At 33.3% G+C, this 288,358-nt stretch overlaps 1 protein-coding gene across 1 annotated transcript; it reads right to left on the minus strand.

The window, feature by feature from the left end:
* Nucleotides 1-114,828: 114,828 nt before the first annotated feature.
* On the minus strand, nucleotides 114,829-220,748 carry LOC135128733 (headcase protein). The gene is made up of 5 exons (XM_064055785.1): nucleotides 219,982-220,748; nucleotides 185,484-185,580; nucleotides 123,271-123,459; nucleotides 123,023-123,208; nucleotides 114,829-119,228 (listed from the first exon to the last, which is right to left on the minus strand). Exons 1-5 carry the CDS (start codon nucleotides 220,662-220,664, stop codon nucleotides 119,055-119,057), a joined length of 1,329 nt encoding a protein of 442 aa, XP_063911855.1. The 5' UTR covers nucleotides 220,665-220,748; the 3' UTR covers nucleotides 114,829-119,054.
* Nucleotides 220,749-288,358: the final 67,610 nt, after the last annotated feature.

Raw genomic sequence — 288,358 nt, forward strand, 5'->3', positions numbered from 1 at the left:
TAATCACTAATCACGACTCACGAATCACTAATCACGACTCACGAATCACTAATCACTAATCACGAATCACTAATCGTGAATCACTAATCACGAATCACGAATCACTAACCACTAATCACGAATCACGAATCGCTAATCACGAATCATGAATCACGAATCAATAATCACTAATCATAATCACTAATAACGAATAATCACGAATCACTAATCACGAATCACGAATCACAAATCACGAATCACGAAATCACGATCAGTGATCACTAATCACTGATCACTGATCGTGATTCCGTGATTTCGTGATTTCGTGACTAATGATTCGTGATTCGTGATTAATGATTCGTGATTAGTGATTGGTGATTAGTGATTCATGATTCGCGATTCGTGATTCGTGATTCGTGATTAGTGTTTCGTGAGTCGTGATTAGTGATTCGTGATTCGTGATTCGTAATTCGTGATTCGTAATTAGTGATTCGTGATTCGTGATTAGTGATTGGTGATTGGTGATTCGTGATTGGTGATTAGTGATTAGTGATTAGTGAGTCGTGATTAGTGATCATTTACTATGTACAATTTTGAAGTGACGTCATCACATAAGTGGGGATGATTAGACAAATTTTAGTTAGCGTTTTACCATCTACATGAAATTTTGTACTATTACAAAATTTCACAACAATCGGTCCAGTACTCGGAGATTATCTGTCTAATAAAAATCCTGGACGGCAGACAAACGGACAGACGGACACACGGACAGACGGACTGACGGACGGACGGACAGACGGACAGACAGACGGAAATGGGAGACCTATTTCATTGTCTTCTAGGGGTCATGAAAGATCGAGAAAACGTAAAAGTAGAGAGTCGACCGACGGACTCGATTACAATACTTCCTTTGCTTGCGCTCGGGAAGTAAAAATATGCAAAAAACTCCAATTTTCGACGAATTTTCAACAAAATTTTCGAAATTTCACATAATACATTTTCTTCTAGACTTCGAGCCGCAGAAGTCATATCCCCTTTCACTTCTTCGATAACTCCATTGGTTTCTCCAGAATCGTCATTTGAAACATTAAAAAATATGCAAAAAAACCCCAATTTTCGACCAATTTTCAACAAAATTTTCGAAATTTCAGAAAATACATTTTCTTGTAGATTTCGGGCGGCAGAAGTCAAATCCGGTTTCATTTCTTCGATAACTCCAATGGTTTTTCCAGAATCGTCGTTTGAAACACTCAAAAATATGCAAAATACCCCAATTTTCGTCCAATTTTCAACAAAATTTTCGAAATTTCACTTAATACGTTTTCTTGTAGATTTCAGGCCGCAGAAGTGATATCCGCTTTCATTTCTTCGATAACTCCATTGGTTTTTCCAGAATCGTCTTTTGAAACATTCAAAAATAAAAAAAATACCCCAAGTTTGGACCAATTTTCAACAAAATTTTCGAAATTTCACTATATATATTTTCTTGTAGATTTCAAGCCCCAGAAGTCATATCCGCTTTCATTTCTTCGATAACTCCATTGGTTTTTCCAGAATCGTCTTTTGAAACATTCAAAAATATAAAAAATACCCCAATTTTGGACCAATTTTCAACAAAATTTTCGAAATTTCACTATATATATTTTCTTGTAGATTTCAAGCCCCAGAAGTCATATCCGCTTTCATTTCTTCGATAACTCCATTGGTTTTTCCAGAATCGACTTTTGAAACATTCAAAAATATAAAAAATACCCCAATTTTGGACCAATTTTCAACAAAATCACGAATCACTAATCACGAATCACGAATCACTAATCACTAATCGCGAATCACTAACACTAATCACTAATCACTAAGCACTAATCATTAATCACTAATCACTAATCACTAATCACTAATCACGAATCACTAATCACGAATCGCTAATCACTAATCACTAATCACCATTCACGAATCACCAATCACCAATCACCAATCACCAATCACCAATCACGAAATCACGAGTCCACGGAAACACGATCAGTGATCACTGATGACTGATCACTGATAACTGATCGTGATTTGGTGATTTCGTTATTTCGTGATTCGTGATTGGTGATTAGTGATTAGTGATTTCGTGATTTCGTGATTAGTGACTAGTGATTCGTGATTCGTGATTTGTGATTAGTGATTAGTGATTAGTGATTCGTGATTTCGTGATTTCGTGATTCATGATTCGTGACTCGTGATTCGTGATTTCGTGATTTCGTGATTCATGATTTCTGATTCGTGATTCGTGATTCGTGATTCGTGATTAGTGATTCGTGATTTAGTGATTTCGTGATTCATGATTAGTGATTTATGATTAGTGATTCGTAATTAATGATTCGTGATTCGTGATTCGTGATTTCGTGATTAGTGACTAGTAATTCGTGATTCGTGATTAGTGATTCGTGATTTCGTGATTCATGATTCGTGACTCGTGATTCGTGATTCGTGATTCGTGATTTCGTGATTTCGTGATTCATAATTTCTGATTCGTGATTTGTGATTGGTGATTCGTGATTCGTGATTAGTGATTCGTGATTGGTGATTAGTGATTCGTGATTTCGTGATTTCGTGGTTCATGATTAGTGATTCGTGATTAGTGATTCGTGATTCATGATTAGTGATTAGTGATTCGTGATTTCGTGATTTCGTGATTGTTGATTCGTGATTCGTGATTTCGTGATTTTGTGATTCATGATTCTTGATCCGTGATTCATTATAGTGATTCGTGATTCGTGATTAGTGATTCGTGATTGTTGATTCATGGTTAGTGATTCGGGATTCGTGATTCATGATTAGTGGTTAGTGATTCGTGATTCGTGATTCGTGATTCGTGATTAGTGATTAGTGATTCGTGATTGCGTGATTTCGTGATTCATGATTCGTGATTCGTGTATCGTGATTCGTGAATCGTGATTAGTAGGGATGTACCGACTGTAGGTCCGGCCGACTAACCGACTAGCCGATTGTTCGGCCAGTAAAAACCGACTAGTCGGCCGACTGTTCGGCTTTGCTAAAACCGGTTTATAAATGCCACAGATAGTGTGTTTTTTTTTCTATTTCTCTGAGTACCTTAAAAATTTGTTTAATTTTAATAAAAGTTCCTTTGTTTTCCTAAAAACGTGTTAAATTTGTTTGGATAATTTTAACATTTATTTTTTTTTGTAGTAACTCAGTACAAAAATAAAGAATAGCAGAATTTAGGGCCCGTTTATACGATATTTTAACTGAGATTAAGTTGACCACGCGTTTAACAAGGCCATTAGCGACTTCTGATTGGCGTAGAGTCGGTCACATGGTACTTTAACGCCGTGTTAAAAATTAAATCGCAATTACATATTTAACTGAGGTTCTGTAAACCGGGTTTAATTGTATTATATACTATTTTAAGTGATTAGTGATTAGTGATTAGTGATTCGTAATTAGTGATTAGTGATTCGTGATTCGTGATTCGTGATTCGTGATTCGTAATTCGTGATTTCGTGATTTCGTGATTCATGATTAGTGATTAGTGATTAGTGATTAGTGATTTCGTGATTTTGTGATTTCGTGATTTCTTGATTTCGTGATTCATGATTCGTGATTCGGGATTCGTGATTAGTGCCTAGTGATTAGTGAATAGTGATTCGTGATTCGTGATTCGTGATTCGTGATTAGTGATTCGTGATTTTGTGGAAAATTGGACGAAATTTGGGGCATTTTGCATATTTTTGAATGTTTCAAAGGACGATTCTGGAAAAACCAATGGAGTTATCGAAGAAATGAAAGCGAATATGACTTCTGCGGCCTGAAATCTACAAGAAAATATATTTAGTGAAATTTTAAAAATATATTGCATATTTCTTAATGCTTCAAAAGACGATTCTGGAAAAACCATTGGTGTTATGGAAGAAATGAAAGCGGATATAACCTCTGCGGCTCGAAATCTGGAAGAAAAACTATTATGTGAAATTTCGAAAATTTTTTTGAAAATTGTTCGAAAATTGGGGTTTTTTGCATATTTTTTAATGTTTCGAAGGACGATTCTGGAAAAACCAATGGAGTTATCGAAGAAATGAAAGCGGATATGACTTCTGCGGCTCGAAATCTAGAAGAAAAACTATTATGTGAAATTTCGAAAATTTTGTTAAAAATTGCTTGAAAATTGGGTTTTTTTTTGCATATTTTTATTTCCCGAGCGTAAGCAAAGGAAGTATTGTAATCGAGTCCGTCGGTCGACTCTCTACTTTTAAGTTTTCTCGATCTTTCATGACCCCTAGAAGACAAAAAAATAGGTCCCATTTCCGTCTGTCTGTCCGTCTGTCGGTCTGTCCGTCTATCTGCCGTCCCGGATTTTTATTAGACAGATAATCTCCGAAAGTACTGGACCGATTGTTGTGAAATTTTGTGCTTATATTAGGAATATCATGTAGATGTTAAACGCTAACTGAAATTTGTCTAATCATCTACACCACTTATGTGATGACGTCACTTCAAAATTGTACATAGTAAATGGGTTTTAAATTGTATAACATAGTCCTACATCTGTGGTTTACGACTCCGAATTGAGTTTGTAATTGAGTAAGTGAGTGAGTGAGTGAGTACTTAATTAATCAAGTGATGAAGTGATCACTAATCACTATTCACTAATCACTAATTACTAATCACGAGTCACTAATCACTAATCACGAATCACTAATCACGATTCACTAATCACGACTCACGAATCACTAATCATGACTCACAAATCACGAATCACTAATCACGAATCACGAATCACGAATCACTAATCACTAATCACTAATCACTAATCACTAATCACTAATCACGAATCACTAATCAGTAATCACGAATCACTAATTACGAATCACGAATCACTAAAAACTAATCACTAATCACTAATCACTAATCACTAATCATAATCACTAATCACTAATCACTAATAATTAATCACGAATCACGAATCACGAATCACTAATCACTGATCACTGATCACTGATGACTGAGCACTGATCACTGGTCAGTGATCGTCATTTCGTCATTTCGTGATTTCGTGATTCGTGGTTAGTGATTAGTGATTCGTGATTCGTGATTCGTGATTGGTGTATAGTGATTAGTGATTAATGGTTCGTGATTCGTGATTCGTGATTAGTAGTTCGTGATTCGTGATTCATGATTCGTGATTCGTGATTAGTGATTAGTGATTATGATTAGTGATCAGTGATCAGTGATTAGTGATTAGTGATTATGATTAACGGTTAGTGATTCGTGATTAGTGATTAGTAATTCGTGATTAGTGATTAGTGATTAGTGATTAGTGATTTGTGGTTAGTGATTTTCGAAATTTCACATAATACTTTTTCTTCTATATTTCGAGCCGCAGAAGTCATATCCCCTTTCATTTCTTCGATAACTCCATTGGTTTTTCCAGAATCGTCCTTTAAAACAATAAAAAATATGCAAAATACCCCAATTTTCGACCAATTTTCAACAAAATTTTCGAAATTTCACATAATACTTTTTCTTCTAGATTTCGAGCCGCAGAAGTCATATCCGCTTTCATTTCTTCTATAACCCCATTGGTTTTTCCAGAATCGTCCTTTAAAGCATTCAAAAATATGCAAAAAACCTCAATTTTAGTCCAATTTTTAACAAAATTTTCGAAATTTCACACAATACTTTTTCTTCTAGAATTCGAGCCGCAGAAGTCATTTTCGCTTTCATTTCTTCGATAGCTACATTGGTTTTCCCAGAATCGTCCTTTGAAACATTAAAAAATATGCAAAATACCCCAATTTTCAACCAATTTTTAACAAAATTTTAGAAATTTCACTTAATACGTTTTCTTGTAGATGTCGGGCCGCAGAAGTCATATCCGGTTTCATTTCTTCGATAACTCCATTGGTTTTTCCAAAATCGTCTTTTGAAACATTCAAAAATAAATAAAATACCCCAATTTTGGACCAATTTTCAACAAAATTTTCGAAATTTCACTATATATATTTTCTTGTAGATTTCAGGCCGCAGAAGTCATATCCGCTTTCATTTCTTCGATAACTCCATTGGTTTTTCCAGAATCATCTTTTGAAACATTCAAAAATATAAAAAATACCCCAATTTTGGACCAATTTTCAACAAAATTTTCGAAATTTCACTATATATATTTTCTTGTAGATTTCAGACCCCAGAAGTCATATCCGGTTTCATTTCTTCGATAACTCCATTGGTTTTTCCAAAATCGTCTTTTGAAACATTCAAAAATAAATAAAATACCCCAATTTTGGACCAATTTTCAACAAAATTTTCGAAATTTCACTATATATATTTTCTTGTAGATTTCAGGCCGCAGAAGTCATATCCGCTTTCATTTCTTCGATAACTCCATTGGTTTTTCCAGAATCCTCTTTTGAAACATTCAAAAATATAAAAAATACCCCAATTTTGGACCAATTTTCAACAAAATTTTCGAAATTTCACTATATATATTTTCTTGTAGATTTCAGACCCCAGAAGTCATATCCGCTTTCATTTCTTCGATAACTCCATTGGTTTTTCCAGAATCGTCTTTTGAAACATTCAAAAATATAAAAAAATACCCCAATTTTGGACCAATTTTCAACAAAATTTTCGAAATTTCACTATATATATTTTCTTGTAGATTTCAGGCCGCAGAAGTCATATCCGCTTTCATTTCTTCGATAACTCCATTGGTTTTTCCAGAATCGTCCTTTGAAACATTAAAAAATATGCAAAATGCCCCAAATTTTGTCCAATTTTCAACAAAATCACGAATTACTAATCACGAATCACTCACACTAATCACTAATCACTAATCACTAAGCACTAATCACTAATCACTAATCACTAATCACGAATCACGAATCACTAATCACGAATCACTAATCACTAATCACCATTCACGAATCACCAATCACCAATCACCAATCACGAATCACGAATCACGAAATCACGAAACCACGGAATCACGATCAGTGATCACTAATCACTGATCACTGATCACTGATCACTGATCACTGATGACTGATGACTGATCGTGATTTGGTGATTTCGTGATTTCGTGATTAGTGATTTCGTGATTCGTGATTAGTCATTAGTCATTAGTGATTCGTGATTAGTGATTAGTGATTCGTGATTCGTAATTGTTGATTGGTGATCACTGATTAGAGACTTCGTGATTTCGTGATTCATGATTAGTGATTCGTGATTAGTGATTAGTGATTCGTGATTTAGTGATTTCGTGATTCATGATTAGTGATTCGTAATTAGTGATTCGTGATTCGTGATTTCGTGATTAGTGACTAGTGATTCGTGATTCGTGATTTGTGATTAGTGATTAGTGATTCGTGATTTCGTGATTTCGTGATTCATGATTAGTGATTCGTGATTCGTGATTCGTGATTTCGTGATTCATGATTTCTGATTCGTGATTCGTGGTTATTGATTCTTGATTTCGTGATTTCGTGATTTATGGTTAGTGATTCGTGATTCGTGATTTCGTGATTTCGTGATTGTTGATTCGTGATTAGTGATTCGTGATTCGTGATTTCGTGATTTTGTGATTCATGATTAGTGATCCGTGATTCGTTATAGTGATTGGTGATTCGTGATTAGTGATTCGTGATTGTTGATTCATGGTTAGTGATTCGGGATTCGTGATTCATGATTAGTGATTAGTGATTAGTGATTCGTGATTCGTGATTCGTGATTAGTGATTCGTGATTGCGTGATTTCGTGATTCATGATTCGTGATTCGTGATTCGTGATTCGTGAATCGTGATTAGTAGGGATGTACCGACTGTAGGTCCGGCCGACTAACCGACTAGCCGATTGTTCGGCCAGTAAAAACCGACTAGTCGGCCGACTGTTCGGCTTTGCTAAAACCGGTTTATAAATGCCACAGATAGTGTGTTGTTTTTTTCTATTTCTCTGACTACCTTAAAAATTTGTTTAATTTTAATAAAAGTTCCTTTGTTTTCCAAAAAACGTGCTAAATTTGTTTGGATAATTTTAACATTTATTTTTTTTTGTAGTAACTCAGTACAAAAATAAAGAATAGCAGAATTTATGGCCCGTTTATACGATATTTTAACTGAGATTAAGTTGACCACGCGTTTAACAAGGCCATTAGCGACTTCTGATTGGCGTGGAGTCGGTCACATGGTACTTTAACGCCGTGTTAAAAATTAAATCGCAATTACATATTTAATTGAGGTTCTGTAAACCGGGTTTAATTGTATTATATACTATTTTAAGTGATTAGTGATTAGTGATTAGTGATTCGTGATTAATGATTCGTAATTAGTAATTAGTGATTAGTGATCACTTAATCACTTAATTACTTAATTACTCACTCACTCACTAAATCACTCACTCACTCACTCACTCACTCACTCACTCACTCAGTCACTCACTCACTCACTCACTCACTCACTCACTCACTCACTCACTCACAGACGGACAGACGGACTGACGGACTGACGGACAGACGGACAGATCATGAAAGATCGAGAAAACGTAAAAGTAGCGAGTCGACCGACGGACTCGATTACAATACTTCCTTTGCTTACGCTCGGGAAGTAAAAATATGCAAAAAACCCCAATTTTGGACCAATTTTCAACAAAATTTTCGAAATTTCACATAATAGTTTTTCTTCTAGATTTTGAGCCGCAGATGTCATATCCGCTTTCATTTCTTCGATAACCCCATTGGTTTTTCCAGAATCGTCCTTTGAAACATTAAAAAATTAGCAAAATACCCAAATTTTTGACCAATTTTCAACAAAATTTTCGAAATTTCACTAAATATATTTTCTTGTAGATTTCAGGCCGCAGAAGTCATTTCCGCTTTCATTTCTTCGATAACTCCAATGGTTTTTCCAAAATCGTCTTTGAAACATTCAAAAATATAAAAAATACCCCAAATTTCGTCCAATTTTCAACAAAATACCCCAATTTTCGAAATTTTACAAAACACTATGGCAGGTCGTGTTCTATTTTCAGCACGATTCCGTTGTCTCGTTTTATTTTTTTTTTAATTTTTATTGTAAGAAGTAGTAATGGAGACGAATTCAAATAAACGTCGGTCCGGTTCAGGAAGACCCCGAATTTCGGCTGTTAAACCAGATGAAACCTTGGTTGATGTGTTATGGATTCACCTTTTAGAAATGCCTCTTCATCAAAGAGGTTTTTTTTTAATTTACCAAAGAAAGCCATGCTTCACGTTACAAAGTTTTTGACATTTCTTTTCTAGACGAAAAAGTCTGACGTTCTAGGACGAAAAAGTGTTTTCACGGTGATGTGACAAAAAAGAATCACTTCGTCCACTAAAAATTTAACGAAAATGTCAACATTTGATGACAGTTTCTTTCGATGTATCGAGAACGCCGCTTCCAGGGTTTTCTCGGTCCGTCGCGACATCCAGTTTCAGGCTTTCCTTTAGCGAACGCCGCGTCGCTCGGCTGGTGAGTCACACTACATACTAGAACCATCCTAGAAGATCCATAGACGTCGTACCGGGGCGACGTAAGGGTGTATTTCGTAACAATATGAAAGATTATAGGAGTATCTAGATTCTTACGCATGCTCTTTTGAACTGGTAAGACCAATAATGATACCAACTTAAAAAAAAATGTTGGTTAGATAACCAAGATATACTTAACGAAAGTTTCGCTGCTGAAATACCGGTTAAAGTTTTGGTAAGAGCGTAACTATGGTTTGTTAACTACGATTTTAACCAACAACTGAAATACCGGGCCTATGAAAGATACTTTTAAGTAATCGTGTTGTTCATTAATTGTGTATTAACTAAAAAAGAAAGTCAAAGATTAACCGCCCCGCTCTCAATTGTGACGAATTTATCAGTGGTTGTCACACCGAAGGAGCGTTTTTACAAAATCCATATTTACGTACAAAAATTTACCATTTCAAACATTTCTGAGGTTTCTTGTTATGAAAAAAAGGTAAAATTCAAAATTTTAAGACGAAGTATGACATACGTTTCCTAGATAAAGACAAGTCTTTCTATTTCAAAAACCGCCATTTCATCCAACCCACGACATGTTTACCAGGAGACCAAACCAAATCAATAGTCTGATCACTCTTTGTGATTACACTGCAACTCGATTGTAAAAGCTCCACGAAAACTACATGTACATCTTCACGGCAACAGCAGCGGCCAGGTGAACTTTCCAAATCCCATTTCCGCAAAGGTAATTCCATCTTTACCCCGAAATAACAACGGCAAAATGCAATAGAGATTATAGAATTTCCTCTAAGAACTCAGTTGCGCGAACAAATAAATCTTGTCAAAGACCCAGAAAAACTGAAACTCGCAACTCCATCCCCTGCATCCAGTTCCACTTAAAAATAAAGCGTCACGTCTGGTCGTGGATGTTTATTAGCAAAAAGCAGCCGTTTAACTAAAATTTACTTCGAGCGTCCCGACGCGCGATTACGACACCCACAAAGCTTTCATAAGTTAAGAAACTAACTAACGCGATTTTTATCTCCGCCGGAGCCCCGGCGGCGCCCTTTTTGCATATGTGTACGTAACTCAATTAAACTTAAACAGCAGAAGCCCAAAAAACGAAGCGTGAATTCGCTCAAAGCGTTTTTTCGTCGTAAACCCGTTCTTTCGTCCGAAGCGGAGTGTGAATTTATTTTTGTAGTTTTACGAGTGCGCCACCCTTGCCTTTTCCATCATCGGGGCTCGGAGGTGAATGCACCTAGGTCAGCTTTTCGCACCGAGTCCAGCAAAACTCTTCGGAAGGGTTCTCTTCGCGAAATCTGGACTTTTCCATCAACAAACAATCCTTCACTTTTTATGGTTTTGACGATTGCGCCGCCCTTTCCTGTTCCATCCTCGCGTCTGGCGGGTGAACGGCCTCAATTTGTTGCAGGTAAGTCGGCCGTTAATCACATGCAAGTGCAATTTGGTCCGGTCCTTGTTGGGTTTATTGCGCGGTGAGTCGGCGATTTTGGGGGCAGATTGACAAAGGAATCGACTCCGTGACGAGTTAATGACGGCTGGGGGCGGATGCACCGGTTTATGCATTACAATTGAATTGGCGGCTTTTTATGCCGGTTGCATTTAACACAATGCAGAAGGTGATGTAGAACGGGACGGCGCGGGCCTTGACGACGGCGGCAAGACTTTTTCGAGACGAGCAATAATGTCCATGAACGGAGGAAAATCACTGGTTTCTTTTTATGGACACGAAAGCTGGAATAAACGTAGGTGCTTCCTGAGCGTAAGGTAAGAAAGTGTTGTAATCGAAATCATGGGATGACTGGCTACTTTCATGTTTTGTGAACGTTTCAAGACCCCTAGAGTACGAAAATGGCCACGAAACAACACTTTTGATATATGTATTAGATGAGAAACTAGAGTTTTTTGAAATTTTGAAAAATTGCGATATTTCGATGGGCTATTCAGGAATAACGGTTAGAGTTATCGAAGAAACAATACACGAACGATTTCTGCGGCCCGAAATCTACAAGAAAATTCATTTAGTTAAGTTTCGAAAATGTCAAAATTTGGACGAAATTTGAAGAAGGGGGACCATTGGAAAAATCTCATTTTTGAAAAAGTTGTCTAAACCTTTTCAAAAAATTCAGGGAAATAGATCTCGCCGTGCTGATTCCAAAAATGTAATGTGTCAATGGCACCGGAGCAATATTGTCGTAATATTAGGTGAGAAACTCGAATTTTTTGAAATTTTGAAAAATCGCGATATTTCAAATGACCGATTCTGGTAAAACGGTTAGAGTTATCGAAGAAACGATGCCTGAACTGACTTCTGCGATCCGAAATCTACAAGAAAATGCATTTTGTTAAGTTTGGATAATGTCAAAATTTGGCCGAAATTTGAAGAAGGGGGGGACCATTGGAAAAATTTCATTATTGAAAAAGTTGTCTAAAAATTCTCAAAAAATTCAGGGAAATAGATCTTGCCGTGCTGATTCCAAAAATGTAGGGTATCAGTGGCACCGGACCAATATTATCGAAATATTAGGTGAGAAACTCGAATTTTTTGAAATTTTGAAAAATCGCAATATTTCAATGGGCGATTCTGGAAAAACGGTTCGAGTTATCGAAGAAACGATACCAGAACTGATTTCTGCGGCCCGAAATCTACAAGAAAATGCATTTAGTTAAATTTCGAAAATGTCAAAACTTGGCCGAAATTTGAAGAAGGGGGGACCAATGGAAAAATTTCACATTGGAAAAGTTGTCTAAAAATTCTCAAAAAATTCAGGGAAATAGATCTCGCCGTGCTGATTCCAAAAATATAGGGCGTTTATGGCACCGGAAATTGTCGAAATGTCAGGTGAGAAACTCGAATTTTTTGAAATTTTGAAAAATCGCGATATTTCAATGGGCGATTCTGGAGAAACGGTTAGAGTTATCGAAGAAACGATGCCAGAACTGACTTCTGTGTTGCGAAATCATCAAGAAATAGCATTTAGTTAAGTTTCGAAAATGTCAAAATTTGGCCGAAATTTGAAGAAGGGGGGACCATTGCAAAAATTTCATTTTTGAAAAAAGTTGTCTAAAAATTCTCAAAAAATTCAGGGACATAGATCTCGCTGTGCTGGTTCCAAAAATGTAACGTGTCAATGGCACCGGACCAATATTGTCGAAATATTAGGTGAGAAACTCGAATTTTTTGAAATTTTGAAAAATCGCGATATTTCAATGGGCGATTCTGGAAAAACGGTTAGAGTTATCGAAGAAACGATACCAGAACTGATTTCTGCGGCCCGAAATCTACAAGAAAATGCATTTAGTTAAGTTTCGAAAATGACAAAATTTGGCCGAAATTGGAAGAAGGGGGACCATTAGAAAAATTTCATTTTTGAAAAAGTTGTCTAAAAATTCTCAAAAAATTCAGGGAAATAGATCTCGCCGTGCTGATTCCAAAGATGTAAGGTGTCAATGGCACCGGACCAATATTGTCGAAATAATAGGTGAGAAACTCGAATTTTTTGAAATTTTGAAAAATCGCGATATTTCAATGGGCGATTCTGGAAAAACGGTTAGAGTTATCGAAGAAACGATGCCAGAACTGACTTCTACATCCCGAAATCGGCAAGAAAATGCATTTAGATAAGTTTCGAAAATGTCAAAATTTGGCCGAAATTTGAAGAATTGGAAAAATTTCACTTTTAAAAAAGTTGTCTAAAAATTCTCAAAAAATTCAAGGAAATAGATTTCGCAGTGCTGATTCCAGAAATGTAAGGTGTCAATGGCACCGGACCAATTTTGTCGAAATATTAGGTGAGAAATTCCAATTTTTGGAAATTTTGTAAAATCGCGATTTTTCAATAGGCGATTTTGGAAAAACTGTTAGAGTTATCGAAAAAACGATGCCAGAACTGACTTCAGCGGCCCGAAATCTACAAGAAAATGCATTTAGTAAAGTTTCGAAAAAGTCAAAATTTGGCCGTAATTTGAAGAAGGGGGGACCATTGGAAAATTTCATTTTTGAAAAAGTTGTCTAAAAATTCTCAAAAAATTCAGGGAAATAAATATCGCCGTGCTAATTCCAAAAATGTAAGGTGTCAATGGCATCGGACCAATATTGTCGAAATATCAGGTGAGAAACTCGAATTTTTTAAAATGTTGAAAAATCGCGATATTTCAATGGGCGATTCTGGAAAAACGGTTGGAGTTATCGAAGAAACGATGCCGGAACTGACTTCTGCGGCCCGAAATCTACAAGAAAATGCATTTAGTTAAGTTTAGAAAATGTCAAAATGTGGCGGAAATTTGAAGAAGTTGGGACCATTGGAAAAATTTCATTTTTGAAAAAGTTGCCTAAAATTCTCAAAAAATTCAAGGAAATAAATCTCGCCGTGCTGATTCTAAAAATGGAAGGCGTCAATGGCACCGGACCAATATTGTCGAAATGTCAGGTGAGAAACTCCAATTTTTTGAAATTTTGAAAAATCGCGATATTTCAATGGGCGATTCTGGAAAAACGGTTAGAGCTATCGAAGAAACGATGCCAGAACTGACTTCTGCGGCCCGAAATCTACAAGAAAATGCATTTAGTTAAGTTTCGAAAATGTCAAAATTTGGCCGAAATTTGAAGAAGGGGGGACCATTGGAAAAATTTCATTTTTGAAAAAGTTGTCTAAAAATTCTCAAAAAATTCAGGGAAATAGATCTCGCCGTGCTGATTCCAAAAATGTAAGGTGTCAATGGCACCGGACCAATATTGTCGAAATATTAGGTGAGAAACTCGAATTTTTTGAAATTTTGAAAAATCGCGATATTTCAATGGGTGATTCTGGAAAAACGGTTAGAATAATCGAAGAAACGATGCCAGAACTGACTTCTGCGGCCCGAAATCTATAAGAAAATGCATTTAGTTAAATTTCGAAAATGTAAAAATTTGGCCGAAATTTGAAGAAGGGGGGACCATTGGAAAATTTTCATTTATGAAAAAGTTGTCTGAAAATTCTCAAAAAATTCAGGGAAATAGATCTCGCCGTGCTGATTCTAAAAATGTAAGGGGTCAATGGCACCGGACCAATATTGTCGAAATGTCAGGTGAGAAACTCGAATTTTTTGAAATTTTGAAAAATCGCGATATTTCAATGCGCGATTCTGGAAAAACGGTTGGAGTTTTCGAAGAAACGATGCCAGAACTGACTTCTGCGCCCCGAAATCTACAAGAAAATGAATTTAGTTAAGTTTCGAAAATGTCAAAATTTGGCCGAAATTTGAAGAAGGGGGGACCATTGGAAAATTTTCATTTATGAAAAAGTTGTCTGAAAATTCTCAAAAAATTCAGGGAAATAGATCTCGCCGTGCTGATTCCAAAAATGTAAGGTGTCAATGGCATCGGACCAATATTGTCGAAATATCAGGTGAGAAACTCCAATTTTTTGAAATTTTGAAAAATCGCGATATTTCAATGGGCGATTCTGGAAAAACGGTTAGAATTATCGACGAAACGATGCCAGAACTGACTTCTACATCCCGAAATCGTCAAGAAAATGCATTTAGATAAGTATCGAAAATGTCAAAATTCGGCCGAAATTTGAAGAATTGGAAAAATTTCACTTTTAAAAAAGTTGTCTAAAAATTCTCAAAAAATTCAAGGAAATAGATCTCGCAGTGCTGATTCCAGAAATGTAAGGTGTCAATGGCACCGGACCAATTTTGTCGAAATATTAGGTGAGAAATTCCAATTTTTGGAAATTTTGAGAAGTCGCGATATTTCAATGGGCGATTCTGGAAAAACGGTAAGAGTTATCGAACAAACGATGTCAAAACTGACTTCTGCGGCCCGAAATTCACAAGAAAATGCATTTAGTTGTTTCGAAAATGTTAAAATTTGGCCGAAATTTGAAGAAGGGTGGACCATTGGAAAAATTTCATTTTTGAAAAAGCTGTCTAAAAATTCTCAAAAAATTCAGGGAGATAGATCTCGCCGTGTTGATTCCAAAAATATAGGGCGTTTATGCCACCGGAGCAATATTATCGAAATAATAGGTGAGAAACTCGAATTTTTTGAAATTTTGAAAAATAACGATGTTTCAATGGGCGATTCTGGAAAAACGGTTAGAGTTATCGAAGAAACGATGCCAAAACTGACTTCTGCGGCCCGAAATCTACAAGAAAATGCAATTAGTTAAGTTTCGAAAATGTCAAAATTTGGCCGAAATTTGAAGAAAATTGGAAAAAATTCATTTTTGAAAAAGTTGTCTGAAAATTCTCAAAAAAATTCAGGGAAATAGATCTCGCTGTGCTGGTTCCAAAAATGTAAGGTGTCAATGGCATCAGACCAATATTGTGAAAATATCAGGTGAGAAACTCGAATTTTTTGAAATTTTGAAAAATCGCGATATTTCAATGGGCGATTCTGGAAAAACGGTTAGAGCTATCGAAGAAACGATGCCAGAACTGACTTCTGCGGCCCGAAATCTACAAGAAAATGCATTTAGTTAAGTTTCGAAAATGTCAAAATTTGGCCGAAATTTGAAGAAGGGGGGACCATTGGAAAAATTTCATTTTTGAAAAAGTTGTCTAAAAATTCTCAAAAAATTCAGGGAAATAGATCTCGCCGTGCTGATTCTAAAAATGTAAGGTGTCAATGGCACCGGACCAATATTGTCGAAATATCAGGTGAGAAACTCGAATTTTTTGAAATTTTGAAAAATCGCGATATTTCCATGGGCGATTCTGGAAAAACGGCTAGAGTTATCGACGAAACGATGCCAGAACTGAATTCTGCGGCCCGAAATCTACAAGAAAATGCATTTAGTTAAGAGTCGAAAATGTCAAACTTTGGCCGAAATTTGAAGAAGGGGGACCATTGGAAAAATTTCATTTTTGAAAAAGTTGTCTGATAATTCTCAAAAAATTCAGGGAAATAGATCTCGCCGTGCTGATTCCAAAGATGTAAGGTGTCAATGGCACCGGACCAATATTGTCGAAATAATAGGTGAGAAACTCGAATTTTTTGAAATTTTGAAAAATCGCGATATTTCAATGGGCGATTCTGGAAAAACGGTTAGAGTTATCGAAGAAACGATGCCAGAACTGACTTCTGCGGCCCGAAATCTATAAGAAAATGCATTTAGTTAAGTTTCGAAAATGTCAAAATTTGGACGAAATTTGAAAAATTTCATTTTTGAAAAAGTTTTCTAAAAATTCTCAAAAAATTCATCGAAATAGATCTCGCCGTGCTGATTCCAAAAATGTAAGGTGTCAATAGCACCGGAACAATATTGTCGAAATATCAGGTGAGAAACTCGAATTTTTTGAAATTTTGAAAAATCGCGATATTTCAATGCGCGATTCTGGAAAAACGGTTGGAGTTTTCGAAGAAACGATGCGAGAACTGACTTCTGCACCCCGAAATCTACAAGAAAATGCATTTAGTTAAGTTTAGAAAATGTCAAAATGTGGCGGAAATTTGAAGAAGGGGGGAACATTGGAAAAATTTCAATTTTGAAAAAGTTGTCTGAAAATTCTCAAAAAAATTCAGGGAAATAGATCTCGCTGTGCTGGTTCCAAAAATGTAAGGTGTCAATGGCATCAGACCAATATTGTGAAAATATCAGGTGAGAAACTCGAATTTTTTGAAATTTTGAAAAATCGCGATATTTCAATGGGCGATTCTGGAAAAACGGTTAGAGCTATCGAAGAAACGATGCCAGAACTGACTTCTGCGGCCCGAAATCTACAAGAAAATGCATTTAGTTAAGTTTCGAAAATGTCAAAATTTGGCCGAAATTTGAAGAAGGGGGGACCATTGGAAAAATTTCATTTTTGAAAAAGTTGTCTAAAAATTCTCAAAAAATTCAGGGAAATAGATCTCGCCGTGCTGATTCTAAAAATGTAAGGTGTCAATGGCACCGGACCAATATTGTCGAAATATCAGGTGAGAAACTCGAATTTTTTGAAATTTTGAAAAATCGCGATATTTCCATGGGCGATTCTGGAAAAACGGCTAGAGTTATCGACGAAACGATGCCAGAACTGAATTCTGCGGCCCGAAATCTACAAGAAAATGCATTTAGTTAAGAGTCGAAAATGTCAAACTTTGGCCGAAATTTGAAGAAGGGGGACCATTGGAAAAATTTCATTTTTGAAAAAGTTTTCTAAAAATTCTCAAAAAATTCATCGAAATAGATCTCGCCGTGCTGATTCCAAAAATGTAAGGTGTCAATAGCACCGGAACAATATTGTCGAAATATCAGGTGAGAAACTCGAATTTTTTGAAATTTTGAAAAATCGCGATATTTCAATGCGCGATTCTGGAAAAACGGTTGGAGTTTTCGAAGAAACGATGCGAGAACTGACTTCTGCACCCCGAAATCTACAAGAAAATGCATTTAGTTAAGTTTAGAAAATGTCAAAATGTGGCGGAAATTTGAAGAAGGGGGGAACATTGGAAAAATTTCAATTTTGAAAAAGTTGTCTAAAAATTCTCAAAAAATTAAGGGAATTGATCTTGCCGTGCTGATTCCAAAAATGTAATGTGGCAATGGCACCGGACCAATATTGTCGAAATATCAGGTGAGAAAGTCGAATTTTTTGAAATTTTGAAAAATCGCGATATTTCAATGGGCGATTCTGGAAAAACGGTTAGAGTTATCGAAGGAACGATGTCAGAACTGACTTCTGCGGCCCGAAATCCACAAGAAAATGCATTTAGTTAAGTTTCGAAAATGTCAAAATTCGGTCGAAATTTGAAGGAGGGGGGACCATTGGAAAAATTTCATTTTTGAAAAAGTTGTCTAAAAATTCTCAAAAAATTCTGGGAAGTAGATCTCGCCGTGCTGATTCCAAAAATGTAATGTGTCAATGGCACCGGACCAATACTGTCGAAATATTAGGTGAGAAATTCGAATTTTTTGAAATTTTGAAAAATCGCGATATTTCAATGGGCGATTCTAGAAAAAATTTTAGAGTTATCGACGAAACGATGCCAGAACTGACTTCTGCGGCCTGAAATCTACAAGAAAATGCATTTAGTTAAGTTTCGAAAATGTCAAAATTTGGCCGAAATTTGAAGAAGGGGGGACCATTGGAAAATTTTCATTTTTGAAAAAGTCGTCTAAAAATTCTCAAAAAATTCAGGGAAATAGATCTCGCTGTGCTTATTCCAAAAATGTAAGGCGTCAATAGCACCGGACCAATGTTGTCGAAATATTATGTGAGAAATTCGAATTTTTCGAATTTTTGAAAAATCGCGATATTTCAATGGGTTATTCTGGAAAAACGGTTAGAGTTATCGAATAAACGATGCCAGAACTGACTTCTGCGCCCCGAAATCTATAAGAAAATGAATTTAGTTAAGTTTCGAATATGTCAAAATTTGACCGAAATTTGAAGAAGAGGGGCATTGGAAAAATTTCATTTTTGAAAAAGTTGTCTAAAAATTCTCAAAAAATTCAGGGAGATAGATCTCGTCGTGCTTATTCCAAAAATATAGGGCATTTATGGCACCGGAGCAATATTATCGAAATATTAGTTGAGAAACTCAAACTTTTTGGAATTTTGATAAATTGCGATATTTCAATGGGCGATTCTGGAATATTGGTTAGAGTTATCAAAGAAACGATACCCGAACTGACTTCCGCGACCTGAATTCTACAAGAAAATGGTCAAAATTCGATCGAAATTTGCATAATACAAGTACATGGCTGAAAATTTTATTTCTCAAAAAGGTGTTTAAAAATTCTTAAAAATCCTCAGATCCTCAAAACACCGTAATCCTCAACGTTTTTAATTTTTGATTTATGATAATTTTTCAAGGAATCGTTCTGCCGAACTACACTACCAATTTTTGTACATATTTACTTTGGGTTTTCAATTTATGCGGTTGGTGTTGTTTGGAGATTTTCGAGTGTTTAAAAATCGCGTGTCCCCGCAAGACGACAGGTCCGGAGCGACAGGAAGCGATAAGATCTCGCAAGCAAGTAAAATTGCACCCTAATGCATCCAAATAAATAAATTCGTTTCTTTGTCCCTTGTTTTGCGATGGTGCACCGATAGTCACGGGCGCGCTTTCGTTTCGACTTTCTTCCGGAAGTGCATTTCTCATCATTAGGGTCGGCGGAACGTAAATTCGTATGCACATAATTCTTGGAGGGCTCCTAAAACGGACAATTACGTCGGCAGCCGTAAAATGCATCATAGTCGGTTGCGCACGTTATACTCATTTAATTACGTGATTATTCCGACTAGAGGATTGAAATCCTTCCGTGCGCGAAATCGTAAAATATATTCCGACACGGTTATGACTGGCGTAAATCCGTTATTGCTCCCTTCATATTCGGCAATTTTCGTGTGACATTTTCTAATTTCGCGAGGTGCCTTTATGTTCGACTTTATTTTTTGCTGCTTGCTTCGAACGGCGGCATTCAATTTCATAAAAGAATAAATATTTTATAAGGTAATAAACAAGTTGCAGGAATATTTATGGCGCTTTCTCTGCTCTTATTTATGGTTACGACGACTATACAAACTTGCCAAACTGTGAATCGATAAATTCGCGGCCCTTGTTAATTCGATGAGCTCACCTAGTTGACCACGAGCCTGGAAATATCCGCGACGACCCCTGCCGCTGCACTCCGGGACTTAACAAAGGATAATAATGCTCTTATAGACTTGGAGCGGGCTTTACTCGCTCCCTGATCGATACGACTACTTCTATAAGTTCGTTAAGGAAATAATTAATATGTGCGTGGAACAATGGGCTCCAAGGAGAAAATTCCTCTGAGACCCGCGTGGTAAGAATCAACCCATAAACACGATCGTTCTTACTGGATAAGCCCGGATTAAGTCACCCATTGCCCGGTACTGCTAATCCTGTAATTATCCATGCAAAAACAAACTTCTACCATCAAGAGTGATACCTAGGTGGCGATACTTGATACAAATTTTTGTGGCCAAATTTGTGATTTTTTCGTCAAGTTGGCTACATATTTAAAATTTTATGTTGGCATACCTGGTTGTCAAAATATACAACCAAATACCGATGTTGCCAAATTGTGCTTTCTGTGTATACAGTACATTACAGTCAACTATAGATATAGTATAGATAGGGTGTCCCGTTGAAAAAAGTCATTAAATTGGCTTTGCTTTTTGAAGCATCCTGTATATGGAAAACGTTCGCACATTATTTATTTTTTCTTCAAAGCATAAAAAATTACGAGTTATAGTAATTTATATGTAGGTATTTGTTTGAAATATCGAAATATTGAGAAACATAAAAAAAAATCGAAAAATGCAAAATTTAAGAAACAGAAAAATTGAAAAAAAGAAAACCTGAAAAATCAAAATCCGGTAGATTGAGGAACCGAAAAGTCTAAAATTTATAAAATCGAAATTAGTCAATCGAAAAATTGAAGAATTGAAAAGTTGAAAAATACCAAAACCGAAATGTCCAAAAATTGAAAAATTCAAAAAACAAAACCCAAAAATCTGAAAATCCGAAAAATGAGTAATCGATAATTTGAATAATCGAAAAATTAAAAATTGTACAATTTTAAATTCAAAAAAATCCGTAAATCCAAAAATTGAAAAATTGAAAAATCGGCAGATTGAATAATTTACAAATCGAAACACCGAAAAGTCGATAAAACGAGAAATCAAAAAAAAATTTGAAAAATGAAAAAAAAAAATCGAAAAATCTTAAATTTAAGAAACATAAAAACTGAAAAATCAATAAAACGAGAAGTCGAAAACTTAAAAAATCCAACATTAAACAATTGATATTGAAATGTTGAAAATTTTTTGTCGAGAAATCGGAGAAATAGTGAAAAGTATACAAACTGGAAAATCGGAAAATGAAAAATTTTAAAAATCAAAAAATTAAAAAATTGATAAAGTTGAAAAATCACAATAAAAAAATCAAAAAACTGAAAATTATGGAGATCTAAAAATTTTAAATTTAAAATTCGAAAAATTAAAATATCGAAATGTCGAAAAATCGAGAAATTCAAACATAAAAAAATGGAAAAAAAATAAAAAGTTAAGATAGAAAAATCTAAAGTTTCAAAAATCAAAAAGATTGAAAAATCGATAAATCCAGAAATCTGAAAGTCGAAAGACAAAAGTTAAAAATCCGAATTACTGAAAAACAGAAAAATCGAGAAGTTAAAATATCGTGAGATTGAAGAATAAAAAAAATTTTAAAATCCGGTCATCGAAAAACTAACGAACAATCAAAAGATCGAGAATTTGATGTATCAAAAATTGAAACTAAAATACAAAAAATCGAAAAATTGAAAAATAAAAAAATCTGAACTGAAACATCAAGAAATCTAAAAATTTGAACGTTAAAATATTGAAAAAATCGAAAAAATTTAAAAATTTAAGATCGAAAAATCTAAAATTTCATAGATCAAAAAACTGAAAAATCGAGAAATCCAGAAATTGAAAATTCAAATAATTGAAAAATCTGGCAACCGAAACAGCAAACATTGAAAAATTCAAAAATCGAAAAATCGAAAAATCTAGGTATTGACACTTCAAAAAATGGAAAAATTTAAAAATTTAATAATAGAAAAATCTAACACTCCAAATATCAAAAAATTTAAAAATCATCACCGATTCAGGATTCTAAAATTTTAAAGTCGAAAATTTAAAAATCCTAATTACTGAAAAACAGAAAAATCGAAGGACTGAATCATCAAAAAATTAAAATTCGTGAAATTGAAGAATCAAAACATGGAAGAATCCGGGAATCGAAACATTAAAAAATCTAAAAATTGAACAAACAATCAAAGATCGAAAATTCGAGATATCAAAAAATTGAAGTCTACTTAGATTTAAAAAAATCGAAAAATTGAACAATAGAAAAATGGAGAGCTCTAAAAATTTGAACTTTAAAACAGCGAAAAACATTAAAAAATCGAAAAATCCAAAGTCGAAAATTTAAAAATTCGGAGTATGAAAAAACAGAAAAATCGAAGAATAGAAACATCTAGAAATGAAAATATCTTGAAACTGAAAAATCCAGGAATCGAAGCATTAAAAAATCTAAAATTTAAAAATTCGAAAAATTGGAAATCCATGAATTAAAAAATCAAAAATTTACAAATTCAAAAAATTGAAATATTGAAGAACTGAAAAATCGAAAAAAGAGTCATCCAGAAATCGAAAAATCTAAAATTTAAAATATTGAACAATCGAAAAATGGAAAAACAGCGAAATTTAATAAATTGAGAAATCGAAAAATTAAAACATTGAAAAACTAAAACATCGAGAAACGACACATCAAAATCGAAATAGCCCAAAATTGAAAAAATGGTTAAATCGAAAAATTGAACAATCGAAAAAATGAAAAATCGAAAAACTGAAAAATTGAAAAAACTAATAACCGAAAAACCACAAATTTTAAAAATCAAAAAATTGTGAAACCGAAAAATCTAAAATCAAGAAGTCGAAAAATCAAAAGATCAAAAAATCGAATAAAAAAACTGAAAAATCCGGAGATCTAAAAATTTTAAATTTAAAATTCGAAAAATTAAAATATCGAAAAACCGAAAAATCGAGAAATTCAAACATAAAAAAATGGAAAAAAAATAAAAAGTTAAGATAGAAAAATGTAAAATTTCAAAAATCAAAAAGATTGAAAAATCGATAAATCAAGAAATCTAAAAGTCGAAAGGCAAAAGTTAAAAATCCGAATTACTGAAAAACAGAAAAATCGAGAAATTAAAATATCCTGAGATTGAAGAATAAAAAAAATTGAAAAATCCGTTCATCGAAAAATTAACGAACAATCAAAAGATCGAGAATTCGAGAAATCAAAAATTGAAACTAAAATACAAAAAATCGAAAAATTGAAAAATAAAAAAATCTGAACTGAAACATCAAGAAATCTGAAAATTTGAACGTTAAAATATTGAAAAAATCGAAAAATTGAAAAATTTAAGATCGAAAAATCTAAAATTTCATAGATCAAAAAACTGAAAAATCGAGAAATCCAGAAATTGAAAATTCAAATAATTGAAAAATCTGGCAACCGAAACAGCAAACATTGAAAAATTCAAAAATCGAAAAATCGAAAAATCTAGGTATTGACACTTCAAAAAATGGAAAAATTTAAAAATTTAATAATAGAAAAATCTAACACTCCAAATATCAAAAAATTTAAAAATCGATAGATTCAGGAATCTAAAATTTTAAAGTCGAAAATTTAAAAATCCGAATTACTGAAAAACAGAAAAATCGAAGGACTGAATCATCAAAAAATTAAAATTCGTGAAATTGAAGAATCAAAAAATGAAAAATAAAAATCGAGAAAATGAAAAATTTCAATAATTCAAAATTTTAAAAATTGAAAAATTAAAAAGTCGAAAATGAAAAACCTGAAATTTAAAAATAGGAAAATGGAAATGTCCAAAAATTCGAAAAATTGTAGAATCATCGAAATTTTGAAAATTCCCAAAACCGAAGTATCGAAAAATTGAAAAGTTCAAAGAAAAATTGAAAAATGTAAAATTTAAGCAAGGAAAAATGTAAAAGTCGAAAAAGAATCGAAATACTGTTAAATCCCAAAACTGAAATATCGAAAAATTTATTGAAAATTCGAAAAAATTAAAGAATCGAAAAACTGAAAAATCTCAAAACGGAAATTTCGGTAATTAGAGAAATAAATTCTTTATTATTATTATTATTGTTATAGTCGAAAATTTAAATAATTGGAAAATTGAGAAACCAAAAATCCGAAAAATAGAAAACTTAAAATATCAAAAAATTGATGAATTGAAAACCTGGAAAATAAAAAAGTCGAAAGCCCACGAAATCGATTAATCCAGAAATTGAGAAATTGAAAATTTAGAAACGTCAAAAATGGAAAAATTGAAAAATCCCAAAACTGAATTATCGAAAAATTGAATAATTGAAAAATTGGAAATCGAGGAATTGAAAAATTGCAAAATTGAAGGATAAAAAATTGGTCTAAAGAGTTTAGCCAGTACTTCCCTCGCTGTTGGAAACGTGACGACTGCATGCATATTGTGTTTTTTTTCGCAGTAGATTTCATATTTTTTTTTTTTGAGTTACCCGGTATATGCAAATTCAAAAAATATGAATGGAATGATAAATTACAAGTACAGACTCATCATATTTTGTATATTCTAGATAGGATTTATTCGGCAAACTTTTGAGCTGACGTCAACAAGTTTTTGGAGGGGATAACCAACTATATTCTGACTAAAGATTTATGATGCTCTTTATAACCTTAAAATATCTGCAAGATTTCAAAGCATTCGGTTTTGTAGTTCTTGATTAACTCAATAAAATATATTCACGCATTCATTAATTTTTTGGAGTCACCCTGTATATAGAAATCCAAAAAATATGAATGGAGTGATAGATCACAAGTACGGACTCATCATATTTTGTACATTTTAGATATGATTTATTCCACAAACTTTTGAGCTGACGTCATCAAGTTTTTGGAGGGGATAAGCAAATATTTTTTGAGTAAACATTTATGATGCTCTTTATAGCCTTAAAACATCTGCAAGATTTCAGAGCATTCGGTTTTGTAGTTCCTGATTAAATCAATAAAATATATTTACGCATTCATTAATTTTTTTGAGTCACCCTGTATATGCAAATCCAAAAAATATGAATGGAGTGATAGATCACAAGTACAGACTCATCATATTTTGTACATTTTAGATATGATTTATTCCACGAACTTTTAAGCTGACGTCATCAAGTTTTTGGAGGGGATAAGTAAATATTTTTTGACTAAAGATTTATGATGCTCTTTATAGCCTTAAAACATCTGCAACATTTCAAAGCATTCTGGTTAGCAGATTAAAAATTAAATTTCAAAATATTGTTTTATAATTTTGATTTTTTTTCCAAAAATCTGGACGTTTCGGGTGAAAAGTCGATTCAGAGTTGTAAACTACATGTGTAGGACTATGTTATTTTATACAATTGAAAACCCATTTACTATGTACAATTTTGAAGTGACGTCATCGCATTAGTGGTGGGGATGATTAGACAAATTTTGGTTAGCGTTTTACCATCTACATGATATTCTTAATATAAATACAAAATTTCACAACAATCGGTCGAGTACTTTCGGAGATTATCTGTCTAATAAAAATCCGGGACAACAGACGGACAGACGGACAGACGGACGGACAGACGGACAGACGGACAGACGGACGGACAGACGGACAGACGGACAGACGGACAGACGGACAGACGGACAGACAGACGGAAATGGGAGACCTATTTCTTCGTCTTCTAGGGGTCATGAAAGATCGAGAAAACGTAAAAGTAGAGAGTCGACCGACGGACTCGATTACAATACTTCCTTTGCTTACGCTCGGGAAGTAAAAAAATGAAAAAAATCGAAAAGTTGGGAAATCCAAAGTTGAATAATCAAGAAAAATTCCGAAAAATTGAAAAACCCAAAATAAAATTTTTAATAGTGAAAAATCAAAAACCTAAACAAACAAAAAACTGAAAAATCGAAAACTTGAACAATTGAAAAATTGAAAAATCGAATAACTGAAGAATTAGAACTGAAAAATCGGGAAATAGGAAAGTCGAAAGATCAAAAAACTGAACATCGGTAAACTCAGTTGTCAAAAAATTGAGAAATGGAAAACTTGAAAAATCGGGTTGGTGAACTCACACTAAACCAGATTTTTTTCTAAAATTTTATTTTAAACGTGACTTGAACTGATCTGAACTGAGTTGCGCCAATTTTGAATTTGACCTTTTTTGTTATAAAATTTGGTTTTATACTTGAGCTGACAGACCTGATTTTTTTCCAAATTCTATTTTAGACCTGAATTTTTTCCAAAATTTTATTGTTCTCAATGAACGTTGGAAAAAATTCTCTTAAACCGTTAAATTTAAAACTTATACCTGAAGGACCCTAAAACTGTTGAACAACAAAATCTCCAGTTAGGCAACCCAACAAACAGATACGAACGACAGACGGTTACAGAGAGTTCGTCACAAATAATCGCGCGCCAACAAAACGATTTTCGGGAAAATAAAAGTTCGCCTTTTTTCCTCAGCCAGTCAAGTCTTATTATGTTGTGTCAAAGCCTTCACCCAATAAGTTAGAAGTGTTCGCCCCCGCAGTTATCTCGGAATCCCAACTCGGAAAAGATTGGCGATACTTCGCGTTTTATCTGCGCTTTAGTCGAATTCTGTCATAAAAGAGTGTCCCGTTGAAAGTAAAAACCAAGAAAAAGAACAATAAAAAGTACTAAGGGCATCGTAAAGTTGGTCGCTATCAAAGCAGTTAGAGCATCATTTTTATTGGCAATCGTTTCATTCGGCGGGTTTGGAGGCGGGGGCGAGGTCCTGATTGATTCCTGATGAAAACTGAGCGAAACTATTTCTCTGCAGTGTTAAATTGTGGATTATTGTCTTCGGAGTACGAGCTTGTAAAAAAAAGCTCCAATTTGTCTGCGAGAGCTTTCGCGCAAATTGTAATAATTCGATCGTCCGTCGCGACTAATTAAATCTGCGTTTATTGAATATGGAAACCCCGGATACTACCTCAAAATCGGATTTAAAAACGCTTTTTAATTAAGACGCGGGCGGATGCGACGCATAAATTAGTCTCATTGGTGGTGACACCGGAGTGCGAGCTTTTAATATTCATACCCCACCTAATTGACTCGGTCGGTAATAGCGTTATTCTGATTACGTCCCGGCTTTAAAAATTTCAAGACCGAATAAAACTTTTAATCAAATCAGGGCAGATGAGTTGAGTGTGCAGGTCGTATTCATGTTACAGCGAGGACTATTAAAACCGGAATTAAGAAAAGGGTCCTTAACAATGTTATCCTTCTGAAGAAAGTAAACAGTAAGGAATCTCATTCAATTAGGTTCGAAGGAGAAAAAGTTGAGTTGCCAGCGGGAAGTATCCAAATATGTCGTCTGATGAGAGATTTTGCGCTGGCACACATGCTGGTACACACGCATCTCTTGTAATCTTTATGGAATAAGAATGTAGCCTGGGGGATCCCATACGATCCAGAACTTTTAAGGAGCTTCGATTTTCTGTCGGAGGGATTGGGGACAACAAGCTTGTTTTATTTCTAAACGGGGCCGCAATATGAGAATTTTTCATCAAAAATGCTTAAATTTGACATGTCGGTCGTATTCCAGCTTCTGGAGGAAAATTTGTTGAAAGAACACATAAATGTCACACGTCAAGACTCCGAGTTCCCACAGGACAGACCACAACACATTTTTTTTTTCTTTTTTGATTAATCAAACATTACCTCCCGACTCTGTCCCGCCCCAATCGCAACAAATTTCTAGCATATTCAATGAAATTCTTCAGCAGTAAAGTAAACTATGTGGACACAAGCACCCTCCACGATGCGAAAACTCTGGACGTTTGTTTTGTTTTATCACGTCCCGGCATTTCAAGTAGGAATACTTCGTCGTTCCAATACGAATCTCTTTGTTAGTGACGTCCGCTGCTGAGAATTCAAATATCTTTGTTTTAAATTTCGAAGGCGACTTTTCGAATGTGGCCGTGTTCCACTTTACGCATGAGGGCCCAGCGGGGGAGACGTCGAGATACACTGAATACCAAGTGGCTCGACGGTAAACCGTTTTCAGATTCACACACACGCCTCCAAATTTGAAAGAAGTAAGTTCTGCCAGGGTGAATTTTAGATGCGAAGCTCTTTTCTTATTGCCTGGAATCATGCCACTTTGTAGTTTGTGGAATTGATAATTTTAAAAATTGGTCGAAGGTTATTTCGTGAGAACTTTCCTCGCCCCTGAAATGCAGTCTAACAAATCTCGCAAAACTAGTGGCGTAAATAATGTTCATACAGTCCGCGCAAATTTCAAGTACAAGTGCGAAGAATATGAAATATGTATATTTTTCCGAACAATCAAAACCTGAAAACATTTTTAAACCCGAAAAATTGAAAAATCGGAATCCGAAGTCAAGAATAAAAGATCGGATAACTGAAACATCAAAAAATCGAAAAATTAAAATATTGAAAAATGAAAACATTGAAATTGAAAAATCGAAAAATTTAAAAATCCAAAAGTCCAGATGTCAAAAATCGAATCAAAAAATTATAAAATCGAAAAACTAAAAAATTGGAAATTTTAAGAAATAAAAAATCGAAAAATTGAAAATTGTAAGATTCAAAAAAATCTAAAAACTGAAATTCAATAAACTAAAAAATCAAAAATTTTAAATTTTGAGAAATTGAAAAATCGAAACATCAAAAAACTGAAAAAATCTAATAACTCGATAAAACAAAAGAAATCGAAAAATTGAAAACATTGAAAAATCTAAAATTTCAAAAATTGAAAAATTAAATAATGGAAAAATTGGAAAATTGAGAAATCGGAACCATTTTTGAAAAATCCCAAAACTGAACTATCGTAAAATTTTAAAATCGAAGAAAAATCGAAAAATCGAAAAATCGAAAAGTCGAAAACTTGAAAAATCTCAAAACTGAAATATCGGCGATTTGAGAAATAAATTCTCTACTATTATTATTATTACATATTATTGTTGAATTGAAATAGCTGAAAATCGAAAAAATGAAAAATTTAAAAATCGAATAATCGAAACACTCAAATTTCTATAAATCGAGAAATTCAAAAATTGAAAAACCGAGAAAATCGAAGAAAAATTCAAGAATCGAAAAATTGAAAAATCCTGAAACTGAAACATGTATAAATTGAGGAATAAAAAAAAACCGAAAAACCGAAAAGTCGAATGAAAACTTGAATAATCGAAAAATTGAAAAACCAAAAACCTGAAAAACAGCAAACTTGAAAAATCGAAAAATGGGGACATTGAAAGTCGAAAAACCAAAAAAGCGATTAATCCAGAAATTAAGAAATCGGGAAATTTAGAAATCCAAAAGGATTTTTTTTCCTCCACTCTGTAATTTCTCTGTTAATTAAATAAAATAAATCGAAAATTTAAAAACGCCAAAAAAAAGAAAAATCAAAAAATCTTAAACCTGGCAAATTGGAGCTGAAAATCGAAAAAATCAAAAATTTTAGAATCGAAAAATGGAGAAAGTGAACAATCGAATAATCGAAAGACCGAAATTTCAATAAATCGAGAAATACAAAAATTGAAAAACCGAGAAAATCGAAGAAAAATTGAAAAATCCTAAAGCTGAAACATGGATAAACTGAGAAATCAAAAAATTGAAAAATCGAAAAGTCGAATGAAAATGTAAATAATGGAAAAATTGAAAAACTTCAAACTTGAAAAATAGTAAACTTGAAAAATAGAAAAGTCGACAAACCAAAAGAGCGATTAATTCAGAAGTTGAGAAGTCGTAAATCCAAAAATGGAAAATTTAGAAACGTCAAAAATTGAAAAATCAAGAAATATTAAAACTGAAAAATTGTAGAATCGAAGAATTGAAAAATCGGAACATCGAAAAATTGAACAATTGAAACATCAAGAAACAAAACAACAGATGGAGAAGTCGAAAAGCCGAGAAGTCTCAAATCGAAAAATTTAGAAATAGAAATGGCCTAAAATCGAAAAATGGAAAAACAAAAAATTAAAAAATTGAAAAATTGAAAATTAAAAAATCGAAAAATTTAAAATTCAGTAAGCTAAACATTAGAAAAATTTAAAAATCGAAAAATTAAAAATTCAGGAAACTAAACATTAAAAAAATTGAAAAATCGAAAAATTGAAGAACAAAAAATTGAAATAATCGAAAATCGAGAAATTGAACAATCGAATAATCGAAACACCGAAATCTCAATAAATCGAGAAATACAAAAATTTAAAAACCGAGAAAATTGAAGAAAAATTAAAGAATCGAAAAATTGAAAAATCCTGAAACTGAAACATGGATAAATTGAGGAATAAAAAAACTGAAAAACCGAGAAACCGAAAAGTCGAATGAAAACTTAAATAATCGAAAAATCGAAAAACCAAAAACCTGAAAAATAGCAAACTTGAAAAATCGAAAAATGGAGACACTGAAAGTCGAAAAACCAAAAAAGCGAGTAATCCAGAAATTGAGAAATCGAGAAATCGAAAAAACGAAAATTTAAAAACGCCAAAAAAAAGAGAAATCGAAAAATTTTCAAACTGGCAAATTGGAGGATCGAAAAATTGAAAAATCGAAAAAATTTAAAGAATAAGTGAAAAATTGAAAAATCTCAAAACTGAAGTATCGGCGATTTGAAAAATACATTCTCTATTATTATTATTACATATTATTGTTGAATTGAAATAGCTGAAAATCGAAAAAATAAAAAATTTTAGAATCGAAAAATCGAGAAAATGAACAATCGAATAATCGAAAGACCGAAATCTCAATAAATCGAGAAATTCAAAAATTAAAAAACCGAGAAAATCGAAGAAAAATTAAAGAATCGAAAAATTGAAAAATCCTGAAACTGAAACATGGATAAATTGAGGAATAAAAAAACTGTAAACCGAGAAACCGAAAAGTCGAATGAAAACTTAAATAATCGAAAAATCGAAAAACCAAAAACCTGAAAAATAGCAAACTTGAAAAATCGAAAAATGGAGACACTGAAAGTCGAAAAAAAAAGCGAGTAATCCAGAAATTGAGAAATCGAGAAATCGAAAAAACGAAAATTTAAAAACGCAAAAAAAAAGAAAAATCGAAAAATCTTAAGACTGGCAAATTGGAGGATCGAAAAATTGAAAAATTGAAAAAATTTAAAGAATTGAAAAATTGAAAAATCTCAAAACTGAAATATCGGCGATTTGAGAAATGCATTCTCTATTATTATTATTACATATTATTGTTGAATTTGAAATAGCTGAAAATCGAAAAAATCAAAAATTTTAGAATCGAAAAATCGAGAAAGTGAACAATCGAATAATCGAAAGACCGAAATCTCAATAAATCGAGAAATACCGAAATCGAAAAACCGAGAAAATTGAAGAAAATTTTAAAAATCATAAAACTGAAACATGGATAAACTGAGAAATCAAAAAATTGAAAAATCGAAAAATCGAAAAGTCGAATGAAAATTTAAATAATAGAAAAATTGAAAAACCACAAATCTGAAAAATAGTAAACTTGAAAAATGGAAAAGTCGATAAACCAAAAAAGCGATTAATTCAGAAATTGAGAAGTCGTAAATCCAAAAATGGAAAATTTAGAAACGTCAAAAATTAAAAAAATCAAGAAATATTAAAACTGAAAAATTGGAGAATCCAAGAATTGAAAAATCGGAACATCGAAAAATTGTACAATTGAAACATCAAGAAACAAAACAACAGATGGAGAAATCGAAAAGCCGAGAAGTCTCAAATCGAAAAATTGAGAAATAGAAATGGCCTAAAATCGAAAAATGGAAAAACAAAAAATTGAAAATTATAAAATCGAAAAATTGAAAATTCAGGAAACTAAATATTAGAAAAATTGAAAAACCAAAAATTGAAAAATCTAGAAATTGAAAAGTCAAAAAACCAAAAAATTGATGAATTGGGAAACTCAGAAATCGAAACATCGCAAAATCGAAAAACACCATAAATTGAAAAGTTGAGACATCGAAGAACAAACAACAAATCGAAAAGTCGAGAAGTGAAAACATCGAAAAATTGCGAAATCGAAATAGCCTAAGATCCAAAAATGGAAAGGTAAAATTGAAAAATTGAAAAATTTTAAAAATCTGAAAATTAAAAAACCGCAAAATCTAAAACCCAGAGGTCCAAAATCGAAAATCGTGAAATCGAAACATCAAAAAACTGAAAAATGTAAAATTTAAAAAATCAAAATAGTGAAAACTAGAGAAATCGAAACATCAAAAAATCGAAAAATTGAAAAATCTAGAATTTAAAAATCGAAAAATATTGAACAACCATCGCAATTCTGAAAATCCCAAAACTGAAGTATCGAAAAATTGAAAAATTAAAGAAAAATTTAAAAATGTAAAATTTAAGGATCGAAAAATCCGAAAGTCGAAAAATCGAAAAATTGGAGAATCGAATTACTAATAAATTCCAAAACTGAATTATCGAAAACTTGGAAAATAGAAAAAAATTAAAGAATCGAAATACTGAAAAATCCGAAAACGGAAATATCGTAATTTGAAAAATAGATTCTTTATTATTGTTGTTATTATTTCATTGTTAAGTACCTCAAAATCGAAAAAATCAACAAATTAAAAGCCCGAAAAATCGAGAAATTGAACAATCGAATAATCGAAACATCGAAATCTCATTTAACCGAGAAAACAACAAATTGAAAAAACGAAAAAATCGAAAAATTGAAAAACCCTAAAACTAAAACATGGATAAATTGAGGAATAAAAAATTGAAAAATCGAGAAACCGAAAAATCGAATGAAAACTTACATAAAATAATCGAAAAATTGAAAAGCCAAAAACCTGAAAAATAACAAACTTAAAAAATCGAAAAATGGAGAAATCGAAAGTCGAAAAACCAAAAAAGCGATTAATCCAGAAATTGAAAAATCGAGAAATTTAAAAGCGTCAAAAAATGAAAAATCAAAAACTGAAAAATTGAAAAATTTAATAACGGCAAAGTCACAAATTTCAAATTTTAAAAAATCAAAAAATTGAAAAACCTGAAAATCAAAAACTTAAAAAATTGTGAAGTCTAAAATAAAGAAGCCGAAGAATCAAAAGACCAAAAAATCGAACCATTAAAAAATTGAAAAATCTAAAGTTTAAAAACTCAAAAAAATTAAAAATAGAAATCGAGAAATTGAAAATTAAAAATTCGAAAAATTGAAAAATCGAGAAATCGAAACAGAAAAATCAAAAAATTAAAAAATCTAAAATTTAAAAATCGAAAAATGGGAAAGCCGAACATTCAAAAAATTGAAAAACCATCGCAATTTTGGAAAATCCCAAAACTGAGATATCGAAAAACTGGAAAATCAAAGAAAAATTTAAAATTGTAAAATTTAAGCATCAACAAAGCCAAAAAGGCGAAAAATCGAAAAATTGACGAATCCAAATAAGTATTAACAAATTTCAAAACTGAAATATTTAAAAATTTAAAAGTGAAAAAAATTAAAGAATCGAAAAACTCAAAAATCAGAAAAATATCGATGATTTGAGTAATCGAAAAATCCAGAAGCTCAAAAATTGAAAAGATAAAAATCGAAAAATTGAAAATTTAAAAAATCGAAAAGTTGAAAAATCAAAAACGCGGACAATTGAAAAAGTGACAAATCGAATAACTAATAATTCAAGAAATTGAAAGGTCGAAAAATCGAAAAATCGAAAAATCAAAAAATCGATAAATAGAAAAATCAAAAATTTTAAAAATCGAAAAATTAAAAAACTGCAAGATCTAAAACTTACAGGTCGAAAAATCGAAAGAGCGAGAAATCGAAACATCAAAAAACTAAAAAAACTGAAAAATTGAAAACTGACAATCTAAAATTCGTCGAAAAAGTAAAATACCGAAAAATTGAAAAATTAGAAACTTGAATAATCGAAAAATTGAAGCAGTAAAAAACTGAAAAATCGAGAAATCGAAACACCAAAAAATCGATTGATTATTTGAGAAATCGAGAAATCGAAAAATCGAAAATTTAGAAACGTCAAAAATTGAAAAATTGAAGAATCGAAAAATTGAAACATAACTACTTATTGCTATAATGTCTTAAATTGTTATTTTCTTCAAAAAATCTCTATGTCTCAGAATAGAAATTCACCACGAATTCACAAACCACAAGTTGAGGACCTTCTCTCTAACATTTAAATAACAGTTATTCGACAAAACTGTAAGATGACATCATGAGTTCCATGATGCGGGCATGAACAGATAAATTTTGATTAACCATTTTCTAGGACAACGATAACCATAAAAGGTTTGCTAGATTTCAAAGCTTTCGATTTTAAAATTTCAAAGTTAAATTGTAAAATGTTGTTACACAGTTGTGATTTTTTTTCCAAAAATCTGGATGCTTAAGGTAAAAACTCGATACGGTTTTTTGTAAATTATTGTAAAAAATAAACATACACATGAAATTTGACAACAATGGGTTTGTTAGTGTCCGAGATTGTCTACTAAAAATCCGGACAAACGACAGACAGACCGTTAGACAGACGGAAATGGGAAACCTATTTTTTCGTCGTCTAGTGAAACGTCGAGAAAACATGAAGATATCGATAGCCAGTGGCTTCAAACGGCGAACTCCTACGTTGAGAAATAAACCGACGAAAGTGTTCACAGATGCACGTAGTGAAACAACTACGAGTTTAATTAAAAAACATTATCTAGAATATCACGACTTGTCAACCATACCACTTTTAACTTTAATATGGTATACTTAGTACATATAAGAAATCGATTTGGTGGTTGCCAGTTTAACATTATCACAAAACGTATCAGCAATAATTACAGCTTCGCCAAGCGCGTGTCTGAATAATAATGAAGGTCAAGAACCGGCGATACACTTTTGAAATGATAATAATTAGGACTTAGTTGCCCTCCCCTGAGTGATATCCTTCATAGCGATCGCGTGGTGCAGATTAGCGAATACATCAATGTCAGAGGGCGCTCCCTTATGTATATGCAATAGTGCAGAAGCCGATCCGTCACCGATGTCCAATGTATAGCACATGTTTATGTTCACATTCCGCACCGGATGTGTTTTTATAGCTCACATTTGAAAAACCGCCAATTATTTTCGAACCGGTGCACCCTCGTATTTTTGCACAAGTTTATGTCCTCTATAAAGATATGCCTTGTGTGCATACAAAAAAACTACGCTCTAAAATTGTATCGTTAACCTCACTGTAATGTTTTGACAGGTGGCTTACCAGTGTGACGGGAAGCCGGTAGAGGGCGCACGTTTTGCTTAAGAGGCGACTGTTTTTTGCAGCTGAATATTTCCTTTCGTCGAAATGAAATAAAAGGATACATATTTTACGGATTATGATTTACGAACCGGTCATAATGTTGCTTTACGATGCTCGTTTTTTACGAGGAGGGAAGAACGTGTTTTCTATAACATGAAGAGTAGAGGGTCGCCCTATTTGGGTTAATTGGCGAAGGGAAAGTGATAGAAAGACGGTTGACTGGACGGAATTATATTATCAAATTTTTGACGAGCGATTTAGGGGAAGCAGTAATTATGCGTCCACTTTGTTCTACAAGCGTGCATTTTTAAGCAAGTGGAATGATAAAGATTTTGTGGCCAACAAAGGAAGTCGCACAAAACCCTTCTTTTTGTTTGGACAAAAGGAAATCGATAATAATTTGACTACAATAATCCGATATTAGATTTACATAAGTACGAGCATTTCAGTGTAAGCGAAAAGTTTGTTTTGCTTTTCATAACCGCTGACGTTGATGCGAGTTTTGAATAGTACGAGGAAGGGGCAAGCACTCTTTGGATGGAATATGTCGATCACTTCAAGCGATTTAAAAAGTGAATAATCCAACACGAGTTCGCATAAAGAGTTTGCTTTGCTGGGTTCGGAATATTTTGCAATTTCAAGCTCCGGAAATCTACATAAACCAATTTGTGCTTTCTTCGCAACTGAAAAAGCGAAATGAAGGGTTAATTTATTTAAAAAATAGGTCTCCCATTTTCATCTGTCATTTGTTGGCCTAACTCGAAAAGTTGATCCACCTGGTAGATCTATAATTTTCTGTCTCCAGGACAGTTGGATATTAGCAATATTAACAACTTTTATCGTATCATAAGTCTTTACACGCTGCACTAATTATTAGAATCAGGAAATTTGTTTAAAAAACATTGCTTTTAAAAAACAAAAAACAGCCCCCTCTAAAATCGACATATTTATACACGCGGTAGGACTACGATTATTTTTTGACAGTTCGTGTTTTAGTGTGGCGGTTTGGTCAAGTCGACTTAGAATTTTTTTTGTGAAAAAAATACCAAAAATATCTTGGAAAATTGTGTAAAACTGAAAAATGCAGCTTCTGATGCCTGGTGAGTGTTGCAATTTTTGTATAATTTCGAGTTTTATGCAAATTGTGAGTCACTAACTTTTCCATTGTAAACCTGCAAATTTTCACTAAAGTAAGAACAAATGTGTATTAGGCGCTGTTAAACGTACTTTGCAGACTCTAGTTATGAGATTTTAGTTGAAAATTTTGATTTCTTAATGCAATATCATAAAAAAGCAAATTATAGATCTACCAGGTGGATTAAGTTTCTGCCTTAAATCGTTAGACCTACCAGTTCGACCAACATGAAGAAGTTTTTTAAAAGGTCTGATGTCAACAACAGCAGGCTAGGAGAGGTACGTTCGAAACATTTGAATATACATGCGGGTGCATTTGTATGTATATCTATTAATTATGATAAAACAGGAATTATCAGGCTGCGCATTTTATATAATTGTATATTTATTAAATATGAATTTATATTTAATAATTGATGAGGATGGATTTTCCTGTAATTAGTAGGTTTAAACTTTGAGTGGTCAACAACTTTCATCAATAAAGATTTACATACACGTAGGGAATTTGGTGGACCATGAAACCGCATAGGCAATAAACATTCCAACAGATCTTAGAACAGAATTTGAAAGCTAACCACAAGAACTGACGTCTTTTGTGGTCGTATTAGTTAATTTATTGAACTGACGTCCACATTTGCGTAAAACCGTCCTCACATTACCACAATATAAATATTTCTCTTGTGGAAACTGGATTGGTATGCATTTAAAAATCTTAGTCACATTCTTTGTTTTTGCTTTACACATTTCTAGAAAAAAAAAAAAGTATTTTGCACAAAAAGTTACATTAAATTATATGTTTTGCTATTTGGTATTAGCATTTCATTTGCATAAGCCACACGTACAAACACATTTTGCAGCAATATCTCTAATTTAATACAAAATTAAAATCAATTTTGGCGCTTCGACGCCAACTAGATTAATAAATTATATCAGATAATACGTGCCATATTCACCATCCGAGTATAACTTGGAAACCAAATTTCCAGCGTAATGTTCGCCAAAATTAAAACAACACCCAACCCACTACCCTACGTTTCGATTATCTGTTGATAGCCTCACTTCGGACAAAACCTCCCCATCAAAGAGGTAACTGCATAAATCTCCCCCGCTGCACCATCCATCACAAGCAGAGGACTGATGATTTCATTACTCGACCAACCGAGGCGATAAATTCGAACGATGCTCGAAAACAAAATACATTTTTTAGTGACCGCTTACCCGTTCATCGATTGGCTGTTGCGTTGCAGCAACCACCCTCAACCCTCATAATCTGATGCAACCGCGCAATCAATACATGCACTTTCCCTATCACTGTACATTCGCCAAACTGGCCGGCGCCCCTTTGCATAATCTATGTTGGTGGACACCGCCGCCCCCCGGGGGCGGCCGGACAAACACATGTGCAAGCGATAAGTGCGTGCATGCATAGAGCCATTGTGGCCATAGTTGCACCAAAACGCATCCACGAAATTATTTGCTAATAAATTTTGATAAGTGAGTTTGCTGGTGCAGCGTTTAAAAGCTTCGGGCTTTATGTTTGTTTGAAATGGGGTAATGCACTCTAAAAATAATTGCGAGCTTGGAAATCGATAGGGGTTTGTTTATAAGCGCGGCTGCGTTGAGCCGAGGTGTGAGGATGAAATTGTTGCTGTTTTTGTGTGTAGAAATTACTGGAGAAGAGTGATCGAAATGTATTTGTTCGTCCACTTGAAGAAATTAATGACGTCACAGTTATGGTTTAAATATTTCGGATAATTCCGACATGGAAACTTGAAGCTACCAATTTCTAACATAATAATCGACACAAAACAGAGGAAAAAACGAAAGACGACGGTCTGTCAAATTTTTACCTCCCGAGCGTAAGCAAAGGAAGTATTGTAAACGAGTCCGTCGGCCGAGTCTCTACTTTTACGTTTTCTCGATCTTTCATGACCCCTAGAAGACGAAGAAATAGGTCTCCCATTTCTGTCCGTCTGTCCGTCTGTCCGTCCGTCTGTCCGTCCGTCTGTCCGTCCGTCTGTCCGTCCGTCTGTCCGTCCGTCTGTCCGTCCGTCTGTCCGTCTGTTGTCCCGGATTTTTATTAGACAGATAATCTCCGAAAGTACTCGACCGATTGTTGTGAAATTTTGTACGTATATTAAGAATATCATGTAGATGGTAAAACGCTAACCAAAATTTGTCTAATCATCCCCACCACTAATGCGATGACGTCACTTCAAAATTGTACATAGTAAATGGGTTTTCAATTGTATAAAATAACATAGTCCTACACATGTAGTTTACAACCCTGAATCGACTTTTCACCCGAAACGTCCAGATTTTTGGAAAAAAAATCAAAATTATAAAACAACATTTTGAAATTTATTTTTAATCTGCTAACCAGAATGCTTTGAAATGTTGCAGATGTTTTAAGGCTATAAAGAGCATCATAAATCTTTAGTCAAAAAATATTTGCTTATCCCCTCCAAAAACTTGATGACGTCAGCTCAGAAGTTTGTGGAATAAATCATATCTAAAATGTACAAAATATGATGAGTCTGTACTTGTGATCTATCACTCCATTCATATTTTTTGGATTTGCATATACAGGGTGACTCAAAAAAATTAATGAATGCGTAAATATATTTTATTGATTTAATCAGGAACTACAAAACCGAATGCTCTGAAATCTTGCAGATGTTTTAAGGTCATAAAGAGCATAATAAATGTTTAGTCAAAATATATTCGCTTATCCCCTCCAAAAACTTGATGACGTCAGCTCGAAAGTTTGCCGAATAAATCATATCTAAAATGTACAAAATATGATGAGTCTGTACTTGTCATTTATCACTCCATTCATATATTTTGGTTTGCATATACAGAGTGACTCAAAAAAATTAATGAATGCGTAAATATATTTTATTGATTTAATCAGGAACTACAAAACGGAATGCTCTGACATCTTGCAGATGTTTTAAGGTTATAAAGAGCATAATAAATGTTTAGTCAAAATATATTTGCTTATCCCCTCCAAAAACTTGATGACGTCAGCTTGAAAATTTGCCGAATAAATCATATCTAAATGTACAAAATATGATCAGTCTGTACTTGTGATCTATCACTCCATTCATATTTTTTGGATTTGCATATACAGGGTGATTCAAGAAAATAAATTAAAGCGTAAATTTATTTTACTGATTTACTCAGGAACTACAAAACCGAATGCTTCGAAATCTTGAAGATATTTTAAAATTATCATAAGCATAGTAAATTTTTGATCAAAATGTATTTGGTCGTCCCCCCTAAAAAATTTATGACGTCACCACAAAATTTTGCTGAATAATTCCTATCTAAAATGTACAAAATATGGTGAGTCTCTTCTTGTGATTTATCATTCCATTCAAATTTTTTCGATTTGCATATACAGGGTGACTCAAAAAAATTAATGAATGCGTAAATTTATTTTATTGATTTAATCAGGAACTACAAAACCGAATGCTTTGAAATCTTGCAGATGTTTTAAGGTTATAAAGAGCATAATAAATTTTTAGTCAAAATATATTTGGTTATCTTCTACAAAAAACTGATGACGTCAGCTCAAAAGTTTGCCGAATAAATCGTATCTAAAATGTACAAAATATGATGAGTCTGTACTTGTGATTTATCATTCCATTCATATTTTTGGATTTGCATATGCAGGGTGACTCAAAAAAATTAATGAAGGCGTGAATTTATTTTATCGATTTAATTAGGAATTACAAAACCGAATGCTTTGAAATCTTGGGAATATTTTAAAGTTATTATAAGCATGGTAAACTTTTGTTCAAAATGTATTTGTTCATCCCTCCTAAAAAAATTGATGACGTCACCCTTAAATTTTGCTGAATAAATCCTATCTAAAATGCAAAAAATATGATGAGTTTGTACTTGTGATTTATCATTCCATTCATATTTTTTGGATTTTCTTAAGAGGTGGTTCAAAAAAATTAATGAAGTCAATTTATTTTATTGATTAAATTAAAGGCAACACTTATTATTAGTATTACACCCCAACCAACCCAATTTGGTAGACAAAAAATTTGTTAAAGGAAAAACTCGGTTGAAACATAAGGGTAGCACGCTTATTTACATCGACTTTAACATTACAGACCTGCATTTGTTTTATGCGATCACTTGGTTCCGCGAATGTGAAATAGACATGTTTATAATCAACCAATTGTGAATTTCACCGTCAAGAATTAAAATAAAACCCAATGTTTTATATAATAAGCGGAAGTCGAAGCAATAAAACCGATGGTCGTTTTGTTTACAGTTTCTCTGTTTGACTCTCACGTATGCTGTTACGCTTGTCATCTTAAATTAAGAATGTTTATACATAAACGATTTTCAGTTGCCGTATACGTGAGTAAATTGTTTCGTTATTTTATTGATTATAAAAAATCAATATTCAAAACGACCCAATTCATTTTACCGAAAATTTGGGAATACAATAATTTTATTCTTAGTATTACACTACATATATCCCAACTGATATACGTGTCCTTGCAAAAATGTTGACGTCATCGCAATTTTTTTTAAATTCCCACTACAAAAATGTAATGAGAAAAAAACACAATAGCCATGCAGTCGTCAAGTTTCCGACAGCGAGGGAAGTACTGTCTAAACTCTTTAGACCAATTTTTTTGGTTAATTAAACTGTTTTCAGGGGTTAGAACATGAAAAAAGCTCCAATTTGATGTATATATAATACACTTATATTAATATGATTTTATCACAGAAAAAAGTGTCCCTAAGCTGCGGCAAAGTTTTTCGTTGGGGTAATTCGTCTTCGGGTCCTTTTAACATAATTAAAACAACAGTTGATTTGCCGGTGAAAAAGTGCGACATAATAGCGCTTGTTTCCTCGGTGCTTTATTCATTTTCATTACTTTCTTTCCACGAGAATATAAAAGTTAGCGTGTTCCTCAGGAGCCACCTGTGTCAAATTAGTAAAAGATAAAACGATCCCGACGGCGTCGCTGGCTCAAGAAACAAATTCCATTTATGTATTTTTTTCATAAATCTAATTTGTACGTCTTGCTGTTTTATTAAGAACGTCGGAATATGAAAACTACTTCGTTTAAGTTCTAAGTAAAACGACAATGGAAAGCCAACTTTCACGTGAACAATATTCATTGTTATGGTAATACCTTTGAAAAATGCTCTCCTAAAGCACACATAACGAGGGGACGCTTTTTTCCGTCTGACCGCAAAAACCAAGATATTTAAGTCCGGTGTTATTGATTTCGGTAGATTTATCGACGAGTGTTTGTGCCTCTCGGACCCAAATAACCTTCCTAAACGAATCACCGAGGGATGTTTTTACGTTAAAATCTAATCTATACTCTGCAGACTTTTTTTCTTAGATGAAACGACAATGGACTCGATGGCGAAAGCTTAATACCTCTCTTTCAATCTTCCCCTCCTAATTTGCTTATCTTTTACTGTAGTTCGTTGTGACATATTGCCGTTTTCAGCGCGGTTCGGGGCGCACTTTTTCTTTTTGGCTTGTTTCAATTAATCCACGTCAACGAATTTAATTTTCTTGTAAATTTTAATGCTTGCCATTACGTTAACTCGACATGCAAGGGTACGTGGACGTTTAAAAAACTACGTCGGACGTGTCGCACGACATGCAACTACGTTAAATCAATCGAGTTTCCATTAAAAGTAAATAGTTTGGCGATATCCTTTGAGATAAATAAACATTTTGCGATAGAGGAGCTAGTAAACATTTCATCAGGTCGTTCAGGCAATGCGTAAACTAATTGGGACTCAGTGGGTATCTCTGCATCAGTCCCTTTGATGTTCAGTTTATGTCATCAGTCTATACCATACAATCAACAAAATAGTACTAACAGGTAATCCCTTGTGTGTCGACATATGGGTCTGCAATGGAAGCTAACTTTAATGACAAGTTGAGTAGTATGAAAAATTGATCGAAGCTTATTTCGATAGAACTTCCCTAGCCCCTGAAGTGCAGCCCACCAAATCCCCCAAAATCCACACAAGTGGGGACAATATGAAATGTATTTAAACAACCAACGGGAAAGAGTGCTTTTCGAAATATCGAGAGATCGAACAATCGAAAAATTTTAAAATCAAAAACTAAAAAATCGAAAAATGAAAAATTCAGGAAAAATTGAAAAACCAAAAATCCGAAAAGTCTAAAAATCGAATGATCAAGCAAGCGAAATATCAGAAATTCGAAAAATTAAAATTTAGAAAAATTGAAACACCCAGAAATTGAAAAGTTCCCAAAATTGAAATATTAAAAAAATGAGAAATCGATATATCAAAGAACTGAAAAATCGAAAATCGCGAAATGGAGAAATAGAAAAATCTGAAATTTAAAACTTAAAATATTGAATATCGAACGTTGAAAAATCCAAAAATCGTAACTACAAAAAATTTAAAACTGAAAAATTGAAGAGTCAAAACCTTGAAAAACCTGGAAATTGAGAAATCCAAAATGCAAAATTTTAAAAATCCGAAAGTTAAAAAAATTCAAAACTCGAGAAACTAAAAAATTCCAAAACTGAAATGATGAAAAATTGGGAAATCGAAAAATTGGAAAACGAAAAATTGAAAAATCGAAACATGGAAGAATTGAAAAATCAAAGAGCTGAAACATCGGAAAACCAAGCAATCGAAATATCGAAAAATTCAAAAATTGAAACATTTAGAGATCGAAACATCAAAATCCAGAAAATGAAAATTCGAAAAATCGAGAAATCAAAAAATGTAAAATTTAAAAAACTGAAAAATTAAAAACCGAGAATCGAATCAGAAAGCCGAAAAATTGAAAAATCTATAATAAAAATCGAAAAACTGAAAAATTAATACCTAAACAAAATAATCGAAAAATCTTAGAATCGAATTATTCAAAAATGGCAAAACCGAAAAATTGAAAAATCGAAAACCTGAAAAACCAAAATTAAAAAAAACGCAACAATGAAGAATTGGAACATTGACAAATCGAAAAAAATTAAAAATCGAGAAACTAAAAAATTTCATAACTGAAATGAAGACAAATTGAAAAGTCGAAACATCGAAATCCAAAACACAAAATTAAAAAATAGCAAAATTAAAAAAAAATCGAGAAACTTAAAAATCGAAACATCGAAAAATAGAAAATCGAAAAATCGAAATTTCGAAAAATTCAAAAACTGAAATATGTATCAGAAGATCCAGAAATCGACATCGCCAAAATGTGAAAACTCGAAAAATCAGAAATTGAAAAGTTAAAAATTGAAAAATTGAAACATTTTACATAAAAAATCGATAAATTGAAAAATTGAAAAATCGAGAAGTCCAACAATCAAAAAATTGAAAAAATATTTAAAAACAAAAAATTGAAAAACTGAGAACTGAAAAATAAAAAATTTGAGAAATCGAGAAACCAAAAAATCTAAAATGTAAATGACTGAAAAATCGAAAAATGCGAAATGGAGAAATCGAAAAATGTGAAATTTAAAACTTAAAATATTGAATATCGAATGTTGAAAAATCCAAAAATCGAAACTACGAAAAATTTAAAACTAAAAATTGAAAAATCGAAAAGTCAAAACCTTGAAAAACCTGGAAATTGAGAAATCCAAAATCCAAAATTTTAAAAATCCCAAAATTCAAAAAATTTAAAGCTCGAGAAACTAGAAAATTCCAAAACTGAATGATGAAAAATTGGGAAATCGAAAAATTGGAAAACGAAAAACTGAAAAATCGAAACATCGAAGAATTGAAAAATCGAAGAGCTGAAACATCGGAAAACCAAGCAATCGAAATATCGAAAAATTCAAAAATTGAAACATTTAGAGATCGAAACATCAAAGATCCAGAAATTGAAAAATCGAAAAATCGAGAAATCAAAAAATGTAAAATTTAAAAAACTGAAAAATTAAAAATCGAGAATCGAATCAGAAAGGCGAAAAATTGAAAAATCTATAACTTAAAAATCGAAAAAGTGAAAAATCAATAAACAAAATAATTGAAAAATCTTAGAATCGAATTATTGAAAAATGACAACCGAAACATTAAAAAAATTAAAAATCGAGAAACTAAAAAATTTCATAACTGAAATGAAGAGAAATTGTAAAGTCGAAACATCGAAATCCAAAACACAAAATTAAAAAATAGCAAAAATTAAAAGAAAAATCGAGAAATTCAAAAATCGAAACGTCAAAAAATTAGAAAATTGAAAAATCGAAATTTCGAAAAATTCAAAAAGTGAAATATGTATCAGAAGATCCAGAAATCGACATCTCCAAAATGTGAAAACACGAATAATTAGAAATTAAAAAGTTGTAAATTGAAAAATTGAAACATTTTACATAAAAAATCGATAAATTGAAAAATTGAAAAATCGAGAAGTTGAACAATCAAAAAATCGAAAAAAATATTTAAAAACAAAAAGTGGAAAAATTGAGAACTGAAAAATAAAAAAATTGAGAAATCGAGAAACCAAAAAATCTAAAATGTAAATGACTGAAAAATCGACGTATCGAAAAATTGAAAAATAGAAATATCAAAGAACTGAAGAATCCAGAAATTGAAACAACAAAAAATTGAAAAATCCAAAATTTAAAACTGAAAAATTCAAAAATCGAAAAGTCAAAACCTCGAAAAACCTGGAAATCGAGAATTCGAAAATCCAAAATTTTAAAAATCACAAAAATCGAAAAACTGAAAACTCGAGAAACTGAAAACTCGAAAAATTGAAAAATCGAAACATCGAAGAATTGAAAAATTGAAGAGCCGAAAAATAGGAAAACCGAGCAAACGAAAAATCGAAATATCGAAAAATTCACAAACTGAAATATCAAGAAATCGAAACATCAAAGATCCAGAAATTGAGAAATCGAAAATTTGAGAAGTTGAAAAATCGAAAAATCAGAAATCGAGAAGTTCAAAATTGAAAAATTGAAAAATTAAATATAAAAAAATAAATCGGAAAATTGGAAAATAGAAAAATCTGAAAACAAGAAATCGACAAATCGAAAGATTGAGAAATCGAAACATCAAAAAATGAAATATCCAAAAATTTTAAAATTCGAAAAATTGAAAAATCGAAAAACTGAAAAATCAAAAAATCAAAAATTTAAAAAACTGACATATCGACGTATCGAAGAATTAAAAATCGAGAATCAAAACATCAAAAACTCGAAAAATTGGAACATCTAAAATTTAAAAATCGAAAAAGTTAAAAATCGGGAAATAGAAAAATAAAAAAATTGAAAAATCGAATTATTGAAAAATGACAAAACTGAAACACTGAAAAATTGAAAAATCGAGAAATTGAAAAGTCGAAACATCGAAAAATTAGAAAATCGAAAAACCGAAAACTCAAAAAATCGGAAAACCGACAAACTGAAAAATAGAAAATCGAAATATTGAAAAACTCAACCACTGAACAATTAAAACATCGAAAAAAATATTTAAAAATAGAAAATCAAAAATGTAAATGACTGAAAAATTGACGCATTGAAAAATTGAAAATTGAGAATCGAAATATCAAAAAGTTGATAAAACTGAAAAATCTAAAATTTAAAGGCTGAAAAAGTGAAAAATCGGGAAAACGAAAAATCAAAAAATATGAAAATCGAAAAGTTGAAGAACCGAATTATTGAAAAATGACAAAATTAAAACACTGAAAAATTGAAAAATCGAGAAATCGAAAAGTTAAAAAACCAAAATTTAAAAAACGCAAGAATTGAAAAATGGGAAAATTAACAAACAAGAAACTAAAAAACCGAGAAACTGAAAAATTCCAAAACTGAAATCGAAAAGACGATAAGTTAAAACTTGTGAAACTGAAATATTATATAAATTAAAAAATTGAAAAATGGGAAAATGAAAAATTTTAAAAATCCAAAATTGACAAACCGATAAATCTAAACTGAAAAGTCGAAAATTCGTAGGATTGAGGAATAAAATAAAAAAACTGAAAAGTCTAAAATAGAACAATTTGAAAATTTGAAAAATCGAATGACTGAAAAATCTAAAATTTAAAGACCGAAAAAGTGAAAAATCGGGCAATCGAAATATGTATTGAAGAACCGAATATTGACAAAACTGAAACATTGAAAAAAATAGAGAAATCGAAAAGATGAAAATCCAATCAAAAAAATTGAAAAATCGGAAAATTGAAGAATCTAGAAACTGATAAATCGTGAAATTGAAAAATTCCAAAACTGAAATGACGAAAAATTGAGAGATCGAAAAATAGAAAAATCAAAACATTAAAAAACTGACAAATCGAAATAGGCCAAAATTGAAAAAACGAAAAGTTAAAAATTGTAAAATTGAAAAACTTTATATTAAAAAAAAAAACGATAAATCGAAAATTGCACAAACCAAATATCGAGAAATTGAACAATCAAAAAATCAAAACATCCAAATCTCCATAAATCGAGAAATAGAAAATTCTAAAAATCAAAATACCGAAAAGCCGGAAAAATTTAAAAATCGAAAAATCGAAAACTTTAAAAACCAAAAGTTTATATGCCGTTAAATCTAACACCGCGAAGATCGGGAAATCGAAACAATAAAAACCTGAAAAAACTAAAATTTAAAAATTGAAAAATCGAGGACAACTGAAAATTCTAAAAATAGAAAATTTTGAAATTGAAAAATTAAAATATAAATAACATAATAAAAAAAAAAGGAATTAAAGATCGAAAAAGTAAGAAATTGAGAAATCGAATAATCAAAAAATCGAAAATTTGAAGTCGGGAAATCCAGAAATGAAAATTTAAAATTTGAACATTTTGGAAACTTCAAAAATTGTAAAATTGAGTAAATCGAAAATTTGAGAAATCGAAAAATGAAGAATTGAGAAATTGAAAATTTGAAGAATCGGGAAATTGAATAATCGAAAAATTGAAAAACCCCAACATCGAAATGTCGAAAAACTGAGTTATCGAAAAAATTCAAAAATCTCAATGTCCCAATGTCTAAAAATTCAAAACGGATTCATAAACCCTATATGGAGGAATACGTTATTTTATAAAATTTAAATAACAGTTACTACTGTAAAATTTAGAGATGACGTCAGTCCATTGTTAATGGGGAGTAGTAGACAAATTTTGGCGTTTTACCATCTACTTGATAAATTTAACAACGATCGGTCCGGTAGTTTCGGAGATTATGTGTCCAATAAAAATGCGAATAGACGGACAGACGAACACAGACAAACAGACGGAATCCGGAAACCTATTTTTTCGTACTCTAGGAATCACGAAACGTCGATTACGTACTTCCTTAGCTTACACTACAAAAGCGGCAGTTTTTAATTTTCCAGAAAACAACACATATTTCTCTGATTATGTATTCCAGCTTTAGTTACGGTCGTTCTCCCATTCTCTGTTAATGATACCCCGCTACGACCGATCTCTCGTAATGTTTCATCATCTCGAAACCCATCTTCCGCCCGGGTATCAATTTTATGAGATGCACAAATACAAGCGCTCCCAGCTATCACCGGTGTTAGAAACCAGACGGAAATTGGCCGGCCTCTCCTTAGGGGTTCCGACAACTGTTATCGTTACACAACAACTACCATTCGAGCACAAAGGTAATCTTTTAACTTCTCTCCGGCCATAACATCCTCTAGAAGTTTGAATATGAACGAACGCGATGGGTGGTCGTAGCTCCGGTCACTCGAATAACTGACAAACTTTGACCATTCCGGCTGATCGCATGAGTTGCGTTCGACGTATTTCCATCGTAAAACCATTCTCGGTACGAACTAAAACAAATTTAATGAAAAAGTGAAATTTGCGGTCAAAATGTGTGGATATGGTAATGGCGGGAGTTCCGTGCAGTATCTGGCCAGAATAATCATTTTACTGCGCCGTTAGTATTCATATAACGAGCGATATTGCTAACATAAACCTCGACCACGTATAAAGAACAAGTGCCTTGGGGTGGAGATAGTGGACATCGTTTAATATCAACCCCAATTGTGCTATCCCAGCTGCCACGAAATTACATATATGATTATCTCCGGACCGAGCTAATAAGGTTCCGACACGATTAAATAAATCAACTAGTGTAAATTGGAGTTTTTAATTTTCATTGGTCGAAAAGACGTTTTAAAGAATCGTCGTCATCGTCGACATCATTTTATCTTTCACATAAAATAAAAAACCCCACGTCGGGAAACTTTATTAAAGATACGTACAACCATAAATAAAGGCTTCACATTCCAGCCCCGATATCCGAATATACCTGCCTGAGATTAGCGTCCTGCCACCGGCTTTATTAAACCCCCGCATTATAAAAATTCTTTTGACATCGCTTTAATTTGGATGATTATACGTTCGCCGGAAGACTAAATTAAAAACACACATACACAGGAGGAAATTCCGTTGTTTCCGGCGAGTCGGGGAGGAACCGGAGCGCGGATGAATTAATTTTAATTCTAATTCGAATAAGACTCTTATATTTCGCGAGTTTCTTTGTGTTTTTTCAGGGGTGGCGAAGTGGGACCAAGTAAATCATAATGCAAATCATTTTTAATCTTGAGTAAAAGCAAACAGTGCTTAATAAGGCCGGGATCAACTCGTTGTTTGTAGTGCTGACGGCGGGCGACATGTTTGAAATATTGTTCGCCGGCGAATCTCCATGAAAAACGCTGAAAATAAAATGCGCTCTCGCTAACGGGAATTAATTTAATTTGTACCTCATTTCCGCTGATTTCCTGCAGAAATTCCGCATTTAGTATTCTCTTCGTTTTTATGTATTTTTTTTTGGTTGCCCGGAAGTGCTGTACGGTGTGTTTGAAATGTATGGAACATGCTCAGAAATATATCGTGATTATCAGGGTTTTGTAAATGATTCTAAGGGTGTAGAATCCCGCTTTCTGAAATTATGCCTCATTATGACAGTTCTCACTTAGTGTCATTTTTTTGTTTTGACGTTTTTCAAGCGTGAATTACAGTATTCTCGTTGATCCAAACAGTCGTTTTCAAAACTACTGGTGATTGCGTACGAAAATTTTGTTTTTGTGCTAGGAAGCGAAGACTGTGAAAATTGTTTATTCTGTTGAAGAAGACACTTTCATTGTTATGTCTTGTTATCGTAATGGAACTTCGTAAACGAAGAGAGAGCGTGTATTCTGTAACCGATTACAAACAAGAGTATCTGGCCAAATACCGTGATTTAATAATTCAAGAATCATCATTAGAGGCTCACATTATAGATATAATCAACAGATTTGTTCGAATTGGTTGTGTCGACAAAGGGAAATCTCCCGGAAGACCTTCAGTATCTGGGGCAGTTGTTGATGATTTGTGACCACTTGAGTAGAATCCGCAAACATTTTTGACAAAATTTCCTCAGCAGTCAGGAGTTCCTGTTGCAGCATGAAATTGAACAATGTGCATTGATGAAAGGATTACAGAACATTTTGCACATTTTTAACATTTATTGTGACGTTTAACCGCAATAAAATTATTTCTTTTTACTACAACGAATTAGTTTTATTTTTTAATAAGATGTGAAGCATTTAGGCAACCAGTTATTCAGATGTGTGTGGTCTTTGTCATGCGTCCTTTGACATTTAGTAAAGCTCAAAATTGAGATGCGGCACGTTTTCATGACCTACTTCGACCCTATAATCATTTACAGAAATCCTGTAGAAGCAGATCCAGAACATTATACGACGAAAGATTTCCGAAGAGGCAACAACCATGTCTTTCGCAAGATTAGTAAAAAATTTAGAATAATCCAACAGGCCAAAACTAGCTTTACCTTAACAAGTTCTAGCCCCACCCACCCGCCCTTTATTTTTTTGGAAAGTATGTCATTTGCCGAAATCAGTCTTATCTTAGCAGGTACTAGCTAGTTTTTTTGACTTAGATTTTTCGATTTTTTGATTTTCCCATTTCTCGACTTCTCGATTTTAAAATTTTTGAATTATTCAATTTTTCGATTATTCAGGTTTTTGGTTTTTTCCACTTTTCGATTGAGTTCTTGATCTCTCAGGTTTTCGATTCTTCAATTTTTTCCTCGATTTTTCAATATCTGGCTACTTAAATGTTTCGAATTTTTACCCTTCTGATTTTTAAATTTTTCGATTTTTGCTGTTTCGATTTCTCAAGTTACCGACATTTCCGTTTCCGATTTCTTGATTTTTGGATTCTTCAATTATCTAATAAAATAATTAAATTTTCCGATTTTTGGAATTTTTAAATTTTCGATTTTTCGATTAATCGGTGTTTTGGCTTTTCGATTTTTTTACTTTTAGATTTTTCCATTATTGGGTTTTTCCATTTCTCGATGTCTCAACTTCCCATGTTTTGATTTCTTGATTTTTCAGTTTTTCAATTCTTCAATTTATCATTTTTTCAAGTTTTTGGATTTGCAAAACTTTCGATTTTTCGACTTCTATTTGTGGATATTTGAATTTTTCAATTTTTGGCGTTTCTAAATTTTCGATTTTCCGATTAATCCGTGTTCTGACTTTTCGATTTCTCAATTTTTTGACTTTTAGATTTTTGGGTTTTTTGATTTTCCCATTTCTCGATGTCTCGACTTTCGATGTTTCGATTGCCCGACGTCTCGATTTCTCGATTTTTAAGTTTTTGAATTATGTATTCAATTTTTCGATTTTTCAGGTTTTTGATGTTTCAGTTGTTCGATTTTTAAAATTTTCGATTTGCCACTTTTCGATTGAGTTCTCGATCTTTCAAATTTTCGATTCTTCAATTTTTCCTTGATTTTTCAGTTTTTTGATTTATATATCAGTTTTTCGATATTCCTGTTTTGGTATTTTTCAATATTTGGATATTTGAATGTTACAAATTTTCGTTTCGATTTTTCGACTTCTTACTTTTTTGATTTTTCAGTTTTTCGATTTCTCAATTTTCCGTCATTTCCATTTACGATTTCTTGATTTTTGGATTCTTCAACTTTCCGATAATTAAATTTTCCAATTTTTGGAGTTTCTATATTTTCGATTTTCCGATTAATCGGTGTTTTGTCTTTTTCCCGATTTTACAGTTTTTTGATTCATCAATGTTTGGACATTTTAATTTTTCGTTTTTTTAAATAGATTTTTTTTTAACATTTTTCTGTTCTTCGTTTTTTTGGTGTTCTGTGGATTTGTTCCAATTTTTGGAGTTTCTAAATTTTCGATTTTCCGATTAATCGGTGTTTTGACTTCGATTTTTTGACTTTTAGATTTTTCGATTATTGGATTTTTCCATTTCTCGATTGCTCAACTTCCGATGGTTTGATTACCCGACGTTTCTATTTCTTGATTTTTCAGTTTTTCAATTCTTCAATTTTTCAGGTTTTTGGATTTGCAAAACTTTCGATTTTTCGACTTTTCGATTTGTGGATGTTTGAATTTTTCGATCCTTCATTTTTTTTTCGATTTTGCAGTTTTCCGATTATTCGATTTATCCATTTATCAATTTTTCTAAATTTCTGCTTGGGATTTTTCAAAATTTCGATACGTAAATTTTTCAATTTTTCCTTCAATTTTTCGATTTTTTAATGCTTCGATTTCCCGATTTTACAGTTTTTTGATTTATCAATTTTTCGACATTTTAATTTTTCACTTTTTTAAATAGATTTTGTGATTTCAGCATTTTTCAGTTCTCCGATTTTTTTGGTGTACTGAGGATTTGTTCCAGTTTTTGGAGTTTCTAAATTTTCGATTTTCCGATTAATCGGTGTTTTGACTTTTCGATTTTTTGACTTTTAGATTTTTCGATTATTAGATTTTTTCATTTCTCAATGTCTTAACTTCCGATGGTTTGATTGCCCGACGTTTCGATTTCTTGATTTTTCAGTTTTTCAATTCTTCAATTTTTCATTTTTTCAGGTTTTTGGATTTGCAAAACTTTCGATTTTTCGACTTTTCGATTTGTGGATGTTTCAATTTTTCGATTCTTCAATTTTCCTTCGATTTTGTAGTTTTCCGATTATTCGATTTATCCATTTATCAATTTTTCTAAATTTCTGCTTGCGATTTTTCAAAATTTCGATTTCCCGATTTTACAGTTTTTTGATTCGTCAATTTTTCGACATTTTAATTTTTCGCTTTTTTAAATAGATTTTTTGATTTCAGCATTTTTCAGTTCTTCGATTTTTTTGGTGTTCTGAGCATTTGTTCCAATTTTTGGAGTTTCTAAATTTTCGATTTTCCGATTAATCGGTGTTTTGACTTTTCGATTTTTTGACTTTTAGATTTTTCGATTATTGGATTTTTCCATTTATCGATGTCTCAACTTCCGGTGGTTTGATTACCCGACGTTTCGATTTCTTGATTTTTCAGTTTTTCAATTCTTCAATTTTTCATTTTTTCAGGTTTTTGGATTTGCAAAACTTTCGACTTTTCGATTTGTGGATGTTTCAATTTTTCGATTCTTCAATTTTTCTTCGATTTTGCAGTTTTCCGATTATTCGATTTATCGATTTATCAATTTTTCTACATTTCTGTTTGGGATTTTGCGAAACTTCGATGCGTGAATTTTTCGATTTTTCATTCAATTTTTCGATTTTTTAATGCTTCGATTTCTCGATTTTACAGTTTTTTGATTCTTTAATTTTTCGACATTTTAATTTTTCGTTTTTTTAAATAGATTTTTTGATTTCAGCATTTTTCAGTTCTTCGATTTTTTTGGTGTTCTGAGGATTTGTTCCAATTTTTGGAGTTCCTAAATTTTAGATTTTCCGATTAATCGGTGTTTTGACTTTTCGATTTTTCGATTTTTTCACCTTTAGGTTTTTCGACTATTTGATTTTCCCATTTCTTAATGTCTCAATTTTCGATGTTTTGATTGCCCGACGTTTCGATTTCTCGATTTTTCAGTTTTTCAATTCTTCAATTTCTCATTTTTTCAGGTTTTTGGATTTCCAAAACTTTCTATTTTTCGACTTTTCGATTTGTAGAGCTTTCAATTTTTCTTCGATTTTGCAGTTTTCCGATTATTCGATTTATCCATTTATCAATTTTTCTAAATTTCTGCTTGGGATTTTTCAAAATTTCGATACGTAAATTTTTCATTTTTTCATTCAATTTTTCCATTTTTTAATGCTTCGATTTCCCGATTTTACAGTTGTTTGATTCATCAATTTTTCGACATTTTAATTTTTCGCTTTTTTAAATAGATTTTGGGATTTCAGCATTTTTCAGTTCTTCGATTTTTTTGGTGTTCTGAGGATTTCTTCCAATATTTGGAGTTTCTAAATTTTCGATTTTCCGATTAATCGGTGTTTTGACTTTTCGATTTTTTGACTTTTAGATTTTTCGATTACTGGATTTTTCCATTTCTCGATCTCTCAACTTCCGATGGTTTGATTGCCCGACGTTTCGATTTCTTGATTTTTCAGTTTTTCAATTCTTCAATTTTTCATTTTGTCGGGTTTTTGGATTTCTAAAACTTTCTATTTTTCCACTTTTCGATTTGTAGATCTTTCAATTTTTCGATTCTTCAATTTTCCTTCGATTTTGTAGTTTTCCGATTATTCGATTTATCCATTTATCAATTTTTCTAAATTTCTGCTTAGGATTTTTCAAAATTTCGATTTCACGATTTTACAGTTTTTTGATTCATCAATTTTTCGATATTTTAATTTTTCGCTTTTTTAAATAGATTTTTTGATTTCAGCATTTTTCAATTCTTCGATTTTTTTGGTGTTCTGAGGATTTGTTCCAATTTTTGGAGTTTCTAAATTTTCGATTTTCCGATTAATCGGTGGTTTGACTTTTTGATTTTTTGACTTTTAGATTTTTCGATTATTGGATTTTTTCATTTATCGATGTCTCAACTTCCGGTGGTTTGACTGCCCGACGTTTCGATTTCTTGATTTTTCAGTTTTTCAATTCTTCAATTTTTCATTTTGTCAGGTTTTTGGATTTCCAAAACTTTGTATTTTTCGACTTTTCGATTTGTAGAGCTTTCAATTTTTCTTCGATTTTGCAGTTTTCCGATTATTCGATTTATCGATTTATCAATTTTTCTACATTTCTGTTTGGGATTTTTCGAAACTTCGATACGTGAATTTTTCGATTTTTCATTCAATTTTTCGATTTTTTAATGCTTCGATTTCTCGACTTTACAGTTTTTTGATTCATCAATTTTTCGACGTTTTAATTTTTCGCTTTTTTAAATAGATTTTGTGATTTCAGCATTTTTCAGTTCTTCGATTTTTTTGGTGTTCTGAGAATTTCTTCCAATTTTTGGAGTTTCTAAATTTTCGATTTTCCGATTAATCGGTGTTTTGATTTTTCGATTTTTTGACTTTTAGATTTTTCGATTATTGAATTTTTCCATTTGTCGATGTCTCAACTTCCGGTGGTTTGATTGCCCGACGTTTCGATTTCTTGATTTTTCAGTTTTTCAATTCTTCAATTTTTCATTTTGTCAGGTTTTTGGATTTCCAAAACTTTCTATTTTTCGACTTTTCGATTTGTAGAGCTTTCAATTTTTCTTCGATTTTGCAGTTTTCCGATTATTCGATTTATCCATTTATCAATTTTTCTAAATTTCTGCTTGGGATTTTTCAAAATTTCGATACGTAAATTTTTCAATTTTTTATTCAATTTTTCCATTTTTTAATGCTTCGATTTCCAGATTTTACAGTTTTTTGATTCATCAATTTTTCGACATTTTAATTTTTCGCTTTTTTAAATAGATTTTCTGATTTCAGCATTTTTCAGTTCTTCGATTTTTTTGGTGTTCTGAGGATTTCTTCCATTATTTGGAGTTTCTAAATTTTCGATTTTCCGATTAATCGGTGGTTTGACTTTTTGATTTTTTGACTTTTAGATTTTTCGATTATTGGATTTTTTCATTTATCGATGTCTCAACTTCCGGTGGTTTGATTGCCCGACGTTTCGATTTCTTGATTTTTCAGTTTTTCAATTCTTCAATTTTTCATTTTGTCAGGTTTTTGGATTTCCAAAACTTTCTATTTTTCCACTTTTCGATTTGTAGATCTTTCAATTTTTCGATTCTTCAATTTTCCTTCGATTTTGTAGTTTTCCGATTATTCAATTTATCCATTTATCAATTTTTCTAAATTTCTGCTTGGGATTTTTCAAAATTTCGATTTCCCGATTTTACAGTTTTTTGATTCGTCAATTTTTCGACATTTTAATTTTTCGCTTTTTTAAATAGATTTTTTGATTTCAGCATTTTTCAGTTCTTCGATTTTTTTGGTGTTCTAAGCATTTGTTCTAATTTTTGGAGTTTCTAAATTTTTGATTTTCCTATTAATCGGTGTTTTGACTTTTCGATTTTTTGACTTTTAGATTTTTCGATTATTGGATTTTTCTACTTCTCGATGTCTCAACTTCCAATATTTTGATTGCCCGACGTTTCGATTTCTTGATTTTTTAGTTTTTCAATTCTTCAGTTTTTCATTTTTTCAGGTTTTTGGATTTGCAAAACTTTCGATTTTTCGGCTTTTCGATTTGTGGATCTTTCAATTTTTCGATTCTTCAATTTTTCTTCGATTTTGCAGTTTTCCGATTATTCGATTTATCGATTTATTAATTTTTCTAAATTTCTGTTAGGGATTTTTCAAAATTTCGATACGTAAATTTTTCAATTTTTCACTCAATTTTTCGATTTATTAATGCTTCGATTTCTCGATTTTACAGTTTTTTGATTCTTCAATTTTTCGACATTTTAATTTTTCGCTTTTTTGAATAGAATTTTTGGTTTCCGCATTTTTCAGTTCTTCGATTTTTTTGGTGTTCTGCGGAGTTCTGAGAATTTGAGGATTTTGGTGTTCCCAGGATTTGAGAGTTATGGAGTTCTGAGGATTTGAGGATTTCGCTGTACTGAGTATTTGAGGATTGTGGTATTCTATCGTATCATGTGATATATCGTTGAATAAACAAAAAAGGGCACTATTTGAAAAATTCTAATCTTTTGTATTAAAAAAGAAAAGAAAATTGGTGACAGTTCCGGCGAAACTGAAGCTAATACGACGCCAGTAATTTATCCATTAAATAGACTGTGTTGCTTATATGGAAAAGGCCAAATTAAAATTTTTTATGTTTTAAAATAATTGATATATTTGAGTCGAACAGGGACGCTAGGACACCCGTTATGTACTAAAAAATTATCATATAAAAAATTCAGTGCCGCCGTTTTTAAAAATGGATTGTTTTAGTCACCTTGTTTTAATATACGGTAACAAATTAGACAGTTATATATACAGGGTGATTAAATTGGCTAATTGTCAGTTTTCTCTCACTCTCCCTATATTTTTTAGAGGGTATGTCATTTGCCAAAAACAGTCTTATCGTAGCGACTACAAGCCCCGCCCACCCGCCCTTTATTCTCTTGAAGAGTATGTCATTTGCCAAAATTAGTCTTATTTCACCAGATACCAGGCCCGCCCACCCGCCTTTTTTTATGCCATTTGACAAAACCAGTTTTATCTTAACAGGTACTAGCCCCGCCCACCCACCCTTTATTTTCTTGGAGATTATGTCATTTGCCGAAATCAGTCTTATCTAGAAGGTGCTAGCCCGCTCACCCCCCCATTATTTTTTTAAATTTGAGTTTTGGAATTGTAATTTTTGAAAACCGATAAACTTTTTGTGATCAAACGTGGTGTACTTGTGTCAAACACCCTAGTTAAATTCCAGTATTGAAAAAATCTTGAAAAATTGCCAGCTACTTATTTCCTATTTTCAGTTTTAATGACTGCCCCAAGCCAATCGAAAAATTACTTTATCTTAATGAACATTGAAGATGCAATTCTTGTATTAGAACGTAACAAAATGAATGTAACTGAATCTTATTGTACTTTCAATTCCCTCTGTGTTAAAATCATTCAACGGTTAAAAGAAAATTTTTTTGGTTGTTTAGTTACTCAGAAGCTGCGAAAGTTAGAAAATTGCAAGGCTTATAAAATAAAACACGATTTTATTACTGCTTATAAACCTGTTCAGGCGTATTTACAAAAGTTGTTTAATTTCTATGAAGATGAAGACAAATTATTCAAAGTTAAAGTTAGATCACGAAATATGCTGTAAATTTATACTGTATCTGAGAAACTTTTAATAATGTAATAGCTAAACTCAACATCGTTAAAGATAAAATGTTCGACGAAACGTCAGTTCTGCACAAAACTTGCAATATTTGTAAAAGCAATGGAACATTTAAGTAGTTCATTTTGTGAAAGTGTTAAGTTTTGTTCTAAATAGGTACACCTGTGACAACTTCTGCTGTAGAAAGAATTGTTTCATAAGTAGTCTGATGATAGAAATCGCGCTACAGTTGATTTAATGAAAAGTGAATTGTTAACAACGGTAAATTTTAGTTTAGGTTCTACAGAGTTCTAAAACTTCAGTCAGAAATTTCTGATCGATATTTATAAAAAAGGTTTATAGGATTACTTGAAAATTAAATCTTAATTTCTTTCTTCTAAAAATAAACTAAATAATCGTCATTGTTTACGTTTCAGCTTCAGGTGCTCTCCTCAACGCACCTCGCTTCAGTTATGAGAAATCAAACAAGTTTCCTTCCTGAGGGTCAATCCGGCCGAAATTTCTGCCATGTCGTATTACGTGTTCCGGACGTATTTCGGGGTAGTTTCCGGCGCGGATCCTCGGGGTCATCCTGCCGTAATCCTTGAAATTTAAAACGAAAGTTTGCTTCATGGAACCATTCAAATGAGGAAGCGAGGCCAGGTAATTAGATTTGAGCCGTCCGCACGGACTTTGATCCATAATCGAGTGAACGCCGTGTGGACCAGAGTCACTTCCCTTCACCAATTGAATTTGTCACTTCCTCTCGCCATTTTCTATTTTGTGAGACGCCCGCCCCACCCCCACCTTAAAACAATCCAGCTTTTTCGACTATCGTCCAGTTTTCGTAAAGTATCTCCAGCAGGAAGCGGTCTGGCTTCCGTCAACGCTTCCGCTTTAAAGCCGAAGGGGTGAACAACGCCCGTCCGCAACTAATTTATTCTCTTTCATTTAAAAACATATCGTCCTGATTCCTTTTTACGAATTTATAAGCGCTTTTAAATCTTCGGCTAAAAATCTCTTCTCCGTGCATATTTTATATTTAATCTGCAAACAGAGTGGGCTGGTGCTTTGTCGCCGGTCGGAATTCCCTCCTATTTTGATAGGGGACGTGACTCATTTAAAACTTGATCAAGAGGATATTTACACAAAGGGTAACTAACATTTTTTACTCCGGGAATGTTAATTTCGACGATATTTTTTGGGGATGTGGAGGCTTTTTATTGCGTCGCGTTGTATCGGGCGGTGTAAATTTGGCGACCGCGAGGAACGTCATTGTTTATGGGGGCGTAAGTATGTATGGCGCCGTTAGAAGGGGTTGAATGTGATGGCAACTATTTCGTTTTACAGTTATGGCTGACCACGACTGGACTCGACGTTGCCGAACCCTCGGTCCCAAAGCTTTATGGGTGCTTTAATTGTTATAGGATGCTACAGGTTGTCCCGGAGGACTTTGGGGGTTTCTTCTAGTCCTGCTTCTTAATTAAGCAGCGCGCTTGGGGGCGGATTTGAATCGGGTTGGTGATTAGCAAAAATTATTGGATGTTCAGTCTTCTGACTCGAAAATTTTGGTCTAGAACCATCAACAGGTTATGTTTTTCGAGCGAGATTCCCAGAATTGTTTATGGATTCTATAATCCAGTGTTTTTACTTCCCGAGCGTAAGCAAAGGAAGTATTGTAATCGAATCCGTCGGCCGACTCCCTACTTTTGAACTTTCTCGACCTATCATGACCCCCAGAGGACGAAGAAATAGGTCTCCCGTTTCCGTCTGTCTGTCCGTCTGTCCATCTGTCTGCCGTCCCGGATTTTTATTAGACAGATAATCTCCGAAAATACTGGGCCGATTGTTGTCAAATTTTGTATTTATATTAGGTATATCATGTAGATGGTAAAACCATAGATTAATATAGATGCGACATACAGGCTGAATTTGCAAAACCACCCTTATTGACTTTGGAGTCCTCAACCGCCAAATTTAAATAGTCGATGCCAATAAAAAAACCTGTTTCACTACAACTCGTCGCCTGAGAACTTGTTTGATCTACAGACCAGACCGCGTTCAGGCAGCCATTGGTCGGTTTTTATAACGACTAAGTGAATATTTTTGGTACATATTTAGATGGTTTTATATATTTTGTTTAACTAAGAATTAATTCTTTATTTGTGTTTTATACTAGCAAAACGTCTTAAACTAAGAATATTGTTGAAATCGTAATAACCCAATGGATTTTTTTCGGGAAAATGTTTTGGAAACACTGGTCTAATTTGTATGAATTTGTAAATGTTTTTAGTGACAATTTTTGTGTTTTTTTTCGATACATATGATATTAACAGTGAGAAAAAAAAAATGAAAAATTAAAATAATCGAAAATTCGAGAAATCTAATCGAAAAATCGAAACCTTAAAAAATCGTAAAACTGAAACATTGAAAAATCGAAATATCGAAGAACTGAAAATCGAAAAATGAAACATTCGAAAATCGAAAAAATGTAAAATTCAAAAATCTAAAATTTAAAAAACGAATAACGAAACATCGAGAGATCGAAACTCCCAAATTTAAAAAATCGGATAACTGAAAAATCGAAACATCGAAAAACCGAGAAATCGAATAATCAAAAGATCAAGAAATTGTGGAGTCGAAAAGTCGAACAATTGAGAAACCGATATAGGCCAAAATCGAAATATCGAAAAGTTAAAAATTGAACAATTTATAAATTGAGAAATTGACAATCAAAATATCGAAAAATCCAAATCTCGATAAATCGAGAAATCAAAAAACTTGAAAATTTGAAAAATCAAAAACCTGAAAAATCAAACAATTAAACAATTGAAGAACAGCAAAATCGAAACACTGGAAGGTCAAGAAATGGGAAAATCAAAACATCGATTAATTGAAAAATCGAAAAATTGACAGTTTATAAATGTCAAATTTGAAAAATTGAAAAATCTAAAATTTGAAAAAACAACAATTGAAAAACAGAAAATCTAAAACCGGCAAGTCGAAAAATCGATTGATTAAGAAATCAAAATATTTGAAGAATTCGAAGACTTGAAAAATTGAAATATCGAAGAACTGAAATGAAAAATCAAGAAATCGAAAAATCAAAAATTTTAAATATTGAAAAATTAAAATACAAAAAAATTGAGAAATCTAAAATTTAAAAATCGAAAAAGTAAAAAGTCGACGCATCGAAAAATCCAGAAGTCAAAAATGGAAAAGTCGAAGAACTGAAAATCGAAAAATGAAACATCAGAAAATTGATAAAATGTAAAATTCAAAAATCTAAAATTTAAAAACCGAATAACGAAAAATAGAAACTCCCAAATTTAAAAAATCGGATAACTAAAAAATCGAAACACCGAAAGAATGGAAAATCGAAAAATCAAACGATCAAGAAATCGTGGAGTCGAAAAGTCGAACAATTGAGAAACCGAAATAGGCCAAAATCGAAAAATCGAAAAGTTAAAAATTGAACAATTTATAAATTGACAAATTGACAATCAAAATATCGAAAAATCCAAATCTCGATAAATGGAGAAATCAAAAAACTTAAAAATTCGAAAAATTGAAAAATTGAGAGATTGAAAGATCAAAAGAACGAGAAATTGAAAAGTGATGAAGTCGAAAAATCGAAAAATAGAGAAATCTACAAACAAAAAGTTAAAAGTTGAAAAACTGGAAAAGCGGAAAAATCAAAAAACGAAAAAATGGAAAACTGGAAAAACTGAGAAATCGAAATAGGCCAAAATAAAAAATTGAAAAACTGATAAATCGAAAACCTGAACAATCAGATCTCGATAAATCGGGATTGAAAAATTAACAAATCGAAAAATTGAAAAACAGAACATCTAAAACCAGGAAGTCGAGAAATCGAAAGATTAAGAAATATTGAAAAATTAAAAACCCGAAAAATAAAAAAATTAAAGAATTGAAGAACAGGAAAATCGAAACACTCGAAGGTCAAGAAATGGTAAAATTAAAACATCGATTAATTGAAGAATCAGTCAAATTTGAAAAATTAAAAAATCGAAAATTTGACAAAATGACAATTGAAAAACAGAAAATCTAAAACCGGGAAGTCGAAAAATCAAAAGATTAAGAAATCGAAACATTTGAAAAATTCGAAAACTTGAAAAATTCAAATATCGAAGAACTGAACTGAAAAACAGAGAAATCGAAAAATCTACAATTTTAAAAATTGAAAAATTTAAAATTCAAAATCGAAAAATTGAAAAATCTAAAAAGTAAAATAATCGATACATCGAAAAATCCAGGAATCAAACGTCGAAGAATCGAAATATTGAAAAATCCCAAAACTGAGATATTGAAAAACTGAAAAATGAAAGATAAACTGAGAATCTAATAACATGAAAAATCCGAAAACTGAAATATCCAAAAACTGACAACCTAAAAAGTCGAAAAACTGAGCAATCAAAAAATCCAAAAAGTGAAGTCGAAAAATCGACACCTTAAAAAAACTAAAAAATGAAAAATCGAAAAATTAAAGAATTGAACAGGAATATCGAAACCCTCGGAAGTCAAGAAATGGGAAAATAAAAACATCGATTAATTGAAAAATCGAAAAATTGACAGTTTATAAATGTCAAATTTGAAAAATTGAAAAATCGAAAATTTGAAAAAACGACAATTGAATAACAGAAAATCTAAAGCCGGGAAGTCGAAAAATCGAAACATTTGAAAAATTGAAATATGGAAGAGCTGAAATGAAAAATCGAGATATCGAAAAATCTAAAATTTTAAATATTGAAAAATTAAAATACCAAAAAGTTGAGAAATCTAAAATTTAAAAATCGAAAATGTAACAAGTTAACACATCGAAAAATCGAGGAGCCAAAAATGGAAAAGCCGAAGAACAGAAATATTGAAAAATCCCAAAACTGAAATATCCAAAAACTGAGAACCTAAAGAATGGAAAAATTGAGAAATCGAAAAATCAAAAAAGTGAAGTCGAAATATCGAAACCTTAAAAAAATCGAAAAATTGAAAATCAAAAACCTGCAAAATCGTAAGATCGAAAAGTTGTAAACTGAAAAATCCCAAAACTGAAATCTCCAAAAACTGAGAAATTAAAAAATTGAAAAATTGAAAAATCGAAAAATAAAAAAAGTGAAGTTGAAAAATCGAAACCTGAAAAAATAGAAAAATCGAAAAATAAAATCCGAAAAATCAATCAATTGAAAAATCAACAAATAAAGAGTTTATAAAAGTCAAAAATTGAAAAATGGAAATATTTAAAAATCGTAAAATTGAAGAGAAAAACTGAAAACCGAGAAATTTAAAAGTTGAGAAACACTGTTGCCAACATAAATCGAGGAGTCCTCAACCGTCATTTAATTTAAACTATGACGCTTCTCTATATTCTCTGGTAAAACGCTAACCAAAATTTGTCTGATCATCCCCACCACTAATGTGATGACGTCACTTCAAACTTGTACATTAGTAATTGGGTTTTAAATTGTATCAAATAACATAGTCATGTAGTTTATGACTCCGAATGGAGATTTTATCCGAAACGTCCAGTTTTTTGGAAAAAAATCAAAATTAGGAAACAACATTTTGACATCTAATTTGGAATCTGCAAAACCGAATGCTTCTAAATCCTACAGATGTTTACAGTTATGATAATCATGATAAGTTTTTATTTAAAATATGTTTACTTGTCCCCTCCAAAAAATTTATCACGCCACTCTAACATTTTTCCGAAAAAAAGCTATCTTAAATGTGCATTGTGCAGAGTATGAGTCTATAATTGTGATTAATCACTGCATAAATATTTTTTAGATTCGCTTATACGGGGTGTGCGAAAAAAATTAATGACTGAGTTAATTTATTTTATTGATTAAATCAAGAATTGCAAAACTGAATACTTTGAAATCTTGACGTTTTGAAATTATTGTAAGCATGGCAACTTTTTAATGAAAATGTATCTGTTTATCAACCCCAAAAATTAACTAACTGAAAAATCGAAACATCGAAAAACCGAGAAATCGAAAAATCAAAAGATCAAAAAATCGTGGAGTCGAAAAGTCGAACAATTGAGAAACCGAAATAGGCCAAAATTGAAAAATCGAAAAGTTAAAAATTGAACAATTTATAAATTGAGAAATTGACAATCAAAATATCGAAAAATTCAAATCTCGATAAATCGAGAAATCAAAAAACTTGAAAATTTGAAAAATTGAGAGATTGAAAGATCAAAAGAGCGAGAAATCGAAAAGTGATGAAGTCGAAAAATCGAAAAATAGAGAAATCCACAAACAAAAAGTTAAAAGTTGAAAGATTGGAAAACGGAAAAATCAAAAAACGAAGAAATGGAAAACTGGAAAAACTGAGAAATCGAAATAGGTCAAAATAAAAAATTGAAAACTGATAAATCGAAAACCTGAACAATCAAATCTCAATAAAAATTGAAGAAACGTAGACACATCGAAAAATCCAGAACTCAAAAATATGTAGAAAAGCCGAAGAATTGAAATATTGAAAAATCCTAAAACTGAAATATCTAAAAACTGAAAAATCAAAAACCTGCAAAATCAAAAAATTAAAGAATTGAAGAACAGGAAAATTGAAACACTCGAAGGTCAAGAAATGGGAAAATCAAAACATCGATTAATTGAAAAATCGAAAAATGGACAGTTTATAAATGTCAAATTTGAAAAATTGAAAAATCTAAAATTTGAAAAAACAACAATTGAAAAACAGAAAATCTAAAACCGGCAAGTCGAAAAATCGATTGATTAAGAAATCAAAATATTTGAAGAATTCGAAGACTTGAAAAATTGAAATATCGAAGAACTGAAATGAAAAATCAAGAAATCGAAAAATCAAAAATTTTAAATATTGAAAAATTAAAATACAAAAAAATTGAGAAATCTAAAATTTAAAAATCGAAAAAGTAAAAAGTCGACGCATCGAAAAATCCAGAAGTCAAAAATGGAAAAGTCGAAGAACTGAAAATCGAAAAATGAAACATCAGAAAATTGAAAAAATGTAAAATTCAAAAATCTAAAATTTAAAAACCGAATAACGAAAAATAGAAACTCCCAAATTTAAAAAATCGGATAACTAAAAAATCGAAACACCGAAAGAATGGAAAATCGAAAAATCAAACGATCAAGAAATCGTGGAGTCGAAAAGTCGAACAATTGAGAAACCGAAATAGGCCAAAATCGAAAAATCGAAAAGTTAAAAATTGAACAATTTATAAATTGAGAAATTGACAATCAAAATATCGAAAAATCCAAATCTCGATAAATCGAGAAATCAAAAAACTTAAAAATTCGAAAAATTGAAAAATTGAGAGATTGTAAGATCAAGAGAACGAGAAATCGAAAAGTGATGAAGTCGAAAAATCGAAAAATAGAGAAATCTACAAACAAAAAGTTAAAAGTTGAAAAATTGGAAAAGCGGAAAAATCAAAAAACGAAAAAATGGAAAACTGGAAAAACTGAGAAATCGAAATAGGCCAAAATAAAAAATTGAAAAACTGATAAATCGAAAACCTGAACAATCAAATCTCGATAAATCTGGATTGAAAAATTAACAAATCGAAAAATTGAAAAACAGAACTCGAGAAATCGAAAGATTAAGAAATATTGAAAAATTAAAAACCCGAAAAATAAAAAAATTAAAGAATTGAAGAACAGGAAAATCGAAACACTCGAAGGTCAAGAAATGGTAAAATCAAAACATCGATTAATTGAAGAATCAGTCAAATTTGAAAAATTAAAAAATCGAAAATTTGACAAAATGACAATTGAAAAACAGAAAATCTAAAACCGGGAAGTCAAAAAATCAAAAGATTAAGAAATCGAAACATTTAAAAAATTCGAAAACTTGAAAAATTCAAATATCGAAGAACTGAAATGAAAAACAGAGAAATCGAAAAATCTACAATTTTAAAAATTGAAAAATTTAAAATTTAAAATCGAAAAATTGAAAAATCTAAAAAGTAAAATAATCGATACATCGAAAAATCCAGGAATCAAACGTCGAAGAATCGAAATATTGAAAAATCCCAAAACTGAGATATCGAAAAACTGAAAAATGAAAGATAAACCGAGAATCTAATAACATGAAAAATCCGAAAACTGAAATATCCAAAAACTGACAACCTAAAAAGTCGAAAAACTGAGCAATCAAAAAATCCAAAAAGTGAAGTCGAAAAATCGAAACCTTAAAAAAACTAAAAAATGAAAAATCGAAAAATTAAAGAATTGAACAGGAATATCGAAACCCTCGGAAGTCAAGAAATGGGAAAATAAAAACACCGATTAATTGAAAAATCGAAAAATTGACAGTTTATAAATGTCAAATTTGAAAAATTGAAAAATCGAAAATTTGAAAAAACGACAATTGAATAACAGAAAATCTAAAACCGGGAAGTCGAAAAATCGAAACATTTGAAAAATTGAAATATGGAAGAGCTGAAATGAAAAATCGAGATATCGAAAAATCTAAAATTTTAAATATTGAAAAATTAAAATACCAAAAAGTTGAGAAATCTAAAATTTAAAAATCGAAAAAGTAACAAGTTAACACATCGAAAAATCCAGAAGCCAAAAATGGAAAAGCCGAAGAACAGAAATATTGAAAAATCCCAAAACTGAAATATCGAAAAACTGAAAAATGAAAGAAAAACTGAAAATCCCAAAACTGAAATATCCAAAAACTGAGAACCTAAAGAATGGAAAAATTGAGAAATCGAAAAATCAAAAAAGTGAAGTTGAAAAATCGAAACCTGAAAAAATAGAAAAATCGAAAAATAAAATCTGAAAAATCAATCAATTGAAAAATCAACAAATAAAGAGTTTATAAAAGTCAAACATTGAAAAATGGAAATATTTAAAAATCGTAAAATTGAAGAGAAAAACTGAAAACCGAGAAATTTAAAAGTTGAGAAACACTGTTGCCAACATAAATCCATCTCTATGTTCTCTGGTAAAATGCTAACCAAAATTTGTCTGATCATCCCCACCACTAATGTGATGACGTCACTTCAAACTTGTACATTTGTAATTGGATTTTAAATTGTATCAAATAACATAGTCATGTAGTTTATGACTCCGAATTGAGATTTTATCCGAAACGTCCAGATTTTTAGAAAAAAATCAAAATTAGGAAACAACATTTTGACATTTAATTTGGAATCTGCAAAACCGAATGCTTCTAAATCCTACAGATGTTTACAGTTATGATAAGCATGATAAGTTTTTATTCAAAATATATTTACTTGTCCCCTCCAAAAAATTGATGACGCCACCTCAAAAGTTTGCCGAATAAATCATATCTAAAATGTAGAAAATATGATGAGTAATTTATCATTCCATTCATATTTTTTGGATTTGCATACACAGGTGACTCAAAAAAATTAATGAATGCGTGAATATATTTTATTTATTTAATCAGGAACTACAAAACCGAATGCTTTGAAATCTTGGAGATGTTTTACAGTTAACATAGGCATAGTAAATTTTTTTCCCCCCTAAAAAATTGATAACGCCACCCCAACATTTTTCCGAAAACATGCTATCTTAAATGTGCATTGTGCAAAGTATGCTGAGTCTATAATTGTGATTTATCACTGCATAAATATTTTTTAGATTTGCTTATACGGGGTGTGTGAAAAAAATTAATGACTGAGTTAATTTATTTTATTGATTAAATCAAGAATTGCAAAACTGAATACTTTGAAATCTTGAAAATGTATCTGTTTATCAACCCCAAAAAATTGATTACGGCAGCTCAAAATTTTGCCGAATAAATTTTTTCGCAAATGTGCAAAATATGAACAGACTTTTAATCATTGCATTCATACTTTTTAGATTTGTTTAAACAGGTGACTCAAAAAAATTAATAAATCAGTCAATTTATTATTGATCAAATTAAGAACGAGCCACCCCATTTTCTGGAAAATGTGAGAATACGCTCGTCTTTATAACAAAAAAAATTTTTAAAATGCGAGATAGCGAGGGAAGTACTGTCTAAACTTTTTAGACATGACAAAAATGAAATATAAAAATCAAACTCAAACACAACCATAAAAACGCTCAAATCTCCATCCCAATACATTAGAGTCCTCGCCGCCGCTCCGAGGGCGTGGTCCCTCTAGTGTTAACCGAGGGTGAAAGCGTCCTCCATCTGTTGGCGTTTCGGACTCGTTTATTTAAAGGACTCAATTTAGTTTTCTGCATTTAGGACATGACGTGGTTTGCAGGATAATAAATGGCGGCATTTCTGTCGTAGGACGGCGGTCGCACAAGCCACCTCAAAGTTCTCGAATCCGCCCCGTAAGCCGGCGACTCGACGAATTCATTGCACCTAATTGAAATCCGGTGGGTTCCGTTGTCGTGTTCGTTTACACAAACGACTGATATATCGCCGATGGGTCTAGATTACTCTAATACGTCTGGTTGATGAAAATATGTGGTGTTGTTAGCACGTCGTGGCTAATTTACTAGATGCATCAGATATGGAGAGTGTGCTAATTGGAATCCATTGACAGGGCGAGACAAAAGCGGAGCAAAACGAGCGCACGGCAAACATTTCCCTCGTGTCTGCCACGATGTTAGTGCGAAAAAAGTGATGCTCATAACACGATTATTATTAGCTGTAATTAAGGCTCGGATTCTGGTCGACAGTAAAACGTTGACGCCATTTTTATATCAGCCCCGTAGCTACGGGGGGGCAAGAGGGGGCTGAGCCCCCCCTAGCAGTTGTGGTTGCCCCCCCTGGAAGACTTATACGTTATAAATTTCAAATTAGTAATAAAATTTCAATATAATGCCGATTGCCGAAGCATATTAACTGGCCCCACCCGCTCCACCTTTATTTTCGTAGAGGGTATATTATTTGGCAATATCACCTTACCGTTGATGTTGACCGTATAAAAAAATGAACATGTCACATTTTATTCCATAGCCTACTATGTACTTGAGAAAAGTCAAAAATATATGGATTTTCTAAAAATTGAGCTTTTATTGAAATGGACAAAAAATCGACAAAAAATTCTGAGATGTAAATCTCGATGAGCTTAATCAAAAAACATAAGGTCTTGATGGTCCCAGACCAAGATTTTTCAAAAATTCGGTTCCAAAGTCGACATTTCAAAATTTCTCAAAAATTACATTTCTTTTGGCGGCTCTGGAAAAATTGTACGAATTTTCGAAAAAATAAAACCAAAAAAAAAACATTTGGAGATCGAAATCAATAAAAAGATCCCTTCTGCTAGTTTTCGAAAATGCGTGGGAAAAGTCAAATTTTTTTTATAGATTTTCAAAAATTGAGCTTTTGTTGAAATTGGCTGAAAATCTACAAAAAATTCTGAGATGTAGATCTCGACGAGTTTAGTCAAAAAACATAAGGTCTTGCTGCTATTCGGTTTCCAAGTCGACTTTTTAAAATTTCTCAAAAATTATACTCCTATTTCTTTTGACGATTCTAGAGAAATTTTATAAATTTTCGATCAAATAAAACCAAAAACAACATCTGAAGATCGAAATAAATGAAAGAATGACTTTTGGTAATTTTTGGAAATGCTAAGAAAAGTTAAAATTTATTTAGTTTTCAAAAATTGAACTTTTGTTAGAGTTGACAAAAAATTCTGAAATCCAGATCTCGATGAGCTTAATCGAAAAACATGTTCATGCTCCCGGAGCAAAATTTACGAAATATTGGGTTTCTACCTAAAATTTCTAAAAAATCTCAAAAGTGACTTAAAAAAAAGTTATTTCTTTATGCGATTGTGGAAAAATTCGACGAAGTATCAAAAAAATAAAACCAAAAATAACATCTGTAGATCGAAATCAATAAAGAGATCCCTTTTGCTAATTTTCGAAGATGCTTGGGAAAAGTCAAAAAATGTATATGGATTTTCAAAAATTGAGCTTTTGTTGAAATTAACAAAAAATCAACAAAAAATTCCGAGATGTAGATCTCGATGAGCTTAATCCAAAAACATAAGGTCTTGATGGTCCCAGACCAAGATTTTCGAAAAATTCGGTTTCAAAGTCGACATTTCAAAATTTCTCAAAAATTACATTTCTTTTGGCGGCTTTGGAAAAATTGTACAAATTTTCGAGAAAATAAAACCAAAAACAACATTTGGAGATCGAAATCGATAAAGAGATCCCTTTTGCTAATTTTCGAAAACGGTTGGGAAAAGTCATAAACATTTTATAGATTTTCAAAAATTTAGCTTTTGTTGAAGTTGACTAAAAATCCACAAAAAAATCTGAAATGTTGATCTCGACGAGCTCAATCAAAAAACACAAGGTCTAGATGGTCCCAGATCAAGATTTTCGAAACATTCGGTTTCAAAGTTCAAAAATTACATTTCGTTTGGCGATTGCTGAAAAATTTTACGACTTTTCAACCAAATAAAACCAAAAACAACATCTGGGGATCGAAATCAATAAAGGAATCCCTTTTGGTAATCTCGAACGTGCTTGAAAAAAGTCGAAAATTTGATACAGGTTTTCAAAAATTGCCATATTTCTTCCGTCGATTCTGGAAAAATTGTAAGAATTTTCAAAAAAATTGAATCCAAAACGATTTTTGGAAATCGAGATGAACAAAGGAGTCTCTTTTGATAATTTTTGAAAATGCTTGCGAAAAGTCAAAAATTTTATATGGGTTTTCAAAAATTGAACTTTCGTAAAAGTTGACAAAAAATTCTGAAATATAGATTTGGACGAGCTTAAAAAAACATGACAGGTTCATGGTTCCGGATCAAAATTTTCGAAATACTCGGTTTCGAGCTCGAATTTTCAAAATTTCTCAAAAATTACCATATTTCTTTTGGCGATTGTGGAAAAATTGTACGCATTTTCGAAAAAACAACCAAAAACAACATCTGGAGATCGAAATCAATAAAGGAATTCCTTTTGGTAATCTCGAACGTGCTTGAAAAAAAGTCAAAAATTTGACACAGGTTCTCAAAAATTGCCATATTTCTCGCGTCGATTCTGGAAAAAAAGTTAGAATTTTCAAAAAAATTGAATCCAAAACGATTTCTGGAAATCGAGATGAACAAACGAATCTCTTTTGGTAATTTTCGAAAATGCTTGGGAAAAGCCAAAAATTTTATATGGGTTTCCAAAAATTGAACTTTCGTAAAAGTTGACAAAAAATTCTGAAATATTGATTTCGACGAGCTTAAAAAAACATGACAGGTTCAAGGTTCCGGATCAAAATTTTCGAAATACTCGGTTTCGAGCTGGAATTTTCAAAATTTCTCAAAAATTACCATATTTCTTTTGGCGATTATGGAAAAATTGTACGAATTTTCGAAAAAACAACCAAAAACAACATCTGGAGATCGAAATCAATAAAGGAATCCCTTTTGGTAATTTCGAATGTGCTTGAAAAAAGTCAAAAATTTGATACAGGTTCTCAAAAATTGCCATTTTTCTTCCGTCGATTCTGCAAAAAATGTAAGAATTTTCAAAAAAATTGAATCCAAAACGATTTTTGGAAGAAATCGAGATGAACAAAGGAATTCTTTTGGTAATTTTCGAAAATGCTTGGGAAAAGTCAAAAATTTTATATGGGTTTCCAAAAATTGAGCTTTTGTTAAAGTTGACAAAAAATTCTGAAATACACATCTCGACGAGTTTAAAAAAACATGACGAGTTCATGGTTCCGTACCAAAATTTTCGAAATATTTGGTTTCGAAGTCGGATTTTTAAAATATGTACTAAACATGCAAAAAAATAAACTCAAACAAATTGGATGTTACCTATATGGTCACTACACAAATTTTTGGATGCAGTACAGCTGTTTGTGAATCTACATTCTCTGTTTCAACCAGCATTTTAGCCAAGTACCGTACTAATTTTTTGGACTTCGACAGGTTTTCAATTATTTTAATGTTCATTCATATATAAAAACTCAGAAAAAATAAAGTAGTTATCTGAGTGTATTATTAAAATATAAATATTTACATGAAGCCCCCTCTGTCGACAAACTTGCCCCCCCTGAATAAGTTTTCCAGCTACGGGGCTGTTTTATATGGTTCTGAATTTGGCATTAAACTCGGCGTTCACCGTGCATGTCATTATAGCTTTATTGTATGGAAATACAAAAATGGAATTGACATTCAAACACTCCCCCTCGAGTGTGAGTGTGAAGCTCCCCGAAAGTTTCGTCATCTAGCTCTTAATTTCTGTGGCATCGAGCTAATTTTTCCCATCCTTCTGGTATAAAACACGTCCCGTTTTTATTAGACGGCGCTGTGGATTTTAACGTTATTAACAAAAACGAATAAACCGCGTCCATAAATTCATAAACCGGCAGTGAAATATGTTGCAAGTTCGCAGTCGTCATTCGGAACAAAGAACCTCCTCTGAATCATATTGGCACTCACGTATTTCCCCAATAACTCATACCATATCATCGAGTTTAGTGCGCCGTAATCCGATTCAAAGTTACTCTCTTTATCTGGAGCGCCTCCGCGTCTTCTAACTTCTGATGTAGGTAAACGGAATAACGCATCCACAAAGCATTTTAATCAAATGCGCTTCCCTCGAGCAGAAGTTAATTTCGGGTGCGCAGCGCGCCGAGAGCGGAACATGTGCCCTGCTGTCCCCGATATCGTATTTAGTTCCGTTGCAATTATAAAGCCTCCGCCTCCGAAATCCAATCCGAAGGACGGGGAATTGCACTGATGAAGCCCCGCAGTCCCTCGTCTTGTTGGTATTCATCGGACATGTGTAATCAAGCCGGCGTAACTCGTGCCTTTTGAGATCTTCGGGATGATCTGCGACGGAATTAGGACGGCTACTTAGGGCGAAGATTTTTCGGCGCTGGAGTCAAGCCTTTGGTTTGGCGGGAAGCGAAAGTTGCGGCGAGGAGACGTGGTTGTGACGTGATTACCCTGGAGGACGACGCCTCCTTGTTTGGATAATGGGGTAAGAGCGCGTCACCCGATACCGCGCTTATTAGCATCGGACCCAAGCGCTGACCGCGACATTAAGAGATCGTCTTTCCATATCCACCACTTTATGAATAATAAGCCGGGGAGGGGTGGCCGGGATCCAATTAACTTAAACACAATCAACGTAATTTGCGGGGGCGGTGGCCGCGACGAAGTGGTGGGTAGTCAACGAATGGATATGTTTTCGAAATAAATTTTCTTGTACAGTTTAGGTTTCAAAATATTTATATTTGTTATGCCTGTAAATGCCGCTAAAAATGGACGTAATTTTTGTTACTTGGTGTGTAAGCGAGTACTTTCATGTTTTCTCGACGTTTCATGACCCACACAGTACGAAAAATTAGGTCTGTCGTTTTCGGCTGTATGTTAGGAAGATCATGAAGATGGTAAAACGCTAACAAAAACTGGTGTGATCTTCCCTACCAAAGATTTTTTCAGTTATTTGATTATTCAATTTTTCGACTTTTCAATTTCTCGATTTGTAAAAATTTTTGATTTCGAAATTTTCCAACATTTCCGTTTACGATTTCTTCAATTTTTAGATATTTGAACTATACAATTTTTGGCGTTCCTAATTTTTCGATTTTCCGATTAATCGGTGTTTTGACTTTTCGATTTCTCAATTTTATGACTTACAGATTTTTCGATTTTTCGATCTTTCAGTTTTTGGATTATTCAATTTTTCGGTTTTTAAAATTTCCTATTTTTCCACTTTTCGACTGAGTTTTCAATATTTCAATTTTTTGATTCTTTCATTTTTCCTCGATTTTTCAGTTTTTCAACTTATCGATATACATATTATTTTTTTTAAATTTCTATTTCAGGATTTTTCAATATCTCGATACTTAAATGTTTCGAATTTTCGTTTCGATTTTTCGACTTCTTACCTTTTTGATTTTTCAATTTTTCGATTTTTTGCTGTTTGGATTTCTCAATCTTCCGACATTTCCGTATACGATTTTTTGATTTTTGGATCCTTCAATGTTTCGATAATTAAATTTTCCAATTTTTGGAGTTTCTTAATTTTCCGATTTTCTGATTAATCGGTGTTTTGACTTTCTGACCTTTAGATTTTTCGATTATTTGATTTTCCAATTTCTCAATGTCTCAACTTTCGATTTTTCGATTGCCCGACGTTTCGATTTCTTGATTTTTCAGTTTTTCAATTTTTCATTTTTTTAGGTTTCTTCCGATTTTTCGACTTTTCGATTTGTTGATCATTCAATTTTTCGATTCTTCAATTTTTCTTCGATTTTGCAGTTTTCCGATTTTTCGATTTATCGATTTAATTAATAATTTTTCTAAATTTGTGTTTGGGACGTAAATTTTTCGATTTTTCAATTTTTCGTTTAAATGCTTCGATTTCTCGATTTTACAGTTTTTTGATTCTTCAATTTTTCGGCATTTTAATTTTTCTATTTTTTAAATAGATATTTTGATTTCCGCATTTCTTAATTCTTCAATTTTTTTGGTGTTCTGAGGGTTTGAGGATTATGGAGTTCTGAGAATTTGAGGAGTTCGCTGTTCTGAGGATTTGAGGATTATTGACTTCTGGGCATCTGAGGATTTTTATTTTTCAATTTCTCGAATTTTTAAAAATATTTCTAATCTTTAGATTTTTCGACTTGCCGGTTTTAAATTTTTGGGTTCTTCAATTTTTCGATTTTAAAAATTTTGCTTTTTCAATTTTTCAGCTTTTTAATTTTTCAATTTTTCGATTTCTGTATTTATCGAGATTTCGATGTTTCTATTTTTTGAGGGTTCAATTTCAATTTTTTTATTTTTCGAATTTATGCCATTTCGATTTCCCGATTTTTTGGTTTTTCGACTTTTCAATTTGTCGATCTTTTGATGTTTCAATTTTTCGATGTTTCGTTTTTCCGATCTCTAGGTTTTTCGATTTTTCGACCTTCCGGTTTTTCGTTTTATTGATCTTCCAATTGCTCAATATTTTTGATTTTTAATTTTTCATGTTCCCAATTTTTCGAGTTTTCAGTTTTGAGATTTTGTACTTTCTCGATCTTTCAATTTTCCGAATTTTACATTTTTACATTTTTCGATTTTACAATTTTTTTATGTTTCGCTTTACCTATTTATTTTATTTTTTAATACTTCAATTATTCAATTTCTCGACATTTTGGTTCAACATTTTTCAAGTTTTCGACTTCTTAAGTTTTCAACATTTCAATTTGATTTCTGGTTTTATTAATAATTTTTCGATTTTTTGATGTTTCGATCACTCGACTTTGAATTTTTCAATTCTTGAATTTTTCTTCGATTTTTCAGTTTTTTTATATAAGTATAGATATATCAATTTTTCGATATTTCTGTTTTGGTATTTTGTAATATCTCGATACTTAAATGTTTCGATTTTTCGACTTCTGATCTTTTTGATGTTTCAATTTTTCGATTTCTAGCTGTTTCTATTTCGCAATTTTCTGACATTTCCGTGTACGATTTCTTGATTTTTCGACTTTTCAATTTTTGGATAATTAAATTTTTCAATTTTTTGAGTTTCTATGTTTTCGATTTTCCGATTAATCGGTGTTTTGACTTTTCGATTTTTCAATTTTTTGACTTTTAGATTTTTAGATTATTTGATTTTCCCATTTTCCACGTCCCGACTTTCAATGTTTCGATTGCCCGACGTTTCGATTTCTTGATTTTTCAGTTTTTCAAGTCTTCAATTTTTCAATTTTTAATTTTTTCAGGTTTTTGAATTGTCAGAACTTTCAATTTTTCGACCTTTCGATTTGTGGATGTTTCAGTTTTTCGATTCAATTTTTCTTCAATTTTGCAGTTTTCCGATTTTTCGAATTATAGATTCATTAATTTTTCTATATTTCTGGTTGGGATTTTTAAAAATTTCGATAAGTCAATTTTTCGGTATTTCGTTTCAATTTTTCAATTTTTCGATTTTTTCACGCCTCGATTTCTCGATTTCACAGTTTTTTGATTCTTCAATTTTTCGACATTTTAATTTTTTGCTTTTTTAAATATATTTTTTGATGTCCGCATTCGATTTCTTCGATTTTTTTGGTGTTTTGAGGATTTGAGGATTTCGCTGTTTTGATGATTTGAAAATTTTGGTGTTCTGAGGATTTGAGGATTATGGAGTTCTAAGGATTTCAGGTTTTTGCTGTTCCCAGGATTTGAGAATTCTGAAGTTCTGAGGATTTGAGGATTTTATGATTTCTCTGTTCTGAAGATTTGAGGATTTTGGTGTTCTGGGCATTTGAGGAGATCGCTGTATAGGATTTGAGGATTATGGTGTTCTGAGGATTTGAGAATTATGGTGTTCTGAGGATTTGAGGATTTTGGTGTTCTGGGCATTTGAGGATTTCGCTGTACTGAGGATTTGAGGATTGTGGTGTTCTGGGCATTTGAGGATTTGTGGATTTTGGTGTTCTGAGGACTTGAGTATTATGGAGTTCTGAGGATTTGAGAATTTCACTGTTATGACGATTTGAAGATTTTGGTATTCTGAGAATTTTTATTTTTCAATTTTTGATGTTTCGATTTCTCAATATTTAGGTTTTTCGACTTGTCGGTTTTAATTTTTTGGATTCTTCAATTTTTCGATTTTAAAAATTTTAGATTTTTCGATTTTTCAATTTTTCGGTTTTTAAGTTTTTCGATTTTTCAATTTTTCGGCTTTTCAATTTTTGGATTTCTGAATTTATCGAGATTTCGATGTTTCTATTTTTCGATAGTTCAATTTCAATTTTTTTATTTTTCGATTTTATGCGATTTCGATTTCTTGATTTTTGGTTTTTTGACTTTTCAATTTGTCGATTTTTCGGTGTTTCGTTTTTCGTTTTATCGATCTTCCAATTGCTCAATATTTTTGCTTTTTAATTTTTCAATTTCCCAGTTTTTCCAGTTTTCAGTTTTGAGATTTTGTTCTTTCTCGATTTTTAAATTTTTACATTTTCAACATTTTTCAAGTTTTCGACTTCTCATTTTTTCAACATTTCAATTTCATTTCTGGGTTTCTCAATTTTTCGAATTTTTAAATTTGAATTATCCAATTTTTCGAGTTTGTGATGTTTCGATCACTCGATTTTGAATTTTTCAATTCTTCAATTTTTCGGCATTTTAAATTTTCGTTTTCGATAATTTTCTAATTTATCAATTTTTCAATTTTTCGGATTTATCGAGAATTCGATGTTTCTATTTTTTGATTGTTCAATTGCCCGATTTTTCGATTTATCGATATTTATTAATTTTAAATTTTCCAATTTTTAATTTTTAGATTTTCCACTTTTTAATTGTTGGATTTCTTGATTTATCGGTTTTTTTAACTTCTCAACTTTTCGCTGCCTCTCGTTTTCTCTATTTTTTGATGTTTCCATTTCTGAATCTTCCAACTTTCCCAATTTTTTTTCAGTTTTGGGATTTTCCAGTTTTTCAATTTTCGATTCTTCAGTTTTTCGATGTTTGCTCTTTTTTAATACTTAATGCCTGGGTTATCCGATTTCTTGATTTTTTAAGTTTGCGATTTCTCAGTTTTACGAAATTTCATTTTTGGGAATTTTTCAATTTCTGGATTTTTCGATTTTCCGATATGTTAATGTTTCGATTGTTTCGATTTTAGATTTTTCGATTGCTCGATCTTTCGATTTTTCGACTTTTCGGATTTCGATATTTCGGTTTTTCAAATTCAGTCTTTGATTTTTCGATTGTTACAATTTTTCTATTGAATTTGAGAATTTTTTAGATAAAATAAAAGCTAAAGAAGTGTTGCAATCGAGTCCATCGGCGACTGGCTACTTTCATACCGTTTTAATTTTTGTTCATTAAGTTAAAATACCGGACTGATTGTTGTCGAATTTTGGATATGTATATGTTTTGAATACCATGTAGATGGTAAAACACTAACCAAAGTTTGTCTAATTATTCCCACCAACAGTGCGATGACATAATCTCAAAACTGTACATAATAAATGGGTTTTAAATTGTTTAAAATAACATAGTCCTTCACTTGTGGTTTATGAATCCGTGTTGAGTTTTTACCTGAAACATCCAGATTTTTGGAAAGAAAATCAAAATTTTTGACATTGAATCTGCAAAATGAATGCTTGAAATCTTACAGACGTTTTAAAGTTATCATAAGCAATTTTTAATCAAAATATATTTGTTTATCCCCCTCAAAAAATTGATGACGTTACCTTAAAATTTTGTGATTTATCATTTATTTATATTTTTTTGAATTGTTTATTTTATTATTGTTCCAAATTATAGTACGTATTCTTCCAAAATAGAGTTCTGTAAAGAAAATACTCATTTGAAGTATACACCTTCGACTAGTTTTTTTTTTAAGGCAAATATTTTGTCAACGATTGACGTGTGGAGGTTAAGATTCCGCTTTCGATCGATGCTAGCAGGTATTAGATTCGATTTATTTACCATAATATAGTATTACGAAATAAAGCCATACCCCACCCCGGTACGACGCCTATGGGTTTTCTCGAGGCTTTCTAGTATGTGCGGAGATGATGGATGACTCAAACCGCAACCATCTAGAGGAACACAAGATTATTTAAATAGGGACCACTGTCGGAATCAAGCTAGTCGAGTCCAGTCAATATTGACAGAATTTGGCTCTAGTCAAATCCATTCCAGTCGTGTCGGAATTATTCTGTACATAATAGCTGTATAGTTACTCGTGTAAAATAGTACTGCTGAAAAATAAATTGTTGAGCTTTACCCACGCCGATTTTAAATACTCGTACAATCGCACGCAAATGTTTTGAGCCTATGGGCGGATCATTTTTGCCCGTCGTCACTGAAGGAGGCGGTCCAAATCGTCCAAGGGCAGAATTTGTAGGTAGGCTCAAACGACAAGGAAATTTACGTGTTGACCAAATTTTTACTCTGAATTAGTTTTAATTTTATAAATACCCTATCTAAAGTGTTCAGAATATGATGAGTCTATACTTGTGATTTACCATTCCATTTATATTTTTTGGATTTGTTTATACATACAAGGTGACTCAAAAAAAATGACTGAGTCAATTTATATATTTTATTGAAGAAATCAAGAATTGCAAAACTGAATACTTTGAAATCTTGTCAATTAGTTGGAACCTGAGCCCCCTTTTTTTTTGCAATATCTGTGGTGTGCTATTAGTTTCCGTAACTTATAAAATTAGAAAAAAAAACCTGTTCTGCTCAAATAAAATCGAGAATATGCTCAAAATCACACTAATATTAGGTCTAATTGTGCCGACCACAGTTATAAAATTCACATTAAAATAAGTCACGGACATTTTTTGAAGAGTACTACATTTCAAAAAACAAAAAAAAATTCAGTTTATAAACTTCATAATTTTGGTTTAAAGTTTATCAATCATGTTTGACGCTTTATTTTATCCGTTCCATTTGTTATCCTTTACTGCGGTCTCTCTTGGGTCGAGGTATAACACCGGACCGAACGTTCTTCGACCGATAGGATAATTTACTACTTCCGACATCTTTTCGGTGACAAATTTAATCTTTGGATACTTCAGCGTAGTTAGTGAACTCGTTGTGACCACTGAAATATACAAAGAGTAAATTTTGAAATGGAACGAAAGTCGAAGAATACTTTCAAAGCCACGATCAAAATGTATTTGCTTATCTTCGCCAAAAAATGCATGACGTCATCGTAAAATTTGATATGATGAGTCTATACCTGTGATTTATCATTGCAGTAATATTTTTTAGATTTACTTATACAGCCTGTCTCAAAAAAAGGTCGCTTCGATTTTCGATTTTTCGTTTTTTCGACCAACAGTTTCATCGAATTAGATTTTTCAGTTTCCATTTTTCTATCAACTTTTCGATTTTATTATTTTCTAATTTTCTGATTTTTCAAATTTGCGGTATTTTGATTTTTCGAGTTTTCAGTTTTTTCGTTTTTCGATTTTTTAATTTTTCGTTTTTTTGATTTTTCGATGTTTCGATTTTTTAATTTGCCATTCTTTCAATTTTCGATTTTTCGTCTTTCTATTTTTAGATTTTTTGATTTTTCTGTTCGGCAGTTTTTAGACTTTGCAATTTTTTTGCATTTTTCGATTATTTTTTACTTTCCGATGTTTTTGATTTTTGAATTCTCGATTTTACGTTTTTAATTCTTCGATTTCCGATTTTTCAATGTTCCGGTTTTTTAATTCTTCTATTCTCGATTTTTCGATTTTCCATTGATCATAAAATTTTTCGATTTTTCGGTTGTTTTATTTTTCGACCTTCGATTTTTCAACTGTCGATTATTCGATTTTCCATTTTCTGATTTTACGATTTTTCGATTTGCGATTTTTCGATTTTCGTTTTTCCACTTTTGGGGTTTTTCGATTTTTCTGTTTGTTTCAGTTTTTATGGTTCTGCAATTTGCAGCTTTTAGATTTCAATTTTGTTACTTTCCGATTTTCCACTTTTCGATTTTTTGATTTTTTTCCAATCTTCGATTTTTCAATTTCCAGTTTTCGATTTTCCACTTTTTGATTTTACGATTTTTCGATTTTTCTGTTCGTCAGTTTTTAGGCTTTGCAATTTGTTTACTTTTCGATTTTTCGATTATTTCACTTTCCAGTTTTTTGATTTTTGAATTGTCGACTTTTAGAGTTTTCAATATTATGAATTTTCGAATTTTCGGTTTTCCTATTTTTCGATTTTTGATTTTTCCATTTTTCGGTTTTTTGATTTTTCAATTCTCGGTTTTTCAATCTTGCAAATTTTCGATTTTTCAGATTTGTGAATTTCCAGTTTTTCGATCGACCTACGTATTAGATTCATTGAATTTCCATTTTTAGATTTTTGATTTTCCAGTTTCGCATTTTCAGATTTTCTGTTTTTCGCATATCTGATTTATCAAATTTTCGATTTTTCGATATTTGATTTTCAAACTTTCGATTGTTCAGTTTTCCATTTTTCAGCTTTTAGACTTCAATTTTTTTACTTTTCGATTTTCCAAATTTTCGAGTTTCAATTTTCAGATTTTTGATTTTTCGATTTTCTTTTTAAATCTTTGAATTTTTCGGTTTTGATTTTTCGAATTTTTGATTTTTAATTTTTCCATTCTTCGGTTTTTAGACTTCAATTTTCTTTCTTTTAAATTTTTCGATATTCTATTTTCCGCTTTTCAGAATTTTCGATTTTCAGTTTTCAGACTTTCGATGATTAGAATTTTGGATTTTTCAGTTTTATGATTTTCGGATTTTTAGAAAATTTGAGTAGTCGAATTTTCGATTTTTCAATTCATCGATTTTTCTATGTTCAATTTTTCGATTTAAATTTTGCAATTTTCAATTTGTCCATTGTCGATTTTTAGAATTTTCGGTTTTTCAATTTTTTCATTCTTAACAGTTAGACTTCAATTTTGTTACTTTCCGATTTTTTGGTTTTCGATTTTCGAATTTTCAGAATTTTCAAGTTTCTTTATTCAGATTTTCCATTTTCCACTTTTTCGATTTTAGATTTTTCGAATTTTTGTTTTTCCAATTTTTTGCTTTTTCGATTTTTCTGTTCGTTTCAGTTTCTAGGCTTTGCAATTTTTTTTACTTTATATATTTTGATTATTTTAATTTCCGATTTTTTTATTTTTGTTTTTGATTTTTTTAATTTTCAATATTACAAATTTTTGACTTTTCGATTTTTTGGTTTTCCCGTTTTTCAATTTTCGATTTTTAGATTTTTGAGGTTTGTGAACTTCCACTTTTCGATCGACCTAGGTATTTGATTCATTGAATTTTCGATTTTTTGATTAGCCATTTTTAGATTTTCGATTTTTACGATTTGTATTTTTCGATTTTCTGTTTTTTGCATTAGTGCATTTCAGTTTTTCCGATTTTTGATTTTGCGCATATTTGATTAATCAAATTTTCGAAAAAGTTACCATGCTTACAAAAACTTTAAAACATCTACAATATTTCAAAGTATTCAGTTTTGCTATTCTTGATTTCTTCAATAAAATAAATTGACTCAGTCATTAACTTTTTTGAGACACCCTGTATAACCAAATCTAAAAAATATTAATGCAGTGATAAATCACAAGTATAAAACTCATCATATTTTATACATTTAAGATAGGATTTATTCTGCAAAATTTTGAGGTGACGTCATAAATTTTTTAGAGGGGATAAGCAAATATATTTTAATTAAAAATGTATCATGTTTATCATGATTTTAAAACATCTGCAAGATTTCAAAATATTCGATTTTGCCAATTCAAAATTAAATTGCAAAATATTGTTTTATAATTTTGATTTTTTTTCCAAAAATCTAGACGTTTTGGATAAAAACTCAACACGGAGTCATAAATTACATGTGTAGGACTATGTTACTGTATACAATTTAAAACCCATTTACTATGCATAAATTTGAAGTGACGTCATCACATTATTGGTGGGGATGATTAGACAAATTTAATAATTTTGCGACATTTATGAAAAAAATGTCAGTTAACAAAAATGGCACGTTTTTATTATTATGCCAGTTACATGTCACTCAACGACAATATCGTTTTTTTTTAAGAGTATTTTATTTGAAAAAGTGATGAAATTTTTTTATACGGAACAATTGGTCGAAAGTGTTAGAAAGCAAAATAATTCATGTCCGGAGCATCGTTACTCACGAACGAAAGTGACCATTATTTTATGGGAACAACTACCTGCTAAATCTTCTCCGACAAATTCGAGAGAACTGGTGTGAGCCATAAATATTTCTTACCAAATTTAAATTTCGTTGTAGTTTGAGCCTACCTACAAATTCTGCCCTTGAAGGATTTGGACCGCCTTCTTCGGTGAGGGCAGGCAAAAATGATCCGCCCATAGGCTCAAAACATTTGCGTGCGATTGTATAACGTAACAATAGTTTCTCTTTTTATACTTAAGTGAAGTTTTGGTTGGTAAAATTTACCAACTTCAGCGCAGTCCGAAATACCATGAGAAGCTAATCAACGTAGATCTTGGTAAATTTGCCCTTTCGTGAAAGACAGCGTCTCCAAAGATTCGCAAAATTAACGCATCCGTCCGTCCCACGAATCAAATAGTTGTTTGGCGCTTGTTCGACTGTCCTCGCAGCCCTCTCTGCGGTGGGCTAATATAACAGGCAGTCCAGCATTCCCAAGTTCGAGTCTGCGGCCGAGATGGGCAGGCCCCGACGCCTGGTAGCAAAGCTGCGGCGCCGAGCTAAATTACTAAACAATGCATAAGTTACTTTCGAGTAACTCGATTTGGTTCGCATTACATCGGGCCGCTGAAACGATCCTGAAGCGAGTAACTTTAGCCAAAATTACGTGACTATCAACTAGTTTTAATTAAATCTCTGCACAATTTCATTACACATGGTGGCGAAGATGCCGCACTTTTTTGCTGTTTACGTTTTAATATCAGCCTAATTAAGAGAGAAGTAGAAAAATATTCAAATTATGCACGATATCGCGAGATTTTCCGATGGGAAGGGGCGTCCGCGCTGCGCTTAACATTTTAAAATTTCTCGCAGTACATTATAAGTTAAATTAACTTCTCTACACGGTGTCTGGGCGAACGGTAAAAATAAAATTCAATACTTCACGTAGTTGCATTGCTTCCTTTGAGCAAAAATGAATTCATAAAGTTAGCGAAATGTATACGGCGGACGCCACCTAAGGTTAACAAATATTTTGTATTCCGCACACAGACTCGTCAGACGGTTCTCATTTCTACGTGTTTTAATTAATTTTTGTCTGCATCGGTTCGTCTGGGTTTTAATCTCCGCGCCCGTTAACAATTTCAAATTTATGAATATTTGCGTTCGGATTAAATTTAACCGACGGAATAAAGCGCGAAACGATTGCCGTTTTCGATTTGTTCGGCTGTTTGGGCTAGGAAGTGTGGCGGCGTGTTTATTTCTGACGCAAAACAGCCCAAATTGCACGCTATTTGCGTTTGCTTTTTTTCGCGGAACGGTCGTCATTATTACGGGTGGATTATTTTCTTTAGTCGGAATGTCGCAGAAGTGTGTTTTTGTTAAATAGAGCGAAAGTACGGTGACTAAATGCAAAAATAATAGCTCAGGTTGACCATTTTTCATGCAGGTTCATGTTTTCTCGACGTTTCATGAGCCCGAGAGTACGAAAAATAGGTCCTTTTTTTCGGTCTGTCTGTCTGTTTGTCGTCTGTCCGGATTTTGATTAGACAGATTAACTCCGGAACTGATGGGGCAATTATTGTCAAATTTTATATTGCATTATCATCCAAATGGTGGCCACCAACAGTAAGTGAGGTCGTTCGTAAATATTACTTGAATTTTATAAAATAAGATACTCCTGTGTTTGTGGTTTATAAATCCATCTTGAGATTTTACCATAGACATCCAGATCAAAAAAAAAAAAACAAAATTGTACAACATTTTCCAATTTAACTTTGAAACTGCAAAACCGAATGTTCTGAAATCTTGTTTTAAGGTTATCGTAAAGATGGTAAATTGTTAATCAAATTTGTTTCGTTTATCCCCCTAAAATTGTACTGCTCTGAAATCATGGACCGTTTTAAGGCTATAGAAGTTTTTCAATTTCCGATATTTCGACTTTTCGAATTTTAGATCACTCGATTTTCGATGTCTCGACTTCTAGTTTTTTCGATTTGTTTCTCAAATATTTGATTTATCTAGATTTCGATCTTTGAAATTTCCTTTTTTTTTCGAGTTTCGAATTTTCAAACTTCGATTTGTTCGTTTTTTGAAATACGAATTTTCAATTTTTCTTTACTTGTCAATTTATCAACTTTTTGATTCTTTGAATTTTAGTTTTTTCAATTTTTCGACTTTCGATTTTTCATATTTTTAATTTTCAGAATTTTAGAATTTTTGATTTTTCGAATTTCGATTTTTGGATTTTAAATTTTCAAATTTTCTTTTTTTTTATTTTTCGGATTTTCGTTTTTTCGAATGTTTGATTCATCTAATTTTCGATATTGGAATTTTTAATCCGTATCCCTGTCGTTTTTCCAATTTTTCCATTCTTTCATTTTTCAAATTTTTCATTTCTCGAATTTTCCATTTTTCCACTTTTACATTTGGACTTTTCAATTTTTTTTACTTCTTGCTTTTTGGTTTCTCGACTTCTCGATTTTGATTTTTCAAGGTTTCGGTTTGTCGAAATAAATTATTTCCGATTTTTGAGTTTTCTATTTTTTCGATTTTCATTCAACTTTTTTGACAGATATTTCACTTTTGAGATTTATCAGTTTTTTGATTCTTCAATATTTCGATTTTTCAATTTCTCCATTTTTCAATTCTTAATTTCTTGATTTTTCAAACTTACAATTTCCCAACTTTTTTTGTTTTTCCGTTTCTCGATTTTCCGATATTCCAGTGTTACGATTTTTCAATTTTTCCAATTCTCGGTTTCTGGTTTTATCGATATTTCAACTTTTTGTTTTTTTTTTTTTCATTTTTTCCAATTTCGTTTTTTCGATTTGATTGATCGATTTTTCAATTTTTTAACTTTCGATTTTTCAAACTTTCAATTTTCAGAATTTCGAAGTTTCGATTTTTCAATTTATGTATATTCTATTTTTCAATTTTATTTGGATTTTCGATTTTTTGATTTTTAGGATTTTCATTTTTTCGAATGCTTGATTATCGAATTGTTTCTCTTTCGATATCTCCATTTTCCAATTTTTCAATTCTTCCATTTTTTAAATTTTTAATTTTTCGAATTTTCGATTTTTTCAATTTTTACATTCTTCAATTTTTGCACTTTTCCATTTTTTTTATTCTCCTCTTTTTGATTTCTCGCCTTCTCGATTTTTCAAATTTTCGGTTTATCGAAATAAAAGTTTCCTCATTTTTGAGTTTTCTATTTTGTCGATTTTCAAATTTACGACTTTTTGGAGTTGTTTGCTACACTGGTTTTTACTTCATACTTAGTTAGAGGCTATCACAAAACAAAAATTTTATCAACAAATTTTATCATTTTTCAAAGAAGCGGGATGTACTAGGCTTTACTTCAAAGGCGACCAAAGTTCTGGGGAAATAACATTTTATCAATGCTTATTCTAAACATCCAGATTTTTTGAAAACAAAAAAAAATTTTTTTAATGTTTCTGTTTCTCAATTTACGAATATATTCGATTTTTCAATTCTTAATTTTTTGATTTTTCAAACTTTCGATTTTCCGATATTTCGGTATTACGATTTTTCAATTTTCAATTTCTGAGTTTCAATTTGTCAATTTTTCCAATTGTCGGTTTCTGGATTTAGCGATATTTCGACTTTTTGATTTTCGAATTTTCGTTTTTTCCGTTTTCGATTTTTCGAATATTTGATTCATCGATTTTTCAATTTTTCGACTTTCGATTTTTCTAATTTTCGATTTTTCAGTCTCAATTTTTGGGGTTTCGATATTTACATTTTTGTATATTAGACTTTTCAATGTTTTTATTTCGATTTTCGATTTTTCGATTTTAGAATTTTTGATTTTTCGAATTTCGATTTTTAGATTTTGGAATTTAGATTTTCGAATTTTCTTTTTTTTATTTTTCGAATTTTCATTTTTTCGAATGTTTCATCGAAATTTCTACATTGGAATTTTTAATGTTTCCCTTGCGGTAACTCGATTTTCGATTTTTTCAAATTTTTTATTTTTGGAATTTTCGGTTTTAAATTTTTACATTCTTCAGTTTTTGGACTTTTCATTTTTTTCCTTTTCACTTCTTGAATTCTCGATTTATCGATTTTTCAAATTTTCGGTTGGTCCAAATAGAATTTTTCCAATGTTTGAGTTTTCTATTTTTTCGATTTTTCGGTGTTATTTACAACATTACTTTTTACTTTATAGAGGTTATCACAAAACAAAAATCTTATAATCAAATTTTATAATTTTTCAAGGGCGAGGGAGAAGTTCTGGCGAAATAACATTTTACCAATCCTTATCCTAAGCATCGAGATTTTTTGAAAAAAAAATCAAAATTGTATCATAGTTTTTCGATTTCTCAATTTTACGAATATTCGATTTGTCAGCTTTTCAGTTTTTCCATTTTTCAACTATCGATGTCTCAAATTTTCGATACATATTTCACTTTTGAGATTTACCAGTTTTTGATTCTTCAATTTTTCGATTTTTCAATTTCTGAATTTTCCATTTTTAATTTCTTGATTTTTCAAACTTCCGATTTCCCAAGTTTTTTTATTTTTCATTTTCTCGATATTCCGATATCTCAGTTTTTCAGTTCTTCAATTTTCCCAATTTTCAGGTTTGTGTTTTTTAAATTTTTTGATATTATTAAACTTTCGATTTCTTCATTTCTCGATTTTTTAATGTTTCGTTTCGTTGATTTTTATTTTTTTTATTCTTCAATTTCTCCAGAAGTATTTTTATTCTTCCATTTTTAAAATTAAAATTTTACGATTTCACGATGGCTTCAGTCCTTCGACTTTTCTGTTTTTCAATTTTTCGAATTTTAAAATTTTATTGTCAACTGTGGATTTTTCAGTTTATGAATTTTGAAATTTTAGATTTTTCAATTATAAATTTTCAAAATTTTAAAGTTTCAATTTATCCAATTCTCCATTTTTCGATATTTCAGTTATTCGATATTGTAATTTTTCGAAAAATAGGTCTTCTTTTTCGGTCTGTCTGTCTGTTTGTCGTCTGTCCGGATTTTGATTAGACAGATTAACTCCCAAACTGATGGGCCAATTATTGTCAAATTTTATATTGCATTATCATCCAAATGGTGAAAGGCTAACAAAAATTCGCCACCAACAGTAAGTGAGGTCGTTAGTAAATATTACTTGAATTTTATAAAATAAGATACTCCTGCACTTGTGGTTTATAAATCCATATTGAGATTTTACCATAGACATCCAGATCAAAAAAAACAAAATTGTACATTTTCCAATTTAACTTTGAAACTGCAAAACCGAATGTTCTGAAATCTTGTTTTTAGGTTATCGAAAAGAAGGTAAATCGTTAATCAAATTTGTTTCGTTTATCCCACTATCCTCTACTGCTCTGAAATCAAAAACCATTTTTCAATTTCCGATATTTGGACTTTTCGAATTTTAGATCACTCGATTTTCGATGTCTCGAGTTCTAGTTTTTTCGATTTGTTTTTCAAATATTTGATTTATCTAGCTTCCAATCTTTGAAGTTTCCGATTTTTGTTTTTATCGAGTTTCAAATGTTCAAACTTCGATTTGTTCGTTTTTCGAAATACGAATTTTCAATTTTTCTTTACTTGTCAGTTTGTCAACTTTCTGATTTTTTGAATTTTATTTTTTTCGTTTTCGACTTTTCGAATACTTGATTAATCGATTTTTCAATTTTTTGACTTTCAATTTTTCATATTTTTAATTTTCGAAATTTTCGAAATTTCGATTTTTCCATTTTTTTATTTCGATTTTCGATTTTAGAATTTTCAAATTTTCTTTTTTTTTTATTTTTCGGATTTTCGTTTTTTCGAATGTTGGATTCATCTAATTTTCGATATTGGAATTTTTAAACCGCGTCCCTTTCGATATCTCGATTATCCAATTTTTCAATTCTTTCATTTTTCAAATTTTTCATTTCTCGAATTTTTGATTTTTCCATTTTTACATTTGGACTTTTCAGTTGTTTTTACTTTTTGCTTTTTGATTTCTCGACTTCTCGATTTTTCAAATTTTCGGTTTCTCGAAATAAATTTTTTCCGATTTTTGAGTTTTCTGTTTATTTGATTTTCAAATTTTTATGATACATATTTCACTTTTGAGATTTATCAGTTTTTTGATTCTTCAATTTTTCGATTTTTCAATTTCTCCATTTTTCAGTTCCTTATTTCTTGATTTTTCAAACTTTCAATTTCCCATTTTTTTTTTTTTGTTTTTCCGTTTCTCGATTTTCCGATATTCCAGTGTTACGATTTTTCAATTTTTCCATTTATTCAAATTTTCAAATTTTGGGTTTCGATTTATCAATTTTTCCAATTCTCGGTTTCTGGTTTTATCGATATTTCAACTTTCTGATTTTTCTTCATTTTTTCCAGTTTCGACTTTTCGAATATTTGATTGATCGATTTTTCAATTTTTCAACTTCCGATTTTTCAAATTTTCAATTTTCAGAATTTCGAAGTTTCGATTTTTCAATTTATGTATATTCCATTTTTCACTTTTGTTTGAATTTTCGATTTTTTGGTTTTTCGAATTTCGATTTTTAGTTTTTAGATTTTCCGATTTTCTTTTTTTGATTTTTCGGATTTTCGTTTTTTCGAATGTTTGATTTATCGAATTGTTTCCCTTTCGATATCTCGATTTTCCAATTTTTCAGTTCTTCCATTTTTCAAATTTTTAATTTTTCGAATTTTCGATTTTTTCAATTTTTACATTCTTCAGTTTTTGGACTTTTCGATTTTTTTATTTTCCGCTTTTTTCTGTGTATCGAAATAAAATTTTTCCCATTTTTGAGTTTTCTATTTTGTCGATTTTCAAATTTACGACTTTTTGGAGTTGTTTGCTACGCTGGTTTTTACTTTATAGTTAGAGGTTATCACAAAGCAAAAATTTTATAATCAAATTTTATAATTTTTGAAAGAAGCGGGATGTACTAGGCTTTACTTCAAGGGCGAGCAAAGTTCTGGCGAAATAACATTTTAACAATGCTTATTCTAAACATTCAGATTTAAAAAAAAAGAAATTTTTTTTAATGTTTCATTTTTTCGATTTCTCGTTTTTTCAACTATCGATGTCTCAATTTTTCGATACATAATTCACTTTTGAGATTTATCAGTTTTTTGATTGTTCAGTTTCTCGATTTTTCAATTCTTAATTTCTTGATTTTTCAAACTTTCGATTTTCCGATATTTCGGTATTACGATTTTTCAATTTTCAATTTGAGTTTCGATTTGTCAATTTTTCCAATTCTCGATTTTGGATTTAGCGATATTTCGACTTTTTGATTTTTGAATTTTCGTTTTTTCCGTTTTCGATTTTTCGAATATTTGATTCATCGATTTTTCAATTTTTCGTCTTTCGATTTTTCGAATTTTCGATTTTTCAGTCTCAATTTTCAGAATTTTTCGACTTTCGATTTTTACATTTTTGTATATTAAACTTTTCAATGTTTTTATTTCGATGTTTTAAATCTTCGAATTTCGATTTTTAGATTTTAGGATTTAAATTTTCGAATTTTCTTTCTTTTTATTAGGATTTTCATTTTTTCGATTGTTTCATTCATCGAAATTTCTATATATTTTTAATGTTTCTCTTTCGGTGTCGCGATTTTCGAATTTTTCATTTTTTGGTTTTTTCAAATTTTTTATTTTTCGAATTTCGGTTTTAAATTTTTACATTCTTCAGCTTTTGGACCTTTAATTTTTTTTTCCTTTTCGCTTTTTGATTTCTCGATTTATCGATTTTTTAAATTTTCGGTTGAATTTTTCCAATCTTGGAGTTCTCTATTTTTTCGATTTTTCGGTGTTATTTACAACATTGGTTTTTACTTTATAGAGGTTATCAAAACAAAAATTTGCCAAGGCCGAGGGAGGCTCTGGCGAAATAACATTTTAACAATTCTTATCCTAAGCATCGAGATTTTTTGAAAAAAAAAATCAAAATTGTGTAATAATTTTTCGATTTTTCAATTTCTGAATTTTTCATTTCTTAATTTCTTGGGTTTTCCAACTTTCGATTTCCCAAATTTTTTTATTTTTCCACTTCTGGATTTTCCGATATTTCAGTATTTCGATTTTTCAATTCTTCCATTTTCAATTTTTGCGTTTCGATTTGTCAATTTTTCCAATTCTTCAAACGTAAACGTCGACTGATCGGTTTTTCGACCTATCGATATTTACGTTTATCGATTTTTCAGCTTTTCAATTCTTTAATTTTCCAATTTTTCGAGTTTGTGATTTTTGAATTTTTTGATATTTTTAAATTTTCGTTTTTTTGATGTTTCGTTTCCTCGGTTTTTCATTTTTTTTATTCTGCAATTTCTCGATAAGTATTTTTATTGTTCCATTTTTAAAATTAAAATTGTTCGTTTTCTCGATGGCTTCAGTATTTCCATTTTTCTGTTTTTCAATTTTTCGAATTTTAAAATTTTGTTTTCCACTTTTGATTTTTCAGTTTTTGAAATTTTAGATTTTTCAATTATAAATTTTCAAATTTTAAAAGTTTCAATTTATCGATTTCTCCATTTTTCGATTTTTCAATTTTTTGATTTTTTGATTTCTCAGTTTTATATTTTTCAGCTTGTCAATTTTCCGATTAAAATCATTGATTTTTCCATTTCCCAATTTTTCAATACTTCGAATTTTCAATTTTTCTTTACTTGTCAATTTATCAACTTTTTGATTTTTTGAATTTTAGTTTTTTCCGTTTTCGACTTCTCGAATATTTGATTCATCGATTTTTCAATTTTTCGACTTTGGATTTTTCACATTTTTAATTTTCAGAATTTTCGAAATTTCGATTTTTCCATTTTTTTATTTCGATTTTCAATTTTAGAATTTTTGATTTTTCGAATTTCGATTTTTAGATTTTCAATTTTTCTTTTTTTTTATTTTTCGGATTATCGTTTTTTCGAATGTTTGATTCATCGAATTTTCGATATTGGAATTTTTAATCCGTGTCCCTTTCGATATCTCGATTTTACAATTTTTCAAGTCTTTCATTTCTCGAATTTTCGATTTTTCCATTTTTACATTTGGACTTTTCAAATGTTTTTACTTTTTGCTTTTTGATTTCTCGACTTCTCGATTTTTCAAATTTTCGGTTTGTCGAAATAAATTTTTTCCGATTTTTGAGTTTTCTGTTTATTCGATTTTCAAACTTTTTTGTTACATATTGCACTTTTGAGATTTATCAGTTTTTTGATTCTTCAATTTCTCCATTTTTCAATTCTTAAGTACTTTCTTGATTTTTCAAACTTTCAATTTCCCTAATTTTTTTGTTTTTCCGTTTCTCGATTTTCCGATATTCCAGTGTTACGATTTTTCAATTTTTCCATTTTTTCAAATTTTCAAATTTTGGGTTTCGAATTATGAATTTTTCCAATTCTCGGTTTCTGGTTTTATCGATATGTATTTCAACTTTTTGATATTTTTTTTTCCAATTTCTATTTTTTGAATATTTGATTGATCGATTTTTCAAATTTTCAATTTTCAGAATTTCGAAGTTTCGATTTTTCAATTTATGTATATTCCATTTTTCAATTTTATTTGGATTTTCGATTTTTTGATTTTCCGAATTTCGATTTTTAGTTTTTAGATTTTCCAATTTTCTTTTTTTGATTTTTCGGATTTTCGTTTTTTCGAATGTTCGATTTATCGAATTGTTTCCCTTTCGATATCTCGATTTTACAGTTTTTCAATTCTTCCATTTTTCAAATTTTTAATTTTTCGAATTTTCGATTTTTTCAATTTTTACAATCTTCAGTTTTTGGACTTTTCAATTTTTTTTATTTTCCGCTTTTTGATTTCTCGACTTCTCGATTTTTCAAATTTTTCCATTGAGTTTTCTATTTTGTCGATTTTCAAATTTACGACTTTTTGGAGTTGTTTGCTACACTGGTTTTTACTTTATAGTTAGAGGTTATCACAAAACAAAAATTTTATAATCCAATTTTATAATTTTTCAAAGAAGCGGAATGTACTAGGGTTTACTTCAAGGGCGAGCAAAGTCCTGGCGAAATAACATTTTATCAATGCTTATCCAGATTTTTTGAAAAAAAAAAATTTTTTAAATGTTTGTTTCTCAATTTTACGAATATATTCGATTTTTCAGTTTTTCGATTTCTCGATTTTTCAACTATCGATGTCTCAGTTTTTCGATACGTATTTCACTTTTGAGATTTATCAATTTTTTTATTGTTCAGTTGCCCGATTTTTCAATTCTTAATTTCTTGATTTTTCAAACATTCGATTTTCCGATATTACGATTTTTCAATTTTCAATTTCTGAGTTTCGATTTGTCAATTTTTCCAATTCTCGGTTTCTGGATTTAGCGATATTTCGACTTTTTGATTTTTGAATTTTCGTTTTTTCCGTTTTCGATTTTTCGAATTTTCGATTTTTCAAAGTCTCAATTTTCAGAATTTTTGGAGTTTCGATTTTTACATTTTTGTATATTAATTAGACTTTTCAATGTTTTTATTTCGATTTTCGAATTTTTGATTTCTCGAATTTCGATTTTTAGATTTTAGGATTTAGATTTTCGAATTTTCTTTTTTTTTATTGTTTTTCGATTGTTTCATTCATCGAAATTTCTATATTGGAATTTTTAATGTTTCCCTTTCGGTATCTCGATTTTCGAATTTTTCATTTCTTGGATTTTTCGAATTTTCGGTTTTAAATTTTTACATTCTTCAGTTTTTTTCCTGTTCGCTTTTTGATTTCTCGATTTATCGATTTCCCAATTTTTTTTATTTTTCCATTTCTCGATTTTCTGATATTTCAGTATTTCGATTTTTCAATTCTTCCATTTTCAAATTTTCAATTTTTGCGTTTCGATTTGTCAATTTTTCCAATTCTCGGTTTGTGGATTGATCAGTTTTTCGACCTATCAATGTTTAGATTTCTCGATTTTTCAGTTTTTCAATTCTTTAATTTTCCAATTTTCCGGTATTATGATTTTTCAATTTTCAATTTCTGAGTATCAATTTGTCAATTTTTCCGATTCTCGGTTTCTGGATTTAGCGGTATTTCGACTTTTTGATTTTTGAATTTTCGTTTTTTCCGTTTTCGATTTTTCGAATATTTGATTCATCGATTTTTCAATTTTTCGACTTTCGATTTTTCTAATTTTCGATTTTTCAGTCTCAATTTTCAGAATTTTTGGAGTTTCGATTTTTACATTTTTGTACATTAGACTTTTCAATGTTTTATTTCGATTTTTCAATTTTAGAATTTTTGATTTTTCGAATTTCGATTTTTAGATTTTAGGATTTAGATTTTCGAATTTTCTTTTTTTTTTAATTTTTCGGATTTTCATTTTTTCGATTGTTTCATTCATCAAAATTTCTATATTGGAATTTTTAATGTTTCCCTTTCGGTATCGCGATTTTCGAATTTTTCATTTTTTGGATTTTTCAAATTTTTTATTTTCGAATTTTCAATTCTCGGTTTCTGGATTGATCGGTTTTTCGACCTATCGCTGTTTACGTGTCTCGATTTTTCAGCTTTTCAATTCTTTAATTTTCCAATTTTTCGAGTTTGTGATTTTTGAATTTTTTGATATTTTTAAATTTTCGTTTTTTTGATGTTTCGTTTCCTCGGTTTTTCATTTTTTTTATTCTGCAATTTCTCGATAAGTATTTTTATTGTTCCATTTTTAAAATTAAAATTGTTCGTTTTCTCGATGGCTTCAGTATTTCCATTTTTCTGTTTTTCAATTTTTCGAATTTTAAAATTTTGTTTTCCACTTTTGATTTTTCAGTTTTTGAAATTTTAGATTTTTCAATTATAAATTTTCAAATTTTAAAAGTTTCAATTTATCGATTTCTCCATTTTTCGATTTTTCAATTTTTTGATTTTTTGATTTCTCAGTTTTATATTTTTCAGCTTGTCAATTTTCCGATTAAAATCATTGATTTTTCCATTTCCCAATTTTTCAATACTTCGAATTTTCAATTTTTCTTTACTTGTCAATTTATCAACTTTTTGATTTTTTGAATTTTAGTTTTTTCCGTTTTCGACTTCTCGAATATTTGATTCATCGATTTTTCAATTTTTCGACTTTGGATTTTTCACATTTTTAATTTTCAGAATTTTCGAAATTTCGATTTTTCCATTTTTTTATTTCGATTTTCAATTTTAGAATTTTTGATTTTTCGAATTTCGATTTTTAGATTTTCAATTTTTCTTTTTTTTTATTTTTCGGATTATCGTTTTTTCGAATGTTTGATTCATCGAATTTTCGATATTGGAATTTTTAATCCGTGTCCCTTTCGATATCTCGATTTTACAATTTTTCAAGTCTTTCATTTCTCGAATTTTCGATTTTTCCATTTTTACATTTGGACTTTTCAAATGTTTTTACTTTTTGCTTTTTGATTTCTCGACTTCTCGATTTTTCAAATTTTCGGTTTGTCGAAATAAATTTTTTCCGATTTTTGAGTTTTCTGTTTATTCGATTTTCAAACTTTTTTGTTACATATTGCACTTTTGAGATTTATCAGTTTTTTGATTCTTCAATTTCTCCATTTTTCAATTCTTAAGTACTTTCTTGATTTTTCAAACTTTCAATTTCCCTAATTTTTTTGTTTTTCCGTTTCTCGATTTTCCGATATTCCAGTGTTACGATTTTTCAATTTTTCCATTTTTTCAAATTTTCAAATTTTGGGTTTCGAATTATGAATTTTTCCAATTCTCGGTTTCTGGTTTTATCGATATGTATTTCAACTTTTTGATATTTTTTTTTCCAATTTCTATTTTTTGAATATTTGATTGATCGATTTTTCAAATTTTCAATTTTCAGAATTTCGAAGTTTCGATTTTTCAATTTATGTATATTCCATTTTTCAATTTTATTTGGATTTTCGATTTTTTGATTTTCCGAATTTCGATTTTTAGTTTTTAGATTTTCCAATTTTCTTTTTTTGATTTTTCGGATTTTCGTTTTTTCGAATGTTCGATTTATCGAATTGTTTCCCTTTCGATATCTCGATTTTACAGTTTTTCAATTCTTCCATTTTTCAAATTTTTAATTTTTCGAATTTTCGATTTTTTCAATTTTTACAATCTTCAGTTTTTGGACTTTTCAATTTTTTTTATTTTCCGCTTTTTGATTTCTCGACTTCTCGATTTTTCAAATTTTTCCATTGAGTTTTCTATTTTGTCGATTTTCAAATTTACGACTTTTTGGAGTTGTTTGCTACACTGGTTTTTACTTTATAGTTAGAGGTTATCACAAAACAAAAATTTTATAATCCAATTTTATAATTTTTCAAAGAAGCGGAATGTACTAGGGTTTACTTCAAGGGCGAGCAAAGTCCTGGCGAAATAACATTTTATCAATGCTTATCCAGATTTTTTGAAAAAAAAAAATTTTTTAAATGTTTGTTTCTCAATTTTACGAATATATTCGATTTTTCAGTTTTTCGATTTCTCGATTTTTCAACTATCGATGTCTCAGTTTTTCGATACGTATTTCACTTTTGAGATTTATCAATTTTTTTATTGTTCAGTTGCCCGATTTTTCAATTCTTAATTTCTTGATTTTTCAAACATTCGATTTTCCGATATTACGATTTTTCAATTTTCAATTTCTGAGTTTCGATTTGTCAATTTTTCCAATTCTCGGTTTCTGGATTTAGCGATATTTCGACTTTTTGATTTTTGAATTTTCGTTTTTTCCGTTTTCGATTTTTCGAATTTTCGATTTTTCAAAGTCTCAATTTTCAGAATTTTTGGAGTTTCGATTTTTACATTTTTGTATATTAATTAGACTTTTCAATGTTTTTATTTCGATTTTCGAATTTTTGATTTCTCGAATTTCGATTTTTAGATTTTAGGATTTAGATTTTCGAATTTTCTTTTTTTTTATTGTTTTTCGATTGTTTCATTCATCGAAATTTCTATATTGGAATTTTTAATGTTTCCCTTTCGGTATCTCGATTTTCGAATTTTTCATTTCTTGGATTTTTCGAATTTTCGGTTTTAAATTTTTACATTCTTCAGTTTTTTTCCTGTTCGCTTTTTGATTTCTCGATTTATCGATTTCCCAATTTTTTTTATTTTTCCATTTCTCGATTTTCTGATATTTCAGTATTTCGATTTTTCAATTCTTCCATTTTCAAATTTTCAATTTTTGCGTTTCGATTTGTCAATTTTTCCAATTCTCGGTTTGTGGATTGATCAGTTTTTCGACCTATCAATGTTTAGATTTCTCGATTTTTCAGTTTTTCAATTCTTTAATTTTCCAATTTTCCGGTATTATGATTTTTCAATTTTCAATTTCTGAGTATCAATTTGTCAATTTTTCCGATTCTCGGTTTCTGGATTTAGCGGTATTTCGACTTTTTGATTTTTGAATTTTCGTTTTTTCCGTTTTCGATTTTTCGAATATTTGATTCATCGATTTTTCAATTTTTCGACTTTCGATTTTTCTAATTTTCGATTTTTCAGTCTCAATTTTCAGAATTTTTGGAGTTTCGATTTTTACATTTTTGTACATTAGACTTTTCAATGTTTTATTTCGATTTTTCAATTTTAGAATTTTTGATTTTTCGAATTTCGATTTTTAGATTTTAGGATTTAGATTTTCGAATTTTCTTTTTTTTTTAATTTTTCGGATTTTCATTTTTTCGATTGTTTCATTCATCAAAATTTCTATATTGGAATTTTTAATGTTTCCCTTTCGGTATCGCGATTTTCGAATTTTTCATTTTTTGGATTTTTCAAATTTTTTATTTTCGAATTTTCAATTCTCGGTTTCTGGATTGATCGGTTTTTCGACCTATCGCTGTTTACGTGTCTCGATTTTTCAGCTTTTCAATTCTTTAATTTTCCAATTTTTCGAGTTTGTGATTTTTGAATTTTTTGATATTTTTAAATTTTAGATTTTTTGATGTTTCGTTTCCTTGGTTTTTAATTTTTTTTATTCTTCAATTTCTCGATAAGTATTTTTATTGTTCAATTTTTCAATTTTTCTTTACTTGTCAATTTATCAACTTTCTGATTTTTTGAATTTTAGTTTTTTCCGTTTTCGACTTCTCGAATATTTGATTCATCGATTTTTCAATTTTTCGACTTTAGATTTTTCACATTTTTCATTTTCAAAATTTTCGAAATTTCGATTTTTCCAATTTTTTATTTTGATTTTCGATTTTAGAATTTTTGATTTTTCGAATTTCGATTTTTAGATTTTCAATTTTTCTTTTTTTATTTTTCTCGATTTTCCAATTTTTCAATTCTACCATTTCTCAAATTTTTAATTTTTCGAATTTTCGATTTTTTCAATTTTTACATTCTTCAGTTTTTGGACTTTTCAATTTATTTATTTTCCGCTTTTTTCGGTGTATCGAAATAAAATTTTTCCCATTTTTGAGTTTTCTATTTTGTGGATTTTCAAATTTACGAGTTTTTGGAGTTGTTTGCTACACTGGTTTTTACTTTATAGTTAGAGGTTATCACAAAACAAAAATTTTATAATCAAATTTTATAATTTTTGAAAGAAGCGGGATGTACTAGGCTTTACTTCAGGGGCGAGCAAAGTTCTAGCGAAATAACATTTTATCAATGCTTATTCTAAACATCCAGATTGTTTGAAAAAAAAATTTTTTAAACGTTTCTGTTTCTCAATTTTACGAATATATTCGATTTTTCAGTTTTTCGATTTCTCGATTTTTCAACTATCGATGTCTCAATTTTTCGATACATATTTGACTTTTGAGATTTATCAGTTCTTTGATTGTTCAGTTTCTCGATTTTTCACTTAATTTCTTGATTTTTCAAACTTTCGATTTTTCGATATTTCGGTATTACAATTTTTCAATTTTCAATTTCTGAGTTTCGATTTGTCAATTTTTCCAATTCTCGATTTCTGGATTTAGCGATATTTCGACTTTTTGATTTTTAAATTCTCGTTTTTTCCGTTTTCGATTTTTCGAATATTTGATTCATCGATTTTTCGAATTTTCGATTTTTCAAAGTCTCAATTTTCAGAATTTGGAGTTTCGATTTTTACATTTTTGTATATTAGACTTTTCAATGTTTTTATTTCGATTTTTCGATTTTAGAATTTTTGATTTTTCGAATTTCGATTTTTAGATTTTAGGATTTAGATTTTCAAATTTTCTTTTTCTTTTGCTTTTCTGATTTTCATTTTTTCGAATGTTTCATTCATCGAAATTTCTATATTGGAATTTTTAATGTTTCCCTTTCATTATCGCGATTTTCGAATTTTTCAATTTTTGGATTTTTCAAATTTTTTATTTTTCGAATTTTCGGTTTTAAATTTTTACATTGTTCAGTTTTTGGACTTTCAATTTTTCCTTTTCGCTTTTTGATTTCTCGATTTATCGATTTTTTAAATTTTCGGTCGATATAGAATTTTTACAATCTTGGAGTTTTCTATTTTTTCTATTTTTCGGTGTTATTTACAACATTGGGTTTTACTTTATAGAGGTTATCAAAACAAAAATCTTATAATCAAATTTTATAATTTTTCAAGGGCCAGGGGAGTTCTGGCGAAATAACACTTTAACAATTCTTATCCTAAGCATCGAGATTAAAAAAAAATCAAAATTGTGTAATAATTTTTCGATTTTTCAATTTTTGAATTTTTCATTTCTTTATTTCTTGGTTTTTCCAACTTTCGATTTCCCAAATTTTTTAATTTTTCCATTTCTCGATTTTCCGATAATTCAGTATTTCGATTTTTCAATTCTTCCATTTTCAAATTTGCTGTTTTTGCGTTTCGATTTGTCAATTTTTCCAATTCTCGGTTTCTGGATTGATCGGTTTATCGACCATCGATGTTTACGTTTCTCGATTTTTCAGCTTTTCAATTCCTTAATTTTCCAATTTTTCGAGTTTGTGATGTTTGAATTTTTTGATATTTTTAAATTTTCGATTTTTTGATGTTTTGTTTCCTCGGTTTTTCATTTTTTTTATTCTACAATTTCTCGATAAGTATTTTTATTGTTCCATTTTTAACATTAAAATTTTTCGATTTCTCGATGGCTTCAGTACTTCCATTTTTCTGTTTTTCAATTTTTCGAATTTTAAAATTTTGTTTTCGACTTTGGATTTATAAATTTTCAAATTTTAAAAGTTTCAATTTATCGATTTCTCCATTTTTCGATTTTTCAGTTATTCGATATTGTAATTTTTTGAATTGTTTAATTTTAGATTTTTCCATTTTTTTTATTTTTCGATTTCTCAGTTTTATATTTTTTAGTTGTCAATTTTTTAAAATCATTGAATTTTCCATTTCCCAATTTTTCAATATTTTATTTCGATTTATGGATTCATTTAAATTTAAAATTTTTAATTTTTCGTTTAGGCTATTTCGTATTTCGGATTTTCGATTTTTAGATTTTTGAATTTTCCAATTTTTCAGTTTTTCGATTTTACGGATTTTAGATTTTTGGGTTTCTCTTTTTTTTTATTTTTCATTTTTCGATTTTTCAATTTTTCGATGTCTTAATCACAAAACAAAAAACGCAAACATTTTTCATAATTTTTCAGAGAGGGATTTGTTGGGGTTTACTTCAGGAACGAGAGAACTTCTGTCGAAATAATTCCGGCCAATTTAATTTTAGGTTGGATTTGGCCAAATAGGTAACTTTTATGAAAATATGGTAACACAAAAAAAAATTCTTGTTGTGCTAGGACTGTCAATGTTCAATCTCCAAGTTGTGCAAATACGTACCATTATTGATCCATCGTACATACGAGTATACGTATTGTCCCGGCGCATCCACCATTTTTATTACAATACAACTACTATTCCAAGGCTGTATTTTTTCAAGGGTACAACTATACACTTCCGCCGACAGTTGCCTTTCCATCCCACTACAGAAAAAGCCAACAATAATAATGAATCTTTTACATTTCAACAATCTTTTAATGCAAACTAGTAACCAAGTAGAGTTAGCTCGACGAATTCAAACGTAAAACTTTCACGAAAAATCGTTCACTCGGGGCTATATAAAACTGACAGATTTTGAGTAAATGTATCGAGCTCATCCATCTTCGAAAATATGTCTTTATATCGCACACATCGTGCTCCAACGAATTTGGTATTTCGTGTGTCCAGAATGGTGATAAGAATCTGTTAAGTTATTCAAAGATGGGGAACGCTTCTGACAGATTGGCGGCCCTCTCGTGTCCTGCATACGAAAACTAGGAATTCTAACGAGCCCGTCGGACATACCGTTTGCATACAAAATTCCTTAAAAGAGAAGCTTCGAGTGATTCTCTAAATACGCGCACATTTCTAAATACCTAAATCGTATTTAGACCATAAAACAGATTGTTGCACACCTGCTTCCACGGCGTGATTTAACTTTCGTCGTCGGGTTGCTCGAAAAGTAATTTATTTCGGTGACATTGTAAATGCAATCCGAACGTGATTCGGATGGAATCCGCAAGCAATGAATATTAAACAAGTTTGGGACGGGATTATGAAATTAGAATTATGGAGATACCGCGCAAAAATACGCTCGTACGACAACTCGCGACGCGTCGATGAATGTGATGCAGGGGCGGACTGGCTAGAGAGTCAAATGGTGAAACTAACAAATGTATTTCATTCAGTCCTACGCTATATGAGGATTATGATCGATTATTCGCTGTACTTTTACAAAAAGACCTCACCCGATTAAGAATCCATCCATGCGTAAAATACACAGTTTACGCAACACGAAAACCCGAGCCCAGAACGAGTTATCGCTTCGTAAATCGACAAGTAATACTTTATGTTCCCAACTTGTACAATTCCAATTTGGCTCCACGGCCGAAATTATTGCATTATCGGTTCACCCCGAATGGAATTTACAACTTTCAAATATCCTGCGTGTGCAATTCCGATAACGAACGGTTCCCCCTTTATCGAATTACAAACGCTCTGTTAAACATTCGATAATTATGAGCGTTGCAGTTTCACAATACGCACAATAAATGCGTCTGGGTTTGGAATTAATTTCACGACTCGTGGGCTAAGAAGCAGGAGCTAGCGGAGTTAATTAGTTGACCACAAGTTGACGTCCTACCGCTTCGCTTTCGGGTTTACCTACAGTTGGCGGTCTTCGAAAACCGATTAGGAACTTCGAGGAGTTCTCAACCGTCAATACGTAACGGTGATTTTTACATTCGAATTTAGTGAACGTCTTGTTCGATATTCAGAGTAAATCGTTGCTTGTTCCGTTGAGAATCCGGCACGTCAGGAAGGGACATCGAGGGATTGTGACCCCGTGACTTGGCGATCAAGCGGATGGGACCCCGGTGACAAACGAGGTGGGTCCTATATGCAGAGTGGTCACGAGGCACACGGAGGGCATAGCAAATAGTTCGCCGGATTATTTCGACCTCGAGATTCACGGGAAACCGGAAAGGTGACCCTTGCGTCAACTTTGTCTAAATGCGTGAATTTAAATTCAGTGGAGAATTCGAAATTTCTGTTGATTCTTACTTGAATTAAGTGACTTGTTGATATCTAGTCTAAATGTTGTTGAAGTGGGTGTCATCGGAGTCACTTAGCTGACGGGACCCCGAATACTTGCTTTTTTTCTGGTCCAGGACTGAAACTCTTGTGGATTTTCAAAATGGTCACTTTGGAGTCAAATTTTGTTGATTTCTTCTCTGAGTATCTTTTGTGTAGGTGTCATCACTCATCGCAGTCTTTACGTGACTAAACTCCTAATAAGTGTCTCGCTATTAACCAAAATAGTGACTTTGTAGTCAAATTGTGTTAATGTTTGTTTTGTATGTGACCAAGAGTTGTTCCTTTTCAGGTCCAGGACATTCTGGAGTTACATTTTGTTGATTTATGTTCTTTGTGTAGGTTAAGTGTCATCTCCGGCTTCTACGCGATTTCCATAAATAAAACGGGAGTTAAATTTTGTCTCTCTACTACGTTTTTGTTTCTGGGGGTGTCATCGCAGCTTGGTAAGTAACTATAACCCACTCACGGTTCGTAGGTCCAACCTGATCATTTGTTGATTCTTCTCATAGTGACGGTTTTCGATTTAAATTTTGTTAATCGCCACTGTTTTCCTCTTTCTACTTTCATGTTTTCGTGACGTTTAGTGACCCCCAAAACATTAACTGCCGTCTGTCCACACTTTTGTTGGATATAATTTTAATTTTTCAAAATATTAATGTTTCAGTTCTAAAATTTTAGATTTTTCTATTTGTCCATTTTTCGATGTTGTATTTTTCCTTTTTGAGAATTTTTAGATTTTAGATTTTTGTTTTTTAATATTTCGATTTTTTGATCTTTCGATTTCTCGACTTCTCAGCGTATCAATGTTTAAGTTTTGGGATTCCTCAATTTTTCGATTTTTAAATTTTTAATTTTTCAGTTTGATTTTTTTATGTTGGGATTTTCAATTTTTCGATTCTCCAATTTCTCGATTCATCAAATTTTCTATTTTTAGAATTTTTCCTTTTTCGATTTTTCGGCTTCTCGATTTCACGATTTTCAATTTTTCGATTTCTCCATTTTTCGATGTTTCAGTTTTTGGATTTTTCAATTTTTCGACTCTTCAATTTTTCTCTGATTTTTTAGTTTTTCAGTTTCTCAATTTTTCGGAATTTCAGTTTTAAGATTTCTCAATTTTTCTAATTTTCGAATTTTCAATTTTTGGCCTTTCTTAATTTTCAAATTTTTGATTTCTGGATTAATTGATTTTTCGATTTTTCAGCTTATAAAGTTTCCCACATTTAGATTTATCGATTTTCGGTTTTTCAATTCTTCAATTTTTCCATTTATCAAGTTTTGGATTTTTAAATTTATCGGTTTACCAATTTTTCGACATTTCAACTTTGGGATTTTTCAATATTTCGATTCTTCAGGTTTTCGGTTTAATTTCTCAATTTTTCGATATTTTAATTTCTCGAGTTTTTATTAATTTTACATTCTTCAGTGTTTGGGTTTTAGATTCTTCGGTTTTTCAATTTTTCGGTTTTTCGAATCTTGGATTTTCAGAGTTCAACTTTGAGATTTTTCAATACATATTTCGATTCTTCAGTTTTTCGTTTCGATTTCTCAATTTTCCATGTTTCAGTTTTTGGGTTTTTCAGTTTTTCGATTCCTCAATTTTTCTCCGATTTTTCAAATTTTCACTTTCTTAGTATTTCAGTTTTGGGATTTCTCAATTTTTCAAATTTTCTCATTTTCAATCTTTGACCTCTTTTAGTTTTCAATTTTTCGATTTCTCGATTTTTCAATTTACAAAGTTCTCGACATTTAGTTATCGATTTTTTTTAATTTCCCATTTCTCGATTTTTCGACTTCTCGATTTTTCTTTTTGGTTTTTCAATCCTTCCATTTTTCAAGTTTTGGAATTTTTAATTTTTCGATTTATCAATTTTTCGACATTTCAACTTTGGGATTTTTCAATACATATTTCGATTCTCTAATTTTTCGATATTTTAATTTCTGTCTTTTTAATTTTATATTTTTCAGTATTTTGGTTTTCGATTCTTCGGTTTATCAATTATTCGATTTTAAATTTTTTTTAATTTTCGATTTTTCAAATTTCCCATGTTTCAGTTTATATGATTTTTCAAGTTTTGACGGTTCTAAGTTTTGGATTTCTCGATTTTTCAGGTTGATTTTTCAATTTTTCAGCTTTTCGAATTCTCGATTTTCAGTTTTTCGATTTCTCAATTTTTCGATGTTTCAGTTTTTGGATTTTTCGATATTTCATTTTTTGGATTTTTCAATTTTTCCATTCCTCAATTTTTCGATTCCTCAATTTTTCTCCAATTTTTCAATTTTTCACTTTCTCAATATTTCGGAATTTTAGTTTTGAGATTTCCCAATTTTTCAAATTTTCGCATTTTCAATCTTTGGCCTGTCTTAATTTTCAATTTTTCGACTTCTCGATTTCCGGATTTTTTGGTTTTTGAATTCTTCAATTCTTCCAATTTTCAAGTTTTGGATTTTTTAATTTTTCGGTTTTTATCAATTTTTCAAGATTTCAACTTTGGAGATTTTTCAATACATATTTCGATTCTTCAGTTTTTCGTTTTGATTTCTCAATCTTTCGATATTTTAATTTCTCAGTCTGTTTAAGTTTACATTCTTCTTACAGTGTTTTGGTTTTCGATTCTTCGGTTTTTCAATTATTCGGTTTTTAAAATTTTTTAATTTCAGTTTTTTTGATGTTACATTTTTCAGCCTTTTGATTTTAGATTCTTCGGTTTTTCAATTTTTCGATTTTTCAATTTTCCGATGTTTCAGTTTTACGATTTTTCAAATTTGATGGTTCTAAGTTTTTGATTTGTGGATTTTTCAGATTATTGATTTTTCGGTTCTTCGAATTCTCGATTTTCAGTATTTCGATTTCTCAATTTTTAGATGTTTTAGTTTTTGGATTTTTCAATTTATCGATTCTTCAATTTTTCGGTATTTCAATAGTGAAATTTTTAATTTTTCGCTTCCTCAATTTCTCCATTTTTCAAATTGTCGAATTTACAATTTTTGGCCTTTCATAATTTCAAATTTTGGATTTCTGGAATTGTCGATTTTTCAGTTTATAAATTTCTCGACATTTAGATTTATTGATTTTTTTAATTTCCCATTTCTCGATTTTTTGACTTTTCGATTTCCAGATTTTTCAGTTTTTCAATCCTTCAATTTTTTCGAAATTTCAACTTTGGGCTTTTCCAATTTTTCGTTTTGAATTCCCAATTTTTCAGTTTTTTTAATTAACATTTCTGAATGTTTTGGTTTTAGATTCTTCAATTTTTCGATTTTTAAATTTTTGAATTTTTCGATTCATCAATTTTTCTTCGATTTTCTTTCATATTTCAATGTTGGAATTTTCAATATTTCGATTCTCCAATTTCTCGATTTGTCAAATTTTCTATTTCTAGATTTTTTTACATTTTTCGTTTTTTTAACTTTCGATTTTTCGGCTTCTTAATTTCTCGATTTTGAGTTTTTCGATGTTTCAGTTTTGGGATTTTTCAATTTTTCTGATTTATCAATTTTTCGCTTTCTCAATTTTTCGGTATTTCAGTTTTGGGATTGCTCAGTTTTTTAAATTTTCGCATTTTCAATCTTTGACCTCTCTTAATTTTCAATTTTTCGATTTCTCGATTAATCGATTTTTTTAATTTCCCATTTCTCGGTTTTTCGGCTTCTCAATTTCCGGATTTTTTGGTTTTTCAATTCTTCCATTTTTCAAGTTTTGGATTTTAAATTTTTCGGTTTATCACAATTTTTCGTTTTGATTTCTCAGTTTTTTGATATTTTAATGTCTCAGTTTTTTACTTTCACATTTTTCAGTGTTTTGGTTTTCGATTCTTCGGTTTTTCAATTTTTCGATTTTTAAAATTTTTTAATTTTCAATTTTTCAGTTTTTTTATTTTTACATTTTTTAAGTGTTTTGATTTTAGATTCTTCGGTTTCGATGTGTCGGTTTTGGGATTTTTCAATTTTTCGGTATTAAAGTTTTGGGATTTCTCGAGTTTTAAAATTTTCGAATTTTTAATTTTTGGCCTTTCTTATTTTCAATTTTTCGATTTCTGGATTAATCGATTTTTCAACGTATAAAGTTGTCGACATTTAAATTTATCAATTTTTTAATTTTTGGATTTTTGGATATTTCCATTCAAGTTTTGGATTTTTTATTTTATCGGTTTATCAAATTTTCGTTTTGATTTCTCAATTTTTCGATATTTTAATTTCTGTCTTTTTAATTTTACATTTTTCAGTGTTTCGGTTGTCAATTTTTCGGTTTTTCAATTATTCGATTAAAAAAAAAATAATTTTCGATTTTACAATTTTTCAGCCTTTTGGTTTTAGATTCTTCGATTTTTCAAATTTCCGATGTTTCAGATTATATGATTTTTCAAGTTTTGATGGTTCCAAGTTTTGGATTTCTCGCTTTTCAATTTTCTCAATTTTTTGATATTTCAGTTTTTGGGTTTTTAAATTTCTCGATATTTCAGTTTTGAGATTTTTCAATTTTTCGACGTTTAACTTTTGGGATTTTTCAATTTTTCGATTCCTCAATTTTGCTCCGATTTTTAATTTTCAGTTTTTCGGTATTTCAGTTTTGGGATTTGTCAATTTTACAAATTTTCGCATTTTCAATCTTTGGCCTATTTTAATTTTCAATTTTTCGATCCTGGATTAATCGATTTTTCGGTTTTTTAGCTTATAAAGTTCTCGACATTTAGATTTATCGATTTTTTCAATTTCCCATTTCTCGATGTTTCGACTTCTCGATTTCCGGATTTTTTGGTTTTTCAATTCTTCAATTCTTCCATTTTTTAAGTTTTGGATTTTTTAATTTTTCGGTTTTTAACAATTTTTCGACATTTCAACTTTGGGATTTTTCAATACATATTACGATATCTTCAATTTTTCGTTTTGATTTTTCAATTTTTCTATATTTTATTTTCTCAATTTTTCACTGTTTTGGTTTTAGATTCTTCGGTATTTCAAATTTCCGATTTTTAAAATTTTTTAATTTTCAATTTTTCAGTTTTGGGATTTCTCAGTTTTTCAAATTTTCAATTTTTGGCCTTTCTTAGTTTTCAATTTTTCGATTTCTGGATTAATCGATTTTTCAACTTACAAGGTACTCAATATATAGATTTATCGATTTTTGGATTTTTCCATTTTTTAAGTTTTGGATTTTTTAATTTTTTGGTTTATCAGTTTTTCGACATTTCAACTTAGGGATTTTTCAATACATATTTCGATTCTTTAAATTTTCGTTTTGATTTCTCAATCTTTCGATATTTTAATTTCTGCATTTCTACATTTTTCAGTGTTTTGGTTTTCGATTCTTCGGTTTTTCGGCTTCTCGATTTCTCGATTTTCAGTTTTTCGATTTCTCCATTTTTCGATGTTTCAGCTTTGAGATTTTTAAATTTTTTTAATTTTGCATTTTTCAGCTTTTTGATTTTAGATTCCTCGGTTTTTCAATTTTTCGATTTTTCAATTTTCCGATGTTTCAGTTTTACGATTTGTCAATTTTTGATGGTTCTAAGATTTCGTTTTCTGAATTTTTCAGGTTATTCATTTTTCAATTTTTCGATTTTCGCTTCTTCGAATTCTCGATTTTCAGTATTTCAATTTCTCAATTTTTCGTTGTTTTAGTTTCTGGAATTTTCAATTTTTCGCTTCATCAATTTTTTAATTTTTCAGATTTTCGAATTTACAATTTTTGGCCTTATATGATTTCAAATTTTGAATTTCTGGATTAATCGATTTTTCCATTTATAAATTTCTCGACTTTTAGATTCATTGATTTTTTTAATTTCCATTTCTCGATTTTGTGACTTTTCGATTTCCCGATTTTTCAGTTTTTCAATTCTTCAATTTTTCGATATTTCAACTTTGGGCTTTTCCAACTTTTCGTTTTGATTTCAATTTTTCAATATTTTTTCAGTTTTCTTAATGTTACTTTTCTGAATGTTTTGGTTTTAGATTCTTCGGTTTTTCAATTTTTCGATTCATCAATTTTTCTCCGATTTTTCAATTTTTCACTTTGTCAATTTTTCGGTAGTTCAGTTTTGGGAGTTCTCAATTTTTCAAATTTTCGCATTTTCAATCTTTGGCCTGTCTTAAGTTTCAATTTTTCGAATTCTGGATGAATCGATTTTTCGATTTTTCAATTTACAAAGTTCTCGACATTTAGATTTATCGATTTTTTTAATTTCCCATTTCTTGATTTTTCGACTTCTCGATTTCCGGATTTTTTGGGTTTTCAATTCTTCCATTTTCAAATTATGGAGTTTTTGATTTTTCGGTTTATCAATTTTTGTTTTGATTTCTCAATTTTTCCATATTTTAATTCCTCAGTTTTTTTAATTTTACTTTTTTCAGTTTTCGATTCTTTGGTTTTTCAATTTCTCGACTTTAAAAATTTTTTAATTTTCAATTTTTCATTTTTTTTATTTTTACATTTTAAAGCTTTTGATTTTAGATTCTTCGGTTTCCTTGTTTCAGTTTTGAGGTTTTTCTATTTTTCGGTATTTCAATTTTGGGATTTCTCGAGTTTTCAAATTTTCGAATTTTCAATTTTTGGCCTTTCTTAATTTTCAATTTTTCGATTTCTGGATTAATCGATTTTTCAACTTATAAAGTTTTCGACATTTAAATTTATCGATTTTTCCATTTTTCAGTTTTTGGATTTTTCCATTTTTCAAGTTTTGGATTTTTTAATTTATCGGTTTATCAATTTTTCGTTTTGATTTCTCAATTTTTCGATATTTTAATTTCTGTCTTTTTAATTTTACATTTTTCAGTGTTTTGGTTTTCGATTCTTTGGTTTTTCAATTTCTCGATTTTAAAAATTTTTAAATTTTAAATTTTTCAGTTTTTTTATTTTTACATTTTAAGTCTTTTGATTTTAGATTCTTCGGTTTCCATGTTTCAGTTTTGGGATTTTTCAATTTTTCGGTATTTCAGTTTGGGGATTTCTAGAGTTTTCAAATTTTAGAATTTTCAATTTTTGGCCTTTCTTAATTTTCAATTTTTCGATTTCTGGGTTTGTCGATTTTTCAACTTATAAAGTTCTCGACATTTAAATTTATTGATTTTTCCATTTTTCAAGTTTTGGATTTTTTATTTTATCGGTTTATCAATTTTTCATTTTGATTTCTCAATTTTTCGATATTTTAATTTCTGTCTTTTTAATTTTACATTTTTCAGTGTTTTGGTTTTCGATTCTTCGGTTTTTCAATTATTCGATTTAAAAAAATTTGTAAGTTTCGATTTTTCAATTTTTCAACCTTCTGGTTCTAGATTCTTCGGTTTTTCGATTTTTCGATTTTTCAAATTTCCGATGCTTCCGTTTATATGATTTTCCAAGTTTTGACGGTTCCAAGTTTTGGATTTCTCGGTTTTCAGTTTTTCGATTTTTCAATTTTTCGATATTTCAGTTTTAAGATTTTTCAATATTTCGATGCTTAACTTTTCGGATTTTTCAATTTTTCTCCGATTTTTCAATTTTTCACTTTATCAGTTTTTCGGTATTTCAGTTTTGGGATTTCTCAATTTTTCAAATTTTCGCATTTTCAATCTTTAGCCTATTTTAATTTTCAATTTTTCGATCCTGGATTAATCGATTTTTCGGTTTTTCAGCTTATAAAGTTCTCGACATTTAGATTTTTTCAATTTCCCATTTCTCGATTTTTCTACTTCTCGATTTCCGGATTTTTTGATTTTTCAATTCTTCAATTCTTCCGTTTTTTAAGTTTTGGATTTTTTAATTTTTCGGTTTATATCAATTTTTCAACATTTCAACTTTGGGATTTTTCAATACGTATTTCGATTCTTCAATTTTTCGTTTTGATTTCTCAATTTTTCGATATTTTAATTTTTCATTTTATTTTATTTAAGTCTTTTGATTTTAGATTCCTCAATTTTTCTCCGATTTTTCAATTTTTCGGTATTTCTCAATTTTTCAAATTTTCAATTTTTGGCTTTTCTAAATTTTCACTTTTTCGATTTCTGGATTTATCGATTCTTCAACTTATAAAGTTCTTGACATTTGGATTTATCGATTTTTCAATTTTTGGATTTTTCCGTTTTTCACGTTTTGGATTTTTTAATTTTTCGGTTTATCAATTTTTCGGCATTTCAACTTTGGGATTTACAATACATATTTGTATTCTTTAATTTTTCGTTTTGATTTCTCAATCTTTCGATATTTTAATTTCTCAGTCTTTTTAATTTTACATTCCTCAGTGTTTTGGTTTTCGATTCTTCGGTTTTTCAATTATTCGATTTTACAAATTTTTTAATTCTCGATTTTTCAATTTTTCAGTGTTTCTGATGTTACTTTTTTCAGCTTTTGGTTTTAAGATCTTCGGTTTTCAATTTTTCGATGTTTCAATTTTCCGATGTTTCAGTTTTACGATTTTTCGATTTTTGATGGTTCTAAGTTTTTGATATTTGGATTTTTCAGGTTATTGATTTTTCGGTTCTTCGAATTCTCGATTTTCTGTATTTTGATTTCTCAATTTTTAGATGTTTTAGTTTTCGGATTTTTCAATTTATCGATTCTTCAATTTTTCACTTTATCAATTTTTCGGTTTTTCAGCTTATAAAGTTTTCGACATTTAGATTTATCGATTTTTTCAATTTCCCATTTCTCGATTTTTCGACTTCTCGATTTCCGGATTTTTTGGTTTTTCAATTCTTCAATTCTTCCGTTTTTTAAGTTTTGGATTTTCTAATTTTTCGGTTTATATCAATTTTTAAACATTTCAACTTTGGGATTTTTCAATACGTATTTCGATTCTTCAATTTTTCGTTTTGATTTCTCAATTTTTCGATATTTTAATTTTTCATTTTATTTTAGTCTTTTGATTTTAGATTCCTCAATTTTTCTCCGATTTTTCAATTTTTCGGTATTTCTCAATTTTTCAAATTTTCAATTTTTGGCTTTTCTAAATTTTCACTTTTTCGATTTCTGGATTTATCGATTCTTCAACTTATAAAGTTCTTGACATTTGGATTTATCAATTTTTCAATTTTTGGATTTTTCCGTTTTTCAAGTTTTGGATTTTTTAATGTTTCGGTTTATCAATTTTTCGGCATTTCAACTTTGGGATTTACAATACATATTTGTATTCTTTAATTTTTCGTTTTGATTTCTCAATCTTTCGATATTTTAATTTCTCAGTCTTTTTAATTTTACATTTTTCAGTATTTTGCTTTTCGATTCTTCGGTTTTTCAATTATTCGATTTTTAAAATATTTTAATTTTCGATTTTTCAGTTTTTCAGTTTTTTTGGTGTTACAGTTACTGATTTTCCGGTTCTTCGAATTCTCGATTTTCAGTTTTTCGATTTCTCAATTTTTAGATGTTTTAGTTTTTGGATTTTTCAATTTATCGATTCTTCAATTTTTCGGTATTTCAATATTGAAATTTTGTAATTTTTCGCTTCCTCAATTTCTCCATTTTTCAAATTGTCGAATTTACAATTTTTGGCGTTTCATAATTTCAAATTTTGGATTTCTGGAATTATCGATTTTTCAGTTTATAAATTTCTCGACATTTAGATTTATTCATTTTTTCTAATTTCCCATTTCTCGATTTTTTGATTTTTCGATTTCCAGATTTTTCAGTTTTTCAATCCTTCAATTTTTTCGAAATTTCAACTTTGGGCTTTCCCAATTTTTCGTTTTGAATTCTCAATTTTTCAGTTTTTTTAATTAACATTTCTGAATGTTTTGGTTTTAGATTCTTCGGTTTTTCAATTTTTCAGTTCTTTTTTAATTAGAAGATGTACAAGAAGCTGACACTTCTGATTGTATTTAGTTATTAAATAACGGACTTTGTTGGGACTGTCAACAGAATTAGAGGTTCCAAATTTAATTTTTAAATAAATTTGTGTCTGAAGAATAAAATTTTACAAATGTTTTGCCAAATTTTTTTTTTTGATTTTTTTTTAATGTTGCACATGTTATTTGTTTCAAAACAGCAACCATATTTTCTGCGTATTCGAAATAGTGTTTGTATTTCCTGAGTGCACTAATGGCCAAGTAATTAATTCCATAGGATGATTTGCTACTTTCATGTTTTCTGGAGGTGTGATGAATCAAAGAGTACGAAAAGTGGTCTCCCCTTTCCGTCTGTCTGTCTGTCTGTATCGATTTTTATCACGCTTTTATTAGCTTGGGTTGTATGTAACGGAATCTTTGAGCTTAATTTTCATCGGTTTCTAAAAGTCTGATCATCTTGAAACTTTGCACACGTCTCAAGGATCGATGACAATGCAATAATTTGATAACAGTTTCCCATTATCCTTATTAGGAGCGCCAGGATTTATAAATTCTTTTATGGATCCTGTGTAGTGGAGTAAAAGAGATAAAGCTAGCGCGCGATCTGCGCATGCCTGTAGTATCTGGTTTACTCTTCGTTGTAATTATAGTCTTGATTAAAATACAAATAACGGATATTAAATGAAAAAAACAAGAACGGACTTTTAATTAACTAAACGTGTGCAAAAATGGCTGATCGCATCTTAATTGTGTCAGTATATACCACGGTTATCTCTCTCCGTGTCGATTATACCGATCTATACCGATTATTTCTGTTTCAAGGACAATTTCTGCATAGCTTTGGTTTTACAGTCGGTAAAGAAGGAATTAATTATAATTAAAACATATCTAATCATGAATTCTCACCAACTTAAATAAAGATAACAAATTTTGATTCAGAAATTCAAACATGGAGGAAAATTAACTATTTGGGGGGTAAAACTAACCGCAATGATGAATTGTGTCCCGTTGGTCCGTGAGGGCGATTGATTTCGAACTAATTCCCGTTGATCGATCATACGGTGACCACTGAGTGGTTCTTTCTAGAAAAATCTAAATAAGTAATTAATTCCCCAATTTATGAATTTGTCGCAGACTAAAAAATGAAAAATAAATAATAGTTTAAAAAACTAAAAAAACACGCTTTTATTGCTAATCGAACTAAAAACTAGAAAATAATTTTTAATGACAGAGTTTAATATTACAGTAGTAGAAGATCAAACAATCAATCATAATAAATCACCTCAAATTAAAATTATAATAAAATTTAAGTTATTAACAGAATAATTCAATTCAGAGTAAAAAGCGTGGGGTGCATTTTACTGCGGTTCAAAACTATCCTCTCATAGATAGTTGCCAATAGAATGATTGTAATATTTAAAATATCAAGCACCCCACGCTTTTTACTCTGAATTGAATTATTCTGTTAATAACTTAAATTTTATTATAATTTTAATTTGAGGTGATTTATTATGATTGATTGTTTGATCTACTACTGTAATATTAAACTCTGTCATTAAAAATTATTTTCTAGTTTTTAGTTCGATTAGCAATAAAAGCGTGTTTTTTTAGTTTTTTAAACTATTATTTATTTTTCATTTTTTAGTCTGCGACAAATTCATAAATTGGGGAATTAATTACTTATTTAGATTTTTCTAGAAAGAACCACTCAGTGGTCACCGTATGATCGATCAACGGGAATTAGTTCGAAATCAATCGCCCTCACGGACCAACGGGACACAATTCATCATTGCGGTTAGTTTTACCCCCCAAATAGTTAATTTTCCTCCATGTTTGAATTTCTGAATCAAAATTTGTTATCTTTATTTAAGTTGGTGAGAATTCATGATTAGATATGTTTTAATTATAATTAATTCCTTCTTTACCGACTGTAAAACCAAAGCTATGCAGAAATTGTCCTTGAAACAGAAATAATCGGTATAGGTCATTAAAAATTATTTTCTAGTTTTTAGTTCGATTAGCAATAAAAGCGTGTTTTTTTAGTTTTTTAAACTATTATTTATTAATTTTACATTCTTCAGTGTTTTGGTTTTCGATCTTTGGTTTTTCAACTATTCGATTTTTCAAACTTTTTAATTTTCGATTTTTCAATTTTTCAGTGTTTCTAATGTTACATTTTTCAGCCTTTTAGTTTTAGGATCTTCGGTTTTTCAATTTGTCGATGTTTCAGTTTTACGATTTTTCAATTCTTGATGGTTCTAAGTTTTTGATTTGTGGATTTTTCAGATTATTGATTTTTCGGTTCTTCGAATTCTCGATTTTCAGTATTTTGATTTCTCAATTTTAAGATGTTTTAGTTTTAGGATTTTTCAATTTTTCGGTACATAGGTACTTCAGTTTTCGGATTTTTCAATTTATCGATTCTGCAATTTTTAATTTATCAATTTTTCGGTATTTTAATATTGAAATTTTGTAATTTTTCGCTTCCTCAATTTCTCAAATTTTCCATTTTACAATTTTTGGCCTTTCATAATTTCAAGTTTTGGATTTCTGGATTAATCGATTTTTCAATTCATAAATTTCTCGATTTTTCGATATTTCAACTATGGGTTTGTGCAATTTTTCGTTTTGATTTCTCAATTTTTCAATATATTTTCAGTTTTTTTAATTTTACATTTTTGAATGTTTTGGTTTTAGATTCTTCGGTTTCTCAATTTTTCAGTTCTTTTTTAATTAGAAGATGTATAAGGAGCTGAGACTTCTGATTGCATTTAGTTACTAAATAACGGACTTTGGTGGGACTGTCAACAGAATTAGAGTTTTCAAACTTAATTTTTAAATAAATTTGTGTCTGAAGAATAAAATTTTACAAAAATGTCTTAACAATTTTTTTTCCTGCATATTCGAAATCGTGTTTTTACTTCCTGAGTGTACTAATCGCTAAGTAATCAAGTCCATAGGGTGATTTGCTACTTTCATGTTTTCTGAAGGTGTCATGAATCAAAGGGTACGAAAATTGGTCTCCCCTTTTCGTGTGTCTGTCTGTGTCGATTTTTATTAGTCAGATAGATAATCTCCGAAACTACTGGACCGATTGTTGTCAACTTTCGTATGTACATTAAGATTTACATGGTAAAACGTTAACCAAAATTCGGCTAATCGTCCCCGCCAGCACTGGAATGACGTCAGTTCCAAAGTTTATGATAGTAAACTTATTTTTAATTTTATAAAATAAGTACCAACTCTTCACGAGACATCCAGATTAAAAAAAAAAAAAAAATAGAATTGTAAAACAATACTTTGCAATTAACTTTGAAACTTCAAAAGCAAATATTTTAAAGTTATTATAATCATGGAAAATTGTTAATCGTTTTCAAACGTCTTACGTGTCTTTGCGAAAATGCACTTTTTTTGTGTGGGTGTCCATGCCGATTCCTTAGGTGACGAGACCCCAAAACCTGTCCCTCTGCTGCAGTTGAGCTATTAAAGAAAGGGGTCTAGAGGGCGTGACGCAGCCGCGCCGAGAAATAAAACACAGGCTTAGACAATGGTTATATTTATTACGTCTTAAAAATTTGTAATCCCATTGTATTACATATAAAAAGCCGTCAAAAGCTCGATCATTTTATGTCATATATTATATTGATATCAAATTTTTCACGCATATAAAAAACATCTCGACTCGTGCTCGGCGTCTTCCGTGATTCCCGTGACTAAAAATTTAATTTCAACCGAACTCGATCAAAACCAATAAACATAAATAAATTTTGTACATTCTAAAGCTTGAGACGTCCGCGGGCCTCACGCAGGACGCCGAGCAACAATTTGTTGTTAGCCTAATGTTACAAATAGATAATTTACAATATACTGAAAGATCCTGACAAATTGCATGCTTCTCCAGCGACATAGGTACTCTAGTAGTGTGAATAAATAGTCGTTTTTATTGTGTGAAATTTGGTGATGGGGGGGCGGCGCGGCGCTCCCGCGGCCTTCTTTATTTGGCATTGAAATCCCTTCAGGTATGGCACATGTTGCTATCTCTATCCGCAGACGCCGCGCAACCGCCACGCCGCCCCCACGAAACTAACCTCTTTTGCGTCCGCGAGCGGGCCGCAGCCCGCCCGCGGCTTAAAAAAATTACATAATTAAACTTCTGCTGATATTGCTCATGCTAAACTCTGAAAAATACATCATCAATAATAATAATAAAACGGCTCGGGCCGGGGCGGCAGCATTTGTACTCATTCAGTGATCACCGTTGATTTGTAACTGTCCGGGCCGGACCGACCCGGTCCGGCCCTGCGATAACAATGGCTGACGTCGCGCTCTGCTAAAGTAGTGCCGGCCCTATCTAAGTCCCAAGGGGCGGCAATGCAGAGCGCCCGCTTCGCCCTGCCGCCTCGCCCGGCCCCTACTACAGTACGCTATAAACATACATAAACTACCTTCTCAACTCTCAACACTTCCCAATAGTAATAATATGTGTAATTGAAAACAGCGAGGGAGCATCCTAGCGGCTACTCTACACCGGCCGCCCGGAGGCGGCCCTCACACAACTACAACACCGAAAACATCGTTACCATTTGTTAATATGTTGTGTGTATTACCAAATTTGTACTTTAATAGGAGAAAGGGGGACCACCCCGAAACACGCTCCGCATCTGACGTCCAACGCATTTTCAAAGTCCGCCACGCCGAGGACAAGCTCCTGCAAGGTCGGATCTCAAATTTCGATAAATCAAAAGTACAAAAAATTATTTTAATTAAACTACTCGGTTATCGTTACGTATCTCGCATTCACCAATTCCATACCGAATCAACAAATGGAGACAATTATTCAATCATCGGGAGTCTATACATCAGCTTTTCTGAGGCAGAAAGGCAAAAGGATTTTTTGCAGGAAGTTATGGTTTTAATTATAATATTCATTAATAAGATGGGTGCGTATTAAAAGAGTTTATCCTGACACATACAAGCATATACAATTTTGTTGAAAAGGCAAGAAGTGTTAAAGGTATTTTTGCCTCCAAAGGACAATTGTAGAAGACATAGACATAGTAGAATTTATTTAAGGTTCATTGGAAAATGGATGAAAAAAAATTTACTAGAGTTAGACTTCATTGATGATAGCGCTAAAGATTTTTATAGAAATTTGCAATCAACGACATCGTTAGGAGACGTTGATCCAGATATGGACAGGTATATAAATGAGGTAGAATTTCAATGTCCATGCTGTCTTTGACATCAAGAGTTACATCTTTATGTTAGTAATTTGTGACTATCAAACCGAAATAATTTTAGCTTCAAGAACATCACATTTCGGACTTACGGCCTTTTGCCTTTCTGCCTTAGATTTGTCGTTGGTTACCGCACACGTGAATAAAACTAAAAAATACTTGTATACCGTGGAAGTGCCGGCTGATGAAGTGCAGTGTTAATGGATGTGTAATGAAAGATGAAACAAAATGATGGATGTCAGTTTGCGAACTAAGGAGGTTGGCGTTTGTGGGGCGGCCCCGAAACGCAAAAGCAAGGGTCCACTCAACCATGAGAGACGGTATTCTACAATCTAGACCTTAATCCACTACAAGATGCAAAATTTACGTATAAAAACATAGCTTGTTTCGATCATTTTTAAGAATTTTCGTCGTATTTATGTACAAATTTTATCACTTCGAGTCGATCGTGGCGATCGTGATCACACGGAACCGGTTGCAACTTTAAAGCCAACATACTCATTTCGAAAAATAACTGTCAAGTCGGTTCCACTTAAGTCTAAAAACAGCCGATCGTATAAAAATATATCATCACAAAATATCCAGTTTTCGTGTACAAAATCACAACTTACGATTAGTACGCCAATTAGTGAAAGAACGGTTTGGGAACGGCGATCCGACCGACCTCTTACGGTACGGTGACGCGGAGGTGGCGCGCTCGCAAACTTTGCGAGGGCACTGGGTTGCCTCATGGTTGGTGGATCGTGGATTAAAGACAGCTAGCTAAAGCGGCGAAAACACACACGGATACATGTCATTATCTACTTGCAGCCAAGCTACGCTAAAGATACCTATATAGTGGTGCTCTACGGTACGACCCTTACCCTGATTGCGCCTTCGTGTAATATTGTGCATGGACAGCCTTATCGGAGTGAAACGCACGGCTCGGCGCGACTGTGACATGACACGAGACGGCGCTGCAAAAATTGTTGTTTTTTTTCTTTGAAAAATTCTCATTGGTTTCCCTTCGAGGGTGCCGAGCCGTGCGAGATAGAGGACGCCGGACCGCGACATCAGGAGGTTCAAGAAAGGACTAATGGTCGAGCTCTGGCAGCCACCGATTGGTCCTCGCACCAGCTGGGGTGCCCGCGCCTCTTCAACGACTACACCTACTTATTAATTCGTATTTTATTGTAAAAAACGACTACGAACTAGACTTACGATTAATCGACATATAATACCAATTTGAAAAACTTAATGGATTTTCGAATTCGAACACGTTATTTACAGTTTTTGTCCAAAAAACGACAACATTGAAGGATTCTCACACGTAGAAGTTAGACCGTGAGTTAGGCCTCGATAACAATAAGCGGGTGGTTGGGGAGTCTTAGGGCTAGCTTAGAGTTAGGGGGGCATCATGCAGTTACCACTACGCTAAGGGACTACGCTACGCTCGCTACGGTACAAAAGCTCGCTCGCACTCGCGCAACATATCTAGTCGGTCGATGTGTAGTTTCAAAAAACAACATAAGCTTTGGCTAAACGGAGATAGGAATTATTTTACCCTCAACAATCGATTATATTGTAATCATTTATATAAAATTTGCAAAAGTAACGAACGGTTTGTACTTGAAGCAATTTCCTAGATCCGCCATCTTCATCGTAATCACCATCGTCAAGTTTCAAGAGGTATTTGCGGATAATCTGAGCGGCTGAGTTCTTTGTACGTCCGTTTCTGGAAGGCTACGGGTGCAGCAGCGGGATGAAGTGGCAGTGTGCTACTCGCAGGGAGACCGACTGTCCCTGAACAACCCATCACAACAACAACGACGATAACGGGACACGCAAGCGAGACCCATCTTTCAAGGTCCCGCACCATTCACACCTATCACTAATTATTGGGACACAGCAATATATCATTTTTATTACTATAGTATTATGTATTATAGTTATTAAGTAATAAAGCAATCGCGCCATCCGCGAACGAAATCAACACACTTGCTTCTCTTCTCTACAATAACGCTAACTTATACTCAAATTAACAAAAGAAACAAAATCAGCAATAACCAAACAAACAAAAAAAAAAAAAACTCAAAACTCAAAAGTGCATTTCTCCAAATTCACTCAGTTACAACAAGACCTGCTTTAGCGTCAACTGAATTCGAGCTAGAAATTAAGATAACTATCATCACAATGTCATTCATTTGATAAAGAGACTTAAGTTGAATATAAATTCACTAAAACCTAACAAACATATAATTAATAATAAACTAATAACATAACGGTTTTTATATATGCGACATATGTCTGGGGACCGTTCCCGGCGGCCCCGAGAACGCGCCCCAAAAATAAATGCAATATAAAATGCAACAACATAACAAAGAAAACTAAGTCCGTCTACCGGGCTCGGGTGAGCTGGAGGCGGCAGAACTCGTCGAGGCGCAGGCCGGCCAGTTCGCGCCACAGCAACCCCAGGTCCAGGTCCATGAGGTCCGGCGGCGGCGTGGGCGGCGTCGGGGGCGCCTTCGCGAGCGAGGCGGGGGCCGCGGGCTATGGCCACAACTGCAGCGACCGCAGCGGCTGGCGGGCGTAACAGTAAGCCAGGGGCTTGACGAAGTGCGTGTCGAACGTGTGGCAATGGGGACACGGCACTATGTGGCTGTAATCGCTGAAGAAGTTGAGGCGCTGGGCGGGGTGCAGGACCGGCTTGTAGCACGCGTTGCACTGAAACAGACACCTCGGCTACAGACTCGCACATTCGTGATTATCAAACAAATCGGGCAATTAAAGTGCCGAAAGTAGGTCGACGACACGTTAAGATTATAATGACTTATTTAAAAGAACGTAAGGGAGGCATTACACTCTGATGCCACTACAACGTTCGTAAAAGGCAAGAGAATGAATGCAGTTCGAAGTAATCTACTGTATCTAGTTTTTACTGAGATCGAGATGCAACGGTGACTTGCTGCGGTATTGGACTCACTGTTTTAAGATCTTCTAAACCGCTTTAATGATTCCTCTACCAAATCGTTAGTTACTTAACTTAGCCCAAGTTTTTACAATAGTTTTATTTTTATTTTTACAAAATAACGTACTCCTCCATTTGTGATTTATGAATCCATGATAAATTGTTACGCTGGACATCGCTTTCTGGAATTTTCGATTCTTCAAATATTCAATTTCTCGATTTCCTTATTTTTGGCTATCTCAATTTTCCGACGTTTTTAAGTTTTTTCGATTTTTAATTTCAGGTTTTTGATTTTTCGAATTTTTATTTTTTTGAAGTTTCGATTTCTCGATCTTTCAATTTTTCAACTTGTCGGTTCTTGATTTTTTAGTTTTTGGAATTTTTTTTGATTTTTCGATTGGTCAATTACTCAATTTTTCGATTTATCGATTTTGGCTCATTTAGATTTAGATTAATTCAATTTCTGGGTTTTTCGATTTTTCAACTTTTCGATTTCCCAATTTTTCGTTATTTCAGTTTCCAAGTTTTGAAGTTTCTCCATTTTTCAGTTTATTGCGATTTGTTAAATTCTGAATTTTCGATTTTTAAATTTTAGATTTTCAATTTTTGACATTTCTAAATTTCTCGACTTCCCAAAGTTTATATAAGTATTTAGTTTTTAAATTTTTCTGTTTCATTCGGTTTTGAGATTTTTCAATTTTTCGATTGGTACCTATTTCAATTTTGGGATTTTTCAATATTTCCATTCTTCAATTTGCCAATTTTTCGATTTGTGGATTTTCCACTTTTTTGATATTTTAATTCTTCAATTTTTTAAATTGTAGATTTCTCGATCTTTCGAGTTCCCGGTTTTAGATTTTTAAATTTTTCAATTTTCCCATTTTTCAGTTTTCCGATTTTTCAACTTCTTTATTTTCCGATTAATCGTGATTTCGATGTTTCGATTTTTTGATTGTTCAATTTCTGTTTCGATTTTGGCCACTTTCGATTTTTTAATTTTTCGATTAATTGACTTCAATTTTCCAATTATTTTTCGTCATTTCAGTTTTCGAATTTCTCAGAATCTCCATTTTCACTTTTTTGATTCTTCAATTTTCCAATTTCGCAATTTTTGCGATTTGTTAAATTTTCGATTTTTAGATTTCCTAATTTCTGGATTAATTGGTTTTGGATTCCCCAATTTCTCGACTCGAAATGTTTAAAATCTTCAGTTTTTCAATTTTTCCATGTTTCATTCGGTTTTAGGATTTATCAATTTTTCGATTCAGTTTATCTGTCATTTTTCAATTCTTCGATTGGTATTTCAATTTTGGGATATTTCAATATTTCCATATTTCAATTTGTCAATTTTTCAACTTTCCGATTTCTCAATTTTAAGTTTTTGATTTTTCAATTTTTCGATTTGTGGATTTTCCAGTTTTTTTGATATTTTAATTCTTCAATTTTTCAATTTGTAGATTTATCGATGTTTCGGCTTCGCAGTTTTACATTTTTGTTTTTCAATATTCCGATTTTTCAGTTAACCAATTTTTCAATTTTGGCCAATTTCGATTTTGTAATTTTTCGATTTCTCGATTTTTCAATGTTTAGATATTAATTATTCGATTTCTCAGTTTTTCGATTTTAATTCACTTTTCGACTTTCCAATTTTTCGTCATTTCAGTTTCCAAATTTCCCAGTTTCTCCATTTCCAGTTTTTGGATTCTTCAATTTCCCCATTTCTCAATTTTGCGATTTGATAAATTTTGGATTTTCGACTTTTAAATTATTCGATTTCTCAATTTCTGGATTAATTGGATTTTTGACTTTTTTCCCAATTTCTCGACTTCTCAATATTTCGCTTCTTCAGTTTTCCAATTTTTCGACTTTTCGATTTTTCAATTTAAGATATGTAATTAAATTTTTCATTTTCTGATTTTTTCAATTTTTCCATATTTCAATTCTCCAATTTTTTAATTTTAGATTTCGCGATCATTCGACTTCTCGGTTTTCGATTTTTAAGTTTTTCAATTTACCAATTTGTCATTTTCTATATTTTCCGATGTATCGGGATTTCGATGTTTCGATTTTTTGATGGATAAATTGCTCAATTTTTCGCTTTCTCAATCCTTTGATGTTTCAGTTTTTGAATTTTTGATGTTTCGACATTAATTCGATTTCCCGTTTTTCGATTTCATTTCCCAATATTTCGTCATTTCAGTTTCTCCATTTCTCAGTTTTTGTATTCTCAATTTTCCAATTTTTCAATTTTTGTGATTTGTTAAATTTTGGAGTTTCGATTTCTCGGTTTTCGATTTTGATTTTTCAATTTTTGACGTTTCTAAATTTTCCATTTTTCGATTTCTCAGTTTCTCGTTTAATTGATTTTTTGATTTGCCAATTTTTCGACTTCTCAATGTTTCGATGTTTCCATTCTTCAATTTCTCAATTTTTCAACTTTTCGATTTCTCAATTTTTCGGTATTTCAATTGTTCAATTTTTTAAATTTTAGATTTTTCGATCTTTCGACTTCTCGGTTTTAGATTTTTAAGTTTTTCAATTTTACGATTTTTCAGTTCGTTTCTAAATTTTCAATTCTTCAATTTCTAAATTTCTCGATTAATTGGTTTCACGGTTTCTCAATGTTTCGATTCAGTTTTTCTACCATTTTTCAGTTTTTCGATTGGCATTTCAATTTTGGGATTTTTCAGTATTTCCATTCTTCAATTTCTATATTTTTAGACTTTTCCATATTTCAATTCTTCAATTTTTTAAATTTTAGATTTCTCGATCTTGAGACTTCTCGGCTTTCGATTTTAAAATCTTTCAATTTTCCGATTTTTCAATTTCTCTATTTCCCGATTTATCGAGATTTCGATGCTTCGATTCTTTAATTTTTCGATTTCTCGATCTTTTGATGTTTATATTTCTCGATGTTTCAATTTTAGAATTTTTAGTTTCAGTTTTGGAATTTTTCAGTTTTTCTATTCTTAAATTATTAAATTTTTTAATCATTTCGATTTTTTAAATTATGCATTTTCAATTTCTAGAATTTTGAAATCTCTCATTCTTCAATATTTCATTTTACAATGTTCAAACTTTTGAATTCTTGATTTTCAGTTTTTTGATTTTTAAACTTTTTCAACTTGAAGTTTCCGATTTCTGATTTCATCTATTTTTGGATAATTCAAGTTTTGTTCGACCTTTTTAGATTTTTCCATTTCTTTGATATTTCTAAATTTTTGGTTTTTTGTTTCCCCAAATTTAAATCCCCATATCGGTTTTGGGCCAGAACGAAGGGGTCAACATATGGGGAATACAGTAGCTTACGATATTCGACCATATTGAGCTACTGGTGCGTTTGAACACTTGTTTTGTGGGGTCTCTCCACTATCTTCCTTCAATCATCGCACCTTTAACCATCGAGCCTCATAAGCGATAGTGGCGCTTTCGTTACCTGTCAACTCCCTAATTTTTTCCCGTTGGTTGTACTTATACGGACTTCGGTCCCTTGCAATTTACGCGAAATAACCACCGATAAATTTGTTATTTCACGTTCTGTAAAGCTTACCTTAATGCGTTCTGTGCAGCACGGCATGGCAGCGAAAATGTCGTACGAGTACATGGTACCCAGGACCAGAGAGGATCCGTCCCATCTCTGGTTGCAGAATCTGCAGACGATGGCGCGTCCGTTGACGCCTTCGAGGCACGCCATGCAGACGACCGTCAAAAACTGGGTGCGTCCTTCCACTTTCACCTGTACATAACAGCAAGAAGAGCAGCGTGAATGCGGATTCGGGGGTGCGGTGCGCGACTTACCTCGATGCAGCCTTTGGCGTGTTGGCGCGGGCTCAGGAAGAACGTGCCGTCAACTAGAGGATACCTATCGAAAACCGGCATCCTCTCTTCGCAGAGGACACAGTGCACTTTGGAGCGTCCCTGAGATGCGAGGGTGGACAGGATGAAGCAGCGAGTGTCGTCGTTTCCGTGGTTGCCTTCGTCTTCCGTCTGAAAGAAGAGGTGATCGTTTTTAGCCATCGAAGGAAGCTTTGATCATCCTCGGATTGGAAACGTAGTAGGATAATATCCGGACGAGGGTTTAATAAGGTGGCGACGCCGGACGCAATAACCACACTCGACAAACAGCCTAGTCCTCGGGCGCTCTATAAACTGCGGGGGTTTTGCTTGCACAAGATTTTAATAAGACTAACAGTTAACGCGTGCAGCGCTCGGATCTCAACGTAAATAACATTTTTAATTAAAGACGAGCCGGAAACAAAGAAATAGCGCATTTTATCTCGAGATGGATAAGCAAAGAAGACGTTTAACCTTAATGTAACTTTAATATTTCGCGTCATATTTCAGTTTTATCCGAGTACAGGTTTTCAGCCGAGCCAAAGTGGATTCCGGGGAGCTTCTCTTAAAGACAATCTACAGCAGTCATCTCGGATGAGGGTAATGCCGTCGCGAAGCTGCAACGGACAGTCTAATCCCACAATAAAAAATTCGAAGCAAAAGGCATCTACTCGTGATGTTTTAATCATCCCCCGCTTTGAAAAACCACGTCCAACTCTTCGAAACCATTAAATATTTCTACATGGAGAGAGATTTCGCTTCGGTCACACGAGCCGTTGTTTAGTCAATTTCGCTACGGTCATCGCGGTCCTCGCTGTGCAAACGTAATGAAGTTTGTCGAGTTTTCGAGTTTATAACGAGCTTCACGGTCGCATAAACCGCACTTTCGCAACTTTGTGCCGGACAGTCAAAAACAGGAAGCGGTCTCGTCTATTCGTCCGAAAATTTACACCCCGGACAAATTGCTCGAATCGGATTTATCGCGACGCAACTTTCGTGCCTTAAAGCGACCAAATCGACGACGGCCATCACGGTGTTTAATTGAAACTGTCCGCGAAGATATATCGCACGAGGGTTCGCATTAAAAAAATAGATATGTTAAAACGAACGCGATAAATCTAGTCGCGGAAGTCGTCGACGTCTTGGCACAAATCAAACGAATCGAGTTCTTGTGCAGCTGTAATCCAGAAACATTGCCCGCAATTATGGTGGCGAGTTTAATTTACAACTAGCTACGAATAAGGCAAGTGAAATCTGTGCAGTTCGTTCCAGATAGACATCTGTTATTTAGCGATCAATCGCATCTCTAAATAGACGTCCATCAAGAGCGGATTCCGGGGCGCTGCTTGGCGATTCATCTCGCGGAGTCAAAACGAAGGCGTGCTCCCATCAAAAGCGACTTTCTTTTTGCGTCGCACCGTTACGATTAAGGAGCTGTGTTCGGTGCCACCGCGTCGACCCGATTCGAGCGCGACACAATCGTCTTAAAATCGAAAAATTAACGTCGTAGATGTCTGTTAGGCTACGTTATACAAAATTTTGAGATTTTCGTTTTGCGCTCGGTTTATATGTTATACAGGGTGGCCTAAATAAAACGAAATAGACGGGACCGTAGGTACTGTACTTGATTATGTGTAAATGCTGGAACAGGTCGATGTTTGATTCAAGGGGGACGTATAACGTTACCTATGTTTGGAATTCTCTTTCTAACAGTGTTTGAATTTTTAAAGTCGGTGGATTGGTTCCTGAGAAATTGTAGTATGAAAAATCAATAAAATATCACCTCTTTTTACTTACTCGTTAAGAATGTCAACGTAATAAATGTTGTAAATGACCTCCATTCACCTCCATATAAACACAACGTTATACGTACCCCTTGAATCAGAAATCGACCTGTTCGAGCGATTTTCACATAATCAAGTTTCGAGAAACTTCTGTTCTCATCTTCAGCTTGTCGTCGCCAGACCAGAGTGTGCTCAGGACGCTGTTTCTCTCGATTTTGACATGCAATTATTTTTTTCTTTAACTAAGAATTAATTCTTTAATTGTGTTTTACACTAGCTAAACATCTTAAATTGACAATTAACAATGAGAAAAAAAATTAAAATAATCGAAACTTTGAATAAATGGAAAACCTGAAAGGTCGAGAAATCTAAAAAACGAAAAATTTTAAAAACCGAAAAACCAAAATGTTGTGAAATGGAAACAAAAAAATCGAACAAATGACAAATTCAACAATTTAAAAACCGAAAACCGGAAAATCGAGAAATCAAAATTCCTGAATTTAAAAAAATCGAACAATTGAAAAATCGGATAACTGAAAATCGAACGTCAAAAAACCGACAAATTGAGAGACTGAAATAGGCCAAAATCGAAACAACGAAGAGTTAAAAATTGGAAAATCGAAAACTCTAAAAGCGGAGAAATGAAAGAACGAAAAAACGGAAAAATGGAAAAACTGAGAAACCGAAATAGGCCAAAATAAAAATTGGAAAGTTTTAAATGGAGAAATCCAAATATTGAAAAATCGAAATATTTTAAAAACGAAAAATTAAATAATAGAAAATCTAAAACCGCGAAGTCGAAAAATCGAAAGATTAAAAGAAATCGAAACATTTGAAAAATTCGAAAATTGAAATATCAAAGAACTGAAATGAAAAATCGAGAAATCGAAAAATCTAAAATTTCAAAAAGTAAAAAAATCGACACATCGAAAAGTCGAAAAGTCGAAAAATGGAAATATTGAAAAATCCCAAAATATCGGAAAACCGAAAAATGAAAGAAAAACTGAAGAATGGAAAAATCTAAAAAAGTTAAAAATTGAAGAATGGAAGAAATGAAAAATTGAAAAACTGCAAGTTTATAAAAGTCAAATTTCAAAAATTGCAAAAAGCAAAATAATATTTAAAAATCGTAAAAGTGAAGAGGAGAAAAATTGGAAAAACACATCGGAAAATTGACAAATCGAAAAATTGAATAATAAATGAACTGGAAAATCCAAAAACTGAAATTTCGAAAAATTGAAAAATTGAGAAATCGAAAAATCAAAAGTGACGTGGAAAATCGAAAACCTGAAAAATCGAAAAATTGAAGAAATGAAGAACAGGAAAATTAAAACAGTCGAAAATCAAGAAATGGAAAAGACAAAGCATCGAGTAATTGAAAAATCGAAAAATTGAGATTTTAGAAAAGTCAAAAATTGAGAAATTGTTAGATCAAAAAAATTGAATAATGTGAAAAATCCCAAAACTGAAATTTCGAGAAATTGAAATATGAAAGAAAAACTGAAGAATGGAAAAACTGAGAAACCTCAAAACAGAAATATCCAAAAACTCAGAAATTAAAAAATTGAAAAATGGAGAAATCAAAAAGTCAAAAAGGGGAAGTCGAAAACTTAAAACCTTATAAAATTAAAAAACCAAAAACTTAAAAAATTTAAAATTTAAATTTTTTGAAAATTAAAAATCAAAAAACTGAGAGTTCATAAAAGTCAAATTTGAAAAATACTTGAAAAATCGAAAAATTGAGAATTTAGAAAAGTCAAAAATTGAGAAATTGTAAAATAGAAATAGGTATTTGGAAATCGTAAAATTGAAGAGAAAAATTGAAAAAACGCGAAACTAAGAAATCAAAAAATTGAGAATTGGGAAATTGAAAAACTGAGAAATTGGAAAGTCGTAAAATTGACTAATAAATGACTAGAAAGCGAAAACTGAAATTTCGAAAAATTGAAAAATGAAAGAAAAACTGAATAATGGAAAAACTCAATAATCTCAAAACTGAAATATCCAAAAACTGAGAAATCGAGAAATCAAAAAGTGAAGTCGAAAAATCGAAAAATTGAAAAATCAAAAAACTGAAGAATTGAAGAACAGTCAAAATCAAAAAATGGGAAAATCAAAACATCAATTTATTGAAAAATCGAAAAATTGGAAATCTAATAAAGTTAAAAATTGAAAAATTGAAATATTTAAAAATCGCAAAATTGAAAAGAACTGAAACATCCGAAAATTGAGAAATCGAAAAATTGAAAATCAAGAAATTGACAAATTGAAATATTGGAAAATCCAAAATTTGAATACTAAAATATGTAATTTGAAAAATCCCAAAACTGAAATATTCAAAAACTGAGAAATTAAAAAATTGAAAAATTTAGAAATCAAAAAGTTCTGTACAGTTTTATTCAAAAAATATTGGGCAGTTGTTATTTACTAATGTCATAAAATGTTGTAAAATGTGTTTTATTTAGATAACCTAATTTGCTGACAGTAGTGTCATATCTGTCGGATATTAATGATATCAAAGGCGTCGTTTGACAAAATAGATTTTTGAAAGGTGCTAAATATTTGTCAAAATGACAGTAAAGCTTGAATCACACATGATTTGTCATAAATGACACTGCCCAATATTTTTTTAATAAAACTGTACATGAACACGTAACATAATAAAATCCAATTTTCATCTCACGCACAGGTGGGTGGGGCTAATTTTACCTCTTTTTGTCTAGATTTCACTATTTATTCATATAAAATCACTTTTCGTTCAATGTAACGAGAGATAAAAAACCTTGGGGCACTTTATAGTTTTTTTTAATCGCAGATTCGACTACAATAAAATTTAATTTTCATCTATTTCACTGTGACTAAAACGGGGTGGGTGAGTGGGGCAACTTTTTTTAAACTGTAGTTTCGATGACTTGACAAAATAGCATTCCATTTTCATTCCACATTAAATAATATAAAAAATAAACCACTGGCTTGGTGATTAATTACCAGAGCTATTTAAAAAAACTGGATAAATTTTCTTAAAAAATACAAGAACGTCTCCGTTTAGAGTGACAAAAAATGCACACTAGACACGAATATAAATATATAATTATACTATGCAGTGACAGGATAAAACCAAATCAGACGCAAGCCTAACGAGCACCGGTTCGCAAAGAAGGAATGTCGTCGAACACACACGTGATAATCTATCGGAAAAAGGCTGAAAACGGAAGTTCGTCTATGCAGGAAACTGATAATTGCATGCGCTAGGGTTAAATAATCGTGACATTTTTCGAACCGATTAGGTGTCCGAGGTTCGTTAACCGCTGGGTTTATGGGCGATGGGGATGTATTGTTCTGACGACGTCGCATTGACGTCGAGGTGATTAATTATATACTTCGAGCACATGCAACGCCGTGACCTGCCATGAACTGCAGTAGGACAACGACTGTACTCAGATGCTAATAACGAATACAAGGACATCTAATTTTAAATGCATCGGCCGCCTACTTCTATGCACCGGCAAATGCACCCAGTTGCCACGTAACGACAGGGTCGAAGGATTCGTAACTCCGACAGCGAAAATTTCGGCGGCACCCAAGAATTCGAAATTAACTTCAATAAATCTTCATAGAAAAACTTGTAAACATGAGGTTATTGTAGTCTGTATGGCGTAGGTGGCGTTTTGTAGGAACGCGCTCCACGGAGAAGACGACGACATAATCTACGCTAAGATAACTGATGCATACTTTTACGGTCCTCGGATCCTGCACTGCCCCTCGCCTCTTTTTTAAGCGGCTTATTTTAATCCAGTCGTTCGCAAGTCGCCACCTCGCGAAATTAAGCCGGGATCGGATCTTCCGTTCAGATTTTCGGATTTTCTGTTCCGTTGTCGCCGACACGGAAAATAATTTTTGTTATAATGTATTTTATTTCACGGAAGCTTTGCTCGTGTTTTTCCCTCGGAAAATGATTTCACGGTTGCGTCGAGCTCCGTGCGAAAACCCCGAGATTAACACACCAGCCGCCCACCGTCAAAACTTTTAGATTGAAATTAATTACAACTAAAAAAGTCGAAGGGAGATTTGTAAATCGGCGAAGTCCGCTTGATAGAATCGACGTCCAATTAATATCCGAAAGTTTCCTCTAATGAATGGCAGAGTGCTCTTCGCAAAAAGTTGCTTAATTGGTCGATTGATTGTTTTTGCGTCGCTCGTCATCAATTTGGTTATTGATTTTCGAGGGTTTCCCTCTCGATTCAATTTGGCGAGAAATGACAAATCGTGACGCGTACAAGAAAAGGCTCGCCATTGTCAATCACTCTTCCGGTCGCTGGTTTCCTGTTGTCGGACACTTTTTCTTTCTTCGGGGCTGTCTGGACGACACGACTGTTGTATGTTTCCTTGATGGAAGTGGTCGATGTCAACAAAACTTCGCTTTTAATGCCCCTAACTGGACTTTTTTCGCCGTATCTGTTTTCGTCTTTGGATCTGCGAAACTTTGGCAGTCTTAAAGTCGTGAACGACGTTCGGGAAACGGCAGCTAATTATGACACGTCTGGCGAGTCATAAATCCGAACACCGCAATAGCAAACACTGCGTCTAATGGACTTTCTCGGTTTGTTTGGTTACATAAGCCATCCGTTAATTGGCAGCACTGATCATCTTTTCCTTTAATGAGCATCCAAATCGTTCTAGGAACTCGTGAAACTTCACAATCATCTTCGCGATCCTCTCGAGCTTTATTATCGGATTTTATTTCGCTCCTCTCCTTTCCGTCTCTGAAAGGCGCTCTCTTCAAATACATTTTTCATGGTCGTCGCGCTGTTTTATTTCCGTTACACCTGGTCCTTATACCAGAACACTTCGACAATTTACGCCCATCCGCGACGCCTTTACGACCCCCAAACACCCAGCATGGGAATTAATCGCGGAAAAAGTGAGAAAACTTTACGCCGCCGAATCGAAACAGCCTTATAACGACGAGAACGCTTATATCGCATGCTTTACGACATAAGCCCCGGAACGACCGAATTTCAATATATCCCCTCTAGTGTGGCAGTTTCAAAAAGTAATTCTCGACCAAACTACCGGTGAAATGTTAAACATTCGCATAAAACTCAAAGTCTAAGTTTTATGCGGCCACTCCACTTTATTTTGTTTGTTTCCTCCATTGTTGTGTTGGTAATTTTAAATTTAGATCGGGGAACTTTACGTCGAGCCAGCGCCGAATGGCCCATTCGGAAACCATAAGAATCGCCAAATTAATTAAGATTTATTGGAATTTTTATTGCGAAGGCATAAACTGCATTCGATACACCCCAGTCGCATACATTACCATCGACGACTCGAAGTCGGGATTCGCGCAACGAGCGATCAGGTGCTGCAGAAGACCTTTGAATCGGTATTCGTTGATCAGATGTTAATTTGGCACTAAAAAGAATACCACATAGTTTTGAGCCACCGGTAACTGTAAATTGATTAAATCGCCCATTAGTGTCTCCAATATCGTCAAATGTCAAACACAGAACGGATCGTCGGTCGCACGCCAAATTTCTGCAGAATCCTTTGGTTCCCTTCCGAGAAAACACGTACAAACGAGCAATTTATGCTTGAACCGGAACGACATAAATCTGCGATTGTATTCTGGTAAGACCGTCTGATCCTCACGAGTTACGACGTTTCAATATGACTCTCTTCCAACTTCCAACTACAGCAGAGTGGTCTGTAGGCGGAATCCGGGTTCCGGAATGGCCGAACCTGAATTTCCTCGCTCGCGCTCCTGCATTTCATATCTTTCAATTAATCCGGCGTCGGCTGGCGTTCGTTCCTTCTTCCATTCTAGACGCAGGAATTTCCGATTGTCAGTATTTCTATATCCGGAGTCAATTCCCGCCTTATCGCCGAGCTCTGGATAACGCCCGATATTTACTCAACATCAGACGAAAATTATGAAGTAGATCAGGACTTTTCAATAAGAGAGTTTTACGTTTCGTAATATCCGACCCGAGATGAGTTCTATAAATGTTTCGAGAGCGAGTCGCTTTGATCGAGCCGAAACTATTCTGCACGTAATTGCGCTCTCGCGAATGCAATTTCGATTATTTTCGCGATCGGTGCATTACACGCGACAAATATCCGGAGGAAATTGCCGATGGCGAAAAAACCGGGAAGGAATTAAACTTGACGCTTCTACTCGTAAAGACTGTCGTAAAATACCGAGATATTAGCGAAGTTGACGAGACTCCAAAGAAAACCATAATTTGAATGCATTCACAGTTTAATATACCGAGTTACGTCGCCGCTTTGGAAATTGGCCAGAATTCCGAGTGTTAACAGTGTAATTATTGCCGCAGCTTCACGACCTTCGCGTGTGCAGAATACAGAGCTGCGACCAACGCAAGAAGGACCGTCAGAACTTTTAATTAAAACATTATTTAGATAACTATCGTCTGGTCCGTGTGGAAACAAACACTGACGTTACTCAATGGCTAGGAATCCGGAGCTTCGGAAGCCTGCTCCGGAAGAAAACGTAAAAGCAACGAACTATTATCTAATTATCTTTGGAACGGTGTTTCTCACTAAAATTCGAATGACACTGTACCAGTATCATGTAGAGTTGGTAATATTCCCTTGGAAGCAATAACAAAGAACGCGAAATGTATTTAAGGTGAATCGGGAAGGCACTTTAATGTGTTTCTAACTCAACAGATGGCGCGGAATTTATTTAGCTGTTTAAACAAAAAGTAAAACGAGTAGATCTAATTTGAAAAGTGAAATGTTTTTAAAACACAAATAGAAAGTGCGCCAGGGCATTATTTTTTTTTTGTAATTTTCTTTTTCGAGAAAAAAAAAAATTTTTGCTATAAAACAAAAATTCAAAAAAGTGGTCAAGAGCGATGCTGAAGGAATATTTGCTGATATATAAACCATTTTTATTTTTGCTTTTTGTTGGAAAATAGCGCCCGAAACAGAAATTTTCATTTCTTTCTTTGATCGCTGCCGCTGTCATACTACATACTTCAATGAAACCGCTACGCCTTGCTCCTTGCTCTAATAATATGTACCGATACGCTTTGAGTCTGGGTGAAAATTCTGAACATTCGCCAACAGATACTTATTTGATGCTCTTATTGTGGAAGTTAATATTAAAAAAAATAATAAATTATTATTTAATTATTTATATTTATTATATGATTTAATAATTTGTGAAATAAAATTTCTCGTATTAATAATAGTTTTACGACCAAGGAATTTCACAGAAAGTGCAAAATACGAACAGATTAATTTGAAAAAAGACATTTGTTAGGTGTGTATTATTGTTTATTTTACATAGCTTAGAATAAATGTCGCATTCGCATTTCCCCATAGCAACTGACCACCTGACTCATCATCATCAGTAGACTTGGTGGTGGTCTCTTCCCCTCCCATATATTTTTATTACACTGTCTGATATTTAGCAGAGGGACATCGTTTGTGTTTGGTTCTGGGGTATCGAAATATCGTAAACGTTGTTCGTGATTACTAGAATAATTAATTTTAATTAATAGCTAGTTTGAAAATGGATTATCGTTATTCCTCGAAGGGTAAAAAGCATCTGCGCCTTAGTGCCAAGAGAAAAAAAAGAAAGAGAGTGAAGATTCCAAAAAGTCTGAAGATTATGAAAATTTCAAAGATTCCAAAGCTTCCGGGGTTTTCAGAATTTCCAAAAGTTTCAGATATTCTAAAACGTTTGCGATTCCAAAAACTCTAAGGATTTTGAATATTCCGAAGAATGAAGATTCTAAATATTTTGCAGAAGTTGAAGATTTCGAAGATTTTCAAGATTTAAAATTCAGTCACTTACAAAATCAGCCTTATCTTAAGAAATATTAGCCTTGCCCACCCGCCCGTGAGTAATCTTGAGAAATATTTGGAATTCTTGAGAAATCGTGAAAAATCTAGAAGTGTCGAATATCGAAACCTTGACTAATCCTAAGAAATTCTGAGAAAACTTGAGAAATCTTGAGTAATCTTTAGTAATCTTGAGACACATTGAAAAACATTGAAAAATCTTGAAAAATTTGAGAAATCTCGCAATCTCGAAACCTCGAAACCCTGAGAAATTCTAAGAAATCTTGGGAAATTTCGAAACCTGGAAACTTTGAGAAATCCTTAGAAATTCTGAGAATCTTGAGGAATCTAGAAAAATCCTAAGAAATCTTGAGAAAAGCTGGAAGTTTTGAGAAATTTTGAGAAATCTTATAATCTTGAAATCTCGAAATCTAGAAATTTCGAAATTTCTAAGTCTCGAGAGACTTCGACAGATCTCAAGAAAATCTCGTAGAATTCTTGAGGAATCTTGAAATATTCTGAAAGATTTTGAGAAATCTTCAGAAATCTTGAGAAATCTCGATCATGTCTCGGAGAAATTTGAAGAAATCTCGAATTCTCGAAACCTTGAAACCTCGGAAAATCTTTAGAAACCCTGAAAAATGTTGACAAATTATGAGAAATCTTGAAAAATCTTGAGAAATTATAAAGATTCTGGATATTCCCAGACTTTTGAAATTTCAAAATTCTAAAAATTCTGAAGACTCTGAATATTTGTAAGAATGAAAATTCCAAGATTCCAAAGATTTCAAAGCTTACAAAGGAGAATTAAGAAATTCCAAAAATTTCAGATTTTTCAAATCTCTTGAGATTCCAGAATCTCTAAGCATTCTGAATATTGCGAAGACTGAACATTCCAAACATTTTACAGAAGATGAAGATTTCGAAAATTTTGAAGATAATAATGATTACCAGAAGCTCCATATTCCGGATTTTCCCAGATTCCAGAGATATCAGAAATTTCAAATTTCCGATATTCGGAAACTCTTGGGATTCGCAAAGTAATAAAGATTCTGAAGATTCTGAACACTGAAAAGTCCAAAATATTGAAAACATGATTCAAAGACTTTGGAAATTCCAAAGATTTCGGACGTTCCTAGACCCCTTAGATTTCAAAAAGTTTAAAAATTCTGAAGATTCAGAATATTTCGGAAAATGAGACTCTTGAGATTCCAGGAATTCTAAGGTATTTGTTTATTGCGAAGATTAAAAATTCTACAGACAGTGAAAATTCCAGATATTTCAGAAATTTCAAATTTCCAATATTCGTAGACCTTTGCGATTTCAGAAATTATAAACATTCTAAAGATTCTAAAGTTTCCGAAGACAAAAATTTCAGAATATTCACAAGACTTAAGATTCTGAAAATTATAAAGATACATAAGGTTACAAATCCCAAAGGTTCCAGAAATTCCAAAGATTATAAAGATTCCAATGATTTCAAATTTTCCAGAGACTTCAGAAATTTCCGAGACTCTTGGGATTCCTAAAATTCTAAAGATTCTGAAGATTATAAACTTTTCGAAAACTAAAAATTCCGAAAATTTTGAAGACTGAAGATTTCGAAGCCTAAAGATTTCCAAAATTTTGAAGACTTTGAATTCGAAAATTCTGAAGATTATAAAGATATCTAGGGTTACAAATATTCCAAAGGTTCCAGAAATTCCAAATTTTCTGAATAGTCAAAGACTAGAAATTCCAGAGATTCTAAAGATTATAAAGATTTTGAATATTTCGGAGTCTAAAGATTCTGAATATTTCGCAAACTGAAGATTCCCAAAATTCTGAAAACTTCGGTTGGAATTTTGAAGATTATAAAGATTCCAATGATTTCAAATTTTCCAGACACTTCAGAGATTTCCGAGGGTCTTAAGATTCCAGAAATTCTAAAAATTCTGAAGATTTTAAAATTTTCGAAGACTAAATATTCCCAAAAAATTCTGAACAACATTTTGAAGATTTGGAAGACTGAAAATTCCGAAATTTTTGAAAACTTTGCATGTGTCGAAGATTGTGAAGATTATAAAGATATCAAGGGTTACAAATATTCCAAAGGGTCCAGAAATTCCAAAGAATCTAAAGATTATAAAGATTCTGAATATTTCGCAGTCTGAAGGTTCCCAAAATTCTGAAAACTTTGCTGGAGATTTCAGAGATTTTAAAAATTATTTTTTTAATTATAGGGTTTATCATAAAAGAGAAAATTTCACAAAATGAAATTTTATAATTTTTCGAAAAACTTAGATTAGATTTGACTGTAGTTCAACTATTTGTTCGTCTGTTTATTGCGGAGTCCATCAAATACGTAACCACAATTTTATTACAAATGAAATACAATCTTATCGCCCTATTTAAGCCAATTAACACCGCTGTAATACCCTGTTACATGACGTATTAATTACCTTCCCAAACATGCAAGTGTCATTTTCGAGCTAATTTTACATTATACAATCATTTTTCTATTCAAGTAGAAAGCTCGAAGATTCAAAATTCCAAGTTTTGGAAATTCCGTGTTAAGAAATCCCAGGAAAAAAAGTGTGATAATAACTTAGAAATGAAAAGAAAGCAAGAAAAAAAGAGCGACTAATCCCGGGATTCGATAAATTACTATGAGCGGTAATATACATTTTCTCGTTTCATTTCAAAAAGTGGTGAAATAAAAATCGAATGGGTAACTGACTATATGGACTTGTTTGTCGTTTCTGTGAAGTCGTAGTTTTTGTGGCTATAAATCAGGTATGTTGTATGTACAAGCAAACTCCCCACCACTGTTTGCCCTGGCGGCATTACGCTTATCAAAGGAAAACTAATAATTCTGTTTCGGCCGTTATTATTTTTCAAAATTAAAAATTAAAAAAACATTTGTCACCCAAAAAATATTCTTCACATTCGCTGTTGAGCCGAATGTTATTTTTTTTTTAATAACAAAGATATTCATATTATTTTTTTTATTGAATGAATAAAAAAAAATTAACGCCCTGGCGCAACTGGGAATAACATTCTAATGCGAATATAGTTGAAAAATTTAAAATCGTTCAGACCGTTTTCATAAAATTCGCTAAATACTTTTCCGATATGTTTGTCTCTCTTGCACACTTGGTCATCCCGATTCGCCTTAAGATCGGACGAAACCAGATCCGACTCAGCCTTAAAACTCCGCGAATATCTGCGACGTGCTTGAAAAACGGCTTACATCTATCTTAACACCCAGAATATCCACCATCTGTTGAATAAAATGCGCCGGCACAGATGTCCTCAAAAATGGGTCAAGAAACGCGAAGCACATCGTTTTCCTGGGGGATATATGATCGTAACTCGTTTGGTTTCTTAAAACGGCGCGAAGTTGGCAATGGAACGAGGTTCGACGACCGCATTTATGTGATGTCGATGCAATGCTGCAGCTGTGATGAAATACCGAACTTTATGTTTGGGTGTTGCCAAAAATTGTATGTATATTCAACGGAACTCTTTCAAACAAACCGAAATTAATTCTCGGAATGGCGTAATCGAGTTTCATTGAGCATTAAATTAAAATCGTCGGCATTAAGGCAGCTGCTTAAACATTTTTAATTACGGCCCCATTGTGAGCTTGATTGTGCGAAAGTATTCATGATTCGACATTTCTTGCTTGCGTCTCTCCGGAGTGAATTGAGCGACGCCTACCGCGGCCACGTAGGTTTTTCAGGAAGTGTGATTATTTAAATGAGCGAAATGGCGTGTACAAGATAATAATAACTTCCAACATGATTGCCTTCCTACAGGAATTATTCGGAGTTCGTTCACCATGCGAAGCTTTTTTCACGGTATAGAAGTCCGGGAAGATTTTGAAGTTCTCAGTCCTGCGACGACCAGCATCCCGCTTAATTAAGCGTTAAACACCCATTTGCTTACCTTGCTTTTTTCGCTCACCGCTTTGATCCCGACCCGGTAATTGCTTGTGAAAATTGTTTAAAGCGGCAGACACAACAACTGCGAGCACTGCACAAATAACATGCCAACCCCATGCATCACGCGACGCCCTCTCAGAAAAAAGCCGCGTCTGCTCGGGGCTGCCGGCTATGAGCTTCCGCCGTAATGCGAGCCCTCGAAATACTCCGGTATTAATTTTTCGATTTGCGATCATTCCGGAATCCGCAAGTCGCGTCTATTGTTCCCTCCCGAAGCAATAAGCAAACAAACGTCGCTTGATTTTTTACAGAAAGCAAAGTAATAAAAAGTTTAATATCGCGAAATGAAATAACGCTTGCGTGGACACGCGATGGAGATCGCGTTTTGATGGATGAACGGTTTCGATTAAAACCGGAGTCGCGTCTGGATGGGTCCGGGAAGGCGCTTCGATGTCCCGTAAGCTCGATTGATGCGGACACTCGGACCGGGTTTAGGCCGCGGGCCAAACACCGAGTTCAAAAAGCCGTGATGTACGAGGTCTTTGCGGAGGATTTGCGAGGACGCAGGTGATCTCGAAGATAAAAAGTGATGTATGTGCCGGCGACGAAGAAAGTGCACTACATTGGAACGTTTATTCGGTGTCGTGCAACGAAGATTCATTAATTATGTAGGCAGCGTCTTGGTTCTCGGCGTTTTGTCCATCGATCATTCTGGAATTTTTGGAAAGTGGCCCGTCTTGATTGATGGCGTGTCTTTCGACAGACTTTTTGTTACTTTGTGGCCTCTATAGTTGCGTAAACGTGGTCGCGGATCGACGTGAAGCGCACGAGACGATACGAAATTAAAATTTTAGAGAAATTACACACGGATTGTGGAGCGACTTGCTAGGACTGAGATCGCTGCTGCTGATGGGGTCCCCGCAAAAAGGGAGCGCCGCAGAAAGCTTCAAAGCCGATATTTACCACACTGAAACGTAATTACTGCAAACGAACGAACTGTTCAAGACTTCAAAGCGAATGTTAATTCATGTATGTCTGTGATTACGTGCTAGAATGTTTGTATTGTAAATTTCAGCTAGTGCTAATCTTACGAAGTGTGCAGCGAAGACAAAAAAAATTGGTCTAAAGAGTTTAGACAGTACTTCCCTCGCTGTCGGAAACTTGACGACTGCATGGCTATTGTGTTTTTTTCTCATTACATTTTTGTAGTGGGAATTTAAAAAAAAGTGCGATGACGTCATCAACATTTTTGCAAGGACACGTATATCAGTTGGGATAGATGTAGTGTAATACTAAGAATAAAATTATTGTATTCCCAAATTTTCGGGAAAATGAATTGGGTCGTTTTGAATATTGATTTTTTATAATCAATAAAATAACGAAACAATTTACTCGCGTATACGGCAACTGAAAATCGTTTATGTATAAACATTCTTAATTTAAGATGACAAGCGTAACAGTATACGTGAAAGTCAAACAGAGAAACTGTAAACAAAACGACCATCGGTTTTATTGCTTCGACTTCCGCTTATTATATAAAACATTGGGTTTTATTTTAATTCTTGACGGTGAAATTCACAATTGGTTGATTATAAACATGTCTATTTCACATTCGCGGAACCAAGTGATCGCATAAAACAAATGCAGGTCTGTAATGTTAAAGTCGATGTAAATAAGCGATGCTACCCTTATGTTTCAACCGAGTTTTTCCTTTAACAAATTTTCTGTCTACCAAATTGGGTTGGTTGGGGTGTAATACTAATAATAAATGTTGCCTTTAATTTTATCAACAAAATAAATTGACTTCATTAATTTTTTTGAACCACCTCTTAAGAAAATCTAAAAAATATGAATGGAATGATAAATCACAAGTACAAACTCATCATATTTTTTGCATTTTAGATAGGATTTATTCAGCAAAATTTAAGGGTGACGTCATCAATTTTTTTAGGAGGGATGAACAAATACATTTTGAACAAAAGTTTACCATGCTTATAATAACATTAAAATATTCCCAAGATTTCAAAGCATTCGGTTTTGTAATTCCTGATTAAATCGATAAAATAAATTCACGCCTTCATTAATTTTTTTGAGTCACCCTGCATATGCAAATCCAAAAATATGAATGGAATGATAAATCACAAGTACAAACTCATCATATTTTGTACATTTTAGATACGATTTATTCGGCAAACTTTTGAGCTGACGTCATCAGTTTTTTGTAGAAGATAACCAAATATATTTTGACTAAAAATTTATTATGCTCTTTATAACCTTAAAACATCTGCAAGATTTCAAAGCATTCGGTTTTGTAGTTCCTGATTAAATCAATAAAATTAATTTACGCATTCATTAATTTTTTTGAGTCACCCTGTATATGCAAATCGAAAAAATTTGAATGGAATGATAAATCACAAGAAGAGACTCACCATATTTTGTACATTTTAGATAGGATTTATTCAGCAAAATTTTGTGGTGACGTCATAAATTTTTTAGGGGGGACGACCAAATACATTTTGATCAAAAATTTACCATGCTTATGATAATTTTAAAATATCTTCAAGATTTCGAAGCATTCGGTTTTGTAGTTCCTGAGTAAATCAGTAAAATAAATTTACGCTTTCATTTATTTTCTTGAATCACCCTGTATATGCAAATCCAAAAAATATGAATGGAGTGATAGATCACAAGTACAGACTGATCATATTTTGTACATTTTAGATATGATTTATTCGGCAAATTTTCGAGCTGACGTCATCAAGTTTTTGGAGGGGATAAGCAAATATATTTTGACTAAACATTTATTATGCTCTTTATAACCTTAAAACATGTGCAAGATGTCAGAGCATTCCGTTTTGTAGTTCCTGATTAAATCAATAAAATATATTTACGCATTCATTAATTTTTTTGAGTCACTCTGTATATGCAAATCCAAAAAATATGAATGGAGTGATGAATGACAAGTACAGGCTCATCATATTTTGTACATTTTGGATATGATTTATTCGGCAAACTTTCGAGCTGACGTCATAAGTTTTTGGAGGGGATAAGCAAATATATTTTGACTAAACATTTATTATGCTCTTTATGACCTTAAAACATCTGCAAGATTTCAGAGCATTCGGTTTTGTAGTTCCTGATTAAATCAATAAAATATATTTACGCATTCATTAATGTTTTTGAGTCACCCTGTATATGCAAATCCAAAAAATATGAATGGAGTGATAGATCACAAGTACAGACTCATCATATTTTGTACATTTTAGATATGATTTATTCCACAAACTTTTGAGCTGACGTCATCAAGTTTTTGGAGGGGATAAGCAAATATTTTTTGACTAAAGATTTATGATGCTCTTTTTAGCCTTAAAACATCTGCAACATTTCAAAGCATTCTGGTTATCAGATTAAAAATTAAATTTCAAAATGTTGTTTTATAATTTTGATTTTTTTTTCCAAAAATCTGGACGTTTCGGGTGAAAAGTCGATTCAGAGTTGTAAACTACATGTGTAGGACTATGTTATTTTATACAATTGAAAACCCATTTACTATGTACAATTTTGAAGTGACGTCATCGCATTAGTGGTGGGGATGATTAGACAAATTTTGGTTAGCGTTTTACCATCTACATGATATTCTTAATATAAGTACAAAATTTCACAACAATTGGTCGAGTACTTTCGGAGATTATCTGTCGAATAAAAATCCGGGACGGCAGACGGACAGACAGACGGACGGACAGACGGACAGACAGACGGAAATGGGAGACCTATTTTTTCGTCTTCTAGGGGTCATGAAAGATCGAGAAAACGTAAAAGTAGAGAGTCGGCCGACGGACTCGATTACAATACTTCCTTTGCTTACGCTCGGGAAGTAAAAACAACATTTTATACAGTTTCGTTTGTAATTTTGAAATTCGAAATAGAAGATTTACCTTAATTAAAGAACTTAGCGCAAAAATAGGAGCAGACGCCCCCCTTAAAAGCAGACACTGTTCTGAGTTTGCTACAATTATCATCTCTAGAGTTACGTTTCCCCGATTGCTTATTGAGACATCTCATAATTAGGGTCTTCAGAAGATTTATACTTGGCGTGACTGCATTGATTTTTTTCCTTTCGACAACAACATTCGAATCTGGTTACAAAATCCTCCTTTCTTCATTAAAGCTGATTATACTAACGCCAGACACGTTATTTGTCAAATATTTGCTGTTATAAACATCATTTTAACCGGATACTGTTCTAAACTCGGGAATGTTAACCAAAGACGGGGCATCAACCTCTAGTTGAGAATTAGAAGCCTGGATGAACGTGCCACTTTTAACTTATCAACAACCAAGTTTCGAAAACACATTACTCAAATTTGCGTTTCATTGTCGTTTTTCATGTGGGTTGTCACATATTTGTACCAACGTTTCTAATTTGAACCCTGAAATATCTTCAATCATCACCCCTAGCTCGACTTAATCGACTTCTTCTTCGTTGCTCACCAGGATTACAAGATGATCATCCCCAATAAAAATATTCCTTAGTGTCAAGCTTGCAGTTATAAATAATTCTACATCAATTAAAATGAGATACGGTTCTAAATTTAGAGGACATCAACCTTCGGCTCAAAACCAGAAGCGATCGACTGTTTATTGATACACCCACTCTCGAAGGGTCTACTCTCACCTGATCAGTTCCCGATAAGGATGTCCTTTGAGTCAAGCTTCGGCGCCCTTTCCTCATTAAACCTGATTAGTTAATAATGCGAAAACAGAAGTGCGAAGCGCGTTATCGCCTCAGTCCAGCACAACAAGCCGGACCTGAGCTAATCTCAATTGTGTTTGGCCACTGAGCGGTCCGAGGATTTGCGACTCGAATCCCAGACCGAGAAAAGGGTCTCTTTGCTGCACAGATATCAAGCTTGGTTGCACACAACGGTTCACTCGCTCAAATATTTGCATGTTTGTTGCGGGAGCAGGACGAACGTTCCTTCCTCTTTAAATTTATCGAACGGGACAGCGAGAGCGTTCCGGGGACACCTAACACAAATAAATTTACACCTGGGTGTTTTTCGGTGTTTTAGGCTCGCTCAGGAATGTGGATCGAGAATTTTGCTAGCAACAAAAATAAAACTAGCCGGTTATCGCACATTGCGAGTGTCTACAATGCAGCATATTTTCCCATATTCTCAACATTCCTGCAAGTCGTTTAGATTCCGAAGCGATAATCCCTTTTCGTTAACAATACTTGCATAATAAAGATAACGGGTCAAACAACACCGATACACTTCTTTATCAGAACCATAATATTATGAAGCGAATTACTAAACAGCGAGCGTTGATAAGGAAAATAAACTGGCCGTATCAAGGAGTGGTAATCTCTTCAGTTTTCTAAAAATAAGAGTATCTGTTATGAATCAACGAAAACGAGATGTGTGTTTTTAGTAGGGCGGGCATTGCGAGTCGTCGTATCAAAGTGACTCCAAGTTTTCCATTACATATAAAAACATATAAAACATAAATCCCCAAAACCTAAACATAAATACACAGACGGATATCTGTCGACAGACATTAAAACGAGAAAGGCAAAAGAAAAAACCGCCAGATGTGTAAATCAAATATTACTCGAGCTTTGTTTAAAGGTTCGACGAACCAAAAGAATAAGCCAGACGTGCAGCAAAAATACGCGTCGATTATGTTCAATTAGCAGAAGAGGGTAACCGAAAATAGACTGCCATCTTGTTTAGAACTTTGTCTTTGATGTAATTAAGTCTGCACATCGCTACGCATGAAGGAAATTGAGTTAATTTATTTGATACATACATAATTAAACTTGCCATAGTGAATTACTGGGCGGAGTCAACTCGCTCAAAATACCCACCTCGAGCGGCGTAAACCAAGAAAAATAAAAATTGTGGTAACGACACCTTCGAAAACCCGAAAACAATCAAACCTTTAAAGAAAATTGAAATTCCGCTTCGATTAGCGCGAACAAGACTGAAAATGTTCGCGGACTTATCGGGACGCATAATCTTCGCTTCAGCAGACAAACAACGAAGAAAAAGCTTCGACTATGGGTCGTTGACGTTCATTTGGAAAAAATGCAGCCCGAAAGCTCCTAATCGCCAAAGTGTCTTATTTGCCGCTTTGTGAATAATGAACCGTTTCCTCCGGGCCGTCGCTTGAGCTCTGAGTTAAGTAAATCAGGACGAATTTGTCACAACTCCGCTAAAAGGGAGTCTCGGCCAGGGAACGGCCATCATCAATCATCGCGGTGACGTCATCCAGCGCGACGGATTTAGCAAGATTTTTTATTATTTGCAACTCTAGAGCTTCTGCGGAGATGTGTCATGGTCGTCGTGTCCTTTTTTTTTTAATTCGTTCATGGAGTGCAGGCGTGATGTGACACATTTTTGCGCCGTCGAAAATTTCTACTAAGGTCGATCGCCATCCGGAGCGACTAAGCAGACATCGGCCGCTTAATTTTTCACAAGTTCAGCCAGTGCCGAAAATAAAACAAGAGCCACACAGCGTCAGCCGCAGCCATGAAAAATGTATTATTCTATTCAAACAATGTGCCCTAATCGATATGTCCAGACTACATCGCGCTCTACTTCCTCGATTATTCGCGAATTAACTATACCCGTGAATTAAATAACAGTTCCATTAATATAAAGAATCGGCGTGACAGCCGTGACAAGTAGCTACTATCCGTCATTTTTAAATTAAAAGCCAACCACTAATTCATCGAGGGTTGGATCGAGTCGAGAAAAGGCTGCCGGCGACATCTGAATGACGAGATGTACGAGGCCATCAACGTCAACGGTGCACATTTAATAACGCAATATGTCGCAGACAACGCCGCGTTGAAAAGAAGACGTTGCCGCTAAACACGCGCCATTACTTCGGTGTTTGTCTGAATTTTAGACGGGGCCCATCTTCAAATGAAGTGTAAACGAGAAGGATGAGGGAGAGACGCCACGCAATCGCCAAATTGTGAATTTACAATGAACGGTGGGACGGCGACTTGGGAATGCCGAAAAAATATACCGAGCATAAATTATAGTCGACGGTGATGGCGGCTGTGTCTTTTTCCTAAAACACGGCGATGAATCTTCATATCTTTGCGTTTTCTTTGTGTTTATTGCGAGGTGGCGCTATCACATATGCTGCAACGCCCAGAGATAAAGCTATAGACTAAGTCAGCCAGACATTAAAAAGAAAAGAGCTCCACATGCTGCTAAATTATAGACGCGGTTGGTTATCGCGCTGAAAAAATACGAATTGCGCTGCATCACCGATAAGAAGCGCCAAAAACCTCAGCTCTAATAAGAATCCCTGCGGACTCACCAAATTTCGTTCACATCTCAGTCTACAGTTACAACGTATTCATGATACTTATGTAGTCCTGAATACTTCTTTTTTCTCTTGACGAACCGCCTACCGAAAAAATTAGCACCGGCGCGACATTCTCGACACGTCCCACAACGGCTATCGCTGCCATCATCTTAATTTTTATGAAATCTGGCGCACCCTTTTCGTGTCACACAAGCAACAATAGCAGATTCGAAGTAGGACGCAGACGATCGAAAGCAGACGTAATGCATAATTGATGCAGAACCGACTGCATATTGTTTGTATCGTGAAGCGTGCATTACCGGATCAATTTTATTTAGTCAAATTTTTCGAAAGCGGCAAATGCTGTCGCTCCGTCCTAGCGAATTAATAAATAATCGCACCGGTCCGTTGTGGTGCAAAAGACTTACGTGCCTGATCAATTTTTCAGAGGGTCGGCGCGCAACTTTCGGTCTTACCTGAAACAAGAAGAAAGTAAAGTGGCTAGAATTAAGTGAACTGGAGAAGTTCATGTCGGACGCTTAATATGTGGGTACGCAGGTGGGTTGTTACGTAAAGTTACCCGAGTTACTTTTGCAGGCAGGAGTCGAGCTTTAAAAGATTGAGGAAGGTAGGCGGAGGCGGCGAATTAAAAGCCGGCATTATTATGAAATATTTTATTCAAAGGGTGCAGGGGAGCGAAGTTGGATGGAACGAGCGCGAATCGCCAAGGATGCAGGAACGATTAAACGCGAGTCTAGTACTAATTCGAGGTTGGAAAATGGATGCGTGCTTGTTAGTAACTCCAACCCCTCGCCTGGAGTAGAAGCGACCAATTCCTTGAAGCGAAACCTTGAACGACAAACACGATATCCGCTTTTTGAGCAAATTTTCCAAGAATCACGACTGGATTGATTTTTCTTTCCGTTTAAGCGGCATCGTCACATAACCGATTTCCAATAATGACATCTTTTATAACAACAACTATGAACAGGAATGGTTCTGGATATTTGTTCAAAATGTCACTATCGACATTTAGAGTTGGTTCGTGCAGGCCAAACTATGAACCATAAAAAATATATTTAGAGTAGGCGGTGAAAATTCAATTGTGTCCGGTTTTTTTAGAGGGTAGAAGAGTCAACGTCAAAAACAAAATAATGTAAAGTTAGAAAATTTCAATTATCTGTCAACCCGACTGAAACGATTTATGCTTAAAGTATGAATTAACTTAAGTTGCCTTCTTAAGCTCCAAAAACAATGACCCTTTTATAAACAGACGGCAAACAATAATTCCAAGGCCTGCTCCAAATATATTTTTTATTGTACACCCGCTATATGTGTTCCTTTCAAAAATCAATGAACTAGAACAATTGTATTTTTTATGAGATGCCTTATATATTTGTTCTTATAAATGTTGTCTCTTCATAAAAATGGAAAAAAAAACAATACGAAATATGACGGATTTTTACTGGACATTTTAATAAAATTTTAACCTCCACCATATTTAAAGATGGTGGAGGTTAATCTAAATCTGCTTATACAGAGTGATTAAATTTACGAATTGTTAATTTTTTCAGTTTATCAAAAGGAACATCCTATATTTTTAAAATTTTCGAAGTGTAGTAGCGTTTCTTTTTTATTAAAATAGATTTGTTAGAGTTTATCCTAATAATTATTACAAATAAAAAAGAAAACCATAAAGGTCCATCCTAAACAATGTTGGTAGCTTACTTAAATACGAAAATGTTATAAAATTACAGGTTACATTACCCTGTATAAATAAATTAAAACCCTCTTTTTTGCAAAATTCTAGACCTTCCCTTTAAATATGGCGTGATTGAATTTTTTTTTAAATAAAACTTTTTTAAATAAAAGTTGGCCCAAGGTTATTTGTATAGAACTTTCCTCGCCCCACATACAGTCTAATAATTCTAGCCCCGTTGAAAAACTATAAAATACGATTTTCGAAATTTTAACTGTTTTATGTTAACCAGTATAAATTAAAAGAATGGAGATAATACCAGTCACAGGCTAAGAAAAAAAATGTTGACGACGAAGGGATTCGAACTCACACTTTCCACATTTTTGTAAAGTAATAGTGATAAAAAATCAATTCGGACTCATAAACCACAATTTATTTTAGAAAATTTTAATGGCGTTTACTAAGCTAAATTTGGCGGCGACGTTATCAAATTGTAGTTGGTAGGCATGATTATTCAAATTATGGAAATGGGAGATCTATATTTTTATACTTTAGAAGTCATGAAACGTTGAAAAAACAAGTAGCCATTCTTCGAGAAGTAAAAATGCAAAGAAATCTACTGGTGTCAAATCAGGAGATCTGTCTGGCCACTTTAGAGATTGAAGGAATCTTGGGATACCTAATGCTTTTTAAGAAATATAATCTTGAAGACCCCTGATGGTGTTTTTAAAATAATTTGGAAACATTTTGAAGCCCCTAGTGTCTTTTTGGACGAATTTCATCAATTGAAGGAGCTTGGTGTTTTGTTTAGAACAAATTTGAAAGAATCGTGGGAGCCTTTGATATTTCGTTTGGTCTAAAGTTGTTTCAAGAGAACTTCCCTTGCTCCTGAAGGAATTTAACTCGTTACTATAGAAATTTGCAGTTTAACACATTTTAAATTTAACAAGATTTTACAAGATTAACAGAGGCAAAAAATCAGTCTTATGAAAGTCCTAGCCCGGCCTATCCGCCCCTATTTTCTCAAAGGATAATGTCTTTTGCCAAAATAAGTCTTATCTTACCAAGTACTAGCCCCGCCCACCCGCCCCCTGTTTTCTCAGGGGTTATGTTATTTGCCAAAATAAGTATTATCTTAACAAGTATTAGCCCCGCCCACCCGCCCCCTATTTTCTCAGAGCATATGTCATTTGCCAAAATAAATCTTATCTTAGCAAGTACTAGCCGCTTACACCCGCCCTCGATTTTCTTAAAAGGTATGTCATTTGCTCAGAGAAGACTCATTGTGGCAAATGACATAATCCTCTGAGAAAATAGCGGGTGGGTGGGCGGGGCTAGTCCTTGCTAAGATAAAACTGTTTTAGCAAATGCCATAACCTCTAAGAAAATAGAGGGCGGGTGGGCGGGGCTAGTCCTTGCTAAGATAAGACTAATTTTGGCAAATGACATCCTCTGAGAAAATCTGAAAAATATGAATGCAATGATAAGTCGCAAGTAAACACTTATCATATTTTGCACATTTTGGGTTGACTTTATTCGATAAAATTTTGAGATGACCTCCTCAATTTCTTCGGGAAAAACAGATATATTTGGTTACACAATTTTGTAAAGCAATTGTGATAAAAAATCAATTCGGGTTCATAAGCCACAATTTATTTTAGAAAATTGTAATGGCGTTTACTAAGCTAAATTTGGAGGTGACGTTATCAAATTGTTGATAGTAAGCATGATTAGACAAATTTTGGTGAGCGTTTTATCATCTAGATGATATTCCTATTATAAATACAAAATTTGACAACAATCAGTCCAGTGGTTTTGGAATCTTGGGATACCTAGTGCTTCTTAAACAATTTAATCTTGAAGGCCCCTGGTGTATTTAAAATAATTTGAAAAAATTTTGAGAAGGAATGGTGTTATGTTTCAGAAAAGAATTGAAAGAATACCAAGTGTCTTTTTGAATGAATTTAAAAAAATCTTAATGAGGCCCCATGTCTTATTTCAGAACAAATGTGCAAGAATCTTGGGAACTTTTGGTGTTTGGTTTTTGAAAAAAATTTGACGAACTTTTATCCCTCGTACTTTTCCTAAGGAATTTAATCTCGAAGGATTCTTAAGGTCTTCCTGAGATAACTTAAACCCCCGCACATAGAGCGACTGAAACGTTTTTAACCTTGTTAGTCGGGACTATCAGATAATCAGGTTTAATGGAACCTTCTTATTAAAATTGATTGGGATCATGCAAAAACGAAAGGTCTGAGTTACGTTTCGATCCAGGACGCACGCAGGACCACTAAGGGCCGCCATTACCGTTAATTTTTGATAACTTACGTAACCAAGCTCAGACGGCTAAAGCGGTTTAACATCCAGAGTAAGCCCCTGCAAGTCAAATTTGTGCATTTTCCGCTGGATGCACTCGTACATCTAACCCGCCGTCAAGTTTCGCCTTATTGTTCCAAACAAAGAACTGCATCGCGTCTATTGTATCTAAAATAACATTATCTCCCGTGCCACGTAGACGTTTTAATATGCATAGTCTCTAACAAGTTTATTAATAGATTACATCCTCCGATTATGCACGGTGATTGGCAGCATAATCATGGTAAGGTACGAAGCGATTACTAATTTACTCGTCTGACTTTGAAAGCATTGTGCAGACACGTTGTGGCAACAATTCGTACCCGACCTCGCATCCGTCGCATTTCTGTCTCTGATCAAATATTAATTTAGCATTTTATTGCAAAAAAGCGTCCGCCAAAGCGAGCTCCTCGGATATGGAAGCACTCTCAGGTAAATGTAATGTAATATGATTCCTAATAAGCTCGTCTCGCCGTCATCAAATAACACGTCTATCTTATAATCTGATAACTCTAAAATGAACTGATGTTATAGCAACGCAGACGCGCCCATTGCAACTTCTATTGTTCGACGGGAGAGCGTACCATGAAAGGTGGGGCAAGCTGGTGCATGGGATTTTCGATTATACATGCTTTTGTTTTTAATTGTAATGCTAAATGCGGTGGGTTTGTTTGAAACACAAACATTGTTTTACAAACATGAAAGCTTCTTTGTGAGGTAGCTTGGCTTAGGGCGTCGTTGCGACGTTAACGGGGTTTTTTCTCAAACGCGTAAGGTGGATTAGCGATTTTCGGATTATTTATTTTAAGGGAGACGGGACGTTCTCTCACTAACAATACACGCGTTAAATAAATCAGACGCTACCTTTGAAGCTCTCCTTTTTCCCTGCTCCGTATTTATCAAAACACAAATTCCCGGATCCTTCATTTAATTTGCATTAGCCGAACAACGGGAACCTGAACGTTTACGCTTCCAATAAAGCGTCAAAGCGTTTAAATACACAGACTTGAGTTGCTGTATTCCCTGCTCTCTGTTGCGATATTCAGGTACACAGTAAAGGCTACGTTTCAGTAAAAAGCAGCACTCTTCCCAAATCTCCAGAGATGAAACAATGCTGATGGAGAAAGCTCACAAATGCGTGTCTAAATTATGCGTGAACCTGAGTCGTCCGTGTTTTGGCGTCGGGACGCCAGCTACCTTAACACGGTCTGGCGAATACGACGTGACGCCAGCGGCGTCAGCGTCGCCGCAAACCTGACCCGTCTTATCTCAGGTATTGTTGTTCTAAGCTACGATGCTCTCTGCCAACAAGCTCGGCGTTGAGAACGCGAATTTATATATAGGTGTGGCGGTCGAAAAAAGCGGCTTCCCACATATATTTGACAGCGGTATTTATTGCCACCTTTGATTGCTTGCGGCAGTCACATCTCCAAAATTTGTTTACTGTAGATGTCATGAAACGTCGAGAAAATATGAAAGTGGCAAATCACCCGATGGACTCAATTACTGTAACTATAGCATACTTGGCTTGCTCAGAAAGCAAAAATATCACGAAATTTCAAACCGCCCAACCGCGTCTGTTTAGTCTCCGCCGCCCCCGGCGGCCCGGTATCAATCAGTCTATTAATTAGTTGTAGAAGTTGCGCCGCCCCCGGGCGCGATACCCAGCGACCGATGTTCGCAACTTATCCTCCACATATTTAGTACCTTGGCAGTTTCCAATTACGGCTTCACATGTTAAATGAAGTAGTCGGCAGACGTTCGATTCGATTTGCTTGGCGGCGGCGGCGGTTACGATTCAAACGTCACGACCTATCCCTCTTCCTCGCGGACAACAATGGAGAATCCGAGGCGTGCAACAAGCTTTTCAATGGCCTTAACCACGAAACAAGATCCACGCGCGCGAAAACGCGACTATTTTGACGTAACGTGAGCGTTCTTTTCAATTTGCGCGTTGTCTGCCGCCGGAAATGTGCGCGTCAACAAACTAACAATACTGCGGGTGGCGGCGGCGGCGGCGGCTTTCACAGAGTTGTGGATGTCTGCCTTCTGCGAATTGTAGCGCGCCCCCAAAGAAAACTTGCTTGAGTGTGCAGCCACAGTTCGGATGTGAATCAAAATTGCTAATTTAAGTTTGGTTAACTTGTAGCGAGTTGGTAAAGCGAGCTTTGTTTGGGACACTACGCTAGTTTACGTGATGGTTGGAAAAATTTGACCTCTTAGAAAGACGGTTTTAAAGTGAAAATGTCTTTTAATACCAGTAATAATAAAAAATCGGAAAGTTTAGATATTGAAACAATGAAAAGTCCAAAAATCCAGATATCGAAAAATCGAAAATTTAGAAACAATAAATAGCATTGCTAACATACATACAAAATTTGACAACAATCGGTCCGGTAGTTTCGGAGATTACCAGCCTAATAAAAATTCATTCTGATGACAGACAGACGGAACCGGGAGACCACTTTTGTCGTACTCTAGGGGTCATGAAACGTCGAGAAAACATGAAAGACGCAAATCGTCCCACGGACTCACTTTTTTCCGTACATTTTCCAAAAAAGTTCCAAAATTGTTATCTCCTTTAGCACTAATCGGTGATCTATTAACCTAAAAACAAAACTGTTTTTGTTTTTAGTCGTTATCGGTGATGATGAGCATGCATCTTCAAAATAACCGTATCTTAAAAGATTAACTGATAAAATATAAAACAACTGAATCTGTATTTTTCCGATACAACGATCTAATTATAGCTAATCTTCCAAATACTCGGATTAAATGCGCAAGATAAGATAGAACGTTGAAAAATATTTCGACCGCGATTACAAAAAGTCAAGCCTCAAAAAATTGCATCTCCTATGGTCATCCCCGTTCGCTTGAATTTCCACGTGTTCGCAACCCTTATCCTTCCACTTCTTTGTCAGTGCGTTTCGTTTTAATAATACCAGCGCTAGAATTATCTGATCGACCGCGTATTGTTTGATGGAGTACGAAACTAAAACTAGACACATACAATGCACAACAGTTCATTCAACCAGACGGTCCGATCGTAGATAAGTAACAATTACAGCGTCTACGAGCGAAGAACAAATTTCAACTCAAAACATAAAACAAACGATTTCTGCGCCACCTGCCAACTTTACGATTCATCACAATTAGCACCACGAAATAAATGCGTTTCGTATCAATAAATTATAATTCAACACAAATGAGCGGGAAATTTCATCGGCATTAACCCGATGTTGTGTAAATGGCGCGACGCGCAATTAATCCGAAAGCCGCTTTTTTCAAACCCATAATTTGTGTTACCTGTTACTCGAATTAATCACCTTTGACGGACGAAATTTATGAATGAAGTGGCATTTGGTCGGCTTTTACCGAACGCACTAATGTACAAATTCCTGTTATTTTAACAAGTCGGGCATAATAAATGCAGCGGAATTCGTTATGCAACGCGCGGCGTTAAAAGAAATAATTTGCTCTGCTGCAGCTACCTTTCACTCGGTGTTATGCCGTGTGGGAAAAATCCAATCCCCTGATTTATTTGCCGCGAACGAGTGATACCAAAAAAAATCACATCACTCCATCAAGTTATAATGACTTGTTGGAGTGAGGTTGCGACGATCGACGCACCCTGGCGTGATACCACGAAACAAATCGGTGACACAGTGTCGAACTCGTGTTAATAAAAACCACACATTTCCTTTTGTGAATCTGAGTGTTTGTAAACAAACGCCGGTCCGTACGTGACGTAAACCACGTCCGTCCCACACTCTGTCAATTAATTGGATTAAAATTAATAACGGCTTATTTTCGTTAAAAATAGCCCGAATAGTTGGAAGCGACTTTGCCTGGTCCTGGCAAGCAAGCACAGATGCTGCCGGTTAGGTTGTGGTTATAATAGAAATATTAAAACCTTAATTACAATTTAACAATCCCCAGATCTCCATGGTACTCCTCCGGGGAACGGAGTTTAGGGGGCATATTTCATTACATTATGCGCTCGAATAAATAGCAACTTTTCAGATAAGAGCTGCAGGTTTTTATTTGCTCCAACGAGGAAAAGCGGAGAAAAACGCCGACTTACTGCTGCGAAAAGTTTATTTTATAGAGAGACGGCGTCTAACTATGCAACTTTTATTAAAAGATGTTTTCAGGAGAATGTTTATGTGGATTTATTTAATTATGTCCCGACGGATGAATGTTAATTAGTGCCTCGTAAATAAACGTTATGTGCGCTATGGACGCGATGTAATTTATATAAAAAGGTTTTTTACGCTCATGCACATTAATGAGAGTGGAAACTGAAAAAACAACTGCGTAAACAAACGTAGTACTGTAAACAACGCCTGCACCCACGTAATACGCTTCATCGACGTTACAAATTTGAAACAGACTTGGAACATTCGAAACCGGCCAGCGCGCGAGCGAAGCTCGCCACCCACTAAATCACCAAAATTACAGCTTCGTGCCGCCGTGCAATCCTTCAAGAGTCGCTTGTAAAGTTGTCGAGGCCATTGTGGAATAGTAGAGCTGATGGGTTGTTTGTGTACGGTAAGAGAAACCGCCGGCTGTAGAACATATCTCACTACAATGTAGACAAATGCATTGTAGTTACAGAGAAATGCCGGCAACAACAAGTCTTAAACTGGTTCGTTGTTTTCAAGCAGCTCAAAATATTGAGGAACTGAAATTCGTAGATTTGACGTTCATGTTTCCGAATTGTCACTCAGGATTAAGCATCTGATTCAGCCACGCCCATGTGGTCATCGCACGCTATTCAAATAACTCTGAAATCCCGATTTAAATTCGGTTTCTGGCAGTGGCGTAACAATAAATCTACGGGCCTGTGTTCTACAACACTGTGGGGCCCATAATGAACAGCGAAATAAAAATTATTTAAAAATACGAGTATAATGAGTAAAGTATGAGTATATTGCAATTAGGGCTTACGTTTTACTAAAATCATTCTACCTGAAACACTGCATTAAAAAACAAAATATAATAACTACCTAAATACATATAATTAAAATGTATATTAGAAATAAAAATGCCCGTTTTTTTATCTCAAAATTGTTTTTTTCTTGCTTTCCAATGGGCAATATACAAGATTTGACACATCTAAGCTTCTGGAAATTTGATTTTCAAGTGAGATAATAGGCCAGTGAAGATAATCTGCATTGGCCCATTGTGTTACTTAAACATTTTTAGTTTCGAAAAAGATCTTTTCGCTGAATTGACACTAGATTTACCAGAATATTACAAGCTGATTACTGTTTCCTTCACTGTAATTCAGGTCACACGAATTACAGTTCGTCGTCTGAGAACTTGTTTGATCTACAGACCAGAGCGCACTCAGGCCAATGTCGACTTTACGCGTTCGCAAACGATTTGATTTATAAGCCATGGTCCGTGATCTGATATACATCCTATACATCTGATATACATCTATAATTTCTTGCTGTTTCAACTTTCGAATTCTCAGTTTTTCGAAATTTTAGTTTGGAGACTTTTCAGTTTACTCCTATTTATTATTTAATTTTTAATTTCTCAATTTTTCAAGTTCTCGGTTTTCAGTTTTTCTCTTCAATTTTACGATTTTTAAATATTTCCATTTTTCAATTTTAGACTTTTATAAACTCTTTATTTGTCGATTTTTCAATTAATTGATTTTTCAGGTTTTTTGGTTTTTCAATTTTTCTATTTTTTCAGGTTTTGATTTTTCAACTTCACTTTTTTGATTTTTCGATTTCTCAATTTTTCAGTTTTTTAATTTCTCAGTTTTTCGACATTTCAGTTTTAGAATTTTTTAGTTCACTTATTATTATTCAATTTTTCGATCTTACGATTACGCAGATTTTTGATTTTTCAATTTTTCGATTCTTTAGATTCTCAGTTTTTGGATATTTCAGTTTTGGGATTTTTCAGTTTTTTGATTCGTCAGTTTTTCTTTCATTTTTCAGTTTTTCGATATTTCAGTTCTTCGACTTTCCATTTTTGACTTCTGGATTTTTCGATGTGTCGACTTTTTACTTTTTCGATTTTTAAATTTTAGATTTCTCAATTTTTTTGAATTTTAGTTTTTCAATATTTAAAATTTTAGATTTTTCTGTTTCTCGATTTTTCATTTTAGCTCTTCCATATTTCAATTTTTCAAATGTTTCGATTTCTTAATCTTTCGATTTTTCGACTTTCCGGTTTCTGTTTTTCAATCGTCGTTTTTTCAAATTTTCGATTTTTCAATTTTTCAAATTTGACATTTATAAACTGTTAATTTTTCGATTTTTCAATTAATCGATGTTTTGATTTTCCCATTTCTTGACTTTCAATTCTTTAATTTTTCGATTTTTAAAGTTTTTGATTTTTCATTTTTTAGTTTTTTTAAGGTTTCGATTTTTCGACTTCACTTTATGGATTTTTCGATTGCTCAATTTTTTGACTTTTTAGGTTCTCAGTTTTTGGATATTTCAGTTTTCGGATATTTCAGGTTTTCCCATTTTTCAGTTTTTCGATATCTCAGTTTTGGGATTTTTCAATATTTTGATTCTTCGACTTTTCGATTTTTGATTCCTGGATTTTACGATGTGTCGATTTTTTTACTTTTTCGATTCTTCAATTTTTCGATTTTTAAATTTTAGATTTTTAAATTTTTAAAGTTTCAGATTTTTCGATTTTTAAATTTTTTTTTATAATTTTTAAAATTTTTGATTTTTCGATTTCTCGATTTTTCATTTCAGTTCTTCGATATTTCAATTTTTCAAGTTTTCGAATTTTTCAAATGTTTCGATTTCTTAATCTTTTGATTTTTCGAATTCGCGGTTTTGGATTTTCTGTTTTTCACATGTCATTTTGTCAAATTTTCGATTTTTTAATTTTTCAAATTTGACTTTTATAAACTCCTAATTTTTAGATTTTTCCATTAATCGATGTTTTGATTTTCCCACTTCTTGACCTTCGAGTGTTTCGATTTTTCTGTTCTTCAATTCTTTAATTTTTTTATTTTTCAGGTTTTTGATTTTTCAATTTTTCGATTTTTTAAGGTTTCTATTTTTCGACTTCATTTTTTTGATTTTTCGATTTTTCAGTTTTTAGATATTTCAGTTTTAGGATTTTTCAATATTTCAATTCTTCGGTTTTTCTATTTTTGACTTCTGGATTTTTCGATGTGTTTTACTTTTTCGATTTTTCAGTTTTTGGATTTTCAAATTTTAGATTGTTCAATCTTTTGATATTTTAGTTTGTCAATATTTCTTAGTCTTTCGATTTTTCGACTTCATGGTTTTAGGTGTTCTGTTTTTCAATTTTTCGATTTGTTAATTTTTCATTCCCGATTTTTCAGTTTTTCAATTTTTTATTTTGGCCTATTTCGGTTTCTCATTTTTTCCAGTTTTCCATTTTTTCGTTTTTTTTTTTATTTTTCCGCTTTTCCAATTTTTCAACTTTTAACTTTTTGTTTGTCGATTTCTCTATTTTTTAATTTTTCGACTTCATCACTTTTCGATTTCTCGTTCTTTTGATCATTCAATCTCACAATTTTTCAATTTTTCGAATTTTAAGTTTTTTGATTTCTCGATATTTGGATTTTCCGATATTTTGATTGTCAATTTATAAATCGTTCAATTTTTAACTTTTCGATTTTTCGATTTTGGCCTATTTCTGTTTCTCAATTCTTCGACTTTTCGACTCCATGATTTCTTGATCTTTTGATTTTTCGATTTCTCGGTTTTTCGATTTTCCAGTTTTTCGATGTTTCGATCTTTCAGTTATCCGACTTTTTAAATTTGGGAGTTTCGATTTCTCAATTTTCCGTTATTCGATTTTTAAATTTTAGATTTTTGAATTTTACATTTTTTTCGATTTTCTGATGTTTCATTTTTCGATTTTCAGTTCTTCGATCTTTCGATTTTTCAATGTTTCGTTTTTACGTTTTTTTAAGGTTTCGATTTTTCGATTATTAGATTTCTCGATTTTTCAAATTTTCGATTATTTTAATTTTTCATTTTTTTCTCACTGTCAATATCATACAGTGTATTGAAAACAACTACAAAAATTGTCACTAAAAACATTTAAAAATTCATACAAAATAGAACACAGTGTTTCCAAAACATTTTCCCGAAAAAAATCCATTGGGTTATTACGATTTCAACAATATTCTTATTAGTTTAAGACGTTTTGCTAGTATAAAACACAAATAAAGAATTAATTCTTAGTTAAACAAAATATGTAAAATCATCTAAATATAGTGTAAACCAACCAAGTTGCTTCTGAACGCTTAGAGTCGATAATGGCCTGAGCGCGCTTTGGGCTGTAGAACAAACAAGTTCTCAGGCGACAAGTTGTAGTGAAACAACTTTTTTTATCGACTATTTAAATTTGGCGCTTGCCTTTGGCGGTTGAGGACTCCAATGTCAATAAGGGTGGTTTTGCAAAATCAGACTGTATGTCGCATCTATATTAGTCTATACTGAGATGCCGCCAGAGGTCCAGCCCTTTGCAGCAAAAAATCGTAAATAGCAATGAAGATCGATCCTGCCATCACCGCACATTTTCGAATTTTTTATTTCGGGATGTAATTTGCCAAATAATATAAAAAATCCAATAAAAAAAATCGTGTGACCGGATCGGGCCCCTTGACGAAGCGGGCCCGTGTTCCAGCGAACACATGGAACACCGGTAGTTACGCCACTGGTTTCTGGATCAGGGTTAACCAGCTGTGGGTGAGAAGGCCGCTGCGATCACAAATTCTTGTAGATCGAAAGAATGATGAAGACATGTCGCTAACAAAAGTGGTGTCAGCAGTGGGATATTTGTAACGAAAATCGCCTGATATTGGTTTTCTGAAGGTGGACCAGAGAAGCAGCCACGTAAAAATCAAGAACGAGCCATCGCCAATTACGAATATATAAATAGGGGTTGAGGGATAACGACGTTATCCAAGAAATTCGTTTTCCAAGAGGCAGCCGCTTCCTACAATCAATAAAAGCTCTCCAACCTCTTTTTAGTCCAATATGAGCCCTCCGCGTTGTTTCAAATTTCGCAAAAAGAAGGCGACTCGCCCCGGCGGGCTCTTTTTTGGTCTGGGTAAACACGGGGACTTTCAGGAGAGCAGTTTCCTTTACGAGGTGCCACTTGAGTTCGCAAACCCCAGCGGAGTAAACACCGTTCATTCCGGCGAATATGCAAATCTCGGCATGTAATTACCTGGGGGAGGATAATATAGACAGTTAACGTTAGAACTAACACGGGATCATGTTCAAACGTTGCGTCACGACGTTGCCGGCTAATTAGCGATGACACGCCGAACCTCCCCGTTCCTTTTTAACAGGTGCGGTGGAGGCGGCGAGTCCTAATCCTCAGACGCACCGGATCGGGAACATACTCGGGCAAATTATAAAACTTGTAATCTCCGCGGCAAACAGATCAGACGAGGGATAAGCGGCGGCGTAAGTCTTATTTATGCCTCAGATTTCGCCAAGTGGGCGGCTAAACCCAACAATCAGACGGTGCAAAAAGACCAACGTACCTGAGTTTATCTAATGGAGCTCTGAATTCCGAACGCGAATATTTGAGGCACGCAGATAAATAAATTCAAATCCAATCTCGCTCGCTCGGGCGCCGTTGGGGTAGGTGCTTTAAATTGTAAAACGCTAAGATGTTAAGCGTAATCTGCTTCCAGGGTGAAAGGGGAGCAGGTCGCGATTGTTTCGCGACTTAATTGAAGAAATCTCGGAAGGAATAAAAGATTATGGGGAAAGCATAAAACGAAAACTGTGCACACGATATAAACTTGTTCTATTTCGATCATGGACTGTTGGAGATGGTAAGTAATTTAATAAACAATTCCGTTTTATGCACCATTTTACAGCTGGGACGGGATACGGCGATATTCCATGTGTTTTATTGGGCTCTTACCAGCGAGTTTTGCATACAATAACGCAGTTTTGACGCTCTAGAATGCAGGAAATAGGAAACGGAACGCTAGATGAACAACGAGGAACAAAAATCCTACAATAGACGTGGAACTGTTGACCGATCGTCGCTCCCGTTTGTGATTTCGTTCCGCCGCTGTACTACCACTTAATTAATGCCGCATTTAAGGTCAATATTTCCACAAGCTCCAACACGCCAGTATCAATCTACGTCATGTCCAGGACACCATCAGGCAACAAAACTGTCCGTCAGTTCCGACACCACGACAATAATGAATAGATATTGCTACATCACGTGACGCGTTCTCTCCGTTCATTAAAATTCAGCTCCCCGAGTCTCCTTCAACCCTTCCCGGGAAGTCGTTTGCCGTTTTACTGCTTCTGCTTGGCGATTTTTCCCCCCAACAAGGAAACTTTCATTTGCGTTAACTCGATTATCGTCCGAATCCTGCAGATGCAACAACTTAATTTTAAACCGGAAGGTGACGCAACGGCAAAAAGGTGTCTAATTGGAAGTCGTAAGAAGTGAATCTCGGCCATTTGCATAGCTGCCGAGTCTTAACTGCGCGATGGGACATTTTTATGCGATGTCGTGTTAATGAGATGACCTTCTTGGCAACGCAGGGAGAAGAACGGCCCAAGTTCTTAATTTTACGAGCGCAGTGGCAGAAGTATGGGGTACTTTGCACCAATTAAAGTCGATGAAGGCTCCACGGGAGACGAAATGGCTTCTGCACAGTTTGCGAAATGAAGACCGGTCCACGTTGCATCAGAATTGCATAGAAACAAAGATCATCCAAAAGGTTACCACCCACAGGAATAATCACTCAAAGTTGTAAGATAAATTTGAACGATGTAACCAATTTGGGTTTACGTGGTTTCGACTGAAAACTAGGATGATTGCATTACCCACGGTGTTACGTAAAGGTGCCATTTCGTTACGCGTTTTATAATTGCCTCGAAATGCTCTGACGATGTTTTGATTACCAAGGTGTCAATTATCCGCGACTTGATCGATTACGTTATTTTATAAACATTTCCCGTTTAACGAGATAGGCAAGAAGCGGCATCCACGATTTTAGCATTTCCATTTGGTTGGAATAAATCAGTCGAAAATGATACTGCATCTAATCGGTATTCATAAAAGCCCATTCATGCATTCCTCACCTATCGCGTTACCTCGTAAAAATATGTCGAATTTAGGCACGTATGCGTGTAATAGATGCAAGAAAGGTGTTTTGGCTCTTGCTTTATGTTTACTCGATCTCGGTTAAGTAAGCGGTCATTGACTGGATATTTATAGTAGTCGATTGGGCAAGGCAAAAATTAGAATAGTGTTGTTTGTTATTCGAACGCAGCGCCTCGGGTAAAGCAGGTGAATAATTCACAGGTAACGTATGCGACATACTGTGAGCATTATCCACAAAATCGCTCGCTTAATTGAGCGGTTCTTCAACGCGGAAACGCTCAGCTAAAAAACGCTCCCAACAAAAAGAACTACGAGCGTAATTACATTCATCATAACGAGTGCGATCCCACTGATAAGAGCCCGTTTCTAACGGCATTTAAGTGGCAGATTAATTTCTTGCTACCTTTTCCTTTTATGGTACGACATTTGCATGCGATTAACACACCCTCTCTCCGAAAACCCGAATCGATCCTTCAGCTTTCTTCGAAAGCCGCCAACAATGTCCCCGACGAATTCCGGGAATTTTTGCAAAATCTCGTTAATACTCAGTCCGCTTCTGCGAAACTTTAAAGCCTTTGCCTTCCTATCAGCAAGATAAACAATTCGCGATTTCTCGATCCTAAAGAATCACGTTCCGACAAGTTTTTGCGTCCACTTCCATATTAAACGACATCCAAGAAAATAGTTTCCCCTTTGAACGGATCGGACCGTTACAAGATAGACCGAAGAAACAAAAAGCGACGCGCCCGGAAAAAAGCGGGCATGTCTCGACTAAGAACAAGAGTTTGTGCTCAAGAATCGAGATGGGATTGCTGCATTATACACACGTCATGAAAAACGAATAAAATCGTTGAATATTCATTTAATTTATCCGGCGACGCGGGATTGATGGCACTCGGGGAACGACGCTTCCTCTAGACGTCGGGATTGACGTTTATCGTTGACGTTACGTAATGGGGTGGCCGCGGTCGTGGAAAAATTTTACGCGAACGCGGACATTAATATTTAGGAGGAGTCTGAATGGGTCGGTCAATAGCCTGCGATATCTTGCAACACAGCTGTCCACTAAACATGTCCGTGCAACTCGAGTACCAGTCTAAATCATCTGATATGATCGAACACGCTCAATTACCTCATTTATTTATTGTACGTTACCTGGGAACGGCATTCAAGTGTTATTGCTTGCCACGACGAGAACAATTTCAGCAGTTTCGAGAAGCGGACGAGACGGACTCGTTCCGATTCCAATTCCATCTTGGTCTAATGAAAACCGTTACTCTCGACGAGAGCTCCATTTTTATTTAATGTTTCCACGACTTGAACAAATTTGTTTTCGCATTTCCGACGACCGGTCGCGACTTTCCCGCAATAATCCGCGACCTGGAGCACATTAGCGAACCTAGTAGCCGCTGCTTAGATTCCTATTTGTTCAAGTCAGGAAGCGAACGCCGTACTTTCAACACCGCCCACGCCACTCCAAACAAGCGAACATAACGACTTTGTTCTTTCGCTTCGACTCTCGGCTAATCAGCGAAAATGCAATTAGCGTCTCACCCTGCAGGTGAACAACCTATCAATCACACAATGGAAACCACTCACCCGAGTAGCAATAAATCATCATACCGAAAAAGTTGTCAATGCACGACATAGGAGGCCACACGCGTCAAATGCGCACATAAAGCGTTCCGCTCCGGAGGATCCTTACCTGTAACAAAACAAAAGATTACAGTAATTAACCGGCGGCAACGAAAAATGTGGGTCGCACTAGTAAACAAAAATTCGTGCGTAATTCGCGCCATGAATATTCATTCCGAGCGGAAGCCGGGACCGATAAGTTGCACATAAGGTCGTGACGCTACGGTGGTGGATTTCGGCATGCAGCTGGTTCCGATGCAATTAATTTCGGGATGATACCAGCAGGTGGGCGCGTTCGCAGCACCTGTCCGCAATTTTGCAACTAATTAAAATTCGCCAAAAATCGCTCCTTCGAGCCGGATGCGCCGGTCGCAAGTCGAGCAGATCTCGCAATTACGCTCCGCTTGGGCAACACTCCAAAGTAAGCATTATTAACGTCCTCCAAATAAGCCGGCGTACGCTTTAGGGTTCCGAGTGAAGAAATAGCTACGCAATCGAAATAATCCCGCTTAGAGCTAATGACTTGCGAACTGTGATGTTGCGCCACCGGAATGACGATACAGTTGTTAAAAGGCCCTTTCACATCGATCGAGAGCCCCTTGAGGCTTCTCCTACGGTACCACTTTTCGAGAGGTGTGGGAATCGTGAAGGGGGAAGAAGCGCTGGATGTGGTAATTTTGTGTTTCGACTGGTTTGGTCTCGTGGAATAGACGGCGCATTGGGAAAAGTAAATGGATCCAGGACCGGACTAGCCTCCGCACATGTGGCGTCCACTGTGTGTGAACTAGTGCTTATTAGTTTCCCACCTAGTATGTATCATTTTAACCCTTTAAGACGTAGGTGGATGAATTTCCTGTGGATTTTGCTGTACAGGCGTTCACTTATGCCCTGCAGTTCCCAAGTTTGTTAATAACCCCGGAGACGACTGTTGGTTTAGTTCTTAATAGGCAAACTCGACGCTCGGTTGATGCTCAGGTGCAAACTAGTCGCCGGGGTAGGGTGCATCGCTCGTAAACGTTTCCGCACGAGGTAAGGAATGAGAGTAACACTCTAAGATTATATTTTTCTTTACGAGAGCTGGATACTGTTGAGGAAACAATTAATATGCTAGGGATAATATTGGATAAAAAAATGACTTTTGAACAACATATTGTTAAGTTAAGCAAATCAGTATCAAAAAGAATCTACACAATTCGCAGGTTACGACTAGTTGTGTCTGAAAAAACATTAAGAGCAGCTTATTTTGGATATATTCATAACTGTTTATCATATGCAATTTTAGTATGGGGTCATTCTCATCATTTGTTAAAATTATTTGCTATCCAAAGAAAATGTATTCGCATTATAGCCGGGTTAAATTATAGAGATGACTGTAGGGTATCATTTAAAAATTTATGTATTATGACACTACCATCAGCTTATATTTATGCTTGTCTTAGATATGTGAAAGCTAATCCAAATCAGTTTAGATCCCTGGACCATGAGCATCAAACAAGATATAAAGAATGGCTACAAACAGATTTTCAAAGATTAACGAGAACAAGAACAGCTCTACGGTATTATTGTATTACACTATTTAATGTACTTCCAGTGTCATTAAAAGAGTTACCTGAGAATGTATTTTGTAAAGTTGTCAAAGAATTATTAATTAATAACGTTTTCTATTCTACATCTGAGTTTATTAAATTTAAGTTTACGGACATGTGAAACATTTTTTGTAATGACTAGCTGACCCCGTGAACTCCGTTTCACCTACAATTTAATTTTGAATCTGCAAAATCGAATGCTTTGAAATCTTGCAGATGTTTTAAACATATGATAAGCATAATAAATTTTTATTCAAAATATATTTACTTATCCCCTCCAAAAAATTGATGGCGTCAACCCAAACTTTTGCCAAATGAATCATATCTAAAATGTCCAAAATAGGATGAGACTATACTTGTGATTTATCATTCCATTCATATTTTTTAGTTTTGCTTATAGGGGGTGTCTCAAAAAAATTAATCACTGAGTCAATTTATTTTATTGATTGAATCAAGAATTGCAAAACTGAATTTTGAAATATTGCAGACGTTTTGAAGTTACTGTTTGACATGGTAGGTTTTCAATCAAAATATATCTGTTTATCAAACCCAAAAACTTGAAGACGTCATCTCAAGATTTTGCCGAATAAATCCTATCTAAAATGTGGAAAATATCATCAGTATATTTTCGTAATTTATCACTGCATTCATATTTTTTAGATTTGCTTTTACAGTGACTCAAAAAAATATATGGATCAGTCAATTTATTTTAGTGAATAACTCAAGAGTTGCAAAAATGAATACTTTGAGATTTTGCAGACGTTTTAAAGTTATTGTAGGCATGGTAAATTGTTAAGAATATTTATTTATTCCCCCCAAAAAATTGATGGAATGGCTCACTCGATTTTCGCAGATAATTTTGGGAATACAATACAGTTATTTTTAGTATTACACTGCACCAATCCAAGGTGGTATACCTACGTGTTGATAGTAAATGTTGATTAGGTCATCACAAAATTGTGTGAAGAAAAGACTCAACTCGAAAATGCTGAATATGTTTCATTATACTTTTGGTGCGAAGGAAGTTCTGTCGAAACAACGTTCGATCAATTTTTTGACAATGGTTGATATAAATAAAACTCAGTAGATGCTCATACTCGAAATACGAAGTATCTACTCGAATATCAAATCAAAATATTTCTAGTTTTTCTAGATGATACTAATACTTCAGTAAGTAACAGTTGATGCTCAAGTAGCATCTCGATACAACAAAAAAGGACAACAATGACAGTGTTCAACCATCAAGGCAAAAATCGAGTCACCAAAATATAAGTTAGTATGGGGTAGACACCTTGAGATGGGAATCTCTATGGCCAGTGTTAGAAAAAACGCACTGCACAATTTATGCATAAATAAAAGTTAATTACATGAAAAGTTTTCGATATTCCTGCTCCTAATGTGTTTTTCAAACTGAATGCACCTTTTGACGACGTTCCACATTCATGAAAGTCACCATGTTTAGTTAAAATTCACTCTTACAACGATCCTACTGGTTTTCTAAGCTACTTTACAGACAGCTCAGTTATTTGCCACGCTGATGCTCATTTCTAGATTAAATGCTCACAAAACGCGTAGATGTTCAGTTTGTGGCCGAGGAGATACAATGTTTCCCAGTAGGTACTCAGTACATAGAGTAGATGTTCAGGTATATAAAAGTAATAATGAAGTAGGTACTTCGTACTTCGAATATAAGTATCTACTCAGTTTTATTCATACCACCCAATGTCTCGCTTCAATGTTTGACTATTATGTTGATTATGAGCACAACGCTGATCAACTTCCATATCCGTTTTTTTACGAAAAAACAAAGAACGATTTGAAATGCAATATACTTTTCACAATCGCACGATAGAATTAGTTTTGTATGACACTTCAGTTAGACGACAACCATTGAAATTAATTTGAAGTGGCGATTCCCATACAAAATTTTTAGGATTTTTTGATTTTTTAGCTGTTCTTTTAAGTTTCCCCTATGTTTTTAATTTATAAACAATCCCCGTAATATAAAAATTTCTTCAAATCGGTCAAGCCGTTTTTGAGTCTTAGCGAGACTAATAGGAACAGCAATTGATTTTTATTTTATAGATGACTAATAAATGGGGGTTGGTGGCAGAAAGGTGAAAATTTAGGGTTATGTGTATTTTTTGATGCCAAATCTTAGAAATATAAAAATAAAAAAAATTGTCAAAAAAATAGACAAAAATTTTTTAGGGTGGGCCACCCTTATCACTTAGGGGTTTAAAAAATAGTTTACAACCTATTGTCAGACCTACCGAATAGACATAAAAAATTTCATACAAATCGGTCTACTCATTTCGGAGAAGTTCGGTTACAAACATTGTGACGCGAGAATTTTATACATAATGCATTATTATTTTAGAACAAATTTCATTACCATAAAAAAGGCTATACTCACTCGACCTTAAAAGATAGACATATGCTGTCGCGGACTTTTCTTTAGAACTTTTAGAGGGGAACAATTTCGTCATACATGATTTTTACGTAACTTTAACCGTTTAAGCAGCGTAAGCAACAGAAGCTGTCAAAGGAGGAATAATTTTCCCGTTTTTCCGAATTTTTCATTGCTACTTCGCTCCTAATGATCGTAGCGTGATTTTATATAGCCTATATGTAGATATGATACATGGACTATCCAACACAAAAAGATTTTTTGAATTTGAACCAGTAGTTTCTGAGATTAGCGTGTTCAAATAAACAACAGCTTCAGCTTTATTATATAAGTATAGATTATCACGAAATATATTATTATTATTATTATTATTATTATTAAGCCACAAAAACGCTTGGTTATCGATTCGTAAACAAAAGACTGTTGGGACCGACGTGACGTCACCAGAAAATGATAGATGATCCGCGCATCCCGAGCACGATATTAGCCTCATGTTGAGATCATGTTACGTTGTCGTCTGAAAACGAAAAAAAACCCGGAATGTGTTTGAAACTGTAGAACCCTTCTCTCTTAATTACAACAATACATGCTTGTTAACGAGCTTTTCCTTCGTAAAATCCGAGCATTACGGATAGGTAGGTACTCGAGGCCTCCTTGAACAATGCGAGCATTTTCCACTTTCCAGGATTTAACTCTGGAGTGCTAGTCGCGGTAGTTTTTCTCTGGTAGTTGGCTACTCCATAAATTTGTTTCTGACGGCGGAAATTAAATAAGAAGCTCTCACGTTATTAAATAAAGGCACATCATTCCGTAAATTTACGCGGCCAATAACTGGAGTACACAGCAGACGCTCATAATCATAACAGCACAGGTTGCGATAATGCCACTCCGGTGCAGAGCGAACCCGCCGGAATTACAAACTCCCGTTTTAAGGAAAATTGCTTCCCGGAAAAATATTTATGCTGCGAAATTTGTAAAGCGGCACAAACAAAACGTCTTCAATGAAGCGTCTAGCGATCGTAACATTGCAAAGAGAAAAGGTGGATGTCGTCTGGCTGATGGAAGCGGGGTTTCCCACAGCGCAGCGACAGCGGCGATCGTAAACACAACATCATTATAGTTTACAGCGTTCGCCCCAACTTGATATTTTATTAAAACGGGTGCGCCAACACGAGATATTTGATCCGAGAAAATACTTCGGCGTTGGCATGAAAGTTTTATATGTAAAAGTGCCAACTGCGATTAGTGTCGTATTGACACGCAAACTTCGGTTTGCCGGAAATTGATAACGGGTAAAACGACTTGTCACAAGGGCGCCACCCAGTTTTATTCAGACCTACTTCACCCCTTTTTTACCGTGACAAGGTAATTCCCGACCTTTTTTAAAAATGCAGTGCCTACTTTGCTTCGCAACAAACGCATAACTGGGAATTAAATTGGTTAGTTCAGGGTTTTGTCGCTAGGAGCGCGACGATATTTAAACTTGCGGACCGAACAACTAAGCAAAGGCCGACAGCCTAACCCAAAATTTCAAAATTTCTAATGCAAAGTTTACATACAACAGGCGCTCGTATCAGTTTAGATTGGAGTTGAGGTGAGGGATTAAGGCACTCCAGGTACCAGCGTATGGACATATAACCTTGGACCGGAGTTGATCGCCTTTTACTCATCTCAGCCTAGGTAGATTTTCGGAAGAATTGCTGGTTGCATTTAGGGCAAGAAATGTCCGAAGGTTCATTCGTCTCCTGCCGATAGACGGTGACCCAGCGCTGTCCTCCTCGAAACAGTGACACATTTTTGCCATCCCCAAAGTGTGCCAACCCCCCCGCCGTCCCATTCAGCGGTTTTCTCCCCGTGTCACGGCCATTTTCTTGAATACCTCATGATTATTTAATGGTGCGATTGCCGGAGTGAGTCACCGGCTCATGCACGTCGAAACCGGCAAACGACCAGCAGGATGACGCACGGGGAAAGCGAGTAAGTATTGATTCGCAGGCCTCCCTCGCATCCTGCAACCCTAACCACCGACACAATGCTCCACATTGCGCTCGGCGTTACGTAGCTTTCGTGATGCAGAGCTCCGCTTTCGCCGAAAATAGTTCCTCGCAGGGATTACGTCTCTCGAGGGTGGTCCGTTTATTTTTAAGCCGTATCTGGGCTCTTGGCGGCGAGGGATCGATGCTTTAATTATTTACGAACGCTGGAAGTCGCGTTGATTTGGACTCTGCGATTCTGGTCGAGTAGATTCACCCAATGGAAATGCTCTCGTTGTGGGATTTCGAGCGATCATAACGGAAACGTAGCGGAACTATCTTATTGTACCAGAGGACATTTGCATACATCGTGTACAATCACGAGCGTGTCAAATGGTTCAAATTTCATTGGGTACGTGTTATAGCGGGTTCAATTTGAACAATAGAGATTTGTAGAACGACTGACGAAGGGCGCCACCTAGTTTTAGACTACAAACAATATTTTTCTTTTTAGCAGAACTATCTCATTGTTAAAGGTGGTCATTTGCATGCGTCTCTCTTGCGGTAGCTACAGGAAAGTTGGCACGATATAATGAAACGGAAGCCAATTTACTCGTTCGGAGTCCGATGCGACCAAGTGGGTTATCTGCTGATATTATAAAAGCAGAACCGTGTTTACTAGTGTGGTTTCGTATAAAGGCGTGATTGTCATGTTAACGAGATTAATCAATTCGTGTCGTAATGGAAGCATGGTGCGGAATCTGGTGGTAGGTCACCTGTGACCAGATTCTGGACGAGCGGGACATGAAATTGAAAATTGTGCTGAAGCGGCGTTAATGTCATTATCGAAATCCGAAAATTGAAAACGCCGAGAATCCAGCCTTGCGAGACACCCTGACTATTACATGTTAACCTCAAAATCTATCATTAGGATTTCAGCGAGGCAAAGATTTCCAATCTTCGTAAAGTAAATAAAGTAAAAATATTGTTCAATTCTTTTCAGTTTACTCACACGTAGCCGAAGCGTTATTATGCACTGATAATGAAAGTGGCAATTACAGTATAATTGTGTGATATAAAGTTGTAAATTGACACGCAACTTTGCGGCTAGTACAAAAAAAGCTACTTAATGTGTAGAAGTCTATGTTTATAGTTTCCCTATTCTTGAAGTGTACTCAGTTCTGACCAATATTAGTAAAGTATTTTGAACTGTATTCGATTTTTTTGGTTCATATTGTATATGATCTTTATTTTTTTTTACTTTAGTTGTCAAATTTTGTATGTATGTTAGGAATACCATTTCCATCAACAATGGAATGACGTCATCTCCAAAATTTACAATAATAAATCTTATTGAAATTTTATAAAACAACGTACTCCTCCATTTGTGGTTCATGAATTTGTGTTGAGTTTTTACCTTAGGCATCTAGATTTTCGTAGAAAAAAATCAAAATTGCATAAAAACATTTCACAATCTTTTACCTTGAGATTGCAAAATCCAATTTTTTGAAATCTTGAAACGTTTTAAAATTATCGAAAGCATAGTAAATCTTTAATCAAAATTTATACGTTCATACCCACCACCATTGATGATTAAAATGTTAAAAATAACATAGTCCTGAACTTAATTAAAGTTTATGAATCCGTGTTGAATTCTTATCCTAGATATCGAGATTTTTGGATAAAAAATCAAAATTGTACATACATTTGTCGATTTTACGGCTTTTCGATATTTCGATGTTTCAATATTGGATTTCTCAATTTCTCGACAGTCTTTTATTCTTCAATTTCTGATTTTTCAATTTTCCGGTGTTTCAGTTTCACGATTTTTAAATTTTTCGACTCTTAAATCTGTAAACTTCAATTTTTCGATATTGTAATTTTTAATGTTTGAAATTTTAAGTTTTACATTTTCTCGATTTTTCCGTTTTTCGATTTTTCACTTTTAAAATTTTTATATTTTATCAGGTTTTTGATGTTTCGATTTGTCGCTCTTTCGATTTTTCGACATTGCGGTTTGATATTTTCGACTTTTCAATTTTTAATTTTGCAGTTTTTAAATTTTTTCATATTCAAATTTTCCGATTTCTCAATTTAATGAAATTTCGAACATCGATTTTTGATTATTGAATGTCTCGATTTTTCTATTTTTCCATTTTTCAAAATTTTAAATTTTTACATTTTTCAGTTTGTTCATGTTTCGATTTTTCGAATTCTCGGTTTTGTTTCTGCGTTTTTCAATTTTTCGATTTTTAAAATTTTTGATTTTTCAATTTCCGTGTGTTCGATTTTTAAACTTTCCAATTTTTCATTTTTCGTTTTATCGAGATTTCGAAGTTGCAATTTTTGTTTATACAATTTTGTCGATTTTTCGATTTCATTCTTTGGAATCCTTAATTTAAGAGTTGGAATTTTTTTGATGCTTCGATTTTAAGATTGTTGAATTTCGCGATCTTTCGATTTTTCAAATTATCGACTTTTTTAATTTTTCGATTTTGGCCTGTTTCGAATTCTAAATCTTTAGATTTTTAGATTCCGGTATTTTTCGATTTTTTCATCTTTTGATGTTTTAATTTCTCTAAGTTAAAGTTTTTGGATTTTTTTGTTTCGTTTTTTCGGTTTTCGATTCTCCGACTTTTAGATTTTGCAGTTTTTTGTTATTTTGGTTTTTCAATTTTTCGATTTCCGAATTTTTCGTCATTTCAGTTTTAAAATTTGTCAATTTCAAAATTTCAAATTTTTTAATACATTACGCTTTATTAAATTTTGGATTTTAGTTTTTTTGGTTTTCAAATTTTAGATTTCTGAATTAATTTTTCGTCTTTTTGATGTTTCGATTTCTGGATTTTTCAGTTTTCCGATATTTCTATTTTTCAATGTTTCCGACTTTCAATTTTCCAATTTCAGGTTTTTGATTCTTCAATTTTTCGATTTTTTAGTTCATCGATTTTCCAATTTTTCGATATTGAAATTTTTCAATTTTTAAAATTTAAAATTTTAAGTGTTTCATTTTCTCGATTTTTTTGATTTTCGATTTTTCATTTTTTAAATTTTATCAGATTTTTGATGTTTCGATTTATCGCTCTTTCCATTTTTCAACATTGCGGTTTGAAATCTTTGACTTTTCAATTTTTAATTTTTCGGTTAATTTTTTTCATTTTCCAATTTTCCGATTTCTCAATTTAATGAAATTTCGAACTTCGATTTTTGATTCTTGAATTTCTCCATTTTCCTATTTTTCAATTTTTCAAATTTTTTAATTTTTACATTTTTCAGTTTGTTCATGTTTCGATATTTCGACTACTCGGTTTTGTTTCTGCGTATTTCAAATTTTCGATTTTTAAAATTTTTGATGTTTCAATTTCCGTATTTTCGGTTTTTAAACTTTTCAATTTTTCAGTTCTCGATTTATCAAGGTTTAGAAGTTGCAATTTTTTGAGTATTCAATTTTGTCGATTTTTCAATTTTGGCCTGTTTCGAATTCTAAATCTTTCAATTTTTGGATTTCGGTACTTTTCAATTTCCCCATCTTTTGATGTTTCAATTTCTCGAAGTCTAAGTTTTTGAATTTTTTGATGTTTCGATTTTTCGGTTTTCGATTCTTCGACTTTTAGATTTTTCAGTTTTTTGATACTTTGGTTTTTCAATTTTTCGATTTCCCAATTTTCGTCATTTCAGTTTTGGAATTTGTCAATTTCTCGATTCTCCAAAATTCAAATTTTTCAATTTTCACGCTTTTTTAAATTTTGGATTTTAGATTTTTCGATTTTCAAATTTTAAATTTCTGAATTAATTTTTCGTCTTTCTGAAGTTTCGATTTCTGGATTTTCTGTTTTCCGATATTTCTATTTTTCAATTTTGCGATTTTCAATGTTTCGATTTCTTGACGTCTCAGTTATTCGATTTTTAGACTTTGTCGACTTCTCGATTTTTAGATTTATCTATTTTTTCAAGTTTTCGATTTCTCCATTTTTTTAACATTTCAATTTTGGGAACTTTTCGATTTCTGGATTTATCAATTTTAAAATATTTTGGCTTACAGTTACTAACATATAATGATTCAAATTTTTTTCCTCTGATTCGTCACAAAAATACGAGCTTTTCAAAAATATACACCATCTAATTCTATTCTGAACCAAGAAAAACTACAAATGCTGCGCAAGCTACTACTTTTTTTCATACAGTATGAGTTGTATTACATTTTACAAAATACTGCTAAAAAATAGTAGACTTTAACAGTGGCGCTTTTAAATGGGAGCAATTTAAGAAATAATTATATCTATATATAAAAAAAGCCAAGGACAAAACAAAAAAGTTCCCCTGATTAAGTTTGTAGTAAGTGGACTAACTCGAATGCTTTACGTTCACTGCGACTTACATGTATATGTGTTCTTCTCAAGATATGTCCACTCTACGCCAGTCTTGTGAATTCGGAACGTTCGCTTATTCAGCAAAAGTACTCTTTAGCGCCTAGGCAGAAAACGAACAATGCAAGCTAAACCTTTCGACGGATCGTTTTTTTTGTGTATATTATAAATACATCCGTATTTTTTTTTGTTCGGTCTTGTTGGAAATTTTTGGGACTTCGTCCTCGATGATAATAATAATAATAATCGTTAAGCGTAACGTTCCTCCGCGTCCTTATCTTGTTAATCCTGGTGGTCTCCGGGATGTTCTGCCTCCAATCGGGCGTCTGAAGCTCATTTACATAGCCGATTATACGGCTTACATAGCGATATAAAACAGATGCAGAGTGGGCTTAACGCCGCTGCTTATTACCGCAATTTACGAGGGTCTCTGAATGAGCCACGAACAGGACGTGTCCCGGCTCCTGAACGACCTCCTTATCCTCAATTTTTATCCTGCAGCAGGAGTTGCTGATGTCCCTGCAATTTATACGCCAAACTGCTCCCAATTACGCTAGTTTGAGCGTAATTAACCGTCCCAACACGCGTTACTTGATATTTAAATTAAGAGTCGGAATTATGGCGACTCTTAAATCCTCGAATTATTAAGGACGTTAATTATCCGGGATCCGGCAGACGCAGGACGTCGCCGCCGACTTACCTTTAATGAATTATCAGAGCTTTTCGGCGGGATTTTAGTGAATTATCGAGCCATAGACTGCATTAGCTCCATCTGCCAAGACCTATTAGTCTCTCATTTAAAACGGCAAAAATTCTCCGGCTGCTCGTCTTTTTGCTGCTTTCCAGGCGCTCCCGGAGCAGCGTTTATCTGCGAATGAAGCTTATAAAATAACGCATAGTTTTTTCGTGCGTCTGTTGTGCCTTTGAAATGCGCTAAACTGATGTTTCATTAAAACTTTTCAACTTGGATTTTAATTACGACGAGAAATTATTTTCCCTTTATACCTTTAATTAGTTCACATTAATTAACATTGAAATTTGGCGAAGGCATTAGCGATAACAAGAAACTCGTCCGATTAGGCGGCGGCGAGACGGGAAAAAAGGGCCAGATTTGCGGGAATTTACGACGTCTTCCCGCAGGAAGACAACCGGAGCGCGACAAAACCGTCTGCGAATTTATGTAAACGCAATTTCTATCATTGTTTTCTATTTCTTTGGTATTAATAATTGTTGAAAAATATTCAACAAACGTCGCACCCGCATTCCTTGCATCGATAATAATTAAATAGCATTCAAGCTTTTTTCTTGTTTTTGCCAATGTTTTCTTTCACTACTTTCCAAACAGTTTTTATGAGATGATTAGATTTAGTTACCATTTTATTATAAAACAATTTTCAAATATTTCTTTTTTTATTGATGATTTGACGTAACATCTACAGACAGATGTTAAGAATTTGAAAGCCACTTTTAAACCCTCGATTTCCTGAACAATAATATTAATCACGGGAAATCGTAAAAGTGAAATAACAGCCATCGCCTCGTTGATAGAGAACACAAATTTTGGTTAATTCGTGGCTTGTTTTTTAATAATACACCAATTTTTTTGTCGTCACCTCGCTGTTTACCACAAATCTGGTTGTTCAGGCAGCAGCGATGAAAAACGACGATTGGTGACGTTGATTGAATTGATGATGTGCTGGATAATTACGGCAATTTTTCGTTCGACGGGGCGGCCAGAACTTGAGATAATTATTTCATTAAAAATAAATTGACCATTTCATTTGTGAGGCCATAAATAACTCGGTATTGATCAGGAATAATTGCATTAAATTGCACGGCGGTGGGCAAGCCAGAATAGAATAGAATAGCCTCATGTATTTCAGATATGAAGAACTGATTCGTCATAACGAGTTTCGTGTGGATGCTTTCAAATACGTCTGTGGCTAGCAGTTCTTTCAAACGCACAAAATAACTTCATAAATTATGGAAATTCGGTTGACCTTACCGGATCTGAATAACAATAATATCGCAAAAAATTTGCACATCGAGTTAGCGATAAAGAATTTAAATGTTATTTTTATTTCAAAATAAATTGTTTTAGTAACAGGGGAATGTAATTTCGGGCCAAAAATAGACTTCGTTTGCATATTTTCGGTAGTTTTTACGCAGCGGCGATATCATCATCGTTCGAACGACAAAAGGTCAGTTATTTATTTTTATTTTGATAACTTTTTATCGTCAGAACGAATTTTTTCGTTCTGTTGCACAATGGACGGTGTAATATTTTGCAAGATCGATTTGGGTGAGATGGACTACTTAGGTTACAGTAATCTGAAATAATTTTTTCTAACTGTTCGCTGACTTAAATGTCCCAGTGTTGTTCTAAATCAATTAGCATTTTCTCGCTGTATGTCAGCATATTTCAAATTGTTTGAATTATTTATTAAGTACATGTAAACAATCGAACACAATAATAAAGACTTTAAACAATGTTGTCAATAATAATTATTATTCATTTCTTCTCGGTAAATTGCTGTGGGTTGTTTTTATTTATAGCTTGCATACTAAATCACACCCACAGAAAAGTTAGCAAACCACTGTTAAGCCAGTGAATTTTGTTGTCACGGAGTTGATAAAAAATTATTTTTAAATAAATTGCATTCTCCAGTTGTCGTATTTTTGATTTTCAGTGAGATAAAAACGCGTGTTTTTTATTAGATGGTTTTGTTATTAACTGAAATACATTATCAACAGAAGTACATTATTTTATCAGAGATTTGCGAAGTTGATTCTATTCTGTAAGAAATCCGATAATACTCAAAAACAATACAAATTATCAGCAATTTTCGAGATTTTATTAATAAGGGAAAACTTTTAATATTGTGAACTACTCAGTAGTCGTAGTAAATCCAGAGATCTAAGAATCAAAGGGCATGTATTATAAAAACAAAATTATTTATACAGTACAGTCTCACAAATCCCACTTCTTAGAAAAACTAGGAATTTTTATTTGTGATAACCTCCTCCGTAGTCTAGTGGTAAGGGCACCCGCCCGGCAAGCGGTAAACGTGTGGTTCGATTCCCACCGGAGAAGCAAATCTTTCCAGTGAGTTTTTCCATACAATTTTTTTTTTGACGTCAACATTTTAGTAAGGACACGCGTATGAATTTTCAGAAAACATGTTGTCTCATTTTTTAATTTTTTTGAATCACCTTGTATAAGCAATTCAAAAAATATGAATGCATTCGAATATTGTACATATTTTAGATTTATTCGGTAAAATGTTGGATTGACGTCATCAACTTTTTTGGGGATAAACGTATAAAATTCGATAAACGATTTACCATGTTTCCAGTAAATTTAAACGGCTGGCAATTTCAAAATTAAATTGTAAAATGTTGTTATACAATTTTCATTTTTTTTTTACAAAAATCTGCATGTCTAGGGTAAAAAATCAATACGGGTTCATCAACTACAAGTAGAGGAGTGTTATTTTATAAAATTTAAACAACATTTACTACTGTAGAAGTTGACAACACGGGTTAGCTTAGACATTTTAAGAGAGAAAGAGAGAAATAAAAAACTTTCATTCTTGAGACTGTTTTTACCCAACATGAGACCAACTAATAAAAGTCCACTTTGGCATCCCGAACGGTTATCTTTTCCAATAAATAATAAATAATAATACAACGTTGGATAAACTAAACTTTAATAACTTTCATTTCTGATACGTGATCCCGTTGTCGTAATATCCTAAAATCAGAAAGAATTCAAAGATTGTAAAAACAATGAATTTAAGAATCTAAAAATAATTAAAGATCCGACAAATACCAGATATTTAATAACATAATAAATAAATAAAAACGGCTCAAATCGCCATAAAAAAATTAAAGAAGTGAAAGTCATCAAAGGAATCATCGATATAGCGTTAATTAACCACACGTAAAAATGAATTTTTAATTGCTGTTTTGTGGCGATTTAGACGAAATCTCGCCAACAAAAATGTTCGCAGTTCAAGTTGAAGACATTTTTCCAACTAGAAATTTGTAACACGATGCCAAAGCAAACAAAAATTCACGTGAACGAAAATCCTAAATTGTTTCTAAATGGAGAGAACAACGGCACCATTGCAACATTAACTGTAAACAATCCATTTGATTAGTTTACTTAGCTGGAAAGCTGAACAAACCGCCGTCTGTCGAACGCAACATCATAATGGGGTCTTACTAATCTGGCACTGAGTAAACGCCACACCTCCACGTAATCTCCCCGATTTTTCCAATCATATTTCTTGTTCGTTTTGTCTTTTTTCCTCTCCAAATCAGTCGATCCTTTTATTGAGCAACGTAGGCCATAAACGCCATAAACACGGCATTCCGACGATTTATTTTCAATTTCGCGGTGGAAAAGCCACGAATATTTACCGTTTTTATCGGAAAACACTCCATTTCCATCAAAATCCGCATCTGCATCGTCCGATGATGAATGCCTTTAATAAAACATGTAACTACAGTCGAAGGCGAAAATTCCTTGACCCGCGAGCGCTTCTAAATCATCTCGTCCCGACTCAGTTCTGCCCGTTTTATTATTGTTTTCGGGCCGTAATGTTTCTCTTAAATCGGGACTGCGGGGGAGTCGGCACATATTTTTTGCGATGAAAGAGCTCGAACGATTCTTTCGGGATATAATCGACAAATAATTCCGACGGAGACGTCACGCCTTTTTGCTTCGACGACGGCATAATGAAGTGCTCGTTATTGTTGTCTGCCGTGTCATTATCATATTGAATTATTGAGCGGGATTGGGGACGCTATTACGGATTCTTTTAGGGAGAAGCTCGTCAATTAATAATTCTTTTAATACGATGCGTCGATGCTTTGTGATGGAGTGTAATTTGAGTGACAATGCTGTGTCATGGGGTGTCCGATTTTGGTCTGTTAATTTATTCCGTTTGAGTTTACTTTGGAAGAATGGGGAAGCGTGTTTAATTGGGGGTGGTGCGTGGGAGCGGATTTACGGGAGAGATTTTCGCCCTCCTGATATATGATAATTAATAATCCATCATTAATAGTATTGTGGATTCTGGCAAGACCTTGCATGTACGATTAACCCAATAACCACCACACCAGTCCAGATGTTCGCCTCGCACCGTTTCTTTTTTTAAACCGCTCTTGATGCTATCTCCAGTATCGTTCTGGTTGCGGTTTGAAACTTGTCCCAGACCACTTCTTGTAGTCTTTAGCAATCCTCGTTGCATAACCGCGTTCATGACCCATCATCAATGGCGCGCCACGGACTAATTAATGAAGTACGACCGCAATAAAATTAAAGTTTAGTCTGGGTTCTGGTTGCCGTAAAAGGTCATGTTAACCCACACGCGAACATGTCACGTAAATCACAGCATTAATAAATATGTATACGTGTTGATCTCAATGCGTTCGAGATGACAGACAAACTGCCTCTCTGTAGCCTTTTTATGTATTATTCGAAACAAAGCCCTCGGACTGAAAACCAAAGGTGTGCCCACATTACATTGTTCGTAATTAATTTATACGTCTCATATGCAAATGGCGGCTACTTCGGTTCGTAATGGCGGAATTTCGCATGGAAATTTATAGTGGGAGCAGTAATGGGGTAAGTGCGTCCAGGGAAGTTTTTTGGCCGGTTTTTGTTTTATATGTCTATGATGCGACAGAGAAAGGAAACATTAAAGTTGTAATTGGTGTCGTAATTTATGCAACCGAGTGTCAACAAAAAACTACTAATTGGGTAGTCGGTATGTGGGGGACATAAATCAAGAGTTTATTGGTGTAGCCGGGAAAAATCGGAGATAAATCATGAGAAATACAAAAAGCATCTTACTCGTATTAATAACCGGAAACCTAAAAAATGCCCGAGCGCTTTGATTTCCATTTTTATGAATATAATGCTCTTACGCGGAACCGGGTTGCATTATTTATTCCAATAAATTAAAATTCCTAGACTCGGCAGCCAAGAAATATTTTCTGGGCGGAGATAAAATGTTTTTCGTGGGTTTTTATCAAAGCGTGTTGCGATTTAGTTGTTTTTGGCGCTTCGTTAAAAACGCTAATTTATGTCAGAGATCAGGTCAGGGCAGGTCAAATTTTTTTACTGAACACAGAGTAGATGAAACAGAAAATGAATTACTTGAACAGAAAGCATTAATTATTGAAAGTACAACATGAAGTCAGTAATTTGAGTAAGTCCAATAAATCCCGTTTCCTTGAAAAATTATAAAATTTGATTTTGCGATTTTTGTTTTTCACCTCGGAAGTAAAAACCAGTGGCGTAAATAACAACTCCGAAAAATGGAAAATCGCAAAAATAGAAAAATCTTCCCGAATGTCAAAAAATCTAAAACCGAAAAATCAAAAATTAAAAAAAAATCGGTTTCCGAGATTATCTGTCTAATAAAAATCCGGACAGGCGGCAGACTGATAGACAGAAATGGGGTATCTACTATTTCGTCTAGAAGATGATGTTCAGGCAGGAGAACCATAATGACAGAAAACTTAGGATGCCTTTTACTCATGAATAACGCTAGCAAAAGGTGAACGAAACAGTCGATGAGAGAGATGGGGAAACAAATGGAATGAGACAAGAGAGATAACAATCTTACAAACATGAACACAAGAGCGTGTACAGGCCGAAAGAGAGATGGAACAAATAGGAATCACCAAAGGACACTGGAATGGATGAATTAAGGGAAAACCGAAAGACGATGAGAAGAAACCAATTTTTCCGTCTCTTGATTTTCAGTCCAAAAATAAAGTAAAATATGAACTCATCGATTTTTGGCAAAATATCCCATCTACTTCAAGAACTCGACGTTTTTGTTGGCGCTGTTATATAATTTTTATTTGACCGTGCGTCCATAGGTAATCAATTATTGCCTAAAAAAGTGGCTGGAAATTCTCTTTGTATTTTTATGGCTTTTTCTATCTCCCAGAGAAGACAGAATGACTTTTTGTTCGGCTAATAGCCCCTAATAAAGCAATTTTTGCAAGCTGACTTCATCCACCGAAAACTTCCACTATTTTATCTCGAATTGATTCCGGCAAAGGGCAAGGGTATTTTATCTGCCTATAAATCTCTAAATTATTACTTATTTCCACATCATTCGTGCCATTTCCAGATTATTCGGCTTGTTTTTCCGTTTGGAAAGAAAAAGTAATTACAGTTTTAAGGAATAAGCAACGAAATTCCAACTTTGTAGAGGTGGGAGTGCGCATAATGGCACGAATAAATTAATTTTTATCGTTGTTTTTAACAAGTCCACGGTAAATAAAAGTTAAAAATAGTATCCTAGATTAGCAAGGTCGCCCATTATTAAGTCACTTTTAACAGTTAATTGGCATAAATAATGATGTTATTATTTTGCAAATAAACAGATTACATACTTGACTAAGCTATTGCTATTGTCATTAGGCTCCTCAACGCATTGAAAATTTTATCCAGTGTGAAGGCCAGAGCAATTGTTCCCAATTCATTCCTCTTGCACAAGACTCCTTGTGACACTTTTCCAAGGAGACTCGGGCCTCTCAGAAACTTCATTCTTCTAGAGTAGTGGCAACTCTAAACGAAGTTCCCACATCTCCTTTAAACCAGCTTTGTCATTCGCCCACCTTCCCAGATCATCTTAAATTTCACTTACATTCGAGCGCAAACCCCCGCCTCCGAAACTCCTTTATGTTTTAATAGAAAACTGCAAAGGCGCAGCGCCGTCTCCGGCAGATGTCATTTCCTATCGATGATTATCGGAGAATATTGCCCGCAGCAGCCTGGTGCGTCTCAATATTATTTATCTTCACGAGAATACTCCAAACAGAGAAAGCTTTGTCAATTAAATTAAAAGCTTCTGACCTCAACCGACGACTGCATCATCAAGCAACGGTCGCCCGGTTTAATTAGACAGAAATGTAATGCCAAAGTTGGAATTGTTAACTTTGCATATTGTCTGTCTGTACAACGAACAGCTTGTTTAACCGAAAGATGGCCAGAGATTAATCACAGTAATTGACGAAATCTCTCCTGGAAATTGGAAATTGCCTCTAATTTGACCCAATTCGATTTAACATTCAATTTGTTGAGAATTTGGTGCCACGGGCTGCGATTTCAGGGAGTAAATTAGTTTCGGGGGCCCGAACGACGTTTAACCCTTTAAATTCGGAAACGCGTCAACGGAAAAATTTAATTTGTTTTTAAGCCGGTGGTAGGATTACGCTGAGAATATTTCACCGAACTCTTATCAAAATTAGGCAGCAAAATACAACAAAAAACACAACAAAAGAGGCTGTTACAACTGTCACTCCGAACGCGAAAAACAGGCCGATCCTTCTTTCACGACTACCATCACGTCGCATTTTTTCCGCAAAGTCTAGTTCCTTTTCAAATTACCATCCATTCCGAACCTATCTGTATTGGTTTTAATACAAAGCCCGAGCTGGTGCTTGGCTTTCCGATGTTGCAGCGATAGCGCCTATAAAAATATCACAATTCCAACTACTCACAAAATTACTTTCTGTTGTATCCAATCTTAAACCGTCGTCCGAAAACGCGAACAATGCAACCAACCGCCGCCGTCGTGCCGTCTCCGTGATGTACGGTGTCATGAATTACATGTTTTCTCCCAGTAATTAACCATTTAGACGCAGCACGAAAAGAGGATTTCTACACGACTTTAACCCTTTTGAATTGAAAGAACTAATTTTCGTGCAAAAAAGGCTATTTTCTGGATTGTCACAGATTCATCCGTTAAGGTTGAACGGTACAAGAACCTGGTCGTAATTCCTTCGACTGCAGACCGAGACCCCGACCATATAAGAAGTGAAAATGGACTTAATGAGACTGGACAAGTTACGAGAGAACGGTCAATGCAACTATGCCGCTCGTGCGATGTGGGAGACGAAACTGGAACGGTATCCGAGAAGCCGCCGCCGCCGCCGGGGGTGGCAATCTTTCAAAACTTTTTACTGTAGCCACTCTCGGGCCAGTCGTTCGGATTTTGGTAACAATAGTGTCGAGAAAACTTGGACGGATTGTACAAGCTATTTGTCCCTGTACGAACCGGGAACGTATAGTAGTTAAGAAGTTTTTAGAGAAGTTGTTCGATTATGAAAGTCTGCTTGTAAATGTATGCGAGAATATTTTATGGTGGTATAACGTGTTTCGACTTTTTGTGCTTGTTTTGTGCTAGAACGACTTAGATGGAAGATTGAAACGCTGGGTAGACATTTCAGGTTTTAGCTTTCACAAGAGAAACTCGAGCCGCTTTGCTGAAAGAATTTTTAGTCAGGGAAGCGATGAACATAATTTGTTTTTTAACTTATAGTTTGCGTTGCAACAAAAGAACAAACTAATCCTTGAAATAACGGTCTGCAAAAACTGCGTCGGTCGCACCCTAGATCTCGTAGACTTGTATGTCGCCAGTTTCAGGATTATAACATTCTACAATCGACTTTATATTTCCTTGCTAAATAAACTTCCCACTTTCTCTTTCGTTTGATATCACCTACATGATCTTCTCTCGTCGATTTCTGCTTGATATACTATGTAAACAGAAACGCCACTAGCAAAAAACGACGGAATGATCTAGTGATTTTCGTCAACTGAATTACTTCAGATTCTGCTCGAAGCCAGTAAGAAGCGAACGATGCCACCGACATTAAAGCCATACAAAATTAGACACAGACGTCCTGAATTTAATTTTCAAGATATCCACAATCCGATTTAGCTCTTTCATACTCAACTACTCCGGCAAATTGTAATAAATCACCGTCTAACAAAAAACATAGTCACAAATGACTTCCTGCCACCGCCAAATGCACCACTTCGAATAAAGTCAAACGAGTTTGGGGTCGATCAATAATAATTAAAATCTGTCAGGAACACCAGACCTAAAAATCGTACAGCTTTAACGTTTTCGTTGTTCCTGAAACCGTTTCAGTATCAATTAATTCGCAAAAATCGAGCGCTAAAAGAACAAGAAGCGAATTTACGGGACGTTTCGCAATCTCTAAAGAGGATTACAAGGAAATAAATTCACTTAATGCCACTGCTCGAAACAAGGTATTAAAACGAGGCTGTGTATTTTGTTGCAATTACTACGCTGCGTTTACGTAATCGGGAAAAATAGCGCCAACAGAACTGTGTGTACAGTTAACCTTGTAAATAGCGCAAACATAATTGTCTCAATAATTTGTACTTAGCAGGCGATCATGTAATGAGCATTTTCACTACGCGGTACTATAATGACGCAAATTATAGCCTAATCGTAAAGTGGAGGTGTTGGCACGAAGACGTGGAGGTCGTCAGCCGCAGCACTTTCTGCTGGAATTAATCTGAGGTGTTGTGTATCTGCCAATTTACGTCGAAACTCTGGACGTCTTATTTAAAGACACCCTTGGACTCTAACTTAAATCTATCTTTCAAATACAGTAGAACATATGATGACGCTATAGGTTATACAGGGTTATGATAAAACAATACACCAAATTCATAAAAAGCGAAGCGTTGGTGATTAAATTTGCAAATTGTCAGTTTTCTCGTATTTTTCAAATGGAATACATCAATCTTCTTGGAGAATACGTCATTTGTCAAAATCAGTCTTATCTAACCAAGTACCCCCCCCCCCCTTTATGTTCACGGAGAGTATGTTATTTGCCGAAATCAATCTTATCTTAGCCAGTACTAATTCCCCTCCCTACCCGAGGTCTTCTCATTCTAACAACTAATTTTGTTTCTTTTTAGTATAAGATCCACCTTCCATTCTAACCAGATAAAATCAATCACTGAAATTGAGGCGGGGTCGGTGGGCGGGGCTAAATTTAACTTTTACCTTCAGAGTCTTTCATAAGCAAGCAATGGCTCCGCCCACTCACCCTCTCTTCATTCTAATGACCACTCTTAATACTGTTAATGAGAACGTAAATTTTTTGGATTTAATTGCTGTTCAGTACTCGTATAATTCCTTGAAAAATAAATCCTACGTCATCACGTGTTCAGTTCATTAACGAATTTGATTGTCACGCTTTTATACACCGAATCAAAGTGTTTCTAAAAGAAACTCTATACTTTTTTCGTTTTACATAATATTTGAGTGCCTAACCTCATATACTGGATGTTGAAAATCCGGCAACCTTAGTTACAGCCGCGTTCTAGCTCCTGGTGCCCGACTTCAACGCTTTCCGCATTGCCTTAGGTCCTCCGAATCTCCTGGTTACGCAACAGTTCTGGTGAATTCCGCCCTTTTTTCCTATCGATCCCTCGGCTCCGTTGCAGCGTTGGCCGTGCAGCGAGAGCGGAAATGCGGTCCCCGCCGCCACGCGTTGTGCGTGCGTAAAAAGGGGAAGCTCAACGCCGCAGAGGATGAGGTAGGATATGGATTCGCCCCAACCGTGCGAAGCTGCTACAGCAACGGAATTTAAAACGCTGTTGCTACCGAAATCGCGGCTCGGATCGCTAATTTGCATTCGAATTCTGGCGGAGACTCGCGCTGTCTTGAGTTAGACCGTGACCCAAAGACCAGCGACCGGTTGACCACACGGCTGCAGAGGGATGCGGACTCATCTGCAACTGCAGCAGTCGGTCAGACGAGTTTCCATGATGGATTCCTTCGGACGGGTCGAGACAATTACTGGTCTATTGATTTCGCGTTGGGCCGTCGAGGGTGGAGAGTGCAGTTACGCAACCCTACCTTTCTGGAGGGAACACGCGTGATCGATAGGCGAAACCTGGGAGTTTTTTGTTGAGGGATGTGTCACGTGCTGGTGGATTCTTTGTTGGGATGAATTCAATTACGAAGCGAAAACAAGGGTGGGTGTTTGAGGGGGACGTCAAATTACCGCTAAAAATGCGGACGTGTGTATGTTTGGTTGCATAGTTACGAGTTTGCAGCTGTTGGACATCTTCGTACAATTTTGATTTTTACCCGTCTTTTCAGACCACGTCCGAACCTGTTCTCCGCTCAAAAGCGCCGGGTGGTTGAGAGAAAAAACCCGAATTCTGTTACTTCGTGCATATCGGAATGTTGGAACCAACTAGCTTTAGGCGAACGTAAAATACAAATGTGATATTAACTCTGATGAGAAGTCCGAATAAGCATTAAACCAACATCTTCGATTCGAGGGACCAAAAAGTCGCCCGCTGCCGAAGATGCTGGCGGTAACAAAAACGAAAACTTTCCGACGAAGTTAATTAAATTTTAAATCAATACATCATCTTCCTGCATCTCAAAAAATCGCTACACCGAGTGGGAGTGACCGGCGAACATAAAAATTTAATTAGTTTCGCTTCATCCTCTCGTGTCACAGTTCCAGGATAAGTCAACGTCCCCGAAAATTACTGTAAAGTGGAAACAATTCAAAGTTACAAGACAAATTGCGTCGACTTACTCTCGTGGAGGAGGATAATGAACTGCACAAAAGGAAGAACGTATTCGGTCAGTAGCAGTACGAGTTGCTCAATTTGCAAAAACAATCAGGTAATTGTTAGTCGCTTGAACGCAATCAAAGCTGCCACTTTTAATCAATTACCCAGGACCAACAAATAATTTTGCAATTCCACACACGTTCCAGACTCGATTGTCGCTGTATCTGTCGTCAAGAGCTTGCTAGACTAACGCAGTATCGGGGCTTTTTGTTTTGAGGAGCAGTGTGTCCAGAATACGAAAAAATGGACGAGGCGACTTCCCCTTATTGAAATTCTGCGACGTACAAAGAAGGGAGATTGTCAAAACGATGTTTAGTAAAATAAAATTCCACAGATTGACATTGTATGTGTTTAGTAATTATAGCTACTACTTGTTTTCCATCTTACATGATTTATGAGGATTTTTTTGATGTTCTAGAAAATGGATTAATTACGATTGAAAATAATGTTAACATTTGTGGAGATTTCAATATTTCAAGTATGGTTAACGATCATGTATGTAGTTTTAAAAAGTTATCAACAAAGTTTCCTGTTAAAGTGTTTCAAAGTTTTCTCCTACACGTACGTAAGATTATGTGATGTTATTAACTGGTATGCAAATAAAAATTATATTTTTGCTGTTAAAATGAGGTTGAATGCAGAGAGAAAATCATATGCTTCCATTAGTCAGAATTAGAAACTAAATTTATTATTATTACTGAAAATTAATGGATTCTGCATCTGTTAGACAAATATATTTATGAAATTAATTTAATTAATCCAAGGCCGAGGAAGTATGTCCCTAATGGCACGACAAAGATGGAAATCCAAGAGTTCATCTTGTTGGGGACGAAAATCTAAGAGAAAAATCTCGATCTTCGTCGACCACCACCAAACTAACTGTACCCAAAGCTTGGGATTTTTTAATTTGAGAGGAAATTCCAAAAGGTCGTTTCTGTCTCCCACTTTTACTATTTATCATTCTGCGTCAAAAATCTCCTCCCCCAAGGCCGTCGCCCCCCTCCCCCGCAAGCGTTATTAGCAAAATTTAACAATATGTGGCGCCGTCAATTACGTCGTCCAAGACAAGTGGTTCGTTTGTTAAGCTCCTCTGAATATGTAGTTCTGTCTCGTAATTGTGACTAATGTCGGTTTTAATATCCTCGCAGTCTGATTGCTTTATTGTTCTTGGGTTTGCGCCCGTCTACATTATTCATTAATATTTTTATTTGCATAGAACTCTACAAGTATACACAGACACTACTCAGTACTCCTTGGCGTGTTAATGCATTCGTGGATCCGAAGGTCTGAAACTCTGTGACCGAGATATGGGCGAAAAATTCGAGACCATTACAGTATTTTGCACGATCGTTCGTGATTAGTGCGACCTGCAAACGCAAAAATAACAAACTAGTTCTGAACGATTACATTCACTAGTAATTTTAGTCGAATGTGTTACGATATTGGAAAATCGCACTAAACACGCTTCAGTAAACTGCGTTCGTTTACAAACGAGATCAATACGCTGCATTTGTATGTTAATTGATTCATATGGCGTGTGTGCTCTCTGAATGCTAATGGAAACCGTACTTTTAACGATAGACTTATTTCGCACGGGACGCATAACGAGCTCGTTTCTTCACCCGGCACGTGCGAAACAGGCGAATTAACGAACACATGCAGAAAGTCTTATTTACTCGGAATTGCGACGGATCTGTCAAGTGGAGAAGACAAGAAGCAATCAGCGAACTCTTACCTTGATTTGATAGGAATTGAGTTTGTTCTTCGGTAAAGCGTTGAAAGAGCTGAAATCCAGCCGGCGGGTGAAAATCCCATTGGCGCCGCCTCCGACCCTGCAATCAAACATTAATCGCAATTAACAAATTGTTCCAATTCGATTTTCGTCTATTTCGACGCGAACTCGAATTAACTTACTCCCCGAGAGGAAGTCGAAACACGAGCACGAACTTTAAAAATAATTACGAAAAAAAAGTCGCGGAGGGTAGTTCTGTTTGCGGCAGCGAAATTCCAATCACCTTGATGCGCACAAACAAGAATCGAAACGTCTGCGGAAAAAGGAAACGTCAGCAACGAGAGGATATTGCAAGGGTAATAACATCTCTCATTTTCCTTTCTAGTTGCAAGGGTAACATTTTGGTAATGTTCGGTGTTGAGCGGCGCTCCGAACACTCCGGCGGATTGAATTTCCATTGATCCTTGTCAAATGTCAAAATATAATCTGTATTTCCACGTCGCATTCCATCGCAAATTGAATACGAAATTGCGTATGCGAAGATGGCAGAATTGCTTCTGTTGATGAAAACGCCGCTGCGATGTGACGCGACCAGATTGAATCCGAAAAATAAAAAATATTTAACGTTTATTGTTTTCCTGCAAATAAAAGTTTACGAATGGAACTATTAAAACGTTTTTACTGTCCTGCGGTCTGGACGCTGGTCTGCAGCTGGAAGAGCCCACATAATTCCGGAATAGCTCGAAAGCTCCGGATTCCACGCCGTATTCGACTGGATTCATTCCTCGGGCGCCGGGACGAAGAGTTTGGAATTATTTGCGACACCACATGTGAGGCTAATGGAAGCGGAATAGAACGTAAACACAAAATTTATTGGAGGCTGTGGTCGCGCATGGCAACCCAAAGTCATAATACTGAAAAATCCCTACTTATTTACTATGAACTCGCCCAGACGATCTTTTGCTGAAAAAGGTATTGAGTACATTTTATTTCCTGAGCATAGGCGAATCCATCGGGCGACTTGCCACTTCCGTGTTTTCACGACGTTGCATGACCTCTAGTCTATTGCAAACGTTTTATTTAAGGTAATCCTAATCGTGGTAACTGGTTATTGTACTATTTAATCAACCCCTACACAGTGGGACTAAAAATCTTGAATCAGGAAGGTGTTATCAATTTTCACATATGGCTAACATTTCAAAAGCAATGAGATTGATGGATATAACGGCACAACCAACGGACGGATCCCAGGCAGTCAGACGGAAACGCGAGCTTGAATTGAGTATCGCAAGCACCGAATCCCGTACAATTTACGAACTTTCCGCCCGTCCAAAGTTACAAAATTAAATGAGTAACCGGTTTAGGTGAAAGACGCTCGGGATGGGATCGCGCTAACAAACTTTTCTCCCACGTTTTTCGTCTTTCCACGGTATGTTCGACCTTCACATTGTTTCGTAGCGTATTTAAATGGAGGCAGTAGAGCATTCGAGCAAGACTCGGCGGCCTTGGTTGCGCTTTAACATCCTCACCGTCGCGAAGAAGTTCTTTGTCAATGGTCTGTTCACATACCAGAAGACGATAAAACTTAATGCTTAGAGAATTTCTTGTAAGTTAAATTTAACCGTCTAGACGGCTGTGCGGATAAGGAATGAGTAAAGTTGACGCAACGGGGGAAAGTCGAGATTGCGTAATTTGGTACAAGACAGTTTTAAGAAAGCGCAACTTGCATTTTAATCAAACTTTTATGACTTATAAATCTCGACAATTCCACTAACGTCAAGGGTTGGTGCTTGGATTAAATTCATGTTACAGCACCTGCATGCGGCAAAATTTTACGCATTTCAGAAATGCAAATAATGCATACCGAAGAACTGAACTATTCATCAAGACAAATTTACGATTCGTTCCATCGCGGAAATATTCTTCGAACCTTGTGTTCGCCACTAATGAGAGAAAAATCGTTGGGAATGGAATTGATGTTTCCTGCACAAAACTAGTTATCAAGAACTATAGTAATACATGGATCGGGAGCGAAGCTCCCGACACCTCCATTAGTTTTAGGCGTCGCAGCGACATCTGACAACGTCGCGCGCTGTAGATTACAAATCCCTGCACCGGAACCCACCGACTCCACTTAATTTCCATACAAAATTAACCGACATTGTTTTCCTTGCATAATTGCTTTATATTTAGCTCTTACATAAAAAACAACACGTAAACAGTCCAACGTTCCGCCTCATACCTCCAACGTAAATATATCGCCACGGCCTTGATCGTGACCGCCATTCGATTGTTTTCCAACGTCGCCAATTTCCCGTTCTGAGGCTATCTATCGGCGTTCTTGTTAGCTGTCAATGTCAAGGCTACCAAATTAATTCGGCGATATTCCCCTGCCGGCAATGCGCGCTTTTACCAACCCAAAAACAACCTCTGCATATTCCGTTTAAAAGCTAGGGTGGTTCGTGATTAATCAGCCCAGGGGTGTCCGTTATTGAATTTACAATGACATTGTGCGACCTTGAATAAGGGTCGAAGGGACTGGTCCGAGCCCAATATCGACTGCATTGCGTACGCGCTGTCCGGCATTGATTTTACATGTATATGCAGTTGGGAGGCTAAATTTTTGATCCGGGAGAGTTTGTGCCCTTAAAAGGGCGGGCGAGCCGCCGTCGTTATTCACATGTTTTAAGTTGCACGCAGACAAAAATAGGACGTCCGTTTTTTTCGAAGTCACGAAATACGAGTGCGAATTTGGGCAATTTTGTTTTCGTCTACGCAAGGTCAAGTTTATCACCTTGCGATGTGACGGACCTCGGACGGAAGTACACCTAACTGCAAAAGTGTTGACCCATTACGTACGAAAACGTCGATTAATTAGCGTCTTCCGTTCTCAAACAGTAGTTCTGACATGAATAGACTAGTTTCTCTGGTAAGTAGCTGGAAAACACAAGCCGTGTTTACAAAATGAAAACTCGATAGAGCGCTATTTATAGAGAATCGTGTGCCCAACCGAAATAAACATGGAAAGTTGGTATTTTGGGTGTAAACGGGATGAGATATTTTGTTTATGTTTTTAACGAGTGCAACAGCAGGTTCACATCGGGCCGGTGCCAAGTTTTCTTTATTACTCGTCGTCGTATTATATAACTGTTTTTGTTTGGATTAACAAAAATATTTCTTTAAAATAAAAAGATAACGTACATGAACAAACAAGTCATTTGGGTCACACGATAATAGTACGAGTGCTAAACACCGCTGTCACGTAACGAAATTCGGTTTTGGTTTTGGTCATTTGCGATTAAAATTATCACACTCCGCGTGATTTTTTCAAATTTGACGTAAAAATTTTTTGTTGACACGAATAAAAGCGGAATAACAAAAGCGTTATGATAATTTGTGTAACAATCATGTATCAAGTTCCTCAGGAATCCGTGGGTTTTTGTAGGCTGCAGGCCGAAAATTTATTTTCAGGCAATTTTCGTCTCTCCGATTTCCAGATAGATGATTAATATTTACGAGCTACAGCTCAATGGCTAATGAACTTTTAAATGCAAATGTTAACATTTAATTGCGCAAATACCAGAATCTTGTTGGTTCTTTTTGCACATATTGAGTGAAATAGATAGGATTACAAGTAATTATGTTGTCAACCTTAAAGTTCAGTATCCTCGTTATGCAATTATGAAACCGATAAAAAAACCTGTGTGGCTTCCCTTTCAAAGCAAATTTGATACAGCTGCACCAAGGCTAGAGATATCAGCTTTACAAAACCGAATTGAATATTATGCTTTCGAAATACGAGGATGATGTTCTACCAAAATTTCGCAGTGTTATTAAAAATTAAATGCTACTTTTATAAATTCCATTTGTTTTTTTTTTCCTTGGAAATACGTAAATGCTTAGACGACGTTGCACTTGTAACCTTAAACATTCCTCGATAATAACAAATAATTATGGCTTTCATTATGACAATAAAAAGTACCTTTTAACATACCTACTCTGTGGTAAACAAATTAATTTCCAACCATGTAATTACTGTTATCAAACCGGAACAGTACGATAATATAGAACTACTATAAAAAAACACTACTGCGATTATTTTGCGGACTGTATTCAACCAACCATTATTACCACAAGTGCAATTGTGCAATAACGCTAAGCATAAAACGGAAAAGGATTTATTTATAAATAAACAGTTAAACACATACCCACATAATAATAGTCACTGTTATTACTAAAATTGCTTTTAACGGTAAAAACCGATGAATCAAGCCGGCAAATGTTGGTACAACTGTCCATAGATTCCGACTTTTTCACATCACATTACACTCGCAACGATATCAATTTCCATCATCAATTTCACATTTTTTGCCACGATTTACTGCGCACCTAATAATCCAAACACATTGAAAACAACAAAACTGCTATAAACGCGGTTTCATTAACGTGCCAAGCCATGCGTAAAAAACGTTATTAACGAAAACTCGCGTCTGCCCTTTAAAGGGTTAAAAATTTCAGGATTTAAACGAACCGACCCTCTAATACGTTAACCACCAAATCGTCGGCGCCCCGTGAAATTACAGGTAATTTTCGCGGAATGCGGCGAGGAAGAGCTGAATTACGCTTATGCTACACTAAACTAACAAAAAAAAAAAATAAATAAAATTTTCCATTATCATTTAGAATTCGAAATCATAAACCAATATTGCATAGCCATCAACTATAAGTAGTAAGTACAGCTACCGTTATTTATAACTGTGGGCGTTGCCGCCTCTACAGAGGCGTTTTAAAAATATATGCACGTGCTCCTAATCGGATAGTCAGTTCAGTCGAAAGGCAAGATTTTGCTTTTTAATTTAATCCAGTCGCGATCCGTTAATAGAAAATTAATTTGTTTGGTACAAATAACACGATTCATTTAATCCTCGGCCGTAATCCCCATAACGGCTCGATATCCGCGATTTCCGATAAAACATGCAGGTCGAGGACGGGTCGTCGAGCAAAAAATTAAAGTTGGAAGTTGAAATATTCAGACGCTCCTTTTGTTCATTCTCCGGATGACAGCCTTTGTGAGAACGAGCGTTTACATAAAATAAATTCGCAATGAAATCGTGACTTTTTTTTTTTTTGGAAAAAGTGTCTGGCGCGTTAGTTCCAGCCATGGCCAACTGTTTGATTTCGTATTCGACGAGGAGTAACAGTGCTGGGTTATTGGTCTCGAGTTCCGTGGAAGCAAATACATTATAATTGATGGTAATTGCGGGCGAGATGCAGCGAGTCTTCTGTAAATATGAGGCAAGCGGTGTGTAAACAGTGGATTGAGCAAGAAGTGCAGGTGTTTCGAGAATCGAGGTCCCTTTGAACGGTTGGTGGCGGGTTGACGTTGGCTTTCACAGAAGTGAAATTGGAACGGTTAGTGCCCCGCACTGCCCTCGTTTTTCATTTTTAAATAAAATGACAATTTTTTCACAAATTTCGGTGTATAAATCTTTGTCTTAAAGAAGTGTTGATTCAAAATAATAAAAATCCAATATAAAGAGCCAATATAGTCCATCTGTACGTCTGTCGTCTACGTCGATCATGTAAATGATAAAACGCTAATCAAAATTTGTATTACCATCCCCTCCACTAATTGCATGACGTCATCTCCAAAATTTACAACAGTAAACTTGTTTTTAATTTTATAAAATAAGAAACTCCTGCACTTGTGGTCTATGAATCCGTGTTCAGTTTCTCACCCAAGACAACCAGATTTTTGGAAAAAAAATCAAAATTGTATAACATCTTGCAATTTTTTTCTTTTTGAAATTTCGTGATTTTGCAATTTTTTGGATTTCCGATTTTATTATACCTACTACTTTCCGATTTCTTTTGTAATTTTTCGATTTTTAAGTTTCTCAATTTATAGTCTTAACTTTCAATTTTTAGACTTTCCAAAATTACCATTTCATGTTTCGTTTTTCATTTTTAATTTCCAATTTGACAGTTTTGCCATGCTTCTTTTTGTTTTGAAAAGTTGAAAAATCGAATACTTTTCATTAAAAAAAGACCGAAAAAGTGGAAAATCAAAAAGGTGAGGAAACGAAAAATTGAAACATTGAGAAACTAAAAATTAAAAAAAAAATCATTGGATCGAACAATTGAAAAGTCGAAAAAGTATAGAATCGTCAGAACTATGACAACGAAAAACTGTAATATTGAAAGATCGACAAATTGAAAAATTAAATACCGAGACATTGAAAAATTAAAATGGGTAGAACTAAAAATCGAAAAATCGAATAAATGGAAAAGTTTTAAAATGCAATACATAATTGAAAATAGTAAAAAATCTGAAATAGTAGAATTTAAAAAGTGAAAAATTATCATTATCGCATATTTAAAACAAAATCTAAAAAAATTGCAAATCAAAAATTGAAGAAAAGAAAAATTGAAAAATTGAGAAACTGAAAAATCTAAAAGAGAAAAAACGGAAAGTTCAAAAATCCAAAAGTTGAAAAATCGAAAAATTTCATCTTGAAAAAAGGAAAATCAAAATCAGAACATCGAAGAACCGAAAAATTGAAAAAGTAAAGAACGTGAAAAACCAAAACGTAATCGCAAATTCGGAGACCTGAAAAATTAAAAACTTAAAACTCGTAAATCTGCAAATCGAAAAATTGACATCCAAAGATCGGAAAAACAAAAAAGTGAAAAATTCAAACACAAAAACTCGAACAGTTGCACATCGTCAACTCGAAAAGACAAAAAAATTAAAAATTGCAAACCGAAAGACTAAAAACTGAAAACTCTTAGAAGATTTAATTTAAAAATTTAAAAAACTAGAAAAAAGAAAAATTAAAAAACTGCAAAACGAAAAATTGAAGAAACGAAAAAAATTGAAAAAACAAAAAAATTACAAAAAAAAACCATTGAAAAATCGAAAAATTGAAAAAATAAAGAAAATGAAAAATTCAAAGTAAAAATTCGGAAGTCTGAAACCCCAAAAGTTGGAAAATATAATTACCGAAAGATTTTTAAAATGAAAACTCGAAGACTTAAACAAACAAACAAAAATGAAAAACAACAAATCAAAAAACTGAAAAACTTAAAAGTTGAAAAAACTGAAATTAAAAAACAAAAAGTTATAAAATCGAAGCATTGTAAAAATAAAGAAAATAAAAAACCGAAATGAAAATTGCAAATCGAAAATTTGAAGAAATGAAAAATTAGAAGAATAGAAAACTGAAAACTGGAGAAAATTTAATCAAAAAATTGAAGAAATCAGAAATATAAAATTTTGAAAAATTGCTCATCGACAAATTGAAGGGAAAAATTGAAAAAACAAAAAATATAAAAACCATACATTGAAAATTCGAACAATTGAAAAAAAATATATAAAAAACCCACATGAAATACTGCAAATCGAAAATTTAAAAAATAAAAAAACTGAAACTCCAGAAACTTTAAGCTAAAAATTAAAGAAACATGAAAAATCGAAAAATTAAAAAACTGCAAATAGAACAATTGAAAAAACGAAAAATCGAAAAAATAAACATTGTAAAAACAAAAAATTATAAAAATGTTGACATTAAAAAATCGATAATTGAAAAAGCAAAGAAAATAAAAAAACAAACTATAAATTCCAAATCTAAAATTTGAAAAATAAAAATTTAAAACTTTACAAACTCATCGAAAAATTACAAAGTCTGAAAATTAAAAGTCAAAAAGTTGGAATATCTAAAAACGGAAAAATTTTAAAATAAAAATTCGAAGAGTTACGTGTCGTAAAGTTAAAGAAACAAAAAATTTAAAAATAGCACATTTAAAAACTTAAGAAGCTTAAAAGTGAAAAAATTTAAATTGAAAAACAAAAAATTATAACATCGGAGCATTGAAAAATCGAAAATTGTAAGAATAGAGAAAACAAAAGACCAAAACGAAAAATTGTTAATCGAAAATTTGAAGAATCGAAAAATTGAAAAATTAAAAACTGGAAACTTTGATTAAAAATTGAAGAAACAAGAAAAATAAAATTTTGAAAGATTGCAAATCGACAAATTGAAGAACGAACAATTGAAAAAACAAAAAAATGCATATTGAAAATTTGAAACATAAAAAATTTATAATTCTAGGAACTCAAATCGAAAAACTCAAAAATTTTAAAATGAAACCTCAACGAGCTGCATATCGTAAAATTGACGAAACAAAAAAAATGAAAAAATGAAAAATTGCAAATCAAAAAATTGCAGAAATGAAAAACTGAAAATTGAAAAAACAAAAATTTATCCAAGCACTGAAAAATCGAATATGGTAAACATAAAGAAAAAAAAAATCCAAAATGAGAAATTGCAGATTGAAAATTTGAAACATAAAAAATCGAAATCTCTAGAAATTCACGTACAAAAACTGAAAAATTTTGAAATGAAGAAACAAACGTATAAAATTGAAATTTTGAAAAATCAAATAATTGAAAAACAAAAAAAAAACTGAATCGAAAATTTGAAAAATTAAAATTGCAAACTCAACTAACTCAAATAAAAAAATTGTAAAATGAGTTTTTATATTTTTTTCAAACAAGCAGGATTTGTTGGGCACTTCAGGGCCGAGGAAAGTTCCGTCGACCAATTTTTCCAAGAGTACGAGGGAAAATTTTGTGTTAATTAATTGGATTCGGTCTATAGTTAGCTTTATCATTATATTTCTGACCTCTTTTGCATCACTTAACCTTAACCCGAAATAATTTTTATTTTCAAACCCACCAAATCGTCGCATGAACGCACTGATCCCAAAGCAAACTCAATTCCGCTGTGGTAAGACCTCTTATCTTCTTTATTAAATAATATCAGCAGTAAATAACACAACAAACGCACCCACTGCAAGCCATGACGGATTCTTAAAATAAACTGCCTCGTAAATCTCTCCACTAGGCCAGTATGTCTTCGTAGGCAGTGACCTTACGGACGCCTCCAACTAATAACCGCCACATCATAAACAAATCATTCTTCCTTCCAAGCAACAACGTTGGCGTTCCCCCTGAAAAAACAACCAGCAACCACTTCACGAACTACCAACTAGCCCACATCCAACTTAAAAAAGTCGAGAGTCTCGTCCGTGCAGCTGCATTTCCATCCATCCACTTACAACAACCTCCAGGAATCTTGGCCGGCATTAACACGTTACCGAGCGCTTAAGTAAATTTACGAGTGAACGGCCTTGCCTCGACGACGGTGGCGCATTTTTTCTTCTCCGTAAAACGCGTTCATTGTTCCAATATTGAAACAAACTATTATCCACACGGACACGACTTTATTGCTCGGCGCGTAATCAAACACATATCCTTAGCAGTGTTGCACAACGAGTTTACCAAACCTTGAACGTTTCAATGAAGTTTATTAACCACTTGACATGTGAGCATCCTTCAATGTTTAAAAAGTTTATTATCGCGCGCAACCGGCGGAGCGTTGGGGCAGGTCCGCTGCGGGGATCACGCACGGAGGAAGCGATGGGTGGTGACGTGGACGGCCGGGACCTTCGCTGCCCAGACCGATATCGCGAGATAAACACGGTGATAACAACAGTCAATAGTTGATCGCCGAATTGATAGCCAGCTACCAGGATGGGAACGTTTAGGAGTTTTATGAAGGTCGAATTTGGCGTCTTCCAAGGTAATGATTGTGCAGCGGTTGTGGAACATCTTTCTATAGAAAAAGCTTTAAGAAGAAAAATTGGTCGCATTTTCTCGTCCCTGACGAAGGAACCAACAAATCCGGTTTCTTTGGAAAATTATGAAAATTGTTTGAGATTTTGTCTTCTGATTAAATAAAAACCAGTGGCGTAAATAAATAAATAGCAATCCCATGCAATTTCTCGAGTTTTCATGTTTAATTTTTTTAATTTTCCAATTTTGCAACTATTGAATTTTTTAGTTTTTAAATTTTGAGTTTCTCGAATTTTTAATTGTTCAATCTTTCAATATTATAGTTTTTCGAATTTACGACTTTGATGATTTTATAATTTTTGGGTACCCATTTTTCGATTCGATCTGTTTTTTCCTCTTCCCAATTTTTGGATTCGTGAATTTGTTTCGATTTTAAAGTTTCTCGGTTTTCAATGTATGAATTTTTCGTTTCCCAGTTCTTCGATTTGCAATTTTTCGATTTTCCACCTTTTTTCCAATTCTCCAAGTTTTGAATTTGGCAATGTTTAGATTTTGAAATTTTTCGATTTTTCTTCAATATTTCGATTTTAAATTTTGTTTTTTCAATTAAAATTATTCGATTTTTTTTTTGTTTCTTCAATTTCACAGCACACAACTCCCCCAGTTCTCATTTCCAGTTTTTCGATTTTGCAAAATTTTAGATTTGCTATTTCAGGAATTTTCAATTTTTGATTTTCCAATTTTTTGTGCTTTTTCGTCTTTTTCGTCCTTTTTCTTCATTTTCGTCTTTTTTGTCCTTTTTCGTTCTTTTCGTCCTTCTTCGTTCTTATCGTCCTTTTTCGTCCTTTTCATGCGTTTTCGTCCTTTTCGTAATTTTTCGTCCGTTTTGGTCCTTGTCGTAGTTTTTCGTCCTTTGCGTCCGTTTCGTCGTTTTCGTCCTCATTCTCTTTCGTTCTCATCCTTTTCGACCTTTTCATCCCATTTCGTTCTTTTTCGTCTTTTCGGCCTTTTCGTAGTTTTTCGTCCTTTTTCGTCCTTTTCATCCTTCTCGACCACGTCCTTTTTCGTCGTTTTAGAAGAGAAAAACTGAAAAATCGAGACACAAAACTCTAAAACCGAAAATTCGATAGATCAACTATTGAATTTTTCAGTTTTTAGATTTTGCAATTTTTCGATTTGAGTTTCTCAAATTTTCAGTTTTTAATTGTTCGATTTTTTAATATTAGTTTTTCGAATTTACGACTTCGACGATTTTATAATTTTTGGGTACTCATTTTTCGATTCGATTTGTTTTTTCCTCTTTCCAATTTTTGGATTCGTTAATTTGTTCCGATTTTAAAGTTTCTCGTTTTTCAATTTATGAATTTTTGGTTTCCCAGTTCTTCGATATGCAATTTCTCGATTTTCCACTTTTTTGGATTTGCAATTTCGAGTTTTCAAGTTAAAAGTTTTCCAGTTTTCCAATTCCCCAAGTTTTGAATTTTTCAATGTTTAGATTTTGAAATTTTTCGATTTTTCTTCAATATTTCGATTTTAAATTTTGTTTTTTCGATAAAAATTATTTCAATTTTTTATACATATCTCCAATTTTTTAATTCAAAATTTTTCGATTTTTTTTTGTTTCTTCAATTTCACAGCACCCAACTCCCCCAGTTTTCATTTCAAAATTTTCCAGTTTTTCGTTTCGGTTTTTATTTTCTTAATTTTTTTCGATTTTTCAATGTTCCAATTTTATAATTTTGCTTTTTTCAATTTTTGATTTTTCAATTCTTCGATTCTTAATTTTTCGATTTAAATTTGTTTTTTAATTTCCAGTTTCTCGATTTTTGAATTTTTCGTTTCAATTTGTGATTTGCAAGTTTTCTAGTTTTCATTTTAAAAATGTAATGATTATAATTTTCAAAATTTTTCACTTTTTCAATGGTTTGAAAATTTTTCCATTTTTTAATTACTGGGTTTTAAAAATTTTTCATTTATTCAATTTTTCAATTTCTCGATTTTTAAATTTTGAATTTTTGATCTTTTAGTGCTAAAGTTGTTCAAGTTTATGATTTTCCCATTTTTCGATTCAATTTGTTTCTTCTTTCCAATTTTGGATTCGTTAATTGTTTCGATGTTAATGTTTCTCGTTTTTTATTTTCCAGTGTTTGAACTTTTCGTTTCCCGGTTCTTCGGTATGCAATTTTTCGTTTTTCCACTTTTCGATTTTCAATTCCTCGAGTTTTCAAGTTAAAATTTTTCAATCTTCCAATTCTCCAACTTCTGAATTTTTCAATGTTTAAATTTCGCAATTTTTCGGTTATTCAATATTTGGATTTTATAATTTTTTGTTTTTTCAATTTTTCATTTCTTCAATTTTAAGATTCCAAATTCTTCATTTATTTTTGGTTTTCATTTCAAAATTTTTCAGTTTTTCCAACGTTTGGATGTTTCAATTTCTTGTTTTTTCAATTTTTAGATTTGCAATTTTTTGTTTAGGATTTTATTTTCTCTATGTTTCTAAATTTTTCGGTTTTTCAATGTTCCAATTTTATAATTTGTCTTTTTTTCAATGTGAAATTTGCCAACTTTTGAATTTTTCAATTCTTCGATTTGATTTTATACGGTTCCCAATTTTTCAATTTTAGATTTTTTGAATTGATTTTTCCATTTTTTGTTTTTTCAATTTTTGATTTGTAAGCTTTCTAGTTTTCATTTTAAAAATGTAGTAATGACGATTTTCAAAATTTTTCACTTTTAATTGCTGGATTTTAAATTTTTTTTCATTACTCAATTTGTCAATTTTTCGATCTTTCAATGTTACAGTTTTTCGAATTCACAATTTTCACCAATTTATAATTTTCCAATTTTTCGATTCATTAATTTAATTTTTTAGTTTCTGGAATTGTAGTTTTTCAGTGTTTCAATTTTTCGTTTCTTCAGTTCTTCGATTTGTAATTTTTCTATTTTCTACTTTTCCTATTTAGCAATTTTGCTGTTTTTTTTTTCAGTTTATTGATTTAAAATTGATTCCAATTTTTAATTTTTCAACTTTTCGGAACAAAAAATGGAAAAATAGCAAAATTGTAAAATTGAAAAACCAAAAATGAAAAAACCAGAAAGTATAAAATGAAAACTCTGAAAAATCTAAAAACTGGAAATCAAGAACTTGAAAAATTGAGGAAACGAAATCGAAAAATTAAAAATTGAGGAACTAAAAAATCAAAAAACTGCAAAATCGAAAAACGTAAGTATCTTTTTAAAATCGAAATATTTATTGAAAATTAAAGAAATCGGAAAATCCGATAAATGGAAATCCAAAAATTGTAAAATTAAACATTAAAAATTACAAAAGTTAAATAAACGAAAAACTTTGGAATCGAAAGAAATACTGAAACAATAAAGGAAATGAAAAAACGAAAATAAATTCAAGAACCTGAAAAATTGAAAAATCGAAAAATTTAAAATTGAGAAACTGAAAAATCAACACAGGGAGTACTAAAAAATCGAGAAATCAAAAATTGAGGAAAAAGGAAGTTGAAAAAATGACAGATACCGCTCACTTTACCGAACTTGGACTAATTCCAGCATAAATATTTCCCTCTATCACTACCCAGACCGAATACATTAGCAAGCTCGCGAACCCACACAGGACCTCAAAGTGAATAAGACTTTCCCAAACTTTACCTCAGAAAAACGCTATCAAATTACGGAGTTAAAACTGCAGTACACAGTGCTGCTTTAACTCGAATAGTTACCCTAATTGGCACTAGAAACCGTATAAACATAAAACTCGCAAAACTTTTGATGAATGTTCCAGCTCTCAAAAGAGCTCCAAAGAAAAGTGCAAATCGTGAAAGTTCTTGATGGGAACAACAACATTATAACTGGTGACGTTATCGATGAAGACGACGGCTGTTTTCAACGAACGAAACCAACCAACCCCTTTTTATTTGGACGTGCAGTAGAAGTTGGAAGTCGGCAATCATTGTTATCGACTCTTAACCAGCAGACGATTTCCAATATTGATAAAGTTATGCGCCATGAATGGAAGGCGGAATGAAAGGTGGTAAATTAAATTCTCACCTTCGAGGTTTTATCAGCCGATGAAACCAACTAATAATATAATCTGGCGTCGTGGAGCTTCCGCGCCATTTATGTTTTCACAATGGGGCTGGGATTATCGTTATTGAATTATTGTGCTGAAAAAGTCAACGCCTCTGTACACGTACGTAGTGTCAAGCGAAAAATATACAAGGAGCGCAGCGAGCACACAAAGAAATGTTTCAATTACGTAGATGCACCAGAGACAACACTATTACGTCTGGGGTACAAGACAAAAATATGTCCTGTCGCTGCATAAAGACAAAGCAATTCCTTGTTTGAGATTTTTCCCTAATATTCGGCACATCAAGACCGAGCTATCAGCTTCGAACACTCCAGACTCCCTCAGGTGGCATAAAAAACAAACGGGATCTCACCAGGGATGGCATTAAATGAAGTTCGGGACGCATTGCCTTCATTGTTCGTGGATTCTCGGATGTTTAAAGGAGTAGTTACCAGACTAATAATTTCTTGATACGCGACACGTTGTGATCGGTAATCCAGCTGTATTGACGTGTGATACACGAAACGTGCCTACGACTCGATTCCTTGGATCTTGGCGAAGAGAACGATCACCAAATGTTCATCACTTTTTCCAATTATCGTTACAGGGCTTAGGTGAATTGAATTCGCACCAACTGGTGCAAAACATACGTCATTGTAGTTGAAGGCTCAATAAATTACCAAGCTGGACTTCATAAAAAAATTAGGCGGAGAATAAGTATACATTGTGCAGCATTTGTGCTCTCAAAAAAAAAAACCGAATAATAATTCTTCCAAGAAAACAACTTGAAAAATGTGTACCAACCAAAGTTGCTTCGGCCAAGACTAACCCAACTTGGCATATAACTCAGACGACGGAAGCGGCAGCCGACAGTCCAACTAGACAATGGTAATTAGGATTTCGCCCTTCGTGCTAGCACCACACCGGTGCCAAAATTATAAGCGTTGGCCGGCGACTTTGGCACAGTCAACACGCGCAAAACAAGCCGCAATTTCGATAACGTCGGGATTGTCAAACGTTCACAAACAGGGCAATTAAGACTTGTTCCAATGTCGCAAGACTATTTTGATTTAATACGCACACATAGGCGGCTTGAAGTAGGTCATGTTGTTTTTACAAATGAATTGAGTTATTTTGGAGCGTGTCCGTGCACACAATAACAGAGTTATTGCGCTCGGAATATTATTAGTAATCTCACGCGTTTGCAAAATAACAAGGAAAACACTTTTTTGCAGAGACGTGCCCACATGTGCTGCAATCACTTTGTTCTAAATTTTTGTTCCGTGGAGTCGTGCTGGTCGTGCTAACGGAACTAATTAATTCTTTACACGAACCACTCGGTGGTGAAGCTGTCAACCTAAAAAAGTTTCAAACCTTGTCGATGACAGAGCTTTGATTTCGTAGACAGAACAAACGCGATTTTGACAAAGAACGTCCGTGTGTGGTATTTGTCGTGAGTTCTTGGGCATTTAGTAAAGTCCATATAAAGTGAGAGGCGGCACTTTTTATGTTTTGTTTCAAACCCAAAGACAGAATTTCGATTCCGTAGACACAACAAACGCGATTTTGACAAAGTACGTCGAGGCATGTTTTGGTCACGCACGCTAAAGAGAACACCCGTCAAGTCGAGCAAAACGCTCAAAAACAATAGCCCTGCCAGCGAGCACCAACACGGACTAATTGCTCTCTGCAAACCTATTTTTAGAGTACGAAAACCACAACGCTGGTCTCAAAATGTGTGGCTTTACATCCGCAGGGGTCGAAATCCCCAGAGTTAACACTTCGGCAACGTTCTATCAAAAACCGATTTGGAACACGTCTCGTTCCTCTAAACCGTTGTCCCCGTTTTTCCGGACAAGTGGGAGATTTACCGCACCCAACGTGCCTAATTTTCACTCTCCCTGATTAACCCTGTCCCCTTCGCAAACACATTTACCACCAAATCGAAAACGAAATGTTACAACAAAAAATGAAAAACCTGTGCGATCTTCTACGAGAGTGCGTTGCACTTTGACTTTATTACTATGTGGTGGTGGTGTTAGAAACCGCGCCTGGGAGCCGCCCAGACGTTGGGTCGATTTGGCGTAGTTGGGACGCGAACTCGATGGATTTGGGCCGCTGCTGGTCGAGTGTGTTGTCTATCTGTTTAGCTACGCCGAAAGCAGTCTCCGGTGACTGGTAGATTAGTGCCAGACGTTCGCGAAATTAAATTTACTTGCGAAATCTAAGAGGAGGGCCGGGCACGAATAAAACACGAGAAAAGTAATTGCAGACTCATAAAGAGGGACAACGTGCTACCAACGACCGCCACACAAAAAAGGGACACACAATGGAAAAAGTGGTCACGGAACGTGACACGCTGGGATGGGTTGTGTTGTTACGCGTAACCGCAAAGTGTGATGTGACAATGATTAACACAGTTCGACAAAATAAAGCTTTGGAATGATGTAAACTGTTTGTTGCTGGCTGTTATTTCAGTGATTTTTCGCATCTTGGAATTGTTGTTAATACGTTGTTCCCATTTACTGTTCCGTTCTTTGTACTCCCACGCGTCTCTTATTGATTAAGCACTCAGCGTTATGTACTGAAGCGTTAAAATTTATACCCGGAAGAACAAGACATGGCAAAAATAAACTGTTAATTATAACTTGAAGAGACAAGAGTGGTAGTTATTAGATCTCGCAATGTAACATACCGTATTATTATATTGAGATTTGCTACTTCTCACATTTCATCACTCGGTGTGGATAATAAGAGAACATAACAGTTCCAGTACTTTTAGGTCAACTGGTCAAGTGGAAGAACCGACGAGAACGGGGAGTGCCAACATTTCAATATTTTCTAATGGGAAAAATTGAATACTTTCCAGGAATATGCACGATTAATTTACAATTTGAGAATCATCCTGTTCGAAGAAAATTTCGTCGTATTTTTTTTATTACAAAACAAAAAATGAAAGCATAATTAAAACACAAATATGATAATTTTTATTGCCACTTGAATCTTTATGCTACGTTATAAAAAAATTACTCGTAGTTTAGTTTTTTTTACGATTTCTAAAATTTTATATTCCAAACATCAATATTTTCATCGCACACATTACCAATGTTTACTTTTTTTTAATGTTTTGTTGTACAGATACAGAAATACCTATTTGTTTTTTAAAGACTGCCAAATTTTGACAGTTTTGAATAACCGTGATTTTTATAAAGTTATAAAGCACAAACGCAAATGATGAAAGTGGTCATTTGAGAAGTTTGTTTTTTATTTTTATACCTGTGTTTTCAATGTTGGTACATTTCTGAAAAAGGTTTCGCGTTTAAAAAAAATGATTGAAGGTTATCTCGAGAAAGCTCTGTAGCCCAATAAATCTCGGGTTTTTGGAAAATCCAAACATGAAAAGATCGACGAATCGGAATAATCCAAACTCGAAAAGTTAAAAGTTGATAAATTAAAATAATAATTTCAAAAATCCTTACATCGAAAAATCCACAAATTAAAAATCAGGAAATTGAACGATCGAAACGTCGAAATCTCGATAAACCAAGAAATCGAAAAATTGAAAAATTGACAAATTGAAAAACTGAAATATCGAAAAATTGAATGATCAAAAACTCTGTAAATCGAAAAATTGAAAAACCGCAAAATCAAAAATCGAAAGATCTAAAATTTAAGACATCCAAAAACTGAAAAATTCTCAAAATTGCAACTTTGAAAAATTTTTAAAATCAAAAAATGGTAATTTAAAAAATCAAAAAAGCTGAATCGAAAAATTTTAGAAGTCGACAATCTAAAGAATCTAAAAATTAAAATTCGAAAAATTGAAAAATCCAAAAATTGAAACATTGACAAATTGTAAAATTGCATACCCGAAAAATCGAAAAACCGCGAAATCGATTAATGAAAACATCCAGAAATCGACCATGCAAAATCAAGAAATCGAAATAGCCCAAAATTATAAATTGAAAAATTAAAAAATTTATAATATAAAAAATCCATTATTCGAAAAAGCGAATAATCGAAACATCGAAATCTCGATAAATCGGGGGGACATCGAAAAACTTAACAATAATTGAAAAATCAAAAATTCAAATAATTTAAAAATGGGAAAAATGAAATATCGAGAAATCGAAACATCAAAAAATTGAAAAATTTAATCTTTAAGAATATTAAAAATCTAAGAATGAAAAATCGAGAAATTGAAAAACTGAAGAATCGAAAAATTGAAAAATCGAGAAATCCAAAGAAAAAAAAACACGAAAATTTGAATAATATGAAATTTAAAAAATCAAAAAGTTTAAAATTTGAAAAATCCGAAAAGTGATATACAAAAATTGAAAAATTGAAAAATCTTAAACTGTAACATCGAAAAACTGAACAATCGAGAATCCGAAAAGTCGAAAAATTAAAAAATCAACATCCTGAAAATTCGAAAAATTGAAACATCGAAGAATTGAAAAACTGAAAAATCAAGAAGTCGAGAAATGGGAAAATAAAGATATCTAAAATTTATAAACACCAAAACTCAAAAAATCGAAAAATTAAAACAAATTTAAAACTGAAATATAGGATAATTGGGAGATCGAAAAATAAAAAAAAAGACAGACGGACAGACCGACAGAAACGGAAGACATACTTCTTCGTACTCTAGAGGGTCATGAAAGGTCGAGAAAACGTAAAAGTAGAGAGTCGGTCGACGGACTCGATTACAATACTTCCTTGGCTTACGCTCGCAAAATGAAAATCAATAATCGAAATTTTGAAAACTCGAAAGATTGAAGGTTTTAAAAATTAAAATTCCCAAAACTGATATCACAAGATCTAAAATTTGGAAAATCTTAAACTAAACCATCGAAAAACTGAAAAATCGAAGAACCGATAAGTCGAAAAATCGAAAAATTTAACAAATGGAAAAATTAAAAAAATGAAAAACCTGAAAATTCGAAGTCTTGAAAAACTGAAAAATCGGGAAGTCGGGAAATCAAGATGTTGAAACATCAAAAGTCGAAAAATGTGAAAATAGATATCTAAAAATTGAAAAATTAATGAATCTTGAATTAAAGAATCGAACAATAAAAAAAATGGTAAAACTTAAATATCGGAAAATTGAAAGATCAAAAATAAAAAAATCAGGACAGCAGACAGACGGAAACGGGGGACCTATTTCTTCGTACTCTAGGGGTCATGAAAGTCGCGAAATCGTAGTCAGTCGCTTACGCTCGGTAAATAAAAATGAGTAATCGAAATTTTGAAAACTTTAGAGATTGAAGATTCGAAAAACTGAAATATCGAAAAATAGAAAAATGATAAATTGAAAAAGTGAAAAATCAAAAAGCCAAAAACTAATAAAAATTCAACAGGGATGCATTAACAGGTTCAGAACCATGTTAATTTTTAACATTAATAAGATGACATCATCAATTCCTATGGGGGGCATGAATTGATAAACTTTGGTTAACGATTTACCATGCTTCGATAACCTTAAAACGTTTCCAAAAATCTGGATGCCTAGGGTAAAAACTCAGCACCGATTCATAAACCACAAGTGATAAGAGTACGTTAATTTACAAAATTTAAACAATCGGTCTCGTAAATGTACATCAACACAGACGGGCGGAAACGAGACTTATTTTTTCGTACTCCCGGGTCACGAAAAGTCCAGAAAACATTAAAGTAACCAGTCGCCGCCCGACGGGCTCAATTACAACACTTCCTTAGTTTAGACTCGGTAATAAAGACAATTATCACGATCAAACCAGAATTTACGCAAATTTATACTATTTCTAAGTTTGTTTAGAGATATTTAAAGAATGACATTTTAAAAACGCAGTCAAATTTATAACCCATAAACTTGCAATACCGAGAAAGATTGCCGCCGTAAATTAACTCGAAATATTTTTTACATTTAGAATGTGACAACCCACTTGCAATAACTCTGCATTTTTGAGTTAAATTCCGCAATACATAAAAAAAAATATCTTCGGAATTTTGCAACGATAATAGTCCAAGATGTATGTCACAGGCGTTGCTCGCGCGAAAAAATATAAAGCTGCCATTACACAAGTTGGGCGTGTTCCAAACCTACCTGCAAATACAAATTGAATATTTATTTTTATTCGAATTCAGTGCAACTAATGAACTCTATAAAATCAGAACGGATTGTTTAACTACTATTATCACGAAAGCCGACCTGCCAACTACCGACATGTGTAACCGCACCTTAACAAATTAACCATGTAAGAAAGTTCGTTACACAACCCCGTGGAACTTTTTTTGAATTCCTGGTGTAACCTGTACATGTTGAGTTCGACACGGAAGGACAAAGCCGGAATCTCCGCCAGCCAAACTCGAGCCTTTCCTTCATTATGCTTAGGGGTCATTGCACAAGTCAACAGCCAAACAACCGAACTTTGAGCGTGATGGCCACAACTTCATGAAGTGCAACACTGTACTTAAGCAGTTGGGTGCACCTCGTGTGGCGGTTATGAAAGTGCAGAATTGTAAAATACAATTATTGTAATTCCGGGGAGTAATGAAAGATCGACTTAGCAACACGATTCCGTTAATTATAGGAGACTGTGGCCGTAAAATAACAGTTGATTTCAATTTCTGAGTAAGCTGGAAAGAAGGGAAGACGTATTGTGTGTGGTGGTCCGGGAAGGCGGAATTTGCGTCAAGTATGATGCAAAACCTTGGAACGACTGAGCAAATTCATTAAAATTTAAAGATACGGGTACAATGCTCATCAGCGAGGAGGGTAAAAATAGCACAAAAAAAGTACACATCAGAGGATTTTTTGCGTGTTTGTAATGTAAACGAGTTATTACTCGACGAGTTTCGAGCAATTAATTCGAGAGTGTTTGCCTTTTTTTTAGCCTAGTTGTTTGTACAGCGAATTTTGTGACCCGTCTTCACCGACTTTTAAGACATTTTATTAAAAGTGCTAGCTCTTTTTCTATATTTTTTACACGACGTCGAACCACCAATGATAAAATTCTCATTTACATTCTCTAAAAACTTCATTACCATCAGTAACAGGAAACAAGCCATGTTTACATAATTGCACAGGTTTGTAAATCGCAAAAAAAAACTCGAACAATATTCCACCTCCACGGCCGATTCAAAAGCTGTAACTCGAGCACATAAAGAAACAAACCTTGATAATGTCCGATTTAATTATATAAATAAAAACGGGCGGTTTGTTTACATAAACAATTCCATATCTCTGGGTCTATAAATAGCGCATGTGATAACATTACGATTTTATTTGCTTACAACAATGACGCTTTTTTACTCGGCTGCATGCACAACAAAACGATTACATTCTCATGAGCAACTCGGCGAAAATGAACTTTACGTGCTTCCAATACCAGTAAATTCTTGAGCTTTGTTTAAGTTCTGGCAAGTTAGTTGGGTCCATTATCGTAACTAATGACTGTGAAACTTTGGCATCGGGAGCATCTGCATTGTGTTAATGCCAATTTGCTAAAGGTTCGTTTTCATCGATGAACAAACATCGATTTTGGTTCATTTTAAAAGGATAACTTTATCGTCTGCTTATGGTTTAGACGAGAAAACGTGTATATGCGCCATAGTATCAGTGTCTGGATTCTAATTCAATTAGGAAGTGTGGCTCTGAATTAGATTGTTTCCCAGACTCTTGCACTTAATTAGAGTTAAGACGAAAGTCCCTGCAGCGGTACCAACCAGACCACGACTTAAGGGTGTTTCTCCACGACGTCTGACGTTAACACATATTTTGATTCTTATTAAAGTAAAACTATACAAACACAGTTTGGTCAAGCCCCTTTGGAAAACTACTAACACTTTTGAAAAATTAGGTGAAATAAAGTAGCAATTCGTTTTCTGCGCACTCACTACAAGCGGGTCCAAAAATAGGCCCATCCTTCTGGAAAATCACCGCAATTAAACATAAATTTATAATTGACAGTATTAAGCAATAACTGACGTATTTACAAAGCCATTATGAAGATAACACAACAAATTCACAGTGCATTGACACCGAGAGATAAAAGGTATTATTGTTTGCATATGCAAGACATGACACTCTTCACATTTTGTGCAGCTTATTGATCAAGTCACTAAAAAGTGTGCTGGCAAAATGCACAACGTCTCGTCATTGCTTCCAGGAATGATTACAATAATTACCAGCTCCATATCGGGAACAGCTTTAAGTAGACTTTAAATGCTAATCAAAAGCAAGGCGCTCCCTTTCATTAATATTGAGCGATACAATTAAGAACTCGTTTCGACTTTGTATGGACGGGTTTCAGACGTGTAAGGATGAAACGCTCGAAGAGATTAGAGACCGAGCGGATGAAATTGTCTTCGGATGGGCTAATTAGGAGCCGATTTTACGTAGTTTACGCCACATATCGCGAATTTAATTTCGCCGATCTATCCTAACCATAACTTTGCTTATTCACGCGCGCAGTGATGCATGGAAGTGAGTCATGCTAGGAAGTGTCGGCGAGGAAATATACAAACTTTTTATGCCGCCTACGTGATTTTTCATTTCACAAACAATACGTCGATATGTATCACGAAAACGTCACAGGTCTACTAGGCAGTTCAAGGACCTGCCAGGACACAATATGATATTTAGTACCGTTTTGCATTAATCGGAAATTATATATTTGTCCTTAAACAGGAGCCGTCTGCTGCAATTTCACCCGTTCGGTTCCAGTAATTCTCAGAAGCTAATTAGATTTCTGCAAGATTTCACTTTTTGCATTGAACAGATAGCGCGTGTGACGATAAACAGCGATGAGTGGCCGACATGCGAGTCGACTTATTTAACAAAACGCGATCTTCCCACACTACTCATATTCATCTTTGTTTTTAACGTCTCACGTTTCGTGCATAAATAGTGTAGGAGAATGCGGCACTGTCGCCGTTTCAGCGTTACAGACACCATAGAAACCACGTACTTCTGGCCATTTCGCATACCTATGTGTAAACGTAATTTTGAATCGAGAGATTTTTTAGGATGGAGGGATTCCGAGACACCCCGTCAACGATTGCGTTAACCGAGTTAACCTTCTCGGCAGTCAATGTGTTTTTTAAAGTCCACACCCCGTTCTGGAAAGTTGCCATTGCGTTTTTTGCTTGTTTGGCACGTCGTGGAAAGAAATATTCGCAGTATCGCTTTTCTCATGCTTCGTACCCTAATATTTCACCGTGTTTTCGTCTTGCCGTGTAAGAATGAAAAAAAAGGAGAAGAGTTATTTGGTAATGTAGGGCGACCAGTGGCGGACCGTATACTTCTCACTTGCTCTACTAATTGTTAATAGGAATATATAGGAATCCGAAATGTAAAAAAATTTATCCAAATAAAATAATGTTAACAGCTTTATATCATGTATCAAGCATTTGCATTTATTTATTTACAACGAAATAAGATCCATACAGAAGCTGGAGGTGAGGTAGTGTTTGTTTAGAATTTGTACTGGTCGACTTAAGTTGTTTGTTTATACTTTAAAAACATGACTACATATATCGCGATACCGGATTTTGCAGCCAACTATCTGCACTTAATAAGCTCACGTGCCAGATAATTTCTTCCTGATACCCACTTTTTCTGCAACTGTACAGTCTGTTCATAAATGCAAAATAAATTCGGAAGAAATTTGAGTATTCATTTACTAAAATTTTGCTAAAAAACCTGGGTAGAAATGCGATGAAAACATATAAGAAGTAGTCACTCTGGTTTTGACCAGTGGCGTATCATTTGCGTTCTAATAAGGGGATATTTAAAAAAATTTACTTCTATATTTTAAGATACTTTTTTCTGCTCTAGATCTAAAAAAAACCGATTTAAATAAAATACGAAAGTTATTGATTAACCACGGAAAGACGAAGCACCCGAGTTAAACCCATACTGAATCACAAAAAAATTGATCAAAAGTATAAATAATATGTACTCCAGCAGCTTTTTCGACTTGAATTTTTTAATTGTTCAATTTTTCTTTTTTTTTTTTTGTTTATTCAATTTTGAATTTTTCAATTTTTAGGTTTTTCAAGATTTTTAATTTCTTTTTTTTTAAGTGAAATTTTTCAATTTTCCGATTTGCACTACTTTACATTGTTTAATTTTTCGTTTTTTCAATTTCTCGTTTCTTCAATTGTCGATTAACAACTTATCTAATTTTCTTTTTGAATATTAACTGTTTTCACAAAAAATCTGCATGTTTAAAATAAGATTTGTTAAAACATTATATCGCCAGAACTTCCCTCGCCTTTGAACTAAAGCCTAGCACACCCCGTTTCTTTGAAAAATTATATCATTTGATAATGATAAAAAACCAGTGTCATACGTAACTCCGAAAAATTGTAAGTTTGAAAATCGAAAAAACAGAAAATTTGAAAAATTGAGGATCGAGAAGTCGAAAAATCAAAAAGCGAAAAGTAAAAAAAAATTGAAAAGTCCAAAAAATAAAAAATGTAAAAATTGAAAAATCGAAGAATTAAAAAATTGGAAAATCGGGATATCGAAAGGGAAACATTAAAAATTCCAATATCGAAAATTCGAAAATCTGAAATCTAAAAATCGAAAATTGAAATCAAAAAACTGAAAACTCGAAAACACAAAAATGGAAAAATCGAACGTTCTGAAAGTTGAAAATTTGAAAAAACAAAAATTTGAAAAATCGAAAATCTAAAAAGTGAAAAATCGATGAATCAAATATTCGAAAAATCGAAAATGGAAAAAACGACAATTCAAAAAATCAAAAAGTCGACATATCGAAACCGAAAATTGGAAAAATTGACAAATCGAAACCCAGAAATTGAAAATTTGAAACATGAAAAAATTGAAAAATCCTAATACTGAAATATCGGAAGATCGAGAAAAGGAAAAATTACAAAAAAATGGGAAATCGAAAATTTGAAAAATCAAGAAATTAAGAATTGAAAAATCCAAAAATTGAACAATAAAAAAACTGATAAATCTCAAAAGTGATAAATCCAGAATCAAAAAGGTAAAAAATCGAATATATTCCTAAAATGGGAAATTTATCTAATATTTTTTTAAATTTTCAATTTTACGATCTTAGAAAGAAGTTTTTTCAAACTTTTTCATTTATTCGACTCTTCAATCTGTCGATTTAATTTTTTGATTCTTTAATTTTTCATTTCTACAAATTTTCTGCTTTTTATTTTCTCTATTATTTTTTTCATTTTTTCGGTTTTTCAATTTTCTCACTTAATTTTTTTTTAACGCGAAATTTCCCAATTTTTAGATTTTTGCTTTTTTCAATTTTAGAATTTTCAGTTGATTAGCAATTTTTCGTTTCGGTTTTTTACTTTTTTCACCTTTTTAAAATTATTTTCACTTATTCGACTTTTCAATCTTTCGATTTTTAATTTTTCAATTTTTTGATTCTACAATTTTTCATTTCTACAAATTTTCGATTTGCAATTTTTGGTTTCGGTTTTTTATTTTCTCTATTACTTTTTTATTTTTTCGGTTTTTTAATTTTCTGACTTAATATCTTTTTCAACGTGAAATATATTGATTTTTTGCTTTTTGGATTTTTCATTTTTTCAATTTAAGATTTTTTTTCCAATTTTTGCGATTGTTAATTTTTCAAGTTTTTATTTTTCAATTTCTTCAAATTAAATTTTTGAATCGTTCAAATTTTTTTTTGTTAATTCAGTTAATTTTTTCAACTATTTATAGAAGTTTTCAATTTTTAGATTTTTCATATCTTCAATTTTTCGAGTTGCATTTTTTCGTTTCGGTTTTTTGTTTTCTTTACTTTTTTTTAAATTATACGTTTTTTTAATGTGAAATTTTTCAATTTGAAATCTTTTGATTCTTTTAATTTTTCGTTTTTCAATTTAAAATGTTTCAAATTTGCAACTCATCTTGTTTTCATTTTAAATATTAATTTTTTTTTAATTCACCTTTTCAATTTTCCGACCTTGAAAGTTTTTCATTTTTTAATCATTGGATTTTAAAACTGTATCATTTTTTCGACTTTTCAATTTTTCGATTCTTCAATTTTTCATTTCTACAAATTTTCGTTTCGATTTTTTGTTTTCTATTTTGTTTTTCTTTAGGTTTTTCAATTTTCTGATTGAATATACATATATTTTTTTCATTGTGAAATTTATCAATTTTTGGATTTTTCAATCTTCCGTTTTTTCAATTTTAGGTTTTCAGTTTCTCGATTTTTCAATTTTTATAATTTAAATATGTACGTACAAGTTTTTAATTTTTCCGATTTTTAATTTAAACTTTTTTATTTTTCAGTTATTTGATTCTTCGGTTTTCGAATTACACTATTTCAGATTTTGCAATTTTCGTTTTTTCATTTTTGATTTTCCAATTTTGAAACTTTGCAATTTTTGCATTTTTTTTTATTCGAAAAGATTCAAAATTGAGAAAATTAAAAATCGGGAAGTAGAAAATCGAAAAACGAAATGTATTGTAAAATCGAAATATTGAAAATTAAAGAAATTGGAAAATCGTATAACTGGATATCCAAAAACTGCAAAACTGAAAAGTTGAAAAATTGAATAAACGAAAAATTATGAAATCGGAAAAACGAAAAATTGTGACATAAAATCGCGAAAAAAATAGAAATTGAGAAATAAAAAAATCGGAAAATCAAAAATTGTAAAATCGACAAAATGCAAATTTGAAAATTGCACATCGAAAAATTGAAAAATCTGTGAAAAACGGAAAAATGAAAAATAAAAGAAAATGTACAAAAATTGTGATCACAAAAAATTGTAAAATCGAAGAAAAAGGATAAATAAAAAATTGTGATATCAAAAAATCGGTCAAAGGTAAATAAATCCAGATTTTTCGAAAAATTAGAAGGTGTGATTTTGCAATTTTTTTTTTTTATATATAATTACCTTTATAATGAGTCGTTCTTAACTCAATGTTTTTCAAAGATCTAGATGTCAAGAGGGAAAACTCGACACAGATTTCATACACAAGTATTTTATAAAATTTCAAAAAAATTTACTATTGTAAATCATGTCATTAGTGGTGGGGATGATTAGTAAAATTTTGGTTAACGTTTTACATTCTACATGATATTTCTAATACACATACAGAATTTGACGACAATCAGTATAGTAGTCTCTGAAATTACGTGTCTAATAAAAATTGATACAGACGACAGACAGAAACGGGAGACCACTTTTTTTGTACTCTAGTAAGAGTAAGTCGTCCGATGTTCTAGACTACTATACTTCCTTACTTGCTTAGGAAGGAAAAATATAAACCTATCCGGAAGCTTTTACGTCAACTGCGAGTTTTCATGGTATGTTCTCTAGTGTTTCCACTGTCCTTTTACTTCAGTTTCAAGCTTTAAACTTTAAAGCATTCGCTTGGAGCTCAAAAAAGAATTCGAAATATGTATGAATGAAACAATTCCATTTAAGATCGTTGCTACGCAGAAATGAACAAAAAATAGCACAAAAATCAAGGCACTCACAAAGTAAAACACATTTTTTTTCGACAAATTAAACATTCTAACAAATTTTATATTAAAAAAGTACCCCTATACAAACACAGTTCGATCGTTGCTCTTTCAAAATATTTGAACACATCCGAGAAATTACGTAAAATAACGTCCTGGTTAAGTTTCTTGCGTAATCGGAAAGAAACCAGACTACAGCGACAACTCGCTGCACATACATATTTTGCTCGTAGCTGAAAAAGACCTGTAAAAGCAGTACTGAAATAAAGCTGCGGTTTCAGATGCACTTGATTTGTTGGCAGCGTCGTTTACGGTCCCGGCATAATGAAAGCTGCATTTTTATTCTTCTCGCGTTTTTCCCGCAAGACTTATTTGGCCATGCGAGGTGGCGTGAGTTGCGGTTACGTATCCCGGCGAAATTATTACAGATTAATGTGTGGAACCGGAGTATTATGTAGTAGTCACTATTCTCAGCAGAAGGTTGTAAAACAGAACAATACTACATTACCACGGTCTGGTGGAGTCGACGTCGGTCCTCGCGCTGCTCGGAGCAATGGAGAACGAACAGCTCGGGACGATTTTATGTGGTTTCATGCCAATATTACGTGCGTTGGAGTGGTCAGGCTTTGATAACTCTCATTTATCGCCCGTTCTTCCGCCAATATCGTCGCCTGCGTCTGAAATTCTTGGGCAACAAATAATTTGTCCGCGAAAGCTGTTTTCGACCAAAAAACATTATTACATCCTTACATAAATAGATTATGCAAAATCCGTTCAAGGCCGAAAAACAAATAAATAAATAATCGCCATTTAGTGGCTATTGCCAAAATTTATCACCGACTGTCATTGCTATATATACTCCTCCCGACTCCCCCCCGCGTTTGTCGACAACTGCACTAAAACGATTGCATGTTAAGGAGGTGTTAATACGGCTCTTGTCGGGAGGGGAGTGATTTAAGGCTCGCCACGTCTGTTATTTTTCTTGGGATTACGTAATTATTTATGTGTTGATGGGCTCTGTACGACGCAGTTTATTTTTAGAAGCACATATTTTAATTTTCGCACTCCTCTATCATTCAACTCCGCTGAAAAAATTGCAGTACCTTACTCGAGCCTCATGTTTGAGCAAAGAGGAGGGGAGACGCTGGAATAAATTTGATAAACGACACATATTTGGCAAACGGTTTAATCTTCAATTTTACTGCAGCGGCATTTCACCGTAGGCGGATTAATCGCGGTCGTCAGGTGTGCAGAGCGACGCCCTCTGTCGGTTCATAATATGGAAATGACCAATTGTCTCGCAATAAACAACGCGATTTCATTCTTTTATTGTGGTTTTATCTCGAAGGAGTGCCTATATACATTCAGTTTTCTATTTACGCGGTAGTGAAAACTCGAACACCCGTCTTGCGAAATAAGGTTAATAAAGCTCCGAGTTGTAAACATTCATGAATGAACGCTAATCAACAAAAAAATAACCTCAATTAACACAATTTTCTCGTTCTGTCGAAACCTTCGCGAAGAACGCTCCGGAATTGTGCAACGCTTACAACTTTACTATTGCGAGTACTACGACTCTTGGGTAACACCTGTATTTTGTTGGTTGGTGCTGAGCGTCGTAATGGATCTGCTGAACGCGCACCGTCGTTAAGGTCGAGTTTATATCGAAATGTTTACCATTTCCTGGTAACCTAGCGCACTGTTTTTTAATGTGAGAGGAAATGTTATGCACAACATGAACAACCTTCGAGACAAAAATGCAACGTTTGAAAGTGTTTTTGTCTGAATAATGAAACGACTATATTACAATAAATAAAAGAAATACGCGTGTTTTTTTTTTTTCAACTTCTTGGAAATAACAGTAAGCGGTGACTCCAACGCGACCGTAACTGTATTTTTGCAACAAGCAATTTAGAACAATTAGGATTATGACGTCGCGTAAATTTTGCAGTGGAGCCTACTAGCTTTGAAAACCTGTGCAAAAACTTCCGACGTAATTTTGCCTGAAAATCAACAAAACAACGCGTGATCTGTTTACAAACATTGCGCATAACTTTTTATGTGGTGGAACAAATTGCCATAAAAAGACGTTTTTACAATCGACTTTATACCCACTTCGATCGTATGACAATAAATAACTTTTAATTAAAAATGCATTGGAATAAACAACAACGCATACGACGCAAAAAAATAGCAAGCTTTTGCGATTATATGCAAAATATAAAATTATCGATGGGAAACATTTTGACTCAGAGTTGACTCTAACACTTAATCGTTCGCAAGTTAACCGGCGTAATTGGAAAGAGCGACGCATCGGTGCGTTGTTGCGACCAACTCTGAACCAAAATGTTTTCGATCGGGCGTCGACTACTGTGCATCCGCGCCACTGCCCAAACTACTCACAACAAATATCTAATCGTGGCCACTCGACGATGTAGTTTGCTCAAGATGCCTTATTGTATTATACAAGCTCACGGAGTAATTAGTAATTAGTCCCCTGGTTGTTCCTCAACGGCTCCATTTGTTAACGACGTCGAGTTGTTAGCGATACGTTACAGTGTCGTTAGAAGGCCGGATTTACGGGCCTAATCAGCGGATTCGGTTACTGGCTTGTTAGCAAATTGCTGATAGGATTTAGCGTCTGTGATTACTGCACCAAAAGGTCAACAAAGAAGGTGCCAGGCAGGGTGTGTGATCGGATCGAAGGGCACTGGAGTAGTTTCTATATTCTTTTATTTTTTTAAAGGTTTAGTCAAAATGGCATCGCCATACATTCACATTCCAAAATATTTGCCCGGGCAAAATATTTGTCTTGTACTATGACGAATTTTTTAATCTTAGATCAACATTGGCATACAATTTTTTATCCAAAGGTGAAATAGGTGAAAAGGTGATGGGATGTTGTCCTGATAAGCTGAAATATAACGGGAGACAAAAAAGTAAACATTCACGATGGGAATATTTACAACAATATAAAATTTTTACACCACAACGCCAATCAAACCCGTCTTCTTTAATTCCCGACCACACACACCATCAATAACATATTTGATAGCCAACTTTAAATATTTGTACTCGCGTTAAGTGGATCTTCTCGAAATAGAATCCGCACTCACGCCGATAAGACCGGCTCCCACAAAACACCATTTTATCTTCCTCATTTATTTACTCAGAGTGCAGGAACTACATCCAATAAGTGTGAACTTCCACGAAACCGACGTCACTTTCGCGGACCGGAAGATACACGTGCAAAGCATCCGAAACGCCGGTTCGAGGCCTGCTCAACGGCAGAGGCAGTGAGGGCGGCGAAGACGAGGCATTTTTGCGTGGCCGCCGCCGCCGCCGGGAAATCGATAGGCGTTTATCAAACGGCTTTTCACCTTGACCTAGGAGGCGTGGGCTCGTTCCGTCATTCATGAAAACAAGAGAATGGGACGCTGTGTGCGAAGACGCGGTGTAGTTATAAAAATAGGCATTCGTGGTCGGAAGTACAAAAAGCGCGGCCGTGAAAGTCGCTTTCTGGCCGTGCTGCGGAAGGATTTTTTCGCGGTTCGCAAAAAATTGTTAGTTTAAAGGTGGCTATGAAGACGGGTTTTTGCGATATGGGAGGTACGCAGGGCCGGATGGTGTGTTTGTTTTGAGAATATAGTGAAGACGGGACGAGCGATGTGCGGGTTGTTCAAGGTTAGAGTGAAAAAGCCGGTATTTTAATGCATGGTTGGAAGCGACTAGGTTATAAATAACTTTTATCTATGTAAGAGTACTTGGTGATCATCCTAGCATCTGAAATATGTTGTTTTTTAACGGTGTGCCCTCATTTTTTGAGACAAAACAATTTTCAAATAAATAAGAGAAGTTTTCTACAGCAAGGCGGGCTCAAATTAATCGAGACAGGAAAGTTGGCAAACCCAAAATATGTCACACAACTAAATCGGTATTTAAAATATGAATTTATGAGGCTTGCAGAAAAAAAATTGTCGAAGATTATGTTCGAAAAATAAAAAGATTTGATTTTGCGAATTTTATTTTTTATGATAAAGCATTTATAACTAATTCAAGACAAACAGCGATAGCTCTTGTTACGCTGTATACGTCAAGAGTGAAACAGAGAAACTAAATTGAACGACATTTTCTACGAATTGCAATAACCGAATCACAATGCGATGGTCCAAACTTTATTGCTTCGACTTCCTTTTAGTAAATAAAACATTGCATTTTATCTTCATTTTCGATGTTGTAATTCACATTTGGTTAATTATAACTTGTCTAGATTTACGGGGGGCAAACATTTCTCTAGTGGAGGCTCAGCATCCCCCTAGTTACGGTCCTGTCTAGGGGTCATGAAACGCCGAGAAAATATTAAAGTCCCCCAGTGGACTCGATTACTATAAGTAATTATTAGCTGACTATTCAATAAGTAAAATTGGTCTCTCAGCAATAATAAGAACTTGATGTCTGTATGTTTATACATCGGAAGAATATCACGCAGAAATTAGTTTGGTTTAAATGACTTTGTCGCCCCGAAACAAAATTAAAACTATTGGATTCGAATAGTCGTTTCAAAACTCTTGTGCTAGGAAGCGAAGACTGAAAATGGTTTATTCTGTTGAACAAGACACTTTCATAGTCATGTATGTGACTTAATAATTCAAGAAACATCGTTAGAGGCTCACATTAGAGATGTAATTAACAGATTTGTTCGAACTGGCAGTGCCAACAAAATGAAATCTTGTGGAAGATCTTCAGTATCTGAAGAAGTTGTTGATGATTTAAGACGAGTTGAGAATCCGCAAACATCTTTGACAAAATTTCCTCAGTAGTCAGGAGTTCCTGTTGCCACATGAAATTGAATAGTGGGCATTGACGAAAAGGTTACAGAACATTTTTAAAATTAAAAAGAAAGTAACGATGTGGCTTGAACAAAATAGTGAATATCTTCATTTACTGTGATGTTTAACCGCAATAAATTTGCTTCTTTTTATTGTTATGAATTAGCTTTGTTTTTTTTAAAGAATATCGGCCTTGTGCATTTAGTAAGGTCCAAAACTGAGAGGCGGCACGTGTTCATGACCTACTTCGACCCTACAGTTATTTATATAAACTCTATACAATTTTTGACAATGCTAATTAAACAATATAAAGAGCAGACATCAAATTATTGGTCGGATGTTCGGAAATTAGCTCTCCAATCAAAATGACACAGACAGACGAACAGCCTGACAGACAGATGGAAACGGGAGACCATATTTTTCGTACTCTAGTGCTCAAGAAACGTCGAAAAAACATGAAAGTTACGCTCGAGAAGTAAAAAAGTTAGAAACCTATAATCATAAATACCAAGATCATATAAACGTTTACCTTACTGGTTATCACAATGCTTTTAGCTATCGTTTGATTCGGGAAGAAATCGAACTTTTAACATTAAATTAATTGATGTGCGCTAATTAATATAACAAACCGAAAAAACAAGTACTTTTACCAGAGGAAACTTGGGAACAAATCAGACAAATCGGGTTTACTGCATTTTACGACATCGTAAATGGCACCTTTCATCAGAATGAGAACTGTCTTGATGTCATGGCCAGAACGTAATTTTTACAATGCGGTTAACAAGATTATAACACGTAATAAATGCAGTGTATTTGATTTATTAGCAGCCAAGCACGATTTGATTTTACAGTTGATTTCCGGCCTTTCACATTTTGGTTTTTGACACCAAATCACATTTCTGCATAATCACACAGAGAAACAGTTATCTTATTAATCTTCAATTATACACAATAAAATCACAAAAATTGACATTTTTTTTTTGTATTTTATATTTTATCACCAATTTATTACAAGTGTCATAAAAGGCAAACAAAAAATGGATGGACTAGAAACGTTTTATGATGAATAAAAATCTACAAATTTTGAATTTCAGAATTCTATTATACAACAAATCGCAATTTTTCAGAATAATTCTGAACAGTACTAACCGCGTGTCAAAAAAATTTACAAATTCGTAATTGTCCTAAAGAGACACGACACTTTTCTAATTTAATCAGGAGATTCGATTAGTGGGAGTAAAAAAGAACAAAAATGTTAGCATTGCAACTGCGATAAAAGGTTTCTACGATTTTTCATTAACTAAATTGATATCGCAGAGATTTACTTTGAACAAAACAATAATACATAAAGTTGATCTGGTACAGAAGGAACATACGACAATATATTTCCTTCATACGGCTCATTCACGTAATACAATATTTTTCCAAGAGCTCTTGACTGTTGGCAGACAGAAAATTTACAGAAACCTTTGTGTACAGGAAGAGAACTGAATTTACAAAGCTCTCACGTTTCGGGCAGCTCGACTATTTCCTAAATCCGGTACAAAATATTCATCATTAGCACATTCGTGAATTAATATGTGATTTAATCGTGGTCTGTATCGCGTTACAGTTACATTTGCAAGAACCGCATTTCTTACGAAAATTCTATAAAAATTTTGTCTATTACGTAAATTTACAATTTGAATTTTTAATTCGTCAAGAATTTACATCGAAAAAACATTCCATTTTCGTTTATAAAATAGCGACATTCTGATATTTTGTCTACTATAAAAACATCGATCTTGCGAAACATCGTACATACACGTAAACAAACTGCATGATTTTGCCAATATTCGACTATAAATTAAAGAAATCGCCAATAACTTATCTTCAAGTTTCCAAAAATAATAACAACGTTACCACAACAAATCTAAATAGGAGTAAGAATTTTCAGAAAATATGTTAGCACCAAGATACCGGTTGGTGTATGGTAAGCATTATCTCGTTTCTATTGGTACCTTCGCGACGGTATTTTTTTAGTTTCTTATTCGCCAAGATAGGTTTGCAACTTTCGCTCTAACGGGCACACGTTTAAATCTGCCATACAGGCCCGTAATTGCAGTTTTAAATTAGTGCTCGTTACGTAGGATCTCTTGAATAATTCTTAACGAAGTTTAATGAGAACCACTTCTTCGAGAAAAATTCATCAATATTAATTTTTCCCCGCCGCCCAAGGTCAAGCTTATTTTTGTTTTCGTTATGTAATGATAGGTAGCGCCTCATAAACAACCCGAACAGCACACTTAATACGTATCGCGTAATTGATACCAAACAAACCGCAAGCGTTACGAGAATAAACACGAGCTGCGACGCAAATCGCGTAAAAAAAGCATTGTTTATGCAAATTCGGCAATTTACAAACACAGTCGTCCAATTCGTGCAGCGACTGGTTTATGCTATGCACCACGTTCCCACCGACGACACCAAACGTAAGCGAAAAACTTACCGGCTCCTTTCGGCGCTGTCCGTCTTCGACTTCTTCTTCGAGTGCGCGTGAACCGGCGAGATGCTGGGCTCGCTGCCGGACGCCGGCGGCGACGAGGAGCCCGTGCTCGAGGAGAGACTCCCCGCCCTGCCTCTGCCCTCGTTGGGGCCGGGGTGTGCCGCCGAGATCGCCAGCGAGGGCCTCGCGTTGCGGTTGCGGCGCTTCTTCTTCTTGCCGGCCGCCGCCTCGGAGATGTCCTCCACGCGGCCGAAGATATTGCTCGTCGGCGGCGGCGGCATCCAGTCCAGGTCCTTCTTGAGGTGGCCGCGGCCGCACTTGCAGCCGCACGCCTTGTACGCCAAGTCGTAGCCCTTCTTCGTCCAGAGGTTCTGGTGGCGCTGCCGCTCCGACCAGGAGCGCGCCCGGCCGCAGGTCTTGAGGTAGGCCAGTACCGTCTGCTCCCACTGCTCGAAGCACTCGCGGTGCATGAACCTGCCGGAGGTGCAGAGCTCGTTGTTGCAGGTGACGCGCACGGTGTCGCGGAGGTCGTCGAGGGCGATCAGCATCGGGTCGGCGGTGTTGGGGCTCATCTGCTGCTGCTGCACGCGCAGGCACTCGCCGGTCGGCACGCAGCACCGGGTCACGCCGGCGTCCTCGGCGTCGAGGAGGCCTTGAACTTGGCCGAGGTGGCGGCGCGGGGCCATCGGTGTCAGGGGAGGATCGCGCGGATGCGTCGGATAGTTCGAGGACGTCTTGCAAGCGGCTGTGTCGGGAGCCTACTGCAGCTGCACGCACGGGGAAAGTGCTCGGCGGGGACGCCGAAAGCGAAAGGTAGGGGAAGGAGTGGGGTTTCGCTTTTCACTTTCGGTTTCCGACGCAAGCGCCCCGAGTTTCGCTTTCGGTAGCCCTGACCGCCGGTGGCGGCGCCGGGACGCACGTTGCCACCGGCCAATGGGGCCGGTGCATGCTGCATGGGGTCGGCGACGCGAGCCGCCGGACGACCGACGCTTTTTGCGGGAAGCGCACCGGGTTCGAAGTTTTTTATTTTTTTTTTTTTGACTTCCCCGTCGTCGGCAGGCGGGGTCAATTATCAATACAACACACATCCGCGGGATGAGTTAGGATAAGATAGCGCTGAAAGTATCTCCCAGATACTATAGATTAAAAATATTTAGAAAGCTCTTCACGTTTTGAGATGTTCTGGGGTTGTTTATGCAGTTCTTAGTAATTTGCCGTCTGGATTTTGAGCGTAAGCTGAGGAAGTATCGCAGTCGAGTCCATCCGGATACGCTAGCCATTCGCCCGTCTGTCCGGATTTCTAATAGACAGATAATCTTCGAAACTACTGGACTGATTGTTCTTAAATTTTGTATGTATCATCTGAATGGTAGAACACCTTAAAATTGCAAAATCGAATGCTTTGAAGTCTCGGAGATGTTTTAAGGTTATCGAAAGCATGGTAAATTGTTAATCAAAATTTATCCGTTCGTGCACCCCCAGGAATTGATTATGTATATTGTCATCTTAAATTTAGTCGAATAATTCTAATTTAAACGTTAAAAAGTAAGATGGTCCAGAACTTATAGTTTACGAATCCAGGTTAAATTTTAATCTTGGAAATCGAGATTTTTGGAGAAAAAAATCCATTTCTCGGTTTTTTGAGTTTTCGATATTTCAAGTTTCGATTTCTCAATTTAACGATATTTTAATTTTGGATTTTTTTAGTTTTTTATTCAATTTTTAGATTTCTCAATTTCTCAATTTTCAATTTTTCAATTACTCAATTTTTCGATATTTCATGGTTGGGATTTTTCAATTTTTCGACTCTTCAATTCCTATCTTAACATTTTTGACGTTTCTAAATTTTCAATGTATCAATTTCTTAATTTCTCGATTGATTGATTTTTTGAGTTTCCCATTTCTCGGTTTCTCGACTTTTCAATGTTTTGATTTTTCAGCTTTTCAATTAGAGTTGGAGACACGGAATTTCAAACGACCTGTCAATCATAATGACAATAAGGTATAAGACTACAATGTTTTTAAATGTAAGAAAGTTGGTTGTCGTTTAAAATTCCGTGTCCCTAACTGTACGCATTCAATTTTTCGACTTTCCGATTTCTCGATTTTTCAATCGTTCAATTTCTCAATTTTTCAATGTTCAGTATTGGTATTTCTCAATACATATTTCGATTCAATTTCTCGATTTTTTGACTTTTCGATTTTTCCGTTTCTCGATTTTGTTCCTTTTTTCCTTTTCTCAACTTTCCGATGTTTTTTTTAGTTTTGGAATTTTTCGGATTTTTATTCAAATTTTAGATTTTCAATTTTTCAAATACTCAATTTTTCGATGTTTCAGGATTTTTCAATTTCTCGACTTTTCAATTTTTCTATTTCTAAATTATTGACGTTTCTAAATTGTCAATTTATCGCTTTCTCAATTTCTCGATGAATTGATTTTTTGAGTTCCAAACTTCTCGATTTCTCGAGTTATCAATGTTTCAATTTTCCAGCTTTTCAATTTTTCGATTTCTCGATTTCAGGTTTTTGATTTGTCGACTTCAATTTTTCGACTTTTCGACTTCACAATTTTTTTAATTGCTCGATTTCTCAATTTTTCAATGTTCTATTTTTTGTTTTTTTCAATTTTTGGATTCTTCAATTTTTCTTCCAATTTTCAATTTTTGGAAATTTCATTTTGGGATTTTTCAATATTTCGATACAATTTCTGGATTATTTGACTTTTTAATTTTTCCTTTTCTTGGTTTTATTCCTTTTTCGATTTCTCAATTTTCCGTTGTTTTAGTTCTGGGATTTTTTAATTTTAGATTTTTCAAATTTCTGTTGTTTCGATTTCTCAGTCTTTCTATTTTTTAACTTTTCGGTTTTGCAATTTTTTTGACTGTTCAAATTTTTTGATTTTTTGATTTTTCAATTTTTCCATTTTTCAGTTTTTAACTTTCGATTTTTGGATTTTGGCCTACTTCATGGTTTGTCAATCTTTTTGTTTTGATTTCTGAATTTTTCGATATTTTAACGTTTCAATTTTTTAAATTTTAGATGTTCCGATTTTTCAATTCTTCGATATTTTTATTTTTCAGTTTTCCGAATTTTTAATGTTTCAATTATTCGATTTTTCATTTTTCAATTTTTAAATGTTTTTATATTTTAATTTTTAATCTTTCTACATTTTCACTTTATGGATTCCTTAATTAATTTCTCAATTAATTATTTTTTTATTTTCCCATTCTCTCGACTTTTCAATGTTCTAATTTTTCAGTTTTTCAATTATTCAATTTTTCGATTTTCAAGTTTTTGGTTTGTCCAGTTTTTGACATCGATTTTTCGCTTTTAAATTTTTCGATTTCCGGTTTTTCAAGTTTTCAATATGTATTTCAATTTTAAGATTTTCGATTTCTTCAATTCTTAAATTTTATATTTTTCGTTTCAGGTGTTTGGATTACTCGATCTTTCGATTTTTCGACTTCACCGTTTTATATTTTTTAGTTTTTCTATTTCTCCATTTTCCGAAATTTCGATGTTCCCATTTTTTGATTGTTCAATTTTTTATTTTAAATTTTTCAAATTTTCAATTTCTAACTTTTGGTTTCGGTTTTGGCCTATTTCGAATTTTCAGTTTTTCAATTTTCGACTACTCGGTTTCTGGATCTTCGATGCTTCAATTTCTCGCTGTTTTGGTTTTTAAATTTGTTGGTTTTTCGATTTGTCAGTGTTCGAATTTTTCAATTTTCGGATTTCTTTAAACTTTTAAACTTTAGAATTTTAAGCTCTTCGATATTTCTATTTTTCAGTTTTCCGATTTTTTATTTTTGATGATTTTTCAATTTTTTCCCGACTTTTCAAAGTTTCGATTTTTTATTGTATCATTTTTTCAATGATTCAATTTTTCAATTTTTTAAATTTCCGGTTTTTCGACTTTTCAATTTGACGATTTTTAAAATGTTCGATTATAATTTATGTCACCAGTTCTGTAGAATTTGTTGGGCTGAACTTCTGGGGAGAAAGAAGTTCTGTCTGGACGAAAAAAAGAAAAGGAAGAAAAGTTTTAAAAATACAGACATAATAATACAACGGAATAATAATAATCTAGTCGAAAAAACTACAACTGGAGCAAACAAACTGAATCGAAAATGGGAAAAATATAGTTTTTCTTGAAATGCTTTTCAAATCGAGTAATCACCAGAAAACACTTTGTTCATTTTGTTGTAAAAATTGTCCGTCTAATTGAAAAATGTTTTGTTTGATACACATTTCTTGACGAGTTGTTCTTGATGGAACCGGAACACTTACCAAAAAAGAGATAACACTTAATAAGATAGAAATATCCAGAAGAAACATGCTGGTTGCTGGTACAAGTTTAAAAGATGCTCCTGCTCGTGTCTAGATACGGTCCCTATCAAAATGTCAATACTCTCACAATCGTGTCTCAAATTCTCCTGCCACCACACAGGTGTCAACTCAACTCGGTCGTCTTCATCTTGCAACGCGGACAGCTGAGTTTGCAGAGTCTTGCTTCGTAATCTCAACAAAGCTGTTACGTTGGAGCAATTCGATAACACCGCCACGTATTTATCTTGGTAAACATGTCATGTACCGGCCAAAAATAGATGATGTGTACATTAGCGCTTATCTATTAATTTGCAAACGTGAATACGTCAAGCTATAAGGCTGTTAAAGGGAACAATGTAAGTATGTAGATATTTATGCAAGCGCCTTTGTCCGCGCTATTTATTAGATAGGGTGCGGCCATAATACTCGTAAATAGCGACTAATGCGTCTCATTGTACGGCTTTTTGTCTGCATCAGAGATTAAGACGAGGTGCTGTTATCTTGTAATTACTCCGCGTTGCTATCGCGCCCATTTAGACGTCTCAACAGATTTTAAGACGGGCCATCGAGCGGACACCTTTTGTCGACGAGATATACGAGGACGAGCAACAAATTGGGCATTATGATGCGAGGTGAGAGACGAAATGAAAAACGATTTCAATAAATTTTCATTTTTTGAGATGACGATTTTAATCAAAATACTGTTTTTACATACCATTTCAATGAGTAGTTTCGACGATTTTTTGTTTTTATTTTCGCAAGGTCTCCCGGAAGTTCGATCTATTGTCGAAACGTCTTGAAATTTCTCTTAACAATTAACAAAGTAGTTACCGTTGAGTCTTGAAAGTACTTAAAATGCATTATCCGTTGAGATTTTAAATAAAATTCAACGTTTCCGTTTCTCGAGTCTTCCATTACCGGAACTTTCTCGACTCGTTTCCTGCACTTTCTTGCCGTAGCCGTCATCATGAGTGGCACGAGAAAAAGATCTTGGTTGTCTCTGCCGATACCGAATAAAAAAAATAATTTTTGTGTAATTTTTTCGTGAAATATACCCATTCGTCCCGAAAACCCACTTCTTTAATTTGGATTCATTAGCTCTCGAGCACGTACATACCGCCAACCGCGCCATGATTTATTTGGCTCCTTAACACCGTAAACTAGAAGTTCTTCGAAAGTCCACTTCCTGGAGCTTCGCCGGCCCCTGCTGCACCTCTGAACTTTTTTGTCTCGATAGTGTGTGGTTTGCATAATTCCAACCGTGAAAAGAAACTAACCTTGAAGAATTATATGGAACCAGTTTTCCTGGTCTTCTTATTTGAAACAGGATGGTAGGGTACAGTTAGGACAAAAAGAAGCCTTTTTGGAGACGCTTAAATGTTCCGCGGTATTGCATAACACGTAACAAAAAAAGCTTTGTATAATTAATTTTTTATTGTGTTGTTTTGACAAAGATACGATCGCGCTTGTTTTTGGCTTGAGGATGTGACGTCCTCCATTTAAAGCAGTGTGTGTTGAAAAGAAATTTGCACCTTATGGAATTAAAGGTCATCAGATATGCAAGGCGCGGGGACTGTGTGCATCACTCTTAGTTGGAAGATAAAAAAATGTCACGATAATTCTACGCCAAAGAAATTAATTCCAGAAAAGGGTTAATATTTGTGCCTGGATTTTTTCAAACAAACTGAATCTTGTCTGTTTTTTACACAAAAGCGAATGACTTGTTTGTTAGATTTTTTTGGTGTTTTTCTTTTTAGCTTTTAGCGATTTCTTGTAGAGTGAACTTGAACAAAGAATTAGACTTGTTGCAAAAACCTCTACAATAATCACCATTGTAAACACATACATGTCCATGAATCACATTTGGCTTGATAATGTTATTTTTTATTCTGCGTAATTCCACATTGCAGTGGCCTGACATCGTAATCAAAATGATGTCAGTCTGGTATCAAATGATTAACTTTTCATGCATTTGTAATAATGTATTGTTTCCTTAAAAAATCTACACAATTATTATTATCCAGTAATAATAAATAAGGGTACACTTTATTCTGAAATATTTTTGGATTAAAAAACAAGGAACACATTTTTTTGGTCTTTTAAACAATTTTGTCTTTTTTCTTAAATATACGTACTCGTCTTTCGGAACAAGAAACTTAAAACATATTGAAAATGGTAAATTTGTATAGAGAAATATCGATTTTGCAATTACGCTCCGCCTCTCGGTCTGACAACGAATGAAAAATTTATCACGATTGAGATCGAGACGGATGGGGGGGCTTCTCTTTTGGTTTTCTTTTTTAATTAATAAGTACATTTAGTTTTCTTTGTATAACACGATTACTTAAGAACATATTTCGCATGGTAATTTCTCGTAGAAAAATAAGGATTTTACAATTAAGCTCCGCCCCTCGGCTTATGACGAATAAGAAAAATCATCAGAATTGAGACAGGGTGGGTGGGCGGGGTGAATTATATGTTCTTTTGTAAAATGAGAATAGGAGCTAGTAGAACGAATAATGTTAAAAAGAAAAGTAAATCGTAATTTTTTGTTGTACTATTTGTTTGCTATAACATTTGTTTCTTATTTCTGAAGAATAAATGAGAGAACGGGTGGGTGGGCGGGGCTAAGTTTAACTTTTTCATTCGGAATCTTTTATAAGCAAGCAATAAAACAGGGAAGGAAAGGGCATTCAAGTGGATATAATCATGGAGATGGAGAAATAATCAGTATTAAGAACTAAAGAGGAAATAAAATGTTCAAGAATACGGAGGGGTAATGAACGATTTACATCTAGCAGGTTCTGAACCGGACTAGTTAAATAAATCAAAAAATGGGCAACCAAACCGTGTTTTCACATTTTTTGGAAATATTAAAATGATCGAAATTATCTTTGTGTTACTTCTATGACTAATTTTCGTAGAAAATTGGGTAAACTTAGAATTTTTCCGAACATAACCCATAAATTCAGGAAGTATCGGTTAATTTACAACAGAGATAATTTATAACCATTTAGTGAAGATATTACTCTAAAATCTGGTAAATTTTATTCGAGATTTTAATGGAATAGCAGACTGAGGTGGGATTACAGAAAAGAAAAAAAATTAAAAAAAAAACAATGGATAAATAATTTCAGTAAAAATAAAAAATAAAGTAAAAATAATTGGTTGCATAACTTCAGCTGCTCTTTTAGACGCTCAAGGTAAAATGTGACAACTTAAGTATGTACCTACTGCTACTGCTGTGAAAGTTAAATTCATGAATTAATGGATTATTAATTAGGAAAACTTATTTGTGGAAGATTTAGCTGGATTAAAAACGGCACAGGAAATAAAAATGGGAAGCTATTAATTTTTTTCAATTATCCTGCGACGAGAGACCGTTATCCAGACGCCGATCTTTATTGTACCCAAAGGAACCTCAAGTCTTGTATAGGGCTTTTCAGGGAACCAAGTTTTGTAATTTTGTTTATTAACATATCCACTCAGGTGAAACCATGCCTCAAGAAGCTCAGGTCAAGAACGTCATTATTGCCCAAATTTGCCAATGCTGCATCCGGCTACGACGGTCCCTGAGTAAAAACTCTTGCACAGCCGTCACTTTATAAGGCTACATCTAGAGGCTGTGAGGATTTTCTTCAACGAAGGCTACAACTTGATCAACAACGTTCTTATCAAATGGTCTTCCAGTCGACTTTCTTTTTATTTACTTTGGCAGCAAAAATTCAATATTGCCATTTTCCCTCAACCTCTTGGTCAAACAGAAAATTAGCCTTGATAATAAATTTATTTTCGTCTACAGTCTAAATTTTTTCATAATTCTTGAAACTCCAGCTCGAATAGGACTCAAATTATAGATAAACGTTAAAATTGACACATCGGTCTATTTAGTGTATAGTAGTGCAAACATTCGAATGAAGCGGCACATAAATGAATTTCATAAACCACTAGATGTAAATCATTTGTGGCAACCTAGCAACTCAACTCTAACACTAAAATGGGGTACCGCACCGGCGACGGGAGGGGAATGATATAAATCAGAATGAAACTGAACGTTTGATGTCGATGAGACAAACTGGAAACTAGGGAGAATGAAGTACGTGAGGGGAGGAAGCTCTCCCCAATATTGGAGAGGGAATTATATGTCCAATTCAAAAGGAGGGAGGTTTACACGACGTAGCCAGTCATAATGCAATTAATCTACTGAATATGGGTATAAAATGTACGCAACTGTGCTTGAAAAGTGATTACAATGGGGACCAACTAGTGGAAGTCGGTCGAATAGTTGAAGGTGGGGGTTGAAAAAAACAGTTACAAGAAGAAAACAATAGTTTTTGGGAAGGATAATGACTAGAAGCTATGAAAGAATTTAGTCATTGGAAGAAAGAAGAGAAAAAAGGCGAGAATCTAAATAGTATGTTGTGTGTAATAACTGGTGAGTCAGCAGAGTACCTAGAAGGGGAAATCGTAAAAGATAAGAGAATAATAAATGAAATACAGTGGAGCACTTATTGGAGGGAGGATGCAGATGAAGATCGATAAGGTTTAAAGTGAACGAACGAAATATAGAAAGTTAGAGAAATGAGAGTAAATGGATAGACACTGTCAGTTAAATATTTGGGAAATTATTTAAACTCGTTCTGTTTATATTGTTTATAGTAATCAAGCTGTCATTATCTACGATTCTACCGCATAAACACTTCCACAAATAAGCAAATTATAGACTGTTAAATAAATGGTCGGTCACCTTACGTATGCGCTACAAATTCAAATATATCACGTCTAGTTTGTATACAAATTACTGTCATTCACTAGTCACAAAACTACCAGTTTTTGTATTTCCATAATAGTAGTAGTAGTAGTAGTAGTAGTAGTAATAATATTACAAAGAAATTACTTCCGTTACTATAAAGCATTACTATTGCAACATACACCCACAGTTTTACAACTCTAAGCTAGTTGAAGTAATGGAATTAAAGAAAAAGTCAAACATTGCGCCTCTTTTTGTTTATAAAAAGCCACTCGCAACACCATTAAGCTTTTCGCGTGTCAATCGACAGCTGCCATATCTCGAAGTCATTTAACTTCATCAGCCATTAAATCGTTAAATCTGCGGTCCCGCGATTCCCAAATTAGTCGACGTCGGCAAATTAAACCAAAATTTTTTATTATTTTTTAAACGAACTATTTTATAACACCAGCTTCATTAAAATCGTCCGACTCACTTTTTTCTCGCGCTGTTAAATCGTCCGAAATTCCATGTTGAACTCTCGTCCATTATTACTGAACCGGTGCCAACTGTCAAAACAAAACATTCACTCGATCGGTCCTGTTTATTTTCGAAGAAATAATTGTGTGTACTAGCAGGACCGCCTCGAGATTGATCAATAACCAATTATCGGAAACAATCTAGCAATTCCGTGAAGCGAGGAACCCCGCTGACAAACTCCGAACGTGTGACCACACCTTTAGAAATTAGGCACAGCCGTAACCTTGGATGACATAATTCAATTCACAATTACGTATTGCGTAGTTTACTGGGACAACGTCCTATTGCAAAACACCGGTCGCGGCTCTCACCAAAACAATAATTTTTTTCCTTTCGCCAGTAATCGCCTAAAATTAGAATAATTTCGGCAAAACAATCACGATCTATTTGCGGCCTTGGCCTTGACGAAATTCGCGGCAGCTGGTTTGTTTATGTGTCGGTTGGCTCGGAAAAAGTATCATGATTTCGTTTCTGCTGTTCATTTTTTTGCCTACTACTCGACTTGCATACCTGATTGCGACTGACGCCACCTGGCTTCCTCGGTTATGCAATCTTGTGTTGTGACGACTGGGTTTGCTAATTCCAAACTAGACGGCCGGCTAAAGAAGGACTCTCACTGCCGGAGCGCAGCGGTCAGCGGTCCTGCGAGAACGAAGACGTCATCGGTTTGATTTGCTACCGGAAGAATGCCGACACTATTGGATACAAAATAACGTTCTTCCATATTATTTTTCTGTTAACTCATATCAAACAAATCTATAATGTCACGGCCAAAGTGAAGAGGCCACCTCCACGTCAATGCTATGTTTCCTCCATCAACCGGGTTAATTTCCCAACCTAACCGGTAAACGTATTCTCTACTGCATTCGCCATCACCTCCACCACCGGTCCGTCAACAGCCAGGACACCTTTTTTCCGGCTTGCGCCAGCCTGCTGTGTCATGAGCCAAAGGGTCCTCACCTGAGTACGCCCTCAGTGCCCAGGTACATACCATGGTATCTGCCGGAGATTTTGCGCGTCAACACTACTGTCATGGCCAGGTTCACCCTAACCTGGCACCTTCTCTTATCAACACCTTAACACCCAACTCTTTGTTCTTATCACTCAACCCGAGTCCGGCCTGTCAGACCATTACAACACAGCTGGGCCTTCACGCCTATCGGCTATTTTCCACTGACTCTGACGGACTCTGACTAACTGCCCTCAAAATGCACCCTCAGCATCTGAAATATGTCTTCAGGGGGGGTTTAACAAATTAAAACTGGTTGGTTTTGTCGCCTTTTATGAATTTTGTGCATTACTTTATCATAACCCTGTATTTCTGTGCCGAACCTCATATATTGCAATGTTGTAAATCTGGCAAGATTGACGTATCGGAGATGCCGGCGACCGAGATCCAAAGGTTAGCCGGCGTGGGAGCGGCGCTTAAATCCGCTGACAGACGGTCGGTGATTTATGATGGATTGTGGTTTGGTCGGAGTCTAATAAGAAACAAGGCTCCGGACGGGTTCTGGCGGACGAGGATTTGTACTTGTTGCACATATCATTTAATAGAATCAGATGGAGGTCAAAAAGTGGTAAATTCGTTTTAACGAAGTGACTCATTTGCTGCATTTTATTAAGATAACGACATGTTCTTGGCAATGAAAACGTGATCACAACAATTACGCTTTTGGAACGAGCGCTCAAATATAGAGACTAATGAAGGTGGCGCCCGGTTCATATTGTCACAATGAGAACATCTGGAAAAACAGAGTTGTGTGTTTTTGAAGCAGCGGTTGCTGGAATGCTTTACTTCGAGATTAGTGGTTTAAGAGCTCTGGCATCACATGCGAATTTCAAAGCAAGTGACTCAAATTTTTTCTAACTCTATCCAAAACATTTGTTGCAAGCTGAATTGTGCAACATCAAACCCAGTCGATGATATTAAGAATTTCAAATGGTGCAACGGCAATCTAACGTTTCAACTACAGCTAATACCGACTAATCCATACTTGACACAAATGTTGTGCATGCGACTATTGACTCTATAACATCGAAACACGTTGACATCACGATGGCATTCACTGTTGACTGCAGTTTTGTAATCGCGGTCTGCTTTACCTTGTTTTGGGTGGCAAGGTGCGATTTTTAATTTATACTTTGTGTAAGTGCGGACTCATGTTTTGATGAAAGGCACCAACAAAAGTTAATCTTTTTATTTTTGACTATTTTAATGCACATGTCAAGGTTGAATACGGAACAAAACAATGGCCGGTAATGTTAAGTAGGTACGTGCGCTAACTGAATTTCTAAATGTTTCGACAACTCATTTCGAGTGGAATGCAAAGAATTTAGTTGAATCCCTGCTGAATTAATTTTAGATATATCTTTAATGACGAAATAGGAATAGCGATAAGTCTGAACACGCCACTATCGAAATGTACTACTACATACAAAGCAAAATTTCTTGGTGGAGCTGACGCGTCTGTCAGACCATTGCACCGGATTTTGTTTCCTAGACAATAATTTCCTTTTTACTTGATATGATAAAGGCATGAGGAGCTAACCTTAATACCAAGTCATATTTACAAACAGAGTCACTAGTGTTATGGTGATTATTCCCTGACACAGTTTAGATAGAATGAATAAATGTTAATCGGCATCCTGTCATACACGCGAATTCAAATGGCAGGTAACCGAGACAACATAAAGAGATATACTAAACAAAAGCTAAATTTGTTTATGTTAATACAATGTTTCAAGTCAAAATTGCTACAAGAATATTTTTCTTCATACAAATGTTGTTTCATTATGTTTTAATATTAAATTCCACGTCAAAAATTTACAACAGAAATCTGTTTCCCATACAAACTTAGCCACCACTTTTCACCTCCTTAGGGAGTGAATCTCGAAAAATGTTTGAATACGGGTTTCATTATTTGTGGTAAAGAGCATTAACACCAAGTTTTAAGTAAAGAAAAAAAATCTGAAGTAAAGTAACTATGTGCGCGTGGTGGCAAATTTAAAATTATGGTAGTCAACAAGAGAATAAAATTTTAATCGATCGAAATCCCAGCTATATATAAGCCTGGAGCGTCATGGCATCCCGACCGCTTCCCTGACTTCTAATCAAGATCTGTGTGTTTGGTGCAGATAGCGCGATCGCCAGCTCGACAAGGAACCGGGTCCTCCGCTTCCGCCACATGTTTCTGTGTTATACAATGAATCCTCGGCGACGTACATCCTTAGAACCCATAGGCGTCATACCGGGGCGGCCTATGGGTTTATTTCGTAACAATATGAATTCTACGGCACTTTACACGGTCATGGGACGTTAGGGGTTAGTTTAACTTCTGTAAATGAACTATTAGTCTTGTGTGATGAATTAGAAGTATTATAATGTAACACTTAAGTATAAGTATCCAGAAACCTTATTTATAACTTGATAAACAAAGGGTGAGTCCTGACTAAGTGAATCTCATGAAATCTCCTAGCAAGTGCTTTATCTGAACAATGTCATGACTGTTAAATTCTGTTAGAACCACCAACGATTAAAATCCTAACATGAACTGCGAATTCACAGACAATAAATGAAATTTATATCAGCAACTTCTACCAACCCTCTCACCAGATTCTACCCAGAAATTCCTCAGGGTAGAACTACCAGAAAAAGAACTAAACTTGTACATGGTTGCCTATGTTTAACGATTTTCTTGATTAATATTGAATAATCGAAAAACTGAAACATCGAGAAATCGAGAAATAAAAAAAATAAAATCCAAAATTAAAAAATCAAGAAATTGAAAAAACCCGAAAATAAAAAAAAATCCAAAATTGAAATGTTGAAACACTGAAATAGAAAACTTGAAAAATCGAGAAAACCAAAAACTTAAAAACTCGAAAAATTGAAACACTAAAAAATTTCAAAATCGGGATCGTAAATTAGAAAAACTGAAGAATCAGCAAATTAAACAATCGAATATTCGAAACGTCGAAATCTCGATAAATCGAGCAATCGAAAAATTGAAGAATTGAAAAATCGAAAAACTGAAAAATCAAAAGATTTAAACACCGAAAAATTGAAAACTCACAAGGACCAAAACCGAATCCTCGAAACACCGAAAATCGAAAAATTGAAATTTCCCAAAACTGCATCATCGTAAGAAAAATCAAGAAATCGAAAAGACGAAAAACCGAAAACTCGAACAATAAAAAAACTGAAAAATCAAAATTCTCAAAAACCGAAGAACTGAGAGATTGAAAATTTGAAAAACTGGGGAATTGAAAAATCTAGAAATCCCGAAATTTAAAAATAAAAATCGTTTAATTCAGAAATTGAAAAAACCTAAATTTAGAAACCATAAACTGAAGAATCGAAAAATTGAAAAATTCTAAAACTGAAGTACCGAAAAATTCAGAAGTCGAAAAATTGAGTAATCGAAAAATTAAAAACTGAGAAACTGAGAAATCGTAAAATTGAAATATGGGAAAATTGAGAAATCAAAAATAAGAAAATTTGAGAAATCGAAAATTTGCAAAATCGAAAAATTGAAGAATCGAAAAACTAAAAAAGTCCAAAACTGAAATTACATATGTGTCGAAAAATTGAGTAAGTTGAAAAATCATAAAACTGAAATATTGGAAAATTGAGAAATCAAAAATAAGAAAAATCGACAAATTGAAAATTTGAAAAATCGAAAAATTGGAGAATCAAAAAATTGAAAAATCTCAAAATTGAAATACGTTTGTATCGAAAAATTGAGTTGAGAAATTGAAGAATCGAAAGCAAGAAAAATTGAATAAAAAAACCAAAAATCCCAAAAATGGAAAATGTCGAATAATTGAGAACTCGACAGTAGACAATTCGAAAAATCGAAAACTCAAAACTCGAAAATTTGAGGAATCAAAAAATTGATATACAATTTTGATTTTTTTTCCAAAAATTTCGATGTCTAGGATAAAAAAAATTCAACACGTAAGATGATCAATTCCGGGGGGGAATGAACGGATCAATTTTGATTAACGATTTACCATGAAACCTTAAAACATTTGTAAGATTTCAAAGCATTCGATTTTGTAATTTTAAAGTTAAGTTGTAAAATGTTGTTATACAATTTAGTTTTTTTTTTTTTTTTTTAGAAAAATGTGTGTACCTAGGGTAAAAGTCAACCGGATTCATAAAACACAGGTAGAGGAGTAAGTAGTAACATTTACTATTGTAAAATTTCCGATAATGTCATACCATACTCGGTAGGGTTAGGGATGATAAGACGACTTTTGATTAGGGTTTTACCGTCTACATACAAAATTTAATAATATTCGGTCTGCCAATTTCGGATATTAACTGTCTAATAAAAATCGACTGAAGAATCAACGGTTACACAGATAGATGGACAGATGGAAACAGGAGACCTATATATCTAAGGGTCATGAAACGTCGAGAAAACATGAAGGTAGCCAATCGTCCGATGGACTCGATTATTATACATAGCCTACGCTCGGAAGTAAAAAGTAAAATTCGAGGACTTTGAGAAAAACATTCGGTTTGAAAAAATATATTTTTTCAATCCGAAAAATTTCAATATTTTAATGAGAGATTCTGGAAATTATTTTCTTCTCCAAATTGTTTCTTCAGGAATAATGAATGATTTATGGGTGTTTTATTGTCTTGTTGCTGTTCATTCTTTCAAACTGGAATTTACCACTTTAAAGTTCGGTCCAGGATGTTATGAAAAAATTCAAACATTACGAAAATAATGGATTTTCATTATCTTTAAACGTTGTAGAACTAAAAAGAAAAAACTGTTAACATTTTCATTAAACAACGATAAATTTTGTGGAATAGTAAACAACTGCTGATACACCAGCTGTTAGTCTAAAACACTTTGTCAATAAAATAAAAAAGCACGTGTGAAAAGGATCCTTTGTAATATAAAACTCGCAAAGTTTAACCTAGCACAGTGTAAATTTAACTAATTGCCATCTTTGCTCACCAAAATCGTTATATTATGTTCGAATGTAAGGCTTGCTTTATGCTTATTTAAAAGAAAAGCAACTTCCATGATTATAATTTCGTCCGTATTCTCCGATTTTACGAACTGCGAAACGCCAGTGAAAAAAATAAGTACATATCCATCAAAGTGACCTTCGTAAAATAGTCCTAAACAAACACGAACTATCCTATTTTGTCCCAATGTAATCTTTCTAGACAGGGCTATTCCCTTTGAAACGATTCAATAAAACAAAAAGGAATAAACACCGTATCCGTGTACAAAATACCAAGAAATTTGACATCCGTTTATCTCCCGAGAAGACTCTTTCCAGCGTCGTGCCCCATTCAATTTTTCCATTTTCGCCTGCTCCGTCTATTATTTCGGCCATAATTCACCATATTTACCAGCAAACAGCTCCCGGGTCCTCTATTCCATGAATCCGAGAAGGCTGTCCCTCGGGACCAACCAAATCACGTTTAAAGTGCAAAAGTGACGGAAGCCCGTAACGTATCAGGCACCGGTCCCGGAATATTGCACCTTTGAACCTTAACCCGAGTCTGAGGCGCCTGTTGCGTGCATATGCGTTCTATTGAATAATCCGGGCAATGCGAGCGCTCCCTCTTCATCCCCTGTCTCGAATAAAAAGGAAACTTCCTACTGAAAGCACACCATATACACAACGAAGAAAAAGTTTGAAACTTTGACACGAGTAAAGGAATAGACACAGCGTGATATCTTGGTGCGCTCGACTGAGCTTTCGAGCTTACTTCAAGCTCCGATCTTCTTATACCACTAAACTTTTTTAATATGGAGCGTTCCTCGGTAGACGATTTTTGCATGGGATTACTCGAAGTGATGTGTTTTCGTAAACACGAGGATCGACAGGGACTCGAACGAAGGAATTGTTAAATGCATTTGCAATGTCAAAAAACACATAAATTCGCTTATGCGGATAAGTGTGTCAAGTGCACGTAAAGGTAATGTTGATAAATAATAAAGAAGATAAAAAAGTTTCACCATCAAGATAAAGAATACATCATAACTGTCTAAACGCTTGTTCATTTTGTGCGTTCAAGGCAACTCGAGATTTTTGTTTGCATTATTTCGCGTCGAAAGCTCGAACATTAATTTAAAGTCATTGTTGTGTCATTACTTAATTACTTCAATTCCATAATGGTACTTGATTTTTTGCGAGCTGTTGCATAATTTAGTTTTAAAATTTTCCAAATAAACACTCACGATAAACGTTTTGTAAACGGACAACCTAGAGTAAACAATTTAATTCGGATGTCGATTGATTAAAAATACAACTGATCTTAACAAAGGAAAGATAAGGTACATGAGTAGTTCTACGGTACAAACATCTTGAACTACAAAGTTTTGTGGTGAGAAAGTTAAGTGGACCACTTTTACAAAGTATATAGGGATTCTAGTCGTGTCTGACGCGGATTCGTCTAGCCGTAAATGTTTCACCTTCATCCGATGGCGATAGATTCAGCATATCATAAATTATGTAATGAGATATTGTTGAAATTGGTTACAAGAGATTTGGCCAACTCTGATCAGGTTTGAGTTGCTCGTTCTCAGTAAACAGGCAATACGTATGCATAGTGTGACTTCAGATTGCTTCATTTCAATCCTTGATCTTTTGGTTACACGACCAAATGAAGCGTTTACTAACATGTTTAGGACAATCATGAGGATTGACTGAATGTTAAACGTGCCGCCATCTACTCGACAAGCTGTAAATATTGTCGCCTTAAAAGGTTTCAAACAGTAAAGGATAATTAATACTCTAGTTATAAATTTGTTTTTATATCTTCCTTCACTTCTTCTAAAAAATAATAATAACTCGGCAAAAAACTGCAATATATTTAACATTAGAATCGTGAATAGAAAAAACAAATATTATAAATATTTACATTAATCTAAAATACCAGTACGCAGAAATCTTTCAGCGGGATTATAAGTCTGTTTACAATTTATATTTAGAGGATGACAAATTAATGTTTAATAGTCTCGTGATTAAACGACAATTAGAACCCAAGTGCAAATACACTTTTCGTTATTTATAGGGTTTTAAAAACAATTTAATTATCAGAAGATTTGGATTTTATATTTAGAGACAAGAATATTTTTAAAAATAAATTTCTCGAGAGTTACAGACAAAAAAAGCACGAACAATCGTATGGCAGAGATGAAAAATATAGTAGAGTAGATTCATTATTCATTTAATGACATTCTGTCACATTTCGGATTCCTGTATATTTTCTTTTCACAAAAGTCTAGTCTTGAATGTGAATATTATGATTACAACCGCTTATTTGAAGTACTAAAACGAAGTGCAAACATACAACCACTCTTGATGCATTTTTTCTGTTATGTGTATTAATAATCGCTGTTTTTAAACGTTTGTGAAGTGTGCACGTCATTGTCTAAAATTATCAAATTCTAAAAGTTAGGTTATAAATTTTCACCGCGTTGGTAAAACCTTTATTTTTTTCAAATTGTATATTTTTCTTCCTCCGTGCTTTTACGTCAAAGTCCACTCGTAACAAATATGTAGACTGACGTAACAAACGTACAGATTGTTACTTGGATGAATTAATAGAAGACAAAAACGTTTCCCAAATGCCAAGTTTACATATTTGTCCATAACATTTTCAGAAACAGATATTTCATTACAATTTTAGATCATATATGATTTTTTTATTAAAGCTTTTAAAGTTCCCACAATTCCCAAACAGCTGTATAATAAAAATCTAACAGGGTTATATCGTAGTTATGTTGTTATATTTAAGTAACAAAATTATAATAAAGTTTGCATGACGTCACAAAACAGTGTTGTATTACGATGAAATAACTTCGGTATAACACAGTTATATAACACTATTATGGTGACGCCATATTGCAGTTATATAAGAAAATTATAGCAATATTTTTTGATGTAACATAGAGTGTCATGTAAGTGTAATTATGTTAAATAACACTGTTGTGGTGAAGATGTGTTGTAATTAGGTTAGATTTTTTTGTCGCTGATTTAGACCTTCAAAAGCTACTTTCGGACTCATTCTTTGAAAAATCCTACAATTTTTCCAAAATCGACCAATGAAATATGATTTTCAAACCGAATATGTCTAAAATGTTTTTTAAAGCTCCCCTTATGAAAATTTCAGTCTATTTTCAATCACCTTCTCAAATGTACGAAAAGGATTTTCATGTAAATTTAGAACTACAGAATTTACACCAGAATTTTTTGACGATTTTTAGGAAACTTTTTCGAAAACTCTTTTTTTTTTAATACGAGTCCCCACTTATGAAAATTTCGACTTCTTTTCGACCATTTTCCAAAATTACCGAAAGAGATTTTCTTACAAATCTTTCCAGCTGCTATTTTGGACTTGATTTTTTCGAAAATTCCTACCATTTTTCCAGAATCGTCCAATGAAACATGAGAATATTTAGGATTTTTCAAAAAAATTGAATTTCAAGCCCAATATTTCTAAAATCTTTGACATGGACGACAAACATGCTATATTTTTCTAATCTACACGTCGAGATCTATACCTATATCAGATTTTTTGTTTGGATCTCCAGACAACTTATTCATAAGCTCACTTTTTCAATATCTCATGACAATTTCGGCGATTATTCGAACACCTCCGAAAATTATCTAGAGATTTTCTTATAGATTTTGACCTCTAAAAGTTATTTTCGGAACTGTTGCTTTGAAAACTCCTACAATTCTTCCAAAATCAACCAATGAAATATGATTTTCAAATCAAATATTTCTAAAATGTTTTTTAAAGCTCTCCTTATGAAAATTTCAGCCTATTTTCAATCACCTTCTAAAATCACCGCAAAAGATTTTCATATAACTTTAGATCTCCAGAATTTACACTAGAATTTTTTGACGATTTTTAAGGAAGTTTTTCGAAAATTCATTTTTTTAATAGTCCCCACTTATGGAAATTTCGGTCTCTTCGACCATTTTCCCAAAATTACCCAAAGAGATTTTCTTGTAAATTTAGACTTCCAGCTGTTATTTTCGGCCCCATTTCTTCGAAAACTCCTATAATTTTTCCAAAATCGTCCAATGAAGCATAAGAATATTTAAGATTTAAAAAAAAAATATTTTCAAACCGAATATTTCTAAAATCTGTGACAAGGATGATAAATGTGCTATATTTTTTGAATTAACACGTTGAGATCTATATATCAGCTTTTTTGTTCGAATATTCAGACAACTTTTTCAAAAGCTCACTTTTTCAATATCTTAAGAAAGTTCCGACATTTCTTCGAACACCGACAATCACCCAAAGATTTTCTTGTAGATTTGAACCTTTAAAAGTTATTTTCGTCCTCACTGCTTTGAAAACTCCTACAATTTTTCCAAAATCGACCAATGAAATATGATTTTCAAATCGACTAATTGTAAAATGTTTTTTAAAGCTCCCCTTATGAAAATTTCAGCCTATTTTCAACTACCTTCTAAAATTACCGAGAAGGATTTTCATGTAAATTTAGATCTCCAGAATTTACACCAGAATTTTTTGACGATTTTTAAGGTACTTTTTTCAAAAATTCATTTTTCTAATAGTCCCCATTTATGAAAATTTTGGTCTCTTGGACCATGTTCCAAAATTACCCAAAGAGATTTTCTTGTAAATTTAGACCTCCAGCTGTTATTTTCGGCCTCATTTCTTCGAAAACGCCTACAATTTTTCCAAAATCGTCTAGTGAAGCATAAGAATATTTAAGATTTAAAAAAAATTGTCTTTCAAACCGAATATTTCTAAAATATGTGACAAGGATGATAAATGTGCTATATTTTTTGAATCAACACGTCGAGATCTATATATCAGCTTTTTTGTTGGGATATTCAGACAACTTTTTCAAAAGCTCAGTTTTTCAATATCTTAAGAAAGTTGCGACATTTCTTCGAACACCGACAATCATCCAGAGATTTTCTTGTGGATTTTAACCTTTAAAAATTTCGACCTCTTTTCGACCATTTTCCCAAATTACCGAAAGACATTTTCTTGTAAATTTGGACTTGCAGCTGCTATTTTCGGCCTCATTTCTTCGAACACTCCTACCATTTTTCCAGAATTGTTCAATGAAGCATAAGAATATTTGAATTTTTCAAAAAAATTGATTTTCAAACTGAATAGTGTTTCTAAAATATTTGATAACGACGATAAACGTGTTATATTTTTCTAATCTACACGTCGAGATCTATACAGGGTGTTTCTTTTATTTGATACAACCCCTGTAACTTTTTTATTCTTGAAGATAAACCCGTAGTTCTTTAACCAAATTTGTATCATTCTCAAAGATTTATATGATGGTAAGCACACATTTTTATTATCATTGGCTGTAGAACCGGAAATGACGTCAACTTATTTTTTTTTAATGAAACACTAGGTATATTTTTTTATAAATGGAAAGATTGATTTTTTCACTACAAAAAATCACAAGCAACCAATATTCTAAAATCAATAATAAAAAAGTTATTTAGTAAAATATCTCCAAAATTTTCCATTTATTTCAAAATCTAGTTGCTTGAAAAACAATTGAAAAATTGTTGTCATCACTAGATCTTTTAAAATGATACAAATTTGCTCAAAGAACTACAGATTTATCTTTAAAAATAAAAATTTTACAGGGGTTGTATCAAATAAAAGAAACACCCGGTATATATCAGCTTTTTTGTTTGGATATTCAGGCAACTTTTTCAAAAGCTCACACTTTCAATATCTTATGACAATTTCGACGATTTTTCGCACACCTTCGAAAATTATCCAGAGATTGTCTTATAGATTTTAACCTTTAGAAGTTATTTCCGGCCTTATTGCTTTGAAAACTCCTACAATTTTTGCAGAATTGACCAACGAAAAATGATTTTTAAACCGAATCTTTCTACAATGTTGCTCAAGCACCATAAACATGGTAAATTTTTGAAATGCACGAGATCTACATACCTAGGCTTTTAGACAATTTTTCGAAAGCTTAATTTTTTATTATCTTATAAAAAATTCCACCTCAATTCCAAAATTACATATACGGATTTTCTTGGCTCCAGTTGTTATTTTAGCATTCATTTCTTCGAAAATTCCTGCCGTTTTTTCAGAAACGACTAATGAAATATAACAATTTTTAGGATTTTTCACTAGTAATACCCCTAGGGAAGGAAATATTATCGATAATTTTTTTATGCAGCACAAGTGTCTACTGTTTACACAGTGATCACACAGTAATTATGAAAATCAAAGGGGTTTTCTGGTAGATTCCGACCTCCAGAATTTACTTTTGGCCTCATCTCTTCGAAAACTTCTGTCATTTTTCCAGAAAGGACCAATGAAATATGTCAACTTTTAGGATAAAAAAAATGAGTTCTCAGTAAACAGGCAATACGTATGCATAGTGTGTCAATTTTTCCAAAATCGACCAATGAAATATGATTTTCAAACCGAATATTTCTAAAATGTTTTTTAAAGCTCCCCTTATGAAAATTTAAGTCTATTTTCAATCACCTTCTCAAATGTACGAAAAGGATTTTCATGTAAATTTAGAACTACAGAATTTACACCAGAATTTTTTGACGATTTTTAGGAAACTTTTTCGAAAACTCATTTTTTTAATACGAGTCCACGCTTATGAAAATTTCGATTTCTTTTCGACCATTTTCCAAAATTATCGAAAGAGATTTTCTTACAAATCTTTCCAGCTGCTATTTTGGACTTGATTTTTTCGAAAATTCCTACAATTTTTCCAGAATCGTCCAATGAAACATGAGAATATTTAGGATTTTTCAAAAAAATTGAATTTCAAGCCCAATATTTCTAAAATCTGTGACATGGACGACAAACATGCTATATTTTTCTAATCTACACGTCGAGATCAGACAACTTATTCAAAAGCTCACTTTTTCAATATCTTATGACAATTTCGACGATTATTCGAACACCTCCGAAAATTATCTACAGATTTTCTTACAGATTTTGACTTCTAAAAGTTATTTTCGGAACTGTTGCTTTGAAAACTCCTACTAAATATTTTTCCAAAATCAACCAATGACATATGATTTTCAAATAAAATATTTCTAAAATGTTTTTTAAAGCTCTCCTTATAAAAATTTCAGCCTATTTTCAATCACCTTTTAAAATCACCGCAAAGGATTTTCATGTAACTTTAGATCTCCAGAATTTACACTACAATTTTTTGATGATTTTTAAGGAACTTTTTCGAAAATTCATTTTTTTAATAGTCCCCACTTATGGAAATTTCGGTCTCTTCGACCATTTCCCAAAATTACCCAAAGAGATTTTCTTGTAAATTTAGACTTCCAGCTGTTATTTTCGGCCTCATTTCTTCGAAAACTCCTATCATTTTTCCAAAATCGTCCAATGAACCATAAGAATATTTAAGATTTAAAAAAAAATTATTTTCAAACCGAATATTTCTAAAATCTGTGACAAGGATAATAAATGTGCTATATTTTTTGAATCAACACGTCGAGATCTATATATCAGCTTTTTTGTTCGTATATTCAGACAACTTTTTCAAAAGCTCAGTTTTTCAATATCTTAAGAAAGTTGCGACATTTCTTCGAACACCGACAATCATCCATAGATTTTCTTGTAGATTTTAACCTTTAAAAGTTATTTTCGTCCTCGCTGCTTTGAAAACTCCTACAATTTTTCCAACATCGACCAATGAAATATGATTTTCAAATCGAATAATTGTAAAATGTTTTTTAAAGCTCCCCTTATGAAAATTTCAGCCTATTTTCAACTACCTTCGAAAATTACTGAAAAGGATTTTCATGTAAATTTAGATCTCCAGAGTTTACACCAGAATTTTTTGACGATTTTTAAGAAACTTTTTTAATAGTCCCCACTTATGAAAATTTTGGTCTCTTCGACCATGTTCCAAAATTACCCAAAGAGATTTTCTTGTAAATTTAGACTTCCAGCTGTTATTTTCGGCCTCATTTCTTCGAAAACGCCTACAATGTTTCCAAAATCGTCCAATGAAGCATAAGAATATTTAAGATTTAAAAAAAATCGACTTTCAAACCGAATATTTCTAAAATCTGTGACAAGGATGATAAATGTGCTATATTTTTTGAATCAACACGTCGAGATCTATATATCAGCTTTTTTGTTCCTATATTCAGACAACTTTTTCAAAAGCTCAGTTTTTCAATATCTTAAGACAGTTGCGACATATCTTCGAACACCGACAATCATCCAGAGATTTTCTTGTGGATTTTAACCTTTAAAAATTTCGACCTCTTTTCGACCACTTTCCCAAATTACCGAAAGACATTTTCTTGTAAATTTGGACTTGCAGCTGCTATTTTCGGCTTCATTTCTTCGAACACTCCTACCATTTTTCCAGAATTGTTCAATGAAGCATAAGAATATTTGGATTTTTCAAAAAAATTGATTTTCAAACTGAATAGTGTTTCTAAAATCTTTGATAAGGACGATAAACGTGCTATATTTTTCTAATCTACACGTCGAGATCTATATATCAGCTTTTTGGTTTGGATACTCAGGCAACTTTTTCAAAAGCTCACTCTTTCAATATCTTATGACAATTTTGACGATTTGAACACCTTCGAAAATTATCCAGAGATTGTCTTATAGATTTTAACCTTTAGAAGTTATTTCCGGCCTCATTGCTTTGAAAACTCCTACATTTTTTGCAGAATCGACCATTGAAATATGATTTTTAAACCGAATCTTTCTACAATGTTGCTCAAGCACCATAAACATGGTAAATTTTTGAAATGCACGAGATCTACATTTTAGACAATTTTTCGAAAGCTTAATTCCTTAGTATCTTATAAAAAATTCGACCTATTTCCAAAATTACATATACGGATTTTCTTGGCTCCAGTTATTATTTTAGAATTCATTTCTTCGAAAATTCCTGCCGTTTTTTCAGAAACGACTAATGAAATATAACAATTTTTAGAATTCTTCACTAGTAATACCCCTAAGGAAGGAAACATTATCGATAATTTTTTTATGAAGCACAAATGTCTACTGTTACACAGTGATCACACAGTAAGTATGAAAATCAAAGAGATTTTCTGGTAGATTCCGACCTTACTTTTGGCCTCATTTCTTCGAAAACTTCTATCATTTTTCCAGAAAGGACCAATGAAATATGTCAACTTTTAGGATTAAAAAAAATGACTTTTGAACCGAAATTTTTCTAAAATCTTGCCTAAAGACCATAAATATGTAATTTTATTCGAACCAGCACGTCGAAACCTATATAACAAATTGTTTTGTGGAAGTTGTCAATTTTCTTATATATTTATAACTGATAACAGTGATAACATTTTTGATTTTATTTTTAAGTAAGCTATCTTTTGATACTGATATAAGTCGTTAGGTTTATCGTAATAGTTCTTTATGAATTATTATCAGAAGAAAAATCCAGCACAACTGGTACCAAATAAAGACTTATTTAGATAAATTAGAAAAAAATAAATAAAAATAGTGAAAAACGCGAAAAAACTGAGAATTTGCAAATTTTATCAAACTGTAAAAAAAAATTGTTTTCAATGTACGTTCACCAAAATTTCACCCAAATGGCGCACAACTGCGTCATATCTCAAAACTTAATGATACCGCACACAAACCCAAGCAAAGAATATTCATTTAGTACGCGAATTTTTCCTAAATACCCTTATCCGCAGAATTTTCAAACCAAATCCCCCTTTCCTGCGACACGAATATGCCATATAAAAGTGACCTTGGCTTCCTGCCGCCGCGTAGGGGATGAACACTTCTTCCCCCTCGAAAAAAAGAACATTGTTAAAAATGGCCGCGCAGTTGGGCCAGCAACAAACAAACCGGGGGTTGGATCTGCACCAATCGCAGCGGCCCAATTTACAATGAGAGTTGATTCATGCACTTCAATCAGGGCTAAAGGGTTACAAACTGATGAGGTCATTCCGGTCGGGGGGTGGGCGGGGTGGCGTTCTCTCTCTGCGAAATATCGCGTTTTGGCCGGCGGTAGCTCGGCGAATCTATAACACGCCCATATTCTGGGCATCAAAGGCCCGGCGTTAAGTCGTAACCATTAAACGCTACCCTGCACATGCATGTTTCAAAAGGTCGTAATTTGATTGCGTGTACGTGTAAACAGCAATACCGATGCATTTAGCAAATTGGAAATGACCGTTTTTTACGCGACGGACGGCGACGCAGCCCTTCGTTTTGGGTGAGGTTTTGGCGGAAAGAGGGTACGCCCTGATGGTAAATGGTGGCGGAGGCTGGATGGGGGATGGGAGGGAGCGGAGAGGAATGGCGATGGACATCGTGTTTATATCGGCCATTGATAGGTATATATTGTTCCGTTTATTTAATATTTATCATTAAAAGCTTTATCAAAAAATTTAATCATAACCCTGTAAAAATATTTTCTTCAATTTTGATTTTGATTTTTTGAATAATTAATCAACTGATTGCATGGACCGCCTCTGGTAATGATGATTTTGAAAAAGTCCGGAGATGCAAATAAAAACAAAGAATTTTTTGTTACTAGTTAGAACAACAGAAAATGAACACTTATAAATGAATTCATTTTCTTAATATTTTGTTCTATGTTCAAAAAATTTTTGTAATATGACATCATACTCACTTTTCTTAGATGGATTAACTTACACTTAGTATTTTGTCGTCTTATCTTAACTAAATATTTACCGTTTTACACTGTTTAACAAAATATTTCAAACAATGACAAAAAAAAAACAAAAATGAAAGCGTTCAAAGTTGCTAAATTGTATTGTAATTGATAAGATTTTAAATACGATTGGACCGATTTTTAGTATTTTGATGTGGTTGGATTTCGCCGACCAGCATGATTTCTTTGCGAGATTTATCAGTTTTAATTACAATACTGATTGTGCGTTCAGTCCGAGTATGTTAGTTCAAGGCATACCATTAATGAGAGAGAATTGTTATTAGTACCAAACAGAACATAAAATAAAACAACACAGATATAAATTTTATGGTGTTATTATTGTAATACGCCAGTTCAAACATCCGTCAGTCAATGTGTTGACATTTTTTATCCTCTTTGAAATGGTGTCGCGGTGTATCGGAGAAGTAGGTAACAAGAAGAACATAATTAGATAAATGTAGAAATGGCACCACGTTATTATTAGTTCGAATTAAAACATTAATTCTAGAAAATAAAACCAATCTAGCTAGAATTTTTCGAGCTGTATTTAATCTTCTACGTAGGTAGTACTTTGTAAGTAATTTGATCGATTAACTGAAATGTTATTTTCTCATTCATTAAATTAATAATAAGTAAGAGTATCGATATGGTCCCTAGGTGGTGCGAAATTCTCGCTTCATTAACTAGTTCTATAGTTAATATTGTTTCTCCGCTTTTTGATTTTACAACCGTTTGGAATTTCTTTGTGAGGCACCTTCCGCATTTGTAAATAAATAAATATGAAATAGTGACATGACTTATTTGCCTGGAATTACTTCTGATAGTTACAGAACATTGCAAAACTATTATTGACCGTTGCAAAAATTGTTACAACTCTATTTGGTATTTTTATAAGGGTTTCAAAGTGTAATCTTCTCAAGTTCAAGTCCTTTCCTGGAGTATTTTCCGGCCAAACCTTTTCATACAGATATTTTATTTTCATCTACGATTTCTCCCAGCTTAATACGTGGCCGATTCATTTTATCTGCTTTGCGCTTTCAGAATTTTAGCTTGATTTTGTGAAATCCAATTTATTATTTATTTAATTTAATTAGCTTCTGAAAGTCCATTGAATAAAGTGTTCGACTTGTACTTTTCGTTGCTTATACACAAATTCACAGACATCCACGAGCTAGTTCATGACCGACCCGAGTTAAACCTTCCAACCACACGACGAACAACAAGGCTATAAGAAAGAAAAAAACAGACGATAACTTGCATTAAAATCATATTTACTCGCACGAACGTGCTTTTCTAGTTGTTTTCTAGATTCTCCGTCGAACGAAAAGTTCAATAAGCAATTTCGTTTTATTTCTACAAACTCTAAACTCTCATACGCAAACAAATCAGGCGAATATAGATTTTTAAATTACGTACGTTCGACCCAATACAAATCGAAAATTCAACATCTATGAGAACATTATCTCCGGGTAATTTTCCTAGTTTTACAAGCGACCGTTTCCACTGTGACAGAAATAATTGAACGATTGGCAGAATTTATGAGTCTGACCTTCGTACCTTCGGAGCAAGAAAAGCATGAAAAACACTGAAGACGCTTTCAGTTACTGCGAAACACGAAAAGCCACTATATCAATATTAACATAAACACGTAGAACACCGTCACGGTGGCATTACGGTAATTGACGTATTCACAATAGAGGCTTGAATTATTAACGTCGCAGGAATGGAATGATTCTGCGAAACGGGGTTGAAAATTATCCGGTTCAGTCAAGAGACACACTACTATTCGGATAAAAAACTATGCCTTCTATCTGAATAATGCAGGTCTTTACCTTGCTATCTGCTACCGAAATCTGAGTAGATTTATATCAATAAAGTACACACTTTTGGCCTAAAATGGAGCGGTCTACGTCTGGACTAGAATCAATGTTTGAATCGCATCTACAATCTGAGCTTCGTACAAAGGACCTCAGGTGAACCACTCGAGAGCGAACTTTTTGAGAAGAGAAGGGTTGTAAGAAGGTCAAGATGCAGAGTTCCGTCCCTCGTTACGCAGCATGCCAGTTCGAATTTCAAATATTTATCTTGAAATTTTAATCGCGCGATGTCGAAAACTTGGTATTTCTTGAGAGGAGGGTTACTTTGAGGGGTTGTTCGTCGAAAAACACCGCGTACGATAGGTGCTTTTAATACTCTTAGGAACTCTGTAATTAGTAAATAAAGTGGAAAACGGTCCTCGAAAAACAAGCTCGGAGATGATCATTAAATAACTTTCGTTCGGTTGGAGAATTCGTTCCCTCTGATTGCGCTGCTTGATAAGAGCGATTATTATCTCTGATTTTTGGCGTCGTTCGCAAGAACGAAAGCGTGCCATCTGCAGGAAGAAATAACGCCGAAAATAAATACATCGCCAAAAAGGTGATTAGCGATGCAGGGAAAGGTGGCTAACGGAAACAGGGGAAGCATAAATTTTGCAAGCATGTGTTGTCCTTGGCCTAAATATAGGCGGCTTGCAAATATCTGATAAGGTTTTTGCATTTTTAAAGCAAATAAAGTTGAAGCGTGCTGGGGATACAAATTAAAAGGAGTACACCTGCTGCACGCTCTTCGACGTTATCTTCGCCATAAGTTCATGGGGATCGCATTTAAAGTTTTTTTTGCATATGTAGATTAGTTTTCCGCGTACTGCTACCCATATGAATAAATTTTAAAACAAAATTATGATATTTTGCATAAACACCGCAATATAAAAGCAATTGCTGAATTGTAATTTTGATAAATATTGACAAAACCGGCTTTGGACGTCGATGTTGACGAAAAAAAGTTAACTGGCCACCAACGAGACCATAAATACGTTTTTCATTTCCATAGTTAATATTTTCAACACAAGTCCACAGTGGGATGAAAGATTAAGACGCAAGAGTTACTAGAGCAAAAGTAGTCTACATTAAGAACTGGTAAAAGGAAATTATAACGATTTCACAAAAAAAATACACTTGGCTGTCTCATTACGCCATATGGAAGGATGTGGGGAAAAATTGATCAGATCACCGGAAATAGCTAGTTGTGCAACGGTAAAAAAGGCTGCGAGAAGAACCCTTACTTCGCTAGTCGGATGTGAAAATGTGGTAAATAATTAGTAATTACCTTTTGACCCACGTATCATTAGGTCTAGAAGACATGTGACGTTTGATATCGGATCATTTTTTGTTATGATCCATCCTGGTAATTTCGACTGCAAAATAATGACCACCAACAAAAAACTGGCGAATATGGGTCAAGGAATGTTCATCATCATTGAGACAAAAAATAAAATGGGTCAGGGATGGTGGGCGTGTTCCGGAAAGAAGCGACTCAGTAATGACATGTTAAGAAATTCCTGCCGAGGTATATTATTAAGATATTACGAGTACCTGTCTGTTCGAGATGAAAAAAATAGGGTCATAAAATAATACAGACACGAGAAATGTAGCACCTTATTTCCCCAACTTAAATTTAAATTGCGCATTTCCAATCCTGTGCCAAATTTGTCATATTTGCTGGAATTTCACAAACTTGGCGAAGTGTCCAATCTTTTGCGCAATCAGTGCATCTACTTCCAAGGTTTTCAAGTGGTTAACCGACGAATTTAACAACTTACTTTTTAGTGGCACCAAAGAAGCTGTTCTGCAAGAGTACTATTAGTCCATTATTTAGAAGTTCTAGTTCTATAAACTAAAAAGGATTTACAAGGAAAGCTTAAATATTTTCCAAGGATATTCACAAACGAAGGAGCAAGCAATAATAAACTATGTTTATAGACCCACTTGTAATTGGAACTAATAGCAGGTTTAGAATTTGATGCTTTCGAGCACGATATCGGTATATTTTGCCACATTATTGGCGACGCTATAATTTATCCGCTTGTGACATTTATCAAAGACCAAAATTGTTCCGCTACATAATCCAGAAATACGAGTGAGGTGCTCGAAAGCCAAGACAGAAGAAAATTGTTTTTAAGGAATCGTTCTACTTGCTGGGGTTTAGGTGCGTGCCATATCCATTTTCATAATAGCAACTGCAGATAATTTCATTACCAAATTTCCTCGCTCCATCAAAATATCGATGCGTCCAAACAAATATCTCATGCAAATAACAGCTTACGCAGCTCTAATGATAACGGCTAACCTCTCATTACGCTTTACCTCTTTGATTACCGAAGAGGCAACGCCGTCGCGTGTACAATTACACAAAAGGTGTAGGAAAAGCTTTCATTAGATAATAGTAAGTCGGAATCGAGCAAACACGCATCCACACACCGCAGCTTTTTCTCCACCCACCCACCTACTGCCCCAGTTCCCCACTCTCCTCGCAACCCTTTGAAAAGGGAGAACCCTGTGACACAATATTAGTCGAGCCCCTCTTCTTTCGTTCCCTTTTTTCATCTCTCACTCTCAAACTTTTCACCCTTTTCACGTGAGCCTCGCAACATGGCCGACTTTAAAATTGCATTACACACGCTGCCCAAATTGAATTAACTCTTCACGGAATTCGGGATATGCCGGCCATTAGTTTAATTGCTAATATTTATTTTTCGACTGTCTGGATCTGGAACGGACAGATAAATTGCCGGGGGTTGGGGGACGCCGTTTGTCATGCGAATTAAAAATGTGTATAGTGCTAAGCTGCATGCTAATATGTCGCCATATTTCTTTATTAGGGGCGGAATCACGTGGCCGAACATAAATCTCGCCTTGGCAATAACGTATTTGTTTTTGGTCGGGTTGGCACCGAGATGTGCATGATATAGCGATTCGGGGCTGGAAATCGGACTGATTTAGGGAAAATTTCGACGTCTCAAAATACAGATAAAAGCACTAAATGGGAAACACATTATAAAATATCGAATAATTTTGCCAATCACCTCTTAATCCCAGTGAGTCCGAAGCAAGATTAGATGATATTGAAGCTGTAATAGCACCCTTAAACAAATTTGGTTGCTTTCCCATTAATAAATAATCTACCAGTCTCCTCCAAGGCGTGGGTTCAAATCCCACCGCTGCCACCAGAAATGTTGTGCACCTCGACGACAACTTGTTAATTTACTTATTTTCGCTCAATGAACAAAAGAAACGTTGTGTAGATAAACAAGAAACAAGTTCTGTTAACAGTTTTTAGGGTCACAAGCGCCGAAAAGAAGGTGGGATTTTTTTGAAAAATAAAACCAAGCCTCGACTACCACACCCACCTTCGTTCACACACTCCTCTGCCGCCGAAAAAACGTTTTGGGTGAATTTCCCACTGTGAAAAAAGAACATGTGTGTCATTTCACAAGAAGAGTTATTTCTGTAGCGGCTGACACGTTTTTATCTGCCGCCGTAATTTCTTCGTAAAAAGTCCAAAATAAACTTTACTCATAAAAAATTCCGACTCGAACAAAGACTTGAGCAAATTCCATGTTATATTGAATAAATCGGGCTTTCAGTTCGGGCTTTCGTGTTGGAGTGGATGAGTTTTTCAGCGGCTGAAACATGCAGCAGTTCCGGAGATCGCGTGCTAGGAGGATCAGGATTACAGGGCGAAATGGAAGGGTTGTCGTTGCATAATGACTCTAAAACCACTAATTAATATTTAGAAAGGCGCGGATTCGTCCGTCGAGGCCGGGAAAGCAGGTGGATTCGCTGTGTGGCCATCCTCTATCTTCGGTTGGTAGGTAGATGCAGGTACCTGCGTACATGAAAAAATCCGCCGGATGCGGCCCCGTCGCGAATATTTTAAATATAGGGAACAAAGGTTACTACAAACGGCGGTCTAAATGCTGCTTATTATTTATGAATCGAGGAATTTTTAAAGGGTTGGCCGGTGCGGGAATTACCATTTCAAATAAACATTGCGTTTAAGAAAATGACTGTCATTAATGTTGGTTCGAGGTCATAATTACACTAACATAATATAAGATGTGGGTCATAGGTATATAGCGTTCAAGATGTTTCTAGACACTGTTGCCATCCATTCCAATAAGTATTATGAGATGACTTTTGTCTAAAAATGAAATCCCCTTGGTTACAGCCAAAATATAAACTTTCGGGCCCAGGAGTCGCAACGTGCTCGTTGCAACTCCTTGTGCGGAACACACTTCTCCCTTCACATAAAGCATCCATCCAAGTTATTATTAGAAGCAAAAAAGACCCTCATCCGCACCGCACAACACGTAAAATTACCCATGCGTGTGCGACCCACATTTCCAAGATTAAGAAGATGTCCTTGGCACCAGTAGAACCACAGGGCGCGATTGTGAGCACTAATTCAGCGAAAAGCTGCACCGAGAATCACCATTCACTCCTTTACATTTCAATGCACCAGGTGTTCCCATTATTTTAGACTCCCCGCATGCAGGATTCAATTACGATCGCGGATTCTTAATGCGTAGTCCTCGTGCGTTGCGTCTCAGAGAAGGGGTTGCCATACTCAGATTGGATAAAAATTGCTCCTCGTTATCACCCCTGCGAATCTATTTAAAAAGTAATTAAATCCAAGACCGATTTTGCACAAAGCCGGTCGACGTGATTTTTAATTTCATTAGAGCCGGGCCCAAGAAAATGAAAAATCACCGAAGAACGAAAGCAATCGCTGCTTAAATAATTTAGCTCGAAAGGGCGGCCAGGGATATAAATACCGGTAATTAAAAAAGTCAGTACGATTGTTCGCGTGATCGGAAATCCCATTAATTTTAACTCTTTTAGGGTGAGGAGAAGATGCTAATGCGAGCTTGCAGGAAGTCGAAAAGTAGAGGCCTCGGCTTCCTGAGTCCTAAAAACGTTTGACTTTCTCTGAATATTCAATAAATGTAATTGTTACAGATTTTCGTTGGTTGCTACTTGCTCCTGTTACTATTTTTTTCTTGTAAAAACCGACATCTATATGGGCGTTCCTCAGGGATCGGTCTCTGGTTATTACTTTTTCGGATTTATGTCAATGACTTTTCGACGTATATGTATGCAGTTTTCACCATATAAATATGACAAAACAATTTTATATGCAGATGACAACGCTACTATTAAAACATTCTGTAAAGGATGCAGTTATTAAGTGGTGTAAGGAAGCGCTATAGAAGACCGAAACGTGGTGCAGTTGCAACAGACGCATATTAAATAAGTTTGTTGTATTCTTACAAAACAACAGTGACAATAACAACTTACATAACGAAGTAAATTTTCTTGGATTAAATTGTGGTGAATAAAAATATTAACGGAACCAAGACGAGCTTGCAAAAAAATAATGGAACATTAAAAAAAAATGTTCTTTTGAATTACAAACAGAATTTCCATGTCGAAAAACTGAATCCACATTTGTACGAAGTCGCATTTATTCGTGTTCGTGTGTGTTTTATGGTCTTACTGATATTAAACATGTTACTCGTTACCGAAAACATGAAGGCGCACGAATACAACACCCGATATTGAATATTCAAGTATAAAATTTGTCTGACAATGTGTAAAATGTAGATACTAACATTTTTAAGATCGAGTTTCATTACAAACTTTAATGACTTTTTTGCGAATCATTCAATTCTGAACAGAAATACAGAAGAAAAGAGGACTTGCACTGAACGAACTTCTCACATCTTCAAAATAATCTTCTGATGACAAAAACGCTCCATTCAAGAAATATTTTCGTTTGGTTCCTCTCTGCGCCAGCAGTTACCCCGAAAATGTGCTCAAAACCGTCGAAATAAATTTGGCCGAACTTTCCGTAAAAGCCACACCACCCACATTTTCACGGCCCATTTTTAATATCTGGCAGTGGTCGAAGGGTTCCGCTGCATCTGTTTTGTCATCTTTGTGTGGCTTGCTGTGAGATTTCTAGGGGAGAGGAAATTTGGACGGATTGTGATGACGGCGTTTACAAATGCTGATATCAATCCAACCCCAGTCTCTATAAAGCTGATGTATCGTTTTCAATAAGCATTTCCTATGCATACGTGCTGGTAGTTTAAATAAATATGCTGTCAAACTTTATTGTTGTTATTTTTCTTTTTTATTGTCATATAGCTCCTAATAAAAATATACATTTTTATTTTGTCTCTTACACGCTGCCGCTGTATATTATGGAAATATGGCTCCGATCTATGAATTATGCCTGCCATGTGTACAAATCGCTATGAAATATCTCTCTATTTACATTCAAGGTGATGATAAATTGGAATATCGCATCGCGGCGTTCGCAACGGAGCGTTTCCGAATTTGCTTCCAAATAGGACGTCAAGTTTAAAATGTATTCATTTTTTTAAATTATCCGCGAGTAGAAAGGACGGGCTCGTTAAGCGTAGCAAATACGCAAGGATAACGTTCCATATAGCTGTCTTAATTAATTATTTTTACTTTCCAAGGGTAAGCTAAGGAAGTATTGTAATCGAGTTCATCGAGCGATTGGCCACTTTTATGTTTCCTGGAGGTTTCATGACTCCTAAAGTACGATAAAATAAGTCCCCCGTTTGTCCCTCTGTCTGTCGTCTTTCATCCCCATCCTGATGTCCAAAATTTACGTTAGTAGATGTTCTTTAAATTTTTTAAAATAAGATATACCTGCACTTGTGGTTTATGAATTCGTGTTGAGTTTTTAGCTTAGACCTCCACATTTTTGGGAAAAAAACAAAATTGTGTAACATTTTCCAATTTAAATTTGTGAATGCTCTGAAATCTTACAAACGTTTTAAAATTCCATGGTAAATCGTTACTCAAAATTTATTCTTCCATGAAGTCTCACCCACCCCCAAAGAATTGATGTCGTCTGACAAGTTTGTCGAATAAATGTTACTTAAATATTGAAAAGCAATATAAACCTGAACTGTGTTGGAGTTTATCATAGACATCGATATTTTTGGAAAAATCAAGATTGTACAATTTTTCATCTTCTCAATTTTTAGAATTTTCAATTTTTCGGTATTTCGATGTCTCGATTTCTCGATTTTTTAAGTGCCGATTTCGGCATTTTTCAAATTTTCAGTTTTTGATTTTTCAGTTTTTCAATTTTCCACTTTTCGATATCTCGATTTTTCAATTTATCGATATCTCGGTTTTTCGATGAATCAGTTTTGGAATTATTCAGTTTTTCCATTCTGCAGTTTTTCTTCGATTTTTCAATTTTTTGAAATTTTTCTCAAATTTTAGATTTTTCGATTTCTCGATTTCTCGCTTTTTTTGATTTGTAACAATTTTTGGTTTTTATGTTTTGCATTTTTCAATTTTTCAGTTTTTAATTTTTTTTAATTTCCATTGTACCAATTTTTTCGATGTCTTGATTTATCGAGATTTCGATTTTTTGATTTTTCAATTTTTCGATTTCTCAACTTTTCAACATTTCGATTTTGGGAATTTTTCCAATCCTGGATTTTTCAACTTTTCGACTTCTCGATTTCTCGATTTCTGTATCTTTTAATGTTTCGATTTCTCGATGTTTCAACTTTTCAATTTTTCGATCTTTCGATTTCTCGGTTTTTCGATATTTTGACTTTTCGGAATGTTGATATTTCAAATTTTCAATTTTCTAAATTTCGAATTTTCGATTTTTCGATATTAGAAATTTTCAAATTAGATTTCTCAATTCTTCGATTCTTTTTCTTGGATTTTCATTCTTTTTTTGAATATTTAATTCACGAAATTTTCGATTTTCGAATTTCCATTTGTTTTCTTCTCAACTCCTTGATTTTTCAAAAAATTCAAAAAATTCAATTCAAAAATTGAACAACCGAAAATTCAAAAATTCTAAAATCGAAATTTCGAAAAATTGAAATATAGAAAAACGAATTATTGAAAGTCGAAAAATGGAAAAGACAAAAAATCTAAAAACCGAGAAACAGGAAATCAAAATACCGATAAATTGGAAAGTGAAGAAGTTGGGAAATCGACAATCCGAAAAATCTAAAATTAAAATATTGCAAGATTAAAAAATCCAAACATGGAAAAATTCACAAAATTGTGTTGGAAAGCCAAAAAACGTACAATTCGAAAAATTGAAAAATTGAAAAATCGCTAATTTTCTATTTTTCAACTTTCGATGTTTCGTTTGTTCTATATTCCGATTCTCGGATTTTTGGAAACATCGATTTTTGATTTTTCGTTTTCTCGATTTTGGATTTTTATTTGTGAATTTTAAGTTTTTCGATTTCTCGGATATGTATTTGATTCATCGAATTTTCGGTTTTTGGATATTCGAATTTTCAGTTTGTTTCCTTCCTTCTCAACTTCTCCATTTTTCAAGTTTTTCATTCTTCAATTTTTAGACTTCAATTTTTTTACTTTTCGGTTTCAATTTTCCATTCTTCAGTTTTTCGACTTTTCAATTAGTTTATTATTGGTGATTTCTCGAGTTTTCGATTTTCGATACTCGGATTTTCGACTTTTCAAATTTTAGATTTTTCAGTTTTCCGATTTTCAATTATTTTATTTTATTTCCGCAAGATTTTTCAGTTGTTTGGATTTTCGATTTTTTGGAGTTGCTATTTACGCCACTGGTTTTTACTTTATAGAGGTAAACAACAATCACAAAATTAAATTTTGTAATTTTTCAATGAAGCGGAATATTTACAGATACGAAACACTTGCGCAAAAAATATCTTATATACTTTCAGAACGTCTGCATTTTCGTATTCTGCAAGCTGTGCCCTGAAAGTGAACTCTGCTTCGAGATTTCTGAAGCGTTTCTTCATAACTTTCGTGCCGGATGATGTAAGATCACCATTACGCTGGATTTTCGTCAAATATAATTAAACAGTCGCCACTTCTGTGTTTATACATCATAAAAATGGTGTCCACATGCGGATGACATCACCTCGGGTTACAGAAACCATAAAACACGAACTTAATCTGCGTTGAACAATCAGACGAAACATGACTTTTACGCCAACAGAATTCGTATTGTTTTTCAACGAGTAAAAACACCTTATTTTTGCGAAACCTTTGTTCAAATTTAGCAAGGTGAGTTATCCATCCCCTCGACGGAAGTACGCCACTGCCATTGCCATCTTAAATAAAACTAACTAATGCACTTCTCCACGCTTCGCATAAAGTTTTATGTTTTTTTGAAAATAGAAACCGGACAGTTTTATGTGCGACTGGTGGCGTAAAAGTGGTATTTTTAAATAAGCAAAACCGAGTCCATTTTATTAGACGTTTACGAACGCTTCGCTTCTCTTAGTCGGCGGACCTTGAGCGTGATTTTTTACATTTCCACTCAATTAAGTAATTAGCGTCAATAATAAAATTTATTCGGTTTTACCCCAAATGAATAATTAAGTTTGCAATATTCTGGGAAACGTTACGGCTCTCTAAATAACGGCCACCGCACCCAAGGGAAAACTTCATAGGTTTGTGTTTTACGATAGGGTTTCGATAGTGTAAAATTTAATTTGGTGGCATTACCGGACGGAAGGCGACTCCGGAATCCATTAAATTAACACTTCATACTTCATTCGGACGACAGAAAAGGGACCAGCGGGACAAACACGGACGCCAAGGATAAGAGAAGGACAAACAAGTGTGAAGCCCTATTTGAAAAGGGTCGTTAAAGACGTCACTGATGGTCAAGTTTGGACAAGAAAAAAAATGGTCGTTGAAGGGTAGTTCGGCAGAATTTACCACGCCCTTGAAGTAAAGCCCATAAATCACGCTTTTTCGAAAAATTTTTGTTTTGTGGTAACCGGTATAAAGTAAAAATCAGTGGCGTAAATAACAACTACGAAAAATCTAAAATGGATAAAGGGACAAATAGAAATTTGAAAAATCAAAAATTCGAAAAATCGAAAAAATAGAGAGATCTTCTGGAAACTCAAAAAAATTGAAAATGTAAAAATTTGAAAAGCTGAAAAGTCGAAAAATCGGAAAATCAAAAAACGAGAAAACGAACTATCGAGAAATCCACAAACCGAAAAATTGAAAAATCCAGAAATGGAAAATTCTCAAAATTGAAGTCAAAAACTGGACAAACCAAAAACCTGAAAATCGAATAATTGAAAAACTGAAAAATTGAAACATTGAAAAGTCGAGAAATCGAGAAATGGGAAAATCAAAAAATTAATTAATCCAGGAGTTAAGGAATCCATAAAGTGAAAATTTAGAAAAATTAAAAATTCAAAAATCAAAAAATTAAAAAATTTGGAAAACTGAAAAATAAAAATATCGAAAAATTGAAAAATCGAAACACCCGGAAATCAAAAAATCTAAAATTTAAAAAATTTAAATATTAAAATATCGAAAAATCCAGAAATCAAAATAAAAAGATTGATAAAGCGGGAAGTCGAAAAATCGAAAAGTTAAAAATTGAAAAATAGAAAAATCTAAAACTCAAAAAATTTTGAAAATCTAAAAATTGCAAAACCAAGAAGATAAAAAATAGAGATACCGAGAAATCGAGACATCAGAAAATTGAAAAATGTAAAATTAAAAAATGCCAAAACTAAAACATCGGAAAATTGACAAATAGAAAAAGGAATAAAATCAAGAAATAGAAAAATCGAAAAGTCAAATAATCGAGAAATTGAATCGAAATATTTGAAAAATCACAAAACTAAAACATTGAAAAATTAAGAATTCGAGCAATTTAAAAAATTGAGAAGTCGAAAAGTCGACAAATCAAAAACCTGAAATCAAGAAATTGAAAAATTGAAAAACTGAAAAATGGGAACATTGAAATGTCGAGAAATGGGAAACTCAAAAAATCAATTAATCGAGACATTGAGAAAACGATAAATTGAAAATTTAGAAACATCAATAATTTAAAAACAGAAAAATTGAAAAGTCGAGAACTTGAAAAATCCCAACACTGAAATATCGAAAAATTGAATACATATTTGATTTGAAAAACTGAAAATCTAAAAATTGAATAAAAAACTGAAAAATTTCAAAACTAAAACATTGGAAAATTGAGAAATCGAAAAAGGAACAAACTCGAGAAACAGAAAAATCGAAAAGTCAAAAAATCGAAAAATTGAATCGAAATATTGAAAAGTTGAGAAATCAAGAAATGGGAAACTCAAAAAATCAATTAATCGAGAAATTATGAAATTGATACATTGAAAATTTAGAAACGTCAAAAATTTTAAAATAGGAAAAATGAAATAATTGAAAAATTGAAAATAGGGAAATTGAGAAATTTAAAAATTCAATAAAAAACTGATAAAATCTAAAATTAAAATATCGAAAAATTGAGAAATCGGAAACGTCAAAAATCGATAAATCGAAAACTTTTAAACATTGAAAAAACGAAATGTTGAGAAATGGAAAACTCAAGAAATTGAAAAATTGAAATATTAAGAAATTAAAAAATCGTAAAACCGAAAATGCAGAAAAATCTTTGGGAAAGTCAAAAAATCGAAAATTGGAAAATCAAAAGATCTAAGAAACGAAATAGCGAATGTAGAAAAATAGAAAATTATAAAATCGAGCATTTAAAATGTAAAAAGTTGAAAAGCCGATAAATTAAAAAATCGAAAAACCGAAAAACTGGAATATTGAAATATCGAGAAATCGAAAGTAGGAGAACCTAAGAAATCGACAAACTGAAAAACTGAAAAATCCAAAAAGAGAAAAATTCACAAAATTGAAGCGCTGAAAAGTTGAGAAATCGTAAACTTTAAATATCAACAAATGGAAAAATTTTAAACATGAAAAACCGAGAAACAAAAATGGTAAATTCGAAAAATTGAAATATTAAGAAACTGAAAACTCATAAAATCGAAAAATTGAAAAATCAGGAAAACCAGAAATCGAGAAAACAAGTAACTTGAAATTAAAGAAATCGAAAAATTCAAATCCACATCAAGAATCGAGAAGTCGAAAAATTGAAAATTCGAGAAATCAAGAAGACCCAAAACAGAAAAACAACCATTGATGATGAAATGAAAAATTAAAAAATCGTAAAATAGAGAATTCGAAAAATAAAAAAAAGAGAAATCGATAATTTGGAAAATTGGGAAATTGAAAACTACGATTTTGAAAAATTGGAAACTCGAGAAATCTACAAATCGAGAAATCTAAATAGCCCAAAACCGAAAAATATTTTTTTTTTGCAAAATTGAAAAAACAAATTTAAACTTAACGCTAAAAATTGAAAAATTGAAAAATAGAAACATCGAAATCTCGATAAATCGAGAAATCGAAAAATTGATGAAACTGAACAATTTAAAATTTTAAAAACCGAAAAGTTGAAAAATCGGGAAACTGAAAAATCCCAGACCTCAATTATCGAAAATTAATCAAACGATAAATTGAAACATTGAAAAATGGACAAAAAATTGAAGAATCGAAAAATCAAAAACCAGGAAAATCTAAAAATTGAAGAATTAAAAATCTAAAAATCGAGAAGTCGGAAAATCGAAAAATCAAAAAGTAGGAAAACTAAAAAAACGATTAATCGAAAAATTAAATAATCTAAAAATAAAAGAAACTAAAAATTTAAAAATCTTAAAATTTAAATACATATCGGAAACAGAATTTGAGAAACAAAAAATCGGGAAAATGAAAAAAATCCCAAAAATGAAATTTCGAAAAATAGAGTAATCGAAAAAATGGAAATCAAGAAATTGAAAAAATGGAAAATCGAGAAATTGAAAAATTTTAAAGTGAAAAACTGAACAATCCCAAAACTAAACTATGAAAAAATTGAGAAATCGAAAAGTCGAAAAACTGAAAAAACGAAAAATTGTACAATTTTGATTTTTCCAAAAATCTCAATATCTACGACAAAATTCAGCACGGAATCATAAACCACAAGTTCAGGACTCCATTACTTTTCAACATTTAAGTAACATTTATTCGTCAAAATGTAAGCGATTTACCATCCTTACGTGCAATTTCAATGTTAAATTGGAAAACGTTATTTAATTCTGATTTTTTTTCCCAAAAATCTGGATGTCTAGGATAAAAACTCAATACGGATTCATAAACCACAAGTACAGGAGTATCTTATTTTATAAAATTCTATTGTTGGTGGGAATGATTAGCTAAATTTAGTTAGCGTTTGACCATTCATAGAATAATTCTAATACATGTATCAAATTTGACAACAATCGGTCCGGTAGTTTCTGTTTAGTGAAAATCTGGACAGACGGTAGACAAACAGACTGACAGACAGACGGAAACGGGCGACCTATTTTTTCGTAGTTTCGATCGATAAACTCGAGTTGCTTTAAGCCCGGGAAGTAAAAAATTAAGACCTTGTGATGCCTTTTATACGTAACGCACGGTGTAAACAGAAAATGATTTTTGTCTGCGGCTTCATACTATCTCAAAAACTGTATGTCTTTTCTCATCGATCATTTTCACTGGCAGTTGTTTATTTTTCAACCCGCCAAATTCGAAAAGAAAATGATTAACAGTTTTTCTTCGTTCGGTGTATGTTCATCTAGATCTTGTCACAACATTTCCACGCCATAATTTTAGTTCTTGGAAATCAGTTATGTTCCACTGTATTGTCCTGTATTGATTGTATCCCTCTTTCGTGTCCCTGTTTGTCCTCTACTTTTACTTTTTTCTTTTGCTCTCTTTTCGTTCGCTATCGAGAAAGAGCAAACTTTTTTCTCCGAAGTTTCGGGATCACTAAAAAACCCTGCTCTTAATTTGGCTGCACAACGCCGAATTTGCATTGTAAACAGTCCGTCTCGCTCCCTCCCCTGCACTAATAACAATGGAATTATTTTAATGGAAGGCGAACTTGAAATCAATTTATTAGTCACCGGATTCCGACGACCTATTTAGATTAGATCGACAAAGTGGATCATTGTGTTTAAATTGCCCCATCTGTCTAGAAAAAGACGAAGCATGCCTTCGCGAGAGAGGGAACATGTTTATTCCAATATCTGGTTGCGCAAATAAAAACTGCAAAAACAACTTTCAAGGATAAAGATACCAGTTGGAGCTGCAAGGTTGCGAAGTTGTTAAATTTAGAGGCCTAGAACGCGATTTTTTTTCGTTTCGGCTTATCGGACTTCCAGCGCCCGCTTCGGCACTGAAATATTCTGCTTGTTTGCTTGCCGTGTTCTCTAGATTAAGATAAGTCTTAATAAAGCATGATAAACAATTATTTATTGTGCTAGCGGGCGCGATAATGAGAGATAACATTAATCTGGTTACGATAGGTTATGTTGGTTGATAAGTCTGTTTTTCGGCAACGCTCGACTAGGAACTGCGCAAAATGTTGGGCGGTTTCCTAATTTTAGAGCGATAAGTGGAGGAAGAGTTTGCTGTTTTAAAAAAATGTTTTAGATAAGACAAATTAACACCTACGAGGCTATTGTTTGTTATTAAGCGATGTTCATCGCGGCTTATCGCGAGGCGATACATAAAATAAATAGAAGAAATATGACTTGGAGATAAGATACGGGAATTTTTAAAGGGTCGGTACGACCATTTTATGAAATACTCTGGGCGAGTGTTGGATGACAGTACTCGAAAAATATACTATAATATAATTAATTGATTAGATCAGATACAATTTGTGGTAACGAAGGAGAGGCAACCATACATACAACAAAGAATAACTCTGTTGCCGATGTTTTCAACAAAGTGTTAAATTTTGCTTAACTCTCTGTATTAATATTAAAGAGGTGACTGATATGCATAGATTTTTGTAAAAATACGTGCATCTTTATGCACTGAAAATGATAAACCATGCCCATAAAATAGTAAAATATGCAGAATGTGATAAAGCACCTATGCATTTTTTTAGTATTAGTGATATGTTACTCACCTAAAATCACACGTGCCATATCTTATGCGTTGTTTAGATTTTCCTGAAAAAAAAAATAATTTTTAATATTTTATTGCATTTATAACAATATAACAAATTCAATGTTTTAATTTTGTATAAAATGCCAACGTAGTTGGCGAAATGCGTCGACGAATATTTTGTGTGATTTATGTGTGTCAAATTGTACCTAATCTTCAGCAAGTCATAATACTGAAGCCGCCATCTCGATTTCTGTCTTAATAAATACGAAAAGTGAACTCAAAATTTTCCTAAAAAATGGTTAAAATTGTTCAATCGACCGAAAATTGGTGTCAAATTGTATTTACAATTTTTGTTTGTAATTGGCGGAATATTATTTAATCTTCCGCCAATTACAAACCCGAAATCGCCATCACGATATCTATTGCAATAAAAGTAAAATACGATTCCAAAATTTTCAAAATAAACAAGAGAAATGAATATAAGATGTTCAAAAATTTTCCAAAAAAATGGTTCAAATTGGTTCAATCGCCCGAAAACTGGTGTCAAATTATAGATTATCTTCTGCTAGTTATAAATCTGACATCGCCGTAACCATGTCTCTTCCAGTAAATACGAAAAGTGAATTCATAATTTTCAAAAATGTTCCAAAAATTGAGAAATCGGAAACGTCAAAAAACGATAAATCGAAAAATTTTAAACATTGAGAAAGCGAGATGTTGACAAATGGAAAATTCAAGGAAATGAAAAATTGAAATATTAAGAAATCAAAAAATCGTATAATCAAAAAATCGAAAAAACAGAAAAATCTTCCGGAAAGTCAAAAAATCGAAAGTTGGAAAATCAAAATATCTAAGAAACGAAATAGCAAAAGTAGAAAAATAGAAAACTATAAAATCGAACTTTCGAACAATTAAAATGTAAAAAGTCGAAAAGTCGATAAGTTGAAAAATCGAAAAATCGAAATATTGAAAAACTAGAATATTGAAACATCGAGAAATCAAAAGTCGGAGAACCCAAGAAATCGACAAACTGAAAAAGTGAAAAATCCAAAAAGAGAAAAATTTCCAAAGTTGAAGTGCTGAAAAGTTGAGAAATTGTACACTTTAAAAAGTAAGAAATGTAAAAATTTTAAACATTAAAAACCGAGAAATAGAGAAATGGTAGATTCGGAAAATTAAAAATTGAAATATGTATTAAGAAACTAAAAACTCGTAAAATCGAGAAATCAAGTAGTTTGAAATTAAAGAAATCGAGAAATCGAAAAATCCAAATCCGAAAATTTGAAAAATCGAAAAATCAAAACATTGAACAACTGCAAAATTGAAACATCAAGAAATCGAAATACCAAAAGATCAAGAAATTGAAAAATGAAAATTTCGAGAAATTAAAATGGGACAAAATTGAAAAACAGAACCATTAATGATGAAATGTAAAATGGAAACATTTAAATTTAAAAACATCGAAAAATTGAAAAATCGGTAAAACTGAAAAATCGAAAAATTTAAAATTGGTTCAATCGCCCGAAAACTGGTGTCTAATTATAGATTATCTTCTGCCAGTTATAAATCTGACATCACCGTCACCATGCCTCTTCCAGTAAATAAGAAAAGTGAATTCAAAATTTTCAAAAATGTTCCAAAAAAACTGGTTAAAATTGGTTCAATTGACCCAAAAATTGGTGTCAAATTGTAGATTATCTTCCACCATTTACAAATTCGAAATCCCCATCACGATATCTATTGAAATAAAAGTAAAATACGATTCCAAAATTTTCAAAATATTCCAAAAAAAAAGGTTAAAATTGGTTCAATCGACGGAAAATTGGTGACAAATTGTAGAACATCTTCCGCCAATTACAAATATGAAATCACCGTAACTATACCTGTTCCAATAAACACGAAAAACGAATTCAAAATTTTCAAAAACTATCCAAAAAAATTTTTAAAATCGGTTTAATTGAACGAAAATTGGTGTCAAATTGTAGATAATCTTCCGCCAGTTATAAATCTGAAGTCGCCACCTCGATTACTGTCTCAATAAACAAGAAAAGCGAACTCAAAATTTTGAAAAATTTTTCAAAAAAATGGTTAAATTTGGTTAAATCAAACGAAAATTGGTGTCAGATTGTGAATAATTTTCTGCCTGTTACAATTCTGAAATCGGCGTAACGATATTTCTTTAAATAAAGAAGAAAGATGAATTAAAAATTTTCGAAAATTTTCCAAAAAAATGTTTAAAATTAGTTCAATCGACCGAAAACTGGTGCCAAATTGTAGATCACGTTCCGCCAGTTACAATTCTCAAATCGCCGTAACGATATTTGTTTAAAATTTCCAAAAATTTTCCAAAAAATGGTTAAAATTGGTTCAATCGACCGAAAATTGGAATCAAATTGTGGATAATTTTCTGCTCATTACAAATATGAAATCGCCGTAACGATACCTGTTCCAATAAACACGAAAAATGAATTCAAAATTTTCAAAAATTTTCCAAAAAATGGTTAAAATTGCTTCAATCGATCTAAAATTGGTATCAAATTGTAGATAATCTTCCGCTTATTACAAATATGAAATCGCCATAACGATACCTGTTCCAATAAACACGAAAAATGAATTCAAAATTTTCAAAAAATTTCCAAAAAAAATGGTTAAAATTGGTTCAATCGACCGAAAATTGGAATCAAATTGTAGATAATCTTCTGCTCATTACAAATCTGAAATCGCCATAACGATACCTGTTCCAATAAACACGCAAAATGAATTTTCCAAAAAAATTTTTAAAATAGGTTTAATCGAACGAAAATTGGTGTCAAATTGTAGATATTTTCCGCCCTTATAAATCTGAAATAGCCATTACGATATCTGCTTCAATAAACACGAAAAGTGAATTCAAAATTTTCAAAAATTTAAAAAAAAATGGTTAAAATTGGCTCAATCGAATGAAAATTGGCGACAAATTGTAGATAATCTTCCGCCAGTTATAAATCTGAAATCGCCACCTCGATTACTGTCTCAATAAACACGAAAAGTGAACTCAAAATTTTCAAATATTTTTCAAAAAAATGGTTAAAATTGGTTCAATCAAACGAAAATTGGTGTCAGATTGTGGATAATCTTCTGCCTGTTATAATTCTGAAATCGCCGTAACCTCATCTCTTCCAATAAACACGAAAAGTGAAGTCAAAATTTTCAAAAATGTTCCCAAAAAATGGTTAAAATTGGTTCAATCAAACGAAAATTGGTGTCAGATTGTGGATAATCCTCTGCCTGTTATAATCCTGAAATCGCCGTAACCTCATATCTTCCAATAAACACGAAAAGCGAAGTCAAAATTTTCAAAAATTTTCCAAAAAAATGGTTAAAATTGGTTCAATCAAACGAAAATCGGGTCAGATTGTGGATAATCTTCTGCCTGTTACAATTCTGAAATCGCCGTAACGATATATCTTTAACTAAACAGGAAAGATGAATTCAAAATTTTCAAAAATTTTTCAAAAAAATGGTTAAAATTGGTTCAATCGACCGAAATCTGGTGCCAAATTGTAGATCACATTCCGCCAGTTACAATTCTCAAATCGTCGTAACGATATTTGTTTGAATAAACAAGAAAAGTGAATTAAAAATTTCCAAAAAAATTCCAAAAATATGGTTAAAATTAGTTCAATCGACCGAAAATTGGAATCAAATTGTAGATAATCTTCTGCTTATTACAAATATGAAATCGCCATAACGATACCTGTTCCAATAAACACGGAAAGTGAATTCAAAATTTTCAAAAATTTTCCAAAAAAATTGTTAAAATTGGTTCAATCGACAGAAAATTGGTATCAAATTGTAGATAATCTTCCGCTTATTACAAATATGAAATCGCCATAACGATACCTGTTCCAATAAACACGAAAAATGAGGTCAAAATTTTCAAAAATTTTCCAAAAAAATTTTTAAAGTAGGTTTAATCGAACGAAAATTAGTGTCAAATTGTGGATAATCTTCGCCCAGTTACAAATCTGAGGTCCCTGTTACGATATCAACTGAAGTATAAAATTTAGACATGTCAGATCGAGGACATTCATTAATCGACAAAAATGTGAAATATTTTTGGAAATATTAAAATGGTCATAACTTTTTTTCAATATAACGATTAATTTACTTAGAGACTCACCGGGACGAACACTAATTTAAACATTTGATGTAAATAATTTTTGAATTTTTGGTGAGAATGAAAAAAAATGAAAATAAAAAAAAAGATTGAGATTTTTGAAAAGTTGCCTAAAAATTCTCAAAAAATTCTAGGATGTAGATCTCGATGAGTTAATTGGAAAAACATAAAGTTTCAAGTTTTTTTCTTTGTTTTCATAATACAAACGGAAACGTAGGACCGACTCTTTCATAATTTAGGAATTATGAAACGTGGAAAAAACCTGTAATTAACTCTTCCTCAGTTTATCTTTGGTAAGTAAAAAAAGTAATTAGTTCAAAATTAAACCCTACATCGATATTAACGTATCCGTTTAAAACTTGAGCAATATTGATTAGAGCTTTAAAGCAGTGTTGTTGTAAATGGCCAAACTTTTAAAATTATAGTTTCTTTCATTTTCCTGGAACTTTTACAATGTTTTTCTTGAATTTTTTTACCAGTTCGATTGACTCCAGTGAAGCCATATTTTATGTTTCCAAATTATTTATTGTTTTTCTCGATAAAGTCGCTTAAATATGCACGATTTTGAAAAACGCTGTTTAATCATTATGTGTTGTTAGTGTCTAAGTTCGAAGTTGCTTTTACGTGATTCATCCATCCATTCGTCCAGTCCTCTAGCTTCCATTCCCTATAATTACCCACTAAAAGAACAAAACTAGATGCACTCTCTCCCCTAAATCAGTTTATAAGCTCTCACTACATCAGGCTTCCACCGGAATTTGCCTGAATCCTTTTAATTCTGGTTATTGAGTCTTCGCCCCGAGAACACCCCATAGGTAACGGTGGCGGCAATAAAGAAGCAGTTCGGTAGCCGGTCGTGATTTGTTTTAGAGCTCATCAAAGCGGGAGGTGCAGCACTATAACGGCCCGAAAGGCGATATAAAAGCGAGTCATTAAATCAAGCAACTCGCCAAAGAACACGGCTTACTCCCCGGAAGCATTACGGACGTATTGAAAGGTAGTCGGTGACATGTTATATCGCTTGATGACCGAAACAAGTCGGGAGATTAGAGATCAATTTCGCACCGACGCCGTGATCCATATCCTCCGTATAAAACCCGAGGGTGGCCTCATAAAGTGAATAAGCTGTCGGACTAAATCGAACTAAGGTTATTGCGACTTGCTTGGGCACGATAAGAGGCACTATTGTTATGGACCTGTTTATGTAACAGCTCTCTGTTATTTTTCAATTTATTGCTTGTAAAGCGTGCAGAATGTGATGAAGGATGTGGAATCGACGCCTTAAATTCTCAAAGGAATACACCACGATTCTGTCGCGAAAAAACGCGACTGCTTTCAAACGCGTTTTTAGTTTGGTCTAATAGACAGCAGAGGAGCATCGGGTAATACAATTATTAGGTTGCATAACATGGCGCCGTCTGGATCGATAGTAATAAATATTTGAGGGTAAATAGAGGATTACATGCATGTTTGATGGTAACATTGGAACGTATAGCACTCCTCACTTCCATATACATGTCGGTGGTGAACACCGAGTTAATTGCAAATAGTGACACGAATGCGTCGTTAAACCAGCAGAGGCCGTCAGTCGTAAAGTGTTTATCCCTGCTATAAACTGATACGCTACCACCTGGTACCTAGACAAAGCCAAACCCAAGTGTTCAAAGAAGCTTTGAAACTAAGTGGTTTTTGAATTACGCTCGGAAGGATATGCAACACAATATACATCGTTGAACATGAGTTTCTATAGCGCTGCTTTTATGGAGCAGTAAGTAATTCCTGTGAATTTCTTTTCGGGTTGTGTTAGTTTTCAAATGGTGTGCTCAGTTGCCAATTTCACAGTTTCTCGCATAGTACACAAAGGGCGATAAAATAGAACATTTAAAATAATAAAATTACGTCTTTTTTCCAAATATATATTTTTTCATTGTTTCTTTTAGCTGTTCTACCTGTATAAGTTTCCTGTATTATAATTACATACGTATTACTAACTGTATCTTATTTAATATTTCAGTTTTTTTTAAATAAGGCCAATTTTTTTGTAAATTTTCGAACATGATTTAATATAGTTTTTTTCAAAATACGAGGTAAAATTGGTGTAATATATCTTTCGATTCGAATTAAGTTTTGATTAGTACTTTGGTTTTCATATGACAATAACATTGCTATTTTTTTATTATTATTATTCACAAATCAGATTGTAAAAACATAAAAAAATATGTATATAAAAATGGTCGAAGGTTATCTCTGAAATTCCGCTTCTTTGAAAATGATAACAATTGTTGTTGTCGATTTTTGTTTACTCTGATAACCTCTAGAAAATAGATAACATTGCCGACTTTTTTTTAATTATTCTTTTTTTTCAATTTTTCAATTTTTCAATTTTCTAACTTTTGAATTTTACAATTTTTAGATTTTGTAATTTTTCGTTTCGGTTTTTTAATCTCTTTATTTTTACAACTTTTGATTTTCAGTGTTTCGATTTTATGATTTATTTTTTGAACTTCAGTTTTTTCAGTTTTCGTTTCTTTTTTTTTCGATTTCAATTTTTAATTTTTTTTCGTGTCTTTAATTTTACGTTTTGCAACTCTTCGATTTGCAATTTCGCGAATTTTCAATTTTTAATTTTTTCAATTTTCCGTTTTGGTTATTTATTTTCTTTATTTCTAAAGTTTTTCTTTTTTTCACTTTTTTAATTTTATGATTTTAGAATTCTTCTATTTTTAATTTTTCAATTTCTCGATATTTAATTTTTCAATTTTTCAATCTTTCAATACTACAGTTTTTTGATTTCATAATTTTGACGATTTTATTATTTTTCCATTTTACAATTTTTTCCAATTTTTCGATTTGATTTGTTTTTTTTCTTTTCAGTTTTTCGATTCATTAATTTTTTCGATTTTTAAGTTTATCGATTTTTGAAACAAATGGATGAGTTGCAAAATTGTAAAACTGAAAAATCAAAAATGAAAAAACGATAATGCATAAAATGAAAACTTTGGAAATTCTAACTGGAAATTAAGAACTTGAAAAATTAAATAGATTTAAAAAAGAAAATCGCAAAATGGAGAAAACGAAACAGGTATTGTAAAATCGAAATACTGGAAATTAAAGAAATCGGAAAATCGTATAATTAGAAATTCAAAAATTACAAAATTGAAAAATTTAAAAATTGGAAAACCGAGCAACTGAAAAATCTAAGATTGAAAAATTGAATAAAGGAAAAATTTAAAATACAATCAAACATTGAACAAATGAAGGAAACAAGATTTTTCCAATAAAATAAAAATAGATAAGTTGCAAAATTGGAAAACTGAAAAATCAGAAAATAAAAAACGAAAATGTAAAAAATACAAACTTTGACAATTGTAAAAACTAGAAATCAAAAACTTGAAAAATTGAAGAAAGTTAAAAAAAGAAAAGTACAAAATCGAGGATACGAAATAAGTATTGTAAAATCGAAATACTGAAAATTAAAGAAATTGGAAAATCGTGTAATTCAAAATCCAAAGGTTACATAATTAAAAAACCGAGGAACTGAAAAATCTAAGACTGAAAATTTAAAAATTTGAATAAAGGAAAAGTTGCAGAATAGAAATAATGGAAAATTAAAAGAAACGAAAAGACGAAAAACTATTATATAAAATCGAGAAAATGAGAAATAAAAACCAAGAACTTGAAAAATTGAAGAAATGAATAAACGAAAAATCAAAAAATTAAAAATTGAGACAATGAAAAACAGAAAAATGAAACATTGAAAAATCAAAAACTCGAGAAATAAGTAAATCTAAAGGTAGAATTATTAAAAACTCGAAAATTTGATGAATCAAATATTCTAAGAATCGAAAATCCGAGAAATCGGGAAACATAAAATTCGGAAATCTAAAAATCGAAAGATCCAAAAATTGAAAAATTCGAAAATTCGAAAATCGAGATTTCGAAGTTGAATATTGAAAAACTGAAATCTCAAAACATTGAATTTAAAAAAAAATCGAAATTTGAAAAATCCAAAAACCCGAAAAGTCGAAAAATCAAAAAACCGAGAAGTTCGAGAAATCGACAAACTAAAAAATCTAAAATTAAAATATTGAAAACTTGAAAACTTCAGAAATGGAAAAATTCCCAAAATTGCGTTGAAACGTTGAGAAATCGAAAACTTCAAAATCGAAAAATGGAAAACTTTTAAACACTGAGAAACCGTGAGATAGAGAAATGGAAATTTTGAAAAAATCGAAAAATTGAAATACCCAAAATTTTTAGAAATCGTAAAATCATTAAAAAATCGAAAAATGTGAAATTAAAACAAAACAAAAAAGTGAAAAAATAAATAGAGGAGAAATCGAAAAATCTATTGAACAGTCGAACAATTGAGAAATTGAAACATCAAACAATCGGAACATTAAAACATCGAAAAATCGAAAAGTTGAGAAGTCGAAATAGCACCAAATTAGAAATTATAATTTAAAAAATTGAAAAATTTCAATAAAAAAAATGAAAAATTGAAAAATCGAAAAATTGAAAAACTGAAAAAATTATATGTCGTTTATAGCTTATTAATTATGAAATTATATAAGCTTGGTTTCAACAGGTTTGTCATGGTAATTTTTATCTCCCTCATTTTACGTGCTCTCGGCTGTTCAACAAGGTACACATTGTGGACCTGTTCTATTTTAGTTGTTCTTAAACGACTTCATAGGTTATTTAAGATGCAATCCCAAAATTTTTAAATGAAATTAAAACAGCCGTATAAAATGTGTAGTCTCCTTAAGTTACATAAACAGGATATTCCCAAGAAACCAGCACAAAACCATACACCCAAACTTCTGACCTCAGTTGGACAGGCTGGGGATATTCCCAACAGCATCAATAATAATCCACCTATTAATTGTGACTTTTCTTTTTTCTTTTGATGGATGCAAATCTATTCACAAAAGTTCCACCAAAGGAAGTATAAATACCTACTAACCATTCAAGAAAGTCTTATTTCCAAGAATACCATCCCACAACTATTGACGAAATTAGAAATTTGCATACATCAAAATTACTTTTATATCAATGGGGAATTTTACCGACAAAAGGATGCTCTGTCTGTGGGAAAACCACAGAATCCACAATTAGAAAATACAATCTCACACCATAACTTATTCAACCAAAGTATATACTGATTTATTTATATAATATTTTGATAAACTTGAAGATTTGTGGACCTACAGACGTTTATTATCCTGACGCATCACTCCTTTTCGTTAAAAAAACGATTTGGATAAACAAGAACAAACCGACAGTAAGCTGCGACTCTTACCGTAAGAAATGAAGTTCCACCAGTAAATCCGCACGGAAAATATAATGCAAATTTAATCTGGCAGGTTCGTAAGAACTGTTTACAAAGGCATTTCGCAGCAAGGAATCTAACAATAAACTCTCCTCCATTCAAAATCGGATTTTTGTAAGCAGCAATCTCAATTTCATCTGTAAATATGTGTAGGATTTTCCTCCCAACAATCCGTAATATTGTGTGGAATATGAAATACCAGCTATTTACTGAACCATTAAAATTCTCTCCCCGAGCATAATGTATCCAGACATCTGTCAAAGGAGCGAGAAATATTCTGGCTATAATCCGCCGCGTGCCAAATGTCGATCTGCAATCAATCGGGGCTTTGATCGGGATTTGGGGCCCCGAAATTCGGCCTGCGTAACTGTTTAATAAAATATCGAATCGCCTAATTAACATGAAGCGAAACTTTACAGTTATTTATGTTACCTCTACCAGATTCTTGGTATTTCCTCTAAGAATTCACGTAATTATACCACCGGGAAGACTCATTATTAACTCAGTGGAATTTAGCAAGCCTCAGACTAACTTTTATATATTCTAGTTGGATTTTACACAGACCCTTGTTAACTATTCAATGAAACATAAAAATGTCAGTCGGGGTGCACTTCCACTACATCTGACATTAAACCCCGACATTTCAAATGTACTCTTGGAATACAGAGTGATACGAAAAGGGGCGTTAAAGCTCCCTGCGTCTGATTAGATTCGACCGGAGCACCTTCACTCCGTCAAACTTAATCCGATAGTTTATTCTCAATATGCCACTTAGGGAAGTATTTGGACACCGGTCACTTACTAATAAATCCGATAAGATCGTTCCTCGGAAAAGCCTATATATGAGGACTCTGTTCGAACTGTGGAACGTCTGGACGATGTTTATACCCGCTTTGCTACCCAGCAAATTGGCGCAATTTAAAATGAAAAATGTCCCATACCGTCGAACACAAGTGTTATATTGTTGTTTATAGATGCTCAGGTTTGATTTATCGTTCAAATGGTTGGTAAAAATGCGCTGGCTGGGAGGAGTTAGGTGATTTCAATACAAATAAGTGGATACAGACAAAACCCTTTTTTTCTGACGAGTGAAATATTGCTGTCGACGTGTAATGTTCTTTTTCCAGCTTACTTGTAAAAAGTGGAAAGCAGGTATTTTTTTATTACCTGTTACTTAAAATAGCTATTTTTGAGTACGATTATTATTATTAATCGTATTTGGTAATGATAATGCAACACACCGTGGACAAAAAAATGCCAGAACAGTCAAGAAGGAGCAAATTCTTCACTAAAAAATTGGTAGAAGGTTATTTCGACAGAAGTTTCGTAGCCTTTGAAGTAAAGCCCAATAAATCCCGCTTCTTCGAAAATTTTTAAAAAATTGATTTTGCGATTTTTGTTTACCTTTATAAAGTAAAAACCACTGGCGTAAATAACAACTCCGAAAAATGGAAAAACAGAAAATCGAAAAATCAAAAAATTCGAATATCGAAAATCGAAAGTTCGAAAATATAGCAAAATCTTTGGGCAAGTCAAAAAATAGAAATTTGAAAAATCAAAAAATTGAGAATGGAATTGGAAATTTGGGAAACCGAAAGGTAAAAAAATTTAAAAAGTTCAAAAACTGAAGAATGAAAAATTGAAAAATCCGAATATCAAAAATTAGAAAAATCCGAAATGAAACAGATTAAAAATTCGAAGATCGAAAATTCAAAAATTCGAAAATCGAGATTTCCAAAAATCCAAGAATCGAATAGAAAAAACGGAATGTCGAAAGTCGAATAAAGGAAAAACTAAAAAAAATCAGAAGATCGAGAAAGCGAAAAATCGAATACTTACTTGAGAAGTCGAGAAATCGCCAAACCGAAAAATACAAAATTAAGATATTGAAAAATACAAAAATCCAGAAATGGAAAAATTCCCAAAATTGTGTTTCAAAAAAATTAAAAAATCGAAAAATTGATAAAACTGAAAAATAGAATAATGTAAAAACCGGAAAATTGAGAAATATTGAAAAATCCAAAAATTTGATTAAACGATGAATGGAACAAATGAAAAATCGAAACATTGAAATCGAAGAAAAATTGAAGAACTGAAAACCTGAAAATCGGAGTATAGAAAAATCAAAAGTTCGAAAATAGAAAAAATAGAAAAATCTTCCGGAAAGTCAAAATACCGAAAATTGAAAAATTGAAAAATCGAGAATCTGAAAATTCGAAAAGTTGAAAAATCGAATAACCGAGAAGTCGAAACATCGAACAATTGGAAAATTGAAACAACGAAAAATCCAAGCATCAAAAGATCTAGAAATCGAAAACTTGAGAAGTCAAATTAGCTCAAAATTGAAAAATCGAAAAATTAATTTTTTTTTTAAATTCTAATTCCAAAAAAATTGAAAAATCGAAAAAATTGAAAAATAGAAAAAATTGATAAAACTGAAATATAGAATGATATAAAAACAGGAAAATTGAACAAGATCGAACAACTGAAAAATCGAAAAATTGAAATCGAAGAAAAATTGAAGAATCGAAAAACATAAGAACTAAAAAACTGAAAATTGTAATATAGAAAAATCGAAAGTTCGAAAATAGAAAAAATAAAAAAAATCTTCCGGAAAGTCAAAAAATCAAAAATTGAAAAATCGAGAAATCAAAAAATAGAAAATTAAAAAAATTGAAAAATCGAAAAACCGAAGTGTGGAGTTGGAAGTTTGGGAAACTGAAAAGTAAAACAATTGAAAAGTCTAAATAAATATTGAAGAATGAAAAATTGAAAAATTGAATAATCGACAATCTAAAACTCGAGAAATCAGAAATTCTAAAAGTAAAACTCTTAAGAAATCGAAAAACTGAAGAACGGAAAAATAAAAAATCGAAAAGTAAAACAAATAGAAACACCAACCTGACGAATTGAAAATTCAAAAAATCAAAAATCAAAAATTGGAAAAACCGAAGAATTGAAAAAATGAAGAATCAAGAAATCGAAAAGGAAACAGATTAGAAATTCGAATGTCGAAAAGTAGATGAATCAAATATTCGAAGAAATAAACATCCAAGAAATCGTAAAACAAAATTCGGAAATCTAAATCTCGAAAATCGAAAAATCGACAATTAAAAAATTCGAATATGGGAAAATCGAAAATTCAAAATTTCATTGAAAATTTAAAAATCGAGAAGCCGCAAAGTTGAAAAGCTGAGACATCGAAAAAATGAGATATCGAAAAATCGAAAAGTCGAGAAATCGACTAACCGAAAAATCTAAAATTAAAATCTTTCCAAAATTGTGTTGAAAAGTGAGAAAACAAAAACAAGAAAAATCGAGAAATTCAAAAATTGAAATCCTAAAAAATTTAAAAAATTGTAAAATTGAAACATTGAAAAGTCGAAAAATCTGAAATATAAAAATTGGAAAACTGAAACATCGAAAAACTGAAAAATCAAAAAAAGAGAAACGGAAAAATCTAAAAATGAAAGAATCCAAAAATTGAAAAATCAAGAAAATGAAAAATCGAAAAATCGAACATTTGGAAAATTTAAACATAGGAAAATCAAACCATTAAAAGAAATAGTAATCGAAAAGTTAAGAAGTCAAAATAGCTAAAAATTGAAAAATCGAAAAATTAAAATTTGAAATAAATTGAAAACTTTTAACTTAAAAAAATTGAAAAATTTAAATCGAAGAAATATTGAAGAATCGAAAAACTGAAAAATCCCCAAACCGAAACATCGAAAATCCGAGATATCAAAAAATTGAAAAATCGAGAAATTGAAATGTCCAAAAATCAAAAAAACTGAAAAAACAAAACCTGAAAAATCGAAAAATTGAAAAATCTAAAAACGGGAGAATTGAAAATTTGGAAATCAAAAAATCCAGATGAGAAGTCGAGAAAGCGAAACAACGAAAAATCGAGAAATAGAGAAAATCAAAATATCGAAAACTCCAAAAGTTGGAAAGTCGAGAAGAAAAAATCCAGAAATTGAAAATTTAGACATGCCAAAAATTGCAATATTGAAAAATAGAGAAGTAGAATAGAATAGAAGAGTTTATTGATCATCCAACGGGTAAATCGCCTACACGGGACATATAGTACACAACCCAGATACAATGTGATTAGAAAAATCGTGAACCTGAAATGTCGGAAAATAAAGAAATCGAGAAAGAAGAATGGAAAAATTGAAAAACCTCAAAAACAAGCGAAAAATTTAAAAACGAGAAATTGAAAAATTGGAAAATCGAGAAAATGAAAAATTTAAAAAAAAAAAATCAAAATACTGAAATATCGAAAAATTGAGAAATGAAAACTTGAAACATCAAGAATCCGAAAAATTGAAAATTCGAAAAATATAGAAAACAAAAAATTTTTATTTAGTTCCAAAAATGTCGATGTCTAGGATAAAAATTTAACACGAATTGGTCCACAAGTGTAAAAGACCAAGATTACAATATGTACGTCTTTAATTGACGCTTAGGAAGTTAAAAGAGTAAGAACAGGTTGTGCAATGAACCCAATACTTTTCCTATTATATGTTATAGACCCGAAGAATGTACTTAAGAGAAGCAAAATTTGATCCTTCAATAAAGACGAACAAAAATAACAGAACCAACAAGTCGATTTATGAACAGAGAAATATTCACTCGCTTTTTGCGGTATCACTCAGTACACAACCAACCCGCCATAGCAATTAAAAGAGCGAACCGAAGAAATCGCCGAAAATAAATTGGACCAATTACCGGTGACGTTATGACATCGAACGTCACTTTCCGAAGTCAAACAAGTAAGAAAAATGATTGGGAAAATTGAATCAATTACTCTTATCTACCCCGGCTTTCCGCCAATCAACTCGCCAATAATTAAATCCCTGACAATACAACGTCGGCCGTTCCTTCTATCATAATTGATATCTCAGCAGGTCGTGCCTGGTAACGGTCACCTGCACTCGCGCCCGTCAGGATCAAAGAATCCTGCAGGCGAAGCACAATGGTCGGTCCTGCCCGGAACTCGCTGCTAATATGAAGAGGGCTTTAATCCTATTTTATTAGGACCGATGGCGATTTATAAAAGGATGTGTGCTGCTTTCAAAAGCCTGGTTAAAATTGCATGAATAAAGTATTAAAAGCTGTTGGATGATATTGATTTTGTGTTGCCACGTTGGACGGCTGGATTTCATAGGTGCATTAAAATATTGCGACGTATCGGAGCGTAGATCTGTAACGTTAATAGAGGCGAGGTCTTGTACTCTGAACGGACTATAATGGCTCTAAAGACGATTTTTAGAACGATACATCCCTCATAGATGGGCGATCGATCTGTTTTAAAAATTCAGCAAATTCTTTTGAAATTAATTAAATGTATTATTGGTTATTTCGTTGAATAACAGCGACAAAAAACTGTTCAATGAAAAAAAATCCTTTTAAAATGTAAACACTTTTTTACGTTTCGGATTTCCGCACATTCTGTTTGTAGGTTCATTTTCAATAAAAGCATCCCGTGTTACAGAACAAAGTCTAAACCGTATGAAAAATCGCGGCATCTTGCAAGAAAGCCCACTCCACATTCTCGTATGAAATAAATTGCTTTCTCCTAGACTCCAGCGATCTCCCGCCTCCCAACCCCGCAACTTCCAAGTTTTGCATCGCCGTTCTGTCGATCGAGCCCGGCCCTGTACCGATTTGATATCTTAATGCCCTCGTGCGCACGCCAATAACATTTACATAAAAATTTAGCGCCTCCTCGCCATCACCGATAGACTCGGCAATATTGAAATATAAAAAAATGTTTGCGTATTATCGGGTCTTCGCCTCCGCCCGAATATAAAACAGGTTGTGACGTTTCGAGCGACATAGTGGATGTCCCGGATCGCTCCTATCCCGGAATTATAGCTAGTTATCTCTCCCTCCGGAATTTTAAATTTCCACCGGCATTGCATTACGACCGATTGTTGGCAATCCTTGCTTGGCATGCGATCCGCACGTTTTACTTATCGAGATTACGGAATATTCAATATCGGGAGGATTAGGCCTGCATTGTGCGATCTCGGAAAGTGCGTACGGTGAATAATATCGGCTGAGAAAAACTGACGCAATTTATGGCGTAATTAGCTCGTTGAGATGTAAATTGCGAGGTCTGGAGCGGGAGAGTCCGAACGGGTGATCGGGAAGGGTGCAACGAGGATTTGCCGGGATGACAGCGGGGTCCCCCGGATGCGTTGGGGTGCGCCAGATGCCCTCCTGTCCTACTGCTCATTGTTTTATAAATTACCAAACACCCCCTGTTGCTGGGCACACATGAACGTGCAAACATGCAGGGATTAAATGGAAATAGACCTTGAAGTGGGCAAGGGGTGTTCGGCAAGTCGACTGTGAATTTTGTTATTCGGAAGATGGTAATTTTTGTCGAAACAATAACTTCAAAATTGGCGAACTTCCCGCGCATCGGACGCATAACAAACACGTGTTTTCTTCGTCATCTTGGAGCTGTATAGCTTGGAGTTTCTCCGGTGAAGAGCGGATTTATATGCACAAAATTTCTTCGAAAAATAGTAATTGGCAACTTTCCTTCATGTATTTGCACTCTCAAAAGTGATTACAAATATTTTTTTTTAGACTATGTACTTACTTTGTGAAATTAACAAAATTCGAATATGGAGAAAGTGAAAAATCGAAAAGTTGAGAAGTTGAGAAATCGACAAACTGAAAAATCTATAATGAAAATGTTGAAAAATTGAACAATCTAGAAATGGAAAAATTCCCAAAAATGTGTTGAAAAGTTGATAAACCGAAAACTTTAAAAATCGAGACTTCGAAAAATAAAAATTTTAAAAAAGGAAAAATTGAATAATCGAAAAACTGAAACATTGCACAACTGGAAGATTGAAACACCGAACAACTGGGAAATTGAAACCTCAAAACATCGAGAAATCGAAAAGTTGAGAAGTCGAAATAGATCAAAACTGAAAATTCGAGAAATTAAAATTTGAAAAATTGAAAAATTTTAATTAAAAAATTGGTCTAAAGAGTTTAGACAGTACTTCCCTCGCTGTCGGAAATTTGACGACTGCATGCCTATTATGTTTTTTTTTCTCATTACATTTTTGTAGTGGGAGTTTAAAAAAAAATTGTGATGACGTCATCAACATTTTTGCAAGGACACGTATATCAGTTGGGATAGATGTAGTGTAATACTAAGAATAAAATTATTGTGTTCCCAAATTTTCGGGAAAATGAATTGGGTCGTTTTGAATATTGATTTCTTATAATCAATAAAATAACGAAACAATTTACTCACGTATACGGCGCCGGTGTGTAATATCTAGAGAGCGAATTTCTGTCGGGCTAGGCAAGGCCAAACTCGGTACGGCTCGCACGGGATGCGAATTCATTGCCGTTGCGGACTGCACTTCGTTTATTTGAGATTAGAATAACGTTGTTTCGTTGCACTCTGCTGTTAATTCCCGTTCTCATTTACTTAGCCGTTTGATTAATAAATCGTTAATCATATTTATGGAATCCAGCACGTCCCCCCCTATAATCGTGACGTAGCCCGACAGAAATCCGCTGTCTAGTATTATGAGGGGCAACTGAAAATCGTTTATGTATAAACATTCTTAATTTAAGATGACAAGCGTAACAGCATACGTGAGAGTCAAACAGAGAAACTGTAAACAAAACGACCATCGGTTTTATTGCTTCGACTTCCGCTTATTATATAAAACATTGCGTTTTATTTTAATTCTTGACGGTGAAATTCACAATTGGTTGATTATAAACATGTCTATTTCGCATTCGCGGAACCAAGTGACCGCATAAAACAAATGCAGGTCTGTAATGTTAAAGTCGATGTAAATAAGCGTGCTACTCTTATGTTTCAACCGAGTTTTTCCTTTAACAAATTTTGTGTCTACCAAATTGGGTTGGTTGGGGTGTAATACTAATAATAAGTGTTGCCTTTAATTTAATCAATAAAATAAATTGACTTCATTAATTTTTTTGAACCACCTCTTAAGAAAATCTAAAAGATATGAATGGAATGATAAATCACAAGTACAAACTCATCATATTTTTTGCATTTTAGATAGGATTTATTCAGCAAAATTTAAGGGTGACGTCATCAATTTTTTTAGGAGGGATGAACAAATACATTTTGAACAAAAGTTTACCATGCTTATAATAACTTTAAAATATTCCCAAGATTTCAAAGCATTCGGTTTTGTAATTCCTGATTAAATCGATAAAATAAAATAAATTCACGCCTTCATTAATTTTTTTGAGTTACCCTGCATATGCAAATCCAAAAATATGAATGGAATGATAAATCACAAGTACAGACTTATCATATTTTGTACATTTTAGATACGATTTATTCGGCAAACTTTTGAGCTGACGTCATCAGTTTTTTGTAGAAGATAACCAAATATATTTTGACTAAAAATTTATTATGCTCTTTATAACCTTAAAACATCTGCAAGATTTCAAAGCATTCGGTTTTGTAGTTCCTGATTAAATCAATAAAATAAATTTACGCATTCATTAATTTTTTTGAGTCACCCTGTATATGCAAATCGAAAAAATTTGAATGGAATGATAAATCACAAGAAGAGACTCACCACATTTTGTACATTTTAGATAGGATTTATTCAGCAAAATTTTGTGGTGACATCATAAATTTTTTGGGGGGGACGACCAAATACGTTTTGATCAAAAATTTACCATGCTTATGATAATTTTAAAATATCTTCAAGATTTCGAAGCATTCGGTTTTGTAGTTCCTGAGTAAATCAGTAAAATAAATTTACGCTTTCATTTATTTTCTTGAATCACCCTGTATATGCAAATCCAAAAAATATTAATGGAGTGATAGATCACAAGTACAGACTGATCATATTTTGTACATTTTAGATATGATTTATTCGGCAAACTTTCGAGCTGACGTCATCAAGTTTTTGGAGGGGATAAGCAAATATATTTTGACTAAACGTTTATTATGCTCTTTATAACCTTAAAGCATCTGCAAGATGTCAGAGCATTCCGTTTTGTAGTTCCTGATTAAATCAATAAAATATATTTACGCATTCATTAATTTTTTTGAGTCACTCTGTATATGCAAATCCAAAAAATATGAATGGAGTGATAAAGGACAAGTACAGGCTCATCATATTTTGTACATTTTAGATATGATTTATTCGGCAAACTTTCGAGCTGACGTCATCAAGTTTTTGGAGGGGATAAGCAAACATTTTTTGACTAAAGATTTATGATGCTCTTTATAGCCTTAAAACATCTGCAACATTTCAAAGCATTCTGGTTAGCAGATTAAAAATTAAATTTCAAAATGTTGTTTTATAATTTTGATTTTTTTTCCAAAAATCTGGACGTTTCGGGTGAAAAGTCGATTCAGAGTTGTAAACTACATGTGTAGGACTATGTTATTTTATACAATTGAAAACCCATTTACTATGTACAATTTTGAAGTGACGTCATCGCACTAGTGGTGGGGATGATTACACAAATTTTGGTTAGCGTTTTACCATCTACATGATATTCTTAATATAAGTACAAAATTTCACAACAATCGGTCGAGTACTTTCGGAGATTATCTGTCTAATAAAAATCCGGGACGGCAGACGGACAGACGGACGGACAGACGGACGGACAGACGGACGGACAGACGGACGGACAGACGGACAGACGGACAGACAGACGGAAATGGGAGACCTATTTCTTCGTCTTCTAGGGGTCATGAAAGATCGAGAAAACGTAAAAGTAGAGAGTCGGCCGACGGACTCGATTACAATACTTCCTTTGCTTACGCTCGGGAAGTAAAAAAAATTGAAAATTGAAAAATGAAAAAATTGGTAACACTGAGAAATAGAGGAATATAAAAACTGGAAATTTGAAAAAGATCAAAAAAACTGAAAAATCTAAAAGTTGATCAAACGATGAATGAAAAAATTGAAAAACCGAAAAATTGAAATCGAAACAATGGGAAGTTGAGAAGTCGAGAAACCGAAACAACGAAAAATCGAGAAATAGAGAAATGGGAAAATCAAAATAACGAAAAATCTAAAAATCCGAAAGTCGGAAAAGCAGAAAATTGAAAAATCGTAAAACTGAAATATAGAAAAATAAAAAAAAAAATAAAAAATAAAAAATCAAGCAATCGAAAATTTGGAAAATCGAGGAATTGAAGTATCGAAAAATTGAAAATTAAGAAACTGAAAAATTGGAAAACAAAAAACTGGAATCCGTCAACAATGAAATATCGAAAATTTGAGAAATCAAAACTTGAAACATCGAAAAGCCGAAAAATTGAAAATTTGAAAAATTGAGAAAACAAAAAATTGTAAAATTGTGATTTTGTTCCAAAAATCTCGATGTCTAGGATAAAAATTCAACACGGATTGATCCACAAGTGTAGCAGTATCGTATTTTATATAATTTAAATAACATTTACTACATTGTTGGTGGGGATGATGAAAATTCGAAGAAATGAAAATCCGAGGAATCGGGAAACAAAATTCGGAAATATTAAAATCAAAAAATCGAATAGAAAAAACGAAATATCGAAAGTCGAATAAACTGAAAAATTAAAAAAAGGACAAGTCGAGGAATCGAAAAATCTAAAATTTAAAAAATCAAAAAATTGAATAATCGAAAAATTCAAAAATCGAGAAATTGAAAAATCGAAAAGTTGAAAAGTCGAAAAATCAAAACATAGAACGAACAACTGGAAAATTGAAATTGAAAGATCGAAAGATCGAGAAATTGAAAAGTTGAGAAGTCAAAATAGGTCAAAATTGAAAAATCGGAAAGTTGAAAGATGGAAAAATTGGTAAAACTGGAAAATAGAGTAAAATAAAAACCGAAAAATTGAAAAATCGAAAAGTTGATCAAACAATAAATAGAAGAATTGAAAAGTCGAAAAATTGAAATCGAAGAAAAATTGAAGAATTGAAAACCTGAGAATGGAAAAATTGAGAAATTGAGAAGTCGAGAAATCGAAACAACGAAAAATCGAGAAATAGAGAAATGGGAAAATCAAAATGTCGAAAATCCTAAAAATCTAAAAGTCGAGAAGTCGAATAATCGAGAAATCAAAATGTCTAAAAATCATAAAATTAAAAAATCGTAGAACTGTAATATCGGAAAATGGAGAAATCTAAAAATAAGGAAATCGAGAAATCGAAATTTTGAAAAATCTAGAAATTGATGAATCGAAAAATTGAAAAATCCCAAAAGTAGCAAGTAAAAAATTGAAAATCGAAAAATTGAAAAATCAAAAACTGAAATATCGAAAAACTGAGAAATCAAAACTTGAAGTATCGAAAAGCCAAAAAATTGGTCTAAAGAGTTTAGACAGTACTTCCCTCGCTGTCGGAAACTTGACGACTGCATGCCTATTGTGTTTTTTTCTCATTACATTTTTGTAGTGGGAATTTAAAAAAAAATGCGATGACGTCATCAACATTTTTGCAAGGACACGTATATCAGTTGGGATAGATGTAGTGTAATACTAAGAATAAAATTATTGTATTCCCAAATTTTCGGGAAAATGAATTGGGTCGTTTTGAATATTGATTTTTTATAATCAATAAAATAACGAAACAATTTACTCACGTATACTGCAACTGAAAATCGTTTATGTATAAACATTCTTAACTTAAGATGACAAGCGTAACAGCATACGTGCATGAGAGTCAAACAGAGAAACTGTAAACAAAACGACCATCGGTTTTATTGCTTCGACTTCCGCTTATTATATAAAACATTGGGTTTTATTTTAATTCTTGACGGTGAAATTCACAATTGGTTGATTATAACATGTCTATTTCACATTCGCGGAACCAAGTGAGCGCATAAAACAAATGCAGGTCTGTAATGTTAAAGTCGATGTAAATAAGCGTGCTACCCTTATGTTTCAACCGAGTTTTTCCTTTAACAAATTTTGTGTTTACCAAATTGGGTTGGTTGGGGTGTAATACTAATAATAAGTGTTGCCTTTAATTTAATCAATAAAATAAATTGACTTCATTAATTTTTTTGAACCACCTCTTAAGAAAATCTAAAAAATATGAATGGAATGATAAATCACAAGTACAAACTCATCATATTTTTTGCATTTTAGATAGGATTTATTCAGCAAAATTTAAGGGTGACGTCATCAATTTTTTTAGGAGGGATGAACAAATACATTTTGAACAAAAGTTTACCATGCTTATAATAACTTTAAAATGTTCCCAAGATTTCAAAGCATTCGGTTTTGTAATTCCTGATTAAATCGATAAAATAAGTTCACGCCTTCATTAATTTTTTTGAGTCACCCTGCATATGCAAATCCAAAAATATGAATGGAATGATAAATCACAAGTACAGACTCATCATATTCTGTACATTTTAGATACGATTTATTCGGCAAATTTTCGAGCTGACGTCATCAAGTTTTTTGTAGAAGATAACCAAATATATTTTGACTAAAAATTTATTATGCTCTTTATAACCTTAAAACATCTGCAAGATTTCAAAGCATTCGGTTTTGTAGTTCCTGATTAAATCAATAAAATAAATTTACGCATTCATTAATTTTTTTGAGTCACCCTGTATATGCAAATCGAAAAAATTTGAATGGAATGATGAATCATAAGAAGAGACTCACCATATTTTGTACATTTTAGATAGGATTTTTTCAGCAAAATTTTGTGGTGACATCATAAATTTTTTAGGGGGGACGACCAAATACGTTTTGATCAAAAATTTACCATGCTTATGATAATTTTAAAATATCTTCAAGATTTCGAAGCATTCGGTTTTGTAGTTCCTGAGTAAATCAGTAAAATAAATTTACGCTTTCATTTATTTTCTTGAATCACCCTGTATATGCAAATCCAAAAAATATGAATGGAGTGATAGATCACAAGTACAGACTGATCATATTTTGTACATTTTAGATATGATTTATTCGGCAAATTTTCGAGCTGACGTCATCAAGTTTTTGGAGGGGATAAGCAAATATATTTTGACTAAACATTTATTATGCTCTTTATAACCTTAAAACATCTGCAAGATGTCAGAGCATTCCGTTTTGTAGTTCCTGATTAAATCAATAAAATATATTTACGCATTCATTAATTTTTTGAGTCACTCTGTATATGCAAATCCAAAAAATATGAATGGAGTGATAAATGACAAGTACAGGCTCATCATATTTTGTACATTTTAGATATGATTTATTCGGCAAACTTTCGAGCTGACGTCATCAAGTTTTTGGAGGGGATAAGCAAATATATTTTGACTAAACATTTATTATGCTCTTTATGACCTTAAAACATCTGCAAGATTTCAGAGCATTCGGTTTTGTAGTTCCTGATTAAATCAATAAAATATATTTACGCATTCATTAATTTTTTTGAGTCACCCTGTATATGCAAATCCAAAAAATATGAATGGAGTGATAGATCACAAGTACAGACTCATCATATTTTGTACATTTTAGATATGATTTATTCCACAAACTTTTGAGCTGACGTCATCAAGTTTTTGGAGGGGATAAGCAAATATTTTTTGACTAAAGATTTATGATGCTCTTTATAGAATTAAAACATCTGCAACATTTCAAAGCATTCTGGTTAGCAGATTGAAAATTAAATTTCAAAATGTTGTTTTATAATTTTGATTTTTTTTCCAAAAATCTGGACGTTTCGGGTGAAAAGTCGATTCAGAGTTGTAAACTACATGTGTAAGACTATGTTATTTTATACAATTGAAAACCCATTTACTATGTACAATTTTGAAGTGACGTCATCGCATTAGTGGTGGGGATGATTAGACAAATTTTGGTTAGCGTTTTACCATCTACATGATATTCTTAATATAAGTACAGAATTTCACAACAATCGGTCGAGTACTTTCGGAGATTATCTGTCTAATAAAAATCCGGGACGGCAGACGGACAGACGGACGGACAGACGGACAGACGGACGGACAGAGAGACGGAAATGGGAGACCTATTTCTTCGTCTTCTAGGGGTCATGAAAGATCGAGAAAACGTAAAAGTAGAGAGTCGGCCGACGGACTCGATTACAATACTTCCTTTGCTTACGCTCGGGAAGTAAAAATCGTAGAATTGAAATATCGGAAAATAGAGAAATTTAAAAATAAGGAAATCGAGAAATCGAAAATTTGAAAAATCGAGAAATTAAAGAATCGAAAAATTGAAAAATCCCAAAAATAACAAGTAAAAAATTGAAAATCGAAAAATTGAAAAATTGAAAAATCAAAAACTGAAATATCGAAAAACTGAGAAATCAAAACTTGAAATATCGAAAAGCCAAAAAATTGAAAATTCGACAAATTGTGACATCAAAAAATTGTATAATTTTGATTTTGTTCCAAAATATAGGATAAAAATTCATCCACAAGTGTAGAAGCATCCTATTTTATAAAATTTAAACAACATTTACTAATGTAAATTTTGAAGATGACGATGAATATCTAATGATTCGCCACTTAATATTAAAGTGATGTTTCTTAGGAGCTTTTAAGCAGCAATTTTTTAAAATTATTTTTGTTACTTTTTACAGATTTAATTAAGGGCATGCAGTGTTTCTAGTTTTGTAAGCGTCACCGAAATAAATTGAGAATTCGCTTTAATAAATGGTAATTCGTTCAGCAAAGAATGTTTTGGTGACATATGACACTGCAGTTCTCATTTGAAAATTCTAAAATCAAATTTTTTATTTGTTCGAAATATTCCGCGTAAAAAAGCTAGTTTTTATTTCCAGGAAAATGCCCGTCGTTGAGGTTCTAGAGCCTATCCTCCTTCTGCTACAAGACCTTGCAGAAGTAATTTTCCAACAAGATAATGCTGCCTGACCGAAAATAATGTCAATGTTTTGCCGTGGTCACCACGCTCCCCTGATTTAAACTCAATCGACCATCTCTAGTATATGACGATAAAAGATTGCGTCGTTTACCTCATCCTCCCAACACATTAGCTGCTCCTTCAGGGTGGTAAATTTTTTTAAATGCCGTCTATATGAAGTAAACAGAACCGTAGAGAGAAAGGAAAAAAGGGAGACTATGAAGACTTGGAACCAGCAAATACGAAAAACTGGAGAACGACGAGGAAAAACGATGGGCGAAATTAAAGATTTGCGCCGGGACCGGAAAGAAAGGAAGAAACGGATTAAGAGATTACACCTAGCAATGGTACAAGGAGATACAGTGAAAGAAGAAGAAGAAATAATCAACAACGGGATCTCAGAACAAGATGAGTTCAAATACAGAACTCGACCCGAACAACCTCCATTAAAGAACGAATTACAACAAAACAATCGTTACTTATTATCAGTCGACAAAGCTCCTTGAATGATAATTAAAAACGCATCTAAAAAATCCTGCAAACGCGCTTTAATCCGCCATTTGCGCATTCATCGCACGCTCTGCAGGCGAATTAATTCAAAAGAAGTCCGGCTTTTATTCCGTAATTAAGATATTTTTACACTAGAATCTCTAGAATTTAATTAAATGCATACAAACGGCCTCGACAATAAAACAAAATGACTCACACATCTAGGCTAAATTAAACACAGGTTTTTAATTATCCACCCTCAGTTTATGTTTGGACGACCACTCGAATCCAGCGTCCACCATGCCAGATTTTTTAAAGCGTTACCAATGGCAACGCCGAACTCCTCTAGTTCCTATAAATTAACTGGCGCTTGTTTCCGAAAAATAAAACTCCCGACATGTTACATAAAACGCATTATCTTACATTTTTCATAGGGCTGACCTCGACGTTGTTAAAATATTTTAATGGACGAAAATATATAAAGTTTTACGGCCGTCACTGTTGTAAATTTCGAAGCTAGCAGTAAAGATCTGCGTTGCCACCCTGCTGCTGCACTGTCG

This window comes from Zophobas morio, unplaced genomic scaffold, assembly GCF_036711695.1.
Source record: "Zophobas morio isolate AGI-343-1 ecotype UQ-CSIRO unplaced genomic scaffold, CSIRO_AGI_Zmor_V1 ptg000014l, whole genome shotgun sequence".
NCBI classification, from domain to species: Eukaryota; Metazoa; Arthropoda; class Insecta; order Coleoptera; family Tenebrionidae; genus Zophobas; species Zophobas morio.

What these genes read in the sequence shown, in the direction of transcription:
- LOC135128733 (XM_064055785.1), bottom strand. Translation starts at nt 220,664, where the DNA reads ATGGCCCCGCGCCGCCACCTCGGCCAAGTTCAAGGCCTCCTCGACGCC. An exon ending in GACAGCGCCGAAAGGAGCCG is followed by an intron (nt 185,581 to 219,981) that starts GTAAGTTTTTCG and finishes GTTTGATTGCAG; the next exon opens with GGTCGGAGGCGGCGCCAATG. An exon ending in GCTGCACAGAACGCATTAAG is followed by an intron (nt 119,229 to 123,022) that starts GTAAGCTTTACA and finishes TGTCTGTTTCAG; the next exon opens with TGCAACGCGTGCTACAAGCC.